At 42.7% G+C, this 288,358-nt stretch overlaps 13 protein-coding genes, 1 long non-coding RNA gene and 2 pseudogenes across 21 annotated transcripts; 8 read left to right on the top strand and 8 right to left on the bottom strand.

Annotated features, from left to right (window-relative positions):
• Window positions 1–6,190: 6,190 nt before the first annotated feature.
• LOC109877536 (spermatid perinuclear RNA-binding protein) lies at window positions 6,191–41,183 on the bottom strand. The gene is made up of 18 exons (XM_020469778.2): window positions 41,070–41,183; window positions 35,872–36,035; window positions 29,350–29,588; window positions 28,966–29,131; window positions 28,217–28,361; window positions 24,168–24,253; window positions 21,401–21,496; window positions 21,171–21,282; window positions 20,907–21,004; window positions 14,459–14,564; window positions 14,273–14,356; window positions 10,328–10,536; window positions 9,708–9,872; window positions 8,883–9,017; window positions 8,555–8,695; window positions 8,312–8,438; window positions 7,476–7,526; window positions 6,191–6,683 (listed from the first exon to the last, which is right to left on the bottom strand). Exons 2-18 carry the CDS (start codon window positions 35,872–35,874, stop codon window positions 6,595–6,597), a joined length of 2,052 nt encoding a protein of 683 aa, XP_020325367.1. The 5' UTR covers window positions 35,875–36,035; window positions 41,070–41,183; the 3' UTR covers window positions 6,191–6,594.
• Window positions 41,184–46,641: 5,458 nt separating this feature from the next.
• On the bottom strand, window positions 46,642–57,827 carry cfap157 (cilia and flagella associated protein 157). 2 transcript variants are annotated; one of them, XM_020469755.2, is made up of 9 exons: window positions 57,499–57,827; window positions 56,830–57,101; window positions 54,900–55,053; window positions 54,540–54,807; window positions 54,239–54,369; window positions 53,530–53,680; window positions 49,228–49,406; window positions 47,611–47,769; window positions 46,642–47,363 (listed from the first exon to the last, which is right to left on the bottom strand). In XM_020469755.2, exons 1-9 carry the CDS (start codon window positions 57,651–57,653, stop codon window positions 47,228–47,230), a joined length of 1,605 nt encoding a protein of 534 aa, XP_020325344.1. In that variant the 5' UTR covers window positions 57,654–57,827; the 3' UTR covers window positions 46,642–47,227. The 2 variants fall into 2 exon arrangements, with proteins under 2 accessions (XP_020325344.1, XP_020325337.1); XM_020469748.2 differs by having other exon boundaries at window positions 46,642–47,368; window positions 57,499–57,823.
• An 8,229-nt stretch (window positions 57,828–66,056) lies between these two features.
• On the top strand, window positions 66,057–72,357 carry tor2a (torsin family 2, member A). Its single transcript, XM_020469768.2, has 5 exons — window positions 66,057–66,717; window positions 68,904–69,169; window positions 69,440–69,615; window positions 70,127–70,254; window positions 70,373–72,357. Exons 1-5 carry the CDS (start codon window positions 66,579–66,581, stop codon window positions 70,615–70,617), a joined length of 954 nt encoding a protein of 317 aa, XP_020325357.1. The 5' UTR covers window positions 66,057–66,578; the 3' UTR covers window positions 70,618–72,357.
• An 11,998-nt stretch (window positions 72,358–84,355) lies between these two features.
• On the bottom strand, window positions 84,356–86,470 carry LOC109877494 (probable peptidyl-tRNA hydrolase). The gene is made up of 5 exons (XM_031816326.1): window positions 86,275–86,470; window positions 86,028–86,127; window positions 85,882–85,927; window positions 85,434–85,652; window positions 84,356–84,445 (listed from the first exon to the last, which is right to left on the bottom strand). The coding sequence occupies exons 1-5, from the start codon at window positions 86,468–86,470 to the stop codon at window positions 84,356–84,358; spliced, it is 651 nt and encodes a 216-aa protein (XP_031672186.1).
• Window positions 85,040–93,247, bottom strand: LOC109873336 (natterin-3). 2 transcript variants are annotated; one of them, XM_031818842.1, is made up of 6 exons: window positions 93,149–93,247; window positions 92,549–92,663; window positions 89,472–91,495; window positions 86,275–86,494; window positions 85,882–86,127; window positions 85,040–85,652 (listed from the first exon to the last, which is right to left on the bottom strand). In XM_031818842.1, the coding sequence occupies exons 2-3, from the start codon at window positions 92,661–92,663 to the stop codon at window positions 90,399–90,401; spliced, it is 1,212 nt and encodes a 403-aa protein (XP_031674702.1). In that variant the 5' UTR covers window positions 93,149–93,247; the 3' UTR covers window positions 85,040–85,652; window positions 85,882–86,127; window positions 86,275–86,494; window positions 89,472–90,398. The 2 variants fall into 2 exon arrangements, with proteins under 2 accessions (XP_031674702.1, XP_031674703.1); XM_031818843.1 differs by having other exon boundaries at window positions 86,028–86,127.
• A 14,457-nt stretch (window positions 93,248–107,704) lies between these two features.
• On the top strand, window positions 107,705–115,257 carry LOC116361374 (protein FAM163B-like). The gene is made up of 3 exons (XM_031815858.1): window positions 107,705–108,168; window positions 113,649–113,764; window positions 113,905–115,257. The coding sequence occupies exons 2-3, from the start codon at window positions 113,672–113,674 to the stop codon at window positions 114,319–114,321; spliced, it is 510 nt and encodes a 169-aa protein (XP_031671718.1). The 5' UTR covers window positions 107,705–108,168; window positions 113,649–113,671; the 3' UTR covers window positions 114,322–115,257.
• A 56-nt stretch (window positions 115,258–115,313) lies between these two features.
• On the bottom strand, window positions 115,314–143,329 carry LOC109873324 (ADAMTS-like protein 2). Its single transcript, XM_031816324.1, has 19 exons — window positions 143,100–143,329; window positions 141,214–141,316; window positions 140,585–140,727; window positions 140,375–140,450; window positions 139,190–139,292; window positions 138,932–139,077; window positions 138,631–138,754; window positions 138,247–138,327; window positions 137,617–137,792; window positions 136,989–137,307; window positions 126,850–127,168; window positions 120,425–120,528; window positions 120,213–120,339; window positions 119,698–119,911; window positions 119,356–119,511; window positions 119,043–119,213; window positions 118,654–118,830; window positions 118,112–118,256; window positions 115,314–117,656 (listed from the first exon to the last, which is right to left on the bottom strand). The coding sequence occupies exons 1-19, from the start codon at window positions 143,327–143,329 to the stop codon at window positions 117,535–117,537; spliced, it is 3,036 nt and encodes a 1,011-aa protein (XP_031672184.1). The 3' UTR covers window positions 115,314–117,534.
• Window positions 143,330–145,393: 2,064 nt separating this feature from the next.
• Window positions 145,394–151,140, top strand: LOC109873318 (protein myomaker-like; annotated as a pseudogene).
• Window positions 151,141–151,489: 349 nt separating this feature from the next.
• LOC116367251 (uncharacterized) lies at window positions 151,490–152,901 on the top strand. Its single transcript, XR_004208343.1, has 2 exons — window positions 151,490–151,614; window positions 151,909–152,901. It is a non-coding gene; the product is annotated as an uncharacterized LOC116367251 (long non-coding RNA).
• Window positions 152,902–154,061: 1,160 nt separating this feature from the next.
• Window positions 154,062–161,490, bottom strand: LOC109877485 (tetratricopeptide repeat protein 16). 2 transcript variants are annotated; one of them, XM_031818841.1, is made up of 14 exons: window positions 161,368–161,490; window positions 160,015–160,205; window positions 159,799–159,889; window positions 159,488–159,631; window positions 159,226–159,326; window positions 158,522–158,651; window positions 158,076–158,290; window positions 157,553–157,845; window positions 156,831–156,972; window positions 156,148–156,313; window positions 155,661–155,797; window positions 155,377–155,448; window positions 155,102–155,261; window positions 154,062–154,850 (listed from the first exon to the last, which is right to left on the bottom strand). In XM_031818841.1, exons 2-14 carry the CDS (start codon window positions 160,203–160,205, stop codon window positions 154,683–154,685), a joined length of 2,010 nt encoding a protein of 669 aa, XP_031674701.1. In that variant the 5' UTR covers window positions 161,368–161,490; the 3' UTR covers window positions 154,062–154,682. The 2 variants fall into 2 exon arrangements, with proteins under 2 accessions (XP_031674701.1, XP_020325325.1); XM_020469736.2 differs by lacking the exon at window positions 161,368–161,490 and having other exon boundaries at window positions 160,015–160,479.
• Window positions 161,491–161,586: 96 nt separating this feature from the next.
• On the top strand, window positions 161,587–175,313 carry LOC109877467 (solute carrier family 2, facilitated glucose transporter member 8). Of its 2 annotated transcripts, none has more exons than XM_020469728.2 (10): window positions 161,587–161,981; window positions 162,184–162,346; window positions 162,699–162,770; window positions 162,999–163,098; window positions 163,840–164,051; window positions 164,461–164,610; window positions 169,471–169,579; window positions 170,061–170,228; window positions 173,897–174,042; window positions 174,359–175,313. In XM_020469728.2, exons 1-10 carry the CDS (start codon window positions 161,890–161,892, stop codon window positions 174,500–174,502), a joined length of 1,356 nt encoding a protein of 451 aa, XP_020325317.1. In that variant the 5' UTR covers window positions 161,587–161,889; the 3' UTR covers window positions 174,503–175,313. The 2 variants fall into 2 exon arrangements, with proteins under 2 accessions (XP_020325317.1, XP_020325312.1); XM_020469723.2 differs by having other exon boundaries at window positions 161,591–161,981; window positions 162,564–162,770.
• A 916-nt stretch (window positions 175,314–176,229) lies between these two features.
• Window positions 176,230–179,089, top strand: lcn15 (lipocalin 15). 3 transcript variants are annotated; one of them, XM_020469718.2, is made up of 7 exons: window positions 176,231–176,393; window positions 176,952–177,091; window positions 177,400–177,476; window positions 177,816–177,926; window positions 178,048–178,149; window positions 178,327–178,352; window positions 178,460–179,089. In XM_020469718.2, exons 1-6 carry the CDS (start codon window positions 176,301–176,303, stop codon window positions 178,350–178,352), a joined length of 549 nt encoding a protein of 182 aa, XP_020325307.1. In that variant the 5' UTR covers window positions 176,231–176,300; the 3' UTR covers window positions 178,460–179,089. The 3 variants fall into 3 exon arrangements, with proteins under 3 accessions (XP_020325293.1, XP_020325307.1, XP_020325300.1); XM_020469704.2 differs by lacking the exon at window positions 178,327–178,352 and having other exon boundaries at window positions 176,230–176,393; XM_020469711.2 differs by lacking the exons at window positions 176,952–177,091; window positions 178,327–178,352 and having other exon boundaries at window positions 176,269–176,393.
• Window positions 179,090–179,928: 839 nt separating this feature from the next.
• Window positions 179,929–226,581, top strand: jak2b (Janus kinase 2b). The gene is made up of 24 exons (XM_020469698.2): window positions 179,929–180,641; window positions 182,863–183,108; window positions 190,168–190,291; window positions 190,396–190,513; window positions 212,137–212,282; window positions 212,568–212,859; window positions 213,568–213,687; window positions 213,843–214,000; window positions 214,107–214,218; window positions 214,393–214,579; window positions 215,233–215,357; window positions 215,547–215,681; window positions 215,910–215,997; window positions 216,504–216,631; window positions 216,990–217,128; window positions 217,431–217,582; window positions 217,705–217,855; window positions 218,197–218,333; window positions 218,560–218,749; window positions 221,404–221,528; window positions 221,744–221,916; window positions 223,106–223,223; window positions 224,688–224,801; window positions 225,068–226,581. The coding sequence occupies exons 2-24, from the start codon at window positions 182,877–182,879 to the stop codon at window positions 225,173–225,175; spliced, it is 3,372 nt and encodes a 1,123-aa protein (XP_020325287.1). The 5' UTR covers window positions 179,929–180,641; window positions 182,863–182,876; the 3' UTR covers window positions 225,176–226,581.
• A 12,138-nt stretch (window positions 226,582–238,719) lies between these two features.
• On the top strand, window positions 238,720–243,584 carry zgc:114041 (MFS_MCT7 domain-containing protein). Of its 2 annotated transcripts, none has more exons than XM_020469684.2 (5): window positions 238,720–238,993; window positions 240,043–240,267; window positions 240,477–240,620; window positions 241,166–241,954; window positions 242,105–243,584. In XM_020469684.2, the coding sequence occupies exons 2-5, from the start codon at window positions 240,057–240,059 to the stop codon at window positions 242,311–242,313; spliced, it is 1,353 nt and encodes a 450-aa protein (XP_020325273.1). In that variant the 5' UTR covers window positions 238,720–238,993; window positions 240,043–240,056; the 3' UTR covers window positions 242,314–243,584. The 2 variants fall into 2 exon arrangements, with proteins under 2 accessions (XP_020325273.1, XP_020325279.1); XM_020469690.2 differs by having other exon boundaries at window positions 238,730–238,993; window positions 240,187–240,267.
• A 110-nt stretch (window positions 243,585–243,694) lies between these two features.
• On the bottom strand, window positions 243,695–259,870 carry LOC109877406 (glycine dehydrogenase (decarboxylating), mitochondrial). Its single transcript, XM_020469677.2, has 25 exons — window positions 259,483–259,870; window positions 259,199–259,277; window positions 256,628–256,763; window positions 255,924–256,088; window positions 255,478–255,555; window positions 255,234–255,381; window positions 254,832–255,028; window positions 254,529–254,625; window positions 254,223–254,328; window positions 253,895–254,034; window positions 253,369–253,449; window positions 253,147–253,244; window positions 251,249–251,333; window positions 251,074–251,115; window positions 250,571–250,713; window positions 250,075–250,150; window positions 248,989–249,114; window positions 248,614–248,763; window positions 247,026–247,138; window positions 246,698–246,839; window positions 246,112–246,223; window positions 245,380–245,475; window positions 245,051–245,223; window positions 244,506–244,586; window positions 243,695–244,334 (listed from the first exon to the last, which is right to left on the bottom strand). The coding sequence occupies exons 1-25, from the start codon at window positions 259,765–259,767 to the stop codon at window positions 244,194–244,196; spliced, it is 3,090 nt and encodes a 1,029-aa protein (XP_020325266.1). The 5' UTR covers window positions 259,768–259,870; the 3' UTR covers window positions 243,695–244,193.
• Window positions 259,871–273,978: 14,108 nt separating this feature from the next.
• LOC109873309 (4-hydroxybenzoate polyprenyltransferase, mitochondrial-like) lies at window positions 273,979–275,491 on the bottom strand (annotated as a pseudogene).
• Window positions 275,492–288,358: the final 12,867 nt, after the last annotated feature.

Here is a 288,358-nt window from a genome sequence, read left to right as displayed (position 1 = left end):
TAATCAACATCTTGATATGCCACACCTGTCAGGTGGATGGATTATCTTGGAAAAGGAGAAATGCTCACAACAGGGATGTGCACAAATTTGTGCACCAAATTTTAGACAATAAGCATTTTTGTGCATATGGAACATTTCTGGGATCTTTTATTTCAGCTTATGATACATGGGACCAACACTTAATATTTTGCGTTTATATTTCTGTTTAGTATATTAGAAAGTGGAGTCAATTTGGAGAGAAACCTAAACTGGTACCTCCACTGATGACCCTGATCGTGTAGAGGCTAAAGGCCAGTAGAGGGTGCTGCTGCCACACTCCACATGCTTTTCCCAGATGTGCAGGTTTTGGTTCCAGAGCAGCGACTGATTCAACAAAAAAAATGTATAATAATCAAGCCTTTGAGAAGTTGACATTAGTTGAATCAGGTGTTGGTGTGCTACTTTTACTAAGTAGAGGTTGAAAGCTAATGTTTGTAATTACTAATTAAACCCTGACTAAAAATGAGGAAAATTATTGGCAAGAGAGCTGTAAAGTGATGGAGATCACTGCTGCTCTGAAATGGAACCATATTACATATTGCATTTGAAGTAATTGAAAAAAAATGACAAACCTAAAAGGTAATTACGTGATCAGAGGATTTATAAAAGGGGACGGAGATTAATTTGTGCCACAACTCATGAGGATCTGTCCCAAACAATCAAACTGGGCCCTTCGGGTTGTCAATGGTTTGAAGCAGAGTCAATATTTACAAAACATTGCCATAGGCTTTGGCTTGGAAGTGCTAGAATGCACCCTCCACATGCTAAAAATGAATAAATTCTTGTTCTTAAACCCATGTCTTCAAACACAGCCTGCCACCCGATAGGGGCAGGAGGATTGAGATGGAGGCCCTGAAAAACTGACAGCCCAGCATCTTTTTTTATTTTATATATTTAACCTTTAATTAACTAGGCAGGTCAGTTAAGAACAAATTCTTTGCAATGACGACCAAACCCTAACGACGCTGGGCAAATTGTGTGCCGTCCTATTGGACTCCCAATCATGGCCGGTTGTGATACAGCCTGGGACCGAACCAGGGTTTCTGTAGTGACACCTCTAGAACTGAGATGCAGTGCCTTAGAACGCTGCGTCACTCGGGAGCCCAACTAAAAAAGGTGCTACCAACCTCCTGTGATATATACATATATAGTTCTGGTCTGACTACTTCGTGACCACTGATCTCAAAAGGACTATTCAGCACTGTAAAGTAAGAAAAATCCTATAAAATTTTACTCAAATGGTGCGCCAAAATGTACTTTCATCTATCAGTGGTCACAGACCAAAAGGAGATGAATATACATTTACATGTTTTATTGGGACAGTCAGTGGAAAGATAGGATGACAGACGGTAGCAAAGCTACCACCACTAACGCAAGTGCCAGCGTTGCGTAATCGTACGCCACCTCCTGCTTGGCTCACACTGCTAAAAATACCAGCGTCTCTGCAGATCCATCCGATATGATCATGTGTGTCTAGGATCAAATGACTTCACCATTCCTCGGTGTCAGGCAGTCGCTAGCCTGCCCAGTGTGTGAAGATGCAACTAGAGCTTATTTTGGGTCCCATTCGAGGCCAACGTCAGGACAAGCTGCTAAGAGGGCAAGGCTGGAAGCAAGGGGCTCTAGTGGCTACCATGGAGAGCTTGACTCCAGGTGACAAGGCCTATAACTAACTCACATGTCCAAGACTCTCTTTAAAAGGTTTGTTTAATGCTAAATTCAATTTGTACTGTACATAGATACTCCCCACTGCATGCTCATACAAAACAGGATCCTGTGCCCACTGCATGCTCATACAAAACAGGTTCCTGTGCCCACTGCATGCTCATACAAAACAGGATCCTGTGCCCACTGCATGCTCATACAAAACAGGATCCTGTGCCCACTGCATGCTCATACAACAGGTTCCTGTGCCCACTGCATGCTCATACAAAACAGGATCCTGTGCCCACTGCATGCTCATACAAAACAGGATCCTGTGCCCACTGCATGCTCATACAAAACAGGATCCTGTGCCCACTGCATGCTCATACAAAACAGGATCCTGTGCCCACTGCATGCTCATACAAAACAGGATCCTGTGCCCACTGCATGCTCATACAAAACAGGATCCTGTGCCCACTGCATGCTCATACAAAACAGGATCCTGTGCCCACTGCATGCTCATACAAAACAGGATCCTGTGCCCACTGCATGCTCATACAAAACAGGATCCTGTGCCCACTGCATGCTCATACAAAACAGGATCCTGTGCCCACTGCATGCTCATACAAAACAGGATCCTGTGCCCACTGCATGCTCATACAAAACAGGATCCTGTGCCCACTGCATGCTCATACAAAACAGGATCCTGTGCCCACTGCATGCTCATACAAAACAGGTTCCTGTGCCCACTGCATGCTCATACAAAACAGGTTCCTGTGCCCACTGCATGCTCATACAAAACAGGATCCTGTGGTAAGCAGTAACAGCTCAAGAGGAAACGGATGGATGAATGGATGGATGAATGGATGGATGAATGGGTCCAAGAGCAGTAAATCACTAATAACAGGTATAGTCAGCCCTTTATTCTAGGATTGAGACACTCATAAGACTGTAGAAATAGTTGAGGGCAATGAGACAGTACATTCACAAAAAGATAAAAGAAAATGTCCAGAAAACAACAAATAATTGAACTGGAGGGTATAACAAAGCTGCCACTGAAGGAGCACTCAGGTTTCAGAAAGTTGTGTTGTGTTTTTACAAAGAAATCATTCTCAGATACAATAAAAAAAAAAAAAAAAATCACAAGTCCATCTGAATATTGTTCTGAGAAAATAATGGATAGAACACGTAATACCATGAGCACACGACATAGACGTGTGCATTAACTTTAGAGGACATTCAATACCAGCAGCATTTGATCAAGTGCAGGCAAAGCCATTAAACCACAACAAACAGGATCTAAGACTTTCTGAAGATAAAATACATCAATTACAGAGAAAACTTGAAAAATACATGCATGTCTTGCCCACTGTTACAGGATTAGGTGCACGTGTGAGAGATGGAGACAGAAATCGAAAGTTATTCATTCCTGTTTGTAGATATCATTCAAGATGTAAATGTGCTGGCCTGAGTAGAGTTATGCTATTAACTGCTACTTTGACATTTTTTTTAAATGGACTAGTATTAGTCTACGCTCTGCTAACACTTAAAATGTGGAAATTGTTTTTACAGTACTTACAAATTAAACTTGTAACACACACACACACACAAAGTACCAGTCAAAAGTTTGGACACACCTACTCATTCAATGGTTTCTTTATTTGTACACTTTCCTACATTGTAGAATAATAGTGAAGACATCAAAACTATGAAAGAACACATATGGAATCATGTTACCAAAATGTTAAATCAAAATATATTTGAGATTCTTCAAAGTAACCACCCTTTTCCTTGATGATAGAATGCTAAGAGTGTGCAAAGCTATCAACCAGCTTCACGAGGTAGTCACCTGGAATGCATTTCAATTAACAGGTGTGCCTTGTTAAAAAAGTTCATTTGCCTCCTTCTTAATGCATTTGAGCCAACCAGTTCTGTTGTGACAAGGGTGGTATACAGAAGATAGTATATACTTGGTATTTTACCAAATAGGCCTATGGAAAGAGCAGCTCAAATAAGCAAAGAGAAACGACAGTCATTACAGGTTTGTCAAGACATGAAGGTCAGTCAATCCGGAAAATGTCAAGAACTTTGAATGTTTCTTCATACGCAGTCGCAAAAAAAATCATCAAGCGCTATAAAAATGGCTCTCATGAGGCCCGCCATAGGAAAGAAAGACCCAGTTTTACCTCTGCTGCAGACGATAAGTTCATTAGAATTACCAGCCTCAGAAATTACAGCACAAGTAAAAGCTTCACAGAGTTCAAGTGACAGACATCTCAACATCAACTGTTCAGAGGAGACTGAGTGAATCAGGGCTTCATGGTCAAATTGCTGCAAAGAAACCACCACTAAAAGGACAACAATAAGAATAAGAGACTTGCTTGGGCCAAGAAACACGAGTAATGGACATTAGACCAGTGGAAATCTGTCCTTTGGTCTGATGAGTCCAAATTTGAGATTTTTGGTTCCAACCGCTGTGTCTTTGTGAGACGCAGAGTAGGTGAATGGATGATATCAACATGTGTGGTTCCCACCATGAAGAATGGAGGTGTCGTGAGGGTGCTTTGCTGGTAACACTGTCAGTGAAAAATATAGAATTCAAGGCACGCTACCACAGCATTCTGCAGCGATACGGCATCCCATCTGGTTTGCGCTTAGTGGTACTATCATTTGTTTTTCAACAGGACAATGACCCAACACACCTCCAGGCTGTGTAAGGGCCATTTGACCAAGAAGGAGAGTGATGGAGTGCTGCATCAGATGACCTGGCCTCCACAATCACCCGACCTCAACCCAATTGGTATGGGATGAGTTGGACCGCAGAGTGAAGGAAAAGCAGCCATCAAGTGTTCAGCATATGGGAACTCCTTCAAGACTGTTGGAAAAGCATTCCAGGTGAAGCTGGTTGAGGCATAACGTGGCTATTTTGAAGAATCTCAAATATATTTGGATTTGTTTAACCCTTTTTTGGTTACTACATGATTCCATGTGTGTTATTTCATAGTTTTGAAGTCATCACTATTATTTTACAATGTAGAAAAAAGTTATAAAATAAAAAATAAAAAAAAATTAACTTGAATGAGTAGCTGTGCCCAAACTTGACTGGTACCGTGTGTGTGCGTGTGATATATAAATAAATTAAAAAACTCAGCAAAAAAGAAACGTCCCTTTTTCAGAACCCTGTCTTTCAAAGATAATTCATAAAAATCCAAATATCTTCATTGTAAAGGGTTTAAACACGGTTTCCCATGCTTGTTCAATAAACCAGACAATTGATGAACATGCACCTGTGGAAAGGTCGTTAAGACACTAACAGCTTACAGACGGTTGGCAATTAAGGTCACAGTTATGAAAACGTAGGACACTAAAGAGGCCTTTCTATGGACTCTGAAAAACACCAAAAGAAAGATGCCCAGGATCCCTGCTCATCTTCGTGAACGTGCCTTGGGCATGCTGCAAGGAGGCATGAGGACTGCAGATGTGGCCAGGGCAATAAATTGCAATGTCCGTACTGTGAGACGCCTAAGACAGCACTACAGCGAGACAGGACGGACAGCTGGTCATCCTTGCAGTGGCAGACCACGTGTAACACCTGCACGGGATCAGTACACCCGAACATCACACCTGCGGGACAGGTACAGGATAGAAGCAACAACTGCCCGAGTTACACCAGGAACACACAATCCCTCCATCAGTGCTCAGACTGTCCTCAGTAGGCTGAGAGAGGCTGGACTGAGTGCTTGTAGGCCTGTTGTAAGGCAGGTCCTCACCAGACATCAACGGCAACAATGTCACCTGTAGGCACAAACCCACCGTCGCTGGACCAGACAGGACTGGCAAAAGTGCTCTTCACTGACGAGTCGTGGTTTTGTCTCAAAGGTGATGGTCGGATTCATGTTTATCATCGAAGGAATGAGCGTTACACCGAGGCCTGTACTCTGGATCGATTTGGAGGTGGAGGGTCCATCATGGTCTGGGGCGGTGTGTCACAGCATCATCGGACTGAGCTTGTCGTCATTGCAGGCCATCTCAACACTGTGCGTTACAGGAAAGACATCCTCCTCCCTCATGTGGTACCCTTCCTGCAGGCTCATCCTGACGTGACCCTCCAGCATGACAATGCCACCAGCCATACTGCTCATTCTGTGCGTGATTTCCTGCAAGACAGGAATGTCAGTGTTCTGCCATGGCCAGCGAAGAGCCCGGATCTCAATACCATTGAGCACGTCTGGGACCTGTTGGACCGGAGGGTGAGGGCTAGGGCCATTCCCCCCAGAAATGTCAGGGAACTTGCAGGTGCCTTGGTGGAAGAGTCTCACAGCAAGAACTGACAAATCTGGTGAAGTCCATGAGGAGATGCACTGCAGTACTTAATGCAGCTGGTGGCAACACCAGATACGGACTTACTTTTGATTTTGAACCCCCTCCCCTGCTTTGTTCAGGGACACATTATTCAATTTCTGTTAGTCACATGTCTGTGGAACTTGTTCATTTTATGTCTCAGTTGTTGAAACTTATGTTCATACAAATATTTACACATGTTAAGTTTGCTGAAAATAAACAGTTGACAGTGAGAGTTTCTTTTTTTGCTGAGTTTATATGACAAATATTGCAGTGTTATGCAACGTCCATTCCAAAACAGCACATTTCCACTATTTCAAGTAGATATAAAAGATTGTCAAGTATTGCAACACACTGGAAAGTTCCAACCCTGACAATGTTGTGCTTCTTCTCCTTCTTGGATTGATGTCTACTCAGAGAGATGGGTCCCGATTCTCCACCCTTGTGTGCACTTGCACAATATGTGAAAAGGATGTAGAATTTGGACAGCCTTAGTAAGGTAGATAAAGCCTGGTCAGACAGGAAACGGGAAGTTTCAAAATGTCAAGTCATCCCCCACTGGCTGCGAGATCAGAAGAAATCCTGAGGACCCAGGTGAATTATAATAGGAGTGGCAATTGTCTGTGGCTGGTAAAAGGCACTGTCAATGTACAAACCACCTACAGAGAGAGAGGGAGAAAGAAGGGGAGGGAGCAGAGAGACTTTAGTTATGACCGTGGCCTGTAGGAATCAGGGTTATGAGAGGATTGCGGTGGATATTTAAAACAAAAAAGTGGTGACTTGGGTCTAGCTGTGAATTTCAGAACACTAGGCAAGAAGTAATGATATACAATTGAAAAAAATTAATGAATATTATTTATCTCAAAATACGTCTCAAACAACTCAAGTAACCAATTAAATGTATAGATTAGGAACAAAAGACGTATTAATAACAAAAATGTATGGACAATCAATATCCATTGAACAAGATCGATTTTACAGTGCATTCAAGCGAGTATTTTTGTACCCTTAAAAATATATCATACAAAAACTATACAAAATATAAAATAAAAACAATCATATTTTTTAAAGTCTCTGTCTAAGTTGTACACATGGGGGTGAACAGCCGTCCTAAATCAGAGAGTCGTGGTGCGAGACGGAAGACGGGACAATTGTAGAACAGGGAACATTAGAGGGCATTCTCGAGCAAAAACCTACAAAGATGTTTTTTATTTTTTTTATGTAGTCTATCCATTCAAATTAAACTTAGAACATAGTCTAGTCCTGTGTATCAGTCAAGTGGACTGAACCAGTCAAGAGATCAAAAATGTAAAAGTGCAGATATAATACTGATCTCACATTTTACTATTCTATGTCTGACCACCCTCATTAAGAAATCAGGAAATGGAAAGGTGAGGTGGAACAACAAGCAAATGCATGACACGGTCTAGTAGCTGCTGGCCCCTGCTTACCATAGGCAGGGAAGGGAGCTGCAGGACCATAGCCAAATGGAGCTCCATAGCCTGAAAACAGAGGTCAAGGAACTTGTTACAGGAGTAGTACTTCTACACCGAGTATACCAAACATTAGGAACAGCTTCCTAATATTGAGTTGCGCCCCCCCCCCTCCCTTTTGTACTCAGACCAGCCTCAGTTTGTCAGCGCATGGACTCTACAAGGCGTCAAAAGCGTTACACAGGGATGCTGGCTCATGTTGACTCCAATGCTTGTAATATTTGTGTCAAGTTCACTGGATGTCCTTTGGGTGGTGGACCATTCTTGATACACATGAAACTGTTCAGCATGAAAAACCCAGCAGGGTTGCAGTTCTTGACACAAACCAGTGTGCCTGGCACCTACTACCATACCCCATTCAAAGGCACTTAAATATTTTGTCTTGCCCATTAACCATCAATGGCACACATACACAATCCATGTCTCAAGGCTTAAAAATCCTTCTTTAAATGGTCTCCTCCCCTTCATCTACAGTGTTTGAAGTGGATTTAACAAGTGACATCAATAAGGGATCATAGCTTTCACCTGGTCAGTCTATGTCATGGAAAGAGCAGGTGTTCTTAATGTTTTATATACTCAGTGTATAGCAACAACCTAACAGACACCAGGATTGTTGTCAATCCCATTTAAATTCCAGTCAATTCAGAAAATTCACCAAATTCCAAAACGTCCCAATTTTAAAGCATTGAAAAGAAAAGAAATTTCAGTGTTGTTCCTGAATTGATTGGAATTGAAATGAATTTGACCCCAAACCTGACAGACCACGCACTTACACACCAAGCCCCGGGTCTTACCTGGTGGGAGGTACCCATGGGTAGGTGGAGCACTGATATAAGGTGCTCTGTGCATCACTGGCCTGGTTCTAGGCCTGCTGTGGGCATGGACTGGGATAGACACCGTTGACGACACAGTTCTCTTCACCTGCAAACACACACATTCATTACGGTTATGGCGTCACCTTTCCAGACATTTGGACATATGCTGCACGACTAATATCAATTCTATGGATGTGCCGACAGTGATGTTTGTCCACCCACCGGTGTCCTGGGCCCCCTCGTATTGTTGTGGGGGTCTTTTGAGTCAGAGAAGAGTCTCTTCAGAGCAGCGAGGGCAGCACTAGCCTTCGCTGCTTTCTTATTGGGCCCAGAGCCTCTGAACTTCTGTTTATCAACTTCCACCTACAGTACACATCACACACTGTCAATCATTCAGAACTACACTTCACAGCCCAGTGAAATAGCAAAGCTCTAGATTCATTTTTTTGTTTTTAGATAAGTCAGATAAATTATGTAAAGTGAAAGGTCAAGCAGGTGCAAGGCTGTGGTGTGTGTGTGTGTGTGTGTGTGTGTGTGTGGGGATAAAGACCTCTATGATGAAGCGTTTGTCGTAGCTGCCGCCAGTCTCTGATAAGAGTTCATACTTCAGGCCTCTGCGTTTCTCGTTCAGCTCCATCACTGGGTTCTTGCCCCCTGGCGTGAGGAGAGGGCCTGGGATGCGGGACTAGGGATGATAATATGGGGGGAAATCACTACCCCCGTATAGTTGAACTGAGCAATGTTAGGGATGAGTCCAGTCTGTGAACCACACAAAACTTTAACCCGGGATGTACACCCTTCTAACATCATTCTCACTTATAAGAAAACACAATGAAAGTCAGACAATCTGGACCTGAATAATGAGCTTTCAAATGCTGTTATGACAGAACAGGTTGTCATGTTAGTGTGACGGTTGTGTGGTTAGCTCGTGCGGTTAGTGTGACGGTTGTGTGGTTAGCTCGTGCGGTTAGTGTGACGGTTGTGTGGTTAGCTCGTGCGGTTAGTGTGACGGTTGTGTGGTTAGCTCGTGCGGTTAGTGTGACGGTTGTGTGGTTAGCTCGTGCGGTTAGTGTGACGGTTGTGTGGTTAGCTCGTGCGGTTAGTTTGATATAGGGCTGGGCGAGGCCTTATTTTTAACCAAATGTTGAAATTGCGACTCGCATCAAAACACTTGGGTGAACTATAAAAATGGAAGTTACACGCCGCATATCACATTTAACAAACCAAACATTCAAATAACGTTATAGAAGGTAAAGTAAAAACCCAAACCGGTCCGTGCATCACTTCCGGTATATAGTCAAATACGGTATACCCAGCCCAAGTATGACGGTTGTGAGGTTACCTCGTGTTGTCGGTGTGACGGTTGTGTGGTTACCTCGCATGTGTCTGTGGAGGTGACAGAGTTGCTTCTGGAGCTGGTGGACATTCTGTCGTTTCTCTCACTTCTGTGGTTTCGTCCCTCACCGTCAGACCTCTCATCAGCGCTCAGGGAGTCCAGGTCCACTTCGAAGCCAGCTGGGTAACCAAGAGCCTGTAGGACCTGGAGACCATGAGCAAGAGGAACAAAGGTGTGGTCAAATAATATGCACTGTAAGATCTAGAGGAGCAGCACTTACTTGGACACAGTGTGTCATGATAGAGAGCACCCAAAAGTTGTCATATCTGCCATGAGTCCATGTAATACTGTCCATGTCACAGTGCTACATTACAGGTACAGATGATTCTACGTCTTTGTTCAAAATCCACTTCTGTCCTCTGCCTGTCCTAACTGTTAATCTTCATCCTCTCGTAACATGTATCCCCCATTCACAGGAGGCTGCTGAGGGGAACAGCTCATAATAATGTCCAGAACGGAGCTAATGGAATGGCATATTCCATTCCACTGATTCCGCTCCAGCCATTACCACAAGCCCGTTCTCCCAAATGAAAGGTGCCACCAACCTCAAGTTACTCCATTTGTTTATCCTGTGACATTTACAGAAATAGGTTTGTTACCTTAAGTGCTACTTTGAGTTTGGCAGTCTTCTTGGAAGAGCCAGAGGCCTCATGGACAGTGCCCTGTACGTCCACAGACATGGTAAAGACTGGAGTGTGGACCGGGCCAGACTGGGACAACAGCTTATAATGCAGCCCCGGGTGGACCTGGTTCAGTCTCATCAGGGCATTCATGGGGTGGTTGGGGTCCATCATCTTACTGTCCAGAACTAGGAGGAGGAAACATGGAGACCATACAGGTATTCAATAACATCAATCAAAAGTATGCCGTTGAAGTCAGAAGTTTACATACACCTCAGCAAAATACATTTAAACTCAGTTTTTCACAATTCCTGACATTTAATCCTAGTAAAAATGATCTTAGGTCAGTTAGGATCACCACTTATTTTAAGAACGTGAAATGTCAGAATAATAGTAGAGAGATGTAAAATATATCACTACCCACTTTAAACAATGCTACCTAATATAATGTTTACATACCCTACATTATTCATCTCATATGTATACGTATATACTGTACTCTATCATCTACTGCATCTTTATGTAATACATGTATCACTAGCCACTTTAACTATGCCACTTTGTTTACATACTCATCTCATATGTATATACTGTACTCGATACCATCTACTGTATCTTGCCTATGCCGCTCTGTACCATCACTCATTCATATATCTTTATGTACATATTCTTTATCCCCTTACACTTGTGTGTATAAGACAGTAGTTTTGGAATTGTTAGTTAGATTACTTGTTGGTTATTACTGCATTGTCGGAACTAGAAGCATAAGCATTTCGCTACACTCGCATTAACATCTGCTAACCATGTGTATGTGACAAATAAAATTGGATTTGAGAATTATTTATTTCAGCTTTTTTTTCTTTCATCAAATTCCCAGTGGGTCAGAATATTATATACACTCAATTAGTGCTTGGTGGCATTGCCTTTAAATTGTTTAACTTGGGTCAAACGTGCCGGGTAACCTTCCACAAGCTTCCCACAATAAGTTGGGTGGATTTTGGACTGATGTCCTGAGATGTTGCTTCAATATATCCACATCATTTTCCATCCCTCATGATGCCATCTATTTTGCACAAAAGTACGTTCATCTCTAGGACACAGAACGCGTCTCCTTCCTGAGCGGTATGACAGCTGCGTGGTCCCATGGTGTTTATACTTGCGTACTATTGTTTGTACAGATGAACGCGATACCTTCAGGCGTTTGGAAATTGCTCCCAAGGATGAAACAGACTTGTGGAGGTCTACAATTTTGTTTCTGATGTCTTGGCTGATTCATTTTCATTTTCCCATGATGTCAAGCAAAGAGGCACTGGGTTTGAAGGTAGGCCTTGAAATACATCCACAGGTACACCTCCAATTGACTCAAATGATGTCAATTAGCCTATCATACGCTTCTAAAGCAATGACAGGATTTTCTGGAATTTTCCAAGCTGTTTAAAAGGCACAGTCAACTTAGTGTATGTAAACTTCTGACCCACTGGAATTGTGATACAGTGAATTATAAGTGAAATAATCTGTCTGTAAAAAATAGTTATAAAATTACTTGTGTCATGCAAAGTAGATGACCTAACCTGACTTGCCAAAATTATAGTTTAACAAGAAATGTGTTAAGTGATTAAAACAAGTTTTAAATGACTCCAACGTAAGTGAATGTAAACTTACAACTTCAACTGTATGTGGTACATTGTGATTCTGAACAGCTGAGTAGTTTCATTCTGTACAGTACTTTCTAGGTCTAATTCTATACAGACGATTCTGATTCTATACTAGATCAGCACGGCAAGTGTTCAAGGTGTGTTCTAATCTAAATGCCCAGGCCGACGAGGAGTGATAGTGAGGGTGGGAACAGGTGTGTCAGAGTAGGAGGTGGTGGTGGTAATACATGGATTGTGCTGTAATGTAGGTAGGGTGTCCTGTGATAGGTAGGGTGTCCCTGTGAGTAAGGTGTCCTGTAAAAAAAAAACGCATTCGGAAAATATTCAGACCCCTTGACTTTCTCCCCCAATTCCGTTAAGTTACAGCCTTATTTTCCCCTCGTCAATCTACACACAATACTCCATAATGACAAAGCAAAAACAGGTTTAAAAAAATAAATAAAATGTAAATATCACATTTACATAAGTATTCAGACCCTCTACTCAATACTTTGTTCAAGCACCTTTGGCAGCAATTACAGCATTGAGTCTTCTTGGGTATATCGCAGCGGTCTAAGGCACTGCATCTCAGTGCTTGAGGCGTCATTATAGACCCTGGTTTGATTCCAGGCTGTATCACAACCGGCCGTGATTGGGAGTCTCATAGGGCGGTGCACAATTGGCCCAGCGTCATCCGGGTCAGCGTTTGGCCGGGGTAGGCCGTTAATGTAAATAAGAAATTGTTCTTAACTGACTTGCCTAGTTAAATAAAAAAATCGAATAAAAAAGCTTGGCACACCTGCATTTGGGGAGTTTTTCCTATTCTTCTCTGCAGATCCTCTTAAGCTCTGTCAGGTTGAATGGGGAGCGTCATTGCACAGCTATTTTCAGGTCTCTCCAGAGATGTTAGATCGGGTTCAAGTCCGGGCTCTGGTTGGGCCACTCAAGGACATTCAGAGACTTGTCCAAAGCCATTCTTGGTTGTCTTGGCTGTATGCTTAGGGTCGTGGTCCTGTTGGAAGGTGAACCTTCGCCCCAGTCCGAGGTCCTGAGAGCGCTGAAGCAGGTTTTCATCAAGGAACTCTGTACTTTTCTCCGTTCATCTTTCCCTTGATCCCGACTAGCCTCCCAATCCCTGCCACTGAAAAACATCCCCTCAGCATGATGCTGCCACCACCATTTTTCACCGTAGGGATAGTGCCAGGTTTCTTCCAGACGTGACACTTGGCATTCAGGCCAAATCCTTCAATCTTCTTTTCGTCAGACCAGAATCTTGTTTCTCATGGTCTGAGAGTCTTTAGGCAAACTCCAAGCGAGCTGTCATGTGCCTTTTACTGAGGAGTGGCTTCCAAAGGCCTGATTTGTGGAGTGCTGCAGAGATGGTAGACCTTCTGGAAGGTTTTCCCATCTCCACAGAGGAACCATCGGTCACCTCCATGACCAAGGCTCTTCTCCCCTGATTGCTCAGTTTGGCCAGTGGCCAGCTCTAGGAAGAGTCTTGGTGGTTCCTAACTTCTTCCATTTAATAATGATGGAGGCCACTGTGTTCTTGGGGACCTTCAATGCTGCAGACATTTGTGTGCCTTTCCAAATCATGTCCAATCAAGTAGTAGAAACATCTCAAGGATGTTCAATGGAAACAGGATGTACCTGCGCTCAACTTCAAGTCTCATAGCAAAGGGTCTGAATAGTTAAGGTATTTCTGTTAAAAAATAATAACTGTGTAAAAAGGTCTAAAAAAAGAGTTCACTTTTTCATCATGGGGTATTGTGTGTAGATTGATGAGGAAACAAATATTTGTATACATTTTAGAATAAGACTAATGTAACAAAATTTGGAAAAAGTCAAGGGGTGTGAATACTTTGAGTGCACTCTAGGTAGGGTTTCCTGAGAGAGATAGATAATTGTGTGTGAGACTGCCTGGTGTGTGTGTGGGGGGGGGGGGGGGGGGGCTTAATCCCTAACGCATTTCAACTCCCTGCTTTGAACTGTGGGAGATTAAAGCCCTGTGGGATTGGTGTCACAGTGAGGGGGGATTTAATTACATCCGTACTAGCCATGACGGGTGAGTGAGAGATGGTATGGGATGAATACCTCACTCAAAATGCTGTTTTTGAGTAATGACATTCTGGAATGTACCAGCATTCTATTCTAGAGTTCCTGTATGGTCGACAGGCATAGGCTGATCTTTAGAAAGACTATGCATCTACATTACTTCAAGTTGTTCTCCAGGCTGAGTAGAGAGGAAAAGGATTCAGAAATGTTGAGCCAGAGCAACAGTGAATCTGACCTCCCATCAGGTTGCATTTCATCTTCTTGAAGAGTTGTCTGTTGTTAGTGTGTTCATCTTCATGCTGCCTTTTCCGGCAGGTTCCTGTGGAACAAAGTATGGATTCACCTTCAGGAGGGCAGAGACCACCTGAGATCTCTGAGTTTACGCACTAGCACATACACTCAAGGGTGAACACACACACACCTTTTTTGTCTGACCCTGAGAGTCTGTGTGAGGGTTTGGTTGGAGGGAGAGGATTCATATTCAGAACCTTATAAAGCTGTCCGAAGGCCAGGAGACGTAGGGCATGCTGAAACACACAGCAGAAACACAGTATGAAACCACATAGAATGAGGGCACAAAACGAGTCAAACACACCCACAACTCCTCTAGGAAAGAGTACTGCTAGAAATACCTACGAGGATGTAATCAACTGATTAATTAAATGTAAATATCAATCAATAGTGTTTATTTAACCCATAAGAGTCTAAGTCTAAGTAGTAGTAGTACCCCCCCCCCCCCGGGGGGGGGGGGGGTACTACTAAGCTATATGGAAATGTTTTAGCAATGATAATTTTGCTATTTGATTTAGAATTTAAAGATCCCTTGAAGAAAAAAGAAGAATTAGATGAACATTTTAATTTGACCTTACTGCCATTAGCCCATACAAAAGCATTGACTAACAGTTTCACTACATGGAAAAACAGATCTAAAGGAAGTTTTCTGAAGTGTCTATCCTACATCTGAGATGTAAGATCAGGATTCTTTATTTTATTATGTGTTTTTAACCCCTTATTTTGTATTTTACCTTTACTTATACAGGTTTTTTCTCATTGAGATTACATCTCTTTTCCAAGAGAGACCTGGTCCAATAGCAGCAGAGGGAACAACATTTCAGACAAAACAACTTACATACACTAACAACATTAAACAAAACTATAAACACACATACAGTACAACAAAAACATTTTACATTAAAAGGTCTTGACTAAAAACAGCTGGCCTAAAAACAATTACACTCTTATGATATATACATCGATCAAGTGTTTAAACTCCACCAACGAAACTAGATCATCACATTTGAAAATGTTCAGGAGAGAATTTGAGGACCACGGAGCTAAGTAACAAACTATTTTTACCATGACCTGTTCTCATTTTTTGTACTGTTAGAAGCAAATCAGAATGGGACAGTAATTTATATTTATTTACTGACCTGACAAAAAAAAAAAAAAGATAAAATTGCATTTTACCCAATATTGCCTTATAAATCAGTGTATACCAGTGTTTAAGCCTACGCAAGGTCAATGACGACCAGCCAACAGCGCTGTAGAGATCACAATGATGTGTTAGACATTTCTGATTTGAAATGAACCTGAGGGCTGCATGATACACTGAATCAAGTGCTCAGGGTAGTGGCTGAGACCTGCATATATATATATATATATATATAGGTTTTAGATTTTAGTAATTATATATATATATATATTTTAGATTTTAGTAATTATATATATATATATATATATATATATATATATATATATATATATATATATATATATATATATATATATATAATTACTAAAATCTAAAACCGACAGTAATGTACATCGTACCAGCTCCTTTGTGGACTCAAAAGAAAAAACAACTTATGCCGGTAATAAAAACTATTTTCAGCTTGAGCTTCCTTATCAAATTCTCTACATGCACAGTGAAGCTCAGCTCATCATCAACCCACACACCCAAATATGTGTACACTTTAACTTGCTCTATAGTATGTCCAGACAATGTAGCAATGACATGATTTGTAACATGACTAGCATTTGAAAATACCATGCATTTTGTTTTACCCGAATTTAGAATTAGCTTTAAATCATACAGATTCTGTTGTATGATGTTAAATGCTCTTTGGGCATTTTCAAAAGCCAAAGATAAAGTACTTCCACTTGAATAAAGAACAGTATCATCTGCATAAAAATGAACATCCACTGTTTCAATAAGATCCCCAATGTTGTTGATATACAAAATTAACAACAGTGGGCCCAAAATAGAACCTTGCGGAACACCTGAGCACACCTCTATGGACTCAGATTTACAACCATCCGATTTGATAGGTAATTTATACACCAATCTAGAGAATGACAAGTAATTCCACAACATTTCAACCTTTGCACTAACACAGCATGGTCCACGGTGTCAAAAGCCTTCGACAATTCAATAAAAACAGACACACAATATAACTTCTTATCAAGAACACAGTGGATGTCATTTAAAACCTTCAATGTTGCTGAAACAGTGCTGTGGCCAGACGTAAAACCTGATTGCATTCCATTTAAGATATTGTTTTCTTGGAAGTAGACCTTAAGCTGCCTACTAACTAAGGACTCTAGTACCTTTGACAGTACAGACAATTTTGATATGGATGGGTCGAAGTAGCGAAGGATCGCCACCTTTCAGGAGAGGCAGTACAAAAGCAGATTTCCATAACTTGGGGATTTCCTTAACATCAAGCGTGAAGTTAAAAATACGGGGAGGCAGGGAGGCAATGATGTCTGCAGCTAAGTGTAGTGTAGGAGGCGGGGTCTAGTTCATCAGGACCAGGGGATTTTTTTAAATCAAATTTTTTCAGGGCTTTACACACTTCTGAAACAGAAAATAATGAAAAGGAGAACCCTGTGAAGGAGTGCACAGGGGTGTCAGGTAAATTCCTTTGACCTTTTCAAATAAACTGCCTGCATCTAAAAAATGCTGATTCAAGGCTTTCAGAATGGAGGTTCTCTCAGTTACAATCTGTGTATCGACCAACAATTGTTTGGGAAGCTAGGTATCTTTTTTGCACTCCAAACCCTACACTACTTGCCAAAATTTGGATGGGTTATTTACATTTTTGTGAAGTAGATTTCAGGTAGTGGTCTGCTTTCAATTTGTCGTCACTAAACAGTCTCAATATACAGTAGAAGTCAGAAGTTAACATGCACTTACCGGTAGGTTGGAGTCATTAAAACTCGTTTTTCAACCACTCTACAAATTTCTTGTTAACAAAACTATAGTTTTGGCAAGTTGGTTAGGACATCTACTTCATGCATGACAAGTGATTTTTCCAACAATTGTTTACAGACAGATTATTTCACTGTATCACAATTCCAGTGGGTCAGAAGTTTACATATACCAAGTTGACTGTGCCTTTAAACAGCTTGGAAAATTCGATAAAAAGATGCCATAGCTTTAGAAGCTTCTGATAGGCTAATTGATGTCAATTGGAGGTGTACCTGTGGATGTATTTCAAGTCCTACCTTCAAACTCAGTGCCTCTTTGCTTGACAAGATGGGAAAATCAAACGAAAAATCAGCCAAAAATTCTGAAATAAATTTGGAGACTTCCACAAGTCTGGTTCATCCTTGGGAGCAATTTCCAAAACACCTGAAGGTACCACATTCATCTGTACAAACAATAGTATGCAAGTATAAACACCATGGGACCACGCCGCCACCATACTGCTCAGGAAGGAGACACATTCTGTCTCCTCCAAAAGTATCTATATCCACAGTAAAAAGAGTCATACATCGACATAACCTGAAAGGCCGCTCCGCAAGGAAGAAGCCACTGCTCCAAAACTGCCATAAAAAAAGCCAGACTACAGTTTAACTGCACATGGGGACAAAGATTGTATTTTTTGGAGAGATGTCCTCTGGTCTGATGAAACAAAAATATAATTGTTTGGCCATAATGACCATCATTATGTTTGGAGGAAAAAAAGGGGATGCTTGCAAGCCGAAGAACGCCATCCAGACCGTGAAGCACAGGGTGGCAGCATCATGTTGTGAGGGTGCTTTGCTGCAGGAGGGACTGGTGCACTTCACAAAATAGATGGCATCATCAGGAAAGAAAATGATGTCTTGAGATGTTGCTTCAATATATCCACATCAGTCAGGATGTTAAAGCTTGGTCGCAAATGGATCTTCCAAATGGACAATGACCCCAAGCATCCTTCAAAAGTTGTTTCAAAATGGTTTAAGGACAACAAAGTCAAGCTATTGGAGTGGCCATCACAAAGCCCTGACCTCAATCCTATAGAACATTTGTGGACAGGACTGAAAAAGCGTGTGCGAGCAAGGAGGCCTACAAACCTGACTCAGTTACACCAGCTCTGTCAGGAGGAATGGGCCAAAATTCACCCAACTTATTGTGGGAAGCTTGTGGAAGGCCACCTGAAACATTTGACCCAAGTTAAACAATTTAAAGGCAATGCTACCAAATACTAATTGAGTGTATGTAAACTTCTGACCCACTGGGAATGTGATAAAATAAATAAAAGCTGAAAATCATTCTCTCTACTATTATTCTGACATTTCACATTCTTAAAATAAAGTGGTGATCCTAACTGACCTAGGACAGGGAATTTTTACAAGGATTAAATATCAGGAGTTGTGAAAAACTGAGTTTAAATGTATTTGGCTAAGGTGTATGTAAACTTCCGACATCAACTGTATACACAGTACTTCCATAAATTTTGAACTGGTACCAGGGACCTTCAGGCGAGTCGTGAGGCCTGTAGGTGTCTCATCTTTACACAGAGGGGGGGGGGGGTTTATTAAGGTCAATGACCTTAAGTGATTTTTGGGCATTGGAGAGAATCTTTACATTGGGAGCAGATTCACACTCACAAAAACCCCGACTTACTGCATAGTGCAAGGACGAACAGATTTCCTCCTGCCTGGAGCGAGAAATGGAGATCCTCACCTCCCTATACCATCACATTGCATTCTGCTCAGGGCAGTCTAGAAGTGTTTCATGTAGTAAGCAGCACAAAGCACTGCTGGCGTGCTGGGAGTGCTTTCCCACGCTCATTAGTGGGCTAATCGTCAGTCTCCTCAGCTCCAAGGGGCTGTAGAGGTCGAGTCTGAAGTACTGCAGCAGCACTGATCTAACTATAGACCTGGACTGGGCCTCTGGAGTGGCCGTAGCAGGCTTTAAATTAACCTCATCATCCAATCAATGCTAGGGGGAAGGTAACAATGAGGAGAGCAGTGTCATTTCTTTCCTGATGTACAGTTGAAGTCGGAAGTTTACATACACATTAGCCAAATACATTTAAATTCAGTTCTTCACAAATCCTGACATTTAATCCAAGTAAAAATGCCCTGTCTTGGGTTAGTTAGGATCACCACTTTATTTTAAGAATGTGAAATGTCAGAATAATAGTAGAGAATTATTTATTTCAGCTTTTATTTATTTCATCACATTCCCAGTGGGTCAAAGGTTTACATACACTCAATTAGTATTTGGTAGCATTGCCTTTAAATTGTTTAACTTGGGTCAAAATGTTTCAGGTGGCCTTCCACAAGCTTCCCACAATAAATTGGGTGAATTTTGGCCCATTCCTCCTGACAGAGCTGGTATAACTGAGTCAGGTTTGTAGGCCTTCTTGCAAACACGCTTTTTCAATCCTGCCCACAAATTTTCTATAGGATTGAGATCAGGGCTTTGTGATGGCCACTCCAATACCTTGACTTTGTTGTCCTTAAGCCGTTTTGCCACAACTTTGAAAGTATGCTTGGGGTCATTGTCCATTTGGAAGAACCATTTGCGAACAAGCTTTAACTTCCTGACTGATGTCTTGAGATGTTGCTTCAATATATCCACAATTTTCCTCACTCATGATGCCATCTATTTTGTGAAGTGCACCAGTCCCTCCTGCAGAAAAGCACCACCACAACATGATGCTGCCACCCCCGTGCTTCATGGTTGGGATGGTGTTTTTTACTTGAAAGCATCCCCCTTTTTCCTCCAAACATAACGATGGTCTCCATGTGCAGTTGCAAACCGTAGTCTGGCTTTTTTAATTACGGTTTTGGAGCAGTGGCTTCTTCGTTGCTGAGCGGCCTTTCAGATTGTGTCGATATAGGACTCGTTTTACTGTGGATATAGATACTTTTGTACCTGTTTCCTCCAGCATCTTCACAAGGTCCTTCGCTGTTGTTCTGGGATTGATTTGCACTTTTCGCAACAAAGTACGTTCATCTCTAGGAGACAGAACGCGTCTCCTTCCTGAGCGGTATGACGGCGGAGTGGTCCCATGGTGTTTATACTTGCGTACTATTGTTTGTACAGATGAACGTGGTACCTTCAGGCATTTGGAAATTGCTCCCAAGGATGAATCAGACTTGTGGATGTCTACAATTTTTTCCAGAACTCTGGGCTGATTTCTTTTGATTTTCCCATCATGTCAAGCAAAGACGCACTGAGTTTGAAGGTAGGCCTTGAAATACATCCACAGGTACACCTCCAATTGACTGAAATGTCAATTAGCCTATCAGAAGCTTCTAAAGCCATGACATCATTTTCTGACATTTTCCAAGCTGTTTAAAGGCACAGTCAACTTAGTGTATGTAAACTTCGGACCCACTGGAATTGTGATACAGTTAATTATAAGTCAAATAATCTGTCTGTAAAACAACTGTTGGAAATATTACTTGTGTCATGCACAAAGTAGATGACCTAACCGACTTGCCAAAACAATGGTTTGTTAACAAGAAATTTGTGGTTGTTGAAAAATGAGTTAAGGACTCCAACCTAAGTGTATGTAAACTTCCGACTTCAACTGTATACAGGTCTGACTTTACAGTATTGTAGATGTATTGTTAGCGTGTCTCACCTGTGCGTTTTGAGTGATAGCCTCAGCCTGTTGGCCAGTGATCACTGACAAGGTGTCTGTTGGCTCTCTCTCACAGGGGTCGTGAACTCCCGGCCCATCTGGAACAGCAGTCAAAATCAACATTCAAAAAGCTTCTTACATTGTATGGGCTTACTGGGCTAGTGAACAGGCAAGTAATATTTTTATTTAACCGGAAAGTCCCAGTTAAATGCAGACCTCTTTCCCAGGAAGGCCTGGATATAAAACCTATTCCCTGTGGCTAACCTGGGAGGAGGATCCCTGAGGCAATGCACTCCATGACCCTGCGCAGGGCCTCTCCGGGCCCCAGGGGCCGGTTACAGGTGGCAATGGCTTTCTCACAGATCAGCTCCATGGGCTGTGGTGGGGGGGGGTGAGAGAACAGATCAGCTCCATGAGCTGTGGTGGTGGTGGGGGGGACCAAAGATACATGATGTACTCTGTCACACACACACACACCTCCCTGGACCACTTACCCATCCTTTGAGAGGCTCCCACACAATTAGTCTGTTGCACATGTCTCTGAGAATACGCATGACGATGACACACGACTTCAGATCTGTCACTCTGGACTACATGGGGGACAGACAAGACAATGTAAACAAACTCTATATACCTTCAAAGTCCAGTGCTAAAAACAACATGTACAGTCTACCAAAATAATTACTCAATCCTTCAGTCATACAATGGATGTTAGGGGAGAGTGGGGTAAGTTGAGCCAAAGGGGTAAATTGAGCCAGTCTTGTTTGTAGGAAACCATACAGAAAATTAGTAATCTGACCAAATATTTAAGAAGAGGTCATCATTTCATGGAGTGAGAAGGAAGAGTACGCATGGAAAAAGTAAAGTTAGGTTAAGCAAGTTAGATTCCCAATAATTATTTTCACCAAGTCAAATTAAATTGTGTTAGCGTTTTCATGTTGCTTGCATCTTCGAAATTGCATTTATATTCTTGTTCAGTGTAGATTGATCGCTATAAGCTACAATAAAAAGTGACTTCTTGTAGCTGTGTGGGCTAATATATAAGGCAGGTAGCCTAGTGGTTAGAGCGTTGGGCCGAAGGTAAAAAGGTACAAATCTGTGGTTCTGCTCCTGAGCACTGTTCCCCAGGCGCTGAAGAAATGGATGTCGATTAAGGCAGCCTCACACACACCTCTCTGATTCAGAGGGGTTGGGTTCAAATGCGGAAGACACATTTCAGTTGATTACATTCAGTTGGACAACTTTCCTTTCCCTATAGTATAAATGTTTGCCTTGGGGTAAGTTGAGCAAATTGAAGTGTTTTCTTCCGAGGCGTAACCTTTTTTTGCCACATCACTGGGATATGAGGCAATAACAGAGCCTGGCCTATGTTAAGTTTTAAAAGTCTTACAATTATTAAAATCGACAAAAATGCCATTCTGACTGTGTTGAATTGTGTTTGGGAAATAAAGATGGACATGGTTGTAAAAAGGTAACATTAATATTTCACTCAGCAAAGAAATTTGTAGGTGGTTTAAACTTTCCCCATACCTGGGGTAAGTGGTGCCAAGAGACCACTTTTTTTGACAAGCATGTTTTACAAACTATAATGTTTACATTCATTCTGATTATTTCCAGGGATACAAACATCCTAAAATATATGCAAATATATACACTGCTCCAAAAAATAAAGGGAACACTTAAACAACACAATGTAACTCCAAGTCAATCACACTTCTGTGAAATCAAACTGTCCACTTAGGAAGAAACACTGATTGACAATAAATTTCACATGCTGTTGTGCAAATGGAATAGACAACAGGTGGAAATTATAGGCAATTAGCAAGACACCCCCAATAAAGGAGTGGTTCTGCAGGTGGGGACCACAGACCACTTCTCAGTTCCTATGCTTCCTGGCTGATGTTTTGGTCACTTTTGAATGCTGGCGGTGCTTTCACTCTAGTGGTAGCATGAGACGGAGTCTACAACCCACACAAGTGGCTCAGGTAGTGCAGCTCATCCAGGATGACACATCGATGCGAGCTGTGTAAAGAGAGGTTTGCTGTGTCTGTCAGCGTAGTGTCCAGAGCATGGAGGCGCTACCAGGAGACAGGCCAGTACATCAGGAGACGTGGAGGAGACCATAGAAGGGCAACAACCCAGCAGCAGGACCGCTACCTCTGCCTTTGTGCCAGGAGGAGCACTGCCAGAGCCCTGCAAAATGGCCTCCAGTAGGCCACAAATGTGCATGTGTCGATTGGCAAATCCGCCACTGGCGCCCTGTGCTCTTCACAGATGAAAGCAGGTTCACACTGAGCACATGTGACAGAAGTGACAGAGTCTGGAGACGCCGTGGAGAACGTTCTGCTGCCTGCAACATCCTCCAGCATGACCGGTTTGGTGGTGGGTCAGTCATGGTGTGGGGTGGCATTTCTTAGGGGGGCCGCACAGCCCTCCATGTGCTCGCCAGAGGTAGCCTGACTGCCATTAGATACCGAGATGAGATCCTCAGACCCCTTGTGAGACCATATGCTGGTGCGGTTGGCCCTGGGTTCCTCCTAATGCAAGACAATGCTAGACCTCATGTGGCTGGAGTGTCAGCAGTTCCTGCAAGAGGAAGGCATTGATGCTATAGACGGGCCCGCCCGTTCCCCAGACCTGAATCCAATTGAGCACATCTGGGACATCATGTCTTGCTCCATCCACCAATGCCACATTTCACCACAGACTGTCCAGGAGTTGGCAGATGCTTTAGTCCAGGTCTGGGAGGAGATCCCTCAGGAGACCATCCGCCACCTCATCAGGAGCATGCCCAGGCGTTGTAGGGAGGTCAGAGGCACGTGGAGGCCACACACACTAATGAGCCTCATTTTGACTTGTTTTAAGGACATTACATCAAAGTTGGATCAGCCTGTAGTGTGGTTTTCCACTTTAATTTTGAGTGTCACTCCAAATCCAGACCTCCATGGGTTGATAAATTTGATTTCCATTGATAATTTGTGTGATTTTGTAGTCAGCACATTCAACTATGTAAAGAAAAAAGTATTTAATAAGAATATTCCATTCATTCAGATCTAGGATGTGTTATTTTAGTGTTCCCTTTATTTTTTTGAGCAGTGTATATTTGTTAGAAAGAATCCCTTGACAAAGCATTTCTAAACATAGCCCACTCTCCCCTCAGCCATTTAATGTTCCCCTAGATATCTCCCAGGGAGCAAACTGTTCTATCTGAATGAGATATGAATTGAATATCAAACCATGAAATCAGAGCAGATGTCCCACCTGGAACCATTTGGTGTGTCTGAGTGTTGCCAGTGCGGCCTGGCACCGCCGCTCGTCCAGCACCTCAAGGTCCCCCACGCCTTCCTCTGGAGAGAGGGACAGGATGAGGACACACATTGTGTTGGCCGAGGGGACCTTCAGAAAGACTGCCACACAGACACGGGCTGCATCTGAAATGGTACCCTATTACCCATGTGGGCGCTGGTCAAAAGTAGAGCACTTTAGGGAATAGGCTGCCATTTAGGATGTATCCACAGACACACAGGCACGTTTAGGGAATAGGCTATCATTTAGGACCGACACACAGGCAAGTAGGGTGGCCAGCTATAAATAGCATCCCACTGATCTGATAGAATGAGTTGAGGCGAAATTTTTATGTTTGAAAGTTAGATTTTTTCCCCCTCCTGCACAGAAGCTGACAGAAGTGTTTACAGAGTAAATGTGAGTGCATGCTTCTGCTGTGGCTCTGCCGGATGGACACTGAAGTCTGGATGCAGATCAGTGGCACTGAGATGGCTTCACCACCAGAAGTGTGTTGTCGGTTCAGTGCAGGACAACGAAAATGAGAGCATGGCCACATCTCAGGACACACGACAGACTTTTAGATGAGAAGAATGTAAGGGATCATGTCTGGAGATTAGTTCTGTAACCATAGGATGTTTAGAGAAGTAGTTGGAAAGCCTTGGAATTGAAATTGTAAAAATGGAATTTAGTCATAATTCAATTAATTTGTAATGTATTGTAGTAGGATGCCATGCTAGTATTTTCTGTCTTGCAGGTTGATCAGATGTTTATGTTTATTAAAAAGTTTCCACACTGGCTTCCTGTGGGATCAACAGTGCCGTGCCATGGCTGGAACGGAGCCGTGGGAGAAAATAAAAAGCAACGGCAGAACATAAACATCAGAGTGAGGACGCCACCCTGGAAAGAAAGTGAAAGCTCATTTTCTCGGGAGCAACTAGCTAGGAGGTGATTACTCTGGGCCGAGCAAACATACTGCACACCACACTAAAGAACTCTGAGCTTTGTAAGAGAACCTCTCCATCTCCCCCCAAATAATTACCGTGGCAAATTGGCAATGGAATTCACATTCAATTACATCTACTGTATATTGGCCTACAGCTAGAACCACAAATGACACTGGCTATTTCAAAAAGGTACAAAAACTTAGCCCCCACTCCTCACAATCAAATGCCTTTTCGGCATTAATTATATTAGGTTGTACCTCTTATTTTAGAATTAGTCATTGTATTTTTTGATGGATAATTGACTCCAACCGTTGGGACATATTTTCCTGCAAATATTTATATCAATAAGACTAATGAAATTGGACAGTAAGAGCCACTTATTTTTAAGTTTTAAATGTTAATTCCTTGCTTGGTTTATTGAGCTGTGGAGAATAGAGGAAGCTGGAAATCAAATTGCTTTTCTGATTTCTTTAAAATGGTGAATTCTTGTTCTAAGATCATTGGCTTTTTAATTTAGTGGCCACACTGGCCATTTCAAATGCATGGCTAGTAGCCATGTGCGGTAGTATACTGTATTTACGGAAGGGTTTGTAAGAGCACGGTGTGTGTGGTTTTGCAGATCTTTGCTGTAGAGTCCATTGTGAAAGCTGAACAGGTTGGAAGAGGTGGAGGACTAACAGACAAGCCAATGAGTGACACAGGCCAGGGTCAACCTGTATCACAACACAGGGTCATTCCATGTCCCACCTCCTAATATTAGACTGAGGGCCTTCATGGTCTGAGCCAGGGGAGATCTGGGAAATAAAATACAGGCATCTGATAAGGAACTTGGCCCAGAGACTGCAAGGACATAAATAGGACAATAGAGGCACTGAATACACACTAAATCTCAGTCCTTTCAGGATTTCTCAGGGATTTTGTGATATTTTCTGCGGGAAATGAGATTGTCCAAGAAACCAGGCTAATGGAACCTCCTGAGCCCTTCCTATGCTCTCCACCAGCAGCAGGTCATGAAGAAGCCATCAACCATAAGTACCACATTCCAATAAGACAACACCAATGAGCTTTCCCACACGTCATCAACTTAGATTTTGATTAGTGACCAAAAACCAAAGAAAATTAATACTACTGACTTTACAACATGAATTTATGGGATGTCATTCTGAGCAAATCAACTGCAACGTTAGAGAGGCCTCAATTATCAATGGGCATAGACCACCAGTCTTCCACAAATTACAAAATATGATGAATATCAGGAGTCAAGAAGGCAGTTGGATACCAGTTTGTCTGTCTTTGGTCAGCTCTGAAATGGACATGGACCAAAATGTCATGATATACAGTAAACCAGTGAAGAGAAGTACAGTGAACAGAAGGGGGGAGCCATGTCAAGGGCTAGACAGAGTGGTTTAAGGGGGAGCCCCTTGTACCCGGGCGTCCTGCGCTGGGCCTCGTTGTTAGGCGGGCTCCCAGCCCGTATCTCCCAGGTTTAATAATCCACAGACGCTGGGCCTCGTTGCTAGGCGGGCTCCCAGGTTTAATAATCCACAGACGCTGGGCTGGAGTGCTGTGGTAAAATACAGACATTTGCACATATACTCCCGAACATTCAATGGAGAGAACTGTTTCAGGGCAATGTGCCTTCCTCAGGGTTGAGGATGCTACGGTAAAGTACCACAACTAGTTGCGAGGCCAGATGGAACCGTGTAAATTTAATCCTAATTTAAATTCTATAGATTGACTGACTATTCTATGTTCCGCTCAGGTTATTCCCCAAAACTAGAGGTTGCCGGAGAACTTGTGCTGGCATATTGTATTGGTTACTTCTTTGCTTGTGCTGTTTGGATTATTTGGAGGCTCAGCACAAAATCTTTCTCTCCTAGAATTTATCTGCTCCAGTATTACACTTAACACTCAATGCAATATTTATGCTGCAACGGCCTTTGTACAGAATGCTGAAAACCTTTTGTCTCCCCCAGTGGGGTTGACACAACAATCGGTGTTACATAATGGCTGCTCTTCATGTCTGACTCACCTTTCATTCATTCCCTTTTTAAAAACCACAGCATAAGCACTCCTGTCACTCTCCAGTTTCCCACTAACTGGATGTTGGGCAAGGAAATAAGCATCCTGACTCTCTGTTAGACAAGAATGATGAGACAGAACGCTGTAGGAGAAACCTGAGCAGAGATGGCTCTTTTTACACTTGGCTGTATCCCAACGGGGATACGCTTCCAGATCTTACTATCGAGACACTTAACAGATTCATGTCCCTCCCCTTTCTCCTGACCACCTCCAACCCCCTCCCCTTTCTCCTGACCACCTCCAACCCCCTCCCCTTTCTCCTGACCACCTCCAACCCCCTCCCCTTTCTCCTGACCACCTCCAACCCCCTCCCCTTTCTCCTGACCACCTCCAACCCCCTCCCCTTTCTCCTGACCACCTCCAACCCCCTCCCCTTTCTCCTGACCACCTCCAACCCCCTCCCCTTTCTCCTGACCACCTCCAACCCCCTCCCCTTTCTCCTGACCACCTCCAACCCCCTCCCCTTTCTCCTGACCACCTCCTGTCCCTCCCCTTTCTCCTGACCACCTCCTGTCCCTCCCCTTTCTCCTGACCACCTCCTGTCCCTCCCCTTTCTCCTGACCACCTCCTGTCCCTCCCCTTTCTCCTGACCACCTCCTACCCCCTCCTGTCCCTCCCCTTTCTCCTGACCACCTCCAACCCCCTCCTGTCCCCTTTTAACTCTCCTCAATCACCCTCCTTTATCTCTTTTCTCCACACCCCATTCCACCTCTGCTTTGTACTACCCTCATTCCTGCGGTCTCCCTCCTTTTTCTCTTTGCTCCCCCTCCTCTCCCTCCCTCGCTAATTTAAGGAGAAGACCACAACGGAAGTAAGGGTTAAGGTTTTACTGTGTACATCTTTAAGGAATTCAAGATATGAATGTATGATTTTATCAGACAATTAAAACATAAAACTGTTTCAGCTGGAGACAACATAATATACTTTTAAACTCTATTAAAAGGTTAAATAAGAGAGAAAAAACATCTCATGGCAAGGACAAACAGAAGGGGTAAATACCTTCTTCTGTGGCAGTGTGTTTTTCTCTCATGGCCAGAGAGGACAGGGTAATCTTCAGGGTGAATTTGGGGTTGTTGGTGTTGACCACCTGGATGGCTGACTCCGACACACTCGGCCGCACCTCATACTGGTCCTCTGTCAGCGTCTGAAAGGGCAACAACCAGGGTTGAGGCAGATCATAAGCCAGCTGTGGTACGTCCAACATCACACACACACACTATTATATTACTAAAGTTTCAACTTTACAGGCAACATACTAAGAAACTTCCAATTCAATTTTCTATGCATGGCATCTTATTTTGTAGTGATTATGTTCAAAGGGAGAAAGATTCAGGTGTATTATCTAGTCTAGTTCCTGCTAGTTCCTTTGAAGAATGCATCATCGCTCTACTTCTGTGACAACCTCTCTCCACCCCATGTGCTGTGAAGCCGAAAGGTGCTAATGGAATCGTCCCTTGATGATAAATACCGCTCCAGCCTGCTGTGAAGGTTAACTGGCTGACGAGGAGACCATGTACAGTACAGTAGTCAGCTCTGCAATGCACTAGAGACTGCAGTTGTGGATGTTGTTAGGTCTGCACTATATTACAGAAAGCAATGGTGGTAGGCTCAGATCTGCACGACATAAAGTACTGGTATTCGAAACTCACATCGGAAAATTTTACATTTTTTAGGATAATGTGCCATCCCATCCATTTTAAAATGTTACAGTTAGTTTGCTCATGTAAAATGCTTGAGTGGAAACAGACCTGTAGTTGCACTGGCAGGTTGGTGCTGACAGTGTACAGCAGTAGTTTGGTGGGTTTGTCTCTGCACATCAGGACCAGCTCCAAGTCCATGTCTCCTTTAACCAGGAGGCCTTTAGCCACAAGACCAACACGCATAACCCCACACAGGATTGAAGCATTCTGGGGCCTGGTGAGGATAGAGCAGAGCAGTAAATCAGCCACATAACACTAGTTTCAAAGGATGTCATTTTTTACTAAAAATGTTTTGCTTTCAGATGCTCAAAATTAAATTGATGTAGCCCACACATTTTCACCAGAACAGTAACAGTAACTGTATAAGTGCTTTGTAAAAACCTACCATGTAGAGTGTCTCAAACTTTTGCAACATGGGAGAAGAAGACTCACTTTGTGGTGCTGCGGCTGCCGGTAGAGTCTTCAACATCCTTGGGGTCACTGGTGGTGGGGATCGGGACCTTGCTTTGGGAGGCGTTGAGGTTGTCCATCCAGTCTGATACCTGCTTGAGGGCACATTCCACGGTGGACACCAGCTTCTGGACAGCCTCCAGCTCCTCTGGCGAAGGGTAGATGTTGGCATGCTTTGCCATGACGTGGCGGTCGTCATTGGCAAACAATCGGATGGACCTCTGAGAGGAAGAAAGAACTAAGTAATTGAGAACATGATCCTTTGTAAAAAAAAAAGTCTGAAGAAAAACTCCAAATGACTTTGCCAATTACAGTTAGGTGTTTGTTTGCTGAGCCAGACAAGCCATCTTACACTGCATATACTTGACAGTAACACCTCCTAGCAACAGGTGCTGCAGCATATTTCCATTTGTCCTACTTACAAAACCAATGTTGCCCTATACAATATTAACATTACGAGATATTCGTAGGGATAGCGTGCTTGCCTAGAAATAAGCTGCATCAGCTAATGTGTACCGATTTGCAAGCCTAACTGTACACAGTAGAGAGAGAGCACCATGTGGAGCTTTGAGCCCAAGGTCAGTCTCTCTATTCCTCTCTATTCAATGTTAATGGGCTTTAGTGGCAAGGGAAACATACATTGCACTGCCTGTCTGCATCAGTGTTAACGCTTTATACTCATGAGAATTGGCTTATAGAGAAAGGTCTAAATGATATTCTTACAGAATAAATAGGAAAAGCATCTGCATAATCATGGTAGCAATTGAAAGGGAAGAGTTTGGTGATTATGGGACAATTATTAGACCAAATTTGAGGACAATAGTTCATGTGTCAAGACTGAATTCAAATATTACTGTTCATTTTACTGTACTTTGCAGCATTTGTTGATAACAAAATACTGGGTGATACATAGTAACATTAGGGGTGTAACAATTCACTTAACACGTATCGGTCCCCGGTTCAAAGTTGACTGCATCATTCCGCGGAGCCCAAACTGATCCAAATGTAACATGCATTGGTCAGAAAAATCGATTAAAATGTTACAAATCGCCGATTCACACACACACATATATATATATATATAACACACATACATTTTTATTATTATTATTATTATTATTACGTTCTACCTTCCGAAAATACCCCGTGTTATGGGACAACTGATGCTTCCTCTCCTTCAATGTTGTGCTGTGTTGACAGTCATTGATCTACAAATAATTTTTTATGCCGAAACACCCCAGGGAATATTTGTAGCCTAGTCCAAATGCGCCCTGCTTCCTGACCCATGTGAGGTAGGTGGCCTGTTCCTGATCTTGTACATCTGCGTCGCTGGCAATTTTTAGGGCCTTCCTCAGACACTGCCTGGTATAGAGATCCTGGATGGTAGGAAGCTTGGCCCCGGTGATGTAATGGGCCGTACGCACTACCCTCTGTCGTGCCTTGCGGTCGGAGGCCGAGTAGTTTCCATACCAGGCAGTGATGCAACCCGTCAGGAATCTCTCGATGGTGCAGCTGTAAAACATTGAGTACCTGAGGACCAATGCCAAATCTTTCAGTCTCCTGAGGGGAAATAGGCTTTGTCATGCCCTCTTCACAAATGTCTTGGTGTATTTGGACCATGTTAGTTTGTTGTTGATGTGAACACCAAGGAACTTCAAGCTCTCAACCTGCTCCACTCCAGCTCCGTCGATGAGAATGGGGGCGTGCTCGGTCCTCCTTTTCCTGTAGTCCACAATCATCTCCTTTGTCTTGATCACGTTAAGGGAGAGGTTGTTGTCCTTGCACTACAAGGTCAGGTCTCTGACCTCCTCCCTATAGGCTGTCCCATCGTTATCGGTGATCAGGCCTACCACTGTTGTCATCAGCAAACTTAATGATGGTGTTGGAGTCGTGCCTGGCCCTGCAGTCATGAGTGAACAGGGAGTACAGAAGGGGACTGAGCACACACCGAGGGGCCCCCGTGTTGTTACCTGCCCTTACCATTTGGGGGCGGCCCATCAGGAAGTCCAGGATCCATGTATTAAACCATAAAGGCCTGATTGTGGAGTGCTGCAGAGATGGGAGAACCTTCCAGAAAGACAACCATCTCCACAGAGGAACTCTTGAGCTCTGTCATCCCTTGACTAAGGCCCTTATCTCCCAATTGCTCAGTTTGGCAGGGCGGCCAGCTCTAGAAAGAGTCTTGGTGCTTCCAAAGTTCTTCCATTTAAGAATGATAGAAGCTACTGTTTTTGGGGACCTTCAATGCTGCAGACATTTCTTGGTACCCTTCCCCAGATCTGCGCCTCAACACAATCCTGTCTCAGAGCTCTACGGACAATTCCTTCGACCTCATGGCTTGGTTTTTGCTCTGACATGCACTGTCAACTGTGACACCTTATATAGACAGGTGTGTGCTCCTTTCCAAATCATGTCCAATCAATTGAATTTACCACAGGTGGAGTCCAATCAAGTTGTTGAAAGATCAAGGATGATCAATGGAAACAGGATGCACCTGAGCTCAATTTCTAGTCTCATAGCAAAGTGTCTGAATACTGATGTAAATAAGGTATCCGCTTTAAAAAATTTTTTATATATTTTTTAACATTTGCAACATTTTCTAAAAACCTGTTTTAGCTTTGTCATTATGGGGTAGTGTGTATATTTATGAAGACTTTAAAACACTATCCATTTTAGAATATATAGGCTGTAACGTAACAAAATGTGGAAATGCTTTCCAAATGCATTGTGTGTATATATATTTTTCATTGGCTATGTTATAACTAATTTGTAAACAATAAAAATGGATACATTATCCCAAACACTTAATCTGCAAAAATGACAAGTTAATTAGTGGGTGCTAGTAAATTCAGAACCAAAGTGGGGGGACAAAAAAAAACAGATGACATATTGCTGCCCCCACCCACCCCCCGAATTGATTCAAACTACAACGTATAGTTTCTTTATCGTATCAGAGTCCATGTATCGAATTGTCTTGAAAGGGAAAGATGCACATCCCTAAGTAAGATGACAATATTCCTGGAAAATGTGGGGTACTGTAGGTGTAACATAAGACAACAAAAGAAAACTGAGGAAGAAGACTAACTGGTGTCTCCAAGTGGCCACACGTCTCTAAAGTGTGCACAGTTCCTATGTAATTGCAATGCACATTTATGACTCAAAGAAGAGTCTTCAACTTTTGTTGAGCTCTCCTAAGCTGTGCCGTTGAGGAACTAGAGCAAGCATACTTTTAGTTGTTTTGTTTGGAACAGAACCCTTACATCCCCGTAATTACACAATTACTGTTGTTAAAGCAATCCAAAATGGCCCATTATAAATCGCGATCTGGGTCAGGTGGGCATCATTTGAAAGCTTGTTCTGACCAGCGAAGTTATAAAATCTTACAGTGTTAGACATTAACAAGGCAATTCTGACTAACAGATTGTAATTCTGGTGCAAATAGAAAGGAGTCATAAGTGCATTCAGGTGTGCGTTTTCTGTGGCAAGGTTTCTTCACAATAGACAAAACATTGTGTTCAGAACAACCCAAGGTGTGGCGCCATGTCATCTTATAACTGTACATCAAACATAGTGAACATAAACGTTGACACTGTATGTGACATGAGTTTTATATGGAAATCTGAAGTGCACATTTGGACTCTGGCTTGCTTCTGAAAGTATTCCCACCCCTGACATTTTACACCATTTGTTGTGTTACAGCCTGAATTTAACATGGAATAAATTGCTTCTTTTTTTATATCAATGGCCTACACATACACACAATACCCCATAATGTTAGAGGAATTACATTTTGCGAAATTTTTGCAAATTAATTTAAAAAAAATGGAAAGCTGAAAAGTCTTGAGTCAATAAGTACTCAACCGTTTGTTATAACAAGCCTAAATAAGTTCAGGAGTAAAAATGTGTGAAAACAAGTCAAATAATAAAGTTGAATGGACTCACTGTGTTTGCAATAATAATATTTGGCATGATTTTTGAATTACTACATCATCTCTGTACCCCACACATACAATTATCCATCTGTAAGGTCCCTCAGTCAACCACTGAATTTCAAACACAGATTCAACCACAAAAAACAGAGGTTTTCCAATGCCTCGCAAAGGGCACCTATTGGTAGAATGGTAAGAATTGACAAGCAGACATTGAATACCTCAGAGCATGGTGAAGTCATTAATTACACTATGGATCCTGTATCAATACATCCAGTCACTACAAAGATACAGGCTTCCTTCCTAACTCAGTTGCTGAGTTGCCGGAGAGGAAGGAAACCGATCAGAGATTTATTTCACCATGAGGCCAATGGGGACTTTAAAACAGTTAAAGTTTAAATAGCTGTGATAGGAAAAAACTGAGAATGGATCAACATTTTAGTAACTCCACAATACTAACCTAATTGACAGAGTGAAAAGGAAACACGTACAGAATAAAACATATATATTCCAAAACATGCATCAAGGCACTAAAGTAATAATGCAAAATGTGTGGCAAAGCAAATTAACTTTTTTGTCCTGAATACAAAGGTGTAATGTTTGGAGTAATTCCAATACAACACATTACTAAGTACCACTCCTCATGTTATGGGTTTGCTTGTAATCGTAAAGGACTGTGGATGGAGCACATGGTTATCTAGCAATGATCAACAACCAAATGAGAGAGATTGAACCATTTTCAAAATAATAAAATGGGTAAATGTTGCACAATGCAGGTGTGGAAAGACTTAGAAAGATTGATTCTAACATGTAGTGACTCAGGGGTGTGAATACTTATGTTAATGAGATATTTCTGTATTTAATTTAATACATTTGCCAAAATGTCCCCCAAAAATTTTTCCCACTTTGTTGTTATGGGGTATTGAGTGTAGATTGGTAAGAAGAAAAATAAATATAATTCATTTTGAATTCAGGCTATAACAAAATGTGGAATAGGTCAAGGGATATGAAAACTTTCTGAAGGCACTGTATGACATCAAAGCAGGTATTTATTATAATCCTCAACGTATCATCTTTCAAAATATATCGAGTCCTCTTAAATTTACAGCATTTTCCTCACTCAGACAATTTGTTTTGCAAAAGTTGCCGAATGAGCGGGAGAGATGGGGGCAACTTCTTATCGTGTGCGGTGCTCAAGTCAAAACCCAATTTCAGTCAAAACCCATAGAGCGATGTGAAGAGCACAGCCTGAGCGCTGACGTAATTTATTTAATATTCCGGTACAGCTAATGCGTTACTATTGAGGCGCTTATCAGTACCCAAATCTCCAATTTTCAAAGGTGTAAAGGGCTACTTTTAGCAGCTATTTTAGATTCAGTTTTATTCTTAGTTTAAGTCTTAAAATATGCTTTGGTCTTAGTCACTTTAGTAATTTCATTCTTTGGTTTTAGTTATTTACCATCTAGTTTTAGTCAGCGCATTTTTTTTTCTCCATTAAATAATTTAGATTTACCTCTTACTTGTGCACACAGCCTATTATTGCCTCATATTCCTTAACTGACAACATTGTAACCCAATGCCAGCCAAAATTAACAATTTTCTCTACATAATAACCGTCGGAGGGGGGTAAATAACATTGATTTCCTTTTAAAGGGGAGAATATGAGCCTTCCAACAAAGCCAGAAGTATTACTGTACTCCTAATATTTCAGTGAAAAGCATTTGTTTTTCCAATCAGAAAAGGCAACTGCAACACGCAGATAAATGACAGCGCACATGGCAAAATAGAGCTTCGATGTGATCAGAGCAAAAGTGGCATAAATGAAAGCAAAGACATTCAAATAAATGATTGTTTCTAATTGAGGTTAGTTTGTTACAATTGAACTGTCCTGACTGTGCAGGCAATTCAAAATAATCAGTTCAAAAGAGACCGAGACCGAAGTGTCCGGGAGCTGGGTGCGTGTGGGAGAGCCAGATAAACGCAAAAATCCTGTGAAACAGAAAGATGTTATCAGCCAATGAGAGGATTGCATGATATATTCTGCACAGGGATGCCTGCTTATGATTGGACAAAACAGATGAGAGTTTCATGTCTACTTGAATGTCCATTAGTCTCACGTGGAATTATCGTCTCGTTAAATTTCATTAAAGTGAAATTAACACTGCAGGGAAAATCACATCTCTACATCAGAGAGGGGTGCACATCAACAACCAAAACAAATACATTACACATCACCTCTGACTCTTTCTCTCTCCTCTCAAACAACCGGTCTTTATGTAAGAACTGACATACAGAAACATACACACAGACCCAAAATACATTATAGCCACAGACAAAGATAGCCACATCAGACAGACATCCTCACACTCAGACAGGCACACCAGAGGCTGATGGGAGGTGCTATAGGAGGACGTACACATTGTAATGGCTGGAATGGATTCAATGGAACCGAGTCAAACACGTTGTTTCCATGTGTTTGGTACCATTCCATTGAATCCATTCCAGCCATTATGAGTTGTCCTCCTATAGCTCCTCCCACCAGCCTCAGACACACACACACAGACAGAACACTCACCATCTCTAGGAGGAGAGGACCACAGACCTCTGGTCTAGAAGTGTGACTGGTTGGGGTCCAGGTTCCCTTAACTCTGCCTCCTCATGCAGTCAACTCTGACCCTTCAGCTAGCTCGTGTCCCATGTGGCAGAGATACAGGTAAATCAGCACAGCTGTGGAAAAAGCTGTAGGATACAATGATAGGCATTTAGCACACTGTATTGCCTGACGACAAATGGAATTCTTCCGCTGCTCTGTCGTTCGCTACATACTTCAGTCTGAGACTGCAATCACTGAAGTTAGTTGTTGTGATGTCAAAATGAGGAGTATTGTACAAAAAAAAAAGTTATTAGCGATTAGATAATCTCTACCCAATGCAGAATTTTCAAAACGGCTCTTTACCCACATGTGTTCTGGCTCTGGCTCAATCCATCGGTTTCTGGGACCAATCAGAACAGTTAGAATGTGTTTGCGTTTTACAAATCGTCAGAGGGGTACTCTGATCCAGGGTAGCAAACGGTGTAGGATCTTGAAATCTAAAACCCAGGATGGCACTGCTCAGGTAGCCTCATTTCCAACTTTTAGAGAAGTGGTTTGTCTGCACTTCCCCTTCCTGTCCTCTATTTGGAGAAGGTTATGTGAACCCAGGGAGGTTTATTTTGGGGTTGTGTTTATTTAGGTCATTTTCACTGCAGTAGACTTTATGAGCTGGGATTTTATGTTGGCAGAGGACTTCTTCCAAATGACATTCTGTCTGCACCATGTTACTGGCCAGGACAGATGAGCGCTCACTGAATAAGGCCTATTTAGCCTACAGCTATCTACTTCAAATGGTGCGTCGCTCAACATTTGATGTATGACAATGTCAACTTCTCACTTAGTAAATCACATTGTTAAGATGATTTCAAAGTTATAACTTACGCCAATTCCATAACTAACCTTGGATCATACAGTCCTGGAGTCAGATCGTAAATAACTGGACAAAAATATATATATTTAAGTGTCAAATATGCACTAGTGGACGAGTCAAATTCCGGGACTTAAGAGTACACAAAGTCCTAATCCATGTTCATGAAACCAACTATTTTAAAGTAACTTAGTGCAATTTAGTCCAGGGGGGAAGCTTTAATCTGTCTGCGAAATTGGCCCTTATGTAACAGAGGCACAGCTGGCTGCTTTAAAAAAAAACAGATTAGGCTAAGTGGTACACAATTTGAGCAGCGGGCAAGGCATAGAGCTCTCCATTTTGGTTCGCTAACAACTGCTCTTATTCAACGGGATTGATAAAGTAGTCTAAAGTGTCTTGATAGTGACACAGGAGGTCTCCTTCTCAAAAGGCCAAACCATGTGCCCAAGGACTCTCCAGTCCACTCACTTACAGGCTACATGAGGACAGTTTTGTCTATTCTTATAGTAATGTAACTTAACTTGCATGTTCATTTGAATGAAACAACTGGCCTAGAAGATGTTGTGGTTCCCTCAAATGTTTCATTGGTTCTCAAAAGCGTATTTATAGAGTCCCGCTGTGTCAGACTGGGCAACACATCCCTGATGGGGACTGCACAAACAACTGTATCTGTTATGAAATGTCCGGCTTAAAAGGAAAACACATTTTATATTTAGGATTATGCCTTCGGTAATACATTAATGGATCTATGAGAAAACAGTGCGATGTGCTGTAGGCATACAGCATACGTACAATGCTCTTATCAAAGTCTGTTCCTAAAAGCAGCTCAGAAAGGGTGTGTGTATGCATGTTCGTGTGCGCGCACTCGTGTCCTCGTTTCAGGCCTAGCTGATTTCCTATTCACACACACGCCACAGTAAGAAATCTTAATGTTAAGGTTGGGTTTGGGTCTATAGGAGCTGCAGCAGAGTACCCCTGTCCTGACCTGAGAGCTATCATTGTCTATTTCCCAGGTAATGGAAACATCATGTTCCCATGCATGAGTGAGCACTGAACAGCAGCAATCACAGTCCCATCCACTACACCTCATCAGACAGAGCCACATTGGCTCTGATGACGGTACTGGGGAGGACAGAGAGCAAACGGTGCAAGTAGGCCAACATGGACAAGGCGGAGAGACTACCATAGATGAATCTGTGCCCAAAACACAACTTTCATGCAGATCAAGTGGACACAATCAGGACAGCTTACATATAGGCTTGTAGACCTCGAGATTGAAGCTCTGAATTGGCTTCTGATTCAGATTCACCATCCGTGAGACTACTATCCACCAAGTCCCTTGGACAAGCAGCAGGCCAACCTTGGGGGAATATCTTTACAACAACTCTGGATTACGTGTGCGTGTCTAAAGTTTAAACCACTGCTTACATAGCTTTAACACTTAACTGGTGCCGAGGTAAAAGACTCAACCACTGTCACCACCACTACCAAACCTTCAACTAACTAGCCTGCAGCAACCAGCGGGTCAGTGACTACCCCAAGGGACCTAGAAAGTCCTCCATGGGAGAGCTGAAGGGAGAGCTAAATGTGTCAGAAAGAGGAGAGCCTCTTGGTGCTTGTTCAAAACAGTGAAAGAGGAGAACGTTGTGCCTGTTCAAAAACTCTGGCATGAATATTTCAGTGCCAGTAAAACAGTCAGTAAAAAAGCCTCTTTGGCTCTGAAGGTCCTATATCAGGGATGCTGAAAACAGTTAGAGGCAGACTTCATGAGCAGTACATTACAGTCCTGAAGAAGACATGTGAGGACAAAGGAAAGAGTCTGTGGAGGCGTAACTAGCTGGTGTTTATCTGAGGTTTGACATCACCTCAGGTAGGCCTATTTATTCACACACCTGCTCCAAACCAGGCCTACCATTGTGACAGTAACAAGAGGCAAATCGAGTTCTAGCCTTCACATGGAACTTAATTTGGTCAACAATGTGGCTACTGGCTAGTAGTGTAGCTACAACCTGAGCATGATAATGCATTGCAAACCTCTTACAGGTGCAGTAGAGAATAATCTGCCCACACACGCTCAAACTGTTTTCATTTTTCATAGCACATTAAATAGTTGAGGAAGAAAGAAGCCCCGAGGTCATTCAATTCTGCCGTCTCTTTGGGTAAAGCACATATTTCAGACAAGGCCAAATGAGTGTTCTAAGTAAGACTTCGCTATTCCACACCATATACACTTGTTTCAGGCATCCTCCTCCCTGTGTGTGGAGAGTAGAAAGGGGGGGGGGGGTCATGTCTATAAGAGCACACCTAGTGATCAGCATTTTATTAGTCATTATGGGATACTGTCTTTGATGTCTGGGATTCAGCCACCCAACAATAATCTTCAAAGATTGTGTGTGCGCACACGTGTGTAAGAGGAGATTAAAAAAAAACAGCAATTCAACAATAATATCTTAAGACATCTTACCCATCAAGTCAGAGAGAGAACATTCCATCCATTAGGCCTTGATGACTGCCAACACTTAGTTGAGGCAGATATGGTTTCAGTTTAACAGTTAGGCTATGAAGCGACTGAATTCCAAAACATCCCCTTCTGAGCAGCGGAGCCTTGGGCATGGAACACTGGAATATGTTGATAGCAGGGAATTTGGGTGCTTTCAAAATGTATAACTATGCACACCCACAAACAGACAACCCATCATGTATTACGAAAAGGATTGAAGATAAAACAGGATCATTGAGATGGTTTAGTGGTCATTGTAGATGTACCATTGATCAATGGAATGCAATTAATCCATTTCAAAGGGGTCATATTACGAGTCCGAGGTATCCATTACTGGACTCTTCCTTTCAACCTATCTATCCTGCTCTTCAATGACATATCTGCTGGTTATAGTATGGCTTCTCCTATTACTGAAAAAGTAACACCCAAAAAGACTGGCAAGCAAAAACTGCATCACCACCTCGGCACTGTTGACAGTAGCCTCACTGTTAGACGCGTGGTTGAGAAAACAGTGGTGTACTCTGTATATACAAGACGCATAACACTAATTGCAAAACAAAATGTCACTCACACACTTCTCATTTACAAGCCGTGCACTCTATGCCCGTTTAGTTTAGCTTGACTGGGCCAGGGAGCCTGAGGAAATTAGGCTCCGGTTACCGTTTCCATTCTATAGGCAAGGACCAGTGCCTGCTACAGTCTGTGCACTCTGCTGCTTACTCTGCAGTAAAGCTGGGACGATAAAACAAACATTATCGACACCGACCATAACGAACACTTATCGCAGGCATTTTGCTGATATTGTTCCTTAGGTTTACTAATAATGGTGATTGTTAATGGCTACAATCAAACTTGTAGTAGCAGTAATTTAAAAGGGTAATTTAAAAATACAATTAAAAATTCATCCATATCGCCCAAGTCTACAGTCTTGTACAGCAGGGGTTCCCAAACGTTTTCACTCAGGGCCCCCATCCAGCATTGGGGAACAGGGCCCCCTTCCATCATTGGGGAACATCCCCCCCTCCCTTTTGCACACACACACACACACACACACCACTTCTATTTCAATGGGCACAAGCACTGTTCATGACAAAAACTGTTCACACTCATCTTGTTGGCAGAGAGAACATTTTGCAGGTTTAAAGCTTATTTCATGCAATTCTACACATTTTGTCATGGGGTGCAGATAAAATGTTGCAGTTTTGCCATGTCTTATGTGTGTTCATGTGTTATTTGAGGGACAAACATTACAGCAACATCTATGGACAAAAAAAACAGAGCAACGTTTATTTTGCAGACATGGGCAAGTTGATCTGTACATTTCTGACAAGTTATAAATAGCTCTCTATGGTCTGCAATGACAAGAAGAAAACTTATGATGCACTACCCAATTTCGAAAGTGTACCTTGTGCATTCTACTATTACAACTTTCAGGAGTAAATTGAGATAAGTTGCAAGTGAAAATATAAATACACAAAACTCAAACCAACATAAAAGTTCATTTCGTCCTCTTTCCAATTTGTTTCTGACAATCCTTTTGAATTGTGATATTACGTTAACTAGCTAGCCAAATGGCATGGCTTCCTACCTTGACAGACATCAATGATTAGATCACTGAAAGTCACTGGAAAATAAAAACATCCAGAAGAGTGCATGTCATAAAGGGGGAAATAACAAGTAGCCCCCTATCATGTTCAGAAAACGTTCGGAATTTGCATGCTGCCTTGTTAAGCCGCTGACCAACAGTGCAGCAGAATATGCATCCTTGCCTGCGCTATTTCAAGCAAAATTTGGCATTGAGTAAATACTTACATAGTTACAGTTCTTGAACCAAACCAAGGCAACACATCCCAAATATTTCAATGGTAGCTTTTTACTGGTAGGACTTCGTGTTTGCGCAACCAACTCCGTTTTCATCTCGGTTTGGGACAGCGTGGATTCAGCACCCGACAGCACGCGCTTGTTTCTTGGTCACAAACGCGTCAGGCGCGCTCACTGACCATGGCAGCAACGAAGAGCGGAATAGCGCACGCGCGTTATGGTTGTTCAGCGCTAAAACGCAAGACATATGACTGCATTTGGTAAGCAAATTATGCTTTGGAGAATTGGACTAGGCCTATATGATTGTGTGAGAATGAATATGACTGAAAATAAGTAGTGGGTGCATTTCACAGTGGGAATTATTCACAACCTTGAACAAGCCAATAAAACATAGGCTAGGCCTACAGAAACGGCATGGAATTAACCAGTGTTACCTAAATACAAAGTCAGTCAGCACAATAATTACATCCACCCCTGCACAATAAGACCAGGACATAATGTCAAACCTCAATGGTAGGAAAATGTCAGCTGTGGATATAATAGACATGTTACATGCATAATTATACAGTTTGTTAAATAACATCCATTAGTATATAGTTTCAGCTGAGAGTCTCTTGCACACTCCTTTCACATACACTCTGATTATGTGAATGAGTTATTGGCCTCACTCTGACAGCTGATAATTTAAGCCCTGTGTGCATCACCTCCAAACACACAGACACACACACACACACACAGGCATTGGTGATGTTGACTCTTAGTCTGCAATATCATCAAGATCAATAGTTTGCTCTTTGCTTGATCTCCAGTGTCGGATCATTCATACACTGAATGCCCATGACTGTTTGATTCACTGTGCTAGACGTTATGGTTTTCAATTGTCATATTATAATAGTATCTTGTTTCATATGATAGTACTGTATTGTGCTATAGAACGGTCTCGTTTCAGTGCTGTGAGATTGCTTGTGGTTCAGCTCCATCAGCAGAAGGCTCGGCTGGAGGGAGTATGACGTGTTCTCAACCTGCGTCAGACAGCAGCAGGTGTACCTCAAGGTGAGACAGCCATTGCACTGCAGAACAAGATCAGCAAACATGCAGGGGTTTGACAATGCGTGTAGACAGGACACACTGCAGTGCTTAGATACACAGGTAGTTGTGTCTCTGGTGTTAATCAAGTCACATCACACCTTCATATCGACAGGTTATGGTGTGTATACAACGATGTCAGAAAAATAATAACTCCTATGATTGAATCTTTCAATGCTAAACACTGCAATTATAGGAACCGTATACGACCATCTGGGTGTTCTGTAGGATAGTAGACAAGGAACAGCTATTTTCAACACTTACAAAATGAGGTGAAAAAGAGAGTATATAGAAGTGCAATGTGTTTCATCTTATCCTGTAGTGTGTGATTTCACACACCAGCACCGAGTGTTTCTGCAGACACACCTGGCTGATACTGTCTGGCTTTATCGTAGCTGTCAAGATTTCTGTTGAAGTCAATAGCAGCAGTATCTCCAAGCACTTAAAATTATTGTCTGTATGTAGTTAATTTGTTCGAGATCATCAAAAGGGTGATGTATCATGGGTAAATTGACTGATTTACAAATATTATTGAGGAGTTATTTATGATGCAAGGTGATTTGTAGAACAGTCAGTCGGCAGTCGCCTGGGCTAGGGGGTGTTCGGGTCGGCAGGGGGGAACTCATAACGGCTTTCAACTTACTCTTGAAAGTTGTAAGAGTAGAATGCACAAAGTGCAATTTCGATATTGGGTAGTGCATCATCAGTTTTCGTCTTTTCATGTCAGTCATTCCACACCTTAGAGAGCTATTCATAACTTGTCAGAAATGTCCAGATCAACTAGCTCGTCAGCTAGCATTTTTTAGGTAGGTTTTTTTAGCCCATAGACCCATGTTTGAGTCACTCAAATATCACATGAATACACATTAGACATTGCAAAATGTATAGAATTGCAAGAAAATTAGCTTTAAAACTGAAGAAAGAAGAATATTCAGTACATGAGAGTGCCTTGATTACTTCTGGAAGTTTGTTTTGGCTATTTCGGCATTGTTCATTATCCAGCATCAAGTTATTTTTACTCTATACTTAAGACATTGGTTTGAATCTTTGTTGTGCTTTTAGATTTTGAGAAAAATCACTGCAAAAACTGGATGAATCAACATTGTTTCCACTTCATTTCATTGAATCTACGTGGAAAACTGATTGGATTTTAAAAACGTCATCCATAAACCTTTTGTTGATTTAACATTGAATTCACATTAGTTGACAACTCAACCAAATGTAAATCAAAACTAGACGTTGAACTAGACGTCACTTCTCTCATTGACTTCTCAAACCCCAAACCCCGGCCTGCTGTTTGGTCTGCTTCGCAAGCGATCCCGGATGTCTCGCGATGTTGCGCCTCTGGGTTTAGAAACTCTGTGACACAACTAATAACAACAACACTGAACAGCCCATCCAGATGTTAGAGATTAGCCTAGCTTTATCCCTCCCTCTGCCTCTCTCCCTCTCTCTCTCTCTCTTCCTCTCTCTCTCGCTGCCTCTCTTTCTTGCTGCCTTGCTCTCTTCCTCTCCATCTCTCCCTCTCTCTACCCCCATTCTGTTTTTTCTCTCTGACACAAACATTTCGCTCATTCTCTCTTTATCAGTGTCACCTTCACTGTCACCCTATTTATTTATTTTTCAATCCAACCCACTGTATAATTTCTCCTGGTCTTTCTTTCCCAGATACCTACACAGCAGCTTGGCCTTCACCTCTGCTGTGAGTTCCTATCAGGGGATCAGGACAGAGAGAGCGAACAAAGCAGAGCAGTCTGCTAAATCAACAGGGGATTGCTACTGGAGTGGTGACAGGGCATCAACTGCATCGGGAGATGGGGGGGTGCTACCAGGCCAGTGAGCACATTACATGTAACATTAAGAGCTGTAATATGTGATACAGAAGGCGGAAGCATGTTGATGTGGAAGGGAGGGGATGTGAATGATATCGCTGTTCACAGTATATTGAGGTCATCTCAGTGTTTCGAATTAACTTGAGTATTTAAAACTGATTTTTATGTGAATTGGAGATAAAAAACAAATCTAATAAAATACATTCCTCCAAAAAAATCCCTTTTTTCTCCATGTTTACTCTGAAGCAAGCTGGAGCAGTCATACAGATTTGTTTCTTTTTACTTTACTCAACCCCAAGAGAGATGGATCCTGGCCCCAAAGCAAAGGAAAACCACATGAAGTCCTGAATTAGATCTGGGTATAAATAATTGATGGGCTGCTGCATGTTCACAACGACTCTGCTGATTCATGGGCATTCAAGGTCAAGAGGAAATGACTGCAGCTATAGGGAGAGAAAGAGGATGGATGGCTAACACACCTCACTGCTGTTCAGCTGACAATAATATGATAATAATATCATTATGGACACTTTTATCCAAAGCAAATTACAGTACTGTCAACACTGACAGTGACACATATATTCAGCAGAAGTGGCCAATGAGAGCTTTGAACTCACAACCCTGATGCTACAAACACCTTGCACTGACCTAACGCACTAGCCATTGAAAAATGTATGAATGAGGAGTGAAGACTATGAGAGATCCCTGATCCATTCAATCAAAACCTGTACTGAACTCATGCATCATTGAAGTATCATCGATACTGAACACATACATAATTGAAGTATCATCGATACTGAACACATACATAATTGAAGTGTGGCAGGAGAGCACTGTATAATAATAACCATGTACTTGATTTCTATGCCAATGCCTCAGTCTCAGTAGACTGCAGTTCAGTTGCCACTCATGCATCTAGTATAGATGCCCACACCAAATAAAAAAGGTGCTATCTAGAACCTAAAAAGGTTCTACGGCTGTCCCCATGGGATAATACAGCGGGTTCTACATGAAACCCAAAGGGTCCTCCTATTGGGAACAGTCGAAGAACCCGTTTGTAAGCCTTTTTCTGAGTGCATCCTACACTGGGTTAGCCTGGCTGATGCGACTCACATGGTACACAGCAAGGGAGTGCTGTTAAACACTGGTATGGACAGGAGAGCATTGATGGTGCAATATTCACACAGAAATTGTCTTGAGCTTTGATTGGTTCTCTCAGTTTCTTTTCCTGGGGTTGAGACATCTCATTGTTTAGATTTGAAAATTCAACAGTTGTTTTGGAAGGGGGCGGCACTCAGGGGCTGTGTGGCTGTCCATGTGGGTGTTTGGTTCTCCTGTCTTTCTCACTCAATCAGAAAAAACACAGCTCCCTTCATTATCAATGCATTGTGCCTACAACATAAAGGAGCCTTTCTAGACTGTAATCAGGAAGACTTCGAGTTTGGTGTCAGCCAGACTAACGGTGGGTAGCTTACCAATCTGTTTTAAAAACAGCTTCTGATAGCTCTGAGTCTGAAATGGAACCCTGTTACCTTTTTTAATGCACTACATTTGACCAAGGCCCACAACCTATTCCCTATGTGCACAAAAGTGGCGCACTACATAGGGAATAGGATGCCATTTCAGATGCAGCCGGACTGCCTTTGAAAAGGAACTGAGAGGTCCATCTGTCTGCTGTTGAAGGGAAATAAAAGAGGACATTGGTCAGCTCATACAAACCTTTTGTTTTCCTTTAAGCTCTAGCTGCACCTAGGTGGTTCCAAGCAGCAAAATGAGGCAGGAACCATTTTAATAGCCCGGCCTGGGACAAAACATTGTGTAGATCCAGCAAGGAAAGATCTACATTCTCAAAACCTCACTGGCCCAAGAAATAAATCATTTTATCAGGGCTGAGAAGACAGGTATGTTCACCTGGGAATTACTGCAGAGGAAGGTGATAAATCACACCAATTAAAAAGAGCTACTGCCTGTGATGTCTTCTCATGTCCCATCAAATTATATGTCCCTACAAATGAGACACTGATTCATTTAGGGAGAGATATTTTTAACTAGCTTTGACAGGTAAAGACATCATCAAAGCACGTTGAATTATGAAAAAGAGATACGATACAGCTGAACATTTACAGTCCCAAAATGTTTGCAATGAGCACACAAAAAGATATCGAAGAAATGTCCCCATCCACATTCCCTTATTCACATGCATCTAGTCACAGAGCTTTCATTTGACAAAGATGTAAACATTGCTGCTGTTGAAACACAAGCACCATTGTGCCTGGGGTCCCATAGAGTCACTTAAAAAAAAACATTGCCTCCATCAGAAAGGGATACAAATACAAAGAGTTTAGAGAACTAGAAGATCAGGATTTAATCAATACGTCAATGCATAAAATCAGGACGTCATGTCAGCTCTACAATAAAGGTCTGTGAGATTGCCATTGTCTCATTATTAAAATATATATTCTATGGGGAATATATATATTCTCTATGATCATATGTTTCTAACACCCTTGGAACTTGTGAAGGTCTAAAAATGATTTGATAGGTATAGTGTACATGGTGTGCAATGACAGCTTTTATTCGTCTGAACAAGTGAAAATGTAACCCTAATAAATTAACAAGATTACATCTCAAAAGGCAGATGGTAATGCAGTGATGGGCCCATTTTAATTTGATAAACCAGATGTCCTCATAGACTTTGTGTTTATTTGCATTATAGAGACTTTGACAATGTCAAACATCAGACTTCACTTAATGTAAAAGATGTACAGTACAACAGCCCACATTCTGTCCTCATAACAACAATTGAACCTTGTAAAATCAGCCTTATAAAGATCAGCATTTTCCTCTGTTTATTACTTCATGAACTACATACTGGATTTAGTAGATGGACAATTGGCTTTGTTACAGTATCACCTTTATTATTTTGAGTATACATTTCTAATGTTTATTGTTTGGTTTTAGTCTCCAAATAAATTTGACCTAAATCATAACACAAAATAACAGAGCCTTTATTAGATTTCTAGAGATAAAATTAGTGTCTGGTCTTTGTCTGATTCAGTACAACATATTCTAAGAGTTGCTCCTGCCACCTAGTGGCTGGAAAAGAAACAGAATTAGTCATGTCATTCCAAAAAGTGAGCATAACCATGTAGCAACATTTATTTTTTGTTGAAATGTCCCATTAAAAGGGGTTTAAATCCCAGTCCCAGTCCTGCCTATCTGAGGATGGATTCAGCGGCGCTGCCCCTGGTTGGAGAGGGCCTGTGGGGGGAAAGCAGGCTCCCTCTGGGAGGGTCCCTGAGTGGAGGAGCCAGGCTCTCTGGACCAGAGGGTTTGGATGGGCTGGTCCTCTTCTGGGGTGGTGAGACTTTCCTGACAAACAGAGGCGCTACGGTCACCAATACATTGACACAAATCGGTTTACATGTTTACATTTAAAAAATCCACTTAACATAAAACATCCCTCTGACCATTGAATTAAATAAAAACATTCCCCACAATAAATACATTATCTACTGTAATTAAGTTACAATATATAATAATATATACACTGATGACATTGCATTTCCTAATCTAAGAGTATTTTTGGCAAGCATAAAATGCAGCTCAATCACCTGTGCAGTTGAAGGCGGGTGCTCTTGGAGAGGGGTCCCATCTTGGACAGGATGTTGTTGTAGTTGTGTGTCCGTCGCGGTACGAGGCCCAGGTCTCCTGTCTTGAAGTGAGACAGCTGGGTGGTGTCCTTGAGAAGAGGACCAAGAAGCCCTGATGATCTGGAGGAGGGTGTAGGAGACAAGTATGCATGTCATTTAAGAAACATAGTGAGCTAGAGAAATACACTATATATACAAAAGTATGTGAACACTTTTTCAAAATTGGTGGATTTGGCTATTTTAGCCACAACCATTGCTGACAGGTGTATAAAATCAAGCACATGCCATGCAGTCTCCATAGACAAACATTGGCAGTTGCATGGCCTTACTGAAGAGCTCAGTGACTTTCAATGTGGTACCGTCATAGGATGCCACCTTTCCAACAAGTCAGTTCAACAAATTTCTGCCCTGCTAGAGCTGGCCTGGTCAACACTAACTGCTGTTATTGTGAAGTGGAAATGTCTAGGCACAACACACAGAACAGGACTGCTGAGTGCTGAAGCGCGGACCGCTTAAAATTGTCTGTACTCGGTTGCAACACTCACTACCGAGTTCCAAACTGCCTCTGGAAGCAACGCCAGCACAAGAACTGTTCGTCGGGAGCTTCATGAAATGGGTTTCCATAGCCGAGCAGCTGGACACAAGCCTACGATCACCATGTGCAATGACAAACGTCGGCTGGAGTGGTGTAAAGCACGCTGACAATGGACTCTGGAGCAGTGGAAACGCATTCTCTGGAGTGATGAATCGCGCTTCACCATCTGGCAGACCGATGGACGAATCTGGGTTTGGCAGATGCCAGGAGAACACTACCTACCCGAATGCATAATGCCAAATGTAAAGTTTGGGGGAGGAGGAATAATGGTATGGGGTTGTTTTTCATGGTTTGGGACCTTTAGTTCCAGTGAAGGGAAATCTTAACGCCATCATATAATGACATTCTAGACTATTCTGTGCTTTGTGGCAATAGTTTGAGGAAGGCCCTTTCCTGTTTCAGCATGACAATGCCCCCGTGGACAAGCGGGCTCCATACAGAAATGGTTTGTCGAGATCGGTGTGCAAAAACTTGACTGGCCTGCACAGAGCCCTGACCTCAACCCCATCGAATCGAACACCTTAGGGATGAATTGGAGTGCCGACTGCGATCCTAACATCTGTGCCCGACCTCACTAATGTTCTTGTGGCTGAATGGAAGCAAGTCCCCGCAGCAATGTTCCAACATCTAGTGGAAAGCCTTCCCAGAAGAGTGGAGGCTGTTGTAGTAGCAAAGTGGGGACCAACTCCATATTAATGCCCATTATTTTGGAATGAGATGTTGGATGATGTTGACCATGTAGTGAATCTTGAGCTTCTTGATAATCATACCATATGGCAACAATGTACTACTCTTGCAACATAAAAAAATAAACAGTAATTGTTATGGAATAATTATGTTGCTGTAGTTCTGTATTGACAGCTTTCTCCAAGACTGTGCTAATGTACAGAGTAAACCTGCACAATGGTTACTAGTGCACTAGCTCACATCTGCTACACTAGCATTAGATGAGAGGAAGGCAGTATGTAGGCAGCCTCCAGTACCTTCCTGGGCCAGGACCGGTCTTGAGCTCGTGGAGGGAGTCTCCCTCTGGGATGAAGTCCTTCATGGCAGGCCCTTTCCCCAACAGAGCAGCACTGTCCAACACAGCCAACAGCTTCTGCATCATTTGGTTCCTCCGGACCAGAGTCTTCACCTCAGAGTCCTCCTCTTTAGGCACCTCCTGTTAGGATAGGCGAAGGAGTTACGTTAGTGCTACTAATCGCAATGTGACATTTCCAACTGGTGAGCAAATGCGAGGTAAATCTAACCACAAGTGTTAATTACTCATCTCAATGTGGAAACATTTTACACACGTGTTTATAACTAAAGTAACAAAATTCTGACTCATAGCTACAATGTAATGACACAATAATTGCTTCAGGAAACAGTTTATAATACATAGAAGACTATCTACACGCATGCAATGTTTACACCAGTGGAGGAAGGGGAGAACCATCCTCAGTGAATTTTAGAAAAAATCTCAATTGAAAAAACAAGTTAAGTCCTTTTTAGATCAAATCGTATTAGTCCCATGCGCCAAATACAACAGGTGTAGACCTTACAGGGAAATGCTGAATACAACAGGTGTAGACCTTACAGGGAAATGCTGAATACAACAGGTGTAGACCTTACAGTGAAATGCTGAATACAAAAGGTGTAGACCTTACAGTGAAATGCTGAATACAACAGGTGTAGACCTTACAGTGAAATGCTGAATACAACAGGTGTAGACCTTACAGGGAAATGCTGAATACAACAGGTGTAGACCTTACAGGGAAATGCTGAATACAACAGGTGTAGACCTTACAGGGAAATGCTGAATACAACAGGTGTAGACCTTACAGGGAAATGCTGAATACAACAGGTGTAGACCTTACAGGGAAATGCTGAATACAACAGGTGTAGACCTTACAGGGAAATGCTGAATACAACAGGTGTAGACCTTACAGGGAAATGCTGAATACAACAGGTGTAGACCTTACAGGGAAATGCTGAATACAACAGGTGTAGACCTTACAGGGAAATGCTGAATACAACAGGTGTAGACCTTACAGGGAAATGCTGAATACAACAGGTGTAGACCTTACAGGGAAATGCTGAATACAACAGGTGTAGACCTTACAGGGAAATGCTGAATACAACAGGTGTAGACCTTACAGGGAAATGCTGAATACAACAGGTGTAGACCTTACAGGGAAATGCTGAATACAACAGGTGTAGACCTTACAGGGAAATGCTGAATACAACAGGTGTAGTAGACCTTACAGGGAAATGCTGAATACAACAGGTGTAGTAGACCTTACAGGGAAATGCTGAATACAACAGGTGTAGTAGACCTTACAGGGAAATGCTGAATACAACAGGTGTAGACCTTACAGTGAAATGCTGAATACAACAGGTGTAGTAGACCTTACAGGGAAATGCTGAATACAACAGGTGTAGTAGACCTTACAGGGAAATGCTGAATACAACAGGTGTAGTAGACCTTACAGGGAAATGCTGAATACAACAGGTGTAGACCTTACAGTGAAATGCTGAATACAACAGGTGTAGACCTTACAGTGAAATGCTGAATACAACAGGTGTAGACCTTACAGGGAAATGCTGAATACAACAGGTGTAGACCTTACAGGGAAATGCTGAATACAACAGGTGTAGACCTTACAGGGAAATGCTGAATACAACAGGTGTAGACCTTACAGGGAAATGCTGAATACAACAGGTGTAGACCTTACAGGGAAATGCTGAATACAACAGGTGTAGACCTTACAGGGAAATGCTGAATACAACAGGTGTAGTAGACCTTACAGGGAAATGCTGAATACAACAGGTGTAGACCTTACAGGGAAATTCTTACTTACAAGCCCCTAACCAACAATACAGTTAAAAAAAAATGAATAAGAAATAAAAGTAACAAGTAATTAAAGAGCAGCAGTAAAATAACAATAGAGAGACTATATACAGAGGGGGGTACCGGTACAGAGTCAATGTGCGGGGGCACCGGTTAGTTGAGGTAATATGTACATGTAGGTAGAGTTATTAAATGGATTATGCATAGATGATAACAACAGAGAGTATCAGCGGTGTAAAGGGGGGAGGGGGGGGCAATGCAAATAGTCTGGGTAGCCATTTGATCAGATGAACATCTAATCAAATGGCTACCCAGAAGCTGTTTAGAAGCCTCTTGGACCTAGACTTGGCGCTCCGGTACCGCTTGCTATGCAGTAGCAGAGAGAACAGTCTATGACTAGGGTGGCTGGAGTCTGACAATTTTTAGGTCTTCCTCTGACACCGCCTGGTATAGAGGTCCTGGATGGCAGGAAGCTTGGCCCCGGTGATGTACTGGGCCGTACGCACTATCCTCTGTCGTGCCTTGCGGTCGGAGGCCAAGCGGTTTCTATGCCAGGCAGTGATGCAGCTAGTCAGGATGCTCTTGATGGTGCAGCTGTAAAACCTTTTGAGGATCTGAGGACCCATGCCAAATCATCTCAGTCTCCTGAGGGGGAATAGGTTTTGTCATGCCCTCCTCATGACTGTCTTGGTGTGCTTGGACCATGTTAGTTTGTTGGTGATGTGGACACCAAGGACCTTCAAGCTCTCAACCTGCTCCACTACAGCCCCGTCGATGAGAATGGGGGTGTGCTCGGACTTCTTTTTCCTGTAGACCACAATCATCTCCTTTGTCTTGATCATGTTGAGGCAAAGGTTGTTGTCCTGACCTCCTCCCTATAGGCTTTCTCGTCATTGATCAGGCCTACCACTGTTGTGTCATCGGCAAACTTAATGATGGTGTTGGAGTCGTGCCTGGCAGTGCAGTCATGAGTGAACAGGGAGTACAGCAGGGGACTGAGCACGTACCCCTGAGGGGCCCCTGTGTTGAGGATCAATGTAGCGGATGTGTTGTTACCTACCCTTACCACCTGGATCGAGTTGCAGAGGGAGGTGTTTAGTCCCAGGGCCTTTAGCTTATTGATTAGCTTTGAGGGCACTATGGTGTTGAATGCTGAGCTGTAGTCAATGAATAGCATTCTCACATAGATGTTCCTTTTGTCCAGATGGGAAAGGGCAGTGTGGAGTGAAATAGAGATTGCATAATCTGTGGACCTGTCAGGGTGGTATGCAAATTAGAGTGGGTCTACAGTTTCTGGGATAATGGTGTTGATGTGAGCAATGACCAGCCTTTCAAAGCACTTCATGGCTACAGACTTGAGTGCTACGGATCGGTAGTCATTTAGCAGGTTACCGTAGTGTTCTTGGGCACAGGGACTATGCTGGTCTGCTTAAAACATGTTGGTATTACAGACCCGGACAGGGAGAGGTTGAAATTGTCAGTGAAGACACTAGCCAGTTGGTCAGCGCATGCTCGCACAGTACACGTCCTGGTAATCCGTCTAGCCCTGCGGCCTTGTGAATGTTGACCTGTTTAAAGGTTTACATCGGCTGGGGCGGGGGGGGGGGGGTGCGTGATCACACAGTCTTCTGGAACAGCTGGTGCTCTCATGCGCGTTTCAGTGTTATTTGCCTCGAATCGAGCATAGAAGTAGTTTAGCTCATCTGGTAGGCTGGTGTCACTGGGCAGCTCTCAGCTGTGCTTCCCTTTGTAGTCTGTAATAGTTTGCAAGCCCTGACACATCCAACAAGCGTCAGAGCCAGTGTAGTACGATTTGATCTTAGTCCTGTATTTCCAAAGATTGCACATTTGCACATTTGCTCGCAGAATGGAAGGAAGTGGGGGTTTATTCGATCGCCTACCACTTCTCAGAAGGCAGCCTGGCCTCTGGCCCCTTTTTCTCCGCCTTCTCTTCACGCAAATGACGGGGATCTGGGCCTGTTCCCGGGAAAGCAGTATATCGTTCACGTCGGGTTCCTCGGACTTGTTAAATTAATTAAAGGATTCTGCCAGTCCGTGGTGAGTAATCACAGTTCTGATGTCCAGAAGTTATTTTCGGTCATAAGAGATGGTAGCAGCAACATTATGTACAAAATAAGTTAAACAACACTAAGAAACAAACAAAAAAACACAACTGGTTAGGAATACGTAAAACGTCAACCTTGTTCTCTGCCGCCATCTTTTCACACATGACACCAAATAATTGATTAAAACACACTGTTTTGCAATGAAGGTCTATAGTAGCCTCAGCAGCACTCTGTAGGACAGCACCATGGTGTAGCCGGAGAACACCTAGTTTCAGTCCTCCTCTGGGTACATTGATTTAAATACAAAACATAGGAGGCTCGTGTTAAACGGCACCGACCGCCTTTGGTTTACACTGCTATGATTTTGATTCCTAGCACTTCTTTACCATGAGGGCCTGTTTCAGGGCGAATGCAGCCGCCTGTAGGATGGTCTCCAGTTGTCCTCTCACGTCCCTCTCCTCCTCCAGCGCTCTCCCCAGCCTGTTTGCCTTGGCACAGTTCCTCCCTGTCTCCTCCAACAGAGAGGCCTGCACCTGCCTGTAGGAACAAACCAGAAGGTTGGGGTTAATTACTAATTCAGTTCTTCAATATCAATTGGGTTAAAAACAAAAGACAGGAATCATACTTTTCAGGAAGTTCCATGCATGCAGTTCCATTGAAATTCAATAGATTTTGTGAGAATTAGTTTGACTGTTAATTGAACATATCTCTCACTCGTCGCTGGCATTTGAGGCCTTCGTGTAACAATAAACTGACTAGGGGAGAACCTGACATTTAAATGTCACAGTCACAGGCTGAATGAATTATTATTTCTTTGTCTGACATGAATAAGATATACTGTATCATTGTTACACATTAATGTCAGTTAGCCAGGCAAAATACTAATTAAATCATGTACAGGGCCGCAGTCCTGCTGGTTTTGGTTTCTCCAAGGCATTGATCAGTAAATTACACTGACTGCTCAGAGAACAGTCACTGAATGACAAGGAACAAAACCAGCAGACACTGCGGTTTACCAGGACCAGAATTGTGGACCCCTGATGTACAAAACAGGAACTCTGGAGTATTTTTGAATTCTGAATGGAAACATCAGACCTTAGGGCTTGCATCTCTGCCAGCAGTACAACATGATCCTTCTGCAGTTGTTGATGCTCCTCTTGAGCCCTAGCATACTCCTCCAGCTCAGCCTGCATCTGCTTACACTTCTCTGTGAGCTGATGGATCACCTGATGAAAAGAGAAGAGGAGCAGAGAGGAAGAGCAGGGTAACCTGTCAGCAATCAAATCAGGCTTCAGACAGGTCCTGTCATTATCATGTGGAGGTGTTGATACACCAAAATCATGCAAGCTGACAATCATGACAATCATCGCTCTCACCCCTTATCCCTCCACAGTACCTTCTGGTTGCTGAGGCTCTTACGGGTCATCTTGTTGAACAAGGGCTCCAGGACCTCCATCTCTCTGCGGATATGCTTCTCTTTATCCCTCAGATCCTCGTTCTCCTCCAGCAGCTGCTTGCTCTTGTCTGACAGCTGACTAAGCTGGGCCGTCACAGACACATTCTCGTGGATGGCCCTCATGGTCGTCTCTGGCATCTTCCTGTCCGACACGCGCCGAAACTCGGCTGCCACCGCCGCCACGTGCTGCTGCATCTCCTTCTTTAGTCTAGAGGGGGCAGGGAGGGATGACAGCATGAGCAGGAGCTCATGACCAGATCATACAGTGTACAAATGGCTTCTTAACATAATGGCATTGACCTGTCATTGTCCAGCACAGCCTTCCTCTCCAGGCTGTAGATGACTGTGTGGTGCTCCTGTCTCTGCTTCCCAAGCTGCTCCTCCAGGCCTTCCAAGTGGGCCATCAGCTCCTCCTTTTGCACACGGAACTCCTCGAGAGCTGCTAGCTTACCCGCTGCATGGGGATGGAGATAGGAGTAATACAATTACAGTTGAAGTCAGAAGTTTACATACACTTAGATTGAAGTCATTAAAACTTGTTTTTCAATCCACTCCACAAATTTGCTTGTTAACAAACTATAGTTTTGGCAAGTTGGTTAGGACTTTGTGCATGACACAAGTAATTTTTCCAACAATTGTTTACGGACAGATTATTTCACTTATAATTCACTGTATCACAATTCCAGTGGGTCAGAGGTTTACACACACTAAGTTGACTGTGTCTTTGAATAGCTTGGAAAATTCCAGAAAATGATGTCGCGGCTTTAGAAGCGTATGATAGGCTAATTGACATAATTTGAGTCAATTGGAGGTGTACCTGTGGATGTATTTCAAGGCCTACCTTCAAACTCATTGCCTCTTTGCTTGACATCATGGGAAAATGAAAATAAATCAGCCAAGACCTCAGAAACAAAATTGTAGACCTCCACAAGTCTGGTTCATCCTTGGGAGCAATTTCCAAACACCTGAAGGTACCACGTTCATCTGTACAAACAATAGTACGCAAGTATAAACACCATGGGACCACGCAGCCGTCATACCGCTCAGGAAGAAGACGCGTTCTGTCTCCTAGAGATGAACGTACTTTGGTGCAAAAAGTGCAAATCCATCCCAGAACAACAGCAAAGGACCATGTGAAGATGATGGAGGAAACAGGTACAAAAGTATCTATATCCACAATAAAATGACTCCTATATCGACATAGCCTGAAAGACCGCTCAGCAAGGAAGAAGCCACTGCTCCAAAACAGCCATAAAAAAAAGCCAGACTACAGTTTGTAACTGCACATGGGGACAAAAATTTTACTTTTTGGAGAAATGTCCTCTGGTCTAATGAAACAAAAATAGAACTGTTTGGCCATAATGACCATCGTTATGTTTGGAGGAAAAAGGGGGATGCTTGCAGGCCGAAGAACAACATCCCAACCGTGAAGCACGGGGTGGCAGCATCATGTCGTGGGGGTGCTTTGCTGCAGGAGAGACTGGTGCACTTCACAAAATAGATGGCATCATGAGGAAAGGAAAATGGTGTGGATATATTGAAGCAACATCTCAAGACATCAGTCAGGAAGTTAAAGCTTGGTCGCAAATGGGTCTTACAAATGGACAATGACCCCAAGCATACTTCCAAAGTTGTGGAAAAATGGCTTAAGGACAACAAAGTCAAGGTATTGGAGTGGCCATCACAAAGCCCTGACCTCAATCCTATAGAAAATGTGTGGGCAGAACTGAAAAAGTGTGTGTGAGCAAGGAGGCCTACAAACTTGATTCTGTTACACCAGCTCTGTCAGGAGGAATGGGTCAAAATTCACCCAACTTATTGTGGGAAGCTTGTGGAAGGTTACACGAAACATTTGACCCAAGTTAAACAATTTAAAGGCAATGCTACCAAATACTAATTGAATGTATGTAAACTTGGAATGTGGGAATGTGATGAAAGAAATAAAATATGAAATAAATCATTCTCTCTACTATTATTCTGACATTTCACATTCTTAAAATAAAGTGGTGATCCTAATTTACCTAGGACAGGGATTTTTTTACTAGGATTAAATGTCAGGAATTGTGAAAAACTGAGTTTAAATGTATTTGTCTAAAGTGTATGTAAACTTCCAACTTCAACTGTAAATGATCAAAGTTTGATCAGACATTTTAGAGCTGGTTTTAATTAAAAGTCTGGTGGTGGATCATGTGGATGGAATGTTATGGTGTCAAGGTTCTTAGTATCTTACCAAGGACCATGTTCTCTGAGGTGAGTTTGTCCTTGTTCTCCTGGAACTCTTGGCGAAGTTGACTGAGCTGCAGCTCAAAGGAGTCCTTCTCAGCATCCTTGGCCTGCTGCAGTCCCACCAGTTTCTCCAACAAGTCTGTGAGCTCATCCTCCTTCTGGGCCAGCGAGCGCTTCAGGTAGAGCACAATGTCTTTCTTCTCCTTCTCAACTGTGAAATACTGAGAGGAGAAGTCCTTCTGTTGCACCTCCAACTCATCACATTTGTGCTGATATCTGCAAATATGAGGTGAGAAAATAGGATGATGGTGGGATTCAGTCATGGAAACTTGATTGGAATGTTTAGTTTCATATTCATGATTTAGTTTCATATTATTATGGTGTATTTTGTTTTAACCGTTAATGTGCAGTATTTTATAAATAACACATATTTTTATGATTTGCATTAGTCCTAACTGATTCGTGTTTGATTGCCAATTTTACGCACACGCACCGCAGTTTTCATAACGGCAATGGGTTCTATTTTGTCATTATGTGGTTATATTGTTCCAACAATAATCTGATGGTGTCAGTGCGTGTTGACTCGCAACATTATTTCTTATTCAGAGGATCAGAGATTAGCCTAAATATGAATAGAAATTATCTGTGCGGACCACCCAATGAAAACTCTCACTTTTCCAATTGTTCCTCCAAGTCTCGTATCTGCGACCGGTAGAAATCTTTTCCACCTTCAGACAATGCGTCGTCAAAACACGTTTTGTCTCCAAATCCAATGATCTCTTTTTTGGTTGATTTATCTCCGCTTTTCTTTCCATTCTTTTTTGGCATATTTGCAATGAAACTTTGTGATTGCACTATTAAACAACTCGGCAACCACAACACACGTTGTTACCAAGAGAATGACGTCAGGTGCTGACCCGTTGAATTGGAATGTTAGTCTGCGCCAAGTATCCCTGACTGCAGTGTGCCGTTCGGGGCCGGGCTCGACGTTTGACCCCGCCCACGTTTTTGTTGGTCCGTTGACAGTCCCACACTGAATACAAACACACAAGTTTGTGCAAGGCACACGTTGAATACAAACGTATTTCATTTTTGAAGATCATAAGAAATATTATATAAAGTGGTACCAACATATGTGTTGTAACGCTTTTTGCTTCATCCTATATTTGAGGCCAACTACTGATATTGTTGCAGGGAACAACAGACTTGTCATGTACTGTTGAAATTGTGCTGATAAATGTCATAACTTTGTAATTATATTTAATTTAATTGAGTATATATATATATATATATATACACAGTTACTATCCATCCTGATTTATACTGCTATTTACTTTCCACATGAGAATGGTGATATACCATACAGACAAGCTGAATGTGCTTTGTACATGAAGTTATACCAGCTCCAGTACAGAGATCAGAGACTCGGGTGACTTCTACGTCATCTTTACTAAACAACACAATTAATCAAAAGTGTTGGAAAAACTTGTCAATAATCAACTGACTGGCTTTCTTGATGTCTATAGTATTTTCTTGGGTATGCAATGTGGTTCCGCTCAGGTTATGGATGTGTCACTGAAACTTTAAAGCTACTAAATTATGTCACCATTGCCCTTGATTCTAAGCAATGTAGTGCTGCTATTTTTATTGACTTGGCAGAAGCTTTTGATGCGGTAGACCATTCCATTCTTGTGGGCTGGCTAAGGAGTATTGGTGTCTCTGAGGGGTCTTCGGCCTGGTTTGCTAACTACCTCTCTCAAAGGGTGCAGGCTGTCTCAGCCACTGCCTGTCACCAAGGGAGTACCGCAAGGCTCGATCCTAGGCCCCACGCTCTTCTCAATTTACATCAACAACATAGCTCAAGCAGTACGAAGCGCTCTCATCCATTTATATGCAGATAATAGTCTTATACTCAGCTGGCCCCTCCCAGGATTTTGTGTTAAACGCTCTACAAATAAAGCTTTCTTAGCATCCAACAAGCTTTATCTGTCCTTAACCTTGTTCTGAACACCTCCAAAACAAAAGGTCATGTGGTTTGGTAAGAAGAGTGCCCTCTCCCCACCGGTGTTATTACTACCTCTGAGGGTTTAGAGCTTGAGATAGTCACCTCATACAAATACTTGGGAGTATGGCTAGATGGTACACTGTCCTTCTCTCAGCACATATCAAAGCTGCAGACTAAGGTTAAATCTAGACTTGGTTTCCTCTATTGTAATCTCTCCTCTTTCACCACAGCTGCCAAACTAACCCTGATTCAGATGACCATCCTACCCATGCTAGATTATGGAGATGTCATTTATAGATCGGCAGGTAAGGGTACTCTCGAGCAGCTAGATGTTTACTATTTGGCCATCAGAAATGCCACCAATGCTCCTTATAGGACACATCACTGCACTCTATACTCCTCTGTAAACTGGTCATCTCTGTATACCCATCGCAAGACCCACTGGTTGATGCTTATTTATAAATGCCTCTTAGGCCTCATTCCCCCCTATCTGAGATACCTACTGCAGACCTCATCCTCCACATACAACACCCGTTCTGACAGTCACAATCTGTTAAAGGTCCCCAAAGCACACACATCCCTGGGTCTTTTCAGTTCTCTGCAGCTAGCGACTGGAACGAGCTGCAAAAAAAAACACTCAAACTGGACCATTTTATCTCTTTAGTCAAAGACTCAATCATGGACACTCTTACGGACAGTTGTTGCTTCTTCATGTGATGTATTGTTGCCGCTACCTTCTTGCCCTTTGTGCTGTTGTCTGTGCCCAATAATGTTTGTACCATGTTTTGTGCTGCTGCCATGTTGTGTTGCTACCATGCTATGTTGTCGTCTTAGGTCTCTCTTCATGTAGTGTTGTGGTGTCTCTCTTGTCGTGATATGTGGTTTCTCCTATATTTATTTTATTACATTTTTTAAAATCCCAGCCCCTGTCCCCGAAGGAGGACTTTTGCCTTCTGGTAGGCCATCATTGGAAATAAGAATGTGTTCTTTACTGACTTTCCTATAAAGGTTATATAAAACAACAAATGTTTTTACCTAAACATGCTAAAATCATCAGATATAATTCATAGCAAGCAGTGCACTGGGGTAGTAAGGATTTATTAAATATAACAGATTAACTGGAATGACAATCCCTCTCATGGAATGGGTTGCCATAAATAACTAACTGAAAGCCACACCCCCAATAAGCCACGAATATGACTGCATTGAGGCATGCCACCGTGCTTCTATGGCTACAGTATATGGACCATACTACTGCCAATTTCTTTTGTTCATTTACCACAGTCCACCACAGTCAACACACCTATATTGTCAGTTTAATTAGCTTTAAAAAAGCAACATTTCTTAGCCTCATGGCACAATGTGTAGAATAGCATGAGATGAGCTATACAACTTTTTCCTTTCTGCCCCAAAATGTGTAAAATGACAGGAAATTAGCTTTCAAACAGCAACATTTTCTGCCAGCCTCATGGAAAAACACACTTCAGATTATTGTTTGTAATGAAAAGCGCTATATAAAATAAATCAACTACTACTATTCCATTCAAACAATACAGTTGATCCACAGCAATACACTGGCTCAAATAATTTGATGATAGGACTTAGACAAGTTATAAATGCAACAAGTGCTGATATTGTATTATGTAATAGTCCTAACACTCACAGCTTTCCAAGAATACAAGAATTTAGATATTTATGTTTTGTTTACATATAATTTAGCGGCCATTTATACAGACATTTTTATAAAACCTGTATAAACTACATGTATTATTATATGACAATATTTTAGGTTGACAATTATATTACACAATTTCTGATACATCACATGCCTGACTTTAATTTTCCTGCATAAGTAAAAAACAGGAAAAGCATCACCTCTACTGCCAATCATTCATTCCAATTAGACTTGCTTGGATTTCTCCCTGACCATAATGGCTGCCATTGTAATCCATTACATTCTGGAACTTCAGGGGTTTATGACATAGCAACCCCTCTAGTAATTCTTCAGAGTTCAAGTGACAGACACATCTCAACATCAACTGTTCAGAGGAGACTGCGTGAATCAGGCCTTCATGGTCGAATTACTGCAAAGAAACCACTACTAAAGAACACCAATAAGAAGAAGAGATTTGCTTGGGCCAAGAAACAGAAACAATGGACATTAGACAGGAAATCTGTCCTTTGGTCTGATGAGTCCAAATGTAAGATTTTTGGTTCCAACCTCTGACTCTTGGTGACATGCAGAGTCGGGTAGCCTAGTGGTTAGAGCGTTGGACTAGTAACTGGAAGGTTGCAAGTTCAAACCCCCGAGCTGACAAGGTACAAATCTGTCGTTCTGCCCCTGAACAGGCAGGTAACCCACTGTTCCTAGGCAGTCATTGAAAATAAGAATTTGTTCTTAACTGACTTGCCTAGTTAAATAAAGGTTAAATAAAAAAGCTGAATGGATGATATCAACATGTGTGGTTCCCACCATGATGCATGGAGGAGGAGTAATTCTGAGGGGGTGCTTTGCTGGTGACAATGCCTGTGATTTATTTAGAATTCAAGGCACACCAGCATGGCTACAACAGCATTCTGCAGTGATACACCATCCCATCTGGCTTTCGGTTAGTGGGACTATTGTTTATTTTTCAACAGGACAATGACCCACAACACACCTCCAGGCTGAGTAAGGGCTTTTTGACCAAGGAGAGTGATGAAGTGCTGCATCAGATGACATGGCCTCCACAATCACCAGACTACAACCCAATTGGGATGGTTTGGGATGAGTTGGACCACAGAGTGATGGAAAAGCAGCCAACAAGTGCTCAGCATATGTGGGAACTATTCAAGACTGTTGGAAAAGTATTCCACATGAAGCAAGAGTATGCCAAGAGTGCGCAAATCTGTCATCAAGGCAAAGCGTGGCTACTTTGAAGAATCAAAAATATATTTGAATTTGTTTAACACTTTTTTGGTTACTAGATGATTCCATATGTGTATTTCATAGTTTTGCTATCTTCACTATTATTCTTCAATGTAGAAAATTGTAAAAAATAAAGAAAAACCCTTGAATGAGTAGGTGTGTCAAAACATTTGACTGGTAGTGTGTGAGAGAGAGAGAAGGATCTGAGGATGCAACAGTCCTAGAGCTCTGGCATTATGATGAGTCAGGGCAAGGGAGGATACTCAGCCTCTCTTATTGTGACTCAGTGACTCCTATTTGTAATTAATGAGTTCTATTGACTCGTTTCTCCTTGGATCTTTTGAAACATCTGTGTAAATGGCCACAAATTCCTGATACACAGTATCTAGACGTCTCTTTAAAAAATCAGATGGATCAACACCCTCCCTATCTTTCTGTAGTCTCTCCAACACTTCTAGATCAACTACTGGAGGCAGGAGTAGCCATGGTGGATTTACAAGAATAGCTACTGTTGGACTAAACTCCCTACCATTCAATCCCATCTCCTTCCCCTGGATATTACCCACCCAAAGATTGTGTTCTGTCTTCGCTCATTTCCCAGCATGGCTGTAAAATCCCTTTTGCAGGATGAGAAACCCCATGTCCCTGTAGGTTGACCCAATCAATTAATTGCCAGCTACTGTCTTCTAATCTGTAATGGCATATCCCCCATCTCCACATGTAGTAAAGCCACTGGGGACGTCCGAAACGCCCCTCTACATATTCAGAGTCCTTGTCCCTGTATGACATCTAGTCTTTCCAATGAAGTCCGGGCTGCCGAACCATATACTATACTGTCATAGTCTATTGCAACATACATGGTCGTCAATGAGGAACGTCAAGCCCCCCAATCCTTTCCCGTCAGACAGCGCATCACATTCTTATACTTTCCCACAACTCCCTCAATGTGTTCTGTCCAGGTCAGTCTAGTGTCAAAGTATACCAAGGAACCTGAAGGCCCCCTCCCTCTCCAAGTTTATCCTATACTGTATAACCTCAAGCATACCTTGTCTCCCACCTTCCTCCTTGTAAAAAACACTGAGTTCTCTCTACAGGGAACCTGAATCCCCACATTAATGCTCACCACTCTACCTCATCCATTGCTTCCTGGCTATGTATGGCACATTTCTTCCCCTCTTCCATAAGGCCCCATCATCTGCAAATAACGGCCTCCCGATATCCGGCTGTACCTGAGAGTAAACATCATTGTTCATGATTGAGAACAACAGAGGACTAATCACGTTCCCATGTGGTGTACTGTTATACACCAGGTAGATGCCTGATAGTGACTTTCCCACCCTCAACTGGATAGACTTTCCAAACATGAAATCCTTTATCCAGTTGTACATTCTTCCTCCTACCCCCATAATATCAAGCTTGATTAACAATCCCTCCTTCCACATCATATCATACGCCTTCTCCATATCAGAAAAGACAGCGACAACAGTCTCCTCGTTCACCTGAGCCTTCCTGGCCGCTTCTAAGCAGAGCACTGGGTCCATAGTTCCCCTTCCCTTCCTGAACACACTCTGATGTAGCGATTACTAGCCCCCTGCTCGCCAAGAAGTAAGTCATCCTCTCCGTAATCATACGTTCCATAATCTTACATACATGTGATGTTACAGCTATAGGCCGATAGCTTATTGGCCTCATTGGGTCCTTTCCTGGCTTCCGGATTGGTACAACTACTGCCTCCTTATAATTGCTTGGTAATCCCCCCCCCCCCCCCTCCCACACTGTGTTGTACAACACCAAAACCTTATCCAGTGCCTCATCACTAAGATGGGCCAACATAACATAGCACACCTCATCTTTCCCAGGTGAAGTTAACCCAGCCTTACCTATTGCCCTTTTCATCTCTTCCAAGGTAAATTCAATGCATCATTTACATCCTCCCTACTATCCAGCATACCAGGGTGCTCCTCTCTCGTTCTCTCTCCCCCTTCTGCCCCTCTGACATATTTGCCGAGCTATGCACTTCGACAAACGCTTTGGTCATCATCTCTGCCTTCTCATGTTACTGTCAAATCCTCTCCACTCATTAACACTGGATAATCTCACTCCCTTCTGACCCCACTCATCCTCTTAATCATCCACCACACTTCTCCCACAGGTGTCGCCCTTCCAATGGTGTCACAGAACCGACGCCAACATGATCTCTGCCTGATGGATAGTTCTCCTCACCAGGGTCTGGGCCTGCTTATACTGAATCAGGCTGGACTCCCTAGTGGCGCAGTGGTCTAAGGCACCGCATCTCAGTGCAAGAGTTGTCACTACAGTCCCTGATTCGAATCCAGGCTGCATCACATCTGGCTGTGATTGGGAGTCCCATAGGGAGCTGCACAATTAGCCCAGCATCGTCCGGGTTTGGCCGGAGTAGGTCATCATTGTAATTAAGAATTAGTTCTTAAGTGACTTGCCTAGTTAAATAAAATTAAAATTAGTTATGCGTCCTTTTCAGTATTCTAAATGCCCTGTTCCTACTACTAAACATTGCCCGTCACTTCTCCGTCCACCATAGGACTGCTTTCCTCCTCCTCCCTGAACTCTTAGGTATAGCCTCAGTAGCTGCCCCCACTAACGCTGTTCTCACCCAGTTATTCATACTATCCACATCCCCTCTCATATCCACCTAAGACATCACCTGCTCACTCAGTTCCTGAAACTGATCCCACTTTGCCCTTCCAAACACCCACCTGCCTACTCCATCCACTGACATCTCCTCCCTCCGGGCTACTGTGCATGCTATGGGATAATGATCACTCCCTACTGTTGACTCCTTCCATTTACAGATTCCTGCCATCGCACTAGATACCAGAGTGAGGTCCAAGGCAGACTCCTTCCCTGTGGCTAAATCAATCCTGGTCCCTCTGCCATCATTCAGGCACACCAGATCTTTCATCACTTGGCCATTTCCATCCATCCGTTTCCCACCCAGAGCGTGTCATGGGCATTAAAATCCCCATACCACATTACCTTACTTCTATCCTGGCCCTCAACCCTCTCCAGCACTTCCAGGTCCAATATCTGACTTTATAGTAGTTCACTACCACTATCACCCCTCCTCTCAACCACATATTCCTGTTCAATACCTCTGCCTAGCATCCTGTTGGAAAGTACTTTCTTTATGAAGGTGACACATCCCCCTCCCTCTAGATCGCTGTCCCTACAAACCACTACATATCCCTGTATGATAAACTCCACATTCGGTTTGAGCCATGTACCCTGCACACAAATAAATCACATCAGGCTTAGCTGGCATATCTACAATGAACTGCTTGTACTCCTGCCCATGAGCCAACAGGCTTCGAGCATTCCATTGTAGTACTACCACCACAACTAAGATCCAGTAATAGATGACTCCAGCCTCGGTTGATTGAGGTCGTCTCAAACCTCTTCCCATGTCAACCCTGTCATACTCAGATGTCTCCCAGCAGCTTTAACTATTAGCTGAATCCTCTGTTTTAGACTCTACTCCAGCAGTGCTATTGATAGCTCCTGCTATGAACGTCACCAGCTTTCTCTTTTCTATGTATACCATATCGCCTCCCACCTGCCCCGTAATCCCTGGTCTAGATGCTCCTACACATCTCTCCCTTGAACCTGTATCTCACTGGACCACCCTCACTACCTCAGCATATGACACTCCTCTCTCACTTGTTGCACCTCCACTGCCTGCTCCATAGCCTCACACCCACTATATGCCACACTATGAGCACCCCCACAGGTGCAGCACTTCGGTTGTACACCATCCCCACACTTCCCATACTCATGCTCCCCTCCACACCTGGCACACCAATTTCTCTCTTTACAGGCTGTTGCCACACGCCCAAACCTCTGGCAGTTATAACATTTTAAAGGCTTTGGTACATAAGCCCTCACATAATAACTCATATATCCTATGGTTACTTTATTTGGCAGTACCCGGTCCTTGAAGTTTAACAGAAGATGGGCTATCTAACCTAACCCCCACCCTTGTTGCTTGCAATCTTTGAACATCCACTAGAACGCCTCCTCTCAAATTGTCCCTTGCATCTTTAGTGCTAACAATCACAGGCACTCCTGTTATCGCCCCTTTATCATTCCAGCTGCTCAACACCACCTTACACTTCCCTATTTGCTTCACTCTGAGAGATCTCTGCGCCATGTCCGTACAGAACACCAACAAGTTCCCATCTCTTAACTATTTTATCACAGCCGTCAACCTTATCGGACTCATCGTCCCCTTCCCCCTAAACTTCAGAATCAATTTATGCTCCTCCTCAACCACATGCTCCCCTAGCGTCTTTCTTGCCCTTCCTCCGCACTTTCTACCTCCGAAATGCCGCTAGCGTTGGAAACTATGTTGCTCTCTTCAAACTTATTTTTCTGGCTCCTCTCTGCCTCTTGCTTCCTTTCTAACCATACTCCCTTTCTCTCTTTCTTACTTCCTCCTTTATTTGTACCACTATGCTCCATACCTGCCCCACTTTCTTCTCTATCACGGTCTCCTACCATCTCTAACCCAATCACACCACAGACGTGCCGAACCGCCGCAATACCGAGTAAAGTTTGATATTTTATCAACGACTGATTGCTTTCAAAACAGTCCGAAATCCCTCGCCTTGACAGAACTCACCGCTCCGGACTTCGTTTATTCAGATGTATTGTGGGAGTTGCTGTTCATGTTAAGCATAGCGGTGGTTTGTTTAAATTAATTTAAAAGAAAATAAAACTACAAACGACGACCCCTAGCGGTGACACTTGAACATTTTGATTGCGTGGCAACAGATTCTCGGCGGTCAGACACATAACCAGCAAGATGGCTGTCAGAAGGGCTGCTATACAGCTGGTTCTGATGGTTTTACTTTATTTTTCCCCCGGTGTCCAATGTTTTTTTGAACGCATCAGCTGTACCATATCTTCTGACTGCAATTGTGATTTTAAACCAAATATACGAGGTAAGAAAACGGAAGCTATGACTAGATAGCTAACCAGCTGGTGAGCTGCTCCAGTTTATTGTTTGTAAGAAGACCCCATGGCTAGAGTTAACTAGCGAACGAACGTAGTGATATTAAATGGTTCTGCAAATGATTAGCTACACTGAGCAAAATTGTAAACCCAACATGCAACAATTTCAATGATTTTACAGAGTTAACGTTCATATAAGGAAATCAGTATTTTATTTAGGCCCTGATCTATGGATTTCACATGACTGGGAATACAGATATGCATTTTGCCTTATGCAGCGTAATACATCTTTGCGTAGGGTTGATTGTGGCCTGTGGAATGTTGTCCCACTCCTTTTCAATGGCTGTGCAAAGTTGCTGGATATTTGCAGGAACTGGAACGTGACAATCCAGAGCATCCCAAACATGATCAATGGGTAACATGTCTGGTGAGTATGCAGGCCATGGAAGAACTGGGACATTTTCAAGCTTCCAGGAATTGTGTACAGATCCTTGTGACATGAGCTGTACATTATGAGATGATGGTGGCGGATGAATGGCACGACAATTGGCCTCAGGATCTCGTCACGGTATCTCATAATGCAATTATGTTCATTGTCTGCAGTTTATGCCTGCCCATACCATAACCCCACCACCACCGTGGGGCACTCTGTTCACAGCGTTGACATCAGAAAAAAAACGCCGTCTGCGATGAGCTTTTTGTGCATATGGAAAATTACTGGGATATTTAATTTCAGCTCATGAAAAATGGGACCAACACTTTACATGTTGCATTTATATTTTTGTTCAGTATAGTTAACAAATTTTGAATCTTTATAATAACATTAGCTAACAAGCTAATTATATTAGACTGTTACAGGGAACCCAAACCGGCTGCGCGAGTGCGCCATCGTGCAGAAATGTATTTTGTCCCCCCACATCTAACACGATCACGACACGCAGGTTAAAATATCAAAACAAACTCTGAACCAATTACATTAATTTGGGGACAGGTCGAAAAGCATTAAACATGTATGGCAATTTAGCTAGCTAGCTTGCACATGCTAGCTAATTTGTTCTATTTAACTAGCTTGCTGTTGCTATCTAATTTGTCCTGGGATATAAACATTAAGTTGTTATTTTACCTGAAATGCACAAGGTCCTCTACTCCGACAACTAATCCACACAGAAAACGGTCAACCGAATCATTTCTAGTCATCTCCTCCTTCCAGGCTTTTTCATCTTTGAACTTATATGGTGATTGGCATCTAAACTTTCATAGTATTACCACGACGACCCGGCAAAACAGTTTGTCTTTCAATCACCCACATTGGGTATAACCAATGAGGAGATGGCACGTGGGTATCTGCTTCTATAAACCAATGAGGAGATGGGAGAGGCAGGACTTGCAGTGCAATCTAAATAGAAAGGACTTTTAGCCCTTGACAACGCAGACACTCGTTGGTTCAATAATTGAATAACATGGATTTCTAAATGTATTTTGCAAAGCACGTGACGTGTCTGGTCTGATCAGCATAGGCTAGTTAGGATTGGTTCATCGCGTGACAACAACGAGTTTCTTCTGCGCTGTGTCACTTTAAGTGTATAATTTTTGGGGCGGCAGGGTAGAGCGTTGGACTAGTAACCGAAAGGTTGCAAGTTCGAATCCCCGAGCTGACAAGGTACAAATCTGTAGTTCTGCCCCTGGACAGGCAGTTAACCCACTGTTCCTAGGCCGTCATTGAAAATAAGAATTTGTTCTTAATTGACTTGCCTAGTTAAATAAAGGTAAAATAAAACATTTTTGGTAAGTTCCGAAACTATATTGATGCCAGCCACGAAACAAAATTTGGGAAACAAATCCTCTAGCTATGAAAGATTATTTGGCAAGTGAGAGCGCAGAGGCAACCCGTTTATTGTCATGCGATGGTTCAGAGCAAGCTAGCTTGCCAGCTGTCTTAGATGTTTCTTGTTAGCTAGCTAGCTTGCAAACAGACTACACTCACAGATGAAAGGGGAAGGAAACCTTTCAAAGGGGTTATTATCTTCGCTTGACTGTTCCCTCACATATCTGTGCATGCCAAGTGTTTTGTTTTGTAGCCCTGCTGTCATACTGAAATCATGGCAAGTTTGATGGTCTTGATCTAACTACATTTTGTTAGTCCAACACCTTGATCTCTGCAAATCTATCTTCCCAGGTTTGGAATGGGATCTGTATAAGAATCTCTACGGACAGCATCTGGCCCAGGACACGGTGTCAGAGGAGGTGGCAAACTTCCTTCAGAAGGAGAGTCCAGACCGGCCCCTTGTCCTGTCCTTCCATGGGGGGTCAGGGACGGGCAAGACTCTGGTCAGCTCCATGTTGGGGAGACACCTGTATGGCACGGCTATGGGCAGCCCCTACATCCATCAGTTTGTGCCAACACTACACTTCCCCTCGCCTGACCGCGTCCAACAGTACAGGGTAGCGCATCTCTCCCAACTTGGACCACAGAGTATCATGTACTGCTTAGAGCTCACACATACACACCTTTGCAATGCCTACCGTTTGAGACCGTACTATTCCCCTACAATCAGCTTGATGTGCACTTGTCAAGTCACAGCTTTATGTTGTAACCACAACCTTTCCTGCATTTTGTATGACTGAGCCATTCATTACCTTGTGAAACAACATTATTTTCATGCATTGCTAAGTGGTTCTGACCCCCACTCTTTCCTCCCTATTGTCCCTTAGCTGGAGCTGAAGGACTGGGTGCAAGGGAATTTGACGGCATGTGCCCGCTCTATATTCATCTTTGATGAGATGGAGAACATGCCCCCGGGGGTCATCGACATCCTGAAGCCCTTCCTCGGACCCTCACACACCGTGTTCGGCACCAACTACCGCAAGGCCATTTACATCTTCATCAGGTAGCAGTAGGCTGATGTAGATGGCCTTGTGGTAGTTGACTGAATGTCTATCTCACGGTTACTATAAATATCCTACGTTTGAAGGTTTGGATGTTGAACTATCATTGTGCTTTTTAGTAGATCGATCCCCTGTAGAGTTCCTGTATAACCTAGCCATTGTCCAGGGAATTTGACAATACTACTGCAGTTCAGTCGAGAAGTGTTCATTTAGTGCCCTGATTCTGTGAGAGGTCTGGTTATTGCTCTAACAACAGGAGCATATCATGTAGGTTGTAGAAATAATTTGTATCACAAAGCCCCTATTATGAGTTAGCGTTCACTGTCATTTGGTTCTGAAATGGAAGTGCTTATAAGCTGGACTTCAATGTGTGTGTGTGTGTCTCACCTCATCAGGATCACTTGCCCCATCCATCAGGACTTGCCTGCTATTTGCCGGTGGATACCGCTAAGCAATTTGTCTGTTTGTATTGTGATGAAAGTTTGACTGACTGGCTGTATTTTGTGGCTGCAGCACCATTGGGGAGGAGGTGATTCACCGAATGGCCCTGGAGACCCGGCAGGCTGGCAAGGAGAGAGAGGAGATCAGGCTGGTGGATCTGGAGGACGCAATCTCACAGGCAGTATTCAATAACAGCAGAAGTAAGAGCCTAATTGACTTATCAATCAACAGCCCCATCCATTTAGAATACAACTGTCCTAAAAGTTTTATGTTATTATGTTCTAACAGTTCTGAACAGCCCTGTCTTTCTCCCCCCAGGTGGATTCTTCCATTCCAGCATCATCCAGGAGAAGCTGTTGACCAGCTTTGTGCCCTTCCTGCCCCTGGGCAGACGCCATGTGGAGCGCTGTGCCCGCAGAGAGCTCTGCCAACGGGGTGAGTGCCAGCGCACCGATGTGGTGGAGGCAGTAGGGGGAGCCGTTGTCTACATGCCCGAGCAGGGACAACACTTCTCCAGCAAGGGCTGTAAATCTGTGCCGGCCAAAGTCAACCTCTTCCTATGAGTTAAGGTGAAAGCCATTTTTTAATTGTTAGAATTGTTCCCAGAGCCTCAATCTGATTAGGGTGGATTTTATCAGATGGTGAACTGAACTGTTTCTCAATGAAGATCATCTATATATCCACACTACAAACAGGAGAAGATTGATTGTATTCAAAGAGGCATGTAGACGTTTGAGGTGGTCTGCACACACAAGGTCAGAGCTGCAAAGGCATAAACGGTAACATTGATCACATTTTTACTGTGAATCTCTAGTGATGTATCCCCCGGCCCGGATTCAGTTCAGAAACCGTAGGAGAGATATTCTGCAGTGTCTGGAACCCAGAGCCAGCCTCTACCTCCAATCCAACAACCTTTCCTTTAAACAGAAATGTGCATCATTGAAGTTCTAAGTGTAGTGTGGCCGTAGGGGAATGCATCATGGTTTCACAATGTTCATTATTGCTACTAGCTAACCCTGGTTGAAAGGAGACAGGTCACTAAATGTTGTCAAAATGAACCAGTGATCTGTGACTTCATTCAGGGATGTGTTCTTCCTCCAATAGGAATAGACTCTTCCAGGGAAGTATAACGCTGACCAAAAGGCAGGCCATATTCTAAGGGGAAAGTAAGAGATAATGTTAAGGGGTAGTTTGGGATTTTGGTAATCAGGCCCATTATCTACAGTCAGATGAATTTGTGGATATGTTAGCATTGCATTGTGTCATATATCCTTGTCTACCTGGTTTTGTTAAATTGAAACAATCTGTCATTACTTGAAAGTTGAATGATCAAGCGTTATCATGGTGGGATGACGAGGCAACTAGGAGCAGAGCAAGTGTGCTCCTCTTGCCACTAAGTGGCAGTAAAGGCTCTTTTGATTGCCAAGGAGACCGAATTGAACATCTCAAGAGTTTTTCATTGAAGATTATTCTTTTAATCACTGTTTTTAAGAATCTTTGTCAAATGATTTGTTGATGAAAAGAGAAACAAAGAATAATTGAGAAATGTTGGTTTGAAATTATAATATATATATTGTATGGATGATGCCCTAGAAGTTCAATTTACGATGAAATAGCCTAAATAATATTTAGAATACTTAGGCATTCTTTGAATTAGGACATACAGAAAAACAATGTGTTTACTTTTTACATTTTTGTTTGATGCATTTTGATATGCTTCATATGCTGTTGAAAAATCCATATGCCTTTAATTTTACTGATACATGATGACAAACTGTAAATCTAAATATGTGTTACTAACTTTACAGACTAGTTTTGGACAGAGGGAGTCTGTTCTTTCATAGTAATCTCTGAACAGCAGGCTGTGTAGGTTGTCAATCATTGTTTGCTGGTGGAAGTGGGATAATCAAAGGGTTGCCTTCTTTATACTTGAACTAATGTTTATATAATTTGCATTATTAAGAACAGAACAGAAAATATCTTATTACCTTCGCTTGTCTGTATATTTATTAGGAAATGTAATTGTTTAAAAAAAAAAATGTTTTAGTTTAAGGTTCCACCAAAATCAGTTATCAAAGTTAATAGGCTTGGTTTCTTTATCAGTTATTTTGCTTTAAGGCAATTGAAACTTTCATCCAGTTTTATAGAAATCTATATAGTGTTGTCCCTTCTTAATGCCTCCAGAGAAAGCTTTACACCACCAACAGATTGAAGTAGTTAGGTGGTGACTAACCCATGTTTGTCCGTATCTGGATATTTGTGTCAAACATGTTTTTGATAAAGATGCTGTTTGTCTAATCCTACAGTGGACAATGTGCTCCTGACTGAAACTAAACACGTCCAGAAGTGCAAAAAGGCAGACCAGAAAGCAAACATTGACAAAGACCGATTTATGGTCGAAACGTGTCTGCTTTTTCATAAATAAAAGAGCACCTATGCATTAGAGAACTTTTGTTTCTGCCTTTTTGGGAGATGCCCTCACCTTTTCTTTTTGGGAATATCCAGAACTGCATTTGAACAAAATTGTCCATTGTCTTGTCAGTCTCACCTTTGTCTCATATGTATTTATAAGTTGTTACCCCTCAATTTTAATTCCAGTAACCCTGACTCTGGCTATACCAACTTTTAGCTGAAAGATTAGTGCTTTCTCAAAGTATTCACACCCCTTGACTTTTTACACATTTTGTTGTTACAAAGTGGGATTAAAATGTATTTAATAGTTTTTTTTGGTCAAAGTTTTACACAAAATAATCTAATATCAAAGTGGAGGAGAAAATCTAACATTTTGTAGAACAAAAATAATGAAAAATGAAACCCTAATATATCTTGATTATATAAGTATTCAACCCCCTGAGTCAATACACATTTTGAAGTCTTGCCATAGATTTTGAAGCCAATTTAAGTCTGTAACTAGGCCACTCAGGAACATACAATGTTGTCTTGGTAAGCAACTCCAGTGTATATTTGGCCTCGTGTTTTAGGTTATTGACTTGCTCAAAGGTGAATATGTCTCAGTGTCTGTTGGAAAGCAGACTGAACCAGGTTTTTTGTGTGCTTAGCTCTATTCCATTTATTTTTATCATAAAACAACTCACTAGTCCTTGCCGATGACAAGCATACCCATAACATGATGCAGCGACCACCATGCTTGAAAATATGAAGTGGTAATCAGTGATGTGTTGAATTGGCCCAAACAACGCTTTGCATTAATTTACTGCAAACAGGATGCATGTTTTGGATTTTTTTTAAAATTCTTTAGTCTTCCTTTTTCACACTGTCAATTGGGTTAGTATTGTGGAGTAACTTCAATGTTTTACTACTCCCTTCACAGAATAGTGCAAACTGGCCCTAACCAGAATAGAAAGAGTGGGATGCCCCGGTGCACAACTGAGCAAGAGGACAAGTACATTAGAGTGTCTCGTTTGAGAAACAGACACCTTACAAGTCCTCAACTGGCAGCTTCATCAAATAGTGCCCACAAAACACCAGCCTCAAAGTCAACAGTGAAGAGGCGACTCTGGGATGCTGGCTTTCTAGGCAGAGTTCCTCTGTCCAGTGTCTGTGTTCTTTTGTCCATCCAGTCTCTGTATTTTACCAGGCTTTTTCTTTGCAACTCTGCCTAGAAGGCCAGTTGATGTTGAGACTGGAGTTTTGTGGGTACTATTTAATGAAGCTGCCAGTTGAGGACTTGAGCCATCTGTTTCTTAATAGTTTCTCCACAGGAGATGAACAGGTGTCAGAGGTTCTGTTGGTGTTTGCGTTGTGTGTGCGTTCATGGCTGTGAATGAGAGATACCATAGAAGAGATATAAGCACTGCCACTAGACTTACCTATAGTTTGTCTTGTCGAGCACAACTCTTCTCCACTAAGACCAACAACTTGTGTACTCACAACATTTCAAGACCCTTGTCTTAAGACTTTTCAGACTTCCTCGCATATATGCCACTTTTCTCCATCCAGCCCTACTGTGATGACTTCATTACCCCCCCCCCCCCCCCCCCCCCCCCACTCTCTGTCAGTGAGGAAGATTAGGGGCCTAAAGGGTCACTGTTCTGAGTGGCCTCTTCACCCAAGCTGAAGTAAAGGACAGGGTTTTCTGTATCGCCATTCCTGACCGTCCCGTCCCCCTCCAACACTCCTGGCCTGACCTCTGGGCCTGTTGGGGCCTGCTTTCACACGCTCCCCTAGGACAGCTGGACCAGCCTGGGCCCCGGCCTCCAGCCAGACCCTCTGTATGGCCATCTCTCCCCTCCGCTCCTCCGTCACAAATCGGGTTTAAAAAGGCACTGCACCACCTCCCTCACTCCCCCATTCCTTGGGAAACAATGGGCCACCCCAACCCCTCTCCTCCCCCCTCCACATCTGTGAGTGCCCCTCTGTTTCCTTATTCTTTCTTTAACCGCTCCATTATTGGCTTTCTTTCACTTGTAAATGTGGCCAGCGATACTGCTGATGGGTCTTTTATCCACATGGCTGGGGTCAGAGGAGAGGTAGGGGTTAGAGAGGATGGGGGGGAGTAGGGTGGGCCAGAGTGGAGGGACAATTGCAACAAAGAGTTAAATCCTTTTTTTGTGTGCAATCATTTGGGACTGTTGGCTAACCAAACTCTTGCTGCAAGACATTGCAGAGGCAGCAGAGAGAAGCCACAGGACAAGACTTTGGTTGTCATGGACACTTGCTATGTCACTAGCATTACAACCGATGGAGTATGAGTGTAGCGTGATCTCATTGGTCTTATTTGAAATCATTGTGAATCTACTATTGTCGTTTCCTATCAATTACTAAATTTGCTATTCAATCATGATATGGCTACAGTTATTTTTCTATTTATACATATAATTTGAGTGTGATACCTAGTGTTGAAATAACCTGCTCAAATTGTTAGAGGGTGAGGATAGAACGTGTCTGGCAGATTCTCCCTGTGTATGTTGCAGGTAAGGAGGGAGGTGGAACAGCCACCATGGTGTCATGGCTTGGTCGGTGTAGTGTGGGATTCTGTTATTTTAGCTTCCATTCTGACCTCAACAAAAACCCTTGCACACAAAAAGGTGGTCTCTGTGGCATTAGTCTCCACGACAACAGGTGGACAAATGGGGGAGTGGTGGGGTGACGGTTAGAGGTAGGAAGGGGGGTGAGGTGACCTTGGCCTTTATGTGGTCAGATGGAGTGCGAGAGCCACTGGCCTGGTGGGTTTAGGGAAGAGGAGGAATAATATCATGACACCTCTCATTCTCTTCCAAATAGAATGATTAATGACAACACTAACCCCCCTCTCTCTCTCTCTCCACACACATCCCCCTTCCCAAACCCCACTGTGTGCACACACACCACTCCATCTGACCTCTATAGGCCTACTGCTGCTCAAACACTTTGATATGGTCACTTTCCCAACAATGTTGATTGATGAATGACTATTCCCACCTACACGTTATGGTAATGTTGATGATTATGCAAAGGAACGTGAAACTTTTGAACTGCCATGTTTGTGGACTAATGCTGCTCAAAATAGAAACAGCTGCATCCCACTTTAGGTTTTAAATCCTTTCTGTTTCTGCTTGTGTTAGTTTCTAGACATGTTGATTAAAGGACATCTACATCACAGGAGGCCGCTGAGGGGAGGACGGCTCATAATAATGACCAGAACGGCGCAAATGGAATGGCATCAAACACCTGGAAACCATGTTTGATGTATTTGATACTATTCTATTTATTCTGTTCGTCATTACCACGCGCCCGTTCTCCCCAATTAAGGTGCCACCAACCTCCTGTGATACATTACGGTGTATTAATTGTGTATTATTAACAATTCTGAACATTGGATGTTGATGACACAGGTAATAAAAATAGATTGCTTCTCTTTCTATCCCTCAATATAAAATCTCTCCCTGAATTGGTGTCGCTCAAAAAAACCGAGCATAATGGCTGTCATTAGAGCCAATCAACTATGTCATCCCTCTCAGTCAGAGCTGGACTATAAACAGTGTATGTCTGTAACTGTGACTCCATGGAGAGGTGGAACAATGATGCAGTGTGGAGAGGAATAGTATATAGTCACTGTTCTCAGAGACAACAGAGCAGGGTTCCTCTGGTACCAGAAGGTTGTGATGGTGGTGGGGATGGAGGGGGCACTGTGGATGCTCCGGCTCTGTGAGTGGTCAGCGTGCTTCAGCGATGGCTCCGGACATCTCAGACATCTCTCACTCAGTCACCGGTCACACGCCTGCCCGCTGCCACTGACAGAACTAGGAGAGGGCTAGTGGTGCTAGCCTGATTGTGCGGTGCAGCCGTGCTGCTATGACATGTATGCGGATGGACACAGACACACGTATAGAATAGCTGCATATTACACACCTCATACAGGACAAGCATACTAAAGGCTGTTCTCTTATTTTTTTTGTGTTTGTCCATCTCGTCAGAGCGTACCACCACAGAGCAAACTGGCTCGATCCAGCATATCAGATAGTGATGACATTTCCGGGTGGTGGCAGAGGCGGGGTATATCATCATATGGATATCTGCAGTCCCTGCCTCCTTCAGCTCTGTCATCACTATGCTGCTGTGGTGGTATGCATCTCAAGACTACGTAAGAACGCAAGGGGTAATATGAAGACAACAGGCTTGTACACACACAGTGTTATTACCTGGTGGTCTCTCTCCCTCGCTCGCTATTTCTCAAGATACGTTATTGTGTCACAATCTATGTGTTGTATAAGTCAGGATCTAAGAAAAGCCTTGGGGTTTCAGGTTGTTTGTGGCGTACCATGCCTAGCAGAGTCCATGTGACCAGACAGTGGATAATGTAATGTCAGCTCAGCAGCCCTGTGATGCTCTCACGCCTCTCCACCATACCCTGCTCTTACACAGTGGTGTTGTCACCCATAGCAATGTTACAGAAGCCTGGTCACGTGACTGGGCTGTCAAAGGGACATAAGGAAGGAAACGACTGACCCGGATCAGAACGAAGGCTGCTATAGTATCACCTGTGTGTATTGAATGTATATGGAACCTGATGATCCAGCAATGGAGGTCACTGTTTAAAGCAGTAGAACAGTGATTAGATAAACAATACATCTAACACATCTTTTATCATCTTATTTTCCTCCACAATCAGTCAATCATGCACTCCCTGTCCATACATCATCCTATAAACATACTACCAGCTTATACGGAATACAAAGTCAAATCACTGCTTCTCTCTGCCATACAGTAGTAACCCCTACCTAGTTGGATATTGATAAATACCTAGTTTAACCAAAGCAGTTGGCAGCTATTTTATGTTGGACTGTGTCTATCTCATTACAATGACAGGTTTAACGGAGGAGTTACAAGGCTGGGTTCAGACCTCACAAACACACTGCTGTTGATCTGTAGATCAAATAAATGACATCAATAGACAGGAGGCAACATACAGTAATGGATGGATATCAGATCATAATCCCAGTCATTAGATGGCCTCTTCAATATACCATTTTTATCCAATTTCTTATCAATACACACTGATCACTAAGAATGCTTGTTCAATAGAATTAAATGTGTCAAAATATGCACTTTTATGTTTATTTTATCCTCTACTGTCAAAGATTTAAATCTGAAAGATTCAGACTTGAGGCTGTTGGTGGGAGGTTTTTAGAGATGCTTGTTCGGTGGGAGTGAGAGGACCACAAGTTGGTCTTTACTTTTCTATTATGTCATGTGTAAATGGAATAAAGAAATATATTTGCTGGATCACACCCATTTACCAGGGACACAGATTAATAAATATATCCTCACATTTGCTCTCCATGCTAACCAAGAGGAATTAGAGAAGAGTCTGGTGAAGGAATTACTGAGAGCAGTACCTATCAGAACTGAGATGACAATGTGATGTAAAAATAACCCGAATAGATCCCCAAGCTACTGCTAGGGAGTAAAAACCATGGTTGGTTATCCCACATTGGAGACTTGGAAGCAATTCCATGCTGACATCTCTGATTAGAGCAACTATATAAATTCTTTCTTGGTTTTAGTTTGAAGCATTATATTTCTGTTCATACCAATAATGCAGTTATGCAGTAACTTCCTAGGTCTTATCGTGAAAGTTTGAAGATGTTATAAAGCTGAATGGTTGAGATGGAATGTCCAAAGAAGAATGGAAAAAAAAGAGTAAATAATGTTTTACAAAGCACTGACCACTCTGCCCCTGACCAATCTACACCTTTAGAAACTTGAATATCAATGATGGGAGGATATGAGTTGATGAGTTGAAATGACTAAAACAAAGGAGTATAAATAGGCCTATTCTATTCATAAAGACATATTGGAATAATTTCGATCTGAAGTTATTTGAAGGGCTCCTGTGACAAAACATTTCAAAAGGTCAAAACCAACGACTGTTCTAAGCAAAGATAAAATTGCAATTTAGGGCTCTATTCAATCAGTTTGCAGAAGTTCAGCATTACAGCGTGATTGAAATTTAAAGGCAATGTTCCCGCGTTAGCAGAGACTGCATAAACGCTGCATATGTCGGCTCAATCAGAAAGTACCTTTAAATTTATATTGCACGCTTCAGCGATACAGATTCAATAGAGCCTTGAAATAATATATCTGAAAATAAAAATAAAGCCTTGTAATATCACTAACAATTTTGATCATACATAAACATAAATGGAAAAAAATACATAGCTAATTTTGTTGGTTGAATTTGTCATTAATTTATTTGTTCTTTAAAAATCAGATTTCAATATCACAAATGTGCAACTCAAGCAGATACATGCAGTATAAAAAATCAAAAAATAAACAATGATATTTCCAAAAAGATAAACAAAAACACAAGCAAAATATTATAAACCTGATAGTAATTGTATTATTAATTATCTAAACCTATATACCTTGAAATAAAAATGACAAACAAATTCCCTCTTTATTGGCTGGTAAAGGTGTTTTCAAAGCATAATGTTTAAAAGGCCACGGTTCGTTGTTAAACTAAATGTAAATGATACTATTTGCATAATTCTTAAGGAATGTATCATAAAGCAGCACTAAGAGCCGCAAAAAAAGCACACCAGTGGAGCGACAATAAACCAATCGTTGCTTAAGGGCAATCGAAAGCAGGAAGAAGAAAAACATAGAAAACGTTGAAATCTTCTCTTCGTGGGATTGGGCCCTAGGCCTACTCAAAATAAACTGTAGGCCTAGTTGTGTCATTTGAACAAATTCTTCTGAAACCAATTCTGAACGTTTTTAGGCTACTATATGGCAAACAGCTTGCTCCTCCAAAGGTTATGTAGGCTTAGGGCTAATTAAAGCATTATTGATTAAATGTTAATTCATGTAGGCTACACATTTGTAGGCTACTGCAGCCTATAAAATTACATTTAGTTTAACATAATCGTTAATCGTTTTGGATAGCCTAATTGGTGGGATAATGTATAAATCTAATAATCAATACTTTAATACAGATTTCCCAATAAGAAATATGACTATTGTGACAAGACATAGAACTTTTATTTACGACACTGATGTGAAAGGAACCTCCAGCAACAGATGTCCAGATACAATTCTCGGGTAGTTTAAAATTTCACAAGAATTGCGTTTGGACAATCAACCGCAAGGGCTCAAAGTATGTCTCTCCAAACTCATAGCTCTCATTGTTCAAAACAGTTCTTAATTCAACCATTTGCATTGATTATATAAATTGTCTTTGAATCTGTAAAACATATAGGCCTATAGAAAACATGGAGACACTATCATTGACTGTCATTCCAATCATGCACCTGACTCACCAAGGATCATCTTTTTGAGGGGTAAAATATAATCAGTTGCAGGCTACAGGAACCTCATTAATTAAGTTAATCTCGATATTTGTAAATTCAACTAATAAAGTTGAACAATTAGTAGGCCTGTTTACTTATGTAGCAAAACTTGTGTTATTCTACTTAAAACATGTTATTATAACCCAGCAGGTCTAGTAACATGCGCATTTCATGCTAAAAAAATACATGTTATTTTCTATACTCTGATATTTGATAGCTACCAATGGCTGGCTACCAATTACCCGAAGATGTTAAGTCGACGAAGGCCCTCAAAAGATTATTCAATTTCCCATTCAAAAGCATCCACAACACTGAAATAACTTTTCTTAATTCAATGTCATAATAAGCCTACATGAAAAGATGGTTGATTATTTGGTGTTTGTTCTAAGCATCAGCATCAGAAGAAACGCACACTTTGGAACGAGGCGTTCTTTAAACTCCGCCAGCGTTTCGCCATATCTGTACCTGTAAGACGCATCTTCTTACACATATAGTTTCCATATCATTATAGAGCAGAACACAGGCAATTGAACTAGAATTCAAATTCTTCCAATCATACAAATATGGTGGTTATATTATTATTTTGCAAACGTTATAAGGTGACAACGCGGAACATTACTGATGCGAGAAAGTCCAAAGGAAAATGGTTAAAACCCGAGTGCACCTGCTCCTCTGCGGTCCCAATCATAATTTCTTGTATACTCCAGCTTCTGGAAAAATCATAGGACGCGAAAAAAAAGGTTATATGAGTCAACTCGTGGCGCTCCTTCAACTGGCCATTACTTGATAGGACGACTGCATGGGAATGGCACTGCGCGCTCCCTATTCTGTTATCCAAAAGCTTTTCTTGAGCTCCACTAACAATAACGGTGTTACGGAGATGGACGGCGGAGGGAGTGGGGATGGTCTTCCCTTGGTACTGAATTTGAATAACACCACGGGTTGATTAATGTCCATTGTGCTGAATAAGTAATGATTCTCCTAGCACACACAAGCCAGCAGCTGCGAATGAAGGACCAGCAACCTTTTAAAGATACAACAGTCCTATTTTGCCTATCCAGGGCAATTACAATCAAAACACTGTTATCCTTGCAAAACGTATATTGTTAATAGACGAAATGATGTGTCCTCTCCCTCACTTGTTTCAGAAAAACTAACCAGAGGTATTCATACAATTTAACCTAGGAGGCCTGACCAGGTACTAACAAGTCAACTTGTTTGTTCATTAGTTTATTTAAAATTATTAATGAATGGCATTTTGGCAATTGTTTTGGTTGTTAATAATAATTACATAATAATTAGTAGAGCCTTTATCAGACCATACGAGAAATACTATAATTAGGCTACGGGGGAATATAAACTTGTGTAGTTTAGGCCTATGCCTAATTTCTCAAATAAGGCTATTGCAGTAGTTCTTGGGAAAATCTTCACGACATAGACTAGAATTGTCTCCATGGCAAAGGTGATTGACAGGTAGACCACAAATCGCAAGGGTGATGAGATGCTTATGGTTCTAAAATTGTGACCTCATTCTGATGATACACATTTACCAGTAACTGTCCAGGCGCTCAGAAGATCTGCAACTATTCTCACTACTACTATTCTTCTAGTTTCCCGAATAAAACATATTTTTCAACTGGCAATTCGATCGAATGGGTAGAATGGTTTGATACTACGTTCGATTGCTTTATCACTTCCCTTCGAATATCCATCGCATGCTGTCGAGGTAGGTACACCAAGCCAAAAGGGCATGCTACTTGCGCTTCACACTCGGATGCTTTAGGCCTATAGTTTGGGTTTATAGGCTACCCCTCTCTGATAAATTATTAAACAGTGACCGCCTTCGGGGTTGGGCTCTCCTTTCCCCTTTAAAGGCACCTCAGTTGGTTTAATCAGTTAACATTTCCTTTGCTGGGAACATCTTCTCACTTTCGAAGCTCATTTGCTTCTTAAAAGGCCTGCCCGCTGCTTCCTTTTCACCGCCATGTCAGAATAATTTAGTGCAGGAGGCCGCAGATCACTGGAGATTATGGCTAAAGAGAGGGAAAGGACGCGTTAAAGCGAGTGAGGACTTCACTGTGATTCACTCAACCCATTCAGTTCATTGGAGAGAAAGAAAATACATTATGAACCCACTTATGGAAGTCATAGACATATAAATATAATTATATTTCTCAGATAAGCATGCAAGTTTTCTGCTGTAGTTTAGCACATCATGGACATCTACGTTTCTGTGAGCTGATAAATTGGTCTCCTTGGGTTTTGTGACAGCAAAAAACCTATCCTGTATTAACAGAATCCTATGGTAATATGCAGGTAAATTTCATTTAATTAATTTCCAGTTTAAGAGATTGACTCTCCTTTCACACCTTTTTTGTTAATGTCCTGTAGTCAACATTGGCATTTCAAAAGTTCCAATGATTTTTTTAAATTTAATTTTACCTTTATTTAACTAGGCAAGTCAGTTAAGAACAAATTCTTATTTTCAATGACGGCCTAGGAACAGTGGGTTAACTGCCTGTTCAGGGGCAGAACGACAGATTTGTACCTTGTCAGCTCAGGGATTTGAACTTGCAACCTTTCAATTACTAGTCCAACACTCTAACCACTAGGCTACCCTAGTACCCATGATAGCTGATGCTTCCAAGTTTGTCACCACCAGTCCCGACTACATGGAACACACATAAGGGCACTCTTTCCCCAGTGCAGTGCAGATTTGAATAGGCCTAGCCCATTTTTCAAGGTCTGAATGTAATATTTAGGCTGTAGGAAGCGTTTTCGTAAACCTTCAAAGTTTAGGATAGGCCCAAACGTTCGGCCATTTTATTGGAAATATATTCTCTTTACACTCCCTTGCTTTCACTAAAGTTCATCCTGTTTTGTAGGCCTACAACAGATGCTGTAATAATGTACAAACCTGGCCCATGATCTGTTCATCTCAGTGTAGCCTAAGTTATCACATCTACAGTGTATTTTCTGCGACCGACTGTGTTAATTTGTTGATATAGGGAGAAACCTTCAGACATTAGTTGAATGTGTTAACACATTTAGTCTCCAAGCGTCTCTGTGAGTCAGTAAAACTAGGGAATTGTCTTGTTTTCACTTCTCTTGTCATATTCGCCTCTCTCTGGACTTAAAACAGCATGCCAATGCTGCACAGTTGCTAGGTGACGAGGGTATAGGGGCCACAATAAGCTAGGTGAGGTTGGCTGGCTGTGACATATGGCATCCCAAAACGGGATCCTCAATATAAGGCCCTGCACTAAACCATTAGGCTTAGCTTCACAGTCCTATCCCAAGGAGTGGGAAGACAGACAGTATCCTTCTTGATAATTACAAAGGACATTGTTGAGAAAGTTCATCTTTACTTTTAGAAGCAGTCAATTTAATCCAGATTCCTGAACTGATCATGTCCATATTGAGTTCTTATTGTTCCCAGGTCAGTGTTGGGAAGCTACTCTGAAAATATAGTTTGCCAAGCTACCAATTACTTCACACTGGAAGAAGTTAAGCTACACTAAAGCTACCCTTAAGAAAAAATACTTTGTGTAGAACTATCATATGTAAATATGAAATGTCATAGACTACAAATTGCAGGAACAGATCACTTTCGCTTTGAAGCTAGAAAACTAACCATAACTTTGTTATGGTCAAAAGCTGAGGGATAGGTCTGGAGAAATGTAATGACTCCCAAATTCATAAACAGAGCTATGAATGCAAGGACTGACCTTCCATGATATCAAAATTATAGTTTTAACCATGTTTTGAGGATATACAGTGTTTGTTTATATTTCCATTGTTTACAAACATTGGTGTAAAACAAGCTTATATTTGGGGTTCTGACAGTTGAACTAAGCTCATGAGGCATTTATACATAATAACTTGTAATTTATAAGTCCAAAAATGGATCTAACGACTAAGGATTTCAGCTTTAACAGAATGTATAATTTAGTCTATTAAAAACAAAAACAATGTTTTAAGTGACAATTATGCTGGTCTCATGCCAAAAAATAATATACATTCTTGCCTACTTCACCCATATTTTATTTTTTCAAAGAACATGAGTGTGTAGTTCCAGTAGTTATAGCTACACCACTACATGGCAAAAAAAAGTTATTAACTACAGAAAACACTACCTAGAGTTAAACTACCACTAAGCTACTGCAACATGTAATTCAATTACTAGATGAACTACATGTTGTTCACTACTCCCCATCACTGTCTATTGGGGATCATGGTGAATAATGAATCCACTTTAAACTCACCTCAACCTAAAGAAATCTCTACGGGTCCACAAATGGTGTGGAGAATGCAGTTTGTGTGTCTGTGTGTGTGTCCATCCCCTCTCTGCCTTTTTGTGTATCCCTGGTCTTAGCACATCTGTGTGCTTAGGGGAAGACCTCCCACTGCGCTTTGGGCTAGTGAAGCTTAGCCTATAGCTGCTGAGGAGGGGAAACCATTCCTGAATAAATTTGCCTACTGTCCAGCCTTATGAGTGACCTCTGACCTTTCAGAGAAAAGTTATTGAGGACACCACTGCACTCTCCCAGGCTGACCACTCAGAGGGGCTGGGAAAGTGCCCTGGTGGGGGAGGGGCTGGCTGAAGGGGGGGGTCACACAAGAGAAAGCGAACGGGGTAGAGAGGTGGGGGTCTGTCATGAGTGGAGAGATTCCCTTCGAGTCCTATTCCCCACATCTACAAGTGTGGCCCTGATGCTTTGTTGTGACTCTGAGCTGGGTCCAAACAGAAGGCTTCAAACGGCACTATCCTACAATGTTTGTCCCCCATTCTTTTCTCTCCCTCCCTTTCTTTCGCCCTGCATCGTTATATATTAGGCCCATATACTTATGGGTTTTCCTTTCTCTCACTGTCTCTTTACCTACTTTTTATATGCTCTTTTCTCAGTTTTTGTGAGCTCCGATATTCACTGTGGTGAGAATGCTACACTTCTTGACCAATTACTACTTCTCATTAAAAACACTTGTTGATGAAGCATGGTTATAGGCTGAGAATTAAAGAATGGAATCAATATGTTGAACCAGTAAATACAGCAAAGAGAATGAGCTTAAAAGATGTGAGGCACTTGGAAGCTTTCAAGAGTGGCTACAACTCGAGTGGAGCAGGTTCTGTTATCAGGAAACCCACTGGTAATACCTCAGTTCATTCACCACTAGTTAAATTTTTTCTCAATGCTATTGGTATGATGGTTTTATTGTTTAATCATTCTAATATCATGTCTTGGTCACTCCTTGGACCTTTTACATAATTGTAGATTAGGCCAAAAAAAACAAAGAATGCATACTATTCTAGGAGATATGCAATGATTATCTTATGCATATCTACACTTTTGGTCTTTGAAATGCAGTGTGCTTACTTTGTATTCATTTCACATACATCCTAACCCTAAAGTCCCAATAAATAAAAACATGTTCACACTTTCATGTTTCTGTAAGAGGCAGCTTTGTTTTAGCAGCAGCAGCAAAGCTACTATCCCAGAGTGCCGTCATAGCTTCACTGGCTCTGTCAAAGTCTCTGGTCAGTCTCATGTCTGGCAGGTTGTGTCCTTTGCTGGAGAAATTGAGCAAACCCTCCGTTTCCCAGTCTGTAATGCCGGTCTGCCTCCTGGTGGCAACAGTGGGGACTGCACATCCTCGTCAGTGAGCTGGGAGAGGAGAATGTCCACACTCTGCTCTAGAACCCCGCTGAGAATCTTCTGCTCCTCCTGAGAGAAGCGCCCCAGAACATGCCGGTTCACTAATGTTTCACCCGATGGTCTGCCAATCCCAACACGGAGTCTGGGCATCACCTGGAGGGCACAAGATAGAAAAGTACTACTCTATCTTGAGAAATAAATGTGTATTTTTACCCTGCTCTCACCCCCCCCCCCCCCCCCCAGTTCCCTTTGACAAACATGACATTGCTCTGGACTGTATAACACTTTCCCCAAATTTGTCAAAGGGAAACGTCATCTCTCATCACTCAATTCCTCCTAATGTGGGAAGGAAGAGTATTTGTCTGTTTGGAAAGCTACTTACATCTGTCTGCAGACACTCAACACAGGACCACACACCATTGTGACCCCTGTCAATCAACAACATATAGAAGGATGACAAAGTTGGGAGGATCACGTTGTCAGATAGCATCATTAGTAATGCCGATAACTGGCAGGGAATCAACTCACCTGGCGCTCCCTCCTTGTTTCATAGCAAGCTTCCCAAGGGGCTTGTCCAAGTCATCATGAACCAGGAGGATGTGCTCAGGCTTGATGCTGTATTTGACCGCTTGATCCAAGGTCATGAAAACAAAACAATATCATGAACAATTCATTTACAGTAGGAATAGCTCACTTTTGTCATAATTCCTCTGACAGTCAAAACTGAAAATTCATAAAATGTCAAAAGACATCAAGAAGACACAAGAATCCTCACCTGCTTTGGCCACGGATACACCGTTTATGTTCATCGGTAGTCGTGGTCGGAGAAGCACAATTTGGGTGTCCTCGATGTCAGATACGATGACCTCACCGGAAACGTGCCTATCGCCATGCCAGCTTTCAGCTAACCTCAGCCGGGCAGCAAGTGCTTCCAGCACAGCCATGCCCACACTGTGGCGCGAACCATTCATTCCAGGGTTGCCCAGTCCCACAATCTGCACAAGGACAAGAAATACTTATTTTCCATCTTTGCATATTATATTTCTCTAAACGCCACTGGAGAGTGCAGTGATCTCCTCCCACAAGAATGGACTGATTTGTGTACATTTAGCCACACATTTGACCTGATATGAGGGTATTAACTAACAATAATAAAAAATCCTGTCACATGCCCCGAATACAACAGGTCTAAGTGAACCTTACAGTGAAACGCTTACATACAAGCCCTTAACCAACAATGCAGTTCTAAGAAAATATCACAAAAAAAAAGTAAGAGATAAGAAAAACAAATAACTAAGGAGCAGCAGTAAATAACAATAGCGGGGCTATATACAGGGGATACCGGTACAGAGTCAATGTGCCAATTGTGCGGGGGCACCGGTGTCGAGGTAATTATGTACATGTAGGTAGAGTTATTAAAGTGGCAATGCAAATAGCCATTTGATTAGCTTTTCAGGAGTCTTATGGCTTATGGTAGAAGCTGTTTAGAAGCCTCTTGGACCTAGACTTGGCACTCCAGTACCGATTGCTGTGCGGTAGCAAGATCTGAACGCCAACTGCGAGCCAGGCCTAATTGCCCAACATCAGTGCTAATGCTCTTGTGGCTGAATGGAAGCAAGTCCCTGCAGCAATGTTCCAACATCTAATGGAAAGCCTTCCCAGAAGAGTGGAGGCTGTCAAATACACTATATATACAAAAGTATGTGGACAGGTGTATAAAATCGAGCACCCAGCCATGCAATCACCATAGACAAACATTGGCAGTAGAATGGCCTTACTGAAGAGCTCAGTGACTCATTGTGGCACAGTCATAGGATGCCACCTTTCCAACTAGTCAGTTCAACAAATTTCTTCCCTGCTAGAGCTGCTCCGGTCAACTGTAAGTGCTGTTATTGTGGAAGTGGAAATGTGTAGGAGCCACACAAGCTCACAGAACAGGACTGCAGAGTGCTAAAGCGTGTAGTGTGTAAAAATTGTCTGTCCTCAGTTGCAACACTCACTACCGAGTTCCAAACTGCCTCTCGAAGCAACATCAGCACAAGAACTGTTAGCCTGGAGCTTCATGAAATGGGTTTCCATGGCCAAGCAGCCGCACACAAGCCTAAGATCACAATGTGCAATGCCAAGCGTCGGCTGGAGTGGTGTAAAGCTCACAGCCATTGGACTCTGGAGCAGTGAAAACACGTTCTCTGGAGTAATGAATCACGCTTCACCATCTAGCAGTACGACGGAACAATCTGGGTTTGGCGGATGCCAGGAGAATGCTAACTGCCCCAATGCATAGTGCCAACTGTAAAGTTTGGTGGAGGAGGAATAATGGTGTTGGGCTGTTTTTCATGGTTCGGGCTAGGCCCCTTAGTTCCAGTGAAGGGAAATCTTAATGCTACAGCATACAATGAATGACATTCTAGACAATTCTGTGCTTCCAACTTTGTGGCAACAGTTTGGGGAAGGCCCTTTCCTGTTTCAGCATGACAATGCCCCCGTGCACAAAGCGAGGCCCATACAGAAATGGTTTGTTGAGATCTGTGTGGAAGAACTTGACTGGTCTGCACGGAGCCCTGACCTGCAGCTGAAGGTGGCACAACCAGTTATTGAGTGTAATGGGGCAATTACTTTTTCACACATGGGCGACAGGTAGTCTAGTGGTTAGAGCGTTGGGCCAGTAACCGAAAGGTTACTAGATTGAATCCCCGAGCTGACAAGGTAAAAATCTGTCGTTCTGCCCCTGAACAAGGCAGTTAACCCACTGTTCCTAGGCGGTCATTGTAAATAAGAATTTGTTCTTAACTGACTTGCCTAGTTAAATTTAAAGGTGGTGATAGCTAGTAGGCTAAGGCAGGGTTTCCCAAACTCAGCCCTGGGGCCCCCCTGGGTGCACGTTTTGGTTTTTGCCCTAGCACTACACAGCTGATAGTGGGGGGGGCAGGACCGAGTTGGGTTAAGGTACCTAACGTCTCCTCTTGCCAACTCACCTACAGCGCCCCACAGCCAGAGTGGTTCTACACCTCCTGTGGACTGGGTGAGAGGTGGATTGTCTGCATCTGGCCAGGATTATTGTTATACCCAATGAGTGGCTGGACCCACGCTTTTATAGGCTTTGCCTGGCGGACCAAAAAGGATGTCATAATGGCATTGACATGATCTATTTACTTTACAATAGTTTCTTTGGCCAACCCAATACAACCTGGTAGAAGAAAAAAAAATCATTCAGGGATTTAAATAGTCTAGTCATGACAAAATATAGCCCAGTTTTCTCAAACTCAACTCTGGACTCAACTCTGTGAGACACAGAGTAGGTGAACGTATTGTCTGCATGTGTGGTTCCCACTGTAAAGCATGGAGGAGGAGGAGGTGTGATGGTACTTTACTGGTGACACTGTCTGTGATTTATTTAGAATTCAAGGCACACTTATCCAGCATGGTTACCACAGCATTCTGCAGTGATATGCCATCCCATCTGGTTTGCGCTTAGTGGGACTATCATTTGTTTTTCAACAGGACAATGACCCAAAACCCACCTTCAGGCTGTGTAAGGGCTATTTGACCAAGAAGGAGAGTGATGGAGTGCTGCATCAGATTAAGAAATAGTAGTACTTATTTTGACTAGGTAAGCCACTACATTTAATTTCCATTTAGATAAATTGTAATAATAATTTTAGCAAATATTTATAAACAGTTAATAATGCGATGTTTGCAAACTGTAGGCTAATGTGAACAACATCATGTACAGCATCTGATGCGCCCTACTGACACACTGTCCGCTGTGGTACTACATTGTCGCCTACAACGTTACGAGCATTGTTACATTATTATATTGTAGTGATGGGCTGCTATGCCAACAGCAACATTGTAACTAGTAGTAGGCCTACGATTATTACATATCAAACTCTGTGAGCAAGAAAAGTGGTTGCAGTGCACTAGACCAGAAGACATTTGTGCAGCAATGTCTTTCCTGAATATTTCACTTACCAGCCTCCGACGAGCATTTGTGTGGACTCCTGCTCCAATGTCCATTATTGGTGCAAAGGGTTCAGTCAGCAACGCTCGGTTTATCAGTTTCGATAAAAGTCGTCTCATTGTAACAAAGTTCAACAGCGTCTTGAAAAACTGTGACACACAATACCAAAGTTTACCAGCAACAGTGACGTGTCTCATGAGTGCAAAAAAGGGAACGTCATAAACACTTGAATCTTCATAACTTCATTGTTGTGTTAATAGCCTACTGTCTGTGACCATCAACATCTCAAATTAAATAATGTACTCCTGACATTTCACTTCAGTTATAAACAAACCTATTTGAAATGTGTATAGCTTTGGATTTATCAATACAATTGTGAAAACAAAATAAGAAACGTTGGAAAAGAGTACATCTTTTACTGAACTAGACCTGCCATGCAACTTCGACATTAGTCAAAGAGACTGGTGGCCAGAAAAGTGAGAGGGTTCATTGTGACCAACGCCTGGTCTTTTTAAGCGTACCGCCACCTAGCTAGGAGGTTTATACATGCACGTATACACGCCTACACGCTCATAGAAAATGCACAGTGTAATAGTGATTTTTTTTTTTACATTTCAGCCTTGTGTAATTTTATGTACTGGAATTATATTTCACTTCTAGGCCATTGAAACAAATGATGATGATGATGATGATGATGCCTACATGAAGTAAATCAAAAAAAGTTAAACAAAATGTTGCACCAAAATCATTTTTTTTGTCTGGAAAATGATTTTCTTGATCACAAAACTAAATTGACTGGCTCTTTTATCTGAATATGAAGTTGCATCAGTTTATTGATGACAATGTATTGTGACACAAGGGTTATAATTTGTTCAGGTTGTGTCTGGAGGGATAGATCACGTGCACATTGGAATTCTCACATCTAGAGTTCTTCTGTCTCAGGGGTCTGTCTCAACGGGGTAGCAGGGTATGGCATCAGGGACAGGCTGGCATCTCTCCACCACAGCATTGATCTCCCCCACCTTCACACCATCATAAGTCCCTGTGATGGTGGTCCAGTGGGTGTCTCCGTTATGGTAGGTGCGGCTCAGCCTACCCGTGAAGGGGATGTCGGCGGTCATCTTCCTGCCCTCCATCTGCACGGCACAGGAGTGGTTGGGAGGGACCAGCAGCACCACAGAGATGGAGTGGCTGATAGACTCCACCATGGTGGTTCCCTCTGAGAAGCTCACCGTCTGCTCCTTGGTGAAGTCCACGGTGCCTGGGCTGATAATGGGCACCTTGGCCGTCATGGTGGTGGAGCTGTTGCGGCTCTCCCTGCCGATGTCCCAGGTCTTCTCCACTCTGCTGGTCTTCTCCAGCAAGACCTTCTTCTCCACAGTGCTGCACTCCAGGTTGGTGACCCTGACAAACTGCATGGCCTCAGGAGGGTGGTTGAACAACTCGATCTGGTCGATGGCGTACTCCACGTGAGAGATGTGCTGGCTGTAGGTGTCCCTGTTGATGGCCAGAACCTGGTATCTCTTGTACCAGTACTCATCGCCCTCCCAAGGCAGGAAGAAGGCTTTATGTTGGGTCACAACCTTTCCCAGACCGTATTTGTTCTTGCCGACGTATATCTCAACACCATGGCAGGTCTTGACAGCATGTTGGGGGACAGCACCGTATTCCTCTTCGATCCACTCCACAAACTCAAAGTTGTCCACATTGACCAGGACTTCGAACTTGGAGGATGAATGCTCCTTGTCAGCGTAGGGGTACTGGCAGAAACTGCCTTTGCTTGTGGTATAGAAGCCAGCTTCGCAGTTGACTTTGCAGATGTAATCATGTCGTTCGGTGTAACCGTTGTAGATGCCCACAGCACCATTAGGGAGGGACCCTTCCCATTTAACCCATTTAAGGTTGGTGTTCTCCCCATACATAAACAGGGAATCGGGGAACTGGGGCTCTAGATCTGAGGTCTCTGTCAGTGTGGATGGACTGTGGATGTCCAGATCAGGGACCACATCTTCCAGCAGAGGGTTGAGCCAGGGCTCTGTGATGAGGTACAGAAAGCAAAGGTCATAGGTTGCAATGGAGTATCTTTTGTGGAGTTGAAATCTAACGTATTTGGATTCATTCACTCATTATTGATGAGTTAGTTAAGAAGCTGAGAATAAAAATGGGGCTTCTAGAGAAAAAGGTCCTGCCTCTCGCTGAATAGTAGAAAGCAGATTATTCAGTCGACATTCCTATCGGTCCTAGACTATGGCAACATTATCTATTTGAGCGCAACTGCCACTTCATTAAAGCCATTAGATGCAGTTTAGCATAACCCACTGAGCTTTATTACCAGTGGCAATTTTAGTAGTCATCACTGTATTCTCTACCAGAAAGTTGGTTGGTCCTCTTTGATGTCACGTAGGTTGATACATTGCTATGTTTTCATTTATAAAGCCCTTTTACAAAAAGTCCCATTCTACAGAACATCTTTACTAAACTTTAGACATACGAGTTACCACGCCTGGGATGATTAACTCTGGAAATGTTTTTGGTCTCTACTGAGTTAGATAAATCAGCTACTAGTTTTCTTGCAGCTTATTTGTGGAACAATCTTCAACATGTTCTTAAATTTGATGTTTTGGTGCCTCTTTTGTATTTATATTTTGTATTTATATTGATGCATTTTGTATTTATATTGATGTGTGAATTTTCTGTAATTTCTGTAATTCAGAGCTCATCTGTAAAATAGACCTTGGTCTCAGTATGACTCCCTGATAAAATAAAGGTGAAATAAATCAAATAAATACAATTCTTTAGATTGATAGAGAATATTCAGACAAAATGTTAACACTCTGAGACCCAATTGAAGGTTTTTGATCAAGGTGTTTGTGTAATAGGCTGTAATACAGGGGAGAGTGGTGGGAGGAGCTATAGCAGGACGAGCTCATTGTAATGGCTGGAATGGAATTAATGGAACAGAGTCTAACATGTGTAGTTTCCAAATGTTTGATACCGTTCCACTTATTCCATTCCAGCCATTAAACTGAGCCTGTCCTCTTATAGCTCCTCCCCCCAGCCGCCTCTGGTGTAATATAATCAGACTCACTGCTTGGTGCATCCTGCCCCTCCTCCAGCTGAGAGGTGTAGAGCAGGGGGTCAGAGAGGAAGACTGGGCTGCAGAGCTGCAGCACTGCCAGGATGACCAGGAAAGTCAGCCTCATCTAGCAACAAGCGTGCACACACACACACACACACACACACACACACACACACACACACACACACACACACACACACACACACACACACACACACACTTTTTTAACATTCACCACCTTCAATCTGGAAAATGCTCAGTGGTCCTTGTTGCTGGCATTTCCATATAAATATCCATGCGTTCCCCCATCTACAGTATTTCAAACACTTCATTGAATATACTTCAGTATATTGCTGATGGACTGAATACATTAAGATGCTCATTTGTAGGTCTTGCCTATTATTTACTAAAGAGAATTGGCTTCTGAAATCACAAAAAAACTGCCTCTCCAGCTTAGTAAACAAATCCAACATTTGAAATGGCATTGATTGTTTTATGTTCCATGAAGCAGATGCACAATACAGTAAATCCTGATATTAGTATTCAGCACAGAATGAACAGTAATAGAACATTTTATACACATAGGTTGATGTAAAGAAGCTGTTTTACCTTGACAGGTTCCTCCTCCAGTGGTGTGATCTGCAGCCCCTTGCTACGTTTTAAACCTCCCTGCAGGATAATTGCCCCCAATAAAGTAGCCAGTGCTACAGTGAGTGGCCCCATGCCCATTGGTCTAGTACTCTTACTATATAAGAGTCCTCTGCTGCTGCTTCCGCCCCATTACTTTTGGTGTACAGTGCTTATTGTTTAGTGATTCAAAAAGTAAAGTGAAGGACACTGCACTAAACAGATACAACTAGAGAAAAAACATTCAAGAGGGAGCTGGTCAACACAAAACAGATCTCCAACGTGCCACAAAGGACAAGGGGCAGCTACGCAAGGAGAGACAACACCAAAAAGGCCCAACCACCACTCACCCCTACCCACACTGCACCAACATATGTGGCTGCCGGATCGGCCTCTACAGCCACCTGAAGACCCACAAATAGAAGACCTCATTGAGGACAGTCATACTCGACTCGAGTGATCGCTGATGATGATGATAATAATAATTTGACTATGTAGTTTTGGTGCTCTTGCAGTGGTTGTGTAAGTAATGCTTGAGAGGATACCTCTCTACCCCATTACAGCAGTCAATATGAGCTTTTATATCACTGGACAGGATCTACCGGGAATCACGTACAATATCTAAGAACAAAATCACATTGCATAAGAATGTCTTTGGTATTGTGATGCAAGTGAGTTTGTTCTTGGTAAGCAAAGACAAAGAACCCAGTGGTAATATCCTTTAGAGTCCTCCGTTATCGATTATTTCAGAGACTATCGCCATTATCACAATAACTATTACCTCGCAGCAACACAGAGATAATATTGTTGACCCTGTCCGGATGAAGGCCAAAAACGTGGAATTGCTCTGATTGGTAAAACCTAACTGATGATCACAAGGGTCAAGGCCATCTCTATAAGTCCTTGAACAGATAGCTATTATCAATTCCATTATCATGGTAGATTGAAAAGACTCAATGTTCCTCTGCAGATAATGAAATAGGACAGACAGTGTAAAGGTCTTTACATTGATAGAATATGTCTTTGATAATTCATTATCACCACACTTGTCGACACATTTATATCAATTACCCATGAACTGCTCTTCTGGGACAATAAAGATTTATTGAAAGAAATCATGCTATTATGCTCACAACTAAATAGTGCTTCCTAATCAAATGATGGAAAGGCCATGTTTGTGCTGTGTCTGTGTATCATTTCACAGGACTGGAGGTCACTGAGACAAGGCTGTCTGATGTTTCAGGACAGTCTGCGCAGTTCTATAACCTTTTTTATCTCTGTTAGCTTAATCAGGTTAATAATCCTCATCTTATCTTCAATATATCTGTTCTTCCCTACTGGTAAGATGATGGGATGCACAACAACAAGAAAAGTGCACAACAACAAGAAGCTCCTGAACTATGTCCAATGTGGATTATTTTGTCATCGTGTAGATTGTCATAGTGGGATGTTGACCGTCAAGGACGAGAGAGAGAGAGAGAGAGAGACAGAGGGAGAGAGACAGTGAGAGAGAGAGAGACAGAGAGACAGAGAGACAGAGAGAGAGAAAGAACGCATAAAAGAGAGAGAGAAAGACTGGCTTACATTTCAGATGATTATAATAATGAAACAATAATACAAATGAAAAGAAGAGAAAGTGACACCTCCACATTCCTCCTCTTTCTTCTACCATGACAGCTCTGAGAGAGTTAGAGTTAGTGTTGTAATTTATGGTTCACTGCTCCCTGGGGGGACACTGTGAGGGTGTGTGCATTTAGGGCACTATTTCACTATTTGAAATTATACAGTGTGTTGCTGTTCAATGGAGCCTACATCAAAACTGGCAGAAACAATAAGGAATGGATGTTTGACAGCAATGTCATGTTGAGTTCATGTACATTTTTGTAACATTATAGTTATAACTATAGTCCTTGAATGTTTCCTAATATTCCTCCTTTCCCTGGTCTTTCTCAGATGAAGCTGCCGGTCTTGGTGGTCGTCTCACTGCTGCACCTGGGACAGTCCTGTGCCCAGGCTGCAGTCCCCCCTGCACGCAGCCTCCGGGACATACTGTAGTGAGGAAGAGCTCCCTGAGACGGAAGGGTAAATTAAACTACATTTGTATACTTCTCTAATTTGATATACTCCTTTTATTCAGTCAATCCCTGCTTTTGACCTCTTAGAAAGGAAAACAGAAAACATTCAAAAGGTCATTCAATGGAAGTTGTTTCAACGCAACAAAAGTAGGTGCATATTGTGACACTGTTTTATTCTGTCTTCTAGTGTCCCTCTTGAACCCAGTACTGGAAGGTAGGGTCCCCCCCACTGAACAGTATAGGTCCAGTCCAGGCCCCACTGACCCCTCCTGAGTTTGAGGACGAACAGAAGCCTGCTCCATTCATGTTCGTGGACAATGTCAGGGGGTGGCAGGTAGCCTAGTGGTTAGAGTGTTGGACCAGGAACTGAAAGGTTGCTAGATCGGAATCCCGAGCTGACAAGGTCAAAGTCAGCTGTTCTGCCCCTAAACAAGGCCGTTGACCCACTGTTCCTAGGCTGTCATTGAAAATAAGAATTTGTTCTTAACTGACTTGCCTAGTTAAATAAATTTAAAATATTTTTTTTATATAGCTCAACTTGCAGTGGCTGAGCTTGAATGGTTCTCTCCTCACTGTAGCTGTGGGCATCTACAACAGCTACACCGAACGCACAGACTACACCTGCAAATATAACTGCGAAGCCGGCTTCTACACAAGGGGCCTTACTGCCAAAACCCCTACGGCTTCTACACAAGGGGCCTTACTGCCAAAACCCCTACGGCTTCTACACAAGGGGCCTTACTGCCAATACCCCTACGGCTTCTACACAAGGGGCCTTACTGCCAAAACCCCTACGGCTTCTACACAAGGGGCCTTACTGCCAAAACCCCTACGGCTTCTACACAAGGGGCCTTACTGCCAATACCCCTACGGCTTCTACACAAGGGGCCTTACTGCCAATACCCCTACGGCTTCTACACAAGGGGCCTTACTGCCAATACCCCTACGGCTTCTACACAAGGGGCCTTACTGCCAATACCCCTACGGCTTCTACACTAGGGCCCTTACTGCCAATACCCCTACGGTGACAGAGAGTACTACGTTCCAGATCCTGACCAACAGGGACCACTTTGAATATGTGGAGTGAAAAGAGGACTCACCTGGCTCGGTGCCCAAAGACTCAGTCGGAACGTGCCCCGGAGTGGGCATCTACATGGAGAAGAACAAGTATGGCTTGGGGAGGTGGTCCCTCAGTTCGAGGCCTTCTTCCTGCCCTGGGAGGGCGATGAGTGCTGGTACAAGAGCTACCAGGTCCTGGCCATCAACAGGTACGCCTACAGCCAGCACATCTCCTACGTCAAGTACGGCATCGATGAGGTGGAAATATTCCCCCCCCCCGAGACCATGCGCATTTCCGTTATCACCAACAACGAGTGCCAGATGGTGGTGAAGACGGTGACCATCTCCAAAACGTCGGAGGTGGAGAGCACCTGGAACATCGGACGAACCACCATTCTGGGCATCACCACCGGCATCACAGCCAAGATACCCCCTGACTGGCTCCGGAAGGGTGGAGTTCAGTGCGGAGAAGACCCTACAGTTCAACAGGGGCACCACTATGGTGGAAGCCCACAGCCACTCTGTGTCTGTGGAGCTCAACATAACACCCAACCACTCCTGTAACGTGTACATGGAAGACCGCAAGTTCACCGCAGACATTCCCTTCACAGCCAGGCTGAGCCGTATATATGGCAACGGAGAGGCCCTGTGGACCTCTATCTCTGGGGTGTACAATGCGGTTCAGATCGGAAGGATTCGGGCCGTAGTGGACCGCTGTGAGCCTGTCATAGACGCCAAGCCCTGTCATTAAGACTAATATCATCCAAACTAATTCTAAATCTAAATCTACATACATCTATACTCACACTGTAAGTATACAGTCTGCTGTATACTGTATGTCACAATCTATATTATCAAGTACTCCCTAGGTTATACCAACACGGATTAATGTGACACATGTAGCACATTTTACACAAGTATTGTACAGTTTGTGGTTCCTGGCCAGGTGTAAACTACAAAGCAATGGAAAACGTGACTACTGTGATTATTGTGTTTTAAAAAAATCACAATTTATGTCTAATGAATTAAATGACAGAAAATACAGAACGTGCCTGTTTTGAAATGTATGCTCTCAAAAAATAAATGTGTACATATATTGCACGTTGTAATTTAATTCCTTTTTTATTGCCTTTTTATCTGCAGCATGGAACCAATTTGGAGTTTTTTCAATCACTTGTGCAATTTTCACAAGTATGTGGTACATTTTCACAACTCTAATCATGGCTCATGTTTCAAAACTAAACACATTTTCAATTGACTGAGTACAACCAACTGATTCCCACTTGTTCACTGCACCAAATCACTCATTCAATTTTAATACATATTCAATCTAAGTATCTGCTTTTCAAAATGCAATATTCACTTTACTTTTGATATGATATTCTTGTAATGTGTTAACAACACAATTAACTATCATTGAATCAAAATGCTCAAAACTGATAACTACTGAACCAAAATGATGTAGTGCCTTGTTAACATATATAGTTCTAAAACTACTGAACACTGTACATTTCTAAATTTGTATCTCATAAATGTATGAATTTGACATCAATTTATGTTGGAAGGTAAAAACAAATCATATATGGATGTGTCTGTAAATACTCCATCATCATTCTCTATCAGCCAGTGTGGACAAAGTGGAAATAGTTTTTGTGCTTGTGCTACTATTTGGAATTATAGTGTAGTGTACAATGCACTGTTGAAATACATGGGTTGTATATAACAATATATTCCACTCATCTGAATTCCATTGATACACTGTACGGAGATAAATTTCAAGCAGAAAGACAGGAGATACCTTATCAGTTGACAAGTCAATTAAAAAAAGGGTGATTTGGCATACTTTACCATGCTACGATTTTACAGTAGCCAACTGCTTTACAATACTCCTATTTCTGATGATTTGTCCAAAGTGTGTACTATATAAGGATTATGAAACTGTTAGACTGTCAAACAGTATTTCTCAACATGCTCACAATTTGCCATTGGATAGAAATTATATCAAATAAATAGTCAAATACTGTATGGAAAATGATATTACCATGTACGATTCTTTCTTTTCAGCACTTCAAAAAGAAGTTTTGAAATGTGTATGTTGTATTTTTTGCTATTGGATAAAATGGTGAATGAATTCATGGTTTTTTTGCACAATCAAAGATTCTGAACATAAGATAGGGGGCATTACATTTGTTTTCAGTTTAGAGTTTTGTAGTCAGAGTTATGAAAATATACCACATCTGAAAAATGTGCCAAAGAAAAAACTTTATTTTTGGTCTCATAACAGCTCATAACATTGCCTCCATTGCCATTACTATAGTAGAACAGTAGGGGGCAGCAACAGTAAAGCAACGGCTTTCAGAGAGAAGGAGTAGACCTGTGTGTGTGTGTGTGTGTGTGTGTGTGTGTGTGTGTGTGTGTGTGTGCGTGCTTGGAAGTGTGTGTGTGTGTGTGTGTGTGTGTGTGTGTGTGTGTGTGTGTGTGTGTGTGTGTGTGAGTGCGTGCGTGCGTGCATGCGTGCTTGGAAGTGTGTGTGTGCATGTGTGCATGTGTGTGTGTGTGTGTGTGTGTGTGTGTGTGTGCGTGCGTGTGTGCGTGCTTGGAAGTGTGTGTGTGTGTGCGTGTGTGTGTGTGTGTGAGTGTGTGTGTGTGAGTGTGTGTGTGTGTGCATACGTGCGTGCGTGCTTGGATGTGTGCATGTGTGCGTGTGTGTGTGCATGTGTGTTTATATGGTTGTGTGTGATTGAAAAATACTTTATTTTTGGTCACATAACAGCTCATAACATTGCCTCCTTTGCCATTACTATAATAGAACAGTAAGGGGCAGCAACAGCAAAACAACGGCTTTCAGAGAGGAGGAGTAGACCTGTGTGTGTGTGTGTGTTTTGAAGTTTGTGTGAGTGTGTGTGCATGTGTGTGCGTGTGAGTGCGTGCGTGCTTGTAAGTGTGTGTGTGTGTGTGTGTGTGTGTGTGAGTGAGTGTAAGTGTGTGTGTGTGCGTGCGTATAAGTGTGTGTGTGCTTGAAGGTGTGTGTGTGTGTGTGCGTGCGTGAGGGCTTGGAAGTGTGTGCGTGTGTATCCTCTCCAAAGAGATCTGACTGTCTTCGCTCGTTCTATTACAGTATCAAGAAGCACTAACTTTTTACTGAGAAGAGAGGTGGATCAGGGTTCTACATGAAAGCTGTGTATTCAGCTGCCCCCATCGCAATGTTGCTATTGACAGTTAATGACAGTTATAGACTATTAGTGCTTTCTTAGAGATTGTCCATACAGTAGAGAGGACTGGGATTGTTGTTAATGTGACGGCCAGTCTCTGTCTCTCAGTATAAAACCTCTAGTCTAGAGGAGTAGACCTGCAGCCTCCCTTCACTGTGACTGCACTTACCAGTGAGATGAATAAAAGATGTTCTACTGTATGCCCTCTGTTCTCCCTCTCTCTCATGGCTGAGATGAGACGCTCCAGTAATTCTCCTTCATGTGAAATAATGGCCAAGGTGTGCTCTGTATCACTCTGCATCCTCTCCCCTCATTGATTGTGTAAGGGGGGGGCAGGTCTGGACTCTGCAGTCATTGGAATGGGAATGATGCTGTGATTTGGATGTGTGCTGCTTGTGTGACGTAATGCTACCACTGTAACTCAGAACTATAGATTTGAGGTGATTCCTGAAAATAGGGCACTCTCAATCCTTTTGAAATTGATACTTTTTTGTATTTTCTAGATTTTCTAAAGATCAGAATGTAGATTAGAGAATTTCTCAATAAACTCAAAGTTGTTTTGGAATTGACTCGTGTCTTGCTCTAACACTCTTTTAGTTTCCTATGTGAATCTCTGTCCATCAACGAGTAGTGTGGTCTGATAGGCCAGATAAAGCTCCAAAATAGGTGACATAGGTGAGTGAACACTTTCAGCTGGATGACCATATAATTGTGTGCAGGGTGGCAGGGACAAGGCAGAAGGCTTCTTCAGACTTCTTCATTACTGTATAACTTATAAATCCATGCTAGTTTTAATGAGACCATAACAGTAGCTCTGAATGATCCAAGTGCCCATGGATTTCACTTAGCTTGATATTTAGCGAACTCCATGACAGAAGGGTAAGCAAGGGGCAATAGCAGTACACAAGTAGACTACAAATGCATGCTGGGGCAGGCATGCCCTGAGCTTGTGAAGTGAGCGCTACTAGAGAAATACTACTACTGGAGCGAAATTGGAAGTGGGCGAGAAGGCGGAGGCTCCAGCAATTGGGAATCTCGCTCCATCCTCCAGTCAAATTGGGCACGCTCCGGTCTTTGCTCCACTCCAGCTCCGCTCCGCTCACATACTCTGGTCCCTCTCAATACATACACACACAAACTCGCACACACACACACACATAAGTAAGTACATAGCAAAGTATGGAATGGTGTATGTAAGTCATAGAAAGCATGTTATTGGTACTGAGATGTATGTAGTGGTGATCGAGGCTGTGTACTATAGGCCCGGTGCTTTTAAGCTCTGTACCCTTTAATAGACTTCCAGTTCCTCCTCTCCAAAGAAAGGTTACTCCTGGGATGTTTTCTGATGTGCTTCAATGGATACTGGCCTGAATTCTTTGAAAAAGCCTCTTCTCAAAGTGGGGTCGCAGAACAACTTGGAGGAATGCACCCTCAAACAAAAACATTTTGATTCATTATTTATCTCTTGTTGGTTCCTAGTTACAGTGGCGTGTGAATTTATTCACCCCTTTGCATTTTTCCTATTACAACCTGGAAATAAAATAGATTTTGGGGGGGTTTGTATCATTTGATTTACTCAACATGCCTACCACTTTGAAGATGCAAAATAATTTTTCTTGAGAAACAAACAAGAAATAAGATAAAAATACTGAAAACTTGAGTGTGCATAACTATTCACCCCCCCAAAGGCAATACATTGTAGAGCCACCTTTTGCAACAATTACAGCTGCAAGTCTCTTGGGGTATGTCTCTATTAGCTTGGCACATCTAGCCACTGGGATTTTTGCCCATTCTTCAAGGCAAAACTGCTCCAGCTCTTTCAAGATGGATGGGTTCCGCTGGTGTACAGCAGTCATACCACAGATTTTCAATTGGATTGAGGTCTGGGCTTTGACTAGGCCATTCCAAGACATTTAAATGTTTCCCCTTAAACCACTCGAGTGTTGCTTTAGCAGTATGCTTTGGGTCATTGTCCTGCTGGAAGGTGAACCTCCGTCCCAGTCTCAAATCTCTGGAAGATTGAAACAGGTTTCCCTCAAGTGTTTACCTTTATTTAGCACCATCCATCATTCTTTCAATTCTGACCAGTTTCCCAGTCCCTGCCGATGAAAAACATCCCCACAGCATGATGCTTCCACCACCATGCTTCACTGTGGGGATGATCCTCGGGGTGATGAGAGGTGTTGGGTTTGCACCAGACATAGTGTTTTCCTTGATGGCCAAAAAGCTACATTTTAGTCTCATCTGACTAGAGTACCTTCTTCCATATGTTTGGGGAGTCTCCCACATGCCTTTTGGCAAACACCAAATTTGTTCGCTTGTTTTTTTCTTTAAGCATTGCCGTTTTTCTGGCCACTCTTACATAAAGCCCAGCTCTGTAGAGTGTACAGCTTAAATTGGTCCTATGGACAGATATTCCAATCTCCGATGTGGAGCTTTGCAGCTCCTTCAGGGTTATCTTTGGTCTCTTTGTTGCCTCTCTGATTAATGCCCTCCTTGCCTGGTCCATGAGTTTTGGTGGGCGGTCATCTCTTGGCAGGTTTTTTGTGGTGCCATATTCTTTCCTTTTTTGTACAATGGATTTAATGGTGCTCTGTGGGATGTTCAAAGTTTCAGATATTTTTTTATAACCCAACCCTGATCTGTACTTCTCCACAACTTTGTCGCTGACCTGTTTGGAGAGCTCCTTGGTCTTCATGGTGCCACTTGCTTGGTGGTACCCCTTGCTTAGTGGTGTTGCAGACTCTGGGGCCTTTCAGAACAGGTTTATATTTACTGAGATCATGTGACAGATCATGTGACACTTAGATTGCACACAGGTGGACTTTATTTAACTAATTATGTGACTTCTGAAGGTAATTGTTTGCACCAGGTCTTATTTAGGGGCTTCATAGCGAAGGGGGTGACTACATATGCACGCACCACTTTTCTGTTTTTAATTTTTTATAATTTTTTGAAACAGGTTTTTTTTAAATTTCACTTCACCAATTTGGACTATTTTGTGTATGTCCATTACATGAAATCCAAATAAAAATCAATTCAATTACAGGTTGTAATGCAACAAAATAGGAAAATGCCAAGGGGGATGAATACTTTTGCAAGAAACTGTATGTGCTCTGAGTGGGTTTGGGGTATTTGTAATCAGTTGGGACATTGATGGTATAGTAGATTGACTAAATTCATGTAGCTCGGCATGTAACTCATGGATTCAAAAGCTGTGTTTGTTCATCTGGCTGTTATGGTACATGTGTTTCAAAAGCATGCATTTCGCCCATTTCTGAGTAGCTGTTCCAGCTTGTTTACAGTATATCATCGATTATAAAGTAAAAACTACAAACCAACATGCACACTGTATTTAGGGTTGCTTTGTAAGTACGTATTCTTTAATAAGTAAGTGAGGGTCAAATGTCATTGTCCTGCTCGAAGTGAAGTTCTCCAAGGCCATTCAGGGTGAAGTCAGAGACAGCGCACTTGCAGTGTTGAATTTACTCCAGTCAGTGAATTGAAACTGTTGACCCAAAACGGAAAAGCATGTTGAGTGGTCCTGAAGATGAAGACCTAGAAAATGACTGGAAACAAATGAAAAGAAGGAAGGAAAAAAGAACCCCACCCTTATCCCCAAAGACAGGCAGAAGACAGGCTCTTACTTTGTTTTGTCTAAAGGTGAGAGTGTTTTTCTAATGTCCAAGAGCTGAGAGATGTTTGAATGAATCCAGACTCTGAACCCTCATACCCAGACCCATTGGTGACGCATGGAGCAGGAGCTAAGTGGTAGCCTCCCATGCATTCTGACATCAGAGGTAGTAACTCGAGGCTAACTCTATATATTTTATAAACATTGGGGTTTGGGGTTTTGGGGGCAGCTATGAGGTTTGGTAGAGAGCCGCGACTAAGGCTAATGCACTGGATCCTTCTAACATCACATTTCCTTGCCCGCAGCACTTATGTCGAATTCAGCTAAAGTCTTATTCACCCACAATACTGAAACCTTCACACTAAAGGCACTGTCTAGCCAAGAGCCTGACCTTTAATGGACTTACTCCTATCCCCCTGAAGGTAACAAAAAGATAAAGATCTCTAAGAACTTCCAGCAGGTCAGTGTTGGTCCCTGAACTTCTTATATTGAACTTTCTAAGGCACTAGTTGACATCTGTATGGATTCAGTCAATCAGGAAAATGCACATAGCAAACATACAATGGGTTGCAGGTATAGTAATGCTTAAAAGCGTTGGGCCAGAAACCAAAAGGTCTCTGGTTCGAATCACTGAACCGACTAGCTGAAAAATCTGTCAATGTGCCCTTGAGCAAGGCACTTAGCCCTATTTATTCCTGAAACTTTGTCTAGGTAAGATCGTCTGCTAAATGACTAAAATGTAATGTAATAAAACATAATGGCCTATTTTCCAAATCTATGCATCAATGCACCAGTAAAATCAACCCATGGAGATTTCAGATAGAAGTATATGATTTCTATCTGAAAAGGCCAATTGGTCTGGTTGTCCATGCAATGTGACCTCTCTCTTTAAAGACCTACAGTTCCAGTATTCACACCCCTTTACTTTTTCCAAAAAAAATTGTGTTACAAAGTGGGATTCAAATGGATTTAATTGTCAAATTTTGTCATCGATATACACAAAATACTCTGTAATGTCAAAGTGGAAGAAGAATTCTCACATTTGTAGCAAATGTAATATATCTTCATTAGATAAGTATTCAACCCTCTGAGTCAATACATGTTAGGATCACCTTTGGCAGCGATTACAGCTTTGAGTCTTTCAGGGTAAATCTCTAAGAGCTTTGCACACCTAGATTGTACAATATTTGCACATTATTTGCACAAAATTCTTCAAGCTCTGTCAAGTTTTTCGTTGATCCTTACTAGACACCCATTTTCAAATCTTGACATAGATGTTCAAGCCGATTTAACACAAAACTGTAACTAGGCCACTCATCTTGGTAATCAACTCCAGTGTATATTTGACCTTGTGTTTTAGGTTATTGTCCTGCTGAAAGGTGAATTTGTCTCCCAGTGTCTGGTGGAAAACAGACTGAACCAGGTTTGTATGTTCTACGTTCAAGTTTCTTTTCGAAATAAACAACTCATTTATTTGGACTATTTTTCATAAAATAAGTGGCAGGTAGGCAATACCTCAATAGCAGCAGATACATTTTCAACAACTCAATGATTCAACTTTTACATGTAAAATGGTACTTTGGGAATGCTACAATACCAGAAGTCAATAGAGTCTCAACATTATCAACAGAGTAGAGAAGGTTGTGAGGTGTGAGTGTGTATTTGAATTATTTATATAGTTGATAAATATATATATATATTTATATTTTATTGAAATATATTCCAATATGCCATTTTTCCATATGCCTCATGCATTGGTTATCTGGATGTTAATCTGTCACAAAGCTGCAGTTTGTAGAGGCTGCCTTGGGCTTCTTAGTCAACATCTACCAGTCCCAGGAGCTCCTCTCATTCAGTCATTCAGTATGAGTGATCAGGTGGGATGGGCAGTCATTACCCAGAGGAAAGTTTTATGAGCCCCCGGTGTCCATAGACTCAGTACCGCAGCTCCGCAAATCAAAAGCTGCCACAGGGAGAGGGTTCAGTGTAGGGTTCTGTCAAGCGCATATTAAGCACCCACTATCTATTATGATGGATTATGCATAAGTGTTTATTGCTATAATTATGGAAAATAACCCTCAAGTGCAGCAGCACAGATGCACAGGGAGGCGATGGATTGAAGCATCCTACTTTCAGCTGTGTTTGTAGGCTACTCTACTGTAGCAAGCCTGCTGTTGCTCTTGTCTCTTGTATGAGAATTCAGAGATGCTTTGGGTTTAAAATCCTGTTGTACATGTCACTCTTAATGAGCCCATGCTTGTACAACCACAGCAGTGCATTGGAACAGGGAACTTGTCAGAATGAGAGATACAGGAAGCACAATAACAGTTGGTGGGTATCATCATACCAAGCCACACTCAGCATTCACCAGCTTGTTCATGCCTTTCTATCTTTCTTCTCCATTTTAGTAAGTTAGGTAAGTCATGCAGAAATATGAGCTTTGGAATGACACAAACCCAGATGGAGGGAGCTCTTTTGAACCTCACATTTTCACAGGCAGCGGAGAAAGGAAATCATAAGGAAACAATGTAGTTTGAGAAAGAGTCATGTAAAAAAAAGTGACACTGATAGTTTGCATTGAACAATTTAACAGTTTTACAAACCTTCGAAAAAAGGCTTAAGTCAAAAGGGTCAAACTGGCTCTCTATAGAAGTAACATTCCACAAACAACTCCAACCTCCTATTTCAGATTGAGTGAACAGCCATTGATACTGTGTATCTATTAAATTCAGAGGAGACGGTTAGTTAGTGAACCACATAGTAGACAGGGTTGCTATCTGTCAACTGAACTTGTTAGGTGAACTTGACAACAAGTGTCCCAATGTACGACATTACCGATTGTATCAGTGCTAAGTACATGACAACACTGGAGCATGTTTGTGGTATTGAACTGTTAACAGCACAGCCAACAGTATCAGACATGCAATCAAATAAAAGGGAAGGGGAAGAGAGGGGGGTGGGGAGAGAGGGAGGGGTATGGGGTGGATAGACGCCCAAACATGGAGGGCTATTCGCAAGTACAGACAGATGAGGAGGAGAGGAAAAAAGGAGGGAAAGGAAGTCAAGTGAACAGCAAGAGACTAGTTTCTGTATTTAATGTTAGGGTTGAATTCATTAGGGCAGGAGTAGAAAAGTGTTCCTTGACTGGAAATGGCTGACAACTTCTAAACACAGACCCCTTGATTGGTTGCCTGCTTGCCCTGACCCCTGACCCTCAAAGCAGTGTATTTATTGTATTTGTTTATTTGACAGGGACCATGTTCATCAGATTTTAGTATCGGCAGTCTCTGCATGCCTACACTGTTCTAACATGTCAAATCATATCGCTGAAACCAAGGCCTAAGACACTATACAGTTATACATCTCCAACACACCTGAATGGAAGACAAACCAGAACAGAAAAAGAAGGAAAATAACCCAACCATCATCGCACCACATCTCCACTAATAAATATTACACGACCTTGTCTGTATAATACAGTGGAATCTCAGCCTCCTTCAACAGCTGAATAATTAATGCAATAAAAACTGTTTTTTCTCTTCCCTCATTTTCTTGGCTGTACTGGTAGCAGTGGGGAACAGGACTTCAGAGCCAGGCAAAGAGCTGGAAGATAGTGGAGGAGAAAGCGACTGAAGGGTGTGTGTGTGTGTGGGGGGGGGGGGGGGGGGGGTAGAGAAACAGGTTAGATAATACTTGTGGAAAATAAGTCCATGACTCAGTGCTTGTCAAGGCTGACAATTTGATGAATTGCATAGTCAATATCAGACTCCATGATGGCAGTGTTTGCTGCTTTCTCTGCTATTGAGATCATTACAAAGTTCAAATCAAGTTCAAATCATTACAGATATTGAAGGGTTTCTATGATTAATAATCATAAAGGATTTGGTATTTATATATTTTATATTATTTTTGTAAATGTTTCACTACTGTACTAAGGTGAACTGTCCTATTTTTGTAGCCCACAACTCTTCCAGTGGCTCTAATAACTGTTCAACTCAAGGATTTTTTCTTCTTCTGGGAAACCGACCAAGGATGCTTTAATCAATTACATGCTACTCCATATCGTTGTCTGGCAAGAACGATGACAGTAGATATACGGTTATTCTATCGTGAAAGTCAACTGTATGCCCTTCAGTAAAAGCGCGACGACTCACCGCTGCTTTGCCACATGGCCACATTTCGCCAGATCAGCAGAGAAAATTAATGCGCGCGTGGAGGTCCGCTGTCATGCTCAGGTGCAATACAGAGGGGACCGGACAGGACAACGGGCTCGGAAAATATAATAAAAACGTTGTATCCACTGTACCAATCACCAATCTTTTTTTCTAATTTTGGGGAGACATTTTTCTTATTATTTTTTTTGCCAGGATAAGGCCACACATTACATTAGGAATGTAACGAGGGTTTTTCTTTGCATATAGATATTTGGAGTAATGTGTTTTGCATCATTAGTGCCAGTCTTCAGCGTCCCCCTATCAAATGTTGACTACATGATAGAATTGAGCGGGAAGGAGAAAGGTAATTTGGGAGCGCGGGAAACAATTCAGCTGGCAATACCATCGTATAAGCGTCAAAATAAACAGAGCAACTTGTAGGACTACTTCAGTAATATTCAAATTGTGCTTGCAAGGACTCATCTTTTTTAAACTCCTTTTAACGCCTTTTCGAAGTGAAGAGAGATGGAGATACACTTGGGAAATTGTGATGGGAATTTAATTGAAGTGTTTGGTTTCTTTTAGATTCAACACGTTTTTCCCAATGAAATAAGTGCTTTACCACAGAATAGCTACAGGGATAGTCACTTTTGTCGTTTTCGGTATTAAAGGTACAACACAAATGTTTGCTCTGAAGAGTAGCGAACCTGATGATAATCCCATTAGTCTACAATGAAAGCCTATTAATCACCTTCAGGCGCGGCTGCCTTTGAGCGTCACGTGGCTGCAACACGGATGCCCAGAACCGGGGCTGCGCGAGCCGGAGGCACCCGGGACGCAACATGGGACGATTCAAATACTTATAGAGGTAAGATTATAACATGCGTGCGAGTCGTTTATTGTTTAAGTAGTTTTGTGTTTTTGCTTTCACACACATTTCGCACAAGTCATTTAGAGTATTGCTCGTACTCCTGAATGTAGGCTAGGCTTGGTTAATGTAGGCCTATTATAAAACCCTATATGCTTAATTTAGTTTATTAGATATTGATAAAAGTTTTTATTTCATGTATCTCTCATATTTTGCTGACTATGAGCGTTTTTTAAAAATCGATGGACGTGGTCTAAGGGGAGCAAAGACTGAAGACAGAAATGTTCAATTATGAAACTGGATAGATAAAGAGATCCGATGAGACAGTTACAGGAAGTTAAATGTGTCATGAGATTGAAAGTGAGACAATCTGCATGATAATTGAATACCTATGACATGTTTTTATAAATTCAGTACACTTGTCGCGTGCTCTTGGCACTGAGCGGCTGTCCATGGTGCTGATATGCTCTCCATGCGGCGGGGTGGTTGAAACCTGAGACAATTGTAGCATGTGTGATTTGTGCAAATGGGTAGATTTGCTAAAGTACATAGCCTATGTTTTTTGGTTGTTCGTGAGGGGGATAGGCATCTCTGTCTTGGACCCAGCGAGTATTTGATGTGATGTATGATGTGATGTGTAATGTGCTGTGGAGGTTTTTGCAATTTTGTTATCAATGGGTCAAAACAGCAATTATTTAGTATGGTTAGATGCCTTGTAAAAATGTGTTAAACGAAAAAATATTTGAACTCTCTCCAAACAAATAGCATTCTGTAAGTCTAGGGAAACTTCCATGGTTTGTTGATGATAGAATACCACGTCTAATGGCCTGTCCATTGACTTTGAGAGTTGGCCCAATGCCTTTAGAGCCTCAAGAGGTCATGTCAGACATTGTTCTCTGAGAGATAGATTTTAACCTGAGAGCCAGTACTCTAATGCTATAGTCTAACGATAGTCAATAGAATATCCTTTGCACTTCTTGTTTAGGATGCATCATGGGCGCTCTGTCTGTCTGTCTGTCTGTCTGTCTGTCTGTCTGTCTGTCTGTCTGTCTGTCTGTCTGTCTGTCTGTCTGTCTGTCTGTCTGTCTGTCTGTCTGTCTGTCTGTCTGTCTGTCTGTGCCTGTGCCTGTGCCTGTGCCTGTGTGTAATGTAACCAAAGTGATATTCAATTTATTTTTTAATAGATACAAAATAAACTAGTAAGGTGGAAGGTACACCAATGTGAGAATGCTATTCATTGACTACAGCTCAGCGTTCAACACCATAGTGTCCTCAAAGCTCATCAATAAGCTAAGGACCCTGGGACTAAACACCTCCCTTTGCAACTGGATCCTGGACTTCCTGACGGGCCACCCCCAGATGGTAAGGGTAGGTAACAACACATCCGCCATGCTGAGGTGCATGCTCATCCCCCTCCAGTACTCCCTGTTCACTAATGACTGCACGGCCAGGCACGACTCCAACACCATCATTAAATTTGCTGATGACACAACAGTGGTAGGCCTGATCACTGACAACAACAAGACAGCCTATAGGAAGGAGGTCAGAGACCTGGCCATGTGGTGCCAAGACAACAACCTCTCCCTCAACATGATCAAGACAAAAGGAGGTGATTGTGGACTACATACAGGAAAAGGAGGACTGAGCACACCCCCATTCTCATCGACGGGGCTGCAGTGGAGCAGATTGAGAGCTTGAAGTTCCTTGGTGTTCACATCACCAACAAACTAACATGGTCCAAGCACACCATGACAGTCGTGAAGCGGACACGAAAATACCTATTCTCCCTCAGGAGACTGAAAAGATTTGGCATGGGTCCTCAGATCCTTAAAAGGTTCTACAGCTGCACCCTCAAGAGCATCCTGACTGGTTGCATCACTGCCTGGTATGGTAACAAATCAGCCTCCGACTGCAAGGCACTACAGAGGGTAGTGTGAACGGCCCAGTACATCACTGGGGCCAAGCTTCCTGCCATCCAGGACCTCTATACAAGGTGGTGTCAGAGGAAGGCCCTGAAAATTGTCAAAGACTCCAGCCACTCTAGTCATAGACTGTTCTCTCTGCTACCACATGGCAAGCGGTACCGGAGTGCCAAGTCTAGGTCCAAGAGGCTTCTAAACAGCTTCTACCCCCAAGCCATAAGACTACTGAACATCTAGTCAAATGGCTACCCAGACTATTCACATTGCCCCCCCTCCCCTCTCCACACCACTGCCACTCTCTGTTGTCATCTATGCATAGTCACTTTAATTAACTCTACCTACATGTACATACTACCTCAACTAACCGGTGCCCCCGCAGATTGACTCTGTACCGGCACCCCCCTGTATATATTGTTATTTTCTACTGCTCCTCTTTAATTACTTGTTACTTTTATCTCTTATTCTTATCCATATTTTTATAAACTGCACTCTCGGTTAGGGGCTCGTAAGTAAGCATTTCACTGTAAGGTCTACACCTGTTGTATTCGGCGCATGTGACTAATAAAATGTGATTTGATTTGATCATTATGTAGATCTAGAGGACAGCCTGCCATGGAGAGTTGTAACCCCAGCTGAAAGTAGTTGTGTGTGTACTGCAATATGGATCATGAGGAACTTTTAAATCCTGGCTGCATGTGGATGGCCAGTGATTTGTGTATTATGGTGAATCACAGCAGTCGGTGTAAATGACTCCCTTCCTGCAGGGACACTGATACCAGACCAGGTCGTCATGGGAACAGAATGCAATATGTTGAGCTGAAGCTATCTTGTGGCAGAAAAAAAAATGGCCTCCATTTTCCCTTTCTGCCACAAGATAGCTTCAGCTCAGTCAGACATTTTTCTGTTACAGAATACCGTATCTGGGGGGGTCATTGTGAGAAATTGCGCAGCTCTTCATGAAAGCTAGTCTTTCATAGGTTTGATAGTCACATCTGAATGGCTATCACACATCACTTCTAACTGCTTTGGAATGGACAATTGCATTAGCCTTTGCGGGAGCATGGGACTTTTAATAGAACATTCCAGACACCTGGTTACTTCCTGCCTTATTTAGTGGACATCTACAGCATCAATAATATGTATCTACTTTGGTCTGATGATATATTCTGCAATATTATTCACAGTGTGCTTAAACTAATAACACACACAATTATATTTTTTATATTGAATATATCATTTAAACATACACAGTGTAGGTTGGAAAAAGTATGTGAACCCCTAGGCTAATGACTTCTCCAAAAGCTAATTGGAGTCAGGAGTCAGCCAACGTGGAGTCCAATCAATGAGACGAGATTGGAGATGTCGGTTTTAGCTGCCCTGCCCTCTAAAAAACACTCACAAAATGTTTGTTTGCTATTTACCAGAAGCATTACCTGATGTGAACCATGCCTCGAACAAAAGTTTGTTAGAATGAGTGGACCAAGATGCAGCGTGGTATAGTTCCATCCTCTTTATTATGAAGTGAAACTCAAAGAAAGCAATAAATGCACAAACCGAAGCTTGAAGCTATACAAAGTCAAGATCCCACAAAACACAAAGGGGAAATGGCTGCCTAAATATGATCCCCAATCAGAGACAACGACAAACAGCGGTGCGGGGCGAAGCACCCACTCCGCTCGCGGACACGTTATCCTCAATGGCAGCTCTGGTGCGGGGATGACCCACCCTAGTCACACCCCGACCTAACCAACATAGAGAATAAAAAGGTCTCTATGGTCAGGGCGTGACAGGTTAATAATTGTTGACTTGCATAAAGCTGGAAAGGGTTACAAAAGTATCTCTAAAAGCCTTGATGTTCATCAGTTCACAGTAAGACAAATTGTCTATAAATGGAGAAAGTTCAACACTGTTGCTACTCTCCCTAGGTGTGGCTGTCCTGCAAAGATGACCGCAAGAGCAAAGGGCAGAATGCTCAATGAGGTTAAGAAGAATCCTAGAGTGTCAGCTAAAGACTTACACAAATCTCTGGAACATGCTAACATCTCTGTTGACGAGTCTACTACACGTAAAACACGAAACAAGAATGGTGTTCATGCTGCACGTCTGAAGTTTGCAAAAGTGCACCTGGATGTTCCACAGCGCTACTGGCAAAATATTCTGTGGACAGATGAAACTACTGTGTAGTTGTTTGGAAGGAACACACAACACTATGTGTGGAGAAAAAAAGGCACAGCACACCAACATCAAAACCTCATCCCAACTGTAAAGTATGGTGGCGGGAGCATCACGGTTTGGGGCTGTTTTGCTGCCTCAGGGCCTGCACAGCTTGCTATCAGTGATTGAAAACTGAAATCCCAAGTTTATCAAGACTTTTGCAGGAGAATGTTAGGCTATCTATCTGCCAATTGAAGCTCAACAGAAGCTGTGTGATGCAACAGGACAACGACCCAAAACACAGAAGTAAATCAACAACACAATGGCTTCAACAGAAGAAAATACACCTTCTGGAGTGGCCCAGTCAGAGTCCTGACCTCAACCCGATTGAGATGCTGTGGCATGACCTCAAGAGAGTTGTTCACACCAGACATCCCAACAATATTGCTGAACTGAAACAGTTTTGTACAGAGGAATGGTCCAAAATTCCTCCAGACCGTTGTGTACTGTAGGCCTGATCCACAACTACAGAAAACGTTTGTTTGAGGTTATTGCTGCCAAAGGAGGGTCAACCAGTTATTAAATCCAAGGGTTCACATACTTTTTTCCACCCTGCACTGTGAATGTTTACACGGTGTGTTCAATAAAGACATGAAAATGTATGTTTTGCATGTTATTATTTTAAGCAGACTGTTTGTCTATTGTTGTGACCTAGATGAAGTTCAGATCAAATTTTATGACCAATTTATGCAGAAATCCAGGTATTTCATAAGGGTTCACATACTTTTACTTTCCACTGTATCTACTTGAAATTCACTGGAAGTCTGTCTCTGCCTTAGTGTTGAGGCTATTTCTGGGTTTGATGTCATGTCTGCTGTGTAACTCCCATGCATTATTCCAGTATGGTCCTACACTGAATGACACGTTCCTGGAACTTTTCCTACAGTACCAAACAGTCTCAACAAGAAGGAAAGCAAACTAAGATGGACTCAACCTATTAGGAAGCTTTTGATTTAAAAACCATACAATGTGTCCATCATGTCCTCTGCAGTTCATTTGTCTCTTTTACCATGTCACTGCATAGACCAGTAGATTCTTTTGAAATTCATTTTACTTGAGCTTGAATTTTCTCTCCAAAACAAGTAAATCGATGGCTTTTCAATTTCCCTCTAATGTACATATTTTTGTGAAATAACCTGATGATTTGAAGGAATTTGCAATTACTGCACTATGCCTTTGTTTCAAAGAGTGGAAGTGATCACTAAAAGCAGCAACATCAAATTCCCAATGAGGGCTGTTGTCAAGGATACAAATCTATATAACAGAGAGAGATTATCTAAGTTTAAGCACTACTCCCCCCTTCAATCTGTCCCCCTTTCTCCTTCTATTCTTTTCTCTCTGTAGAGTGTTGATGGAGAGGACTTCGAATGTCAGCCGGGACAGTGGTTATCTGTGGTGGAATTCTAGCTACAGTCATCTTACTGACTATCGTTGCAGTACTGTGCTACTGTAGGTTGCAGGTAGGCTAAAGTCTTGCCATGAAGAATTCGATTTTGTGAAGTAGCCATGTTTTTTCTACCTTAGCTGTGATGAGTGCATAAGGTTTTACGGTGACCAGCTTGATCACTCTGTCACATGTTTCTCTCTGCTCCATTGTCAGTATTATTGCTGTAAGAGGGAGGAGCCAGAGATGGAGGAGGAGCAACCGGACCTCACCATCATGTCCTCTCTCCCCACACCAGTGCACACGGCTGATGACCAGGACAGGATGACCACGCCCCCCTCTGAGCCCAACGGGCCCGCCTTTGTCTACACTCCTTCCCTGACCCGCAAACCAATGACACACTCCCATATGTTTTGCCCATCCTGCACTCGCTACTCCTTGCCCTTCTACCTGCAGCACTCCTCTGAGAGACTGCATAACGGTGGCGGCCGCATCAGCTACAGGACTGTGCAGCAGCAGGAGCTGGACCTGCCAATGGACCTGGCCAGCTTCAACCACAAGCTCAACCTCATCCGCTCTGTCACCATGAGGGAGGTGGTCACTCACAGCCACGGTGTCAGCACTGATGTGTAGCCCCATGGTGGCTGGGAGGACTAATGTTAGGGACCTGACCTGGCTGAAGGGAATTTTATTGCACTCTTACTTACTGTAGATATTTTCCACCAAACCGATGGATACGTTCACTCGCTCACATGATGTAGAGAGGTTTTTTGGTGTCACATGCAGATATATGGACACCTACTCCTGAATTCACATGAACAGTTTTTTTAAATGGCTTAATATCATAGGCATATAGGATCTGTGATTATGAGGGAGACATTTTTTCTCAAGAGAAGCTTAAGCAGGCAGATGAATAACTTTGGTACTGTGTATGTTGTGTGATACCTGTACTATACATTATCTTTGGGTTTATGCAGGTGATGACACATAAGCTACTGTAAGCTGCTAAAATAAGTCCAGAACCCTAAGTAATATTTTAGAGTAGACAGAAAATGACCTGATTCCCCAATATTCTGAAGTGTTTTGGTTAAAGTTCTGAGTGTCCTCATAACAGCTTCTTAATAGAGTGTGGAAACTGAACTATTTTAAGAGCTAATTTGGTGACAATTTAAAGGGAAAATATGCTTAAATATGTATTTGAAGGGATTTTCAGGTCGTTCATTGTCAAGTCATATACTTCAAGTTCCACAATACATTTGACATACGTCAATTGAGTTGGTTTCTCCAGTAATGTGTGTAATATTCACTTGGCAAGTATGGGTGGCACAGCCCTTTTTGTTTTGTGAAGAAACGTAACATGTCTTTTTTGCTTTAACAGGGTTTTGTCTTCTTAGTGTATAGGATATGTGTTTGTTATTTCAGCAGTAAATATGAGAAGGAAAACGACACACAGAAACCAGCAGGTGGCATCAGGTCCTAATCCATGCTTTTCCCATCATCGATACTACTACTTTGGATGAACCATATGTGAAATAGTGTCAACAATAAACTGTTGGAAAAATAAGTGAATGCTTTTTTGTGTGCCTGATATTCTGAACCCAACATAGCAATCAAAGAAACAGCTATAATGTAGACCTTTTAATTGAAATACAGGTAGATACATTGAGCATTTCAGTTGATAACAGTACAAAATGTCAATGATAACTTTTTTTGGACAAAGAGGCATCAGTTAACAAAACCAGTAAACTAGATAACGATATTGCCAATATGAGACACACACTCTTGAATGTATTTCAACCTTCTCACGTGTCAGGAATCTTTCAGTTCATAAATGGGATAACTGTATGGTCATACTGTATGTCTTCAGTCTTACCCTCTCAATTCACGCTCTCATTCACATTTAGCTAACTGGCATTTAGTAACTTCAAGAATTATATGCCATGATTGATAAAAATTAAGTGTGATGAGCAATAAATAAATTGTATGTCCTGCAAAAATAACTAATAACATAGAAATAGCAGTATGGGCATAATAACAATAGAATGAGCAGAATAAAATGGGACACTTACAAGAGATGAAGCTGAAATGAGTCTTGAGACATTTTTTAAAACCTTTCTTTGACATATTGTACTATTTCTTATAGCATAGCCAAGGATAACACTCAGTAAGGCCACCTTCCTTGTGCCAGACACTAATTAACAATATAATCAATATTTACCTTAAATACAGTCTAGACATGCAGTATAGTCAACCAGGAAATAATTTGATGCATCTTTCCACATAAGTATGGCCCTGTGTGGTTTAAGAGATTTCTGATGTAGGATTCTCTCTTCAAAAGACAAAAATAGATGCACCAGTTCACTCTTTGCTCTCTCGTCTCCCCGCTTGACTCTTAATACTTCAGGGTTTCAGTCTTTGCATGTGCCCAATTGACAACCTCTGAAAGAAAGGTATGTGGTTCATACTGAAGCCTTTATCATATTCTACTGTTTTTTCCTTATTTAGATCATATCCCTTTGGATATACCATAGCCTAGTGTGGTGTAATAGAGTAGCCTACTGCGGTGTAGTAGAGTAGCCTAGTGTGGTGTAATAGAGTAGCCTACTGTGGTGTAGTAGAGTAGCCTAGTGTGGTGTAATAGAGTAGCCTAGTGTGGTGTAATAGAGTAGCCTAGTGTGGTGTAGTAGAGTAGCCTAGTGTGGTGTAGTAGAGTAGCCTACTGGGGTGCAGTAGAGTAGCCTAGTGTGGTGTAGTAGAGTAGCCTAGTGTGGTGTAGTAGAGAAGCCTAGTGTGGTGTAGTAGAGTAGCCTACTGTGGTGCAGTAGAGTAGCCTAGTTTGGTGTAGTAGAGAAGCATAGTGTGGTGTTGTAGAGTAGCCTAGTGTGGTGTAGTAGAGTAACTTACTAGGGTGCAGTAGAGTAGCCTAGTGTGGTGTAATAGAGTAGCCTACTGTGGTGTAGTAGAGTAGCCTACTGTGGTGTAGTAGAGTAGCCTACTGTGGTGTAGTAGAGTAGCCTAGTGTGGGGTAGTAGAGAAGCCTAGTGTGGTGTAGTAGAGTAGCCTACTGGGTGCAGTAGAGTAGACTACTGGGTGCAGTAGAGTAGACTACTGGGGTGCAGTAGAGTAGCCTAGTGTGGTGTAGTAGAGTAGCCTACTGGGGTGCAGTAGAGTAGCCTACTGTGGTGCAGTAGAGTAGCCTAGTCTGGTGTAGTAGAGTAGCCTAGTGTGGTGTAGTAGAGTAGCCTAGTGTGGTGTAGTAGAGTAGCTTAGTGTGGTGTAGTAGAGTAGCCTACTGGGGTGCAGTAGAGTAGCCTACTGGGGTGCAGTAGAGTAGCCTACTAGGGTTCAGTAGAGTAGCCTAGTGTGGTGTATTAGAGTAGCCTAGTGTGGTAGAGTAGAGTAACTTACTGTGGTGTAGTAGAGTAGCCTAGTGTGGTGTAGTAGAGTAGCCTACTGTGGTGTAGTAGAGTAACTTACTGTGGTGAAGTAGGGTAGCCTACTGTGGTGTAGTAGAGTAACTTACTGTGGGGAACGTACTGTAGTGTAGTAGAGTAACCTACTGTGGTGTAGTAGAGTAATTTACTGTAGAGTAGTCTACTGTAGTGTAGTAGAGTAGCCTAGTGTGGTGTAGTAGAGTAACTTACTGTATAGTAGTCTACTGTAGTGTAGTAGAGTAGCCTAGTGTGGTGTAGTAGAGTAGCCTAGTGTGGTGTAGTAGAGTAACTTACTGTAGAGTAGTCTACTGTAGTGTAGTAGAGTAGCCTAGTGTGGTGTGGTAGAGTAACTTACTGTGGTGAAGTAGAGTAGCCTACTATGGGGGAAAGGCTTTGGGGGTGTCAGGCAATACTAAGAGGTGTGCTGGGCCCTGCAGGAATGGCAGCAGGCCTTGCTGTAGTACCAGTGACTGCACAGGTTCACCTTCAGAGCTAGAGAGCAGTTGGTGGTGGGTCGGTCCTGACAGCTCTCATCTGCATGACAGAGACATTTATGATATGATCAATCATATGGAAAAAGTAGCCTCATCACAATCAGAAAATACTGTAGTGACAAATCTATCAATTAATCAATCAATCTGCCTTTTTACCCCCATAATCTAAACGCTCAAGACTTTGGGCTGTTATGAAAGAAAGAGGTGCTTGCCCACACTAATAATTATCTCAGTTGTGAAAAGCAAAAAAGTACTGCAAATAATACAATTAAAAACAAGTGCTTTGACGATGCCATGTTCTCCGGTCTACTTTTGCCTGTGACTAGACATAAGCTACTGTAACTCTCCTAAAGTTGCCAGAGGCTGGGGTTATGTGCTGCTGCTTGTATAGCCTGATCTCAGATCTGTTTGTGCTGTCTTGCCAACTCCTATGGTCATTGGTGTTGGAAGACAGCACAAACATATCTATTTGGGACCATGCCATTGCTTACATACCTGGGGGTTCAGTGGGACAGGGTTGCAGGGCGCAGGTCTGCTTGGCCACAGGCTTGGTCAGGGAGTCACACCCTCTCACGATCTCCCTAGCCTGGTAGCACTTTACATCTCTCATCCTAACACCCACACCACACATCTTAGTGCACTGAGGAATGAACATACCACACATCTTAGTGCACTGAGGAATGAACACACCACACATCTTAGTGCACTGAGGAATGAACACACCACACATCTTAGTGCACTGAGGAATGAACACACCACACATCTTAGTGCACTGAGGAATGAACACACCACACATCTTAGTGCACTGAGGAATGACCACACCACACATCTTAGTGCACTGAGGAATGAACACACCACACATCTTAGTGCACTGAGGAATGAACACACCACACATCTTAGTGCAAGGATTGAACACAGCAGCACTGCTCACGGTTGTGATTAGATAGGACACCGTATATGTGAGGTGTGTAAATACAATGTATTGCTCATGTCATGATGTTTTCAGATACAATGTCATGGTTGAAATGGTATCTCACCTCAGACCAGGGTGTGGTGTACCACTTGAAACAGGGCCTCTCAAAGCAGGTGTTCTCGTCCTCTGGCCTCTCACTGGCACCACAGTCCTCGTTGTCGTGGGTCTGGAACTTCCCAGCGGTGATGCCGGCGCATTGCACGATCCTCCGCTTCACACCGCGGCCACATGTCGTGTTACACTGAGAGGAAAATAAGACTGCTTTCAGCTAAGGAATCTCTAACCAAGAGAACATAAACAAAACATCAAGAGAACATATATAAAACATCAAGAGAACATCAGGTAAACATTGTCAAAATGCTCATCATAATATCAACAGACCATCAATAAAACATAAATAGAACACCAACAGAGCATTAATAGAACATCAACAGAAGGACCCAGTTGCCTTACCCTCTCCCAGTCCTGAGTGAGCCAGTGTGGGGCACAGTCCTTCTCCCCACAGGGATGGATGGCCAGGGGCTTATTCTCCAGAGAGCACTGAGATTCAGGCACCACACGGCCCTCTGGTGTCTTACAGTACACGTGGCGTACCATCTTCCCCTGGCCGCACAACCCCGAGCACTGCAGAGGTCAAAGGTTAACAGGAATGACACAGCAAAAGCATTAGTGATCAAGAGCAACTTACAGTCAGTGCAATCACTATTCCTATCCGTAATCAATGTACCAACGAGATGGAGTAGTGTAGTGAAAGTAGTGTACTCACTGGCCCCCACTCTGACACAGTCCACTGGCGTTCGCAGGGCGAGCCTGTGCAGTTCTTAATGTTAGGGGGGCGGGTCGGGGGATCACATAACTTGGTTTCGTCTGAACACCTGACCTCCCGGGTCACCTGGGCCCTGTGGCCACACTTGGCTGGACACTGGACAGGAGAGAGGAGAGGGCACAGGACAGACTCACTTTTAATATCATCTACAGCTGCCAAAACAGTTGTAAGTAGGATGCAACAATGTACTTACTATAGTGTTCCCACGCAGTAATTCCTGTAATGTAAACCACACACACACACACACACACACGTTAACTCCCACAGTATAGCTCCACCCACCTCAGTCCACTCGGCCACCTCCCATTGGGGGCCACAGGTGGGGCTCTTACAGGCACGGCGCTCCAGAGGCCTCTCCAGTTCTGCCACGGTGCAGAGATCACTGTACACAGAGCTGTCCAGCCCGGGGGACAGCATCTTCCAGCAGCGCACCAGACGGAACTGGAAGCCCTCACCACAAGTACGAGAACATTCACTCCAACTGCTGGCCTCCCACCTGAGGGTGAGGGAATGCACACAGAGTAGAGTTCAGGTATAGTTAGTGATCTTCTGAAGTCAATTAAATCAAATATTATTACTGTAAATGGTATGGTAGTGGCCAACACCAGTTTATAGTTCCTGGTTAAGTGTGGAAAAGAGACAAACATTGTTCTCAATGAACTTTGATTGCCACATCGTCCAACTGGTAAACAGTCCTTATATACTGAGTATATAAAACATTAAGAACAGCTGCTCTTTCCATGACATAGACTGACCAAATGAATCAAGCTGAAAGCGTGTTATTTTCTGGTGCATACCTGGGCTGGCACTCCCTCCCAATGCAGAAGTCATGAACAGGCTCAGGTCGGGTCATATTGTCACACTGCATGTCATCTACCTCAGCTCCATCGTAGCGCACACACATGGCAAAGGACTTTGACACTCCTGCAGCGGAAATTATTACAGGCAAACTAAGGAATAACTGAAAATGTCATAAGTTATCCATATACATGTGTGTGTGTGTGTCTACCTATAGAGCAGGTGGAGGTGCAGGGTTCCTGAGAAGACAGTTTCCAGCGGTACATGTCTGCAGGGCTCAGCTTGAAGTTCTTCTGCAGGAACCTCTGAATGGTCCTGTCAAACACAACATGACAACAAGGTCTCACACGAATGGTTATGTCAAACACAACATGACAACAAGGTCTCACACTAATGGTTATGTCATACACAACATGACAACAAGGTCTCACACGAATGGTTATGTCAAACACAACATGACAACAAGGTCTCAGATGATTAGTCCTGTCAAAATCAGCATTACAGCAACGTCTCAGGCGATTAGTCCTGTCAAACACAGCATGACAACAAGGTCTCAGACGATTAGTCCTGTCAAACACGACATGACAACAAGGTCTCAGATGATTTGTCCTGTCAAACATGACATGACAACAAGGTCTCAGATGATTTGTCCTGTCAAACATGACATGACAACAAGGTCTCAAACAATTAGTCCTGTAAAACACAACATAACCATGCCTTCACAGTGAACCCACTGAACCCCAGCTCTCTCTTCCACACACACATTGCTGCATCACTGCTATGGCTGATTAACCTCAACATCAAAATCATAACAACCAGCCACATTCTGTTTTTTATACATTCACATAAAAGTGACATTCTTATCATACGTGTACTGGAACTGCTGTGTCCAATCCAGAGAGCTAAGTTTGTTGTTTTGAAAGTGTCTTACTAGCTAGGTAACTTTTTAGTTTGGATCCCGCGACGCATTTGGCATCAGTTGCTGGGACTGCTTCTCTTTGTCCAGTGATCCTGCTGACCAAGGCCGGGTCTGAGGAGCTATTTGGCGTAGCAGTTAGCCTAGCTGCTAGTTAGCTGCCTATCAAGCTAGGGGGGTTTCTTGAAGGCTTGAACGCAGCCTGCGACGCGGTTAGCCATTGTGGCTGGGACAGCGGGTTGTGCCGGGTTTGTGGCTGTCTAGATCCTTGCTGTTTGTTGTGTTCAATCTTCCCTGTGACCTGCCCTGTTTGGAACTGTGAAAAGTAACAGCGTAACCTACGTTGCTAGCTACTATGACAAAGACCAAAGCCGGAGGGAGTACCGTTGAGGACAGTGGTGTCTATCACAGGTGAAGGATCTTTTAAACAAACAGAAATAGTTTTACAAGCAGTTGTTAAAACAACTAGAAAATAGCTTCGTGTTTTGTCCTAATACTGGTCGATTCAACTAATAAAAGAATGGATGACCTGACCAGAGAGGTAAAGGACCTGAAGAACAGTTTGCAGTTCTCCCAGGGTCAGCTCAATGAGTTGAAACAGGAGAAGAGCAAGATGACAGCAAACTGTAAATCATTGAGAGGACATCAGTTCTGTCTGTGAATCCATGATAACAATGATGGATAAATCAGACTCGAGGGACAATCAATGCAGAACAACATGGTTGTGGATGGAATTGCAGAATCTCCACATGAGACCTGGACAGAGCCTGAGGACAAAGTAAGAGAATTGATATCTGAGAAATTGAAGATGGACCCCCGGAAGATTGAGGTGGAGCGCACCCACAGGACTGGAAAACACACCACCAGCCCAGGTGACAGGCCCAGGCCAATAGTGGTCAAGTTCCTGAGGTTCAAGGACAAGATAGCTGTTCTGTAAAGAGCCAAGAACTTGAGAGGAACGTATATCTTCCTCAACGAGGACTATCCTGAAGCTGTGCGCCAGAAGAGGAAAGAACTTATCCCAGCCATGAAAGCTGCCAGAGCACGTGGGGACATTGCTTACATCCGCTTTGACAGGCTCATTGTCCACCCTCCTTCCAGAAGCCTGGAAGGGATGAGAGCCAAGTCTATGGGTTCCTAGCTTCAACCCCGCAGCACACACACACACACACACACACACACACACACACACACACACACATATATATATATATATCAACTGATTAATGGGCTGCTGAATGTATATATTGCTATTGCTTTATTTGCTCTTTTCCATATTATGTCTATCTCTGATAAGCTACCCAGGAAAGTGCTGAAAAAATAGCCCATATTAATTTATGTAGCCTTAGAAATAATGTTAATGAAATCAATAACTTGCTAACATCAGATAACATTAATACATATTTCTGAGACTTACTTAGATGAATCATTTGTTGATACAGCAGTAGCATTACAAGGATACAACATCTATAGAAGAGACAGAAAAGCTATTGAGGGGGGGTGTTGCTGTATATATTCAGAGCCATATCCCCTGTAAGGCTTAGAGAAGATCTTATGTCAAGTGTTGTGGTTGCAGGTTCACTTGGCACATCTAAAGCCTTTTCTTTTGGGGTGTTGCTATAGGCGACCAAGTGCTAACAGTCAGTATCTTAATAATATGTGTGAAATGCTTGATAGTGTATGTGATGTAAACAGATGTCTACTTTCTTGGGGATCTGAATATTGACTGGTTTTCATCAAGCTGTCTGCTCAAGAGGAAGCTTCTCACCAGTGCCTGTAATCTGGTTCAGGTTATTAATCAACCTACCAGGGTGTTTACGTACACTACAGGGACATGATTATCCACATGTATCCATCACATTTCTACTAATACTGTAGAACTTTGTTCTAAAGCTGTATCCTTACCCATTGGATGCAGTGAGCACAATATTGTGGCTATATCCAGGAAGGCCAAAGTTCCAAAGCTGGGCCTAAAATAGTGTTTAAGAGATCATACAAAAGACTTTATGTGGATGATGTTAAGAATATTTGTTGGTCTGATGTGATTAATAAGGAGCATCCAGATGTTGCACTTGATGAATTTATGAAATTGCTTCTTCCAATTATTGATAAACATGCACCTGTTAATAAGAAACTGACTGTTAGAATTGTTAAGGCTCCATGGATTGATGAGGAATTGAAAAACTGTATGGTTGAAAGAGATGGACCAAAATGAGTGGCTAATAAGTCTGGCTGCACATCTGACTTGCTACAAATTGATAAATGATGTGACTAAACTCAAAAAAAAAAAAACTGTATTATAAAGCCAAGATCAATGATACAAAGAATGATGGAACACAACTGGAGTACTTTAAATGAAATTATGGGCAGAAAGACAAATTTAACTCAGAATTCAATTCAATTTCATCAAATCAGATGGCTTATTCATCACAAAACCATTTGATGTTGCCAATTATTTTAATGATTACTTCATTGGCAAAGTGGGCAAACTTAGGCAGGTAATGCCAACAATGAACAGTGAGCAATCATATTCATTCATAAAAAAAAACAAATAATGAAAGAAAAGCATTGCAAGTTTGAATTTTGTAAAGTTAGTGTGGGAGAGATGGAAAACCCTAACAATCAATAATGACAAACCTCCTGGCATTGACAACTTAGATGGAAAACTACAGAGGATGGTAGCTGACTCTATAGCCACTCCTATCAGTCATATCTTTAATCTGAGTCTCGAGGAATATATTTGTCCTCAGGCCTGGAGGGAATCCAAAGTAATTCCACTACCCAAGAGTAGTAAAGCGGACTTTACTGGTTTTAACAGCAGACCTACCAGCGTGCTGCCAGCTCTTAGCAAATTGTTGGAAAGAATTGTGTTTGACCAAATACAATGCAAATTCTTTGTAAACAAATCATCACAGACTTATAGAGATGGGCACTCAACATGTACTGCACTGACACAAATGACTGATGATTGGTTGAAAGAAATTGATAATAAGAAAATTGTGGGAGCTGTACTGTTAGATTTCAGTGCAGCCTTTAATATTATTGACCATAAGCTGTTCTTGAAAAAACTTATGCGTTATGGGTTTTCAACCTCAACCTGCCATATCATGGATTCAGAGCTATCTATCTAATAGAACTCAATGGGTTTTCTTTAATGGAAACTTCTCTAATGTCAAACATGTAAAGTGTGGTGTAACGCAGGGCAGCTCTCTAGGCACGCTACTCTTTTCTATTTTTACCAATGACCTGCCACTGGCATTAAACAAAGCATGTGTGTCCATGTATGCTGATGATTCAACCATATAAGCATCAGCAACCACAGCTAATGAAGTCACTGAAACCCTTAACAAAGAGTTGCAGTCTGTTTTGAAATGGGTGGCCAGTCATAAAATGGTCCTAATCTCTAAAACTAAGAGCATTGTATTTGCTACAAATAATTCCCTATGTTCTAGACCTCAGCTGAATCTAGTAATGAATGGTGTGGCTGTTGAACAAGTACAAGAGACTAAATTACTTGGCGTTACCTTAGAATGTAAACTGTCATGGTCAAAACATTTAGATTCAATGGTTGTAAAGATGGGGAGGGGTCTGTCCGTAATAAAGAGATTATCTGCTTTTTTGACCCAGCATTTCAAAAAGCAAGTTCTCCAGGCTCTTATCTTGATTATTGTCCAGTCGTGTGGTCAGGTGCTGCAAGGAAAGACCTAGTTAAGCTGCAGCTGGCCAAGAACAGAGCGGTACGTCTTGCTCTTCATTGTTGTCCCACCCTGACCTTAGAGAGCTTTTTATGTCTCTATTTTGGTTTGGTCAGGGTGTGATTTGGGTGGGCACTCTATGTTCATTTTTCTATGTTTTGTATTTCTTTGTTTTGGCTGGGTATGGTTCTCAATCAGGGACAGCTGTCTATAGTTGTCTCTGATTGGGAACCATACTTATGTAGCTTTTTGCCACATGGTTTTTGTGGGTAGTTATTTTCTGTTTAGTGTTCTGCACCTGACAGGACTGTTTCGGTTTCGTTTTGTCTCGTTGTTATTTTTGTTCGTAGTGTTCTGAGTTAAATAAAGAAATCATGAACATGTAACACGCTGCGCTTTGGTCCGATCCTTCCTCATGCAACGATGACCATTACAATTGTAATAAGAGGGCTGATATAAATACTATGCCAGTCCCTCTTGGCTAAGAATTGAGGAGAGACTGACTGCATCACTTCATATTTTTATAAGAAACATTCATGTGTTGAAAATCCCAAATTGTTGCATAGTCAACTTACACAAAGGTCTGACACATACACTTACACCACCAGACATGTCACCAGGGGTCTTTTCACTGTCCCCAAATCCAGAACAAATTCAAGAAAGTGTACAGTATTTTATAGAGCCATTATTGCATGGAACTCCATTCCATCTCATTTCTCAAATGAACAGCAAACCTGGTTTCAACAAACAGATAAAGCAACACCTCAGGGCACAATGCCTCTTCCCTATTTGACCTCAATAGTTTGTGTGTATGTATTGGTATTGATATGTAGGCTTGATGTAATTCTGTCCATGTCTACTAATGTTCTGTATTATCTCATGTTTCATGTTTTGTGTGGATCCCAGGAAGAGTAGCTGTTGCTTTTGCAACAGCTAATGGAGATCCTAATAAAATAAATTCAAAAAAATATCACTGGCTGTTTTTTATAACCAGAGCAGAGATGTTTAGAGGAAAAGGGGGACCAGGAGAGGGAGGTAGGAGGAGAATGAGAAGGTGAAGGTGGAGAGGAGGAAGAGCATGAAGAAGAGGACGAGGAAAAGGAGGAAGTGATTGGGTGCGGAAAAAGAAAGAGGAGGCAGAGAAGAAGAGAAAAATGGATACAGTCTTTCATTTAAACAAATATGAAAAATATGACTGGGAAGAAACATACTGTCAGACTGTATTCACCTCTGGGAGAAATGTGCAGAAATTAGTCACAGTTACACTGAGATATGCCGGTGAAGTATGATTCAAAGTTCCTGTGTATGTTCAAAAATCTGTCCCCCTCCTCTCCTACTTGTCCTTCACTTCCTCTACTCCCTTCCACCTCCTCCTCCTATCCTTGTCCTCGTCCAATCCGTTCTTCTCCCCAGTGCAGGGGAAGACAGGGCGGGTCATGTGATGTGTTTTATGGGGCACTGACAGAAGAACTGGCAAAGCGGTGTTTGGACACAGCGCAGGGAAGCCAACATGAATTATAAATATGATGGAATGAAATCCCGGCCAGCTCTGAGCTTTAGCTGTCTCCTCTCCATGCGATTCTTGGGATGTCTCAGAAGGAAAAAAGAAGCTAGCATTGGATCGGTCCAGAAGCCAGCATGGAGCACATTCCATTCCACTAGCCAGCCCAGCCAGCAGCACAGGCCCTTGTCCCTGGCAAGACTATACAGCACTTTTAAATGCCCCTCTGCTCAGGACCTTGAAATGACTCACTCTGGTCCTCACTTAGAGAGAGTAGTGTTCACTCTAACTGCTCAACAGCAGCATCCCATAGTGAAGAGAGGTAGAGTCTGGTAGATGGAAGAGGAAGATCAGATGGGATTCTGAAGTGCTTTTTTTGGATGGGTTCCTATACCTGATAACAAGTTGATGTTGGGCCAACATTGGCTCAGTGTTGGGTTTTCCTTTTCAACTATATCTGCTATAACTATAACGATATGTGCCTATTTACTTCTGCTCATTGTGTGGATCTCTCCTTACTCTACCTAGTTCTGTTGGTACGGTTGTTGCTCCTCATCCCTGTCAGCAACGTCCTGTTGGGGAACAGCAGGTCTCCAGTATCATTCCTCCGCCGGCCCAGACTGAACTCCCCCAGTGAGCTTTTGAGGGGGAACTTCACACTGCTATGGTCTACCTCCAATGGCCCCACCTCTGACGAGAACAGTCCCTCTCCCACATCTGGACCAATCCGCTCGCCCAGCAAGACTCTCCAGATGAGGTTCTCTGGGTCTGGCACCTCCTCTAAAGGCCTGCTGGCTGCCGGGGCAGGGACTGCTACACTGCCTGTGTGACTGCTGTTGCCATCTGTTGGGATGGTAGGAAGGGAGAGGAAAGTTAGAGAAATTATTAAAGTGGGAGAAAGCCTTATATACTCAGCAGAAAAAGAAACATCCCTTTTTCAGGACCCTGTCTTTCAAAGATCATTCGTAAAAATCTAAATAACTTCACAGATCTTCATTGTAAAGGGTTTAAACAGTGTTTCCCATGCTTGTTCAATGAACCATAAACAATTAATGAACATGCCACTGTGGAACGGTCGTTGAGACACTAACAGCTTACAGACGGTTGGCAATTAAGGTCACAGTTATGAAAACTTAGGACACTAAAGAGGCCTTTCTACTGACTCTGAAAAACAAAACAAAAAAGATGCCCAGGGTCCCTGCTCATCTGTGTGAATGTGCCTTAGGCATGCTGCAAGGAGGCATGAGGACTGCAGATATGGCCAGGGCAATAAATTACAATTTCTGTACTGTAAGACACCTAAGACAGTGCTACAGGGAGACAGGACGGACAGCTGATCGTTCACACAGTGGCAGACCACGTGTCTGCTTTCTCTGTACGTTATTTCCTGCAAGTCAGGAATGTCAGTGTTCTGCCATGGCCAGCGAAGAGCCATGATCTCAATCCCATTGAGCACGTCTGTGTTAATGTAATTTAATTATGCCAATGTGCTTTCATTAATTGAAAACCCTTCATCTATTTTATGAGAATTTGTAAGATTCTTGTTTGCATAAAATAGACGCAGACCAGTCTTTCAATAATAGATAACAGAATTTATTCTCGGAGCGCGCTGCCACTTAACCACGAACAACAGTTTATATACAGATCATGACGTCATTTCATTGCTTTAACAGAATCCCCTCCTCTCGACCGGGACAAAGTGAGGTGAAAAGTTCATTCTAACTTACTAACACACTCCCAGGTAACTTTTGACCCCTCAACATTATCAATCACCACTGAGCTGACAGTTCTAATTAACAGAAAACTTAGGAATGCACTCACTGTCTTATCTAAAAACCCCAGAGCTAAGTTTCTGTAGGGTCAACCATAGGCTAACGACCTTATCTGTTTTCACAGTCCACAACCCATTCGTTTTATTCCTAGTTGGAATGGTGTTCATTAACTTTTATTACTCCTTGTCCGTGTCTCACAATCCCACCTTATGAACTCATATAGTTAATCAGATATAATAAAACAGTGTATAAGTTTACTTTGTTACAGTTCCATTTAAAATGATTTGTTCAGTCATTTAATCATAATTTTACCAACAGTCTGGGACCTGTTGGATCGGCGAGAGCGCCTAAGATAGAGCTACAGGGAAACAGGACGGACAGCTGATCGTCCTCGCAGTGGCAGACCACGTGTAACAACACCTGCACAGGATCGGTACATCTGAACATCACACCTGCGGGACAGGTGCAGGATGGCAACAACAAGTGCCTGAGTTTCACCAGGAATGCACAATCCCTCCATCAGTGCTCAGACTGTCCGCAATAGGCTGAGAGAGGCTGGACTGAGAGCAGTAGGACTGTTGTAAGGCAGGTCCTCACCAGACATCACCGGCAACAACGTCGCCTATGGGCACAAATCCACCATTGCTGGACCAGACAGGACTGGCAAAAAGTGCTCTTCACTGACGAGTCGCGGTTTTGTTTCACCAGGGGTCATGGTCGGATTCGCGTTTATCGTCAAAGGAATGAGCGTTACACCGAGGCCTGTACTCTGGAGCGGGATCGATTTGGAGGTGGAGGGTCCGTCATGGTTTGGGGCAGTGTGTCACAGCATTATCGGACTGAGCTTGTTGTCATTGCATGCAATCTCAACGCTGTGCGTTACAGGGAAAACATCCTCCTCCCTCATGTGGTACACTTCCTGCAGGCTCATCCTGACATGACCCTCCAGCATGACAATGCCACCAGCCATACTGCTCGTTCTGTGTGTGACAGGAATGTCAGTGTTCTGCCATGGCCAGCAAAGAGCCCGGATCTCAATCCCCATTGAGCACGTCTGGGAACCTGTTGGATCGGAGGGATGAGTGCTAGGGCCATTCCCCCCAGAAATGACAGAGAACTTGCAGGTTTCTTGGTGGAAGAGTGGGGTAACACTCTGGCAAATCTGGTGCAGTCCATGAGGAGGAGATGCACTGCTATACTTAATGCAGTTGGTGGCCACACCAGATACTGGCTGTTACTTTTGATTTTGCCCCCCTTGTTCAGGGACACATTATTCCATTTCTGTTAGTCACATGTCTGTGGAACTTGTTCAGTTTATGTCTCAGATATTGAATCTTGTTATGTTCATACAAATATTTACACATGTTAAGTTTACTGAATATAAATGCAGTTGACAGTGAGAGGACGTTTCTTTTTATGCTGAGTTTACTAAGACGAACAAGAGGTGTTTCCTGGTCAGGTGGTCAAGAAGAACACCTGGTGCTTTTTATAGAGTATGTAAAGAGACATTTTATGTGCAGTTTGTACACAACAACAAAACAACACACAAAGCCTTTCTGCACATTTCTAACAGTAGTAGAGAGGGCCTCATACCCTGACTACACCATTCGCGGTATTCAATTATTGCACCCACACTGCTCGCGCGCGTCAACGTGCGTCTGCGTTGCCAAGGGCTAAAATAGAAGTCCTTTCTATTTCTGACGCAGATCGCGCTGCAAGTCCTGCCTCTCCCATCTCCTCATTGGTTTAAAGAAGCAGATTGAAAGATGAACGTGTTGTGGTAATACTATGAAAGTTTAGATGCCAATCACCATATAAGTTAAACGATGAAAAGGCCTGGAAGGAGGAGAGATGACTAGAAACGATTCGGTTGACCGTTTTTATGTATGGATTCATTGTCGGAGTAGAGAACCTTGTGCATTTCAGGTAAAATAAAAACCTAATGTTTATATCCCAGGACAAATTAGCTAGCAACAGCAAGCCTGCGTGTCGTGATCGTGTTTGGTGTAGGGGGACAAAATAAATGTATGCACGATCACGCGCGCAGACGGTTTGGGTTCCTTGTCAGTCTCACCCAGTGGCCAAACTCCCTGAAGAACTGTCCCACAGTCCGAGTAGAGGGTCTGTCTGAGACCTTGCTGCAGGCAGGTAGCAGGCAGGCCTGCACCTATTACCACTCATGTTTGTGATGCAGCCATTTTTAAAAAGGAGAAAATTCCAGGGCTTCCTGAAGTTTTCATCGATCCTAGCTCATCTTTGTATGTACGTCTGTGAATAATGCAGGACTCAAAAGGGCCAGCAGAGAGGATGCTCTTACATTTTTTATAAAAAAAATTATCTCATCTGATACCTGAGCGGTGAACCAATAAAGTTTATTTGTTACGAAAACAGATTTGCAGATGTTATTGCAGGTGCAGTGAAATGCTTGTTTCTAGTTTCAAACAGTGCAGTAATACCTAGCAATAAAAGTAACAAATACATACAAATAAAAATTTAGAAATTATGAATAATGACATTGCTCGTTCTGATATTGAGAAATTTCTCAATTTTTATTTGGACAGTATGTATTTGTTATACACTACCGTTCAAACGTTTGGGGTCACTTAGAAATGTCCTTGTTTTTGAAAGAAAAGCAATTTTTTTTTTTAAATTGATCAAAAATGCAGTGTAGACATTGTTAATGTCATCTCTCCAAGATGGCATAGCAGTCAGACGTCCTTTGTCCTCATCTTGTCGTGTATATATATATATATATATTTACATCTTTCTTCACATGTCTTTTATATATTTTCTTTTCCAAAAACTCAACTGCAAAACACCCTCCTGCAACCCGCCTCACCAATAAAAAAAAAAGTATTATTTACCTCAAATCTGAAATCCACAATAGAAGCTAGCCAGAAGCTAACCAGATGCTAACCAGAAGCTAGCCAGAAGCTAGCCAGTTTACTGGCTAACGTTAGTATTCAGCTAACCACGGTTGATGGTCATCAGCTATCGCCAGTCGCAAAGCTATCGCCAGTTTTGTACAACGCGACTCAGACCAGAACATACCGGACCTATATCCCCGAATCCCCAGATTTCAACCGCAAGTTCTGGACATTTACACCTGGATCTTGCAGCTAGCTAGCTGCTATCTATGTGACTATTGGCTTACATCGATCCCGGAGCAAACATCAATTATTCCAGAGCTAGCCAGCTGAAGAGTTCCATCAGCCACTCCTGGGCTACAATCACCTATCCGGACCCGTTTTACTGCCGACGTGGATCCCCACTGGGCCTTCACGACTGGACTACCGATGTTATCTGCCCGAGGGAGTTATCCAACTGTCCACTCCGTCGCGACGTTACCTGAACGCCCATCTGCGGCCCGCTAATCGTTAACTGTCTTATCGGCTGCTATCTGAATAGATCTATCGGACAATTTTTCTTGGGTCACAATAACTATATCTATTTGCCAATCGGATTGATCCCCTCTACCACACGGAACCCCACTAATCTACCAATGGAAATGCATGAGGTGGCTAAAAACAGACCTCCATCCTATGCTAGCTTGCTACCGATTTTACCTTTATTTAACTAGGCAAGTCAGTTAAGAACAAATTCTTATTTTCAATGACGGCCTAGGAACAGTGGGTTAACTGCCTGTTCAGGGGCAGAACGACAGATTTGTACCTTGTCAGCTCGGGGGTTTGAACTTGCAACCTTCCGGTTACTAGTCCAACGCTCTAACCACTAGGCTACCCTGCCGCCCCGATGGCCCGGCTAGCTGTCTGAATCGCCGTTACCCCAACCAACCTCATTACTAACTGGAACCTTATGATCACTCTTCTAAGCATGCCTCTCCTTAATGTAAATATGCCTTGTCCATTGCTGTTCTGGTAAGTGTTTATTGGTTTATTTCACTGTAGAGCCTCTAGCCCTGCTCATTATACCTTACCCAACCTTTCAGTTCCACCACCCACACATGCGATGACATCACCTGGTTTCAATTATGTTTCTAGAGACAATATCTCTCTCATCATCACTCAATACCTAGGTTTACCTCCACGGTATTCACATCCTACCATACCTTTGTCTGTATGTTATACCTTGAAGCTATTTTATCGCCCCCAGAAACCTCCTTTTACTCTCTGTTCCAGACGTTCTAGACGACCAATTCTCATAGCTTTTAGCCGTACCCTTATCCTACTACTCCTCTGTTCCTCTGGTGATGTAGAGGTGAATCCAGGCCCTGCAGTGCCTATTCCCCAGGCGCTCTCTTTTGATGACATCTGTAACCGTAATAGCCTTGGTTTCATGCATGTTAACATTAGAAGCCTCCTCCCTAAGTTTGTTTTATTCACTGCTTTAGCACACTCTGCCAACCCGGATGTTCTAGCCATGTCAGAATCCTGGCTTAGGAAAACCACTAAAAATTCTGAAATCTTCATCCCTAACTACAACATTTTCAAACAACATAGAACGGCCAAAGGAGGCGGTGTTGCAATCTACTGCAGAGATAGCCTGCAGAGATCTGTCCTACTATCCAGGTCTGTACCCAAACAATTTTAACTTCTCCTTTTAAAAATCCACCTCTCTAAAAACAAGTCTCTCACCGTTGCCGCCTGCTATAGACCACCCTCTGCCCCCAGCTGTGCTCTGGACACCATATGTGAACTGATTGCCTCCCATCTATCTTCAGAGCTCGTGCTGCTAGGTGACCTAAACTGGAACATGCTTAACACCCCAGCCATCCGACAATCTAAGCTTGATGCCCTCAATCTCACACAAATTATCAATGAACCTACCAGGTACCACCCCAAAACCATAAACACTGGCACCCTCATAGATATCATCCTAACCAACTTGCCCTCTAAATACACCTCTGCTGTTTTCAACCAAGATCTCAGAAATCCCTGCCTCATTGCCTGCATCCGTCATGGGTCAGCGGTCAAACGACCTCCACTCATCACTATCAAACGCTCCCTGAAGCACTTCAGCGAGCAGGCCTTTCTAATCGACCTGGCCCAGGTATCCTGGAAGGATATTGACCTCATCCCGTCAGTAGAGGATACCTGGTTATTTAAAAAAATGCCTTCCTCACCATCTTAAATAAGCATGCCCCATTCAAGAAATGTAGAACCAGGAAAAGATATGGTTCTCTCCAGACCTGATTGCCCTTAACCAACACAAAAACATCCTATGGCGTTGTGCATTAGCATCGAACAGCCCCCGTCATATGCAACTTTTCAGGGAAGCTAGAAACCAATATACACAGGCAGTTAGGAAAACCAAGGCTAGCCTTTTCAAGCAGAAATTAGCTTCCTGCAACACGAACTCAAAAAAGTTCTGGGACACTGTAAAGTCCATGGAGAATAAGAACACCTCCTCCCAGCTGCCCACTGCACTGAGGATAGGAAACACTGTCACCACCGAAAAATCCACTATAATTGAGAATTTCAATAAGCATTTTTCTACGGCTGGCCATGCTTTCCACCTGGCTACCCCTACCTCAGTCAACAGCACTGCATCCCCCACAGCAACCTGCCCAAGCCTCCCCCATTTCTCCTTCTCCCAAATCCAGTCAGCTGATGTTCTGAAAGAGCTGCAAAATCTGGACCCCTACAAATCAGCCGGGCTAGACAGTCTGGACCCTTTCTTTCTAAAATTATCTGCCAAAATTGTTGCAACCCCTATTACTAACCTGTTCAACCTCTCTTTCGTGTTGTTTGAGATTCCCAAGGATTGGAAAGCAGCTGCGGTCATCCCCCTCTTCAAAGGGGGGGACACTCTTGACCCAAACTGCTACAGACCTATATCTATCATACCCTGCCTTTCTAAGGTCTTCGAAAGCCAAGTCAACAAACAGATTACCGACCATTTCCAATCCCACCATACCTTCTCTGCAATCTGGTTTCAGAGCTGGTCATGGGTGCACCTTAGTCACGCTCAGGGTCCTAAACAATATCTTAACCGCTATCGATAAGAGACAATACTGTGCCGCCGTGTTCATTGATCTGGAAAAGGCTTTCGACTCTGTCAATCACCACATCCTCATCGGCAGACTCGATAGCCTTGGTTTCTCAAATGATTGCCTCGCCTGGTTCACCAACTACTTCTCTGATAGAGTTCAGTGTGTCAAACCTGTTGTCTGGGCCTCTGGCGGTCTCTATGGGGGTGCATCAGGGTTCAATTCTTGGACCGACTCTCTTCTCTGTATACATCAATGATGTCGCTCTTGCTGCTGCTGAGTCTCTGATCCACCTCTACGCAGACGACACCATTCTGTATACTTCTGGCCCTTCTTTGGACACAGTGCTAACAACCCTCCAGACGAGCTTCAATGCCAAACAACTCTCCTTCCGTGGCCTCCAATTGCTCTTAAATACAAGTAAAACTAAATGCATGCTCTTCAACCGATCGCTGCCTGCACCTGCCCGCCCGTCCAACATCACTAAGCTGGACGGTTCTGACTTAGAATATGTGGACAACTACAAATACCTAGGTGTCTGGTTGGACTGTAAACTCTCCTTCCAGACTCACATCAAACCTCTCCAATCCAAAGTTAAATCTAGAATTGGCTTCCTATTTCGCAACAAAGCATCCTTCACTCATGCTGCCAAACATACCCTTGTAAAACTGACCATCCTACTGATCCTCAACTTCGGCGATGTCATTTACAAAATAACCTCCAATACCCTACTCAATAAATTGGATGCAGTCTATCACAGTGCCATCCGTTTTGTCACCAAAGCCCCATGTACTACCCACCACTGCGACCTGTACGCTCTCGTTGGCTGGCCCTCGCTTCATACTCGTCGCCAAACCCACTGACTCCAGGTCATCTACAAGACCCTGCTAGGTAAAGTCCCCCCTTATCTCCGCTCGCTGGTCACCATAGCAGCACCCACCTGTAGCACGTGCTCCAGCAGGTATATCTCTCTGGTCACCCCCAAAACCAATTCTTCCTTTGGCTGTCTCTCCTTCCAGTTCTCTCTCTCCTTCCAGTTCTCTGCTGCCAATGACTGGAACGAACTACAAAAATCTCTGAAACTGGAAACACTTATCTCCCTCACTAGCTTTAAGCACCAGCTGTCAGAGCAGTTCACAGATTACTGCACCTGTACATAGCCCATCTATAATTTAGCCCAAACAACTACCCCTCCCCCTACTGTATTTATTTATTTTGCTCCTTTGCACCCCATTATTTCTATCTCTACCATGCACATTCTTCCACTGCAAATCTACCATTCCAGTGTTTTACTTGCTATATTGTATTTACTTCACCACCATGGCCTTTTTTTGCCTATACCTCCCTTATCTCACCTCATTTGCTCACATTGTATATAGACTTATTTTTCTACTGTATTATTGACTGTATGTTTGTTTTACTCCATGTGTAACTCTGTGTTGTTCTATGTGTTGAACTGCTTTGCTTTATCTTGACCAGGTCGCAATTGTAAATGAGAACTTGTTCTCAACTTGCCTATCTGGTTAAATAAAGGTGAAATAAAATACAAATGTTTAAAAAAGGTTGTAAAGGACTATTGTAGCTGGAAACGGCAGATTTTTTATGGAATATCTATATAGGCGTGCGGAGGCCCATTATCAGCAACCATCACTCCTGTGATCCAATGGCACGTTGTGTTAGCTAATCCAAGTTTTTAATTTTAAAAGGCTAATTGATCATTAGAAAACCCTTTTGCAATTATGTTAGCACAGCTGAAAATGGTTGTGCTGATTAAAGAATAAAGTTTACCTAAGTTTCTTAGGGGCATAATTCCTTCAGCCTCCTGAGCTTGAGAGGCTCTGTTGCACCTGTTTGTGTGAATGGACCATTTGAGGTTGTCAGTGATGTGCATGCCGAGGAACTTGAAGCTTTTGACCCTCTCCGATGAGGCCCCGTCGATGTGAATGGGGCGGTGCTCTCTCTGCTGTCTCCTGTAGTTCACGATCAGCTCCTTTGTTTTGTTGGCATTGAGGGAGTGGTTATTTTCCTGGTACCACTCCGACAGGGCTCTTACTTCCTCCCTGTGGACTGTCTCGTCGTTGTTGGTAATCAGACCTACCACTGTTGTGTCGTCAGGAAACTTGATGATTGAGTTGGAGATGTGCGAGGCCACGCAGTCATGGGAGAACAGGTAGTACAGGAGGGGGCTGAGCATGCACCACTGCGGGGCCCACATGTTGAGGATCAGCGTGTCAGAGTTGTTGTTGTCAGGAAGTCCAGGACCCAGTTGCACAGAGAGGTGTTCAGACCCATGGCCCTGAGCTTAGTGATGAGCTTAGAGGGCACTATGGTGTTGAAAACTGAGCTGTAGTCGATGAACAGCATTCTTCCATAGGTATTTATCTTGTTCAGGTGGGATGGGGCAGTGTGTAGTGCAATGGCAATTGCGTAGTCCATGGATGAGTTGCTGCGATATGCAAATTGTAATGGGTCTAGGGTGTGGGGTAAGGTGGAAGTGATATGACTAGACTCTCCTTAACTAGCCTCTCAAAGCATTTCATGATGAAAGAAGTGAGTACTACGGGGCGATAGTCATTCAGCTCAGTTACCTTCACTTTCTTGGTACAGGAACAATGGTGGACATCTTGAAGCAAGTGGGGACAACAGGCTGGGTTATGGAGAGATTGAATATGTCCGTAAACACTCTAGTCAGCTGGTCTGCACTTGCTCTGAGGATGCGGATTGGGATGCCGTATGGCTCGGCAGCCTTGCGAAGGTTAAAATGCTTAAATAACTTACTCACATCAGCTACAGATAGCGATAGCACATAGTCCTGAGCGTCGGGGCCCGCATCAGCAGCTCAGTGTTGTTTTCTCTCTCTCTCTCTCTCTCTCTCTCTCTCTCTCTCTCTCTCTCTCTAAGTTATTGTATTGGTATATTGGTTTCTAGTTATTGATGTTACCTGTGTATTGTGGAAGGGTTGGGCTGTCCTGGTCACAGTCAATGGCTGCTGTATCCTCATTCACCTCATTGGTCTCCTGGCCCTCGGCCCCTGCCATCTCGGCCCCCTTCTTCAACAAACGGTTCTGATGAGTCTCAGGTATCGCCTTGTCATACGTGCTCTCGTTGGGGGCCACCATACTGCCCATCTCCACGGAAACCCCAGGGGTGGTGCTGTCGGGGCCGGTGTAGACAGGGGGTTGAGGGATGGGGGACAGGGACTCCCGTAGGACGGTGTACTCGTACGTAATGTAAGGGATACGACCATTCTGGTTCCACACCTATAAGGAGACAAAATAGCACCAGAGAGCTCACCATTCCCTCCTGCTCTCTCCTACTAAACTCAGTCAATTGCACATATAAAGGAAGCAATTCCCTTACGTTGATGTCTTTTTGAAAATCCAATCAGTCTTCCACGTTGATTAAACGTCATCACATATTATTTTTTCGTTGAAATGACGTGGGATTTTGTACCCTGCAGCTACAAGTTACTGGATACGTGTACACTATTTCTAAATTAGAGATTACCCAGAGGCACTGGCTGCTCGGCGAGGGAAGGGAGCAGAGCAGACCTCAGCAGGATACAATACCAGAACATTGATGGCCTGGTTGATGGGCCCTTTGGCTACGATGTACTCGATTCCCGTCTCATACACATCCATGGGCCGCCGGTACTTGAAGACGGTACCCGCCGCATGGAAGTTCTGGGGGCTGTCCACCTTGTAGTTTCCATTGAAAAAGAAGTTCCCCGCCTGATCAGTCACAGCTGTGTGGGAGATAGGATAGAACATATTCTCATTGAGGGGATGGAGAACCATTGGAGGAGGACCGGTTGGTTGACTCTATGGAAAGGTCAAATCTTTGATGTTCACTGTAAACTGGAATTTCTACTCCCCATACATGACCATAAATTAATACAATAAAGTAATTTCAAGAGATCACGAAGGAAATTAAAGTATATAGATGATCTGATTCATTTCAGTTGATTAATGTACTTCCTTTAGTAATTTCCCACTGTCCCACTATCAATATTAATGGTTATCCCATTGCGGGAGAGAAAATATCCTTTGTATTTTCTGAAAATCTTGAATAAAATGTTTTACACCTTCTTCTTGTCATTAAATTATATGGATCCTAATGACATCACACCGTACCAACAGGATACATTAGAAATGTTTGTATACATGGCATAGGGAGCAGGATAAAAAGGAAGTACCCACCCAAAACATCAGCTGACTTCTTCCTCTCAATGATCTGGATGTCCCAGGAACCCTCAGGGATTGTTGTGATAAAGGAGTAACCTTGGAGACAGGAAACAGGAAACATTATGATGACTACATTTTACCTGCAACTAAATAGCCTGGATATCAGAGGAGTCAGCTTAAGAATCAAATAGACCTTGTTGTCAGATTCAGCTCTGAACTGTCTGTAGTTATCTTTCAGTGACATATTTGGGGGGCTTGTCCCTGATAGGTGTGTTCAAGATTTGGAATAGATGGAGAGCCATATCTCCTCCATCAGTACCCTCTATCCTTGCCCACACATCCACCCACCCACACACCCAATCTATCTGAGTCTGTGGTTGAGGTTGAACACACTCGTACCCAAACTGGTGGCCTCACGGCGGAAGTTTCCATTGACCCTGCTGCAGCTGCTGCCATCCCCCTGACACACTCCACACGTATCCAGTGTATTGGGCGAGAAGAGCACTCCATCACACCCGATTGGCTGCAGAAATGATGTTAACACAAACAGGATCATTATCTTCTTGAATCATTTCAGCACATGCAAAGCCAGTTGAAGAAGTATTGATACACTTATCATGTGACCAGGAAAATAAGGCTTTCGGCCATTCACAGAATATGCAAAGCCATTTCCTCGATGAAGAAACAAGCGCTCCCTAACCTCACATCTGCCGTCCACACAGACCCCTCTGTAGTTGCTGTACTTGCAGGATGTTCCGTCTCGGGCAGGAACCATCAGCTGTCTCTGGCCGTCGGCTGTGGTGCAGTGCAGGTCACATGGGTTACTGGAGATATGGACATAGTCATCTGTGGATGGATGGACACAAAGGTCAGCGTTAACAGTGTAATAACGAGCCTCGAGGACAGGCCACACAGGAGGGAATGACAGAGCTGAGTGGGTTTAATATGGTTGTTTTACCGGGATACAGGGGTTTCCAGTGGTAGTTCCTGCCATTGTAGACCTGTGAGTTGAACGACCAGCACTGCTCTTCCCTAAAGCTTCTCCCAGAGGAAGGGCAGTCCTGCACAAGACAGAAAATATACACACACTTTTCTGTCTGTTCCATGTGTTTTTTATTTTATAATGGTTTTACAATATGTAATAAAAGGGTGTGACAGGGTGTGGCAACTCTGGAACAAAAGCCTGTTTACCCTGTTGCTCTTCAGGACCAGGGTTTATGGCCACAGCACTAAACCTTAAAGGGGCAATCTGCTGTTGAAACAATAACAAAGGGGGTTCCCCTCCACTGTTTCAGTAAAAGGCTGAGGGATGGGTCTGGAAAAATGTAACCACTCAAATTCATAGACTATATTCATAGATTAAAGTTTTAATCATGTTTTGAGGCTATATGCTGACAGTGTTTGTTTAAATTTACTTTGTTTACAAACATTGGAGTTAAACAATGTTATATTTGGGGTTCTGATTGGTACTGCAGTTGAACAAAGCTCCTGAAGCATTTCTAAGTGTCACGCCCTGATCTGTTTCACCTGTCCCTGTGATTGTCTCCACCCCCTCCAGGTGTCGCTTATTTTCCCCAGTGTATTTATCCCTGTGTTTCCTGTCTCTCTGTGCCAGTTCATCTTGTATGTTTAGTCAAGTCAACCAGCATGTTTTCCCTGTACTCCTTTTCTATTGTCTTTTGCTAGTCCTCCCGGTTTTGACCACTGCCTGACTCTGGACTACTTTCCCACCTTCCTGATCATCCTGCCTGACCTGACCTTGAATCTGCCTGCCCTTCGGTACCTATTGGACACTGAGCTGGCTTTGACCTTTTGCCTGTACACAACCATTCTCTTGCTTACCCCTTTTGGGATTAATTAACATTGTAAGACTCCAACCTCCTGTGTCTGTATCTAGGTCTCACCTTGTGCCCTGATAATGAATTATATTTTTCAAAAATCTGTGGGTACATATCATTACTTTATAAGTCCAGAAATGTATGTAATACCTGCAGATTACCCCTTTAAGCTATTTGTATCTCAATTGATAAGAAAAAGAGCTGTGCTAACTTCTGCATCATATACTTTGGGTTGTGGGGTATTGTGTCAACATGCATTTAGCTAATGACAGGAAAAGGGGTGGCAGTACTAGATGCATGCTAACCTTGGTGTTACAGAGGAGGTATTTTTTCGAAGTGCCACTGCAGGTCATGTTGTCTCTACCAGCGGCTGCTTTCTTTCTTTGGATAGAAAATACATACATTTAATACATGTGCTAAATGAATGTGCTAAAATAACAGGTTAGAATATAATTGAATAGAATAACAATAGAACAGGACAGTATAGAATAGAATATCTCTTTCAGTGGACTGACCTCTGTTTGAGACAGTGCCTCTCCTGGGACATGACCCCACCTCCACAGGTGCGCGTGCAGGCGGTCCACTTGGCCCACTCCCCCCACCAGTATGTGGTGGACTCCAGCTCATCCTCCAGACTGTTGGAGGCTGCCCCATCCTCCTAGACACAATACAGCACCCTTAGAGTACAACAGCAGAACAGGGCCCTGTACACACAGTGTGACTAATTATAAGCATGTCTAGCCACTCTGACAATCTGAGTGAAGTGGAGACAAATTATATCTACTGTGCTCTCCTTGGAAAAGGAGTGAGAGAAAACAGCTGTGGGTTTTTATAGGAGAACTCATGTAAGAAGGACCAGTCAGAAGATGAGAGGGACAGAAAGACGGAGCAAGAGTGTATGAGTGAATAACTGGCAAATAGAGAAAAACAGAGCGAAAGAAAGACAAACAAACATTGTGACTGATGGACTGATATTAGGTCAGTGATAGAGGTGTGTGTGTGTTTTTGTGTGTGTGTGTGTGTGTGTGTGTGTGTGTGTGTGTGTGTATGTGTGTGTGTGTGTGTGTGTGTGTGTGTGTAAGTGAGAGGCCGGAGATGGGCCATCATATGCATAGACAAAGTAAGAGAGAGATGGAGAGCGTACCTGTCCCCTGGTTGAGAGGTTCCCTACAGACAATCCCAGGGTGAGGAACCCCAGTAGCACCATGCTAGTCTCCCCACATTGTTCCCACGACCAGATCCGCATCCTGACAAGAGAAAATATACAGATGGGACAGAAGAGTAAGAGCTGAAGACTCACACCCATAAACATTAACTACAGATGTTAGGTCTTAATATGATCACCCTGTTGCAGGAGAACATTTAACATGCTTCTAAAGTTATAAGACACATAATACTTGTAATTTCCTTATATTCCTGCTGTATAAGACTGGCTCAAATTAAGATCCTACATCAGGTACTGACAAACAGAGTGGGAAAACACTTTGATTTCGAAAGACATCCTCAATAAACACTTGGTATATCTGATACAGTCGACTCTTAACAAGGGCACAATCATATCAAATCGTTATTTGTCACATGCACCGAATACAATGGGTGTAGACCTTACCGTGAAATGCTTTCTTACAAGCCCTTAACCAACAATCCAGTTTTAAGAAAATAGAGTTAAGAAAATATTTACCAAATAAACTAAAGTAAAAAAATATATTTTAAAAGTGACACAATAAAATAACAATAACGAGGCTATATACAAGGGGTACCGATACAGAGTCAATGTGTGGGGACACAGGTTAGTCAGTGTAATTTGTACATGTAGGTAGGGGTAAAGTGACTTTGCATCGATAATAAACAGCGAGTAGCAGCAGTGTAAAAACAAAGGTGGGTGTCAATGTAAATGTAGTCTGGGTGGCCATTTGATGAATTGTTCAGCGGTTTTATGGCTTGGGGGTAGAAGCTGTTAAGGAGCCTTTTGGACCGAGACTTGGTACTCCGGTACCACTTGCCGTGTGGTAGCAGAGAGAACAGTCTATGACTTGGGTGTCTGGAGTCTTTGACACCTCCTAGTATATTGGTCCTGGATGGCAGGAAGCTTGCCACCATGATGTACTGATGCACTATAAGATAAGAACAAACTCTGTTCACAGAAGTTCACCAGTCCCAATTCAAACACAACATTTTTACTTACTCCAGATATCCGTATGCTGCGGTATAAAACACGCTTTTATAACAGTCTTTAGCTATCACATATATCAGGGGTCGACTATCCATGCAAATGTGTTAAACAGACCAAATTAGAGCACTTACAGGTGTTTCAGAGGAAACGTATTTATGTCAGACCCATGTGGGCTTCAACGTAAATGTCTTGAAACATTTTAGTGCACTGGCAATCACTATCTCAATCCTTGAGATAGTCAGGTGGTGACACAGGCAGGCTGTTGAGTGAGCACAGGTGTTGGAGACAGGATTTGGACCATGAAAGCAGCATGTAAAAGTTAAACAAGTCTCAGTGCTGGATTGACTAAGGTAAGTTTCCTGACTCAAGGCCTAGGCTTCCACACAGGTAGGCCTTTGTTTCCTCCACCTCAGTGTAAATGCACCGGCTGGCCCAGGTGCTTACTGTAAGGTAACACAAACACACACATTCAAACACACACTCACATACATTCATGCAAGCACACACACACCAGTGACATAAACATCCAGTCACGCTCCGATTCTAGAAAAGGCCCCCTTGCACATCCCCCTGTCCCGTCTCTCCTCCTCATCAGGCCCACAGCTCCACTTAGGTAGGCTTCTTAAAATAAGCAAACAGATCGTCTAGCCCTGTTTGCAGTCTGGCTTTTTCTGGCACTATGTATTGGTGACAGGTGTCTTAAACTACCCACTGGAACACCTGGAGTTCATTATCCTCCCAGACACAACTGGAGTACATCCAGCTGCCAAACACACACTCACTCTCTCTCACACAGACAACGCAGTCTCTCACAGACCCCTCTGTCTGTCGCCCGTGAAACAGGCCTTCCTCCTCACAAGGCGTCCCAGGGCCACAGAGAAGAGTAAACACAGCCCTGTGTGTCTCCCCATTGCCACACCCCCAGCATCCCCTGAGCAGTGGGCCTCAGGGGGACAGAGGGGAGGAGGGGTGTTTTTCCTTCATTGGCAGCAGACAGATAGCGGACAGTCCCTGGGGAGGCTGTGGGGAGCTGGGGCTGCTCCGACCAGGGCTGTCTGGTCTGGATGGAAGGCCCAGGCAGACTCATCCTTTTTTATCCTTTCTTTAGCAAGCCTTCTCACGTTCATATGTGAAGTGGAAAAGGTATTTTGATCCAACTCAATTGTCCGCTGCTCTCCACGAGTCCTCAACCTCGCTCTGCTTACACCAAGTGCAGAGAGAGGAGCGCAGGCAGACAGACACATAGAGGCTGAGAGAAGTTAAGTAGAGGTCACTCACGTTTTGGAGTGGAGAGAGAGTGCATGTGGTCTGTCTTTGCGGAATGAGTGACACTTTAGACATTGTTTCTAATAACCACGTTGGGGACTCCTCCACCTTTGTGCCAGAGTGCCTTCAAGTAGTTTGTTCCATGCCTCATTCTGTGTGCATTGTTTTTCCTCAGTGACCATAACCATAATTGATGTGTTCTTTGTGAGTAATGGTCTAGCTATCAAATCCTTCTCCTTCACACTGAGGCACTTTCAAACAGCTGAGCCTACCATCCTCAGAGCAGCTGGTGGGGATTTCTTCTTTACCAGGTAAACTTTGTGTCACTAGCTAGCTTAAGATGAATGTACTAACTGTAAGTCGCTCTGGACAAGAGCGTCTGCTAAATGACTAACATTTTTAATGTAACAAAGTGCAAAATTCTGCAATCTCTACAATCACCACACTTAACGCCAAGCAATTGACTTAATTTCACTATTGTTTAAGAAAGAATCATTACAGAATGTACACTGACTATCTTAGACTGGTGCTTTTCACAATATTGATCCACAATCATTGAGTAATAATTTGGGTAGTTTTCTACTCAAGATCCTAATTCTTCTGCAGTTGATGAGAACTAGATTTGATCATCTTCACACGTTTAACAGAATACCTAAGACATCATCAACACTAATGCATTTAGTATGCTATAACACATGATGTAGTTTATTGTTCAAATCACTTTTTCATTGGGCAGTTTCAGAATGTGAATTAGCATGAAAAAGAGTCTCCCCCTCATCAGTCTCTCCCACAGCAGTAGAGAGCTCTCCATCAATACACACACATTCACAACCACACACGCATTCACAACCACACACGCATTCACAACCACACACGCCTTCACAACCATACACATACATTCACAACCATACACACACATACACACACACACACACACACACACACACACACACACACACACACACACACACACACACACACACACTTGTTTTGGCCAGGAACAAGAGACAAGTCTCATTGGCTCGACTACCACATCACAAAACATACTTCACGGTAGACACACACACACAGAATCACTTATGAACACACACATTATATACACACAGACAGGCTGGAGGAGTGTAAATATTTACCCACTCACCTAGCTGCAGTCCAGGGGCCACCGAGTTGTGTGATGCCGGGTCAGAGTGGGTGGTGTGGTGGTGGTGCTGCTGTGATGTGTGTGCAGAGGGAGAGAGAGGGAGAGAGGTAAGGTGTGTGCTTTGCATCCCTCTTCCCCTCCCTCCCTCCCTCCCCCCTCTCCTCCCCTCCACCCCCTTCTCCTCCCAGCAGCAGGAAGAGAGTGGCAGTAGGGAGTGAGGAACGCCTACAAACAGGAGGCTCCCAAACGGTGCCAAGCACTGGGGTGCATGCCTCTGCTGCTGCTGTATGTGGTGGGGACTCTGTCCTATTGACAGGCCAGCGCAAGCCTGGCAGCTCAACTCTCTCTCTGCTCTCGCCCTCTACTCCACTTCGCTCCACTCCACTCGCAGGTCAGACAGAGGAGGATGTTGCTGTTTCCAACAGTGGGACACCCCCCCTACCCCCTCCCCTAAACCCCCAACCTCCCCTCCCATCACCCCTTCCCCTCATCTTCTCAGTTCCCTGAACATCCTTTCTCCCATTTCCTCTTCAGGCGCTGATATCTTGCCCTGTGTGCTTGTTTCAATGTCGAGAGAACACACCAGGAAGTAGTTCGTGATGAGTTTCAGAGCAGGACCCTACCTATCACTGAGGTGGATCCAGAATATCTAAGGCCCTATACATAAACAAACATTTCAATTAGAAAGCATTATGCATATCAAAGTTACAGATACGAAGAGAGTGAATGAAAAAGAGAAAGACGATGGAGAAAGTAAGAGAGGTTGAGTCTCTAGAATGTCTTGAGCAGCACAGAGAGAGAGTGAGAGACTGGGACTGGGAGGACCACCATGCCTGCCCACAACGTCTGCACCCAGCAGCCACATGTTCTCTCTGCTACGTTGCCTCTGTGTCTGCTATGTGCATTAGGATTCCTCTACTACGCTACACTGCTAGGCTTCAATCACATGCTCCATACAATCACACAGATAATCTATATATACAAAAGTATGTGGACAACCCTTCATATTAGTGGATTCGGCTATTTCAGCCACACCCGTTGCTGACAGGTGTAGAAAATCGAGCACACAGACATGCAATCTCCATAGACAATCTATTGGCAGTAGAATGGCCTTACTAAAGAGCTCTGTGACTTTCAACGTGGCATCATTCCAGTTCGTCAAACTTCTGCACTGCTAGAACTGTACGTGCTGTTATTGTGAAGTGGAAACGTCTAAGAGCAACAACGGCTCAGCCGCAAAGTGGTAGGCCATACAAGCTCACAGAAGGGGACCACCGAGTGCTGAAGCGCGTAGTGTGTAAAAATTGTCTGTCCTCGTTTGCTACACTCACTACCGAGTTTCAAACTGCCTCTGGAAGCAACAATAGCACAAGAACTGTTCATCGGGGGCTTCATGAAATGGGTTTCCTTGGCCGAGCAGCTGCACACAAGCCTAAGTTCACCATACGCAATGCCAAGCGTTGGCTGGAGTGCTTGCCACCATTGGACTCGAGAGCAGTGGAAACGCGTTCTGTGGAGGGATGAATCACGCATCACCATTTGGCAGTCTGACGGACAAATCTGGGTTTGGTGGATGCTAGGACAACACTACTTAACCCAATGCATAGTGCCAAATGTAAAGTTTGGTGGAGGAGGAATAATGGTCTGGGGCTTTTTTTCATGGTTCGAGCTAGGCCCTTTAGTTCCAGTGAAGGAAAATCTTAATGCTACAGCATACAATGACATTCTAGATGATTCTGTGCTTCAACTTTGTGGCAACATTTTGGGGAAGGCCCTTTCCTGTTTCAGCATGACAATGCCCCCTTGCACAAAGTAACGTCCATACAGAAATGGTTTGTTGAGATCGGTCAGGGCTCTGGCCTGCACAGAGCCCTGACCTCAACCCCATCGAACACCTTTGGGATGAAATGGAAAGTCGACTGCGAGCCAGGCCTAATTACCCAACATCAGTGCCTGACCTCACTAATGCTCTTGTGGCTGAATGGAAGCAAGTCCCTGCAGCAATGGTCGAACATCTAGTGGAAAGTCTTCCCAGAAGAGTGGAGGCTGTTGTGGCAGTGAAGGGAGACCAACTCCATATTAATGTCCATGATTTTGGAATGAGATGTTCAACAAGAAGGTGTCAATTTACTTATGGTCATGTAGTGTATATATGGTGATATACATAGGTCAGAGAGAGAACTACATATACTGCAAGTTGAGTGATATTCTCTCTCTCTCTTTCTCTCTCTCCTTCCTATAAAAGTGTAAAGTACGAGGCGTCAAACAGAGGAAATGTTGTGGAGGGTTAACAATACCCCTGAGGTTTGGTGTTGTGTGGAGAAACGGTCTGGAGACAGTATGGTTAGTACACACAGACAAGAGGAAACATTTTAGTTTTTTTCCCCTCCACAGGATGTTGGAAAATAAATATATACTGTTTCAGTCAATGACGCTCTTTCAGTGAGAGAGAGATTCTAGAATAAAAAGGTATATTCCTAAACTGAGATATAAACAATACTGGCATTTTTTTGGTTTTATTTACATTCATTTTAGTCATCATTTATATGTCTGAAATCAAATCTGAATTATAACACATTTTATCTGAATTGTTAAGCTCTATTTATTTCTGAGGTGTCTTTAACAGTTTATTTTAAACTGCCTCACTTCTCTTAAAATTATGTAAGCTATTGAGGTACCTGATAAATTCATTTTAGTCCATTTCAATGGTTATAGTTTTATCTTTTTAAATTCTCACCTACTTCCTCTGAGCTTAGAAGCACAGTGACTGCTCCTCTTCAGCAGGAGAGGAGCTGTCATAACATTCTCTGATGTCCTCTTGGCTCACAGCCCAAGTTTATTCAAGCTGGTACTGCTCTTTAGACAGACACATTCATGCTCACAGACAGACAGCCAGACAGATTGGCAGACCTACACATCATCAAGCACATAGACAGACAGGCACACACACACAATATAACTACATACCTACATACCAACACACACACACAAAGCATGCATGTGCCGTGGATATATTCTCTACATGGGAGTTTAACAGATAACTATTCTATACTCATACAGTATGTACACTGAGTGTACAAAATATTAGGAACACCTGCTCTTTCTATGAGATAGACTGACCAGGTGAATCCAGGTGAAAGCTACGATCCCTTATTGATGTAACCTGTTAAATCCACTTCAATCCGTGGGGAGGAGACAGGTTATAGAAGGATTTTTAAGCTTTGAGACAATTGAGACAGAGGTTGAATGGTCAAGACAAAAGATTTAAGTGCCTTTGAACAGGGTATGGTAGTAGGTGCCAGGTCCACCGGTTTGAGTGTGTCAAGAACTGCAACGCTGCTGGGTTTTTCACACAGCAGTTTCCTGTGTGTATCAAGAATGGTCCACCACCCAAAGGACATCCAGCCAACTTGACAAAACTGTGGAAAGCATTGGAGTCAACATGGGCCATCATCCCTGTGGAACGCTTTCGACACCTTGTAGAGTCCATGCCGCAACATATTGAGGCTGTTCTGAGGGCAAAAGGGGGTTCAACTCAATGTTTTGTATACTCTATGTATCTCAAAGTCACTTTCCAAATATACTTTGGATATATTCCCACAGCTTTAAAACATTTTTTTTAGTATTATGCGTTCACAGAGTTGACCAACTAAAACATCTTCTTTATTATTTGTAAAAGAACTGGAGGGCAGAAGGCAGAACTATTTATGAGCTAATCAAAAGGAAGCCCAGTGTTTTCTCAGATGCTTACAGGAAGTCCCTGGCAGCCACATTCCCACACTACTGTCCATGACTATGTTTAGACAGGGACAGAGCAGGGGTATGGGCCTGTTGAGGTGAAAGTAAGCATGATACACTTTCATTTTGTTTGCTTTCCCCCTCCTCTCACATTGCCCTCTCAACAGGCTCAATCCATGACCTTTAACCTCAGAATTCTGGGGTCAGCCCCTTTCCAGGGGCCATTACAAATTCCAAAGGCTGTACAGTGGGCTGGTATGGGGAGGCCAGAGACCAGAGACCAGTGGCACTGAACACCCACTGGGGTCCCCAAGCTAAGCCTGAGTGGCGTTCTGGTCGTGTGCCGAGTGCTAATGTTATATCCTGTCCTGGAATCTGAGGCATGAGGGTGTGTTCCCAACTACACTGCACCCCTTTGTGGTCTCTCATCAGCCCCACAGGGCAAGTGCAACCATTGAGGAGAGATGAGGACCACCACCAGCTAGTTCTAAGGGCGTAGCCCTTTTCTGCAATCAAATTACCAAATTGTCCTCGAGTGGCCTCATGGGGGAAGAGTGTTTAATATTTTTCATCATTTCATAATTAATAAACATTACTTAAAAAAACAGACAAAAATCTGGTGTTTCTATGTCAAACGTTTTGGTTATATTTCAGTGTTCTGTGATATATTTAAAGTGTAATATTCGGATGTAAACTCAAAATTGTAAACTCAAAACTCTATATCTGACATGGTACAGGTGTCTTATTCTTTTAAGCCCATAATCATGTGTGTGAGGGGTGTACTTTTGTTTGAAATTAGATTTGTATAAGACTACCAAGAAACACTCTGTGACCCTGATTTAGCACCCTGCCGTAATTAAAGTGCTCACCCTCTCTACCACTCTCTCTATCAACTCAATTAGATTCATGCACTATTTATATTCACTACTTCACAACTGCCTCTGGAAAAACATTGATCCATACAATACATACTAAGAAAAAGTTATGATTATCATTTTGATACTGAAGAAAATGCATTGTACAGACCTATGTACAGTCATATGTGTCATTTATTAGGGGCACATATGTTTACAACTTGAAGTGTGGGTCTACCTTTATGTTGCGTTTCTATCACTGCTAACCTACCAGAGACAGTATTTGTTGATGGCACTGTGTCCTGTCAGAATTGAAATGGACAGAAATTAAGTTACTGTGTAATACAATGGTACTAAATTTACCATGACCTACCTTGACCTACCATGACCTACCTAGATTTACCATAACCTACCTAGATTTACTATGACATACCTAGATTTACCATGACATACCTAGATTTACCATGACCTACCTAGATTTACCATAACATACCATAGATTTACCATGACCTACCTAGATATACCATGACCTACCTAGATATACCATAACCCTACCTATATTTACCATGACCTACCTAGATTTACCATGACCTACCTAGATTTACCATGACCTACCTAGATTTACCATGACCTACCTAGATTTACCATGACCTACCTAGATTTACCATGACATACCTAGATTTACCATAACATACCATAGATTTACCATGACCTACCTAGATTTACCATGACATACCTAGATTTACCATGACCTACCTGGATATACCATGGCATACCTAGATTCACCATGACATACCTAGATTCACCATGCATGTGATGGGCCAGGCCTCTCCATCATATGCTTCATTAAGTGTCCTGGAGTACTTCATTGTGTACGGAACAACCATCTCTATCTGGGTCACACTGATAGGTGAATATAAACAGTATTGTATCCTGACACTGTAATGGCCCATCCTCAGGGTGCGTTGTTAAGTGGCATAAAACTATGTTCAGAGGGCAAGGGCTCTGCATGCAATATCACTGAACAATTGTTTGGAAGAATGTGCTGTGTCTGTCTCCCATTCTCTGCTACACACACATACACACACTATATATTTTTATATTAGCTTCCATGTTTGGGGTGTTGACCTGTGCTGTGGGATCAACCAGGACCATGGGATCTACTCTGGACCAATAGGATCAGCAGTATTCATAATCACTGTCAGGGTTGTGTGAAGACAACTTATAATATGACTATGACAAACACTGATAACAATATGCCCTAAAATGGTCATATTTACAGTAATTTAATAGATATCTCATAATCTTGTCAATGCGAAATGTATACCAAAGTTTATACCTGGTTTTTTAGATACCGGCTAGCAACATTGCATTGATTATCTCTTCAACTGAACCTGTTATTCTAAACTGATCAGTTACAGAAAATGAAAGGGATAAAGGACCTCTACCAGAGACGTGTATATACCCAACTGGTGGGACCAGGATGCTGCGTCGGTGCCCTGACTCTGATGCTCCGGCTCTGATGCTCCGCTTCTACTTTCAGGTATCATCACAACGCAATCTCCCTCCTTCCCCTTTCCATTCACAACGAAGGCAAGCGTAAATGTCAAACCTAGTTGAGATGTGTTCGGATTTGCACAAGTGTGAACACATTGACATCAAAAAGTTGTTTTTTTAAATTATTGATTTGAATTAGGTTTACACAAGTGGGAATATGCCTATGTCCACAGTTTCTATCACCTGTCTATGGCTGTGTCCTTCGTGTTGCTGCTACCCAAGATGAACCGCTATGCAGGGACAGATGTCCCTGCCAAGCTCAGCTGCTACATCCTTTTTACCTCAACAATGCACATGGTTTCAGTGCTGGAAACATATTGCAGGAAGCGCAGAACAAGTTAATTTCAGCTTGTTCAATGAGTAGCTGAATTGTGCCTATACTTCACTTAGATCAGTTCTCTCCAACCCTGTTCCTGGAGAGCTACCGTCCAGTTGGTTTTCACTCCCACCCTAATCTAAATCAGATCAAATATTATTAGTCACATACACATGGTTAGCAGATGTTATTGTGAGTGTAGCGAAATGCTTGTGTTTCTAGTTTCAACAGTGCAGCAATATCTAACATTTAATCTAACAATTCCACAACAACTACCTAATACCCACAAATCTAATCTAGTGCACCTGATTCTAATAATTAGCTGGTTGATAAGCTGAATCAGGTGAGTTACAACTGGGGTTTTGCTCTCCAGGAACAGGGTTGGAGAGCCCTGACTTAGATAATAATTCACAGTGACTTCAATGGTGCTTGTACCAGAGCTGCCATGTCTACAGTTGAACAAACATACTTGCTAAATTGCTAGTCAGATATAATGTGCTGTAAGCGCCAATAGACACCTTTGTTTCTAAACTCAGCACTGAAAAATATTACTTGTCTCTTAATCACTTCTCTCAGTGTTTCACAAACTTGGTCCCAGGGACCCCAAGAGGTGCACGTTTTGGTTTTTGCTCTAGCACTACACAGCAGATTAAAATAACACATCATTAAGCTTTAATTAATTGAATCAGCTGTGCAGTGCTAGGGCAAAAACAAAATGTTCACCCCTAAGGGTCACCAGGATCGAGTTTGGGAAACAATGCTCTAACTTTTCTCACTCTGTCATTTACTATCAGCCACCCTTTCCTGCTTCTACGAAGGAGAAGGACAAGAAGACCCCATCTCTAACCATTTGGACCATTCCCACTGAACGGCCTTGGACACGGGTCTGCAGCTCACCAACTCTCTCTCTCTGTACAACCCACCTAGTACACCCGTTAAGAAAGGACTGGACTTGAGCAGCACTAAACCTGTTCACAAAGGACTGAACATCAGCATGCTCAAAGAACAGAATGGCTGGAAGTGACCCCACAAGACAGATACACTTTTATAAGTCAATTGGTCTTGGTGATGTCCAGAGAGAGAGCAAATAGAGAAAGATGTCATACAATGAAGGGTTACAGGGAAAACATATCTGCAAAGGTCAAGCCCTGTACTGTGCCCTCAAGGACCTGAAGAGTATGGCTGTCTCTTCCCCCTGTACAGAAAACAGGCGATCAGCCCTCTACTTCAAAACACGGGGAGACTGACAGGGAGAGTGTTCCTGAGGCAAGCCAGTAAAACTGACTGGAAAATTTGTGAGTAGCACAAACCGGCAGACATTTTATCTCTCCAAGATGAATAAATTGTCTATCAAACATTTCTCAGAAGGACCTAATGTCTGCTCCTCTCTCTGAGAAAGAAAATATGCAGTTAAATTTGGTTATGAAAATTACAAGATTGTGAAAGCACATTGTACTTGCTTCAATATATCCCCTAGGTGCCAAACATGTCATCTGGTGCATCAGACTTTTGAGTGTAGCGGAATCCGGTCCAGACGCTAGGCTGTAAACCAACTGCAAAACTTTAGAATGTTTTTGAGGCGGCAGGTATTTATTCCAGTAAAGTGAGTGACCAAGCAACTTTCACTTTATTTCTTTACTTTGCAACCTCACTCTCTTTAACCATGATGAACTATACTTTATATAATGCTTATTTATTGTAATGGGAAGGTTTGTAATTAACTGTTTCACTATCACGTACGTAAATATTTTTTGTAAGAAATATTTGAAAATAAAATGTTGATGCTTCATTTGATCTGATTCTGCATCCTTGAGCAAAGACCCCTCATGTGAATGGAAAATAACTACCTGTATTTAAGTAATTTTGTATCACCATTGATACACACCATGACTGGCAAATAAATGAAGCGGCACTAATCCACTTAAAGACCTACACATAATAAAACGGCAAGACTCCTACATTTCCCTTTCAGGACGACATAGTGGCGTGCGTTAGCTGCACGTCACCTGCTCCGAACACTACCCAAAGAGTTCAAACGTGTTCTGAATGTCTTAAGACAAAACAGATTCCAGCCAAACGTGAATGAAACTTCTCCGGTTCACCATTAATTATTTGACAGGGTGCCAAGCCACCAGCTCCTGTGCCCAGAGAAAGGTGTTTTTGTCTGGGGTAAAAACCTGACGGCCACTGGGATCTCCTGGACGCATTTCCCATTCCTGACAGGACAGTAACCTGAAACTTTTATTACGCGTGTGTGAAACACTTTTCAGCTCCTTTACGACCACCGTCTGTCCCAGACCACTTTGTTCAGGGGCTGCAGCCCACACACACACACACACACTGTCTGAGGGAGCTGAACCAGGCACCAAGCACCATCCCCACTGAGACACAACATTGTAAGGCGGCGGCCCGACCACGCTCTCCAAATGGAGCGACTGAAAGTCAACACCACATCTGAGGATTGACATCAGTCTGGGCATGGGCTCCGTGGTCGTCTGCACCAACATTGGACAGACACCATTGAGAAGATTTGGGTGGTATCTGGCGTACGGTGTATGAACATGTACTTTTATATGACTTTCTCCGCTGTTCCACTCCGCATGTGACTATGCCACTGCTCTCAAATTCTTATACCGGCAAGGGGAGCTTGAGGAGACTTTGTACTGTTCCTTCATTCTGGTCACAAATTAAGCCAAATTAAGTATTGTTTGTTCAGCAATTGAAATAGCTGGTATGGATGGATGGAGTGCATGTGATCAGCTACTGCTGGGGTGTTTTCTACAGGGTTGAGTGTCACAACTCCTTTCTCCTCCAATGTTACTACAGTGCAGGGAGGGGGCAGCTGCTTCGCTCTCAAAACAACAACTTCTCTCCAGTCTCCCATATACAATATGCTACAATCCCCAACTATTACACACTGTAAACCACTTTATTGCCACGCATAAAATATTTTAAACTCTAGATTTATTTACAGGACCAGTATGAATTCAATCTATACAATTGTCTATAGTCTGGATAAATATCTTTTAATTTGGCAAAACATACTTTTCAGACAAATTTCCAACGCAAAACAATCTGTTAAAAATAAAGATTTACTGTATACTGTTAAAAGAAATTGCTAAACAGACAATGGTATTAACATTCAACTAAATTCTCAAGCTTATAGAACCGACACAATAGAGCTACAGTACAGCATCTCCATCCTTTATGTCTGTCATATCAATGAACTGCCCCACCTATTCCCTTTTGTCATACGCCCTTCACATGTCTCCATATGCCTGTTAATCTATGGACATAAACAATACAAAAACTTGAGGAAAATACCATAACAAAATCGTTGTGCCCTGACAATCTAGATGAATGGATCAATTAAATAAATCCAAACAGGTGAGGTGGAACTATGGAAAATTGTGCCTCTACTGACACCTATTGGATTAAGAACATTATGGTACCATCACAACCTCTACATTACTATGCCCACACTCAAGCTCAGAGGGCTGAAGAGCAACAGTGGACCAACAGTTCCACAATGTCAACCAAACAGTAGTAAATACCATAGTGTTACTGCTCATTTGGAATTCACTCCAAACCCCCCAAACTTCCTCCAGTGGTATGGCCTGTCCTTTGAGCCCAGTGCAGATTGCTCCTGTTCCACTGTGCAGCCGGGGGACAGACGGGGCCCGTCATAATGTAGAGGCTGCCGCCATTCGAGGGCCAATCGCACTGCTTGCTTCACCTGGCACAGCCAACACAGGAAGTGCACCTTTGGTCAGTATGAGAGATGCTCTCAACGGGTGGAAGATCCAAATAAAACAAATACTGATCAATGGTGAATGTGAGTGGAAAGCATGAGCGTTTTATGTGATTTGGTGAATTAGAGGTATGGAAAAGAGAGTTTGAATTGAAGGGCTTTATTGAGTGACCTCATTAGATGAGGTTAGATGAGTTTGTCTGTCCCAGTGTCTGGATGTCTTCCTGGTCTCGTACCTGCTGGTTGATCCTGACAATCTGCTGGTATACCTCCTGCGGGGCCTCACAGGCTTTAAGAGGCTCCGCGCCCTGGTCGAACTGGTCCTCTGAGGATTGGCTGTCAGACTGGCTGTCTGCGTCATGTGACAGGGTTATCTTGTCAAGCTCACTGCACATTCTGGGGAAACAGGTTAAGGAAATCTGTAATTAGCATCCACCACAGTTAGTTTGTACACTTTGGGACTGGTGAACACACCCATATTTAGCCTATGAAAGGACTACAAATCACTTACAATTGAGACTCTCTGTTGAAAAAGCTTATTTGTAGTCCAGGAGAAGTCTTCATCTGGACCTGTGCAACTGCCCTTTAAACAAAATATGTCAAAAACATGAAAGTACTTGAGGTGTGCTTAATTTAGCTTGGATTCTGCACTTTGGGAACTATTCCACTGGTTATATTGTACCTGGCAAACTAAACCAAGTGAAGATGAAGTATTGGACATATATCTTTCTGACTCAGGTCTGACCTGTTTAGCAGTAACAGGGAGGGGTTGCAGACAAACAGTGCTAGCCTAACCTTAACACGGAGGATGCAGATTGTTTGCAGGCCTGGATGCTGTCCATCAGCTGGGCTTTGACCGTCCTGGCCGTTTCACTGGACAGAATATCTGACACGGAGCAGCCTGGGAATAGACTCAGCAGCAGAGGGACCACCTACACACAAACACACACACGGACAGATTTACTACAGCAGTCAGTTCTGCACCGTGGGAGTTCCGCACCACTTTATGAAACATTTATTACATAAAATGAAACGTTGGTTAAAAGAAAGAATCAACCATTCATGTATTTATAAAAAAACATGTTTGGTTTCCCCCCAACTGCATAGGAAACAAGTAGTGAGAGCTTTGTACTTGCATAACTAGGGCCCTTCGTATTTCCTGACAAAGTCACGTTAAGCCCTTGCCATAAAAGCTCAGAATATCTGGTCCATAGTTTTTGTAGAGGCCAAAGTTAGTTTTATGGATAGAGTGGATGAGACATATAGGCGTTGAGGGTCTTGCCTGATCATTAGTGGGGTCCAGGATGAGGGTACTGATGGCATCCTGCTTGGCCCCCTCAACGTTGGGCAGTTTACTGTGGGCTTTGGCTCGGTTCTCATAGTACCGGCTAACTCCAGGGTTATAATTGATGGCCTCAGAGAACTTGTCAGCTGCCTCCTGGTACTTCCTGCGGTGAAGACAAGAAACAGTAGTGTGGATGATAGACAGACTCACCGGTCCTGGTCACAGTGTATTCCCAGGGTGTTGTGGATGAGACTCACCGGTCCTGGTAGCAGTGTGTTCCCAGGGTGTTGTGGATGGGACTCACCGGTCCTGGTAGCAGTGTGTTCCCAGGGTGTTGTGGATGAGACTCACCGGTCCTGGTCGCAGTGTATTCCCAGGGTATTGTGAATGAGACTCACCGGTCCTGGTCACAGTGTATTCCCAGGGTGTTGTGGATGAGACTCACCGGTCCTGGTAGCAGTGTGTTCCCAGGGTGTTGTGGATGAGATTCACCGGTCCTGGTAGCAGTGTGTTCCCAGGGTGTTGTGGATGAGACTCACCTGTCCTGGTAGCAGTGTGTTTCCAGGGTGTTGTGGACGAGACTCACCGGTCCTGGTCGCAGTGTATTCCCAGGGTGTTGTGGATGAGACTCACCGGTCCTGGTCTCAGTGTATTCCCAGGGTGTTGTGGACGAGACTCACCGGTCCTGGTAGCAGTGTGTTCCCAGGGTGTTGTGGATGACAGCGAGGCGGATCCTAATGACCTGGTCATCAGGAGAGATCTCCTTCGCCTGCTGGTAGTCAGCCAGGGCAAACTCCCACTCATCCTGCTTGAAGAAACAGTCTGCACAAACCACAACCACCTTTATAAATATCTGAAGTGATGTGTGCAGTCTACCCAGATGCACTCATTCCTGAAATTGGATGTTATGGATGTAGGCATAGCCACGGAAAGTAGGAGTGCTGAGGGTGCTGCAGCGCCCCCTGATAATCCGATTATTATTAAAAAATAAAAAATACACAAAATTTGTGCCCTGGCCCTTTTTTACTCAGGTCTAAGCGAACAAAAATAGCCTGAGCAGTGCAGGGCGAAACATTTCTCAGCACCCCAACCTCTAAACATCTTCCCATGGCCATGGATATAGGTACTGACTTTATGCATTAACGTATTCAAGTTGTATGAGGAGATATAAAATCACATCACCAGTCACTTCAAACACATTCTCTTTTGATCTCAGAGACTCCTGCCCACCATCTATAGTTACACAATATTGTTATTTCACTGGGCCAGACTTCAATTGCACCTTTTTCAAGAGGGAGCCCACAGCCTTCCTCACCTAATTTCACCTCAGCCAACACACAGACATACCTCACTTCCCTGATCTTACCCTCCTCTATTATCCCCTCCACTCATTTCTTCTCACCTCCTCTGTTGATGTAGAGGCCACTCTCCTCCTTCTGCTCCTGGATGGCCTTGTTGAGCAGCAGGACTGCCTCTGTGTAGAAGCTACGGGAGAAGCACTGCACAGCAAAGTCGTTGTAGGTGAGCACCAGCTGGACCTGGGCCTCTCCCTGCACGGCCCTCCAGTCTTCCTGGGTGTGTCCGCTCAGCTCCGACCCCTGGTCTCCCGCATCTCCAGCCTCACTCAGCTCCACAGCCAGGACCAAGTCCTCAATGGCAGCAGTAAACTCTTTCAGCCTGCGGTACAGAATACCCCTATGGTGCAAAATACTACATATTAGTGGATAATAGACAGTATGTAACCTCATTTACTATAGATTGGTAGAGAAGCTTCTCCTAACAGGTACATGTAGATGTATAGCTCTTCAGTGGTAGCAGAGAACGGTATGGTAAAATGGGGTCAGGCATGTATCAGATAAACCACAGGCCTAATCAACCACCTTGTTTGGTGTATCAGAACCTGATAAATACTCTGCCATCAACACCTGAAGAGGTAGTGCCGCCCAGTCTCAGGGCAATGCTCCAGGGCTGTGTTGATCTTGGACAGGGCCTCTGTGAGCTCCCCTGCCAGGGCCCTGCTGACGGCCTGCTGCCTGGCCCTTTCACTGGCCTCCTCTAGCTGGCCCAGCAGGGCACCTGCCTCTGGGCACGACGGACTGAGAATCAAAGCGGACCTCAGATCATGGTAGCACATTTTTACCTGTATAGAGAATTGTGCTGTCATTACATTAGATTGCATGTAAATTAGACTTTTGCTAATTTATATAGATAAAAGTGGCAATGACGTCACGTGTTGAGCTAGTACATAAGCTATTTATCCCTAGGGTTAAAACTAGAAATCGCCACACCTTTGTTCTTTCTAGCATGGTATTGTCAGATATTGCCCAGTGTTTAACACAGAGGTAACGGAGTGTGAGAGTGTACTACTGACCTGGTTGAGCTGTTTGTGGAGCCGTGCTCTGAGGGTGAACAGATCTGCGGTCTGAGAGTCTGCCTCCAGCCAGTTACTGACCAGCCTCAGACAGTCAGTATAGCGGCCCAGGGCCGTCAGACATGCCAGGCTATAACAGCAACAAAGGGGGACACTTCAGTGGTTCACACTTTAAATCTTAGGTGAATAGCACCATCACATGGCTGTACAAGGTGTCTGTCTATCTGTAGAGACGGCTGAGGTCAAAGGATCTCACATGACCTCCTAATGCCGCGTCCACACAGGTTATTGCCGTACGGTACATTTGACGTAGTCTTCACAATTCAAGTGCCGCATCACAGCAAAAAGATTCACACCACACATTAGCAACTTCTTCTGTGGTTTACTACTGACACCGCGCGGCAAAGCAACACACAAGTTTAAAAAATCCAACGCATGCGACACACTGCACGCAGTGCCACGAACCACAACCTAGTCCCGCAGATGAGTCGCAGCAGTGCAGATTGCCTCCCAATTAAATGAATGGACGTCTGCCGGAATTTGACAGAGTTTTACAGTTTGACGCAACCGGTATGCACGAGGCGTTAGGCAGATAACATATTGATAAAGCCAAAGAAAGTGTTTGTAAATAGAGGAAACAGTAATACATCTATTATTTTTATGCACATAGCTCTCCATGTGAATAACTCGTATTTCACACTGACCTCCTCATGTGATATGACCTGCAGCTAGGCTTGAGCTCAGCAGCCTTGGCAAACGACTCCAGGGCATCCAGGAACATGCCCTTATCATACAAACATTGGCCCTGTGGAATGGACAAGATTTTATGTATTACAAACTGTTTTCAAGTGAAAGCAAGAAGTATTTCAATAGTGCTGGATGCTTGCTTGACTGTGTAGGAATGATCATCCTGTTTGCATCACACAGCAGGCCGCTTTGGGGGACATTCTCCCTCCTCACTCTCACCTGTAGGTAATAGATGAAGGCCAGACGTGTGTGTAAGGTCTTAGCCTGAGGCTCCAGGAGGCAGGCATGCCTGTAGCTGACGACTGCAGACTGGAAGTCACATAACTGTAAATAGGCCTCCGCCTGGCTCACATAGAGCTGGGTCTGGAAGTCAGGAGACGTATGACAACTTCAGACAATTCTTTCAGACAAATCAAACTATATTTCAGTTAAACAATCAACCTCACTCCCATCTGTTCTCCTTCCAACAGCAGTTACTGTAGATATTCAGAATCATTTGGTACTTGATGTCAATTTATGTGGTTCTGTACCTGTTTCGGCTGAAGATGGATAGCTTTGGTGAAGAATGTCACAGCCTTTGAAAATTGGGACTCTGCCATTGCCTCTTCTCCAATCTCATAGCTGCAAATTGATAAATATAGGTGAGTGACCCTTGGCAAACTCATCTTCAGAGATCCTATTGACATGTGATCAAAGTAATACATTGTCAACGAAGCTGCATCAACCTGTTGCCATGTCAAACTCACTGTTCAATGGCTTTGTTTGTTAAAATGTTAATGAGATCAGGCCGGTCCCCTCTCCGGCTTTCAGATGATAGGAAAATGCTGCTGGACCCAAAGAGCCGGCAGATGGCATGTTTACGCCGCGCCTCCACGAGCACTTCCTCCGACACAGCAGTGGGGAACAAAACCCTGTCGTCGTCGACCTGTTGGTCCATCTTCAGAGCAGGAACAGACATGCCTTATATTATGCAGCTAACGTTAGCTAGCAATTTGTTGGCATTCATAGCTAATGTAGGGGATCGCAAAAGTGCCTACTTTATAATTCTAACGTACCAAAGTATTTGCATATAACAGGGTAGTTAGCTACTTAGCTATTAGTGCGAAAAGTTTCTGCAGTTGTTTTTCTCTCTTTGCTTTCAGTCACTGTTGAGAGCGCCATGTAACCAAGGGAACGAACAACATGTGCATGAGCGGCTAGTGGATTTACCACGCCCATTCTGTCTGATTGATCACAAGCTTTTGTTACATAAATAATTACAATTGTAATGTTTTGAGAAGAATTTCGAACTTTAACCTGAAAGGCAAAGGAGAAGCAATTTATTTTACTCGGCCCAAAATCGGTCCATAAAAATAGGCACACGAAGTGAGTAATTTTTGTATGACAGTCAAGGAGAGAGTGGGCTGATTCGATTATGCTGCGCTCCGGGGACCCCTGTAATAGCGCTCGTGGCGTGCAAAAGCGGGAGTCGCGCCCTTCTCAAATCGAACAGTAATCTGCTCCGCTCAGAAACACACAATATCTATTTTATATTACATAAATGTTCGAATTAATTTTCAAACTAGTTTTCATTGAGAAGGCAGATGAAGTGTTTTTTCAAAGGAAATCAGGTGAAAGAAAATAGCATCCTTATCATTACTCCTCGTGCTTAATTACGTACATTTGGTTTTGAGGCAATTTTGCCGCGGTCTTTGAACGGGGCTCCTGGCACACGCCCAGGAGGCGGTCCGGTTCGAAGCGAATACAAACAACTTTCACCCGGGTCAGATTAATCGAATCCCCTTCATAGTGAATTTGGTCAACAACAATTGTTATTTGCTAATTTCCTACATTAGGCGTATTTAATCGAATATACGTTTCGTAATAGTTAGGTTGTTACAAATACACTGGAGTGGACGCACGTGGCATTTAGGCAATAAAAAAACGATTACTTGAAATGAGAAGTGTGCCTGTTGTCAGAGCTAGATAGAGGATTTTTAAGCAATAAGGCACGGGTGTGGTATATTGGCCATATATCACAAACCCCTGAGGTTCTTTATCGCTATTATAAGCTGGTTACCAACGTAATTACAGCAGTATAAATACATGTTTTGTCATACCCGTGGTATACGCCAAATAGTTCATCTGTGTCGTTTACAGTTTCAGCAAATTAAGCATGTGGGCAAAGCCATGTACGAGCTAGCGAGATCCTATTGGCGCGTTGTAGCATATATTTGCATATTTCCGTCAGGGAACGCCTTCCCTGTGAAATGAACGAAACTACGTCATGGGAACAGCTGCACTTTTATTTTGAAAAACCAAACCGGAAATTGCAATTAATTGCTAGCGTGCGCATCAACTGATTATATGAAAACACAAGACCAGATTTCACAATCCGCTGGTCGGTCGGTCGGTCAGTTGACAACATTGAAATGGATATATTGCTTTAAAAATTGTAATATAATTATGATTTTCGTTCTTTCCTGATCATTGTCGATTTGAATTAGGTGGTTATAGTCTCACGCGCGGTGGTAGTTTTCCCTTCGCGTATAATTTTTTTGCACAGGTTTGCTAAATTATCTGTCGCTGGCTCTGCATGTTCAACATTCATGGTTGTCAAGTGACTGCGAACAGGACAAACCATGATTGAAATCCAAAATGAGTCAAGACGATTGCTTGATACAGAAGATGGAGAAGACACAAGCGTGAGGTCGGAACAGGACGCATATCTTGAGTAAGTTTGTTATTGATTGTTAGAAACATGTCTGCAAGGAAAGTTTTAACCCAATATCTTTGGTGGCCCTATACCACATAACATGATGTTGTTCTTTACTAAAACCACGGTCTCGTGTTGTTGAGATGAAGTCTTTTATATGTAATGTTATAGTTCCAATAGATACTGATTTGTAACCCCCACCTGTTCTGTCTTTCAACAGCAAGGTGAAGAATGGAAAGCTGTTCCTGGCCACTCTCGCAGCTGTTCTTGGTCCCTTGAGTTTTGGGTTTGTATTGGGGTACAGTTCCCCTGCCATCCCTGAACTAAGCACAATCACTGACCCAAGATTACGACTAAACGATGACGAGGCTTCGTGGTTTGGGGTAAGATAAATTCTGGGCCCCATGACAAGAATGTTTTTTCCCCCCCTCTCATAACCCCACTAGGATATGCTTTGATTCCTTGTCATGCTATAACAAGGACCCAGAGTTTTTCTTGGTCAGGCCATGCCACTCTTGGGGGGGGGGACTTAGGGCCCTAATCATTCCTGAGTGGATGAAAGTGGACATTAGCCACTATTTGACTGTTTTTCTTTTGTAGTCTATCGTGACGATAGGAGCAGCTATAGGAGGTGTACTCGGCGGTTGGATGGTGGACAAGATCGGGAGGAAGCTGAGTCTTATGTTCTGCTCTCTACCTTATATCTTTGGTTTTACTATCGTCATTGCTGCTCAGAATGTCTGGATGCTGTATCTTGGGAGGGTACTCACAGGACTGGCAAGTGGGGTTACGTCACTTGTGGTGCCAGTAAGTACTATGGAATGTCTACTCTTATGCTATCAGTTTAAGGTCAGAGGGAGTTACAATTGACCATGATAAGTGTACTATGTGAATGCCTGCATTCTAATGATCTTATTTCATCATACATTTCTATTTTACATAGCACCTCAAATGTTGAATTATTTATATTGATATGCCATGCTGCATACTCTTCCTATGAAAATTGTTTTTCACTTCTCTTCCTCTGTACCCTAGCTGTACATCTCAGAGATTGCCCATGAGCGTGTCCGTGGGACAATGGGCTCCTGTGTTCAACTCATGGTGGTCACAGGAATCATGGGGGCATATATAGCAGGTATGCCACAGTAGGTGTCTGTTTGTTAGCAGTATTTGGATGTTATGACTTTATCGATTTGAATCTCATGAAAGTCTTTTTTTTTTAATACCGTATCTGGTCTGAGGGGAATTCTGACCATGTCACTAAGGATTTCTCTGTTTTGTACAACTTTGACAGAGGTTACAACAGTAGTCATACGGGTAGAGGTTCATGTTTTAATGATGTGTTGCAAGGTTTTTCAATCCCAATCAGTATTGGCAACCGAACCTTGATAAACACATCATGTCATGTGATCATAATCACCAGGAATGATCAAGATTCCATCCTGCTAACTGAGAGCTCTCATTTGTGCCAGCCTCCCAAGCCACCGCTATGCCTAATCAAGTTACTGACATGACATGCTTGTTTCTTAAGATACTTTCCTCAATAGACAGTACTATTGCAGGCGTGGTAGGCTGTTTTGTCTCATTATTGTCTTATGTTTAGAAGGAATGGTCTTTGGCTGAGGAATGTTGTAAGGCAGAGGCTTTTCATTATCCCATTGTCTGTATATGCTCTTCTAATTATGCATATTTCAATTTAGTGGGGTGATGGATACTAATAATCGACACTATACATTTTCATCTTCTGGAGTTACATAATATCAACACCACTGTATGTGGAATCCAGAATGTCAGTGGTTAATTTTCACTGGGAAGGATCCAACTAGGGTCATCCCACTACTGTCCTCTCACATTCCCTACTCTACTAACATCCCAGGGATGTTTCTGGACTGGCGCTGGCTGGCAATCTGCTGCTCCATCCCCCCCACCATTATGATGGTGTTCATGTGTTTCATGCCCGAGACCCCCAGGTTCCTGTTGTCTCAGGGTAAACGGAGGGAAGCCGAGGAGGCAGTGCGCTTTCTGAGGGGGCCAGATGCCCCTGCAGAGTGGGAGTGTGCCCGCATTGAGGATGCTTCTGACGACCAGGTGAGCTTTGTGTATTCCCTAATAATCATGAGGTATAAGACTTGCTTTGAAAAAGACATTGTGCAATGGCGTAATACAAGGGACAAAGGTATGGATTGTGAAATATTGAGTCACCTCTGTGTTGCACTTAACCAAATCAATAAGAACATGTGGGAAAAATCCAACACTTTTAGCTGAAGGAACTCTGTCTTTACTTGCATGGTTTTGTATCTGAGTGAGTATATTCTGGTCAGCCCCGCTACTATAGGGAAGCAGAGCAGAGATAAACTTGGTAGAGCTGAGAAACGGTTGTCATCCATTCAGTGGATATAGTGTGAGGAGAATCAGGAACAAAGAAGCATGCTAACACATCTGACTCATGTTAATGGGAATAAGAGGGTGATGACTGTGTGCTTTGTGTTAAACCCAGGGAGGTAGTTTGGGGATGGCTGATCTTAAGGACCCTGGAGTATACAAGCCTCTTGGAGTGGGCATCATGTTGATGCTCTTCCAACAGCTCACTGGTATCAACGCCATCATGTTCTATGCTGAGACTATCTTTGAGGAAGCCCATTTTAAGGTAAGAATTGTTAAGTGTTATTTGAGGTATTTTGGCTGCTGGAATGAGCTATTTTATTTTTTATGATTACAGTTTTAATACATTGATCAAAAATATAAATGCAACAATTTCAAAATTGATTGAGTTACAGTTCATATAAGGAAATCAGTCTATTTAAATAAATTAAAACTGACATTTTCAGCTTCCAGGAATTGTGTACATATTCTTGCGATGTGGGGCTGTGCATTATCATGCTGAAACATGAGGTGATGGTGGCGGATGAATGGTACAACAATGGGCCTCAGGCTCTCGTTATGATATCTCTGTGTATTCAAATCTCCATTTGATAAAATGCAATTGTCTTCATTGTCCATAGCTTATGCCTGCCCATACCATAACCCCACCGCCACCATGGGGCATTCTGTTCACAACGTTGACTTCAGCAAACCCCTCGCCCACATGCCATTTGACCGGTACAATTGGAACCGGGATTCATCTGTGAAGAGCACACTTCTCCAGCTTGCCAGTGGCCATTGTGACTTTACTTTCATTAATCTGATGACTTATTTATTTAATACACTAACTATGTTTAATTGTTACCCGATTTTAAAATGATCATCTAACAATTAACTCAGGAGGAATTTGGGGCACCACAGAAGAGAGTAAGAGTTATCATCTCCTTAATTAGTCTATGGTATATCTATTACATCGATAAACCGTAATCTTATTAATTATTACCTCATATCATCATTCTAAACAGTTCTAATCTCATGCATCAGCAAAAACCCCAGCCTATGGGCCTCCTGGGTGGCGCAGTGGTTAAGGGCGCTGTACTGCAGTGCCAGCTGTGCCACGAGAGACTCTGGGTTCGCGCCCAGGCTCTGTCGTAACCGGCTGCGACCGGGTGGTCAGTGGGGCGACGCACAATTGGCATAGCGTCGTCCGGGTTAGGGAGGGTTTGGCCGGTAGGGATATCCTTGTCTCATCGCGCACCAGCGACTCCTGTGGCGAGCCGGGTGCAGTGCACGCTAACCAAGGTTGCCAGGTGCACAGTGTTTCCTCTGACACATTGGTGTGGCTGGCTTCCGGGTTGGATGCGCACTGTGTTAAGAAGCAGTGTGGCTTGGTTGGGTTCACTCTGGAAGATAACTAGCTAGCCAGCAGTGTCAGTGATTGTCTGGAAGATGAGCTTCTCGCCAACACCTCGAGTCGATACTCAGGGTTCAGGATTCAGACCACTTTACACTCACAGCTGCAACCTGGCAATGTTCTGGGCTTGTCTGGGAGGTGAGGTATTTTCTTCACTAGCTAGCCAGCAGTGTCAGTGTCAAACGTAACAGTCAGTTTCTGGTGTGGCCACCAGCGGCATTAAGCACTGCAGTGCATCTCCTCATGGACTGCACCAGATTTGCCAGTTCATGCTGTGAGATATTAACCCACTCTTCCACAAAGGCACCTGCAAGTTCCTGGACATCTCTGGAGGGAATGGCCCTAGCCCTCAACCGCCGATCCAACAGGTCCTAGACGTGTTCAATGGGATTGAGATCCGGGCTCTTCGCTGGCCATGGCAGAATACTGACATTCCTGACTTGCAGGAAGTCACGAGCAGACACGTGGTCTGCCACTGCGAGGATGATCAGCAGTCCGTCCTGTCTCCCTGTAGCGCTGTCTTAGGCATCTCTCAGTACGGACATTGCAATTTATTGCCCTGGCCACATCTGCAGTCCTCATGCCTCCTTGCAACATGTCTAAGGCACATTCACGCAGATGAGCAGGGACCCCGGGCATCTTTCTTTTGGTGTTTTTCAGAGTCAGTATATACAGTGGGGCAAAAAAGTATTTAGTCAGCCACCAAGTGTGCAAGTTCTCCCACTTAAAAAGATGAGAGGCCTGTAATTTTCATCATAGGTACACTTCAACTATGACAGAAAAAATGAGAAGAAAAAAAATCCAGAAAATCATATTGTAGGATTTTTAATGAATTTATTTGCAAATTATGGTGGAAAATAAGTATTTGGTCAATAACAAAAGTTTATCTGAAAACTTTGTTATATACCCTTTGTTGACAGAGGTCCAAACGTTTTCTGTAAGTCTTCACAAGGTTTTCACACACTGTTGCTGGTATTTTTGGCCCATTCCTCCATACAGATCTCCTCTAGAGCAGTGATGTTTTGGGGCTGTTGCTGGGCAACACGGACTTTCAACTCCCTCCAAAGATTTTCTATGGGGTTGAGATCTGGAGACTGGCTAGGCCACTCCAGGACCTTGAAATGCTTCTTACGAAGCCACTCCTTCGTTGCCTGGGCGGTGTTAGGGATCATTGCCATGCTGAATGACCAAGCCACGTTTCATCTTCAATGCCCTTGCTGATGGAAGGAGGTTTTCACAAAAAATGTCACGATACATGGCCCCATTCATTCTTTCCTTTACACGGATCAGTCGTCCTGGTCCCTTTGCAGAAAAACAGTCCCAAAGCATGATGTTTCCACCCCCATGCTTCACAGTAGGTATGGTGTTCTTTGGATGCAACTCAGCATTCTTTGTCCTCCAAACACGACAAGTTGAGTTTTTACCAAAAAGTTCTGTTTTGGTTTCATCAGACCATATGACATTCTCCCCATCTTCTTCTGGATCATCCAAATGCTCTCTAGCAAACTTCAGACGGGCCTGGACATGTACTGGCTTAAGCAGGGGGACACGTCTGGCACTGCAGGATTTGAGTCCCTGGCGGCGTAGTGTGTTACTGATGGTAGGCTTTGTTACTTTGGTCCCAGCTCTCTGCAGGTCATTCACTAGGCCCCCCCGTGTGGTTCTGGCATTTTTGCTCACCTTTCTTGTGATCATTTTGACCCCACGGGGTGAGATCTTGCGTGGAGCCCCAGATCGAGGGAGATTATCAGTGGTCTTGTATGTCTTCCATTTCCTAATAATTGCTCCCACAGTTGATTTCTTCAAACCAAGCTGCTTACCTATTGCAGATTCAGTCTTCCCAGCCTGGTGCAGGTCTACAATTTTGTTTCTGGTGTCCTTTGACAGCTCTTTGGTCTCGGCCCTAGTGGAGTTTGGAGTGTGACTGTTTGAGGTTGTGGACAGGTCTTTTATACTGATAACAAGTTCAAACAGGTGCCATTAATACAGGTAACGAGTGGAGGACAGAGGAGCCTCTTAAAGAAGGTCTGTGAGACAGAAATCTTGCTTGTTTGTAGGTGACCAAGTAAGTATTTTCCACCATAATTTGCAAATAAATTCATTAAAAATCCTACAATGTGATTTTTCTGGATTTTTTTTTCTCATTTTGTCTGTCATAGTTGAAGTGTACCTATGATGAAAATTACAGGCCTCTCTCATCTTTTTAAGTGGGAGAACATGCACAATTGGTGGCTGACTAAATATTTTTTTGCCCCACTGTAGGTCTCTTTTAGTGTCCTACGTTTTCATAACTGTGACCGTAAAACACTAACAGCTTACAGACTGTAGGCAATTAACGACTGTTCCACAGGTGCATGTTCATTTATGGTTCATTGAACAAGCATGGGAAACGGTGTTTAACCTGTTGAGTGTAGGGGGCAGTATTTTGATGTTTGGATGAAAAACGTACCCAAATGAAACTGCCCATTTCTCAGGCCCAGAATCTAGAATATGCATATTATTGTCAGATTAGGATAGAAACACTAAAGTTTTCAAAACGGTCAAAATATTGTCTGTGTATAACAGAACCGATATTGCAGGTGAAATCATGAGGAAAATCCAACAAGGAAGTGCCTAAGAGAAACAAATCTCCCTGTTCCATTGCATGCCTTCCCTCCATTTAAAGGGATATCAACCAGATTCCTTTCCCTATGGCTTCCACATGTTGTGAACTGTCTTTAAACGTAGTTTCAGGCTTCTATTCTGAGAAATGAGCGAGAAGGATCACATCGCGTCAGTGGATGGCTGGGTGCTAGCAGAGTTTTGCATGCGCAACAGCTTGGAGCAGACATTTTCTCTCTCTCCTATTGAAAAAGCTACGGTCTGGTTGAAATATTATCGACTATTGTAAGAACAACATGAGGGTTGAGTATGAGAACTTTTGACATGTTTCTACCTACTTTACGGATACTATTTGGAATTTGTCTGCCCCGTCGTGACCGCTCGAGCCTGTGGATTTCTGAACAAAACGTGCCAACCAAATGGAGGTATTTTGGATATAAAAATAATCTTTATGGAACAAAAGGAACATTTTATTGTGTAACTGGGAGTCTCGTGAGTGCCAACATCCGAAGATCATCAAAGGTAAGTGATTCATTTTATGGCTTTTCTGACTTTCGTTACCAACTTTGCTGCTAGCTGTTTGTAATGTTTTGTCTGCTGAGAGATGTCCTAACATAAACGCTTGGATAGCTTTTGCTATAAAGCTTTTTTGAAATCTGACACGCCAGGTGGATTAACATTCCTGCAGTCAGCATGCCAATTGCACGCTCCCTAAACTTGAGACATTTGTGGAATTGTGTTGTGTGAGAACTGCTAATTTAAGTGGCCTTTTATTGTCCCCACAAAGTGCACCTGTGTAATGGTCATGCAGTTTAATCAGCTTCTTGGTATGCCACACCTGTCAGGTGGATGGATTATCTTGGCAAATGTAGAAATGCTCACTAACAGGGATGTAAACAAATTTGTGCACACAACTTGAGCAGCTTTTTGAGCATCTTTTATTTCAGCTCATTAAACATGGGACCAACACTTTACATGTTGCGTTTTATATTTTTGTTCAGTGTCGATATATTGGTTCAATTTGTTTTTACACATTACTATTCATAAGCTGTAATATGATCTAAATAATATCAATACTATGGATATTGACATGCCAGTTGGATTAAATGGCAGATGGTGATTGTTTTTCAGAACAGCAATGTTGCTACGGTGGTAGTAGCAGCAATCCAGGTAGTGTTCACTGCAGTAGCAGCATTGGTCATGGACCGCGCTGGAAGAAAACTTCTCCTCATCCTCTCAGGTGCATATGTCTCAAGCGTGTCTGTGTAATCAGATTCTTAACTTTCCTCCACCATTGATTATAATGCATCAATTGAGTCCTTTTGTGGCAATCCCGCTCAAAATGTAGGGGGTGGAAATAAGGCACTGTCAAGCTTGACATCAGATTATCTCACCCAAACTGGGCCCCAACTCCCTAAAAATAATTGTTCAATGGCAGACATGCATAAATATGGAGGCCTCCATGCACTTACCACAAATGCCTCGTTTGCTGTATTGTAGATCTCTGTTACACTTGTATTTTTTTTTGTACCGGCATAAGCACAGTATCAGCACAGTATATGATCCATATCTCCAAAGACACCAGCAATTCAAAAAGAAGAAAGATTGAGCCATGTCGCGTGCCATAGTTTTAGAACTGACATGTCTGTACTCTGCCATCTTTATGCTTGTTCACCAATGTTAAAAGAAATGTCAATTTCTCCCTCCCTTTATATATCAAGGAGTTTCTATGTGCTTAAGCACTGCTGCCTTTGGTGTCTACTTCAAGTTGTCCAGTGAAACTCATGGTAACTCCTCAGGACTTTGCCTAGTAGAGAGTCCCCTTGCAGAGAACCCTGCAGTTGGGCTGTCCTGGCTCGCACTGGCCAGCATGGGCTTCTTCATCACAGGTGAGCTCCTCACTTAGATTGGGCTCTGTCTAGTCTAGAAAACAGTGACTATTGTTGCCCAGCAAACTATCCTGGCTAAATAAAAACATTTAAAACAAATTGTTGGCAATGTACAGTGCATTTGGAAATAATTCGGACCCCTTCCCTTTATCCACATACAGCCTTATTCTAAAATGTATTACTTTTTTTATACCTCATCAATGTACACACTATCCCATAATGACAAAGCGAAAACGGGTTTAAAAAAATGTTTGTACATATATGTAAAAAAAAAAATATTTACATAAGTATTCAGACGCTTTGCAGTGAGACTCGAAATTGCGCTCAGGTACATCCTGTTTCCATTGATTATCCTTCAGATGTTTCTACAACTTGATTTGGTGTCCACCTGTGGTGAAATCAATTGTTTGGAAAGGCACACAACTGTCTAAGGTCCCACCGTTGACACAGTGCATGTTGGAGCAAAATCCAAGCCATGAGGTTGAAGGAATTGCTGAAGGATTGTGTAGCGGCACAGATCTGGAGGAAGGGTACCAAAACATTTATACAGAATTGAAGGTACCCAAGAAAACAGTGGCCTGAATCATTCTTAAATGGAAGAAGTTTGGAACCACCAAGGCTCTTCTAGAGCGGTCCACCCGGCCAAAATGAGCAATCGGGGGAGAATGGGCTTGGTCATGGAGGTGACCAAGAACCTGATGGTCAGTCTGACAGAGCCCCAGAGTTCCTCTGTGGAGATGGGAGAACCTTCCAGAAGGACAACCTTTTCTGCAGCACCTCACCAATCAGGCCTTTATGGTAGAGGTTTCACAGAAGCCGCTCGGGAAAAGGCACATGACGGCCTGCTTGGAGTTTGCCAAAAGGCACCTAAAGGACTCTGACCATGAGAAACAAGCTTCTCTGGTCTGATGAAACAAGCGAACACAGGAGTGGCTTTGGGACAGGTGTCAATGTTCTTGCGTGGCTCGGACTTGAACACGATCAAACATTTCTGGAGAGACCTGAAAATAGCTGTGCAGCTAATAAATAATCGTTTTTGTACGTGATATAAATTAGGATCAAGCTCCTTGATTGGATAAAATTGATAACTTTAACACTTCCCTGTGGTACTTTTATTTTATTTATCCCCATCCAACCTGACAGCGCTTGAGGATCTGCAGAGAAGAATGGGATAAACTCTCACCAAATATAGGGGTGACACGCTTGTAGCATCATACCCAAGAAGACTCGTTGACACTGACATCTTGCTTCCGGACAAGCTAAACACCTTCGGCCGCTTTGCCTGGTACGGGAACTGCACCGCCTGCAACCACAGGGCTCTCCAGAGGGTGGTGCGGTCTGCACAACGCATCACCGGGGGCAAACTATCTGCCCTCCAGGACACCTACAGCACCCGATGTCACAGGAGGGCCAAAAAGATCATCAAGGACAACAACCTCCCAAGCCACTGCCCGTTCACACCGGTATCATTCTGAAGGCGAGGTCACTACTGGTGCATCAATGCTGGGACCGACCGACAGACTGAAACAACTTCTATCTCAAGGCCATCAGACTTTTAAATAGCCATCACTAGCACATTAGAGGCTAATGCCTTAATCACTGGCCACTTTAGTAAACGGCACACCGGTCACTTTAATGTTTACATTTTGCATTACTCATCTATGTATATACTGTACAGTCGTGGACCAAAAGTTGAGAGAATGACAAATATTCATTTTCACAAAGTTTGCTACTTCAGTGTCTTTAGATATTTTTGTCAGATGTTACTATGGAATAAGTATATTTACAAGCATTTCATACGTGTCAAAGGCTTTTATTGACAATTACATGAAGTTGATGCAAAGAGTCAATATTTGCAGTGTTGACCCTTTTTCAAGACCTCTGCAATCCCTGGCATGCTGTAAATTAACTTCTGGGCTACATCCTGACTGATGGCAGCTCATTCTTGCATAATCAATGCTTGGAGTTTGTCCGAATTGAGTTTCTGTCTGTTCACCCGCCTCTTGAGGATTGACCACAAGTTCTCAATGGGATTAAGGTCTGGGGAGTTTCCTGGCCATGGACCCAAAATATTGATGTTTTGTTGCCGGAGCCACTTAATTATCACTTTTGCCTCATGGCAAGGTGCTCCATCATGCTGGAAAAGGCATTGTTCATCACCAAACTGTTCCTGGATGGTTGGGAGAAGTTGCTCTCGGAAGATGTGTTGGTAGCATTCTTTATTCATGGCTGTATTCTTAGGCAAAATTGTGAGTGAGCCCACTCCCTTGGCTGAGAAGCAACCCCACACATGATTGGTCTCAGGATGTTTTACTGTTAGCATGACACAGGACTGATGGTAGTGCTCAACTTGTCTTTTTTCCGGATTCCCCAAACAATCGGAAAGGGGATTTATCAGAGAAAATGACTTTACAACAGTCCTCAGCAGTCCAATCCCTTTTGTAGAATATCAGTGTCTGTTTTTCCTCGAAGTGGCTTCTTTGCTGCCCTTCTTGACACCAGGCCATCCTCAGTCTTTGCCTCGCTGTGCGTGCAGATGCACTCACACCTGCCTGCTGCCATTCCTGAGCAAGCTCTGTATTGGTGGTGCCCCGATCCCGCAGCTGAATCAACTTTAGGAGACGGTCCTGGCGCTTTCTGGACTTTCTTGGGCGCCCTGAAGCCTTCACAACAATTGAACCGCTCTCCTTGAAGTTCTTGATGATCCGATAAATGGTTGATTTAGGTGCAAACTTACTGGCAGCAATATCCTTGCCTGTAAAGCTTTTTTTTAATGCAAAACAATGATGACTGCACGTTTCCTTGCAGGTAACCATGATTGACAGAGGAAGAACAATGATTCCAAGCACCACCCTCCTTTTGAAGCTTCCAGTCTGTTGTTCAAACTCAATCAGCATGACCGAGTGATCACTAGTCTTGTCCTCGTCAACACTCACTCCTGTGTTAATGAGAGAATCACCGACATGTCAGCTGGTCCTTTTGTGGCAGGGCTGAAATGCAGTGGTAATGTTTTTGGGGATTCAGTTAATTTGCATGGCAAAGCGGGACTTTGCAATTCATCTGATCACTCCATAACATTCAGGAGTATATGCAAATTGCCATCATACAAACTGAGGCAGCAGACTTTGAAAATTAATATTTGTCATTTTCAACTTTTGGCCACGATTTGTATTCTACTGTATCTTAGTCGATGCTGCTCTGACATTGCTCGTCCATATATTTATATATTCTTAATTCCGTTCCTTTACTTAAGATTTGTGTGTATGTTGTGAAATTGTTAGATATTACTGCACTGTCTGCGCTAGAGAAACAAGCATTTCGCTCTGAATATTTATGTATGTGTGATATTTCAGTTTTGCTAAAAATGTATAACCTGTTTGCATTTATAATTATTGTATTAAATTGTTTTACCCCACATTTTAGAAAAAGGCTGTAGAGTAACAATCTGGGAAAAGTTGAGGGTTTTGAATACTTTTCAAATGCACTGTAGGAGTGTTTAGTAATGTTTTTAGAGTATAGTGGGTTTAGTCACATAAGTTGTTCCATGTCTTTTGGCTATAATATTGAAATGACTATTAACCATAAAATATAAATGAGTATAAGTTCAGATCTGACATTTTGCCTTGTGTGATATGTTTTCTCATCGGCATAACCTGTTGTCCGTTCAGGTTTTTCTCTTGGTTGGGGTCCCATCCCCTGGCTGGTGATGTCTGAGATCTTTCCTTCGCGAGTAAAGGGGTTTGCCAGCTCTGTTTGTGTCCTCACCAACTGGGGCTCTGCCTTTATCATCACCAAGACTTTCCAGGACCTGATGGTGAGCTGGTGCTGATTTGGGGCATCGTGTGGCAGACGGGGGGGATAAAGGGATGTTTTGCAGGAAGCCATTTTGCAGTTATGGTTTGCATGTTCTTAGCCTAATAGAGACATGTCTTCATGTTTTATTACAGATACACACAAATTGCTATGTATATATTTAGATAGTAAAAGTGTCGAGCAAGGTAGTTTAGAGCAGTGTCCAAGTCAAGACAAAACACAGTTTACAGGATCAGCTAAGATGTCTGAGGTAATACTGGTAACTGTAAGTATGAATTTGGGAATTGTAATAACAATCCATGATACATTTATTTCAGGACCTTCTAACCAATGCTGGGACCTTCTGGCTGTTTTCTGGGTGTTGTGCGCTCAACATAGTCTTCACCATCCTCTTCGTCCCGGAGACCAAAGGCAAAACTCTGGAGCAGATCCAGACACAATTCAAAGGGACTCCAGAATAATTAAGCTACAATAGACAAACTTAATGCCAACCCCAAATATAACATCAACGACAGCGTCTCACGATACTTTGTGGTCAATAGTTTTCTGGGTAGTCCTATCCGGGTGGTCCTTAGCGATAGATTATCTCATTCTGTGACTTGAAAAGGTATAAATGGTTGTGGCTGACTTATGCCTATTTGATACGCTCAGACTTAATAGTGGGCCTTGCATTCTGAGCCATTGGCCTTTTGGACATCCTGAAGGAATGCTGGACCTCTTAAGCCCCCTTTTTAAGGGTACTTTTACCAACAACAAAAAATTGCTGGAGTAGTTTAGCTCACACATCACACTTGAAGATTTACAAAATATGTGTGCTCCAGAAATATTTCTCAATTCAACTTACAATGCTTGCATTTCATTATGTTTCATGTTTTTGGGGGGGTAAAAGTACAAGAACATTTTCAAATGTGAAAGAACAATTAAGGCTATGTGCATGTAAGTTAGAATTTGGCCCATATTGATAATTAGAGACTAAATCAGTAATGTTCTCTTTGTACCATGGGGGTATACATTTTTAAGTGTGCACAAATGTCCTGTTGGTATTATTTGTCATGTTTTTCTTCTGAAATAACTAAATGTTTTTACTGAAACATATTAGAAAGGTGGAGAAAAGTATGTCATTTTGGTAAGAATGACTGTGACTACACATGAAGTATTAATGCACACTGTAATATGTGGTATACTATTACTGGTGCCAAAACATTGAAATTAAATGTGCTACAGTAGTGAATGGTCATATCATGTTAATAAAAGACTTGTCTATTTCATCCATACTAGCACTGTACATTTATTTTATTTTATACCATAGACACTCTATTTGTTTTCTTATTCTGAATAGTTCTAGATGTTATGGGGTCTGTTCAGTGGGCACTCAACTGTATGGAAGCCTAGCTGTTAGAGGGTTTCCAGTTTGAAACCCAGGTCTGATGGGAAAATTATGGTGGGAAGTGAACTGGCAACCGGAGCTGGTATCAAATCCTAGATGCCATTGCCTGCTGTTGTGCCCTTGAGCACAACTGCTCCATGGGCGCCCAGTGTGCATCCCCCTCCAACCTGTGTGTCTGTCGGAGGGGTTGGGATAAAAGCAGAAGTCGACTAAGTGTATAATTGATGAATAGTGATTTTAATAAGACTACATGAAATTGCTATTGCAATGACATGAGTGTGTGACTAACCCTTGAGAGACTTTTCTCAAACTTGTGGTGGGTCTTTTGATCGCCTACACCTGCAATTATCTGCCTTATTTCCCATCTTACATTTGTATAAACTTGTAAGACCATTTGACTTCTACACTTTTAATGTCATTACATTTTCTGAGATTATACAGTATGTCTCATGTTTTAAATCCTTTCAACTGAATGGAAATGTCAGCTTCTTTGTTTCCTGGCCTCACGTTAGGAATGAGTCTCCATTATGTTAAGCATATTTTGTCACCTCTGTTAAGACTGTAGATGCATCATTACAATGTGGAAGTTACATTCTGATAAACCTTATCTTTTTTTGTTGGACAATATGGTATGTTTCAGTATTCCCATCACTACTTTATCCTTTGTTGAAAAGTGAATATGCATTACCCACAGGGTACAGGAATGTGCAATTACCTAATTGGTGGCAGTTGAATGTGAAGGCGGCATTAGGAACATTTCCAAGTACTTAGAGGAAGATATAAAGGTCCACATCCAGGAGACCTCCCACTTATCTATTTGATTCTACCTGCTTGGTCTCACAACAGGGTCTGTATTTCTCTATTTGTTCATCATGTTTTTAGTGGTGACAGTCTTCAGTGTGATGCTATGGACTCAGTGTATCAATGCTGATATTCATCCACAACAGGACTTTGATCTACAAAGGGTGAGAACAATGGTATATTTGTCAATGTGCTGTGGTAGTCTGTTTTTTCTGATAAAAGCACTGTTTCTTTGATCTTTTTTTACAGGTTTTACTCTTTGTTAAATGCCTGCTTAAGACCATTTTATTTATCCTCTGAAATCTGATTAACTAAATGTAATGTATCTATGGTAAAAGTCTGTGTCTAACCATAGTATATGGAAATCCTTGTTTGAATCAGAAAAGTTACTGAATTGAAAAACAAACAGTAGTGAGGTCAAAGAACAGTGGAATTTCAACTTTGTTTGTTTAGACCATTACATAAGATTGGTCTTTTTGTGTGTTTTGAATCCTGTTTTGTGAACATTTATTGGAACCTGAAATATTATTTTAAAGCAATTATTATTTGTTTTTCATTTAAAACAATGCTGTTCTCTTGTCACTATATATTTAAAAATACACAATTGTGTTATTGAATTGTTATTACTATACTTGATGGATTTTGATGGAAGGATTTTATTTCCCTATATTTTATTTCCCTATATATATTCCCTATATTAAAATTCTTAGTGATTTGCTCAGTTTTCAGGACAGTGGTATCGTGTTGGCCTGGCATATGACTCGCCAGAATTTGTGCCATGGAGAAGTTATGTGCAGGTCTCCAATGGGAATGTAACCTATGATATGGATGGCAATGCCAACCTAACCGTATGGGGGACAGGGTATTTACCCTATTTTGTCTTTTAAATTAGATCTACACTCCAACAAATAAAAACATTGTAGTTATTAGGAACATTACATATATTACTCTAAGTTAACACTGGGATAAACTTTATACCTTTCAGTAATAGGCCATTGTAAATGCTTATCAATGTTTATAAATGCTTATAGATGCTTATGTTTATAAATGCTTAAATACTCAAGTAGTAAAAGTAAACACTATAATATGTGTATTCATACTTATTAATACATGTTATAAATACTTGCAGCACACAAACCCATAACCCCCTTCTCAATTTCCTGTTGTCAGGTTAAAAGGTTGCATGTGTCGTGTGTACTACTACCAGAAGACTGACCTCCCAGGCCAATTCAACTACTTTAGTGACCGTAAGTTGTGCTTCCTGTCTCGAGCTGGTTAGAGGAGATGGTATGAGGGAGGAGACACAGTACAGCATGGGGTAAATGTAGAAATAGACACGCCGATGTTGACACTGCAGTGGGAGGGGGAGTACAGACATCCGTTTCTTATGTATGTTAGATTCTAACCCTTCCCATAATCCATTTGTGTTTCAATGTATGATGAAGTTTGCTGATCCACTATTATCTGTGCTATTTTTGTTGCTGTGCGGTTTCATTTGTCTCTTTATGGTATCATGTCCTGAGCCTGTAAAGATAAACCATTTCAAACCATAAAGTATTCTAACTAACAAATTACCTAATTGACAGGCCATCAGATATTGAAGGACATCACCGTGGTAGAGAGCAATTACACTGAATATGGTCTGGTGGTGAAATACAAGAAGATTGTGAAAGAATTCTCCCAGGTGTCTCTTTATGGTAAAGATAATTTACATACAGAATTGCCTTTTTCATGTGGATCCCCTTACTCCTACAGTTATTCTAGTCATTATCAAAAAAGTATGTTTTTCTCAATATTTCCCACTCTGTTTTTCTTAAGGTCGCTCTCCAACGCTGAGAAAAGAATTGGTGGAGAGATTTAGAAACTATTCTCTGTCTCTGGGCTTCTCTGCAAACTCCATTCTGACCCCATCGTTCGTAGGTAAATATGACTGATCAAACACAGCACAAACTGTGTTTGTAGCGTAGGACTTGGACTGGTGCCATTGAACTGTATATAATCATTGTCCCAGTTTAAAAAAATTACTAAATGTGTTATGTTATGCTTTAAAATTTCACCTTTTGTTATTTTCATTTTTTCATTCTACTACTTATACAGATCCCTGCTCTGATTGCGGGCATTAAGTGAGTAGAAATGACATTAAATGAGAATAACATTTCTATAGCAATGGGGTTTTCTGAGCGTTTCTGTGTGCTGCTTTTTATATAATACAATCTGCTCACTTTTTAAGGACCTAACAGCAAACATTGGTTAAAGAACTCCACACCATCATACTGGACCAAGATAGGAGCGCATCACCCTTACATATGCTGGGTCTTCTGTTTCGCTCTCTACTTTACATACATGTATTGTACAATAACACTATTGAATACACAGAGAACTGTTGCTATACTCTATAACAAGTCTGAGTCATATTACTCATATACGTCACTGCCTCACGTGTTGTACATGAAGAATCTGTTGTATTTAATATGGGATAGTGGGTTGAAATGTCTTGAAGGTTGACATTGGAAGCTATCAATATAACCCTATTACCTGAGGGAAAATAGAGGCCTTGCTTAACATTATTTCTGAACCACTCAACATCGCTTTACATCATTAAACCTTTCTATTTAAATCTCAGGTTTTCTGTAAGCAAATGTACACAATTTATACTGTATACACAGGTCCAGAAATCAACAATAAACAAGATTTTGAATAGAATAACTTTATTTTTCCCTTGAGGGAACTTCTTGCCTGGTGAAAAAAAAAGAAGGAACTTGTGTATTTGTCTAATTGTACTTGAGCAGATCTGCCCCACATTTTACCAAACCATTTCAGCTCCCTCTAGTGGGTCTTAATAAAGCCATTTAAGAATTTTGTCAGTGTTCATTCAATTTCAGTATAGCCCATGATTTTAGTTTAAGACATGTCCTCCCATAATAGATCCATAGACACTGTGTAAAAAGGAGTGGACCTGTAGAAGGGAAACAACTTGGTTCTAGGGCTTGAACCAATAAATCCATAGTTATACCAAGTGCTCTAATGGGCTAATACACTTAACTATTTCACTTTTTAGGTGGTATGCTGAAAATGCAAACACAAAACAGCTTCCAATAAGGCCAGAGTGACTGTGATGACACTCATGTTACACTTTCCACCAAATTATGGGGAACAGCTGGGAATGGGATAAGGGTTTGAACAGTTCATTGAGGTTATAGAGCATGACTGAGTTTACACTATTAAAGGTCTAGACTCCAGACACCTTGGTTGATGCTAGATGTCAAAGGCCAGTAACTGTACACTATGAAACTCAATTAGGCCATTTAGCTATCCCTTTCTAACCTGAACTAAACAATTACAACGTTAGTCAGTGGATAACACATATAACACAGTAATACTGGGCACAGAACGCTAATGAAAACAAAACTGTTTTATCAAATATTTGTCAATTTAGAAAAATTGTGGTTCCTTCCTATGGGTATCAGTTAAATTGAATGGACATTTTGGACTAAATGTGTTCCAAAATTTGGCCAGCCTAAGAAAAAAACTAAATTGAAATTGACATAGATATAGAAATTGAACGGCAAGGGTTTATAATCGAAACAAAGTAGAACTTAACGAGATATAAGTCTTCAAAGCAGGGCAAATAACTGACATAGATGGCCTTCACTCACAGCTCGTCAATTTCGTCCTCTCTGGCTAGTTTAGTTTAAAGCTACAATTGGCTGGTGTTACTGTTATGCAGATCTCAATAAGGGTGGTAGCTAGAACTGACATAATATTGCTAGCTGACTTGCTGGGATAGCTATTAACGTTACCTTATGCCGTATTCTTATTTTTCTGGTATTAACTAAATTGTAGTTTAGAAACTGTTTTCGACATAACGTTGTCTTTATAACGGGGTTGATAGCGCTGTGGGAGCTTGACAAGTTGTGCCTGCTTTTGAAAACTTAGCCTGTTAGCTAGTTTAGCTAGCCGGGGGTTGGCACTGGGGATCAGACTCGGAGAGCTGACCAGCTGGCTTGCTAGCCACTTACTACCAGTCAGCTAGCTAATATTATTTGCCAAGCTAACGGTACTGTAACAATGCAGGTTAACTAGATAGCTATATTCGCTAGCTAACTGTTAAGGCTAGATAAATCGTTTCAGGTAAACTGGTGTAGCTACATGGATTCGATAGCTAGTTAGCCTGACGACAAGAACATAACATCTTAGCTTAACGTTAGTCCTCGCTACTGTACTTTTTTTGTTTCGTGAAGGGGAAGAATGGAGAGAGATACTATTTTGAGATACATCGATAAATGAATTTTCATCTGGCAAAGATTGATTTACAAGAATTGGATCGGACCTGGCGTTGACAAGCAAGCTGTAAACTCGCCCTGCTAGCTAGCTAAGTGGGCTAACGGTAGCTGACTGGCGTCAACAACCGAGTAAGTTTTATAACGCGTTACGCTAACGCAACACTTTTAACGCTAGTAGGTATACAAATGTCACGCACTGTACAGTAACTTTACATGGTATGGATTTGTATTTTCTGAAGTTGTAGGTGCAGCCCGTAAGATTGAGTTGACCCGAGCTAGAAAGCTACATTAAGCTAGCTGACTAACGTTGTTACGATAAAGTCGAAGCGAATATTGTCACCATATTCAAGTTGAATTGCAAGACGACATTTGTTCCACTAGCTATACATCATAAGAAAAGTAACTCATTTGTCATTACAATAGCGTATACTTGCTAGTAGCTAGCAATCAAGGCCCAGTTTGCGTAGTTAACTAGCTGACGTCAACAGGTTACTTAGCTACTAGCTAACACTAGTTAACTAATTGTTTCGCTAACATTAGCCAACTAAATAAGCTTGAAAGCAAGTTGTCACGCACACATTTCTAATTTGTTTTTATGCATAATGTGTTTTCTGTTTGAATTGTATGGTGGTTAACAGTTTCTACACAAGTTTTCTGTGCTGATGTAGAGGTTATTGCTCCCATTTCTACCGGAAGTGGGGCGTAACTCTTGCGCGATAACTAGCTAGCTACGTATATACCCAGTAAAGTATGGACTGGTTGTTTTTTTACATATAGTAATGAATAGGTGTAACATTAGGTAATTAATATATATCTGGACACCTTGTGTCACTCACACATTATTTGCAGTGTCGGCCTGGGTGATGTCTCTTGGTCACCCTCTCTGCCACAGCCTACAATTCACTCAAACATAATTTGCACTTCACTAAAACTGAATGCAATATTCATTCAATTCAGTTTAAAAAAATCGATGTATTGAATTGAAGTGCAATATCTTATACACATTGAAAATATTTAATTCAAATACAGTTTCTGTTGGCACTGAAATCACTCAATACACCACCCTGTCACCATGAAGATCCAAGAGACCATGAGTCAATGACATTACCTATTCTGCATGTACTCAGGCAACATAGGCACACATAAGGATTTGGGGTTGCCCATGTTTTGAAACTCTAATTGACCGTTATTTCAAACCCCCGAGCTGACAAGGTTGAAATCTGTCGTTCTGCCCCTGAACAGGCAGTTAACCCACTGTTCCTAGGCCGTCATTGAAAATAAGAATTTGTTCTTAACTGACTTGCCTAGTTAAATAAAGGTTAAAAAAATAAAATCTACCTCCCTTTAGCTCACATTACATGCACTCACTTTGCAGTGTGGTGAACATTTGCTCCTTGTGTCTGTGATGAGCTGTAGGTGGTAGCCAGTTCAGATTGCTTCCAAGCCAACACAGATATACTGTGGAAAGTTGTAATATTATGTAAAGGAATGATAAGGCCTGCATCTTCTCAACAGTTACTCCAAAGCTGCTAACAAAGGTTTTTCTTTGATGAGTTGCTAAGTAATAGCTGTATACAAACTCTTGATGGTGTTCTACACCAGTCTTCTGTGATTTTGATTCAGCCCCATTATAAGGTCTTGTGCTCCTCTCTGTAATCATATTACAAGCTTTTGCCCAGAGGCAGCTTTTGTCATTTACTTCTTCCGATCAGAAGTTATTCATCTCGGCTCAAAACTTTGCCAAGGGCTTAACTCCTGCTTTGGTCGAAGTGTTTTGTGTTAATTGAGTAGGGCAGTCCTATCATGAGCTGCTCATCTCCGGGCCCACAGGCAGTGTCAGGAGGTTGTGTGTGTACAGTGTGTGTGAACTCTGGTGGTACTGGTGGAGGATTTACAGTAGTCAATAGACCAAAACATCCAGTCATCAACAGAAGAAGGCGCTCCTCTGCTCTAAGGCATCTTTGTTTCAAGGTTATATATTTGTTTGTTATGAAACCCCTCTATTGCCTGCCGGGCAGTTGAAAAGTTGTGTGCTAGCCTGTTGCGCTTCTATGCTCAATTTCTTTGACTGCCACTACTATCTGTCATTGAGATGAATTCTGAGATCTTGATTGCAGACAGTTGTAGCACGCGCTGACAATGGGCCCCTCTGTATTGTAGCTCTCTGCAGACATTTGTTTCACGGTTTCCCTGCTAAGCTAATCAAAACATGAGATGCTCCGCAGTATGGTGGAACAACACTGGCTGTACTGCTTTCAAAATGCTCTAACTAACCTGTCTTGTATTGTCTGACAAAATAACTCCTCACCTTCCCTTTTCTTCTTCTTTCCCTGTCTGCTGTTCAATGCAGGCAGCTGATTGCGGATGGCCGGTGTCTCTGTATTGGACATGGAGACGCCTTCATGCCCTCCGGTCCCTGTGCACCAGAACGGGACTGCTCACCGGGAGCCTCGGGGGTCCAGGCCAGCCGCTGCTCCGGTGCTGCGGGTCCACCTCTACCACAGCAGCCTGGCTGGGCTAGACTCAACCCCCCTCAGCTACCCACCGGGGGACTACGTAGTCGAGCAACTGTGTGTCAATGCAGCGAAGGAGTGCAGTGAGTAACAGTCAAATTCTTTCAAAACAGCATGATAACGGTCATGAGTTTGTCCTCACTTAGTGACCTGGCCAAGAAGACCTCTGGACTTTAGTTGTACACTTGTAACTTTAATAACTTAAAATCATAGTTTTTGGTTAGGTCCTGTGGGTTTGACATGAGGTGTCCTTTCTGCACCAAAATGCATCGTTGCATTTCCTCTGAAAAGGGATAGAGGGAATTGGGTTTGAATGGTATTTTGGTACAGTATTTTATTAGGATCCCACATGCTCATTGAGTTAATGTACTCCGTACTAGCTCAGACATAGAGGACTAGACACAGAGGTTATGGTCTTGGTTGATTGCAAAAATAAACTATATTATACACTTTGTTCCAGCCTGTCTCCCTTTATGTGCTGTTGTCATGGACGCGTAAAATATAATAACTAAGGTTGAGTGAGTTCTGACATAAGCGGCACTCCCAATGGTCAATAAAAATGTGCGACAACAAAAAATGTCAGCGAGGAGAAACTTAACCCGCATGTTTTTAAATGCCCACGAGATTTATTGAAAAGCAAAACATGAGGGACATTTTAAAGGACAACCTCATTTTCATTATCTCCAGCACAATAACAGTTGCTGGAAATAAGTGTCTACATACAGTATGTGAAAACTGCACATTTCTACATTTCAAAAAAACTTTTAATCCTACCCTGAGATGTCACAGAGAAGCATATTTTTAAGACTTACCTTCTCATCTTTTTAATCACAGATCATACAAACATGCTGTTTTAACATATGTAGACACTGGTTTGGTGCAGGAGATAATGAATATGTGGTTGAAACATTTCACAATTGCCCTTTAAGCAAACGGCAACAGGTACATTTGTTGGAATATGTCCCAAGTTCCAACGGCTCAAATACAGGTCTTGTGTTTAATGACCTTTTGGTGACCCTGGAGGTAGAACATTTTATTATCGTAACATTCAAATCCTTTTCAAGCTTTTTAGTAATACTCAAGGCACAGTGCATTATCTGGTCTCCTAAATGTTGATGAAAGATACAATGTTGTTGTGAAATGAATCATGTTTCCATCCACAGTTTTTATGCGAGTAAAGTCATACAGCTGTCGTGACCTTTTTTATATACTGTGATGTAAACCGGACGTTTCGGGACAATTTATATAAATGCTGAAAGATCATTTGTTCGTTCGACATGGTCAGATCTTTTTGTGTCGGTACATTTTTTTGGTGAGAAATGGTGGTGGAAACCATCTTATAATAACCATCATCTCGTCACGTGACTCCAAGTTTACTTTGATATGTTGTGTGGTTTAGAGGTCGACCGATTAATCGGCATTACCGATTAACAGTCGGTAATCAGCATTTTTGGACGCCGATTACATTGCACTCCACGAGGAGACTGCATGGCAGGCTGACCACCTGTTACGCGAGTGCAGCAAGTAGCCAAGGTAAGTAGCTAGCATTAAACTTTATATTATAAAACATAATCAATCTTAACATAATCACTATTTAACTACACATCGTTGATGATATTACTAGTTTAACTAGCTTGTCCTGCGTTGCAAATAATCAATGCGGCGCCTTATCATCGAATCACAGCCTACTTCGCCAAACGGGTGATAATTTAACAAGTGCATTCTCGAAAAAAAGCACTGTCGTTGCACCAATGTACCTAACCATAAACATCAATGCCTTTCCTAAAATCAATACACAAGTATATATATTTTTTAAACCTGCATATTTAGTTAAAAGAAATTCATGTTAGCATGAACTAGGGAAATTGTGTCACTTCTCTTGCGTTCTGTGCAAGCAGATTCAGGGAATATGCAGCAGTTTGGGCCACCTGGCTCGTTACAAACTGTGTGAAGACCATTTCTTTCCAACAAAGACCGTAATTAATTTGCCAGAATTTTGCATAATTATGACATAACATTGAAGGTAACAGCAATATTTAGACTTATGGATGCCACCTGTTCGATAAAATACGGAACAATTCTGTATTTCACTGAAAGAATAAACGTTTTGTTTTCAAAATGATCGTTTCCGGATTTGACCATATTAATGACCAAGGCTTGTATTTCTGTGTTTTTTAAATTTTATTTTACCTTTTATTTATTTAACCAGGCAAGTCAGTTAAGAACAAATTCTTATTTTCAATGACGGCCTAGGAACAGTGGGTTAACTGCCTGTTCAGGAGCAGAACGACAGATTTGTACCTTGTCAGCTCGGGGGTTTGAACTCGCAACCTTCAGAATTACTAGTCCAACGCTCTAACCACTAGGCTACCCTGCCGTTCCCAAGCTACCCTGAGTTTATTATAATTAAGTCTAGGATTTGATATTTGATAGAGCAGTCTGACTGAGCAGTGGTAGGCAGCAGCAGGCTCGTAAGCATTCATTCAAAAAACACTTTCTTGCATTTGCCAGCAGCTCTTCACAATGCTTGAAGCACAGCGCTGTTTATGACTTCAAGTCTATCAACTCCCGAGATTAGGCTGGCAATACTATAGTTCCTATAAAAACATCCAATAGTCAAAGGTATATGAAATACAAATGATATAGAGATAAATTGTCCTTGTAATTCCTATAATAACTACAACTAAAACTTCTTACCTGGGAATATTGAAGACTCATGTTAAAAGGAACCACCAGCTTTCATATGTTCTCATGTTCTGAGCAAGGAACCTAAATGTTTGCTTTTTTACGTGGCACATATTGCACTTTTACTTTCTTCTCCAACACTGTTTTTGCATTATTTAAACCAAATTGAACATGTTTAATTATTTATTTGAGACTAAATAGATTTTTATTTATGTATTATATTAAGTTAAAATAAAAATGTTCATTCAGTATTGTTGTAATTGTCATTATTACAAATATATTTATAAAAGTCATCCGATTTAATCCATATCGGCTTTTTTTGGTCCTCCGATAATCCGTATCGGCGTTGAAAAATCATAATCGGTCGACCTCTAGTGTGGTCCTACATCTCGAAATTGGAAACTGTGCAGTTTATTAGGCACACATGCCAAGACCAGAGTTGGCACATTTGCTATTTAACATAACTGTTTTTATGACTAAACTATCAGTAGAATTGAACATTTTATGGAAACACTTAACTTTAGATTTTTAGCAAAAAAGTACAATTTTGTGTGCGCTACGTCATCACCAATGTTCCCTCTAAACTGCGCGCGTGCCCAGAGACTGCCCTTGCAGAAATATCAGCTCACAGAGAGAAGAAGCACTGAGATTGAATTTCTCTCAACTTTCTAGAGCAGTGGTCACCAACCGGTCGATTACGATCGCCTTGTTGATCCAATGCATTCCTAGTCAATTGCCAAACATTTCTGTAAAAAACCCAACGATAAAGACTTGTTTCTATTTTTTTGTATTAGTCTCGGGAAGTTGGCGGTATGTGCACCTGATTCAGCTGTGCTGCGTGCCGGGTAGGCAAACTGTTGCAATTTTAACCATTTCATGTGTCTGAAGGTACAATCTCTTTTTTCCCGGCGGGCCCAAAGAGCAAATCAAGTGCACTATAGGTTTACCGTTGGCCAATTGGATAGCTCAGATTACCGTGTCTACAGTAATGTTACAGGCTACAGCAAAATTGATACTGTGAGATTTCAAAACGTTTAAAACCATGACTAGAGAGAGACAGTCAACGAATACAGAAAAGTGTTGCTGTTTTTATGAATTAGTTAATGTTTAAGTTCTTACAACACTTTGTATTCAACATTTTTAGCGGCTTGGGTATTTTTTTAATATCGAGGAACATTTCACTTTCTCTGTTCATAGAAGTAACAACATGCAGTTGTGCATGAGGCAGAAATAATGCAGTAAAACTTGTGTTTCGCCATCAGCTGGAAGAAGGTGTTCCTTTTTAGTCTGTTTCAGTGGAGGAAAGGGAGAGCGGAGGGATGTTGAGAGGGGGACCCTCAGCCCAGTAAAATAAAAAGCAAATCATTTGAATGTATGCTCAATCAGCTGTGCCTCACAAGTAATACAACAACATGTCTAGTACCGGTGTGATCATATAGCCTACCTCAAATTTTGTAATATAATTTTTAAAAATGTCCCAAACAACAATGCATTGGCAGGGCAGTTCAAGCAAAGCTAATATGCAGTGTTAATGTGTTGGGCCTATAGCTTACTGCACAAACCTCATTGCTACAGTACTGTTTTTAATTGGTTAATGTTGCATAGGCTTACATTTTTTAAGTCATGTTAAAAAAAAGATCTGAGAGGTACAGTGAGGGGGGGAAAGTATTTGATCCCCTGCTGAGTTTGCTCACTGACAGAATTTATCACTCTCTAATTTTAATGGTATGTTTATTTGAACAGTGAGAGACAGAATAACAACAAAACAATCCAGAAAAACACATGTCAAAAATGTAAAAAATGTATTTGCATTTTAATGAGGGAAATAAATATTGGACCCCTCTGCAAAACATGACTTAATACTTGGTGGCAAAACCCGTGTTGGTCAGACGTTTCTTGTAGTGGGCCACCAGGTTTGCACACATCTCAGGAGGGATTTTCTCCCACTCCTCTTTGCAGATCTTCTCCAAGTCGTTAAGGACGTTTGGCAACTCGAACCTTCAGGTCCCTCCACAGATTTTCTATGGGATTAAGATCTGGAGACTGGCTAGGCCACTCCAGGACATTAATGTGCTTCTTCTTGAGCCACTCCTTTGTTGCCTTGGCCGTGTGTTTTGGGTCATTGTCATGCTGGAATACCCATCCACGACCCATTGTCAATGCCCTGGCTGAGGGAAGGAGGTTCTCACCCAAGATTTGACAGTACATGGCCCTGTCCATCGTCCCTTTGATGCGGTGAAATTGTCCTGTCCCCTTAGCAGAAAAACACCCCCAAAGCATAATGTTTCCACCTCCATGTTTGACGGTGGGGATGGTGTTCTTGGGGTCATAGGCAGCATTCCTCCTCCTCCAAACACGACGAGTTGAGTTGATGCCAAGAGCTCCATTTTGGTCTCATCTGACCACAACACTTTCACCCAGTTGTCCTCTGAATCATTCACATGTTCATTGGCAAACTTCAGACAGGCATGTATATGTGCTTTCTTGAGCAGGGGGACCTTGCGGGCACTGCAGGACTTCAGTCCTTCACGGTGTAGTGTGTTACCAATTGTTTTCTTGGTGACTATGGTCCCAGCTGCCTTGAGATCATTGACAAGATCCTCCCTTGTAGTTCTGGGCTGATTCCTCACCGTTCTCATGGTCATTGCAACTCCACGAGGTGAGATCTTGCATGGAGCCCCAGGCTGAGGGAGATTGACAGTTCTTTTGTGTTTCTTCCATTTGCGAATAATCGCACCAACTGTTGTCACATTCTCACCAAGCTGCTTGTAGCCCATTCCAGCCTTGTGTAGGTCTACAATCTTGTCCCTGACATCCTTGGAGAGCTCTTTGGTCTTGGCCATGACGGAGAGTTTGGAATCTGATTGATTGATTGCTTCTGTGGACAGGTGTCTTTTATACAGGTAACAAGCTGAGATTAGGGGCACTCCCTTTAAGAGTGTGCTCCTAATCTCAGCTCATTACCTGTATAAAACACACTTGGGAGCCAGAAATATTTTTGATTGAGAGGGGGTCCAATACTTATTTCCCTCATTAAAATGAAAATAAATTTATAACATTTTTGACATGTGTTTTTCTGGATTTTTTTGTTGTTATTCTGTCTCTCACTGTTCAAATAAACCTACCATTAAAATTATAGACGGATAATTTCTTTGTCAGTGGGCAAACGTACAAAATCAGCAGGGGATCAAATACTTTTTTCCCTCACTGTAGATCTCGTCTTGCATTTTGACTCAGAAAGTGATCTTGAGTCAGAAAAGGTTGGTGACCACAGTTCTAGAGTTTTCCCTGTTAACACTGTCAACGTTTCCCTTTAAAGTGGCAATTGTGATCGAATCAACGCAATATTAGCCACTTTCAATGCAACATACAGGCAGAAAGCATTGGAGTAGGATTCTATTGTATTGACACACTCTACACAGACTGGTGCGGTATAAACAATCAGAGTTGCAGTAAGCTTTTATGCAAATAGACCATTGCCATATATAGATCTGTGCCATTTACTTGGAACTGGATTGTGTTTACAGCATGAGAGGTCGTGGGTAGATGCCCTTGTTTTGAGAGCAAAATTAGTTCATATCCTTTACTAGTTAGTGAGAGCTATTAGCCCAGTTATAGATCATTTGTAGTCAGCAAAAGGGGAGTGATCGCTTCCTACAAGAGCACAAAACGTGTACATTTCTAGACACCTTTGAAAAGGGAGAGAGCTTTTTTTTTGTCTTAAAGGGGCAGTGTAGTATTTTGAGATAGGCTAAGTAGCCAATAGGCAGAGGGTAGCATAATTTTTCTGATTCTCTGTAATAATGGTATGACAATAATGCATTTTATTTTGTAAAGTGGTTTCTTGCATCAAACAACACAACAGCATTATCAGTCACCTCCTTGTCTGAAGGACAAGTGGATAAACAGTCAAGCCCTGTATGTTCTTTTTCAAAAGTCTCATGAAATGTAGACCTAGATTGAACACCACACATTGGCTGCTACTGTAGGCTGAATGATAGAACAGCTATTTCCATGTTAAAATGTTATGGGGTGTATTTTCCATAGTTTTTTATGGAAGGCAACTCTGGTAGGCCTACATGATGATCAAATAGCCACTATTAAAATGGTAACGTACAGTGTCAATGTTTGCAGTAAACGCTGGAAGTTGCACAGAATTTTCACAATGTAAGATTTTACTTACAGACCTGAAATTTGCTCAGTGATGGAAAAATATTTGAGGGAGCATTGGTCTTCACACTCTGATTTTTATCCGCAACAAGTATGTTTGTTGGAAACACCACTGGTGGGAAAATGTGTGCATTTTCTTAATGAGGATTTTAGAATATTCATATGAAATTCTGTCGCCAATTGGATGGAACCTAGTTATTGAAACTAAAAATGTGTACCGTGGAAGTGCTTCATAAGCACAATGCATGCTATCTCATGATGTATCTCCTGTCTCCACTCTTCTTTAGGTGTGTCGCCTCTGTACTGCAGCCTGTTTGGGCTCTTCAGAGAGAGAGACGGCATGTGGTTCTCCCCGAACCATGTCTTCCAGCTAGATGAATATGCCAATGAAGACATGGTCTTCAGAATAAGGTATGTGTAGTGTTTTCTGTGCTCATGGTTTCTGCATTTTTGTTCGCTAGATCGCACGCTCTCTAATTATACATTATTCATTTCTCTCTCTGTCTGTCTCTCAGGTACTATTTCCCTGGCTGGTACAGCAGTGGAGCTACGAGGGCATATCGGTATGGAGTCACCAAGGGCTCTGAGAGTCCTGTCCTCGATGACTTTGTCATGGCATACCTCTTTGCCCAGGTAAGAGTCAGTCTGTAACATATGGAACCAAGCAATCTAGCAAATTGTCTCACTCTTCACTGTGATGATGTTTGTTAAGATTTGATCACTAAAGCACACGTTTGTCCATTGGTGCACATGTGGCCTTATTCCTTCAATAATGCTGTGGAAAAACAATGGTGGTTGATTGGCTGACATTCACTGTAGCCAAGCGGTATCTGAGATAAGAACATTGACTAGCTATATCCTTGAGGAAGTATCAGTATTGCTGTCAGACTGTTGTACTGTCTGTATGTATCGTGCTTTAGGAACGTTTTCAGACCACTTCACTTTTTCTGCACCTGCCCGCCCGTCTAGCATCGCTACTCTGGACGGTTCTGACTTAGAATATGTGGACAACTACAAATACCTAGGTGTCTGGTTAGACTGTAAACTCTCCTTCCAGACTAACATTAAGCATCGCCGATCCACTGCGACCTGTATGCTCTCGTTGGCTGGCCCTCGCTTCATATTCGTTGCCAAACCCACTGGCTCCAGGTCATCTATAAGTCTTTGCTAGGTAAATCCCCGCTTTTTATCTCAGCTCACTGGTCACCATAGCAGCACCCACACGTAGCACGCGCTCCAGCAGGTATATTTCACTGGTCACCCCCAAAGCCAACTCCTCCTTTGGCCACCTTTCCTTCCAGTTCTCTGCTGTCAATGGCTGGAACGAATTGCAAAAATCACTGAAGCTGGAGACTCATATCTCCCTCACTAACTCATTGCACCTGTACATAGCCCACCTGTAAATAGCCCACCCAACTACCCCATCCCCATATTGTTGTTTATTTTTTGCTCCTTTGCACTCCAGTATCTCTACTTGCACATTCGTCTTCTGCTCATCTATCACTCCGGTGTTTAATTGCTGAGTTGTAATTGTTTCGCCACTATGGTCTATTTATTGCTTTACCTCTAGTCTTACTTCATTTTCACACACTGTATATAGACTTTTCTATTGTGTTACTGACTGTATGTTTGTTTATTCCATGTGTAACTCTATTGTTTGTGTCGCTTTGCTTTATCTTGGCCAGATCACAGTTGTAAATGAGGAGTTGTTCTCAATTGGCCTACCTGTTTAAATAAAGATGAAATAAATATAAAATAATTGAACAGCCTTATTCTAAAATGTATTACATAATTATTCAGACGCTTTGATAAGAGACTTGAAATTGAGCTCAGGTGCATCCTGTTTCCATTGATCATCCCACTAAAAATCGCTGAAGTTGGAGACTTTTATCTCCCTTACCAACTTCAAACATCAGCTATCTGAGCAGCTAACCGATCGCTGCAGCTGTACATAGTCTATTGGTAAATAGCCCACCCTTTTTCACCTACCTCATCCCCATACTGTTTTTATTTATTTACTTTTCTGCTCTTTTGCACACTAATATCTCTACCTGTACATGACCATCTGATCATTCATCACTCCAGTGTTAATCTGCAAAATTGTAATTATTTGCCTACCTCCTCATGCCTTCTGCACACATTGTATATAGACTCCCCCTTTGTTTTCTACTGTGTTATTGACTTGTTAATTGTTTACTCCATGTGTAACTCTTTGTTGTCTGCTCACACTGCTATGCTTTATCTTGGCCAGGTCGCAGTTGCAAATGAGAACTTGTTCTCAACTAGCCTACCTGGTTAAATAAAGGTTAAATAAAAATAAAAAAAATAAAAAATCCTTGATGTTTCTACAACTTGATTGGAGTCCATCTGTGGTAAATTCAACTGGTTGGACATGATTTGGAAAGGCACACACCTGTCTATGTAAGGTCCCACAGTTGACAGTGCATGTCAGGAAACACCAAGCCATGAGGTCGAAGGAATTATCCATAGAGCTCTGAGACAGGATTGTGTTGAGGAATAGATCTGGGGAAGGGTACCAAAAAATGTCTGCAGCATTGAAGGTCTCCAAGAACACAGTGGCCTCCATCATTCTTAAATGGAAGATGTTTGATACCACCAAGACTCTTCCTAGAGCAGTTGGGGGAGAAGGGCCTTGGTCAGGGAGGTGACCAAGAACCCAATGGTCGCTCTGACAGAGTTCCTCTGTGGAGATGGTTGTCCTTCTGGAAGGTTCCTCCATCTCTGCAGCACTCCACCAATCAGGCCTTTATGGTGGAATGGCCAGACGGAAGCCACTCCTCAGTAAAAGGCACATGCCAGCCAGCTTGGAGTTTGCCAAAATACATCTAAAGGATGCTCAGACCATGAGAAAGAAGATTATCTGGTCTGATGAAACCAATATTGAACTCTGGCCTGAATGCCAAGCATCAGATCTGGAGGAAACCTGGCACCATCCCTACAGTGAAGCATGGTGGTGGCAGCATCATGCTGTAGGGATGTTTTTCAGTGGCAGGGACTGGGAGACAAATCAGGATCAAGGGAAAGATGAATGGAACAAAGTACAGAGAGATCCTTGATGAAAACCTGCTCCAGGTTCTTCTTCCAACAGGACAATGGCACTAAGCACACAGCCAAGACAACGTAGGAGTGGCTTCGGGACAAGTCTCTGAATGTCTTTGAGTGACCCAGCCAGAGCTCGGACTTGGACCGGGTCAAACATCTCTGGAGAGACCTAAAAATAGCTGTGCAGTGACGCTCCCCATCCAACCTGACAGAGCTTGAGAGGATCTGCTGAGAGGAATGGGAATAACTCTCCAAATACAGGTGTGCCAAGCTTGTAGCGTTACACCCAAGAGGACTCGAGGCTGTAATTGCTACCAAAGGTGCTAAAACAAAATAGTGAGTGAAATGTCTGAATACATATGTAAATGTAATATTTCAGTTTTTTTTGGGGCGCAAAAAAATGTGCAACCTGTGATTTCTTTGTCATTATAGGGTATTGTGTGAAGATTGAGGGGGGAACAGTTTCATCCATTTTAGATCGTAACAAAATGTTACGTAACAAAAATGTGGGAAAAGTCAAGGGGTCTGAATACTTTCCAAATGCGCTGTGTATATATCGAGACATCAGCCGTGGAATGTGAGCATGTTCCAACTGCGTTTGATAAGGGCCCCCTATTAGGGAAGTTGCATGATAAAATGAAGAATTTCTACACCTGCCTGACATTGCTGATGGGCGATGCCTGTTTGGCCATCAATATTTTTGGTTGGGATGTTTACTGTTGAGTGACGTCTACAGTGTATGGTTTAGTGCTGATTGGAATGTCTTTTATCACGGAAGTAGAGAGGGAGACTATTTTAATCGCTGAGGACACAGATTTGTGTCTTTTCTTATTAGAGACCATTTCAAAATGATCACACATACACAAAGCTATTTTTAATTTATTTACCACCTCTTCAGGTAGCCTGATCTGTGTGTTCTTTTCTTTAGGCCTTTGATATAATTTGTCTAGTCAGTGAATACATTTAGAGGTGCCCATACTGTCCACCCATTCTGTAAAACATGAATTATGAATTACCACAATTTAATAGAAAGTTTATTTTTAAGAGGATATAACATTGAGATAAACCGACTAACACCTTACATTTGCCAAGCTAATTTTAGGTCTGGGGTCAAATTAGATTGGAGATTATCCAATGCAACTTCCCATGTGCCTCGATGGAAAAGAGGAGAGGTGTGAACCCAGGTATCTTGAGACTGCGATATGACTGGGGCTGAACTCTCAGGATTATATGGATTTATACCCTGGAAATCTGCTTCAGTGACACAGTGCTCTGTGGCCTCATTTATAACCGTTGGGTAAATTTAACACTAAATATCTGCATGCTGCTTTTCTGAAAAGACTGCACACGCACAGAAATATTGAGATTCATACATTTGGCGCACACCATACATATGCATGTTTCCCGCTATAAATTAGACCTGTCATAAAACTACGCACATGAAGGAGCATTATAACGCCGCCTGAAAAACACCCATCATTCAACTTTTATGGTGACAATAACTCCCTTATTTGCTGTATACTTTGGAAGTATTGGAATTAGGGCAAGACTGTAAAGGAAGTAGCCTAGTAAGAGATGTCGTTTAGAGGTGTTGGCAGAATGTTTTTTTCTGCAGTGACATTTGCTGTATATGAAAGACAAAAACAATTGCAAATTCTTGTGGACCTGTAAACAGAGTTTGATTTCAATAATGTTTTGCATTCACTTTTTCCCGAACCTTAATATGCTGAACTGCTAGCCAATTCTGAAACATTGTAAACTACATTAGGCTTACTTACAGTGGCAGCCTACACACTTCAATGCAAAATATCACCTGTATATCAACTGTTAATTGATACGGGATGTTCTAAGCCATGCTCCCTGTCAGATGCATAGAGCAAAAACTTGGAATTATAATGGCCTATCTAATAGGCTCAATTAAATGAGGTGTGCATGGTCATTTGTTGAATGGCTACTTCGGGAATATTAACTCATCGTGGACAGAAAAGGTGAGGAATTTATTATGCAATGGTTATGAGACACACTACCATTCAACAGTTTGGGGTCACTTAGAAATGTCCTTGTTTTCCATGAAAACATACATGAAATTAGTTGCAAAATGAATAGGAAATATAGTCTAGATGTTTATAAGGTTATAAATAATGAATTTTAATTGAAATAATAATTGTGTCCTTCAAACATTGCTTTTGTCAAAGAATCAACCATTTGCAGCAATTACAGCCTTTTAGACCTTTGGCATTCTAGTTGTCAATTTGTTGAGGTAATCTGAAGAGATTTCACTCCATGCTTCCTGAAGAACCTCCCACAAGTTGGATTGGCTTGATGGGCACTTCTTACATACCATACGATCAAGCTGCTCCCACAACAGCTCAATAGGGTTGAGATCCAGTGACTGTGCTGGCCACTCCATTATAGACAGAATACCAGCTGACTGCTTCTTCCCTAAATCATTCTTGCATTGTTTGGAGCTGTGCTTTGGGTCATTGTCCTATTGTAGGAGGAAATTGGCTCCAATTAAGTGCAAAATGGAGTGATAGCCTTCTTCAAGATCCCTTTTACCCCATACAAAATAAACTCAGCATAAAAAGTAATATCCCTTTTCAGGACCCTGTCTTTCAAAGATAATTTGTAAAAATCCAAATAACTTCACAGATCTTCATTGTAAAGGGTTTAACTTCTTATGGCTGCTGGGGCAGTATTGAGTAGCTTGGATGAAAGGTGCCCAGAGTAAACGGCCTGCTCCTCAGTCCCAGTTGTTAATACAGTGGGGCAAAAAAGTATTTAGTCAGCCACCAATTGTGCCAGTTCTCCACTTAAAAAGATGAGATGTAATTTTCATCATAGGTACACTTCAACTATGACAGACAAAATGAGGGGGGAAAATCCAGAAAATCACATTATAGGATGTTTTTATTAATTTATTTGCAAATTATGGTGGAAAATACGTATTTGGTCACCTACAAACAAGCAAGATTTCTGGCTCTCACAGACCTGTAACTTCTTCTTTAAGAGGCTCCTCTGTCCTCCACTCGTTACCTGTATTAATGTCACCTGTTTGAACTTGTTATCAGTATAAAAGACACCTGTCCACAACCTCAAACAGTCACACTCCAAACTCTACCATGGCCAAGACCAAAGAGCTGTCAAAGGACACCAGAAACAAAATTGTAGACCTGCACCAGGCTGGGATGACTGAATCTGCAATAGGTAAGCAGCTTGGTTTGAAGAAATCAACTGTGGGAGCAATTATTAGGAAATGGAAGACATACAAGACCACTGATAATCTCCCTCGATCTGGGGCTCCACGCAAGATCTCATCCCGTGGGGTCAAAATGATCACAAAAACGGGGGGGGGGGGGGGGGGGCATTGGAGATGAAATGTGGCTGGGTCTTTCAGCATGACAATGATCCCAAACACACCGCCCGGGCAACGAAGGAGTGGCTTCGTAAGAAGCATTTCAAAGACCTGGAGTGGCCTAGCCAGTCTCCAGATCTCAACCCCATAGAAAATCTTTGGAGGGAGTTGAAGTCTGTGTTTCCCAGCAACAGCCCCAAAGCATCACTGCTCTAGAGGAGATCTGCATGGAGGAATGGGCCAAAATACCAGCAACAGTGTGTGAAAACCTTGTGAAGACTTACAGAAAACATTTGACCTCTGTCATTGCCAACATATATACAGGGTATATAACAAAGTATTGAGATAAACTTTTGTTATTGACCAAATACTTATTTTCCACCATAATTTGCAAATAAATTGTTACTTACAGTGTGATTTTCTGGATTTTTTTCCTTCTAATTTTGTCTGTCATAGTTGAGGTCTATGATGAATTACAGGCCTCATCTTTTTAAGTGGGAGAACTTGCACAATTGGTGGCTGACTAAATACTTTTTTGCCCCACTGTATATACTTACTCTGAAAAACACCAAAAGAAAGATGCCCGGGGTCCCTGCTCATCTGCGTGAATGTGCCTTAGACATGTTGCAAGGAGGCATGAGGACTGCAGATGTGGCCAGGGCAATAAATTGCAATGTCCGTACTGAGAGACGCCTAAGACAGCGCTACAGGGAGACAGGACGGACTGCTGATCATCCTCGCAGTGGCAGACCACGTGTAACAACACCTGCACAGGATCGGTACATCTGAACATCACACCTGTGGCACAGGTACAGGATGGCACCAACAACTGCCTGAGTTACACCAGGAACGCACAACCTCTCCATCCATGCTCAGACTGCACGCAATTGGCTGAGAGAGGCTGGACTGAGAGCTTGTAGGCCTGTTGTAAGGCAGGTCACCAGACATCACCGGCAACAACATCGCCTATGAGCACAAACCCACTGTCGCTGGACCAGACAGGACTGGCAAAAAGTGTTCTTCACTGACGAGTCGCGGTTTTGTCTCACCAGGGGTGTTGGTTGGATTCGCGTTTATCGTCGAAGGAATGAGTGTTACACCGAGGCCTGTACTCTGGAGTGGGATCGATTTGGAGGTGAAGGGTCCGTCATGTTCTGGGGTGGTGTGTCACAGCATCATTGGACTGAGCTTGTTGTCATTGCATGCAACCTCAACGCTGTGTGTTACAGGGAAGACATCCTCCTCCCTCATGTGGTACCCTTCCTGTAGACTCATCCTGACATGACCCTCCAGCATGACAATGCCATACTGCTCGTTCAGGGCGTGATTTCCTGCTAGACAGGAATGTCAGTGTTTTGCCATGGCCAGCGACGAGCCCGGATGTCAATCCCATTGAGTACGTCTGGGACCTGTTGGATCAGAGTGTGAGGGGTAGGGCCATTCCCCCCCAGAATTGTCCGGGAACTTGCAGGTGCCTTGGTGGAAGACTGGGGTAACATCTCACAGCATGAACTGGCAAATCTGGTGCAGTCCATGAGGAATAGATGCACTGCAGTACTTAATGAAGCTGGTGGCAACACCAGCTACTGACTGATACTTTTGATTTTGAGCCTCCCTTTGTTCAGGGACACATTATTCCATTTCTGTTAGTCACGTCTGGGGAAACTTGTTCAGTTTATGTCTCAGTTGTTGAATCTTGTTATGTTCATACAACTATTTACACATGTTAAGTTTGTTGAAAATAAACGCAGTTGACAGTGAGAGGACTTTTTTTGTTGCTGAAGTGTCTCCAATTAAATGATAGATGGGATGAATGGTAGCCTATCCTACCTGGTTGTAGGCCTTTAGGCTATTTTGCAAGTAGCATATGAAACCATCCCAGTCAGAAAGGGTGAGGATATTATTCTGCAATGATAATGGAAATGAAATAAATAATCTGAAATATATGCCTATTTCTAATTATTTTAGAATGTACAGAAAAAATAAGCCTAAATCGAATTTCGCTCTTTTCACTAACGGCAAATGATTGCATCTTATTATATTTAGCTACCTCATTTTAAAAAATATGAATAAGTCATCATATATTCCCAATTTTCAAAAGGCCAATACTAAGCTACTGTACGTTGGCATGGTCTAAAGTTTGCTGGAGGATAAGGGAAAGGGGGATACCTAGTCAGTTGTACGAATGAATGCCTTCAACTGAAATATCTTCTGCATTTAAAACAACCCCTCTGAATCAGAGAGGTACGGGGGGCTGCCTGAATTGACATCCACGTCTTCGGCGCCAGGGGAACAGTGGGTTGACAGCCTTGCTCATTTGCAGAGCGACATTTTTTACCTAGCACATTCTTACGTCTCCAACTTTTCAGTGAAAACTGGTGCATGCAAGTTTTGTGGCATATTTTGTGCTTACTCAGCGTTTATAAATGAGGCCTGAGTAAGGTTGAGGTTTTAGAACACCTACTCATTCAAGGGTTTTTCTTTATTTTTACTATTTTCTACATTGTAGAATAATAGTAAAATACAACAAAACTATGAAATAACACACATGGAATCTTGAAGTAACCAAAAAAGTGTTAGGTTCTAATTATTAGAGTAAGAACTCGACCGACACTGAAAGCTTACACCAAGTTTATTCTTCCCAAAGGATCGAACAGCTGAATCGACCAAGATATATTCACACAAGCACTGATATTTACCTCTTTCTTCTATGCTGAGTCTCCTACTACACATCTGAACAAACATTGTATCTTTATTGCTTGGCAGAAAACTAAGTGATATGGGCCATAAACTCTTTCTCCCTTAACGTGACCTGACCTGACCTTGACCCCCTTCATCACTAATCCATGGCTCTCTCCCCTTATCAATGCCTGCCACGTGATCGCTTTCCCTACATTCAGTATATTCCAAGCTTAATTGCACCCCCCATATACCTTCCCCCTACAGATAGCCATTCATCTCTGGTGTAGCCCCTCGGCTATGGCACCCCTCAGGTCTCTATTATAACTTAAGATTAATACCATTTAAAGTTCAGAAATCCAAACCCTTCAGTCCCCCCATTCTGAACATTTGAAGACATACTGTTGAACGTTACATAAACTTGGAAATGAGTTATAAATGGACAAACAATGATAATAAAACATGAACAATAAAGAAAATCTATATATGATGAACATTCACCTTGAGGTTTACAAACTCAGACTTATGGCCTCTGTTCTATGATCACACCATACACAATCTTATTTCCATTTCTCATAGAACACTGATAATAACATGAAAGGAGTTAACGGCTCCAGCTGACATTTCTCCTTCTGGTTCCTAAAAGATTGATAGCACAAGACTTGAAAAAGAAACACAAAACATAACATTAATAATGTGTTAAGATATGCACAATTATATATGCATGACAACCCAAAGTTTGATAACATGACAATTCCTACTCTCTTTGCCTTACTATGCCTTCAGGATCCTTTTCTGCTGAGTTTAGCAAAAATGAAAGCCCTAAAAAGCCTCATGCTTTCGCCCAGTCTTCCGCATCAGATTACAGGATCCAAGAGGTGTTCCCAAGCCATGTCATTCTCACTTTGCTCCCCATCTTCTTCCTCCATAGCCACGTGCGGTAGCCTTAATCAGTTTGACCTCATCTTGAGGTAACTCAACGCTGTATCGTCATTTCAACATCAATGCCCTCAGCAGATGATATCCCTACAGTATCACCAAAGTAACCCCTGCTATTACTAACACTGCTCCTGACGCATATCTCACTATTCCCCTCATTTGCGCCATAGTCCAGTTCCATGATGTTAATATAGCTTCCTTCGCTACTAGTACTGCCCCTTCATTGACTGTCCCTACAGCGACTGCCGTGAGAATAGCTATTGCACAGAATCTGTCTCCTGCTCTCCTATTGTCTCTGTGGTTTACTGATAAGTCAAGGACTGAACCTTTCAGATATTCCCTACCTGTCTCCCTGTTCATACTCTGGTCCCTAGCCACCGACATCTCCAATGACCTCCTGTGTTCTGCTACAGTTGGCACCTGTGGATAATACTTTCCTGTGCTCAAGTTATGTACACATTGCTCATCCCAAGGTACAATCTACACCCCACCCGTTTGTGAACACCCTTGTTACGGTGTAGACTTTGGGTCCCAATGGTTGATAAGCAGCCACCTTCTGACACTTTATTAGGGAGGTATTAGGGAGGTAAGGCAATAAATAGGCCACAGTGGCGAATTAATGACAATTTAGCAATTCAACACTGGAATGATAGATGTGCAGAAGATGAATGTGCATGTAAAGATGCTGGGGTGCAAAGGAGCAAAAAAAAAATATGGGGATGAGGTAGTTGGGTGGGCTATTTACAGATGGGCTGGTATGTAGAGGTGCAATGATCTGTAAGCTGCTCTGACAAGTGATGCTTAAAGTTAGTGAGGGAGATGAGTCTCCAGCTACAGTGAGTGGTGGAGAGATTAGTGGTGTTGGAAGAGTATCCAACCTAACAAAACTCTGAGTCACATGTTTCTTAATCACACTCTGCAGGAGATGTGCTGCTATTATTATAGCAAACTTTCCTTCTGGTGATGTGGCCTCCTGTATCCAGGGATCTATTCAAGTGTTGTGCCTTCTGTGATAAACTTGTTACTGAAAGTTGAAAAGTGTCTGAAATGACAACTCTATCTCTGCTACTTTCACCATGATCTGGGTATGTGTGACGTTCAATTCATCTTCATAATAGTCTCTTTATTGTACACTTAGCTGTCCTCCCTTTCCTACGAGATATTCCTACAAGATATTTCCTGTAGCAATATCCATAGAGGAGTTGTGTCGTTCCGCTGAGACTCTAATGCCCACTTCCTTCATTTACTAGCCACACAAACTTCCGCCCCAGTCGTATTAAATTCTGCTCTCCCACTTCCCTGTAACGTTAATGCCTTAGTTTTTGGGACTCCATAGAATGCACGTCCTCCCTGCCAGAATCTGCAACTAACACTCCGTAGGACTTTCCCCAGGTTTGTGGTCTACTGGTGTCTAAAACTTTCCCTGACCACTTCACTCCCCTAGTTGCTGTACTAAGGGCATTACTGGTGAATTAAACCTCCTTTTACAAGATAGCACTTCCCCCACACTATCCTTTGCTGCTCCATCGTCAGCAATGATTGTGTCCACGCTATCATCCTCCTGAAATGTTTGGAGTTCTGGTAGCATTAATCTGAAAGTTATAGACTGAGCATGAAGTCCATCTGTGGCAAAAGAGAAAATCTAGTTTCAGTCTTCAGACTCAGTATTATTACGTTCCTTCCACACTCCTGTCAGTCATAAAACCACACCTTGTTCAGCAAAACCTACGTCCAATGTGCTAGTTCTGTTATCAAGTGGCTCCTCCCATATCACCATACCTTTGTGATTAGTGATCTGTCTAGTATGTGTAGCTTTAGTACCGACTCTACCCTAATGCATTCTCGTGTCTTCTTCGACACCAAAACTATGGCGGTTAAAGTAACTCCCAGACCCAACCGCTTGTCTACAGTGGAATCTATTCTTCCTCTCTCTCTTTAGCTCCGCTTCCGCTATCATGGCGACTTCTAGCTCACCCATTATGCCTAGGCAAATCGTTTCACGTGAGAAGTGTGAACCCACCGAGGAGAGGCTGTGGTCTTTAACGCTGCGGGTGCTGTGAGGAGTACTGTGTGTGTGTGGTCCTGACCAACGCTGTCCCACACCCCCGCCTGGTGGATCTTGATGTACACTCGGATCTCTAGGAGTCAGCCCGTGTTCTCGGTTCTCTCCTGGCGCCTGCTCCTCGTGTGCTCCTTTTACCTGGGAATATACACACTGCAACGCATGGGTCATTTTCTGACAGTAGGACAACATAGATTTTCCCATTATTGCCAAATCACTAATTTGTGAAATGTGAATAACAGCCCCCGGTACCCTCATCGGTCTGGCAGTCACCACTTCATGTGGCCGGTAGTGGCGTTAATTGACGCCCTCATTGACATCAGTACCACGGGTAAATTCGCAACCCAGTGTTTTTCCTTCGGGGCTTAAAGTCTTGGCCAATTTCTCTTTATTAGAACGATTCTGACGCTCCATAATCCCCGCCGCTTGCGGCCTATGCGACAATGAAAAGCATGGGAGATTCCCAAAGCCTTAAATACCGCCTGTAGCATTTTAGAAGTGAAATGCGTTCCTTAATCGGAATCTAATTTCCGAAATAAGGCCCATCCCGGTATCACTTCCCTTAACAAAGTTTGTGCCACAAAGTTCGCTGAAGCTGAGGAAGTTGCAAATACTTCTGTCCATCTGGAACATCTCTCCACCACCACCACCAATGCATGGGTCTTCCCCCTGCTTCGAGGGAGTGGCCCTATAAAGTCTATCTGCAATGATGTGAATGGTCCTTTCGGCAGGGGTTGCTATCGGGCAGGAGGAGGCATTGTAGGTGCAATTTAACCCAGTCCCGAAATGTTCCTAACACACCCTTTCCCCACCACGTTGTCTTGAACTGAGTGTACATATTCACAGCTGATTGATGTGTTGGTCCGTGATACATTTCAGAAAGAGTAACATGTATCCCGAATGGTGCCACGGGCCTTCCAGTGGCAGTGTTCTACCACAACCCTTCAGCGTCTACTTGGCACCCATGTTCTAACCACTCCCACATTTTCTTTCTTGTTAGTTTGCTGCTGTAAATCTATTAGACTTAGAATCCCAGCCCTCGTTTTCACAATATTTACATGTGGTTCCTTATCACTTTCTCTCACCAAGGCTGCTGCCTTAGCCATTTTGTCTGCTATGGCGATTTTATCTGTACGACTATTATGAGCTTCACATTTCACCACTGCTAATTTCCTGGGTAACTTCTAATAATGCCTCTACCGCCAGTCCATGTTTTTGTTAGTATTCCTGTCGCTGTTAGCATGCCCCGTTGTGACCACAATGTACCGAAATCATGAACTACCCCAAATGCATATCAAGAATCTGTGTGTATTGTTACATTCTCCCCTTCCGACAGGCTATAAGCCTCGGACAATGCATGTAACTCCGCACCTTGGGTTGACACTGAGGCTGGCAGTGGGCCAGCCTTCACTATTCCCCTGTCATCACACACAGCGTACCCCGTTACTCTCTTCCCTTCTATGGTCATGTAACTAGAGCCATCTGAACACAATACTTGTCCCAATTCCAATGCTGTCTCTTGCAAATCAGGCCTAGGCTTTGGATGAATTTGATCTGGGTCACATGTATGCAATTCACCCTCCCCAGACAACAGCATTAACGACGCAGGATTCAAGCATCAATCTTATGGAATTGTAGATTCTCCCCATTTAACGTTAACTCCCATTTTGTCCATCTTGCACCAGTAACATGTTGTGTTTTTGTGCTGTTAACTATGGTTGCCACTGTGTGTGGAACATACATATCCACTTTTTGACCCATTGTAATCGAAGCCATGTTATGCAACACCATTTCTGTCGCCGGTACCGCCCTAAGGCACAATGGCATTCCTCTTGCCACCAAGTCTAGCGATTTACTCCAGTACATTACTGGTCTTTCTCTACCCCCATGATGTCCTTCCTGTTCATTGGGATTGCCAAACCTAAGGTAATTTTAGGTTTGGCAATCCCAATGCTGGTGCTTGACACACTTACTTCTTTAGCTCGACAAACACTTCCTCGCACTCTTGACTCCACTTTATCCTTTCATGGGGACCCATCCCCCTTTCGTCAAGTCTAAGTGGCTCAGCAATTTCAGAGAATTACAGAATAAAATGTCTCACAAAATGTAAAACTCCTAAGGTTTTCCTGAGTATGCGAGGAGTGTTTGGCCGTGCCAAAGAACGCATTGTTTCTACCCGATCCGGTGTAATGTGTTTAGTAACACCCCCAAATATGTTACCTCAAATATGTTACCTCTATTTGTCCCGGGTAATACGTAACAGGTGTCGCGTGTGTTTGTACTGGTCGCACCTCTCTGATTACCTGGATCATGCTGATCAACTACCCAGTCCAGTACAACTATGTCCGGACTCGTACTGTGCTTGCACCCTGCCTCTCGCAACCCATATCGCTCTTTTTCCACTTTTAAGAGATGGTGGCCCATCAGTTGTGACCTGTTTCACCTTATAGCATGGGGCGAACGGCAGAGGAGTTGCAATTGGATATACTCCTCCACACGTATTCTGATACTGTTGAAGCGTAACCCTGAGTTGTTTAATTTGGTTTTGCCTATCCTCAAGGTCTTTCTCTAACTCTTGATTGATGTTTTGACTCTTTTCTAGCTCATTAGCCAATTCCTGTTTCTGTTCATCTAATCTATGCGCATGCCCTTCGGATATTCCTAGTTTTTTTTATTTGCCTGCCTCATTCTTGTCTACTGCCTGTTCCATTTTACTTCGCAGATCTCTATTTTTCTCTTTTTGTAGTTTTATCCGTTGCTGATAAAATGCTGTGGTTAGGATGCCTGCGTATTGTGGTTTGGACCGTTCTTTGATCTCAGTGCACCTATACACTCTTGGCTGGTTTTAAACTTTCCATCTACCAGAAAATGTGTACCAACTTTGTCCAATTTGTCTTGTTTTCCCCACCATTTATTTGGTACTTGGTGCTGATCATATGCTCTTTTTAGTGCCTCTAAGGCTATGGTAACAGTTTCACTTTCTACTCCTCCCTCCCTGGGAGTATCCTGGCCTCTAGAAGCCATCTCAGTTATTATTGATTCAGCGTCACTCCCCAACGGCGTTAAGTAATAACAGTTTAGCCTTTTAATCATTTGGTCACTACTTGTACACTTTTGGTGCTGGTTTACACTATCGTGTTTATCAATTCACCTAATCTGTCCCAACAGGGCTTAAACCAGCTTCTCTCTTTCTTACTACTGCTACTACAGACTAAAAATCTACGACTGGTCATAACACAATGGGACTACTGAATAAGCTCAGGCTTTTTAGGTCCGAATTCTATTATTGTTCAACCTACTATTCTCATCTCCCCAAGATGCCAAAATGAGTGGTAACAGGTGTAGGAACTGTGCCTACGTTTTTGTTGTGCCGATCCTATTCCACTGATCTGGACTCTTTGGTTAGATTCAACATCGTTGGGAATCCTGTCGACAACGTCAACTGTTAGGTTCAAATTATTAGAGTAAGAACTCGACGGACACTATAAAATCTTAAACCAAGTTTATTCTTCCCAAAGGATCGAACAGCTGAATCGACTAAGACATATTCACACAAGCACTGATATTTAACTCTTTCTCCTATGCTGAGTCTCCTCCTGCACATCTGAACAAATATTGTATCTTTATTGCTAGGCAGGAAACTAAGTGACACGGGCCATAAACTGTTCTTTCTCCCTTAACGTGACCTGACCTGACCTTGACCCCCTTCATCACTTATCCATGGCTCTCTCCCCTTATCAATGCCTGCTACGTGATCGCTTTCCCTACATTCAGTATATTCCAAGCTTAATTGCACCCCCCATATACCTTCCCCCTACAGATAACCATTCATCTCTGGTGTAGCCCCTCAATTAACAGGTGTGCCTTCTTAAAAGTACATTTGTGGAATTGCTTTCCTTCCAAATGCATTTGAGCCAATCATTTGTGTTGTGACAAGGTAGGGGTGGTATACAGAAGAAAGCCCTATTTGGTAAAACCAAGTGAACAGCTCAAATAAGCAAAGAGAAATGACAGTCATTATTACTTTAAGACATGAAGGTCATTCTATACGGAGCATTTCAAGCTCTTTGAACGTTTCTTCAAGTGCAGTCGCAAAAACCATCAAGTGCTATGATGAAACTGGCTCTCATGAGGAGCGCCACAGGAATGGAAGACCCAGAGTTACCTTTGCAGAAGGTACGTTCATTAGAGTTACCAGCCTCAGAAATTGCAGCCCAAATAAATGCTTCACAGAGTTCAAGTAACATACACATCTCAACATCAACTGTTCAGAGAAGACTGTGTGAATCAGGCCTTCATAGTTGAATTGCTGCAAAGAAACCACTACTAAAGGACACCAATAAGAAGAAGAGACTTGCTTGGGCCAAGAAGGACGAGCAATGGACATTATACAGGTGGACATCTGTCCTTTGGTCTGACGAGTCCAAATTGGAGATTTTTGGTTCCAACCGCCGTGTCTTTGTGAGACTCGGTGTGGGTGAACGAATGATCGCTTCATGTGTATTTCCCATTGTAAAGCATAGAGGAGGTGTTATGGTGTGGGATGCTTTTCTGGTGACACTGTCAGTGATTTATTTATAATTCAAGGCACACTTAACCAGCATGGATACCACAGCATGGATACCACTGCATTCTGCAGCGATACGCCATCCCATCTGGTTTGCGCTTAGTGGGACTATCATTTGTTCTTCAAAGGGACAATGACCCAACACACCTGTGTGATGGAATACTGTATCAGATGATCTGGCCTGCACAATCCCCCGACCTCAACCAAATGTGAGATGGTTTGGGATGAGTCGGACTGCAGAGTGAAGGAAAGCAGCCAACAAGTGCTTAGCATATGTGGGAACTCCTTCAGGACTGTTAGAAAAGCATTACAGGTGATGCTGGTTGAGAGAATGCCAAGACTGTGCAAAGCTGTCATCAATGCAACAGGTGGCTATTTGAAGAATCTCAAATCTAAAATATATTTTGATTTGTTTACCGCTTTTTTTGTTACTACATGATTCCATATGTTATTTCATACTTTTGGTGTCTTCACTATTATTCTACAATGTAGAAAATAAAGAAAACGTTTGAATGAGTAAGTGATCTAAAACTTTTGACCGGTAGTCGAAGCTATTTCTATGACTGAAGAATGGCCATGGAGGGGATGTGGACACGAGGGCACAGTTATTTCAGTCCATACAACAGCACTTTATCTCTAGGTTTGTTGCTAAGCTTGTGTCAAGTAGACACTTATCGAACACATGATACTGAACAATCTTACAGATTACCATACAAGTAGTTAGTAGATACAGTGGTTGATACAAGTGCTCTCTCTAAGATGCTATCCCTCCTAATTCTACATACCTTTGAAATAAAACCTGTCTTGTCAAGACAAAGACTTATGCTTTTACAAGAGAGGAAATGCATTTTTTACCAATACAATTATTTATCACTTGAATTGTACCTTCATGCTTGTTGACAAGATTATACAGGGTTATTTAAATGTTTTATGTTTACTCTTCTCTACCATTTGTGTGACTTGTTGCCTTCCCTATCAGTCGCTTTGTTTTGTAGAGGGATGACTACAATATGTATTATTTTACCAAAAGGTTGGCTGGACCTCTTTGAAATCACGTAGATCACATCATTACGCTCTTTTTGTTTACAAAGCCCTCCACAAACTTCCGACTTACCTTACATCACTGTTAAGATTTAAAATGACAAGTTATCAAACCCGTTCGTTCACTCCTTTTGGTGTATTGAGAAATAGGTAAATCAGCCTTTAATATCCTTGCACCTTATGTGTGGAATGATCTACAATACACTTTAAAATGGGAGGAATTGGTGCCTCTAGGGCATTTCAGATGGTTGTTAGGGGAACTTTTCTACTTAAGAATGTGTCTGTTTTTATGATTGTGTTTTGCTTTTCGTGTATTGTTGTGCATTTTTATTGTGTGTATGAATATGTAGTTTCAATGTGTTTTTTTGTATTTTGTGAAATTTGGTGCTTAGTGGTGCAACGGGTCACAAACCTCACGGTTCGAATCGGATCACGGTTTTGAGTCACGGATTTGATCATTTTTTGGATCAGCAAAAAAAAAGGGGAGACAACTTTGTTTTCCATTTAATACTTAACCTCTTTAAAGTGTAATATGAGGCATGATACCTTCTTCCTTTGAACAGTAGTGAATGAAACAATGGCCTGTGTCTACATCATTCAAAAAAAGTTAAGAAAGAAAGCAAAGCAGACCTGAGCTTATAACTTCAAATTATTTTTCAAAAATATGAGCATGTCTACATTGTCTGGGGAGAGGGTAGACCTCTTTGCAGTCTTCATGTCCCCTGCCGTGGAAAACACCCTCTCGCTAGGAACTGAAGTACCAGGCACAGCCAGGGAGCATCTTGCCATCATGGCAATGTGAGGGTATTTACACTCATTGCTTTTCCACCATGCCAGTGGATCACCATCCAGTGGAACGCCGCTTGCTGCCTTGTAGGATGCCATCTCCTCTTTGATGGTGTTGGCAAATGTCTTGCCTGTGTCCTTGCTCGCAAAGGTCTCCCCGAAAAGCTCCTTCATGGCCAAATTATTTTATTTTGTGGAGAAGATGCCTCTGAGTCTGCTCCTGTCGGCTCTGTGGCTTGACCCTGCAGAAAAAATGACTTGATCTATTAAACTAACTATTTATTTCAATTTTTCATAGAACTAGAATTGTGGCAATAACATTTAATAAAAGCCATTATTATTCCAAATCAAAAGTGGATGATTCTAATAGCAATAGCATAGACTAAGATTAGACTGCACTATATTTATTATTTAAGTCATTCACACTTTTTTATTTTTTAAATATTTTTTTTAACCTCTTCAGTGGCCACAAATCTCAGTGGTGAGATCACTGTATGTCCTCCGGTATAGGGCAGGGTCTAGGTAAGACAGGGACTTTAACCTTGGATCCAGTGCAGTAGATCTATGAAGGTAGTCCTGTGCATTAGGGGGGTATCTGGGGTTCAGGTCCTCTCTAATGGCAGCCTTGACATCTCTAGTGATGGTGTTGTCTTCCTCACTTTGGGCCATGGATTGTAGAATCCTTGTTTTCAGAGGTAGGATCATGGACACAGACAGTGCAGTTTCAGCGCTCAATAGGGTTGTATCTGTTTTGAGGGGTTTGAGCACCTGGAGGAACTCCTCTGCCACTTTCACGTCATCATCAGACAAGGTGACGATGTCTTTATTTTTTTTAGGGTCTTGTCTGTCAGTGCAGAGTATACAGCTGCCTGCTGCTCAAGATGGTGCTCCAACATGTCATAAGTGGAGTTCCATCTTGTTGTGACATCTTGTATGAGATGTGGGTCGGTAGCTGTAGCATTTCTTGGCTGGTCTTAAGCACATGAGCGGCTATTGTGCTTCCTGATCCTCCCAAGGAGGCGGTCCATCTGGTTCACTGAGATTCCCCTTTGGGATACTAAATTGATCACGTGCAATACCATTTGTATTTCATATACCTTTGACTATTGGATGTTCTTATAGGCACCATAGTATTGCCAGTGTAACAGTATAGCTTCCGTCCCCCTCCTCGCCCCTACCTGGGCTCGAACCAGGAACACATCGACAACAGCCAAACTCAAAGCATCGTTAACCATCGCTCCACAAAAGCCGTGGCCCTTGCAGCGCAAGGGGAATAACTACTCCAAATCTAAAAGCGAGTGACGTTTCAAACAGTATTAGCGCACACCCAGCTAACTAGCTAGCCATTTCACATCGGTTACACCAGCCATTAGGCTGATAGGCTTGAAGTCATAAACAGCGCTGTGCTTGCGAAGAGCTGCTGGTAAAACGCACGAAAGTGCTGTTTGAATGAATGATTACGGGCCTGCTGCTGCTCAGTCAGACTGCTCTATCAAATCATAGACTTAATTATAACACAGAAATACGAGCCTTTGGTCATTAATATGATCGAATCCGAAAACTATCATTTCGAGAGAAAAAAACGTTTATTTCAGTGAAATACGGAACCATTCGGTATTTTATCTAACAGGTGGCATCCCTAAGTCTAAATATTCTTGTTACATTGCACAACCTTCAATGTATGTCATAATTACGTAAAATTCTGGCAAATTAGTTCGCAATGAGCCAGGCAGCCCAAACTGTTGCATATACCCTGACTTTGCGTGCAATGAACGCAAGAGAAATTACACAATTTCACCTTGTTAATATTGCCTGCTAAATCCAGTCTAAACTGGATTAGTAGTTATAACTAGTGATTATGATTCATTGTTTTTTATATGAGTTTAATGCTGCAGTGATAAACATCCCAATAGATTTGGTGATGGCTTTAGCCCAGTATGATTCTGCAGCAAAGGGCTGCTTAAATTCCACGGTGAGAAGTTGTTGCCTCCCATCACTGACACACCAGACTGATGACACTTTAAATGTGTGGCCATGCTCGATGTATTTCCATGATAATACGGCTTTCTTGTAGCACAATGGCTCCTCACTGTAATGGTGTTGTCCACCACCCTTGTTCTGTCATCATATTTGACAGGGAAGCCAAAATGCTCCCATAAATGAGACTTAAATTAAGCGGGAGGCTTTTCCAGTTCTTCAGCTCCTCCGCCAGCCATGGCTGTCACTACTCTTTAGTCTTCTTTGCTTTTTGCAATGCGACCATCCAGGATTGATTCGTTGGGATTCAACATTCCCCGTTCACGTGAACAGTACACACAACCGATTAAATTTTTTTTTTGAATCATCCTTCAGGCTTCAAAGTAAAACATTGCACACATCTGTCCTGGTTATCTTTTCACTGCATCGAGATTTAGGGACCCGAGTCTTACTGATCATTCCGTACCACGCAAATTGATGTAATTATTTATTTACTAACTAAATGATAACACAGGATACACACACACACAAAGTATAGGTTATTGATTAGAAACTTAATACGATGAAAACAGGTCCCTAGTAGACTAACGACAACATGACTGCTTGTTTATCAGAAGAGAGAGAAGTAGAGGGGACAAAGAAAGAGAGGCAACACTTATACACTTCTAACTACGCTCAAAGTAATACTAATACTTTGCTCCGAACCGCCACCCATTTGGGAAAGAAATAATGAATGCATTTACATGTTTCAAGGTCTTCCTTCGTCGTTTCTCTCTGTTGGCTCAGGCCTTCGTGGAAAGGGCTCTGATGGGCATCCTCCCAAGCTCCCAAGTGTAAGGCTCTGATTGTCCACAAGAGGTCACAATGTCCTTGTCCTGTAGTCTGAAGCAGGCTTACAGGGTGGTGTTTACTTTCACTTCCCAGGAAGGGGGGGATCCTCTGAAGACAGCTAATCAGCCGTGTCGATGAGAGCAGTGTAGTTGACGATGATTTGAAGAGAATAACAGGTTGATCCTACTTAAATTCACTTTCTTAGATACTTAGAACAGCTACTCAGCCGTAACATCGATTGTTAGGGAGGCTACTTTGTCATCTTCACCTCGTGTTGATTTTCAGGGTTGTGACCAATGTAGACCTAAGCTGCAGCTTGAGTCCTTCTAGTCTGATATGTTAATTCTCAACTCACCCTTTATACACTCAGGTAAAAAGGGGGTGTTTCCGTCATGCTGACACGCTCTCTGAGCTCCCACGGGTGTGGCTAATTACTTGGCAAAGTATCATCCAAGCTATGATCTTGTTAGAAAACTAAAATCACATTCCTATCTTAACAAACATATTCTCTTCATCTTTGATATTTCCTACACGCCATAAAGGATTTAACCTGACATACACAATGTGATAACTCTTCAAGTTACAATATTTTTAGACCATATTTAATGACAACACAAAATAGACATTAATTTCCCGTCTCATAATACCCCACATCCGGATGCTAGAAATATTGTCCCAGTGTTCACTTTTGGACATTAGCGTTTCTGAGCGGAAAAATCTTCTGGAGACACAGGGACATTCCAATACCAATACTAGAGACCAAATGGAGTTGTCTGCTGCATATAATTTACAATTGGCGTGAGGTGTCATAAAACCCCCACACCAATCCCTCTTCCCCTCTGCGGGTGAGAGGGATCTGTAGTCGTTGAGCCGTTGTAACCTGATCTTTGCATCCTCACAGGAGAGTCATGACAACTACAAAATATTAACCAGCCCACCTCTGTCTCTGTGTTTAGTGGAGGAGTGACTTTGTGAATGGCTGGGTGAAGATCGCCAACACACATGAGACTCAGGAGGAGTGCCTTGGCATGGCTGTATTGGACATGATGAGGACAGCCAAGGAAAGACAAATGTCTCCGCTGGATATCTACAATTCCATAAGGTGCAGAGGAAAGATAAATACATGTCCAACCACTTAAGTGGTTTAACCTGGTAGTACTGGGGGTCAGTTGTAGCTAGAGACAAATGTCTCTGCTGCATATTTACAACAATGCCATAAGGCCATACCTAAAATAATACTGTAAGTAGTATGGCCAACAGAATGACTTGAATTGGCAATGTAAATTATTTATGGTCTATTGTGTATCTTGGTATTCTACAGGTACCTATTATACTAACCTATTCCATATGGCTTGACTTATCCTATTCTTCCCCGCTGTCACCTCAGCTACAAGTCCTTCTTGCCCAAGGAAATGAGGGCTCACATCCAGGACTGCAACTTCGTGACCAGGAAGAGGATCCGCTACCGCTTCAAGAAGTTCATCCAGCAGTTCAGCCAGTGCCGGGCTACGGCACGCGACCTGAAGCTCAAATACCTCATCAACATGGAGTCTCTCGAGCAGGCATTCTACACAGAACGCTTCCAGGTCAGGGAATCCTCGGTAGGGCAGGTCACCATCATCGTGACGGCTGATCATGGCATCCAGTGGTGCAGAGACGGGCACAAAGACTCTGAGCAGGTACTCACAGCAGTGTTGTCCAGGTTGTTCATGTTCACGTGTCTAAGGGGAATTTGCTGAAATGTTATAATTATCAGACTTATCACTGACTATATTTCCCTGAAAGTGGAAGGATCAATACAGCAAATTAGTACACTATGATTTGAGTGGAATCTCTTACTTAGTGGAAACATGACTGAACTCCTGGTTCCCTAGTATAGCCTATGAAATAATTTCATACAGTAATCCCAGTGATTTAGCTAGCTACGATGGTTTCATGCTGTTGTCAGGAGGGTTTTACTGTGAAGTTGAATTTAGGGTGGTGATGTCATGTTATTTTGTAGCTTTGGCCTGGCCGTTTTATTCTTTCCTAATCCACGGTTAGAGGTGTTAATGTATAATTGAGTAATTCATGGGTTTAAGAGCTGTTACAGTAGGTCAACAGTGGCTTACATTGCTAATGGAATCTAATGCCGATGGATTGCATCAGATCAGTCTGTGGTGTTTAACAATTTAAAATGTTCAAGGACTTAATTTTCTCCAGTGAAGATGGGCAAAAGCAAATACTGTACTTGGCTCATTGCTGGCTTAGAACTAATTGCGTCATGCAATTTTCTGCTTCTTGGCACTAAAGGTTATTCAATCAACACATTTGACTTTGTTTCAGAAGAATGATATCCTCTAGATTGAGTCAAATGACGTCTTGTTTTCCCACCTTTTTCCGGGCAGGACCTGCAGACCTACTGTGATTTTCCAGACATTACTGACATCAGTATTAAACACGCCAATAAGGAGGGCTCGATGGAGAGTCGAGTGGTTACCATCAATAAACAAGACGGCAAGACTCTGGTAAGACTGACGTCAGCCTCTCACCTCCACTAGCCTTTCTTAATATTCACATTGAAACAGCCACAGTATTGAAACCTCATTCTATCAAATTGAGTTTTTATTGGATTGGATAAATATTTTGACAATTGTATTCTCATCCTTTTGCACTGTCTCAGGAGCTGGAGTTCAATTGCCTCTCTGATGCTCTGTCCTTTATATCGCTGATTGATGGCTACTATCGTTTGACGACAGATGCACACCACTACCTCTGTAAAGAAGTGGCACCCCCTGCACTGGTGGAGGCCATTACCAGCCACTGTCATGGTCCCATTTCGTAAGTGAAGTTTGGAATCCTACCCTTAGAGCACTGTGCATCATCTGATTGTGTATCAATAACTTACAGAGATGCATACATAGATACACTCTGTGCTTCTCCACAGAATGGATTTTGCAATTAATAGACTGCAAAAATCTGGGAACAAGCGGGGTCTGTACATCCTGCGATGCAGCCCTAAGGACTTTAACAAATACTTTTTGACCTTCACCGTGGGGGTATGTAATGTATTTAAGTTATACTTTTAGTACATAACCGATTTTTTTTAAATTAATGAATTTTGCCATTTTGGAAAACCTTTGTAGAATTTAAGCAGTTTGGAACATATTTAACTATCATGTCACAGGAACACTGATTTGATTATAATTTCTTGCTCCTGTGCTTTCCTTCAGGTATACGATGGCATTGAGTACAAGCACTGCCAGATCACTAAGGCTGCTAATGGAGAGTTCAATCTGAGTGGAACCAAAAGGAACTTCAGCAACCTCCAGGAATTGCTGAGCTGCTACCAGAAGGAGACTGTGCGCTCTGATGGCATCATTTTCCAGTTCAGCAAGTGTTGCCCACCCAAATCCAAAGGTAACTGAGTTTAAAGACTCACTCCAGCTATGTTGGAATTTTTCCAATTGAAAAACAAAAACTATATCCCAAGCATAAATACAGTAATGTACACACACTTAATGGTAAAAATATATGTTTTGAGCAAAATATAATTTTTCTAGACACAACTGGGGCGGCAAATAGCCTAGTGGTTAGAGCGTTGGGCCAGTCACCGAAAGGTTGCTAGATGGAATCCTTGAGCTGATATGGTAAAAATCTGTCGTTCTGCCCTTGAACAAGGCAGTTAACCCATTGTTCCTCGGCCGTCATTTTAAATAAGAATTTGTTCTTAACTGACTTAACTGCCTGGTTAAATTAAAAAATAAAAACTGGAAACTTCAAGCTGTAGGCCATTCATGGGGTTTGTCTGATGTGATGTCATCGGCCTCCCCCTTGCTTGCCTACTTGTGCCATGTCATACCAAGACTAGCTATTGAATGTGCCTTCTATTAAGTAAATCGGGTGATAAATGAGGTGAAAAGGAGACTGGAGTGCCACCTTAAATCTTGATTTTTTTTTACCTCTAAATCGGCAGAGAAGTTCTTTGACATGTTGAGGCATTGCTCCACTTAAACTCAATATACTGTCAATGGTTAAGGCTGATTTATATGGTCCTCTTGTTTTCTTGACAGACAAGTCCAGTTTACTGGTATCCAGGAGTAACAAGGGCTCAGACGTGCCGCTCTCTCCCTCCCTACAGAGACACAACATCAACCAAATGGTGTTCCACAAGATCAGGAAAGAGGACCTGGAATATGTAAGCATTTCACGTTCAACACAGACACACAGTCTTATTGTCATTCATACAGCAAAATTGTAGATGTCATCATCTCACTGTTTAGTACAGTTTTGGATAACCAGCATGCAGTGTCTGTTTCTTATCAATGAAAGATTCAGGAATGCATCCTTTTATTGTAGACATTATCTTGTTTGTGTGTTTTTTTAGACTGAGAGTCAAGGCCAAGGGACATTCACAAAGATCTTCAAAGGGGTCCGCAAGGAGCTGGGAGACTACGGGGAGATGCACCAAACAGACGTCATCATGAAAGTCCTGGACAAGGCCCACAGGAACTACTCGGATGTAAGAAACTAAGATTATATACACATAGAAGACATTAAACAGTTTCCTGAGTTGATTGGCAAAAAATTAAGTACTTAATCTTTCTACAAAGAAAGTAAGAGCAGGTGACTAATTGCCTGTGGTCATGTCTATTGGCGTTATTGTCTCAAATCAGCCATTGTCTATGGTGGGCTGTAATGAATGATGACGGTGTTTATTAATGATGGTTATCTCTCTCCTTCTCTACAGTCTTTCTTTGAGGCAGCCAGCATGATGAGCCAGCTATCTCACAAGCACCTGGTGCTGAACTACGGCGTGTGTGTGTGCGGGGAGGAGAGTGAGTCAATCAATCTGTCCCAGTTGGGAAATGTATATAACAGATAAAGCAAGTGAATGAGTGTGTCCCTCCATCCATAATACCTGCCTGCGTTTTAAGCTTAGGTTATTATCCTTTAATGTCCACTCCCCTACTGTGACTGATGATACTCTGACCCGTTGTAATAATCTGTGTAACCTGAAGAAGAGACCACAGCAGAGTCAAGGTGGGCTATTCTTAGGGGGATTACAATACCGAGCTGTTTCATCAAAACCCTCTTACCTGACCATTCTTAATCTGCCAGCCTCTGTGCCCTATGAGTGTTCCTCTGCTGCTTTTAGATTGACCCATGTTGTCTCTGGTATGTAATGTAGTGGAATATGACTGGAGGGCTGGATTCGATGAAAGCTGATATAGCGATATTTATGCTTTATTGCAAAAAGGTTCATTAATAGTGGCATTTGCTAAATCCTTTGGGACAATGTCTTGTGTTTTAACCCCTGTAAAAATGCTGTTAACTCTTACAGATATCATGGTGCAGGAGTATGTGAAGTTTGGCTCCCTGGACACATACCTGAAGAAGAACAAAAACTCAGTCAACATCCTGTGGAAGCTTCAAGTGGCCAAGCAGCTTGCCTGGGCCATGCACTTCCTGGTAAGGCTGAACCCAACCTGTACTACAGACATGGCTGCTCATTGATAAAGGGACTCTATGGATAATTATACATTCTCAGCGTTACAAGCCACAGACTGCACCAGTCCATCAGTGCCTGCAGGAAGTTTGTGAATGTTTAGTTAGTTGGTGTGATGCACCTCTGCTCCTGACTGTTCCATCTCCTCCCCTCCTGACTGTCCCGTCTCCTCCCCTCCTGACTGTCCCCTCCCCTCCCCTCCTGACTGTCCCCTCCCCTCCTGACTGTCCCCTCCCCTCCCCACCTGACTGTCCCCTCCCCTCCCCTCCTGACTGTCCCCTCCCCTCCCCTCCTGATTGTCCCCTCCCCTCAATCCCGCAGGAGGAAAAGAACCTTGTTCATGGGAATGTCTGTGCCAAGAACGTCCTGCTGATCCGGGAAGAGGATCGGAAAACTGGGAATCCCCCATTCATCAAGCTGAGTGACCCTGGTGTCAGCATCACTGTCCTGCCCAAAGATAGTGAGTTCTCCTCTCTCTTCCTCTGATACACCGGTGTTACCACTAGGCTGCCAGAAGGGGGCAACGTTTATCCATCAAAACTCAGTTGTGTGCACGAAGTTACCCCAGCTTTGACCTGAGCCACACCTCCAAAAATCCTTGAATACCTCGGTTTTTACGACCTTTCACATCGTAAAATATTACAACCTAGATATTATATTCAAATCATATTGTACTATTTCAGAGTTATGATTATTGAACACTAAATGCTGTGTGAATTGATTGTCAATGAATTATTAATGACATATTATGGTCTGGCCCAGTTTTGGTTGAGCGAATCCCCTGGGTGCCTCCTGAATGTATTGAGGATTCTACCAACCTGAGCCTTGCAGCAGACAAGTGGAGCTTTGGCACAACGCTGTGGGAGATCTGCAGTGGAGGGGAGAAACCACTGGCGACACTGGACAACTCTAAGGTGAGGATCACATCAGCTATACCAGTATGTTTTAGAAATATGTAGCAGTATGTTTACACTAATGCAACTTGATATGCAGTCCTACTACAAACAAACATACATCTAATGATTCTTTGGTTCAGAAAAACCTATTTTACGAGGACCGCCACCAGCTGCCTGCTCCTAAGTGGACTGAGCTTGCTAACCTGATCACCAGCTGCATGGACTACGAGCCCACGTTCAGGCCCTCTTTCAGGGTCATCATCAGGGACCTCAACAGCCTGTTCACACCTGGTCAGTGCATTGCTACAGTCATTGCAGATTTAAACTGGGTCATACTGATGGGTCCTTCATTGAGTTGATTGTCTCAAGGAGGTCATGATTATTATAATTGTCACACAACATGTTGTTATAGGAAGAGGAAATTATGGGTGTAATGGTGGCCATATTACCAGCCTATATTATATCTAGGCTGTTACCGGTGTTTGTGTTTTAGGTGGACCAAGTGCTGCTAGGGGCTTAAAAGAGATGGGGAGAATCCAAGCAGACATGGAAAAAATACAAGTCTCTGCAAAAAATACTGTCATTCTTGAACATGTCTATGTGATTTGACATTGTGCTGTTTTTGCCCACAGAATATGAGCTGATTGTGGAGAGTGACCTCCTGCCAAACAGAACAGCAGCGTCACCATGGGTCACTGGGGCTTTTGAGAACCAGGAGCCAGTCCAGTTTGAGGAGAGACACCTCATCTTCCTACAGCAGTTAGGCAAGGTAAGGAACCACAGGATCACAGCCAATGATGGCCACAAGCTAAGGAATCACACTCATTGTCATGAACAATGATGACCACAGATGATCATTCATGGTCTTTGAACACCACACAGTGTTCTCGTTTGTGGATGTGTCTGATTCCGTCTCAAAGCGCTTCATTAAGTAATCAGCTGAATTTAATGTCATCTCTTCCGTCCTACTTAATCATGTTGGTTTCTTCCATCAGGGTAACTTTGGCAGTGTGGAGATGTGCCGGTACGACCCACTCCAGGACAACACGGGGGAGGTTGTGGCTGTGAAGAAGCTTCAGCACAGCACGGCAGAGCACATGCGGGATTTTGAGCGGGAGATCGAGATCCTCAAGTCTCTTCAGCATGAGAATATCGTCAAATACAAAGGAGTGTCTTACAGCGCAGGTACCGTGTGACGTGTGGGATTGGCTTGATTCCTCGCGTCCTTGCCTCCTTTCGAAAAAGGTCCAATTGAAATTACTCTCCACTACTGCGTCATCGGGCAAATTACGTTTACAGAAGAGGAATCCCAAAATGCGTATGTAAAGTGGTAAGGTACATCCATGTATAGATCTATACATGGATAAGTAGCATACCATTTTACATGTGCATGATTTTCTCCTCTGAGAAAACAACAGGTGATTCAAAGGGGGTGTGGCGGATTTCAAAACAATTCTGCAATAGGATACACCTGAGTATCTTTGGCCGGAGGAGGCAATCGAGGAGAGGAGCAAACTCCTCAGTTCACTTTACAAGTCACTGTCCTACATATGGCAACAACTTATGTCTCTGTGTCCAGTATGAAGGAAGTTTGAGGTACAGTAGTTGTGCAAGCCAATGCTAACTAGCATTAACGCAATGACTGGAAGTCTATGGGTATTTATACTGAACAAAACTATTAACTCAACATGCAACAATTTCAATGATATTACTGAGTAAATCAATCAGTTGAAATAAATAAATTAGGCCTTAATCTATGGAATTCACGTGACTGTGCAGGGGCGCAGCCATAGGTGGGCCTGGGAGGGCATAGGCCCACCCACTGGGGAGCCAGCCCCAGTCAATCAGAATCATTTTTTCCCCACAAAAGGGCTTTATTACAGACAGAAATACTCTGTCTGTCCTGGTGGCTGTTCTCAGACGATCCCGCAGGTGGAGAGGCCGGGTGTGGAGGTCCTGGGCTGTAGTGGTTAACGTGGTCTGCGGTTGTGAGGCCGGTTGGACGTAATGCCAAATTCTCTAAAACGAAGTTGGAGGTAGCTTATGGTAGAGAAATGAACATTCAATTATCTGGCAACAGCTCTGGTGGACATTCCTGCAATCAGCATGCTAATTTCACACTCCCTCAAAACTTGAGACATCATTAGGTTGTGTGACAAAACTGCACATTTTAGAGTGGCCTTTTATTGTCCCCAGCACAAGGTGCACCGGTGTAATGATGATACTGTTTAATCAGCTTCTTGATATGCCACACCTGTCAGGTGGATGGATTATCTTGTCAAAGGAGAAATTCCCACTAACAGGGATGTAAACAAATTCGTGCACAAAATTTGAGCGAAAGAAGCTTATTGTGCTGTGCGTATGGAACATTTCTGGGATCTTTTATTTCAGGTCATGAAACACGGGACCAACACTTTACATGTTGCTTTAATATTTTTGTTCAATGTACTAGCATGCTAGCAGATACCCATAAACTTCCAGCCATTGCGCTAACGCTTCATTGCCAAAACCCTGAAGTATCCCTTTTAAGGCTCAAGTTTAAAGTTTTAATGTCACATGCACAAGTACAGTGAAATGTCTTTCTTGCAAACTCAAAACCCAACCATGCAATAATCAATAACAAGGTAATACTAGAAAAAAACCACATGAGAAATAAGATGAAATATGAAGAACACAATAAGTAAGAAAACATACTATGTACATGGTCGGTTCCAATACCATATTTACAATGTGCAGGGATACTGGAGTGATGGAGGTAGATATGTGTAGGGGTAAGGGGACTAGGCAACAGGAGAAAATAAACAGAGTAGCAGCAGCTTGCATGTGAGTGGGTGTGTAGAGTGTATAAATGTATGTTCATATTTTGTGTGAGTGAGAAAATGATGGCGTGAGTGTGTAGGGCCCTATAAGTGTGCGTCGAGACACTGAAATATAAGGTCAATAAGATGCAAGGTAAACTCGGTCCGTGTAGCTATTTATCAGTCGTATTGCTTGGGGCTATAAGATGTTCAAGAGCCTGTTGGTGTCAGACTTGATGCACCAGTACCTCTTGCGATGTGGCAGCAGAGAAAATTGTCTATGGCTTGGGTGGTTGGGGTCTTTGACGATTTTCCAGGCCGCCTGATATAGAGGCCCTGGATGGCAGGGAGCTCGGCCCCAGTGATGTACTGGGCTGTCCGCATAACCCTCTGTAGCATAACCCTCTGGCACCACGCTGCCAGTCACTGACCTCCTCCCTGTAGGCTGACTCATTGTTGCCTGTGATCAGGCCTACCACCGTTGCGTCGTCAGCGAACTTGATAATGGTGATAGTCGTGCATGGCCACACAGTCGTGGGCGAAGTCGAAGATCCAGTAACCTGTTAGTCCAGGATCCGATCATTAGTAACCCATTTGCTTCTGAAAAGATAAGTCTAGAATACACTTTTTTTTTCTTTTTCTCCCCAATTTCGTGGTATCCAATTGTTAGTAGCTACTATCTTGTCTCATCACTACAACTCCCGTACGGGCTCAGGAGAGACGAAGGTTGAAAGTCATGCGTCCTCCGATACACAACCCAACCAAGCCGCACTGCTTCTTAACACAGCGCGCATCCAACCCGGAAGCCAGCCACACCAATGTGTCGGAGGAAACACCGTGCACCTGGCAACCTTGGTTAGCGGGCACTGCGCCCGGCCCGCCACAGGAGTCGCTGGTGCACAGAAGGTGAATAGTAGTTGCCTTGTAACTCCAACAGATCCTTTTAATTCAGTCAGAAGACAAGACAAGTTCAGCAAGTTATTCGTAGAATCCTAAGTCAGTGCAGAGGTGAATGTTTCTCTATTTGTTTGTTGTCTGCAGGCCGGAGAAACCTGCGACTGATCATGGAATACCTGCCCTATGGGAGTCTGAGAGATTACCTCATCAAGAACAAGCAGAGAATAGACCACATGAAACTGGTGCATTATACCGCTCAGATATGCAAGGTACTGATAGTGACCAGATATGAAAGTAACTTTAACCTTTTGATTATAATGGTTTTACTCTTCCATATCCAGATATCTACCCTCAACTGATGCCTGATGTTTACCATATGGTGATAGTTCATAACATTCTAATACAGACTGCAACCTAGTGGGAAGTAAAGGTAAAGCATGTATGAGGTCTGAACGTTTTTGTCTTTGTTCTTTTGTGTGTGCAGGGTATGGAGTACCTGGCAACCAAGCGCTACATCCACAGAGATCTGGCAACCCGGAACATCCTGGTAGAGAGTGAGCTGAGGGTGAAGATAGGGGACTTTGGCCTGAGCAAAGTCCTGCCCCAGGACAAGGAGTACTATATGGTCAAGGAGCCAGGAGAGAGCCCCATCTTCTGGTTAGACACCTTTAGCAGCCCCTCCAGGATTCTGCTATCTTTTTTAGCTAAATTAACAATTCCCTGCTTATTATCATCATTGAAATCATTGCATATTGTGAAAAGCATTTTTAAAAACCCTGCAAATCCTGGAGGGACAGTTTTATTCGGTCACTGGCAGAAAAGTTTTTATTTTTGTAGTGACCAATGATATTTCTTGAAGTCAACCAACATAATCGTTTAAAGTAGGACCAGGCGGTTTACATATAATTACTACATACCGGTATTGAGGCATTTCCACCACCATTTCTCGCACGTTTTTACAGACACAAAAGGATCGCAACGTCGAATGAAGAAATTTATCTGCCAGAATTTATAAAATTGTACTGAAACTTCCTGTTTCTAACAAAGCTGTCGTGATGATTATTCATACAGTTTGCCTTTACTCGCATAAAAACTGTGGATGGAAACATGGTTACAGAGAAAAATAAGGGAAAAGTGACTTTTTGATGATAAAGACAAAACAAACAAGCCTCAGTGTGGAAATGATGGCAAAAATTGGTAAATGCAAAAATTGGTAAATGCTGAAAATGATTTTGAAGTTGACTAAACAGTTTAAAACACGTGTCAAAACTCATTGCATGGAGGGCCGAGTGTCTGCAGGTTTTCACTCGTCCCGTGTACGCGATTAGATTAATTAGGGTCACTGATTAGTTAGGAATTCCCCTTACCTGGTTGTCTAGATCTTAATTGGATACAAATTGAATGGTGAAACCAAATACCAGCAGACACTTGGCCATGGAATGAGTTTGACACCCCTGTTTTAAAACAGTCAGAATAGAGAAAGCCCTGTTAAATCCACTTAGAATGTGTGTTGCCATCCTAGGGTCATGCACTACTCAAAGCTTATTTAGAACTTGTATTATTCAAAAACATAAACAACTGTCAAGTGCCATCATTCTGTAAAAAAATGTGGATAATATTGTGATATGATACTGTATTTTGAACATATCGTCCAGCCCTAGTTTAGAGTTCTATGAACTGTGCAATCTTGTTCCTGACTTTATTGTTAGTTCCTGTGTTAGATTTGTGCTTTAGCTGTTCGTTTTCACCCATTTCCTATGTGGTGTAACTGTAATTCCTAGTCATCCTTTTTTTGAGAGACGAATAAGAGAGAGATTTGGGACATTTTTTTTGTGTTGTTGTGCAGGTATGCCCCAGAGTCTCTGACGGAAAGCAAGTTCTCTGTGGCTTCTGACATCTGGAGCTTTGGCGTAGTGCTCTATGAACTGTTCACCCACAGCGACAAGAACTGCAGCCCTCCTGCAGTGAGTTCATCCTTCTCTCTCCCTTCTCTGATTTATTTTTTTCTTCTTCAAATACAGCTAATATGTTGTCTCATTAAATACTTGATACTTGTACAGTGGGGCAAAAAAGTATTTAGTCAGCCACCAATTGTGCAAGTTCTCCCACTTAAAAAGATGAGAGGCCTGTAATTTTCATCATAGGTACACTTCAACTATGAAAATCCAGAAAATCACATTGTAGGATTTTTTATGAATTTATTTGCAAATTATGGTGTAAAATAAGTATTTGGTCACCTACAAACAAGCCAGATTTCTGGCTCTCACAGACCTGTAACTTCTTCTTTAAGAGGCTCCTCTGTCCTCCACTCGTTACCTGTATTAATGGCACCTGTTTGAACTTGTTATCAGTATATACCTATGATGATTACAGGCCTCTCACATCTTTTTAAGTTGGAGAACTTGCACAATTGGTGGCTGACTAAATACTTTTTTGCCCCACTGTATATGCAAAGCCTACTGACCTCAGGCTACGTTAAGATCACATAGCCTGTTAAAACAAACTATGGGGGCCTCCCGGGTGGCGCAGTGGTCTAGGGCACTGCATCGCAGCGCTTTGGGTTCGCTCCCAGGCTCTGCCCAGGCTCTGTCGCAGCCGGCCGGGCGACCCACAATTGGCCTAGCGTCGTCCGGGTTAGGGACGAATACAGCTAAGCACGGGCAAAATCCTAGAGGAAAACCTGGTTCAGTCTAATTAATTCCAACACATTTGGAGAAAATTGCACCTTTCAGCAGGACAATAACCTAAAGCACAAGTCCAAATCTACACTGGTTGCTTACCGAGACGACATTGAATGTTCCTTAGTGGCCTAGCTACAGTTTTGACTGAAATCGGCTTGATAAATCTATAGCATTACTTGAAAATGGATGTCAAGCAATGATTAACAACCAACTTGACAGAGCTTAAAGAATGTTAATATTGTACAATACAGGTGTGCAAAGCTCTTGGAGATTTACCCCAAAATTACTGCCAAAGTTGTAATTACTGCCAAAGGGGGTTCTAACATGTATTGTCTCAGGGGGGTGTATACTTATCTAATCAAGATATATGTAAGTGTTTTATTTTTCATATATGTTTCATAAATATTAGCTTTTTTTGGCATTAGAGTATTTTGTGTAGATCACTGACCAACAAATACAATGAAATCCATCTTAATCCTAATTTGTAACACTGCCAAATAAGAAAAAATTGAAGGAGTGTGAGTACTTTCTGAAGGCACTGTATGTTAAGACACATTGTCACAGACTCTACTTGAGTCTACTTGTATACACATGAGCCTGCACATAAAGGAAAGTATACTGTATGTGTACAATAGAGACCTAAAAAAAACTGCTAACATCCCTGCGTTACACTGACCTAGTTTACATATACTTGTTTGATCATTTGTAGTTCACACCTGACCAACCATCCTTTCTCCACATCCTCAGATGTTCATGGGCATGATGGGTAATGACAAGAAGGGCCAGCTGATTGTTTATCATCTCATTGAGCTACTCAAGTCGGGCAGCAGGCTGCCTCAACCTGTGGGCTGTCCCATGGAGGTAAGGGCTGGGTTGTAGTCATTATGTCCATTTTGTCTTGCATTGTTCAGTCTATATAGTGCATTTGCCTTCCTTAATGATGCAGTGTCATATGTGTAAACGAGGGGTTGCGGTTTCCACAGTTAACTTAGTACCTTAACTGAGCAATGTGAATGGTAACATGTTTATGTTACATTCAGATTTCAATGAATATATACCATGGGAAGGCTACCAGTTGTGACCATCCCAAATAAACATGTCTTTGGTTCTCTCTCTCGTTCTCTCAGATGCATGAGATAATGCAGGAATGCTGGGATAAAGACCCATGTTTGCGGCCCTCCTTCAAGGAGCTGGCCCTGCGTGTCGACCTGTTCCGTGACAGCAAGGATACGTAGACAAACACCCTAAGTGCCCCTCTTCTAAGAGACTGTTTTTCTGCATTCACTTGGTTGCCGTGTGTGTGTGTGTGTGTGTGTGTGTGTGTGTGTGTGTGTGTGTGTGTGTGTGTGTGTGTGTGTGTGTGTGTGTGTGTGTGTGTGTGTGTGTGTGTGTGTGTGTGTGTGTGTGTGTCTGTGTCTGTGTCTGTGTCTGTGTGTGAGACCGCCCCCCTGTCCTTTTGCAGTGTGGCAATAGATTGGACTCAGAACAAGATCTTCTACCAGGACACTATAGAGACACTTGTATCAAACAAGGTCTCATTTCTCTTGAGTGTGTTTTTTTCTTTTCTTCTCCAGCCCTTTGTTTTCTAAGCTAGCAGGGCTAGCCTTCACCTTTCTGTCCCCCCATCTGAAAAATGAAAGTATGCTGGACTGATGGAACGGAATGTTTCTTCTTTTTATTTGTGTCATTTTATGTATGTATATACATATGTTTGTGTACATATGTCAAGAGGATTTTATAATTTTATAAAATGAAAAGAATACACTGCAGTCTGTATTTGAAATGTTAGACAAGAAGTCAGTGTAAATGAAGTACATTTAGAGATTTTAAAATCCATTGATTTAAAATTCCATTGTGAAGCAGGTGCTGTAAGATTAAAATATATATCCATGCTATATGAAAAAGGGTTGTAGAATGTTTTTCAAAAACCCGTTAGTGGGGTCAGTAATTTCTTCTGCTGGCCTTACAGTCAATAATACTATGTTCAAGGTCAGTACAGATTATAGGACTCTTCTGATACTTTGTACACAGGCAGAACTCTGCTTGAGGATAGTTCAAAAGTAGTTGAGAGTGTGTGACACTCATTCCTTCCATATCCCATGTCCATTCTAAAAATATCCCTTCAACCGAACAGGCTACTCATCATATCACTCCTCAAATCACAAGATCTCTTTCATTTGTATAGGGTCACACTATCAGTATAATCTTAGTGTGACATGAGCTCTTCAATTTCACTAGTTGGGTTTGTCAGCTAACATTGAACTCTATCAAGACATTATGGTGTATAGTCCTACACAATCCCTTTCAAATACTTGACACCACTTGCCTTTAAGTTCCTAGAGATACTTTATTTTTCCTAGAGCTACTTTATTATTGCAACATCTCATGCATTTTCTCCCCACGTCATTACAAAATGGGAGTGTTACAAACTAGTTTATCAAATCATCCAGGGGTCACAACTGGTCAGTGAATAAACCCAGGTACAAGTTTACTGATGTTTTTCAAAGATTATGACAGATTCTTCTATTTGTTCAAATGTGTCTACATGCATTCCCCTCCATATGTATTTGGACATTGAATATTTTTTAATTTTTGGGGCTTTATATTCCATACTTTATACTTTGGATTTGAGATCAAATGTTTCATAGTACAGAATGACAGATCTTATTTGAGGGTATTTTCATACATACAGTGCCTTCAGAAAGTATTCACACCCCTTGACTTTTTCAACATTTTGTTACAGCCTGAATTTAAAATGGATTAAATTGAGATTGTGTGTCACTGATCTACACACAATACTCCATAATGTCAAAGTGGAATTATGTTTTTAGACATTTTTACAAATTAATTAAAAATGAAAAGCTGGAATGTCTTGAGTCAATTAGTAAACCTCTTTGTCTTTGTTATGGCAAGCCTAAATAAGTTCAGGAATAAAAATGTGCATAGCATGTCACATAAGTTGCATGGACTCACGCTGTTTGCAATAATAGTGTTTAACATGATTTTTGAATGACTACCCCATCTCTCTACCCCACACATAAAAGTATCTGTTGGTCCCAAGCACACATTCAACCAAGAAAACCAGGGAGGTTTTCCAATGCCTTACAAAGAAGGTCACCTATTGGTAGATCTGTAAAAATAAAATAAAAAGCAGACATTGAATCCCCATTTGAGCATGGGGAAGTTATTAATTCCACTTTGCATGGTGTATCAATACACCCAGTCACTACAAAGATACAAGCGTCCTTCCTAACTCAGTTGCCGGAGAGGAAGGAAACCACTCAGGGATTTCACCATGAGGCCAATTGTGATTTTAAAACCATTAAAGACTTCAATGGCTGTGATATAAAACTGAAGTTGGATCAACAACAATGTAGTTACTCCGCAATACTAATTTAAATGACAGGGTGAAAAGAAGAAAGCATGTACAGAATTTTTTTAAATAAAAAAATGCATTCTGTTTTCAATAAGGCACTAAAGAAATACACTTTTGTTCTTGAACAAAAAGCATTATTTTGGGGCAAATACAACACATCAAATTTATTTATATAGCCCTTCGTACATCAGCTGATATCTCAAAGTGCTGTACAGAAACCCAGCTTAAAACCCCAAACAGCAAGCAATGCAGGTGTTGAAGCACGTTGGCTAGGAAAAACTCCCTAGAAAGGCCAAAACCTAGGAAGAAACCTAGAGAGGAACCAGGCTATGAGGGGTGGCCAGTCCTCTTCTGGCTGTGCCAGGTGGAGATTATGATAGAACATGGCCAAGATGTTCAAATGTTCATAAATTACCAGTATGGTCAAATAATAGGTCTGGGACAGGTAGCACGTCGGGTGAACAGGTCAGGATTCCATAGCCGCAGGCAGAACAGTTGAAACTGGAGCAGCAGCGCGGCCAGGTGGTCTGGGGACAGCAAGGAGTCATCATGCCAGGTAGTCCTGAGGCATGGTCCTAGGGCTCAAGTCCTCCGAGAGAGAGAAAGAAAGAGAGAATTAGAGAGAGCATACTTAAATTCACACAGGACACCGGATAAGACAGGAGAAGTACTCCAGATATACAAACTGACCCTAGCCCCCCGACACACAAACTACTGCAGCATAAATACTGGAGGCTGAGACAGGATGGGTCAGGAGACACTGTGGCCCCATCCGATGATACCCCCAGACAGGGCCAAACAGGAAGGATATAACCCCACCCACTTTGCCAAAGCACAGCCCCCACACCACTAGAGGGATATCTTCAACCACCAACTTACCATCCTGAGACCAGGCCGAGTATAGCCCACAAAGATCTCCGCCACGGCACAACCCAAGGGGGGGCGCCAACTCAGACAGGAATATCACATCAGTGACTCAACCCACTCAATCCACCGAGTTTGTGTCTCTCACATGGGTAGGCAGACCATTCCATAAAAATGGAGCTCTATAGGAGAAAGACCTGCCTCCAGCTGTTTGCTTAGAAATTCTAGGGACAATTAGGAGGCCTGTGTCTTGTGACCATAGCGTACGTGTAGGTATGTACGGCAGGACCAAATCAGAGAGATAGGTAGGAGCAAGCCCATGTAATGCTTTGTAGGTTAGCAGTAAAACCTTGAAATCAGCCCTTGCCTTGACAGGAAGCCAGTGTAGAGAGGCTAGCACTGGAGTAATATGATCCATTTTTTGGGTTCTAGTCAGGATTCTAGCAGCCGTATTTAGCACCAACTGAAGTTTATTTAGTGCTTTATCCGGGTAGCCGGAAAGTAAAGCATTGCAGTAGTCTAACCTAGAAGTAACAAAAGCATGGATACATTTTTCTGCATCATTTTTGGACAGAAAGTTTCTGATTTTTGCAATGTTACGTAGATGGAAAAAAGCTGCCCTTGAAACAGTTTTGATATGTTGTTCAAAAGAGAGATCAGGGTCCAGAGTAACGCCGAGGTCCTTCACAGTTTTATTTGAGACGACTGTACAACTATTAACATTAATTGTCAGATTCAACAGAAGATCTCTTTGTTTCTTGGGACCTAGAACAAGCATCTCTGTTTTGTCTGAGTTTAAAAGTAGAAAGTTTGCAACCATCCACTTCCTTATGTCTGAAACACAGGCTTCTAGCAAGGGCAATTTTGGGGCTTCACCATGTTTCATTGAAATGTACAGCTGTGTGTCATCTGCATAACAGTGAAAGTTAACATTATGTTTTCGAATGACATCCCCAAGAGGTCAAATATATAGTGAAAACAATAGTGGTCCAAAAACGGAACCTTGAAGAACACCGAAATCTACAGTTGATTTGTCAGAGGCAAGCCATTCACAGAGGCAAACTGATATCTTTCCGACAGATAAGATCTAAACCAGGCCAGAACTTGTCAGTGTAGACCAATTTGGGTTTCCAATCTCTCCAAAAGAATGTGGTGATCGATGGTATCAAAAGCAGCACTAAGGTCTAGGAGCACGAGGACAGATGCAGAGCCTCGGTCTGATGCCATTAAAAGGTCATTTACCACATCACTGAGTACCGCTCAGTATTTCCAAACATGACAGTGGCTGTATCATGTAATGGGTATGCTTGTCATTTGAAAGGACTAGGTAGGTTGTTTAGGATTAAAAAATTAATGGAATTGGGCTAAGCACAGGCAAACTCCTAGAGGAAAACTGGTTCAGTCAGCTTTCCAACAGACACTGGTAGACTTTCAACAGGAAAATAACCTAAAACACAAGGCCAAATACACACTGGAGTTGCTTACCAAGACGATGTTGAATGTTCCTGTGTGGCCTAGTTACAGTTTTGACTTAAATTGTCTTGAAAATCTATGGTAAGACTTGAAAATGGCTGTCTAGCAATGATCAACAACCAACTTAACAGAGCTGGACGTATTTAAAAAACAAAAATGGGCAAAATATTGTACAATCCAGATGTGCAAACCTCTTAGAGACTTAGACTCACAGCTGTAATCTCTTCCAAAGGTGCATCAAACATGTATTGACTCAGGGTTTGAATGCTTATCTAATCAAGCAGTTTGTTTTGGTTGTGTTTTGGATTATGTTTTGCCCAATAGTAATTGAATGATGACTAGAGTAATTGTATTTCTAATTAAGTAGGTAAGATTATTTTTGAACACTTATAAATTAATCCTGATAAGAAAAATCATGAATAATGATGCCATTCAGAGGCTGCAACAAAATGCTACCCTCTCACAATTTCCAATAACAGGGAAGATGAGCATTTTTGGGGGAGTATGATCTTTGTGCCTCTGTAACCTCACTCAATACATTTATGATTAATTTATGATTATCCATAATCATGGTAGCATCCACTTAATGTTTCTTCAATGATATGACTAAATGATTCATTCATGATTTTCCTTATTAGGATGAATGTAGACTCCAAAATGGCACAAGACATTATTCACCATTCAGTTCCTGTTGGGAAAAACATAATCCAAAACAAACTGCAAATACATCCAAAAAGTTTGTAGAGTCACAAGCTTGATGTAGTCCTTGCGTGCAAGAAATACTACACTTTTGACTACTTTAATACACTAAGTGAATTTGTCCAAATGGGGGGACTAGATACATAGTGTTTTAATTTCTTAACAGTAAAACAGATACAATGGGTATAGAAAGTCACCACCCCCTTTCAAAATGTTCACCTTTTGATGTTGCCTTACAGCCTAAAATGAAAACACATCCAATTATTTACAGAAAGTAGCCCACAATATCTATGTAAATGTTTCTTTCTAAAAAATATTAAAATTAATTAAAAGTAAAACAGTAAAATAACCTATTTGGATAGGTGACACCCCCCCCCCACCCCACCCCCACCCCCCACCCTTAGAATTGTAATTGCAAATATGCTGAGGTATAACCAACCACCTTCCAGATCACAAATCAAGCTAATTTACTTGATTGCTGAGTAGTGCAATTCAAAGCAAAGAATCCACTACGGGCAGAAAGGTACTTTCAAAAGATCTACGAGATAAAGTTGTGGAAAGGCACGAGTCAGGATGGATATGAAAATATTTTGAAGGCTTTGTTTGTCCCTCGGAGCACAGGTAAGACCATTATTAAGAAGTGGAAGGTGTATGGCACCACCCAGACCCTGCATAGATCAGGCCTCCCTCCAAACTGGATGACTGGGAAAGAAGGAAACTGATCAGAGATGCTACCAAGAAGCCAATGTCGACTTTGAAGGAGCTCCAGGGCTTTTTGGCAAACATTAGTCAATGTGTGCATGTGACCACAATATCACAAGCTCCACAAATCTGGCTTCTATGGGAGGGTGGCAAGAAGAAAAAAAACACAGCCACATCAAGTCTCATTTGAGCTTTGCCAAAAAACACATTGTAAATTCCGAGGCCGTGGCAAAGGGTTCTGTGGTCAGATGAGACCAAAATTGAACTGTCTGGCGAAATCCCAATACATCTTTACACCCAAAGCACCATGCCTACAGTAAAGACAACAATGTATACGAAATGCTTCAGTCTGGTTTTAGACCCCATCATAGCACTGAGACGGCACTTGTGAAGGTGGTAAATGACATTTTAATGGCATCGGACCGAGGCTCTGCATCTGTCCTCGTGCTCCTAGACCTTAGTGCTGCTTTTGATACCATCGATCACCACATTCTTTTGGAGAGATTGGAAACCCAAATTGGTCTACACGGACATGTTCTGGCCTGGTTTAGATCTTATCTGTCGGAAAGATATCAGTTTGTCTCTGTGAATGGTTTGTCCTCTGACAAATCAACTGTAAATTTCGGTGTTCCTCAAGGTTCCGTTTTAGGACCACTATTGTTTTCACTATATATTTTACCTCTTGGGGATGTTATTCGAAAACATAATGTAAACTTTCACTGCTATGCGGATGACACACAGCTGTACATTTCAATGAAACATGGTGAAGCCCCAAAATTGCCCTCGCTAGAAGCATGTGTTTCAGACATAAGGAAGTGGATGGCTGCAAACTTTCTACTATTAAACTCGGACAAAACAGAGATGCTTGTTCTAGGTCCCAAGAAACAAAGAGATCTTCTGTTGAATCTGACAATTAATCTTAATGGTTGTACAGTCGTCTCAAATAAAACTGTGAAGGACCTCGGCGTTACTCTGGACCCTGATCTCTCTTTTGAAGAACATATCAAGACCATTTCGAGGACAGCTTTTTTCCATCTACGTAACATTGCAAAAATCAGAAACTTTCTGTCCAAAAATGATGCAGAAAAATTAATCCATGCTTTTGTCACTTCTAGGTTAGACTACTGCAATGCTCTATTTTCCGGCTACCCGGATAAAGCACTAAATAAACTTCAGTTAGTGCTAAATACGGCTGCTAGAATCCTGACTAGAACCAAAAAATTTGATCATATTACTCCAGTGCTAGCCTCTCTACACTGGCTTCCTGTCAAAGCAAGGGCTGATTTCAAGGTTTTACTGCTAACCTACAAAGCATTACATGGGCTTGCTCCTACATATCTCTCTGATTTGGTCCTGCCGTACATACCTATACGTACGCTACGGTCACAAGACGCAGGCCTCCTAATTGTCCCTAGAATTTCTAAGCAAACAGCTGGAGGCAGGGCTTTCTCCTATAGAGCTCCATTTTTATGGAACGGTCTGCCTACCCATGTCAGAGACGCAAACTCGGTCTCAACCTTTAAGTCTTTACTGAAGACTCATCTCTTCAGTGGGTCATATGATTGAGTGTAGTCTGGCCCAGGAGTGGGAAGGTGAACGGAAAGGCTCTGGAGCAACGAACCGCCCTTGCTGTCTCTGCCTGGCCGGTTCCCCTCTTTCCACTGGGATTCTCTGCCTCTAACCCTATTACAGGGGCTGAGTCACTGGCTTGCTGGGGCTCTCTCATGCTGTCCCTGGAGGGGGTGCGTCACCTGAGTGGGTTGATTCACTGTTGTGGTCATCCTGTCTGGGTTGGCGCCCCCCCCCCCCCCTTGGGTTGTGCCGTGGCGGAGATCTTTGTGGGCTATACTCAGCCTTGTCTCAGGATGGTAAGTTGGTGGTTGAAGATATCCCTCTAGTGGTGTGGGGGCTGTGCTTTGGCAAAGTGGGTGGGGTTATATCCTTCCTGTTTGGCCCTGTCCGGGGGTGTCCTCGGATGGGGCCACAGTGTCTCCTGACCCCTCCTGTCTCAGCCTCCAGTATTTATGCTGCAGTAGTTTATGTGTCGGGGGGCTGGGGTCAGTTTGTTATATCTGGAGTACTTCTCCTGTCCTATTCGGTGTCCTGTGTGAATCTAAGTGTGCGTTCTCTAATTCTCTCCTTCTCTCTTTCTTTCTCTCTCTCGGAGGACCTGAGCCCTAGGACCATGCCCCAGGACTACCTGACATGATGACTCCTTGCTGTCCCCAGTCCACCTGGCCATGCTGCTGTTCCAGTTTCAACTGACCTGAGCCCTAGGACCATGCCCCAGGACTACCTGACATGATGACTCCTTGCTGTCCCCAGTCTACCTGGCCATGCTGCTGCTCCAGTTTCAACTTCCACCTGACTGTGCTGCTGCTCTAGTTTCAACTGTTCTGCCTTATTATTATTCGACCATGCTGGTCATTTATGAACATTGAACATCTTGACCATGTTCTGTTATAATCTCCACCCGGCACAGCCAGAAGAGGACTGGCCACCCCACATAGCCTGGTTCCTCTCTAGGTTTCTTCCTAGGTATTGGCCTTTCTAGGGAGTTTTTCCTAGCCACCGTGCTTCTCCACCTGCATTGCTTGCTGTTTGGGGTTTTAGGCTGGGTTTCTGTACAGCACTTTGAGATATCAGCTGATGTACGAAGGGCTATATAAATAAATTTGATTTGATTTGATTTAAAGCCAGCCGGTGGCAGCATCCTGTTATGGGGGTGTTTCACTTAGTAGGAACTGGAGCACTTGTTAGGATAGAAGGGAAAATGGACAGTGCAAAATACTGACAGATTCTTGAGGAGAACCTGCAGCCCTCTGTCAGGAAGTTGAAGATGGTTCCAGTTTCAGTGTACAGTGGCTGAAGGACAAGAAGGTGAATGTCCTTGAGTGGCCTAGACAGAGCCCCGACCTAAATCCTGTTGAATATGTGGAATGACTTGAGTGCAGCCCCTGAGCGGTCACCTTACAATTTGACTGAGCGTAAACAATTTTGCAAGGAAGAATGGGTAAATATTGCACAGTCTAGCTGTGCAAAGTTAGTGGAGAAGTGTTCAAAGAGACTCATGGCTGTAATTCAAGCAAAAGGTGGTTCCACCAAGTATTAATCAGGGGGGTGTTCACTTATCCAAATAGGGTATTTTACTGTGTTAATTTAATACAGTTTGAGGTTTTTATTTTATTTTTCTCACTTGGATATTGTGGGTTACTTACTGTGTGAAAATAAAGCTGGAAAAAATCAAATTTGATGTGTTTTCATTTCAGGCTGTAAGGCAACTAAAGGTTAACATTCTGACTTTCTATACCCCCTGTATGTCTCAAAGTACCCTCAAAAAGAACCTGACATTCTATACTGTCGCCTATATGAAACATTCTGTCTTAAATACAAATTGCCACATTTTCTTAGAAGTGCTCACTGTCCAAAAACGTATGGATTGTATTTGCTTCTGCTGTGGAAATGCATTTTATTACTATACAACTCTGGAAAATGTGTTACATTGACTTGAATTCTCACACTCAACCATGCTCTCTGTTTTTAAAGGTTAAGCTCAGGGGAAAACCTATCCCTTTCAGAGGACATGCACCCTAGTGAGAGGGAGAAGTGGGAGTTGGCATACGTTGTGAAAACAGTGAATCAAGCGTTGCTATGTAGTAGTACTGTCTACAATCTCCAATGGTTCCTTCTCCTGTGCAGAGAGCAGGAACCCTGTTGAGATACAGTGCCTTGCGAAAGTATTCGGCCCCCTTGAACTTTGCGACCTTTTGCCACATTTCAGGCTTCAAACATAAAGATATAAAACTGTATTTTTTTGTGAAGAATCAACAACAAGTGGGACACAATCATGAAGTGGAACGACATTTATTGGATATTTCAAACTTTTTTAACAAATCAAAAACTGAAAAATTGGGCGTGCAAAATTATTCAGCCCCTTTACTTTCAGTGCAGCAAACTCTCTCCAGAAGTTCAGTGAGGATCTCTGAATGATCCAATGTTGACCTAAATGACTAATGATGATAAATACAATCCACCTGTGTGTAATCAAGTCTCCGTATAAATGCACCTGCACTGTGATAGTCTCAGAGGTCCGTTAAAAGCGCAGAGAGCATCATGAAGAACAAGGAACACACCAGGCAGGTCTGAGATACTGTTGTGAAGAAGTTTAAAGCCGGATTTGGATACAAAAAGATTTCCCAAGCTTTAAACATCCCAAGGAGCACTGTGCAAGCGATAATATTGAAATGGAAGGAGTATCAGACCACTGCAAATCTACCAAGACCTGGCCGTCCCTCTAAACTTTCAGCTCATACAAGGAGAAGACTGATCAGAGATGCAGCCAAGAGGCCCATGATCACTCTGGATGAACTGCAGAGATCTACAGCTGAGGTGGGAGACCCTGTCCATAGGACAACAATCAGTCGTATATTGCACAAATCTGGCCTTTATGGAAGAGTGGCAAGAAGAAAGCCATTTCTTAAAGATATCCATAAAAAGTGTCGTTTAAAGTTTGCCACAAGCCACCTGGGAGACACACCAAACATGTGGAAGAAGGTGCTCTGGTCAGATGAAACCAAAATGTAACTTTTTGGTAACAATGCAAAACATTATGTTTGGCGTAAAAGCAACACAGCTCATCACCTTGAACACCTATCCCTACTGTCAAACATGGTGGTGGCAGCATCATGGTTTGGGCCTGCTTTTCTTCAGCAGGGACAGGGAAGATGGTTAAAATTTATGGGAAGATGGATGGAGCCAAATACAGGACCATTCTGGAAGAAAACCTGATGGAGTCTGCAAAAGACCTGAGACTGGGACGGAGATTTGTCTTCCAACAAGACAATGATCCAAAACATAAAGCAAAATCTACAATGGAATGGTTCAAAAATAAACATATCCAGGTGTTAGAATGGCCAAGTCAAAGTCCAGACCTGAATCCAATTGAGAATCTGTGGAAAGAACTGAAAAATGCTGTTCACAAATGCTCTCCATCCAACCTCACTGAGCTCGGGCTGTTTTGCAAGGAGGAATGGGAAAAAATGTCAGTCTCTCGATGTGCAAAACTGATAGAGACATACCCCAAGCGACTTACAGCTGTAATCGCAGCAAAAGGTGGCGCTACAAAGTATTAACTTAAGGGGGCTGAATAATTTTGCACGCCCAATTTTTCAGTTTTTGATTTGTTAAAAAAGTTTGAAATATCCAATAAATGTCGTTCCACTTCATGATTGTGTCCCACTTGTTGTTGATTCTTCACAAAAAAACTGTTTTATATCTTTATGTTTGAAGCCTGAAATGTGGCAAAAGGTCGCAAAGTTCAAGGGGGCTGAATACTTTCGCAAGGCACTGTACCAAACAGATGGGGCATAGACAGTTGAAAAGGGCTGTCAGATGTTGTAAATTGACTAGTTTGCCCTAATATTCATCATTAATTTCCTTCAGACAATTATGTAATGATGAACTTGCCTGATTCTCAAGGCAAGGGCAAATTACACCATTAATGATGGGGTTCTCTCCATGTTGGCACACACCATGGACTCTAAGCATACACACATGATTTAATCAATTATTAATGTGGGTCTTGGTACATTCCATTCCAGTAATGACAGTAATGCTTAATTTTGACTGCACATTTTAGTGGTCTACGATGGTTATGTTGTAGGATACAACCAACCTAATACAACCATAGAATAGATACAACCACAACTCCCTTTGCTGTACGAGCTCCAGCGTGGCGCAGCAGTCTACGACACTGCACCTCTGTGCTAGAGGCGTCACTACAGACCCTGGTTCGATCCCAGCTGTGATTGGGAGACCCATAAGGCAACGTACAATTGTCCCAGAGTCATCCAGGTTAGGGGAGGGTTTGGCCCGGGTAGGCTGTAAAATAAGAATTTGTTTTTAACTGACTTGCCTAGTTAAATAAAAAGAAATTTGTTGTGACCAAAGCCTCTCATTGGCCAATACATAGCATCTGCAATCCAGGGTTTATATACATGATTGGTCGTTGTAGTAGGATGTCCCTTGGGGGTATCAGTACCTATGTAGGACATGCGAGGGTTAGGTTAATAAACAGGCTGGAGCTAGAACCTCGTTGTTGTGCGTCCCCAGGGAAGGTACTGATCACAGCAGATGCACTCTCCAGGGCCCCAATTAAACGTCCATTATCAGAGGAGGAGCAATGTCTAGAGGGTGAGGTACAGGTGTCCATTAATGCAATAAGGGACAGTCTACCTGCATCTCAGACCAAACTGCAGCAGATTGCAGAGGAGCAACAACGAGACCACATCTGCCAACAGATAGTTCAGCATTGCAAAAAGGGATGGCCCAGGCAGGAGGAACTGCTGAAGCCCTATTGGGTGCACCAAAGTGACTTCCACTGTAATGGAGACCTTCTCATGAAAGGACAACGGATAGTTATCCCAGAGACTCTACAACCAGAAATGCTAGACCAGGTGCATGATGGACACATGGGGATAACCAAATGCAGACTGAGGGCTCAACAGTCAGTGTGGTGGCTTGTGTTCTGAGTACTCAGATTGCCAAGCTAGTGGCCCAGTTTGAGGTCTGTACAAAATATCAACCTTGTCACCCGGAGCCAATGATGGCAACGGAGCTGCCAAAACAGCCATGGCAAAAGGCACTTATCTGCTAGTGGTAGATTACTACTCAAGATACATCGAAATAGCAAAGACACCCATAACCACATCAGCTGGTGTTATCAATGGATTAAAGTAAATTTTTTAGAGGCAAGGGGTCGCTGAGGTCCTGGTTACAGATAACGCTCCCCAGTTATCTGCAAGCTCCTTTTCTGCTTTTGCCGCAGAATATGACTTCATACATGTGACCAGTAGCCCCTACCATGCACAGAGTAATGGTGAGGCAGAGAGAGCTGTGAAAACAGTCAAGGTCCTGCTGAAAAATAACAAGGATCCATACAGGGCTCTGTTAGCTTACAGAGTTACACCACTGCATCATGGGCCGTCGCCTGCCGAGCTCCTGATGGGCAGGAGGCTGCGTTCCCCATTGCCTGTCTCGCCGGCTCAGCTTAAACCCCGATGGCCTAACAGGAAGGCCTTCGCTGAGAGGGACAAACGTCTGAAACAAACGCAAACTGGAGACTTTAATCAGAGACACCGTGCTAAGGAGAGGCCACAGCTGTCCAAAGGTCAACGTGTGTGGATTACAAACTCAAAGACACCAGCAATAATGCTGAGGAAAGCGGATGCCCCACGCTCCTTTGTGGTGGACACAGGCTCAGAAGAGGTACGAAGGAACAAAACACACCTCAGAGCTCTTCCAGATCTACCAGCCACACAGACCGAGGACACAGAAAATACACAAAAAGAGGGTGAAGGAGAGAGAATGCTCACATAGCCACAAGCGCGCCCAAAAAGGGATGTGAAGCCACCAGAGTGGCTGAAATACTATGTTACGTGAAGAGAAAACATACTGCTGGGGACCATACCCAGCAACAAGAGACTGTACCTAAGTTAATGTTCATACTGTGTGATTTAATGCTTTCATACGGTTTCAGGATGGGAAGTAGCATGTTAGAGAATAATACTGGTTTCCAAATTGCATTTCAGTTATGCTTCAGTGGTTATGCATGTTGAGTTCTTGTTCATGGGAGAGGGGAAGATGTAGTAGGATGTCCCTTGGGGGTATCCGTACCTATGTAGGACATGCGAGGTTTAGGTTAATAAACAGGCTGGAGCTAGAACCTCGTTGTCGCGCGTCCTTATTTTAGATCATACTACAGTCGTGATTTACATAATGAGCATGAGCTCGAAGGGGAGTGTCCAACTCCGACCTGTATATAGAGAAGACCTTCCCGCGCTGAAATAGAAATTACGATATGGCCGGTAGAAGAGAACAGCAATATTTCCCAATAAACCAAGAGGAGAAGAGCAGGAAGTGAGGAGGCTACGATCCAGTCGTGAGTGATACTCAATTTCTTTATTCCATGCTTGCGTTGAGTTTTCAGAACGGTTAGCAGGATAAATACTGTCAATTTAGACATAAAAAGGGCAGAATGACTAGACATGATGCAAGTGCCGTAACTGCTGTTATCTCATTGCGAGGAAGAATAGATATTGTGGATCGATGCATTGTATCACAAGTGGTGCGGATCGTCATTGCTTGGTTTGCAGTGCAAGTCCACTACGTGCGGTCATTCGCGTGAACAACCGAGAAGCTGTGAGTTTAGAGCGCCGATGGACACGACTTAATAGTCAGAAATTCAGAAACGGTCATCATGCTCAGAAATACATTCAGGCAGACAAGCTGAAGCTCTAAGGAAGTATTTCATACTCGATGTCAACCTTGTCTCGGAGCATTTCGTATTATTCTGTACGTAAATCCGAGACAGTTAACATGTTAGGAATTGGCTAAACATATATGTTACTAATTCTAGCTAGCGGAGTAACGTTAGCTAGCTCCCTAATGTTAGCTAGGCTAGGCTTTAGGGTTAAGTTTAAGAATTAGGTGACGAGTTAGTTAGGGGAAGGGTTAGCTAACATGATAAGCAGTTGCATGTGATGCGCTTCGAACTCTCAGCCTTTGGGTTGCTAGACTTTTCGTATATGTCCAACCCTCCTTTTGTTTTTTCCTTAAGTAACCATCTGTCTAATGTAACATATCATACTAAATGGAGCGTGTTGGATTTACATACAGAATAATACAAATGCTCTGAGACAAGGTTGCAACTAAGTGTATTTGTGTCCACGAAATGAGTGCCTTTTGCATGCCTTTGACATTAAGTAGAAATTGTGCGCAAATATTGCATTTTGAAAGCCTGTTATATTAAGTGCCTTTTTTAATATCTACATTTTTTTTGGGGGGGTGGCAAGATTCGTTTCTTATTAAATTGAACATGTGCTCTTTATGACGATGTCAAAATGATATGAAATAAAGTGGTGGATCCACCCATTTACTGACCACATTGCAGCAGTGAACATATGCCTACTGTACATATGTTCTTCGAAGGCTGTAGAGCTGTGATGCAGAGCCCTGGTATGAAGGCCGGTGGCCCCCCTGATGGGGGCTATGGATGGGTGGTGGTCACCTCAGCCTTCTTTATCATGGGCCTCACTACAGGCGTCCTTAAGAACTTCGGCCTATTCTTCCTAGAGATCCAGAACCACTTTGGAGTCCTCACCAGCACCACCTCATGGGTCACCTCCACTATGATAGTCATGTTTCACTTGGGAGGTAAGTGAGATGAAACTTGTCTTGTTTACATTGCAGTTTAACTTCTATTTCATTATTCAACTGAAATGTGTTGCATGGTTATAGAGCGTTATAAGTTGGCTAAATAAACAAACCTGCTCAAGCAACTAGAGACCAGGTTGACATTTTGTTGTAGTAACCACTAGAACAATCCACTCTGGTTCCTGTAATAATTTGTCTCCTCCCCTCAGCCCCAGTTGCCAGTGTCCTGAGCATGCACTGTACCCAGAGGGCAGTCATCATGACGGGAGGGCTCCTCAGTGCTTCAGGGATGATCCTGGCATCTCTCGACCTCAGTCTTCCATGGATGTATCTCAGCATAGGCGTACTGCAAGGTAGGGTTGAGGGCTCCCCAAGTGGGGGAAACATTTTTGACATTTAAGAACAGTTTACATTTGTGTGTTCCCAGGATGATAAAGTTCTTTCTTTTTTTTTGTCGATGACCAATCACACGAGACAATGATCACCACACCAACCCATAAAACCTACTGTACCAGTACAGTTAAAATAATCAGAGGAAAACAAAAGGCATTACCTCAAGTGATTTATGATTTCAGGAGTTTGAGAAAATAGAACTGAAATGGTCATCCCTGAGGGTAAACAATCATGATGAGTTTTGCCTTGTGACCCCAACCAGAACACATTGTAACTGAACTTGGTGTAGTTATTGATTAGCTTTATTGGCTCATTAAATGTGAGCACATACACATGTATTACATTTACATGCTTCTACACCTGCATTGCTTGCTGTTTGGGGTTTTAGGCTGGGTTTCTGTACATCACTTTGAGATATCAGCTGATGTACGAAGGGCTATATAAATACATTTGATTTAGTAACAGACCAACACAGAGCCAAGATTTATCTTCGCTTTATTTTTAGGTTTGGGACTTTCATTTTCCTGGTTACCAGCCAACAGCATAGTGAGCCACTACTTCCTGAAGTGGCGTCCCATAGCGTACGCCATAGCCAGCTCCGGGGAGTGTGTTTTCGCCATGGTGTTCAGTCCTTTTTTCCAGTGGCTCATCGAGGTCTACACCTGGCAGGGAGCTCTGCTCGTCATAGGGAGCCTTCAGCTCAACCTCTGCGTCTGTGGAGCCCTCATGAGACCTCTTGAATCCAAACCCCATAATCGCACAAAGCCAAATAAGGACGACCACCAGGACTCCAAAGCCGATGATGACCCGACACCAAAAAAGCTAAGCTTCCAGTGGACGTTGCTAAGGAAACCAGAATTGCTGCTCTACATCCTGTTTGCCATTTTTGCTGCTGCAGGATTTTTCATCCCACCTCTATTTGTGGTTCCCTATGCCACCAGCCTGGGATTGAAGAACTACTGGGCGGCGTCCATCCTGTCTGTGCTGGCATTGGCTGACCTGCTTGGTCGTCTGGCCTGTGGTTGGCTGGCCAACCTGAGGCTGGTGAGGAACTTACAACTGCTGACACTGGTTGTCACCATGTTGGGGGTAGTGCTACTGCTGCTGCCCATTGGCAAGGACTACTCAGTCCTTCTGGTCTTCTCCTCGCTCTACGGTTTTCTGTTTGGCTGCGTTGTAGCCATCCATGTGACGTCTATTGTGGACATAGTGGGCCTGGAGGGGTTTGACAGTGGCCTGGGACTCTTCATGCTTTTTAGAAGTATCGGGGGCTTCATTGGTCCACCTGCTGCAGGTGAGATGGGGTGAAATTACAATGTTGACATGCACTAACTGAATTGCACCCATTTTCACTTTGCATGAACTAAGCTTTTAATCAGTGAAGCTACTGGTTTATTCATCCAGGGCAGCAGTTTGTGGGCTCAAATTTCTTCTCTTTGCACAGGTTGGCTGGTTGACCTGGACAAAGACTTTGGTGCATGCTTCTACCTGTCTGGATTGGTTCTCATCCTATCTGGTGTGTTTGTGGTGCTGGTGGACCGACTTGTCGAGCGGAAGAAGGCCTCTCCAAGTGAAACCGAGCTAGAGGCCACTCAGGCCTTTGCCTACAAGATGGGAGTGAAGCTGGTTGTTAGTGAGAGCAACTGCAAATAATGTTACTCTGTTTCAGGGGATATGGCAGTTCATGAGGTCTTGGGATGGCTTCATTCTGAGCTTGTATCACCTAGTCAGGGATTTATCTATATTAAGCTGCACAGGAGTAAGTAATGGAGGGTGTTGACATACCTGGTCATTCACCATTTGTGAAGTTCCCCGTTTACATATGTTTGACCAGGTTGTACAGTAGTTTTTATCACTTTTAATGCCTACCATGATGTATTTGAATGTTCACTGATTTGTCTTGAAATTGTCTGTTATATACTTGGCATACAGTATACCTGTATGAACATCTAAAGTTATTTTTGTCTTAATATCTGGTGCAATGCATATAAATGTTTTTTGGTTAGACCTGCTGCTAACACCTATGCTGAGGCACATAATGTGAGTAAAGTTAAGTACTTTCGATGTGCTGTTTCACCCATACATTAACTGGAATGTCATGTGCTTTAGAGTTAATGATCAATGTTATTTATCCCCTTTACACAATAGAAAATTGCACATGGCAATCTGGTGCTGTGGCTCAGCACTTCACATGTCACCAGTGCCTTATCTGTATTGCCACTGATTTATTTTCAATAGACTCTATTCAAGTATATCAAGCTTCATGGTTGTCAACTGTTGCCACACCATTTAGTCCTCCCCCGATAACGGTGTTTCTGAAATAATGATCAGTCTGTTTCAAAAGCTGAATGTCTGTGGCTTTTAAATCTTCCTTCACTGCAATTGGATGCAATGAAACTGTTGCAAGTTAAAACACTTGAATGTGTGATATTGCCTAGACTAAATTCCCCCCCCAATATAAGACAAATACAAGGGTACTTTTGCACCCATCAAGTGTTTATTTTTGCAATTGAATAAAAAATGGTGGCTGTACAATGGCACAAATCTGCACCTTTTATCAGTCAATTGTCTAGGGCACAATCGCTCTCCCCTGATCCTTTTGATTTGCTACCATTTCACTTACACACTAACCAGACCAAGGCATATGCTAGTCATTTGTGAGAACAATGGTGTGTGTGATTGGAACTGATGCTCAAGTTTGCAAGCTCTTCAAATTGAGTCTCATACATGTTGAATGAGTTGAAAAAAAATGACCTCAGAGGCTGTAGCTCTTACAAGTTCTGTTTTGGGTCTAACAAGCTTTACGTTGATATTCACCACAGCACTTTAAAGTCGTGCATCCACAACTGTTCCCAGTTGTACAGTAAGTCAGTGTATTTGAGCCTACGGAAAGGTGATCACCCAATAGGATTAACAAAAGGAATGAACTTCCTTGGGATTCTCATGCCATGTCCATAGACAGAACTGAAGTCTTTCTTTGAACTAATAGTTAAAGCCCAATTAGTTTGATAAATGTATTTTCTTCAATGTCACCTTAGTCTCTGTTTTGGAAATATTTTAATGTCCAAATGTATTAGTGTCTCAGAACAAATCATGTGAGAACATTGTTTAACATTCACATCTAGGTGGCAGTATTTCCTTATGTGGAAAAGAAATGACTGAAGTGTACTTCAAACTGAACAAGAAAAGATTGACAATGTTCAATACAACTATTTTCCTTAAATCATTAAAACTATCCATAATTCCTATCAAGACTAGTATAAGTGATTAGGCAAAAGTGTCAATACACATTTTAAACATTTTCATGCACAGAACACAGCAAATATTAACAAAACCCTACAACTTGATCTACGTGTCAGTCCGGCCCGCTACTTTAGAGCATAAAAACGTCATGAAGGGGGAGAGTCAAGGCAACTATTTGTACAACAGAAAAGAGTCGAGGCACATTGAAATACAGAAACTACAGTGGACGATACAACTCAATGGATTTTCAGAATTTGGAAGTGTGATGACTGGTATAACGGAGACGTTTGTCACGAGGAAGCTCTCTTCTCCTCGTATGGTGACTCATACACGTCCATGGGGGGGCAGGTGCAGACCAGGTGCTGGTCACCGTATATATCGTCAATCCTGGATATGGATGGCCAGAATTTGGTCTCGGGCCTCACAAATGGCTGGAAATGGGGAAAGTGAGTTTACCTTGTTAACAGTTTGGTATTAGAAAGAGTAAGGTGTAAAGATTTTGATAACGCTGATGTAAACATGTTGACATTCACCTGAATCATGAAAACAACAATTTTTAGTGGAGTTGGTAGTGTGTGATGTTTTCCAGAGGGAAGACTCACCAGGGGGAAAGCAGCATACTCCCTGGAGTAGGGCCTGTCCCAGGTAGAGGAGGTGATGCTTGCCAGGGAGTGAGGTGCCATCTGTGGACACAGACCCCAGTCAACACCTATTTTAGCTGGTCTGGTGACGTAAAGAAACTCATGCTACATTTTAGGTGCCACCACTAAAAGCACAGATTTATGCTTAATAACACTATAATAAAAGGTTGTCCATATCAGTGGTATTTCTTAAACAGTAGTGAAAATCTTGCTTTTTAAGTTCATACTCTAAACCAACCCCAAATAATGTTGACTCGTCCTATTCTCGTATGTGCCCAAACCATACATAAAAAATAATTACACTTCAGAAACCCCGTCTCAAAACAGACAGTTTCAAAAATGCTTGCCATTTCCTCAGAGGATGTCAACAACACAAAACTGTTAAGTTGAAACTAACACCGATTTGACTTAGTAAAATTGCTATGAGTTTAATGACCACTGTATGTAGCTGATTACATGGCTTGACATGCAATTTGTTAGTTGTCTGAGTCAGGCCAGTGACGTACCTTCAATGGGTTAATGCGGGCATCCATCCTGCCTTCCTCGATATCTGCTATTTCCTGTCTGATTCCCATCAGCGAGTCACAGAAGCGGTCCATCTCTGCCTTGTCCTCCGACTCAGTGGGCTCGATCATCAGGGTTCCTGCCACGGGCCACGACATGGTGGGGGCATGGAAACCTGACCAAGGTCAGACACAGGGGGATGAGAAGGCTCACGGGTAAATTCAATAAAACTATTCCTATTTTTTTTTTTACTCAGAGTAAGAGACAAGTGGACCATGTTGACTTTTCAGCAGTGCCCAACTATCCGTTAATGCAGTGTGTTCCAGCTCACCGTAATCCTGCAGCCTTTTCGCCACATCCACCGCTTCAATGTTTGCAGATTTCTTGAATGGCCTCACATCCAAAATAAATTCATGAGCACAAAAGCCTGTGGACCAAAACAAATCGGTGTTAAAGCAACATTTTGCTAGTGTTGGCTAATTACTGAAGGACTTTATAAAGTGATGTAATCAAAAGCTAAATGTTTACTTTTATTTGGGAGTGTGAACATCCATTACAAATGGAATATGGTTCCAAGTGACAGATGCAAAGGTATTAAAGTTTAGGAACAAAATCTAAGAAGATCATCTGGCAATAATTGTATGATCTTGTGTAGAAAAGATCATTGCTTTCAGTGATGGTGTTATTTTTCCCTCCAGTCAGATTTGGTGACTGGTCCCGTCCACTCCGTTTTAAGTCCTGTGCAGCTTGTGCATATCGTAGAGGGAAAAAGACAAGTATGTGTTCCTGCGAGTCTTAGCTTTCAGGAATGGGGTCATAATAGCTTATAGCTCCAACTGTTCAAAAATGTGAGCCACATTTGTAGGAAGTAAAACAGACCGCTCTGTTTGTCCCGACCGCTTTTAGCGGATATCAAAAGATTACTCATGTACCCGTGGTTCTATGAACTAAATGGCACATTCGTTTCTCGCGACCCCCATTTTCAAATCAAGAAATCCGACAAGGTCATGACCCCTAGTTTGGAAAACGCTGCCATATGGTGTGAATATGAACTACCACTCACCTTTCCTGCCTTTGAAGAGGATTTTGTAGTGGCTCTCCAGTCTCTTGGCCATATAGTTGGCATTCAGGATAGCCACCTCTGTGGCGTGAACCAGCCCCTTGGCTCCCATCATCTACACAGTAGGATACAAGGTCATGGTCTATATCGACATGTACTCAACTGTTGTCACTGCTTTAGTTGCATGTTCTCTCTGCATTTGCCTAGAAAGACAAATTGAGTATCCTGAATAACACTATTCTAACAAATCTATCCTTATTGAAATTCCATGGCACTGAACCATAAGATGCATGTTGGCATGTAATGTCATGACTTGTATACTGGAGGCAGCTCTGCAGTGGTCACAAGCTGGCATAGCCACAAAGTCATAGAATCTGATTTTGAACCTAACATTAACCACACTGCTAATCCTGATGCCTAACCTTAAATTAAAGACCAAAAACCACATTTTGGTTTCCATTACATTTTCACAATATAGCCAATATTGACTTTGACTTTGCACCAATCTAGCAGATATCACTCAGTTCTTCCTCCAAGCCAATATTCATGACAAACGTCAACCTGCTCTTAGGATAGATGTAGTACTGACCTTGATGTAAGCCCAGGAGATGGGCAGGATGGCACTGGAGCCCCAGGGGGCAGCACTGATGGTGCCCAGGGAGCTGGACATGTTGCCTGCTGACATTAAGACCACTGGGTGGCTAGGCAGGAACGGGGCGAGGTGCTCCTTCCTGTTTAACATACACAACTCGATTTCAAGTCAAAAGTAATTACTTATCCACTTTTTAAATTGTTTTTTTTTGCACTAATACTTAGTGAGAGTAGTGTTTCCTGACAAGGAAAAAAACTTGGCCAGACATAGATCTGCTTTGGGCAGGTTGAGTTTGTGCTTAGCCCATCAATGTGCATTCACTTACACTCCAATAGGTCCCATCCCTGGTCCTCCGCCTCCGTGGGGGATACAGAAGGTCTTGTGGAGGTTCAAGTGAGAGACGTCAGATCCATAGTCACCAGGACGACACAGGCCCACCTGTAGAGTAGAGAGCAAACCAGGTAGGAGAGAGCGGTGATGACAATGTGGTAGAAAGGCAATTCTCCAAAGTTACACTCATTTGCAGAAGAGGGCGCTACTGTACTCTGGGGGGTAAAATGCATTAGACCTGAGTTCAAAATTTTTCCAATTGAATAGCTCAAATATACTACATGACCAAAAGTATGTGGACACCTGCTCAGGGAACATCTCATTCCAAAATCATGGGCATTAATATGGAGTTGGTCCCACCATTGCTGCTACAACATCCTCCACTCTTCTGGGAAGGCTTTCCACAAGATGTTGGGACATGCAGGGACTTGCTTCCATTCAGCCACAAGAGCATTCGAGGTTGGGCACTGATGTTGGGCGATTAAGGTTAGCTCGCAGTCGGTACTCCAATTCATCCCAAAGATGTTCGAAGGGGTTGAGGTCAAGGCTCTGTGCAGGTCAGTCAAGTTCTTCCACACCGATTGACAAACCATTTCTGTATGGACCTCATTTTTTTGCACTGTCATGCTGAAACTTCCTACCCCAAACTGTTGCCACAATGTTGGAAGCACAGAATTCACTAGAATGTCATTGTATAATGTAGCGTTAAGATTTCCCGTCACTGGAACTAACCACTTCAGCAGACTCTTGGCATTGCGCAAGGGGATCTTAGGCTTGTGGCTGCTCGGCCATGGAAACCCATTCCATGAAGCACCCGACGAGCAGTTCTTCTGCTCACATTGCTTCCAGAGGCCGTTAGTAACTAAGTACCGAATGTTGTAACCAGGGACAGACTTTTTTTTTTACACTACGTGTACTCTGTGGTCCCGTTCTGTGAGCTTGTGGGGCATACCACTTTGCGGCTGAGCCGGTGTTGCTCATAGACATTTCCACTTCAATAACAGCACTTACAGTTGACCGGGGCAGCTCTAGCAGGGCAGACATTTGACAAACTGACTTGTTGGAAAGGAGGCATTCTATGACGGTGCCACGTTGAAAGTCACTGAGCTCTTCAGTATGGGCCATTCTACTGCCAATGTTTGTTTATGGAGATTACATGGCTGTGTGCTCAATTATATACACCGGTCAGCAACAGATGTGGCTGAAATAGCCAAATCCACTAATTTGAAGGGATGTCCACATACTTTTGGCCAGGTAGTGTATTTATGCTTTAGAATGGCACTTCCTGTTTTGGCGGGAAATACTGGCTTACCCGAAGAGAAAAGTGATTTATTCTCAGGACAGAACATTTGTAAAATACTGAAAATATTCAACCATACGCTGTAGAATAGTGCAATCCCTGAGACGCTTGTAAAAAATATATACATACTTTCATATACACTTCTGTAATATGACTCAATATTAAAATAATGGGTCCATGATTCAATTAACATCTGGATAAGTAACCCCATTTTAATTTTTATTTTTTTTACCAAAAAAGATCTTTCAACAGTTTTAGTACACAGCTTATACTCTTCTCTCACCTGTGCATTCATATTAGCACCATCCAGGTAGACCTGTCCTCCGTTCTGGTGGATGAGATTGCAGACATCATCAATGCTCTCCTCAAACACACCAAAAGTAGAGGGGTACGTGATCATCATGGCTGCCAGGTTAGCCTTGTGTTTGTCCACCTGAGAGGGGAATAATGTGTTAGTCTGTGACTCTGCAACATGACAGTCCACTTTTAGGGGGGGGGGGGGGGGGGTAATTGACTGCCAATTACACTAGCAGTACATAGTGAGTGACCTGACTGTCGGGCCATCATGTTCCGCAATGATTTTTTTAGTGCGGCTGGTTAGATTGAAAGGCTACTCTAATAGAATCAGATTAGCAGAATCACTCCAACCAGCTCTTACCAGTGCCTTGAGATTTGCCATGTCAATGTTGCCATCCTTGTCCACCTCCACCACCTGCACCTTCATGCCAGCCATCTGGGCACTGGCCGGGTTGGTACCATGGGCTGACTTGGGAATCAGACAAACCTGAGCGAAAGGAAAATATCAGAAACAGTTGCACTCAGACCATCAAAGTAAAAGAGAGAATTAAGACTCAACAAATCAACCATTAGATATGCAATCACACCGTCTTAAGATTTCAAAGCACAAATCTACAATTGACATCAAACATTTAAAATAGGTCTTCAAATTATTTTAACCCTTTTATAAAGGAGACTTATTTTGACATTTTGCAAAATTGTCACACAAGGTCACCAAGACCTGTGTGTTTGTTGGGTAACGTTTACATTTCCCCCCTAACAGGAAAAACAAACTGAGCTCAATCTATTTTGCCCATGACTTGCAGTTCACAAAAAACACCAAATATGGGATCTTGGAATCAAGTAACTTCCAGACAGTGTGGTATTTTCTGTCCCTTATTTGCTTAACTGTGGACCTTGACTGTTTCAAGAGCTCACGCCACTATCAAAGAAGTGCTTATAATAGTTAGAAAATAAAGGCCAAATTAGAAAACTGGAAAGCTAATTGAACGAGCATTCTTATCTTCGGTCACTGTTCTATCATATTCCCATCACCAGATGTACTCAAGTCACTTCAACCCAGCACATTGTGACACTTGGGGCCTTTCAAAGTTCCTGTAGAAGTATCCAAAACAACCCTCTTCTTCAGATAGAGCTTTTCCAATACAATGTCTGTTGACAAACAAGTGATTGTACTTAAAAGGAGTCCCTTTATGGCTTTACATGTGATAAAAGATTGTAGGTGGGTCTAAGTATCATGTATTACATACAGGTTGTTTACAGGGAAATGGGTGACGGCAGCAAACATTCAGACTGAAAATGAATTAAAGTCACTTGTAGTACGCAAACCAACATGTACTTTGATCTAATATTATAACAATTAACCAAGGGTGGGTTATTTTGATTCTACAGGGCCTAGCATGTGTGCTAGAAAAGATGTGTTCAGTTTCATCAGAACCATACTTACTGTTCTATGGGCCTCTCCTTTAGAGTTCAGGTAGGCTTTGATGGCCGCGAGGCCAGCGTATTCTCCCTGAGCACCACTGAAAGACGAGGTTATACAGTCTTAATGTACCAGACATGCTCAGACACATGCGCCCAGTGAAGTCTCAGCATAATCAAAACGTGCCGAGTTCAAAGGTTAGTCTATATGAGCGTCATAGTAACTATAAAGGAAAAGCATGGAATAAGAGTTGAACAACCAGGCCGCTATCTTTCCAAGCCAATGTAGCACAATGTGCTTTTCATCAGCCCAATTTATACTGATAAGTGGGGGACTTGGACCCATAATTATCAGCCACAAACTGAGTTATATGGCCAAATAAAATTAATCAATTGGACAACGTGGTATGTGTAACAGAGGGCGACAGGGAAATCACGCTTGGATAAGGAGTCTGGGAAACTGAAATCCCAGTTGGTCATGAATACCCCAGACTGAATATTGCTGTCAGTGAGGGGCTTACCTGTTGGGTTGGAAGGAGATCTTGTCATAGCCAGTCACCTCACAGAGATCCTTCTCCAGCTGCCTGAAGAGCTGCTGATAACCCTCAGCCTGGTCCAGGGGACAGAAGGGGTGAAGGTTGGCAAACTCCTTCCAGGTGATGGGCTAAAAACAGTGGGAAAGAGAGAACAAAGGGAGAAATATGGTAAATGACAGTTAGCGATGTCCTTATGACTTGTACAATGTTTTGTCATAAGGTAAGCTAGTGTTTTTCACAACACCACCACCATAAGGAGGAGAAATAAAATATTAATTAAATCAGGGTTGGGGTCAATTCAAATCGAAGAGTCAATTCAGGAACTGATTTGAATTTAAAAATGGAAACTTAAAAGTAAAAGCTATTTATTCTAAGTTTATTGGGAAATCATTGCAAGCTAAAGCCCTTTAATTATTGGTGCAATCTCAGTACTTCCTGTTATTGACTGCCTTCTAACCGAATTGACCCCAACCCTGATATTAACTCACCATGAGCTCTGAAGAACTGTTTAGCTTCATTGTGCAGGAACCCTGACATGGAAAACAAAATGGATATTACAAATGGCGTTGGCCGAGAAATCTTTTCAGTAGTTCGTAAGTTTTTAGTATTCAGACCATGGAAAAAATGCTAAAGTTCAAAAAACTTTGCTTTCCCATAACTCACCAGTGGGATCATGCTGTGAACCAGAGAGATGTCCTTGTTCTCCAAGCGTTTCATGTAGCGCACAATGTTGGTCTCCGAATGGTAACTGCATGGGATGAAGAATAGGGGTGAATCAAGATTATAAAGATACGTTTTAGGCCTAATGTGTTATTTTACTTTAAAACCTTAGTGCTTAAACCCTGTATTATCCCTTATACAGTACCAGTCAAAAGTTGACACCTACTCAATCCAGGGTTTTTCTGTATTTTTACTGTTTTCGACATTGTAGAATAATAGTGAAGACTTCAAAACTATGAAATAACACATATGGAATCATGTAGTAACCAAAAAAAAGTGATGAAATTAAATGAAAATATTTTATATTGGCATTCTCTCAACCAGCTTCATGAGGTAGTCATCTGGAATGCATTTCAATTAACAGGTGTGCCTTGTTAATTTGTGGAATTTCTTTCCTTCTTAATGCATTTGAGCCAATCAGTTGTGTTGTGACAAGGTAAGGATGGTATACAGAAGACGATATTTTACCAAATAGGGCTAAGTCCATATTATGGCAAGAACAGCTCAAATAAGCAAAGAGAAACGACAGTAAATCCTTACTTTAAGACAGTCAGTCAATCTGTAAAATATCAAGAACTTTGAAAGTTTCTTCAAGTGCAGTCGCAAAAACCATCAAGTGCTATGATGAAGCTGGCTCTCATAAGGACCGCCACAGGAAAGGAAGACCCAGAGTTACCTCTGCTGCAGAGGATAAGTTCATTAGAGTTACCGGCCTCAGAAATTGCAGCCCAAATAAATGCTTCAGAGTTCAAGTAACAGACACATTTCAACATCAACTGCTCAGAGGAAACTGTGTGAAATCAGGCCTTCATGGCCAAACTGCTGCAAAGAAACCACTACTAAAGGACACCAATAAGAAGAGACTTGCTTGGGCCAAGAAACATGAGCAATGGACATTAGACCGGTGGAAATGTGTCCAAATTGAGTCCAAATTGCAATTTTTGGTTTCAATCGCTGTGTCTTTGTGAGACGCAGAGTAAGAGAACGGATGATCTCTACATGTGTGGTTCCCACCGTGAAGTGTGGAGGAGGTGTGATGGTGCTTTGCTGGTGACCCGGTCTGATTTATTTAGAATTCAAGGCACACATAACCAGCATGGCTCCCACAGCATTCTGCAGCGATACGCCATCCCATCTGGTTTGCGCTTAGTGGGACTATCATTTGTTTTTCAACAGGACAATGATCCAACACAACTCCAGGTTGTATAAGGGCAATGTTTTGACCAAGGAGGAGAGTGAGTGCTGCATCAGATGACCTGGCCTCCACAATCACCTGACCTCAACCCAATTGAGATGGTTTGGGATGAGTTGGACCGCAGACTGAAGGAAAAGTAGCCAATAAGTGCTCAGCATGTGGGAACTGTTGGAAAAGCATTCCAGGTGAAGCTGGTTGAGAGAATGTCAAGAGTGTGCAAAGCAAAGGGTGGCTACTTTGAAGAATCTAAAATATATTTTTGTTTAACACTTTTTTGTTTACAACATGAACCCATGTGTTTTATTTCATAGTTTTGAGCTCTTCACTATTTTTCTACAATGTAGGAAATAGTAAAATAAAGAAAAACCCTTGAATGAGTAGGTGTGTCCAAACTTTCTACTGGTACTGTATGTGTAACAACCTTATGCTATCAGTGCAAGGAATTATTCTACCAAGCATCAATTGGAGTTTGGGACAACAAAGACAATAATCACGGAACGTCACCTAATGTCTCTCACCACTCTGGTGTCATTATACTGATAATACTATCATCACTGAGAACACAAGTCAACAACAGTTATGGCATAACAAGCTCATCCTTATTACGGCAAATATTGTAATATTTAGCAGCTACAAACAGACCAACCTGTTGAAGACTGTGTGAACGAGGTACTTGCTGGTCCTCTTGAAAGGACTACCCATAATGCCTTTCACTCTTTCACCCATCTTCTCAGCAATCAGCTCCTGTAAATTGAGATTTCAATTAAATTTGATATTTGTCCTATGGCTTCAAGACGGACCTTTGCACGCTCTTAAGAAAGCAATGCTGAATATATGCATTATCTTATTCCATTGAAAGCAAACGTACCGCTGAGGATTCACATCCAAAGACCCAGAGCAGATCGTCCAAGTCTCTCTCCGTCACGGTCTCATCCAGAGACACACCTAACTAGGTAAACAAATCATTTCAACCAAAAGTAAACTTGTCCGAGAGATTTACATGGTTAACAAAACATCACGCCAGGGTAAGCCTAAATGAAACACCCTTATTTTAAGTGTTTCTAAAATCCCCTATGCGAAAAATGAATGTTAAAAAAAACAATTGGAACCATTTCCCTGTTTGATTGCTAGGTTATGACACCGCCACTGTGGAGCTCTATGGAGGGGGTCTTAATATGAGTGTATCTATGCTTCTGTGTGCTTTAATGACAATGTATTCTAACACAGAACCCAAACCAGCTGCGCGCGCCATTGTGCATACATTTATTTTGTCACCCATCACCAAACGCGATCACGACACGCTGGTTAAAATATCAAAACAAACTCTGACGACATGGGAACACTGGGTGGATGTGTATGTAACTTGTTCCCAAACTGTATCTGTTACTACTCACCACTCCCTCACTGTAGACACGCAGATTGATCTCCCTTTGGACAGCCCTCTCCAGGATGTCCTTGGCTGCCACACTGCAGCCAACCTTCAGCGTATCGAAGAACATCTCACTGTGCAGCCTGTGTCCGGCCCGCTTCAGACCTGATACAAAAGGAGGGAGAGAGGCATTTCTAAAAACTCAAAGAATACATTTGTAAATCTGAAAATAAGCTATGTTACCACTGTCTTTCTCAATGCACCCTTATAGTTGAAATTAGCTAACTATTGATTGATCGTAAAAGTTGTGACGTAAAAATGGATCAGTGCAGTCAGGGTGTCAGAGGACATACCTTCAGCCAGTATCAGTGCAGCATTGTGTGTCCTCTCAGCAATGTGCTTTAAGCCTTGGGGTCCATGATACACCCCAAACATGGCTGCCATGTTGGCCAGCAGAGCCTGAAAGACAGATACATTTGAAGGTGAGAAACTTTATTTTCAAAAAATAAATATTAATAATTCATAAATGAAGACAACCACTGCATTGAGATTTTTTACACAAACAAACTTTCATAAGAGATGAATACACTAAGGTAATAATCCTGTCCTGGGGCAAAGAGTGTTGGTATTGGGGGGGGGGGGGGGGGGGAGTACAGTACCTGCGCAGTACAGATGTTACTGGTGGCCTTGTCTCTACGTATGTGCTGCTCTCTGGTCTGCAGAGCCAGACGGTACACCTCCTTACCAGCTGCATCCCTGCAGACAAACATGGGGCCTTTCAAACCAATGTACATTGAGATAGTCTTTATGTATATGTGCATTCTGTATATTTCAGTCTTTTCCACTGTGAGCAAGAATTCTATGAAGTCAATCAACATGTTTATAAAGCCCAACATTGAACAATCTCAAGAGATCTGACTTCCATTCTGAACAGGGCCCATGTGAATCTTAAGGGCTCTCACCTGGTCACTCCCACCATCCTGCCAGGCATCATCCTGACCAGGTTTTCTTTGACAGAGAAGAAGGCAGCATGGGGACCACCGTAGCAGAGTGGTACTCCGAACCTCTGGGAGCTGCCCAGGGCGATGTCCACCCCAAACTCTCCAGGGGGGCGCAGCACACACAGGGCCAGCAGGTCAGTGGCACAGCAAGCCAGAGCCTGCAGGGATGAGAGACGGGGAGTCTTCAAACAAGTCACTTCGGCACCAAACTGGAATCACCACATAATGAGGGGTCCTTTCCTACCAAACGAGGAGCAACAATTCCAAAATAACACTACCAAACCCCAACCCACATTTACTTTAAGATAGCATCCAAGGTTAATAAACCATTACTACCAATGTCAGACGTGGCAGCTCTCTTACCCCTCCCTTGTGAGCGCGGTCCACCAGCGCAGTGAAATCCTCCACTCTGCCGTCGGTGTCTGGGTACTGGAACAGCACACCGCTCACATCCTTCCCACTGAAGTCCATCTCATGAGGCAGCTTCAGCACAGTCTTGACCCCGATGTAGCTGTTGGTCAACAATCAGAGCACCCATAATGAGGATGCTGCTTTTAGTACACAGTTCTAACCTTGGTCTGAGTGAAGCTTTGAAGGATGTCCGTACTTGGCTCTGGTCTGCACCACAGCAATCGTCTGAGGGTGGCATCGTGAGTCGATGTAGAACGTCCTTCTCTTGTTCTGTCTGTAGGGAACATAAACAATTAAAGATGCAATATTTCACTTTTTAGGCAGCCTGACCAAATCCACATAGAAATTCAGTTATAGATCTGTCATTCTAATTTAAAGCAAGTCTAAGAAGCACAATGATACAATGATTCTCTACACTATACTTGCTTGTTTTGTCACAAATTCTGCACATTTTAGGAACCAGGAAATGGAGAAGCGATTTCCGCATAGTGCACCTTTAACATGTGTAGGGCCAGAAAAAGTAACCTCACCAGGAGAAACTCTGGGCCTTATTTATAGACTATAACTAGACCCTATACGATACTAAATTAACTACCCTTTAATGGTCAGCCACTATTTCTCTTATGTTTATTCTCCCCTCACCTATGACAGAGCTGCATGGCCTCAGCGGCTGCTGTCGCCTCATCCAGCAGAGAGGCGTTGGCCACAGCCATGCCCGTGATGTCACAGATCATGGTCTGATAGTTGAGCAGACTCTCCAGGCGACCCTGAGCCACCTCAGGCTGATAGGGGGTGTACTGTGTCACCCTGAGGAGAACAGGAGACACAGAGAAATGATTACACATTACATGTACTTGCTACGACTGTGATATGTGGTTGTCTCACCTAGCTATCTTAAGATGAATGCACTAATCAGGTAAATGACTCAAATATTTGTTTTAATGTAAGAATGTATGACAATACACAGAAAAAACAAAACTATTTTTCAAGGAATCGAGATACTAGGGTTAAGTGGGTGGAAGTTAATGAAAATAAAGTCAGTGCTGTCTTGTTTTAAGTCGGACATAAAACAGATCCCAAGATCCCACATGTGAGGATGTAATTTAATGCAGTGCAAACCTAAACTGGAAACTTGAGCCTCAAGTCAAAATATGTATTTGATTAGGGGCACATTTTTCTGCAATGTAGCAATTAGTGATTTAATGACAAGCAGAAGCCCATACATATATGCACCTTGAGTGCACAATCAAACAGTATCTTGCTCTACTGATGGAGACAACTTGGCTAGATGCAGAACACATCACAACTCTTTTGTTTTTGTGGGTTTGTACCAAAGTGACCGTTACCATCCTGAATTCTCCAGAAGGTTTCTCTGTATAACTGGAGGCACTGAGCAGTTGTAGTAGCCCATTCCGATATAAGACCTCCACACCTTGTTCTTTGATGCAATCTTTTGGAGATGCTCCAAGACTTGATTCTCACCTGCAGAAATAGAAATCACAATTGACATCACATATATTTGAGGAAAAAGTGCATTAAACAATTATACCCATACATTTTCTGAACAAACCACTCAAACAAATGGGCAGTAACATCATATAGCATCAGATTCACTGTCAAAATGGAGTGGGAAGGAAATTACACTAAACAGCTTTGTGTACTCCACGTCACTGTGTCGTGTTCTGTGTGAACTGTATACAACATTTCTGTGCGTGTAGAATGCACTTCCATTTGTGCATCATATTTCTATCTATTGTAGGGGACAATTATGTGCAACATTTGGACCCTTTCCCAAAGGTTAGTAATCTAGCCTAATTCTCCAGTGCTGTAGGGGAGATCAACCAATATACACCTAGACACTGGAATTCCTCAGGCATGCCGTCGCTGCTTATCAACGCCCTCAGCAAGGAATGGACAATACTACCCCTTTGAATCGAGTGCCCAAAGTACTCTCATCAGGATGAGCATTTCTATGGTTATTTCTAATGGGGTATACCACCATACGATCAGAAAAAGGTGAACATTTTCAGTTTGAGTTTAGGTGGCAATTTTTTTTACTGTAAATCCATTTAAAAAATGCTTGCTTTATGACTCAGCAGCACAAGAGAAGGGTGTTTGGAAATCTAACATTTGACAACAAATAACAAAACAAGTGAAAGCATTATCTGTAGTGGAGGCCAGTGGTTTAGTGTGTGTGTGTGTGTGTGTGTGTGTGTGTGTGTGTGTGTGGTGGGGGTGGGGGCTACTGTGGAGCTGCACATTTCATTAGAGAGGACAGTTTTCCCATGGTCCCAAAGTTCCTCAAAGCATCAGAAAAGCCTGATTCAGAACCATCCAGCACATCTATTGTTGTGAAGAGAATCCCTTGCTGGCTTTGTAAACCAACCCCCCCCCCAAAAAAAGCTGAACAGGCAAAAAGCAGTATAGCCTCCAGTTTGTTCCTTCAGCATGGTTAGCTACATAATGGAACAAGACAGAAAGGAGTGACCGAGGGTGGTCTTAGTAACCCCCCTCGACCTTCTTATTAAGCATTGTGAATATTAAGTCAATCATTTTGCATAACAATAATGTTGGAAACTCCCCAAATAGCAGATAAGTGTTATTTTAGATAATCTGATCAGTAAGTGTTATTTTATAGCATCTGATCAGTAAGTAGTATTTAAGTACACTAGGCCAAGCCTTCATTACCAATTACTTATTCCTCTCACCATGTTGAGCACTGCTGGAATATCAGGATAGTGAAAACAATGACTAATGTAACTGATGCAAAATGATGCAGCAATAATACTAGGGATTTTGACAGCTGAGAGTTTCAATACATGACATTGACACTCCAAAACGAGTAGTTTGTATTACATTGATTATTGCAGAGATGGGTGACTGTTAAGAGTTCATCAATGTGGCCGGGTGAGAATATTGGCAAAATAAGAATAATCTTTGATGTGCCTTCGATGAAAATTGTCATCAGCAATACTTTTGTCTGTTTTCAAATTACTTTGCTTAATTAAATAGTGTATTATGGCCATATTGTCAGTTGCTTAAGAACAATGATTTTAATAAATGCAACCCATTACACAGAACAAGGTAAATTAGTAATACAATATACTGTACTTGTCCAGAATAGTATTTTTATAGACTTGTAAATCTCAAGTGATAACAGTATGAGACTTCAGTCTCTGGTGTAATAATGCAGGGGGTTTGCCAGGGAAATATGCCTAGTGAGTGTTTTGTAGACAATCAACTATTATTGATAGTAAGACATTTAAAAGGTCTCCTAGTTCTCTTAATCGATTGAAAATCCACCTGGCTCTTATTAAATGCAACAAAAAAAATGTATTAAAGTAAGAATACCAAAACACATCAACTTAACCATATTAGGAATTCCATGAAGCTTGTTTGCACATGTCAGTCGTCTGTGATGTAATGTTAACGCTATAACCAGATTGAACTGGACTTGGGACAGGAGCTCAAGGCTGAACTTTACACTCCAATTGCCATCCTATTAGCATCGGCTTCCCAACAGGAGATTGGTGCTGCTCGTTGAGTTCCGCAAAAACAACTCCAAATATGTTCAAAGGAAGACTTAACGGTGAAGAGGGCTTCACAATAGGAGTGCAACCTACATTTCAGCCAGTCGCTTGCTTGGCTTGATTTACAATGTTAAAAGAAAACTCAGACGAGCAAAATAGGCAGACAAAACATAAATGCAAATAAATAAAACTAATCAAGATAACATTTGACGGGGAAATCAACAGCAATAATGAAACGCACTGGAAAAACAAAATCATACCAGAAGCGGAATTTTATAACAGGCAATATTGCCTCATCGTGTTGTAAAATCCCGCTTCTATATAGAGAACGCACACACATCAACAATAACACGTGCTGTTAAAGATGATGAAAGAAGATGAACTTACAGAGAGGATCATCCATTTTCATACTTCTTTGAATACGGATGGATTCTGGAACTGTATCTTCTATCAACTGGGCGATTGACTGTAAAACAATGTATAAAAAACGCACTAAAACTATATACATTGTTGAAAGTTCAGCTGTTTATGACAAGAAACATGCAAGACCGCCTGCAGGCATTAGATCGACACATTAGCCTACTTTCTGTCCTATCAATTCTCTATTTATCCAAATGTTTGTAAATCTGTCCTATCAAGTCTCTATTTATCCAAATGTTTGTAAATCTTACCTGAAGTCCAAGAACATCCAGCATCTCCCTTTTCTCCCGTTCGCCTGGACCAATATGTCTCTCTGCAAAATCATCGTGTCTCGGCAGTATTCTGTCTATCTGTCTGGAAGAAGCACAGACTGCAGACATCCGAAGACCGCGGACAGTTACAAAAGCATTGCGGTTTTGGATTCTAGTCTGTAGTTTCCCAAAGAATCGGCTTTGACCAGGTATATGTCTGCAAGGTGCATGTGAATTCACCGATTTGGCGAATAGGATCCCCCAAGACTTCGCACAGCTTTGCATTTTTAACTCACTAAAACAAAAAGCTATTCAAAGAAATCCTTCACACTGCCGACCTCAACTGAATCCCTCAGACATGTGATTTCTCCCAAAGTCTCTGCCATCTACTTCAAACTGCTTAGTTTATACGCCTGCCCCTTAAAAAAGAACTAACCAATCGATAAGAGAAAGGTCGCTGACGCGCTGACGAGCCCCAGTCAAACAGCTGCAGTGAACTTTCTCACGTGCCCGCCCACTGTAAATAAAACGAATCCGCTGCTTTGTATCGGGCGACCATCATCTCCCGCCAGTTAGCTGTCAGTTGGAACGAAGATGCTGTGTTTTGTATTAATTAAAATGTATTACATGTTTACGACCATAGCAAGAGCGCTCGAAACGACATGGCGATGCAGTATGCTTGTGCATGTGTAGGGGAATCGTCTAAGTAAGTAAACAGTGCAATCCCATGAGGTACAAAATGTGTTTTAAATCTTTATCTCAATGATTTTATTTTCATTATTTTGTCATGTGCCCTCCTTGGGTAATATTCACAGGGCCACCAGGAGGCATTTTATTATGCTGGTTGATGTAGGGTACCTTAATTATCCAGTTATTTTTAATATTTGTTGAAAGCAATATAATGATGGAACTATCTTGCCTGATGGATAGTGCCTGCCGTGCCATGGCAGAAATTGTGAATGGGTAAGAAAGGTAACAGAATGTTGCTTTAGAATGGAGGTCACATTGAAGCCAAGCCTCTTACTACCTTTTTGGCAATCTGGACCATATTCAGTATTGTTAACATCTTTGCAATAATGTTTCTGAATTAAACAATTATAAAATACTTTGAGCAAAGATGAACTGAGAATGGAGGCTGTTTGCAACATTTTATAAAATTATTATATTAAATTACTAGAGGGGTTATATCATCAACCCTCAAAGTTCCCGAATGGGGTGAAAATCTCAGGGAGAAATCCAAAACCAGTCTAATTGGAATCAATGGCATTAGAGCCATAGAGGATGCATTTCCAGCTTGTACATATGCAGGGAAATAAAAGCATGGCATGTGATGTATCAGAAATTATGTAAGGGAATTATAGTCAGCCTAAAATATTATCATATAATTATGCATACAGTTTATACCAATTTTCAATATAAATAGCCTAGAAATATACAGCACCATTAAAAAGGTTGGGGTCACTTAGCAATGTCCTTGTTTTTGAAAGAAAAGCTTTTTTGTCCATTAAAATAACATCAAATTGATCAGAAATACAGTGTAGACATTGATAATGTTGTGAATGACTATTGTAGCTGGAAACAGCTGATTTTTTTATGGAATGTCTACATAGGCGTACAGAGGCCCATTATCAGCAACCAACACTCCTGTATTCCAATGGCACGTTGTGATAGCTAATCCAAGTTTATAATTTTAAAAGGCTAATTGATCATTAAAAAACCATTTTGCAATTATGTTAGCACAGCTGAAAACTGTTGTTCTAATTTAAAGAAGCAATAAAACGGGGCTTCTCTAGACTAGTTGAGTATCTGGAGCATCAGCATTTGTGGATTCGATTACAGGTTCAAAATGGCCAAAAACAAAGAACTTTCTCCTGAAACTTGTCAGTCTATTCTTGTTCTGAGAAATTAAGGCTATTCCATGCAAGAAATTGCCAAGAAAACTGAAGATCTCGAACAAAGGTGTGTACTACTCCCTTCACAGAACAGCGCAAACTGTCTTTAACCAGAATAGAAAGAGGAGTGGGAGGCCCCGGTGCACAACTGAGCAAGAGGTACAAGTACATTAGAATGTCAAGTTAGAGAAACAGATTCCTCACAAGTCCTCAACTAGCAGCTTCATTAAATAGTACCCGCAAAACATGAGTCTCAATGTCAACAGTGAAGAGGCGATTCCGGGATGCTGGCCTGATACAGCCTGGATTTGAACCAAGGACTGTAGTGACACCTCTTGCACTGAGATGCAGTGCCTTAGACCGCTCTGCCACTCAGGTGCCCTTGGCTCAAATATACTGCTTGCTTATCAGTAAACAATGAGAATTATTTTCATGCCAGACACAAGTAGAATGTCCATCAAGAGACAGTCAACCCAATAAACCATATATATATAAATGGTCCCTCAAAAGTATTCACCCCCTTTGGCATTTTTCCTATTTTGTTGCCTTTACAACCTGTCATTAAAATGGATTTGGGGGGGGGGGGTTCTGTCATTTGATTTACACAACATGCCTACCACTTTGAAGATGCAAAATATTTTTTGTTGTTTTGAACAAACACGAAATAAGACAAAAAAACAGAATAGTTATGCCTCTCAAATTTTCACCCCCCTAAAGTCAATACTTTGTAGAGCCACCTTTTGCAGCAATTACAGCTGCAAGTCTCTTGGGGTATGTCTCTATAAGCTTGGCACATCTAGCCACTGGGATTTTTGCCCATTCTTCAAGGCAAAACTGCTCCAGCTCCTTCAAGTTGAATGGGTTCTGCTGGTGTACAGCCATCTTTAAGTCATACCACAGATTCTCAATTGGATTGAGGTCTGGGTTTTGACTAGGCCATTCCAAGACATTTAAATGTTTCCCCTTAAACCACTCAAGTGTTGCTTTAGCAGTATGCTTAGGGTCATTGTCCTGCTGGAAGGTGAACCTCCGTCCCAGTCTCAAATCTCTGGAAGACTGAAACAGGTTTCCCTCAAGAATTTCCCTGTATTTAGCGACGTCCATCATTCCTTCAATTCTGACCAGTTTCCCAGTCCCTGCTGATGAAAAAGATCCCCACAACACGATGCTGCCACCACCATGCTTCACTGTGGGGATGAAGTTCTGGGGGTGATGAGAGGTGTTGGGTTTGCGCCAGACAGCGTTTTCCTTGATGGCCAAAAAGCTAAATTTGTCTAATCCGACCAGAGTACCTTCTTCCATATGTTTGGGTAGTCTCCCACATGACTCTTGGCGAACACCAAACGTGTTTGCAAATTTTTTTCTTGAAGCAATGGCTTTTTTTCTGGCCACTCTTCCGTAAAGCCCAGCTCTGTGGAGTGTACGGATTAAAGTGGTCCTATGGACAGATACTCCAATCTCCACTGTGGAGCTTTGCAGCTCCTTCAAGGTTCTTTGGTCTCTTCGTTGCCTCTGATTAATGTCCTCCTTGCCTGGTCTGTGAGTTTTGGTGGGCGGCTCTCTCGTGGCTGGTTTGGTTTGGCATATTCTTACCATTTTTTAATAATGAATTTAATGGTGCTCTGTGGGATGTTCAAAGTTTCAGATATTTTTTTATAACCCAACCCTGATCTGTAATTCTCCACAACTTTGTCCCTGACCTGTTTGAGAGCTCCTTGGTCTACATGGTGCAGCATGCTTGGTGGTGCCCCTTGCTTAGTGATGTTGCAGACTCTGGGGCCGTTCAGAACAGGTGTATATACAGTGGGGAGAACAAGTATTTGATACACTGCCGATTTTGCAGGTTTTCCGACTTACAAAGCATGTAGAGGGCTGTCATTTTTATCATAGGTACACTTCAACTGTGAGAAACTGAATCTAAAACAAAAATCCAGAAAATCACATTGTATGATCTTTAAGTAATTAATTTGCATTTTATTGCATGACGTAACTATTTGATCACCTACCAACCAGTAAGAATTTCGGCTCTCGCAGACCTGTTAGTTTTTCTTTAAGAAGCCCTCCTGTTCTCCACTCATTACCTGTATTAACTGCACCTGTTTGAACTCGTTACCTGTATAAAAGACACCTGTCCACACACTCAATCAAACAGACTCCAACCTCTCCACAAGGGCCAAGACCAGAGAGCTGTGTAAGGACATCAGGGATACAATTGTAGACCTGCACAAGGCTGGGATGGGCTACAGGACAATAGGCAAGCAGCTTGGTGAGAAGGCAACAACTGTTGGCGCAATTATTAGAAAATGGAAGAAGTTCAAGATGACGGTCAATCTCCCTCGGTCTGGGGCTCCATGCAAGATCTCACCTCGTGGGGCATCAATGATCACGAGGAAGGTGAGGGATCAGCCCAGAACTACACGGCAGGACCTGGTCAATGACCTGAAGAGAGCCGGGACGACAGTCTCAAAGAAAACCATTAGTAACACACTACGCCGTCATGGATTAAAATCCTGCAGCGCACGCAAGGTCCCCCTGCTCAAGCCAGCGCATGTCCAGGCCCGTCTGAAGTTTGCCAATGACCATCTGGATGATCCAGAGGAGGAATGGGAGAAGGCCATGTGGTCTGATGAGACAAAAATAGAGCTTTTTGGTCAAAACTCCACTTGCCGTGTTTGGAGGAAGATGAAGGATGGGAAGCACAGCCTCATGCTGCCCAGTGACATGAGCCAGTGACATATGCCCAGTGACATATATCTACAGTACTTGTGTATGTATAGTGTATATGTTATCGTGTGTGTGTGTTCGTTACTTGATGTGGAATAGTGTTCCATGTAGTCATGGCTCTGTGTAGTACTGCGTGCCTCCCGTAGTCTCTTCTGGACTTGGGGACTGTGAAGAGATCTCTTGTGGCATGTCTTGTGAGGTATGCATAGGTGTCCGAGCTGTGTGCCAGCAGTTTAGACAGACAGCTCGGTGCATTCAACATATCAATACCTCTAATAAATAAAAGTAGTGATGAAGTCAATCTCTCCTCCACATTCAGCCAGGAGAGATTGACATGCATATTATTAATATTAGCTCTCTCTGTACATCCAAGGACCAGCTGTGCTGCTCTGTTCTGAGCCAATTTCAATTTTTCCAAATCCTTTTATTTGGCACCTGACCACACGACTGAACAGTAGTCAAGGTGCGACAAAACTAGGGCCTGTAGGACCTGCCTTGTTGATAGTGTAGTTAAGAAGGCAGAGCATCGCTTTATTATAGACAGACTTCTCCCCATCTTAGCTACTACTGCATCAATGTGTTTTGACCATGACAGTTTACAATCTAGGGTTACTCCAAGCAGTTTAGTATTCTCAACCTTCTCAATTTCCACATGATTTATTACAAGATTTAATTGAGATTTAGGGTGTAGTGAGTGTTTTGTTCCAAATACAATGCTTTTAGTTTTTGAAATATTTAGGGCTAACTTATTCCTTGCCACCCACTCTGAAACTGCAGCTCTTTGTTGAGTGTTACAGTCATTTCAGTCTCTGTAGTAGCTGATGTGTATAGTGTTGAGTCATTCACATACATAGACACTCTGGCTTTACTCAAAGTCAGTTAGTAAAAATTGAAAAAAGCAAGGGGCCTAAACAGCTACCCTGGCGAATTCCTGATTCTAACTGGATTATATTTGAGAGGCTTCCTTTAAAGAACACCCTCTGCGTTCTGTTAGACAAGTAACTCTTTATCCACATTATAGCAGGGGGTGTAAAGCCTTAACACATACGTTTTTTCCAGCAGCAAACTATGATCAATAATGTCAAAAGCTGCACTGAAGTCTAACAAGACATCCCCCACAATCATTTTATCATCAATTTCTCTCAGCCAATCATCAGTCATTTTTGTAAGTGCTGTGCTTGTTGAGTGTCCTTCCCTATAAGCATGCTGAAATTCTGATGTCAATTTGTTTACTGTGAAATAGCATTGTATCTGGTAAAACACCATTTTTCCCCAGAAGTATACTAAGGGTTGATAACAGGCTGATTGGTCAGCTATTTGACCCAGTAAAGGGGGCTTTACTATTCTTAGGTAGCGGAATGACTTTAGCTTCCCTCCAAGCCTGAGGGCACACACTTTCTAGTAGTCTTAAATTGAAGATGTGGCTAATATTTCCATTCCGATTTTGTAGGACCCCGATGGGGGTGGCTAATAATTCCATCCAGATTGTAAGACCCCGATGGCTTGTCATTGTTGATAGACAATAATAATTGTTTCACCTCCTCCACACTGACTTTACGGAATTCAAAAGTACAATTCTTGTCTTTCATAATTTGGTCCAATATACTTGGATGTGTAGTGTTAGCGTTTGTTGCTGGCATGTCGTCCATAAGTTTGCTTATCTTGCCTCGAGACCCCCCCCCCCTTGCCAATGAAAAAGTAATTTGTAGTAGTTTGCATTATCAGTGGGCTTTTTGATGAATGAGCCATCTGATTCAATGAATGAAGGTGCCAAGTTGGCTTTTTTCCTCAAGATTTAATTTAAGGTGCTATGGTGTTGAGGGTCAGATATTACTCTCACTGGAGGATCAGTCTGAATAATGCTGCTGGGCTTGGGTTCAGGGGGATGGTGTCACGTCCTGACCTTGGTTCCTTTTTTTATGTCTCTATTTTAGGTCGGTCAGGGCGTGAGTTGGGGTGGGCATTCTATGTTTTGTTCTGTGTTTATATTTCTATGTGTTTGGCCTGGTATGGTTCCCAATCGGAGCCAACTTCCCGTGCCTACCGGAAGAAGCGCAGTACTGGTCAGGCACCATGTTATGCGGTTAAGCGCACGATGTTGCCAGTACGAGCTCATAGGCCAGCCCCCCGCAAGTGCCATGCGAGAGTGGGCATCCAGCCAGGGCGTATTGTGCCGGCCCAGCGTGTTTGGTCTCCGGTACGCCGTTTCGGCCCAGGGTATCCTGCGCCGGCTCTGCGTGCTGTGTCTCCGGGGCGCTGTGAGGGTGCAGTGCGTCCTATGCCTGCGCTCCGCCCGTGCCGGGCGAATGTGGGTATTGAGCCTAAGGGAGAGGTGCGAGTGGACAGCCCGGTTCAACCTGTGCCTGCACTCTGGAGGGTCCGGGCTAAAGTGGTCATCCAGCCTGGAGGAGTGGTGCCAAGGCTGCGCACCAGAGCTCCAGTGATCCCCCACAGCCCGGTCCATCCGGTGCCTCCTCCACGCACCAGGCCTCCTGTAGGTCTCCCCAGCCTGGTGGGTCCTGTGGCAGCCCCACGCAAGAGGCTGTCTCTCCGTCTCCTCCCTCCAGGTGCTCCCGCCTATCCAGTGCTTCCAGAGTCTCCCTCCAGTCAGGAGCTGCCAGAGCCGCCCGTCAGTCAGGAGCTGCCAGAGCCGCCCGTCAGTCAGGAGCTGCCAGAGCCGCCCGTCAGTCAGGAGCTGCCAGAGCCGCCCGTCAGTCAGGAGCTGCCAGAGCCGCCCGTCAGTCAGGAGCTGCCAGAGCCTCCCGTCACCGCGGACAGCTGCCCACCAAGACCCTCCCCTATGGGTTTAGGTTTTGCGGCCGGAGTCCACACCTTTGGGGGGGGAGGGGGTACTGTCACGTCCTGACCTTAGTTCCTTTTTTATGTCTCTATTTTATGTTGGTCAGGGTGTGAGTTGGGGTGGGCATTCTATGTTTTGTTCTGTGTTTATATTTCTATGTGTTTGGCCTGGTATGGTTCCCAATCAGAGGCAGTTGTCAATCGTTGTCTCTGATTGAGAACCATACTTAGGTAGCCTGTTTTCCCACTTTTGTTGGTTTTGTTGGTTTTCCTTTATTCTCTTGTTTGTTTTCTGTGTTCAGTGTAAAAATATGACAAACACTTACCATGCTGCATATTGGTCCGATATTTCATACTCCTCCTCAGATGAAGAGGAGAACCGTTACAGATGGCCAGGGAGGACGGCACAAACTGGAGCGGCCTGTCTGACGGAGATCTCTGGACCACAGAGATGTCCTTCCAGGTGAATTTGCCTGTCGGTGGAATGGTACGACAGCCACATCGCTACGTACGCTGGTTTTGCAAAGAAGAAAAACTGCTCTGCTGGTAATGACATTTGGGTTTTCCACCTGGTGGCATGGCTTACATATCGGTCAGTTTGTGGGGATTCTTGTCTGGACTGCAGCTGTGAGAGCAGACTACCAGTTATACAGTGCCTCTGGAAAGTATTCAGACCCCTTGACTTTTTCTATTTTGTGTACGTTACAGCCTTATTCTAACATGGGTTTTAAAAATAGAAAATCCTTAGCAATCTACACACAATACCCCATAATAACAAAGCAAAAACAGGTTGTTAGAAATGTTTTCACATGAATTAAAAATAAATACTTATTTACATAAGTATTCAGACCCTTTGCTATGAGACTCAAAATTGAGCTCCGGTGCATCCTGTTTCCATTGATCATCCTTGAGATGTTTCTACAACTTAATTGGAGTCCATCTGTGGTAAATTCAATTGATTGGGCATGATTTGGAAAGTCACACGCCTGTCTAAATAATGTCCCACAGTTGACAGTGCATGTCTTAAAACCAAGTCATGGGGTCAAAGGAATTGACCGTAGATTGCAGAGACAGGATTGTGTTAAGGCACAGATCTGGGGAAGGCTACCAATACATTTCTGCAGCATTGAAGGTCTCCAAGAACACAGTGGCCTCCAGGTAACTGAGCTAAACGACTACCGCCCCGTAGCACTCACATCCGTCATCATGAAGTGCTTTGAGAGACTAGTCAAGGACCATATCACCTCCACCCTACCTGACACCCTTGACCCACTCCAATTTGCTTACCGCCCAAATAGGTCCACAGACGATGCAATCTCAACCACACTGCACACTGCCCTAACCCATCTGGACAAGAGGAATACCTATGTGAGAATGCTGTTCATCGACTACAGCTCGGCATTCAACACCATAGTACCCTCCAAGCTCGTCATCAAGCTCGAGACCCTGGGTCTCGACCCCGCCCTGTGCAACTGGGTACTGGACTTCCTGACGGGCCGCCCCCAGGTGGTGAGGGTAGGCAACAACATCTCCTCCCCGCTGATCCTCAACACTGGGGCCCCACAAGGGTGCGTTCTGAGCCCTCTCCTGTACTCCCTGTTCACCCACGACTGCGTGGCCACGCACGCCTCCAACTCAATCATCAAGTTTGCGGACGACACAACAGTGGTAGGCTTGATTACCAACAACGACGAGACGGCCTACAGGGAGGAGGTGAGGGCCCTCGGAGTGTGGTGTCAGGAAAATAACCTCACACTCAACGTCAACAAAACTAAGGAGATGATTGTGGACTTCAGGAAACAGCAGAGGGAACACCCCCCCATCCACATCGATGGAACAGTAGTGGAGAGGGTAGCAAGTTTTAAGTTCCTCGGCATACACATCACAGACAAACTGAATTGGTCCACTCACACAGACAGCATCGTGAAGAAGGCGCAGCAGCGCCTCTTCAACCTCAGGAGGCTGAAGAAATTCGGCTTGTCACCAAAAGCACTCACAAACTTCTACAGATGCACAATCGAGAGCATCCTGGCGGGCTGTATCACCGCCTGGTATGGCAACTGCACCGCCCTCAACCGTAAGGCTCTCCAGAGGGTAGTGAGGTCTGCACAACGCATCACCGGGGGCAAACTACCTGCCCTCCAGGACACCTACACCACCCGATGCTACAGGAAGGCCATAAAGATCATCAAGGACATCAACCACCCGAGCCACTGCCTGTTCACCCCGCTGTCATCCAGAAGGCGAGGTCAGTACAGGTGCATCAAAGCTGGGACCGAGAGACTGAAAAACAGCTTCTATCTCAAGGCCATCAGACTGTTAAACAGCCACCACTAACATTGAGTGGCTACTGCCAACACACTGTCAATGCCACTGACTCTACTCCAGCCACTTTAATCATGGGAATTGATGGGAAATGATGTAAATATATCACTAGCCACTTTAAACAATGCTACCTTATATAATGTTACTTACCCTACATTATTCATCTCATATGCATACGTAGATACTGTACTCTATATCATCGACTGCATCCTTATGTAATACATGTATCACTAGCCACTTTAACTATGCCACTTGGTTTACATACTCATCTCATATGTATATACTGTACTCGATATCATCTACTGTATCTTGCCTATGCTGCTCTGTACCATCACTCATTCATATATCCTTATGTACATATTCTTTATCCCCTTACACTGTGTATAAGACAGTAGTTTTTTTTTGAATTGTTAGTTAGATTACTTGTTCGTTATTACTGCATTGTCGGAACTAGAAGCACAAGCATTTCGCTACACTCGCATTAACATCTGCTAACCATGTGTATGTGACAAATAAATTTGATTTGATTTGATCATTCTTAAATGGAAGACGTTTGGAACCACCAAGACATTTCCTAGAGCTGGTCGCCCCGGCCAAACTGAGCAATCGGGGGGATCTACCTTTATGGTAGAGCGACCAGACGGAAGCCACTCCTCAGTAAAAGGCACATGATAGTTTGCCAAAAGGCACCTAAAGAATCTCAGACCATGAGAAACAAGATTCTCTGGTCTGATGAAACCTATTTGGCCTGAATGCCAAGCGTCATGTCTGGAGGAAACCTGGCACCATCCTTACGGTGAAGCATGGTAGTGGCAGCATCATGCTGTGGTGATGTTTTTCAGTGGCAGGGACTGGGAGACTAGTCAGGATCAAGGCAAAGATGAACAGAGCAAAGTACAGAGAGATCCTAGATGAAAACCTGCTCCAGAGCACTCAGGACCTCAGACTGGGGCGAAGGTTCAGTTTCCAATAGGACAACGACCGCAAGCATACAGCCAAGACAACGTAGGAGTGGCTTCGGGACAAGTCTCTGAATGTCCTAGAGTGGCCCAGCCAGAGCCCGGACTTGAACATGATCGAACATCTCTGGAGAGATCTGAAAATAGCTGTACAGCAATGCTCCCCATCCAACCTGACAGAGCTTGAGAGGCTCTGCAGAGAGGAATGGGAGAAACTCCCCAAATACAGTTGTGCCAAGCTTGTAGCGTCATACCCAAAAAGACTCAATGCTCTAATCGCTGCCAAAGGTGCATCAACAAAGTACTAAGTAAAGGGTCTGAGTACTTATGTAAATGTGATATTTCAGTTTATTTTTTATAAATTAGCACAAAAAAAATAATCTGATTTTGCTTTGTCATTATGGGGTATTATGTGTAGATTGATGAGGGGGAAAACGATTTAAGACCTCCTAGACCTTAGTGCTGCTTTTGATACCATCGATCACCACATTCTTTTGGAGAGATTGGAAACCCAAATTGGTTTACACGGACAAGTTCTGGCCTGGTTTAGATCTTATCTGTCGGAAAGATATCAGTTTGTCTCTGTGAATGGTTTGTCCTCTGACAAATCAGCTGTAAATTTCGGTGTTCCTCAAGGTTCCGTTTTAGGACCACTATTGTTTTCACTATATATTTTACCTCTTGGGGATGTTATTCGAAAACATAATGTTAACTTTCACTGCTATGCGGATGACACACAGCTGTACATTTCAATGAAACATGGTGAAGCCCCAAAATTGCCCTTGCTAGAAGCATGTGTTTCAGACATAAGGCTGCAAACTTTCTACTTTTAAACTCGGACAAAACAGAGATGCTTGTTCTAGGTCCCAAGAAACAAAGAGATCTTCTGTTGAATCTGACAATAAATCTTAATGGTTGTACAGTCGTCTCAAATAAAACTGTGAAGGACCTCGGCGTTATTCTGGACCCTGATCTCTCTTTTGAGGAACATATCAAGACCATTTCAAGGACAGCTTTTTTCCATCTACGTAACATTGCAAAAATCAGAAACTTTCTGTCTAAAAATGATGCAGAAAAATGAATCCATGCTTTTGTCACTTCTAGGTTAGACTACTGCAATGCTCTACTTTCCGGCTACCCGGAAAAGCACTAAATAAACTTCAGTTGGTGCTAAATACGGCTGCTAGAATCCTGACTAGAACCAAAAAATGTGATCATATTACTCCAGTGCTAGCCTCTCTACACTGGCTTCCTGTCAAAGCAAGGGCTGATTTCAAGGTTTTACTGCTAACCTACAAAGCATTACATGGGCTTGCTCCTACCTATCTCTCTGATTTGGTCCTGCCGTACATACCTACACGTACGCTACGGTCACAAGACGCAGGCCTTCTAATTGTCCCTAGAATTTCTAAGCAAACAGCTGGAGGCAGGGCTTTCTCCTATAGAGCTCCATTTTTATGGAATGGTCTGCCTACCCATGTCAGAGACGCAAACTCGGTCTCAACTTTTAAGACCCCTTGGGTTGTGCCATGGCGGAGATCTTTGTGGGCTATACTCGGCCTTGTCTCAGGATGGTAAGTTGGTGGTTGAAGATATCCCTCTAGTGGTGTGGGGGCTGTGCTTTGGCAGAGTGGGTGGGGTTATATCCTTCCTGTTTGGCCCTGTCCGGGGGTGTCCTCGGATGGGGCCACAGTGTCTCCTGACCCCTCCTGTCTCAGCCTCCAGTATTTATGCTGCAGTAGTTTGTGTCGGGGGCTAGGGTCAGTTTGTTATATCTGGAGTACCTCTCCTGTCTTATTCGGTGTCCTGTGTGAATCTAAGTGTGCGTTCTCTAATTCTCTCTTTCTCTCTCTCTCTCTCTCTCTCTCTCTCTCTCTCTCTCTCGGAGGACCTGAGCCCTAGGACCATGCCCCAGGACTACCTGACATGATGACTCCTTGCTGTCCCCAGTCCACCTGGCCGTGCTGCTGCTCCAGTTTCAACTGTTCTGCCTTATTATTATTTGACCATGCTGGTCATTTATGAACATTTGAACATCTTGGCCATGTTCTGTTATAATCTCCACCCGGCACAGCCAGAAGAGGACTGGCCACCCCACATAGCCTGGTTCCTCTCTAGGTTTCTTCCTAGGTTTTGGCCTTTCTAGGGAGTTTTTCCTAGACACCGTGCTTCTACACCTGCATTGCTTGCTGTTTGGGGTTTTAGGCTGGGTTTCTGTACAGCACTTTGAGATATCAGCTGATGTACGAAGGGCTATATAAATACATTTGATTTGATTTAATACATTTTAGAATAAGGCTGTAACCCAACAAAATGTGGAAAGTCAAGGGGTCTGAATACTTTCCGAAGGCACTGTACAAGTACTTAAAGCCAAAGCTCACATATATTAGGAGGATATTGGTGTGCACCTATCTGGGTTGGGTAAATACTCAGATTGTCAGAAGGTGTTGAGGTGTTGTGCTCTGGCAGAGTACAAACATGGATTATTTTGGAGCAGTTGTTATCATACTTCAGATCATACGTTAATAATGTCACTTTAATAATGTTTACATATCTTGCATTACTCATCTCATATGTATATACTGTATTCTATACTATCTATTGCATCTTAGCCTATGCCGATCTACACACAGAACCTGTGGTTAGCTCTATTATGTTTATTTTTAATCCTAAATAACTTCTTAGTCCTTGCCGATGGCAAGCATACCCATAGCATTATACAGCCAACAACATGCTTGAAAATATGAAGAGTTGTACTCAGTGATATGTTTTGTGATTTGCCACAAACACAACGCTTTGTATTCTGGACAAAAAGTTTAATAATTTCTTTGCCACATTTTTTGCAATGTTGCTTTAGTGCCTTTTTACAAACAGGATGCATGTTTTGGAATATTTGTATTATGTACAGGCTTCCTTCTTTTCACTTCGTCATTTAGGTTAGTATTGTGGAGTAACAACAATGTATTTGATCCATCCTCAGTTATCTCCTATCACAGCCATTAAACTCTAACTGTTTTGAAATCATCATTGGCCTCATGGTGAAATCCCTGAGCGGTTTCCTTCCCCTCTGACAACTGAGTTAGGAAAGACACCTGTATCTTTGCAGATACACCATCCAAAGCGTAAATGATAATTTCACCATGCTCAAATGGATATTCAGTGTCTGCTTTTTATTTTCACCCATCTACCAGTACATGCCCTTATTTGAAAGGCATTGGAAAACTTCCTTGGTCTTTGTGGTTGAATCTGTGCTTGAAATTAGCTTATTAACTGAGGGATCTTACAGATAATTGTATATGTGAGGTACAGAGATTTGTCAGTCATTCAAAAATCATGTTAACCACTATTGTTGCACACAGAGTGAGTCCATGCATGTTTCCTCCTGTACTTATTTAGGCTTGCCATAACAAAGGGGTTGAATACTTACTGACTCAAGACTTCCCAGCTTTTCATTTTTAATAAATGTGTAAAAAAATTCTCACAACAACATTTTATTTTGACATTATGGTGTATTGTGTGTAGATCTGTGACACAAAATCCCATTTTAAATTCAGGCTGTAGCACAACAAATGTGTGAAAAAATTATTATAGGGTTGATTTGTTGTTCTTGACCTTGATTTTCCTAGAAGCCAGGGATCTTAAAGCCACAAAAAGTATTGCCCAATATGAGCTTTATTGAGAGACAACGCCTAATACAGTACAGACTTACACCACCCATTATTTTGTATTACTCACAGGAAACTGGTTAGGGGAGGACGGCTCATAATAATGGCTGGAATGGAGTGAATGGAGTGGTATCAAACTCTTGGAAATAAAGTGTATCTTCTTTCTTTCCACACATTTCCACAGACTATTCCCAAGAACAAAAGTAGTCCAAGGTTTCTGATTGAAATCTATTTCTTCCAGCAGTCCTCTGGTTTGTTGATGTCTAATGTGTAAATATACCCAATTAAAAAGAAAAGCATCACAATTAGTCACATAAAATGAAAATAATTGTTGGGATGCATTGTCACTAACAGGTATTGTGGATTGATTTCAGTTGAGGGTTCTTTGTAAAATGTCAACATAACCATGGCCAAAAACTGAAATGTTTGTACATAACATATCAAATATACCCCCACCTGAAATGTGAGGTGAATAGCCACAGTGTTGCATAGTAAGGCAGGGTCTGTTCTGTGTTGAACCCAGCCACAACCAGCCTTAACATCATGGCCATCATGAACCCACTGAGCCAAATGTTGGTGTGCTCCTGGAACCTCAATGCTATAGACTTGACCCCTACTCTGATATCGTCATCTTTGTCCCGGCGACAATAGGAAGGAATGCAGCAATGCACACATTATAAAAAGTTGTCATTCATAGAATAATCTAGAATATTCTTTAACGAACAGCATGAACTGAGGAAGTACAAACTTTTGTAATAGCAGTGTTAAATAGGCACAACATGACAGTCATAGCACAGGTGTACACCTAATACCTGGTGGGCATAGATGGTGTCATAAATGGATGTCCACACCACTCCTGAGAAATACAGTGGTAGGCACACTGACCAGTCACAGGAGCCAAAGACAGCTGACCAACCAAGCAGTTCTCAACCAATTGAAGGTCAGTCCTCAGTGGCCTTATGGTTAGTGTCCACCCTGAGATTGGAAGGTTGTGAGTTCGATCCCTGACTGAGTCATGCCAAAGACTGTAAAAATGGGAGTTCTATCACTCAGCATTAAGAGAATAGATTGGGGGTGAGGCCCTGCGATAGACGAGCGTCCTGTCCAGAGGGTGTACTTATAAATGGGCCCCTGCTCCTGTGAGCGGTTCTGGCTCGCACAAGGCAAGGATACTTATTTATTTTACTCTCTATAGCAAAGGGGATGCTAGTATTTGTGACAATTGAAGCAATGCAGATTCATGTTTTCAAAGACAGACCCAATACAAGTTGTGGCCAGTAGGTGATGCTCTTCATTAGTGGATGTGTGACTACCTGAGATAGGGAAGCAGCTCCAAGGGCTATGCTGTGAACAGGAAAATCACATAACTGGTTTTAATTTGCTGTGTTCTGCTCTTAGACAAGACAACACTCCGGTCACGATTACAATGTGCACTTTCACAATCTAGCCTAAATTTATATCTAGAGAAGTCTTTCACAGCTTTCTAATATGTTCTTCAGTTTCAACGGGGAATGTACATGTAATAATTGAGGCAAAGTAGGGCCCCCAGTACCAGAGAACGCTGACCTCCCAAGAAGAATAGGGCCTGCATCTGAGATATTTTCGCTGCAGCAAGGGGCCGAGTAGCTGTCCTGTCAACCTGCATTTTTATACAGTCAAAGTCTTTCAATTAAGTCCTTTGATTTTGTACATTTCCATGTCAGTTTATTCTTTAAACATTTAGACAGTTTACCAGGACACATACTCAGAGCATGCGCTAACCAGCTGGTAAGTGTCTTACTGACATTTTAAACCTCTCCCTGACCCAGTCTGTAATACCTACAGTGCCTTCAGAAAGCATTTACACCAGTGGAGGCTCATCAGTGGAGGAATGGGAGGACCATCCTCCTCAGTAAATAAAAGTAATAATAATAATAATGAAACAATAAAAAAGTTATTCTTTTTGATAAAACTATACTAAATATATTCACACCAACAAATAATTTATTAAAACACACTGTTTTGCAATGAAGGTCTACAGTAGCCTCAAAGCACTCTCATGGGTAGCATAATGGTGTACCCGGAGGATGGCTAGTTTCTGTCCTCCTCTGGGTACATTGACTTCAATACAAAACCTAGGAGACTCATGGTTCTCACTCCCTTCCATAGACATACACAGTAATTATGACAGCTTCCAGAGGACGTCCTCCAACCTAACAGAGCTCTTGCAGCATGAACAGACATGTCCACCCAATCAAACAACCTGGTCTCATAGACTAGATGTAACATAGTAAATGTATCACGCGTATCACGTGTATCACGTGAACGTCTAGCAACCCAAATGTTGCAAGTTCGAATCTCATTGAGGATAACTTTAGCCATTTTCAACTACTTACTACTTTTTAGCTAATTAGCAACTACTTTGCATGTTAGCTAACCCTTCCCTTAACCCTAACCTTAACCCTTTTAGATAAACCTTCCCCTAAAGCTAACCCTAAACTTAACCCTTTAACCTAACTCCTAAATTTAACCCCAACCTTAACCTTAACCCTAACCCCTAGCCTAGCTAACATTAGCCACATAGCTAGAATTCCTAACATATGATACATTGTGCAAATTCGTACCATATTGTACAATTTGCAATTTCGTAATTCATGAATTATAATTCATAACATATTATACAAAGTGGGTGATGGCTATCCACAAATTAATACATAACATACAAAACATAATATACCCGACGTGGATGTCGATTAAGGCAGCCCCCCTGCACCTCTCTGATTCAGAGGGGTTGGGTTAAATGCAGAAGACACATTCACATTTAAGTTGAAGGCATTCAGTTTGTACAACTGGCTAGGTAACCCCCTTTCCCTTTCCATACCAATGTCTCGGATTTACAGTGCATTCAGAAAGTATTCCGGCCCTTGACTTTTCCACATTTTGTTACTTTACAGCCTTATTCTAAAATGTATTAAATTGTTATTTTTCCTCATCAATCTACACACAGTGAAATGCTTACTTACAAGCCCTTAAAACCAACAATGCATTTTTAATCAAATCCCCAAAAAAGTAAGATAAAATAATAACAAATAATGAAAGAGCAGCAGTAAATAACAATAGCGGGGCTATATACAGGGGGTACCGGTACAATGTGAGTCAATGTGTCAATGTGCAGGGGGCACTGGTGTCGAGGTAATTGAGGTAGTTATGTACATGTAGGTAGAGTTATTAAAGTGGCTATGCATAGATAATAACAGAGAGTAGCAGCAGTGTGGAGGGGTGGGGGCAATGAAAATAGTCTGGGTAGTCATTTTATGAGCTGTTCAGCAGTCTTATGGCTTTGACTTAGACTTGGCGCTCTGGTACCGCTTGCCGTGCGGTAGCAGAGAGAACAGTCTTTGACTAGGGTGGCTGGAGTCTTTGAGATTTTTTGGCCCTTCCTAGATGTCAGGAAGCTTGGCCATGGTGATGTAATGGGCCGTACGCACTACCCTCTGGAGTGCCTTGCGGTCGGAGGCCGAGCAGTTGCCATGCCAGGCGGAGATGCAACCAGTCAGGATGCTTTCAATGGTGCAGCTGTAAAACCTTTTGAGGATCTGAGGACCAATGACAAATCTTTTCAGTCTCCTGAGAGGGAATAGGTTTTGTAGTGCACTCTTCACAACTGTCATGGTGTGCTTGGACCATGTTAGTTTGTTGGTGATGTGGACGCCAAGGAACTTGAAGCTCTCAACCTGTTCCTCTACAGCCCCTTCGATGAGAATGGGGGCGTGCTCGGTCCTCCTTTTCCTGTAGTTAACACAATCATCTCCTTTGTCTTGATCACGTTGAGGGAGAGGTTGTTGTCCTTGTACCACATGGTCAGGTCTCTGACCTCCTCCCTATAGGCTGTCTCATTGTTGTCGGTGATCAGACCTACCACTGCTGTGTCGTCGGCAAACTTAATGCCTGGCCGTGCCTGGCCGTGCAGTCATCAAATCAAATCCAATTTATTTATATAGCCCTTCATACATCAGCTGATATCTCAAAGTGCTGTACAGAAACCCAGTCTAAAACCCCAAACAGCAAGCAATGCAGGTGTGGAAGCACGGTGGCTAGGAAAAACTCCCTAGAAAGGCCAAAACCTAGGAATAAACCTAGAGAGGAACCAGACTATGAGGGGTGGCCGTGCCGGGTGGAGATTATAACAAAACATGGCCAAGATGTTCAAATGTTCATAAATGACCAGCATGGTCAAATAATAATAATCACAGTAGTTGTCGAGGGTGCAACATATCAGCACATCAGAAGTAAATGTCAGTTAGCTTTTCATAGCTGATCATTATGAGTGAACAGGGAGTACAGGAGGGGACTGCGCGCACACCCCTGAGGGGCCCCCATGTTGAGGGTCAGCATGGCAGATGTGTTGTTACCTACCCTTACCACCTGGAGGCGGCCTGTCAGGAAGTCCAGGATCCAGTTGCAGAGGGAGGTGTTTAGTCCCAGGGTCCTTAGCTTAGTGATGAGCTTCCAGGGCACTATTGTGTTGAACACTGAGCTGTGGTCAGTGAATAGCATTCTCACATAGGTGTTCCTTATGCCCAGGTGGGAAGGGGCAGTATGGAATGCAATACAGATTGCATCATCTGTGGCTCTGTTGGTGCGGTATGCAAATTGGAGTGGGTCTAGGGTTTCTGGGATAATGGTGTTGATGTGAGCCATGACCAGCCTTTCAAAGCATTTCATGGCTACAGACGTGAGTGCTAAGGGTCGGTAGTCATTTAGGCAGGTTGCCTTAGTGTTCTTGGGCACAGGGACTATGGTGGTCTGCTTGAAACATGTTGGTATTACAGACTCCGACAGGGAGAGGTTGAAAATGTCAGTGAAGACACTTGCCAGTTGGTCAGCACATGTTCGGAGTACACGTCCTGGTAATCCATCTGGACCAGCGGCCTTGTGAATGTTGACCTGTTTAAAGGTCTTACTCACATCGGCTGCAGAGAGCGTGATCACACAGTCGTCCGGAACAGCTGATGCTCTCATGCATGTTTCAGTGTTACTTGCCTCGAAGCGAGCATTGAAGTTATTTAGCTCGTCTGGTAGGCTCGTGTCACTGGGCAGCTCTCGGCTGTGCTTCCCTTTGTAGTCTGTAATAGTTTGCAAGCTCTGCCACGTCTGAGGAGTGTCGGAGCCGGTGTAGTACGATTCGATATTAGTCCTGTATTGATGCTTTGCCTGTTTGATAGATCGTAAGAGGGCACAGCGGGATTTCTTATAAGCTTCTGGGTTAGAGTCCCGCTCCTTGAAAGCGGCAGCTCTACCCTTTAGCTCAATGGGAATGTTGCCTGTAATCCATGGCTTCTGGCTGGGGTATGTACGTACAGTCACTGTGGGGACGACGTCCTCGATGCACTTATTGATAAAGCCAGTGACTGATGTGGTGTACTCCTCAACCCCATCGGAAGAATCCCGGAACATGTTCCAGTCTGTGCTAGCAAAACAGTCTTGTAGTTTATCATCTGCTTCATCTGACCACTTTTTTTATAGACTAAGTCACTGGTGCTTCCTGCTTTAATTTTTGCTTGTAAGCAGGAATCAGGAGGAAAGAGTTATGGTCAGATTTCCCAATGGAGTGCGAGGGAGAGCATTGTATGGATTAAAGGTGTGTGGAGTAAAGGTGGTCTAGAACTGTTTTCCCTCTGGTTGCACATTTAACATGCTGATGTATAAAAATAATAAAAAATGGAAATATCACATTTACATAAGTATTCAGACTCTTTGCGCAGTACTTTGTTGAAGCACATTTGGCAGCGATTACAGCCTCGAGTCTTCTTGGGTGTGACGCTACAAGCTTTGCACATCTTTGCACATTTGCACTCTGTCAGGTTGGATGGGGAGCATTGCTGCGCAGCTATTTTCAGGTCTCTCCAGAGATGTTCAATCGTGTTCAAGTCCGGGCTCTGGCTGGTCCACTCAAGGACATTCAGAGACTTGGCCCGAAGCCACTCCTGTGTTGTCTTGACTGTGTGCTTAGTGTCATTGTCCTGTTGGAAGGTGAACCTTCGCTCCAGTCTGTGCGCTCTGGAGCAGGTTTTCATCAAGGATCTCTCTGTACTTTGCTCTGTTCATCTTTGCCTCTATCCTGATTAGTCTCAGCTGAAAAGCATCCCCTCAGCATGCTTCACCGTAGGGATGGTGGCAGGTTTCCTTCAGATGTGATGTTTGGCATTCAGGCCAAAGAGTTCAATCTAGATTTCATCAGACCAGAGGATCTTGTTTCTCATGGTCTGAGAGTCTTTTAGGTGCCTTTTGGCAAACTCCAAGCGGGCTGTCGTGTGCCTTTTACTGAGGAGTAGCTTCCGTCTGACGACTCTACCATTAAGGCCTGATTGGTGGAGTGCTGCAGAGATGGTTGTTCTTCTGGAAGGTTCTCCCATCTCCACAGTGAAACTCTGGAACTCTGTCAGAGTGACCATTGGGTTCCTCTCCCTGACCAAGGCCCTTCTCCCCCGATTGCTCAGTTTGGCCTAGGAAGAGTCTATGTGGTTCTAAACTTCTTCCATTTAAGAATGATGGAGGCCATTGTGTTCTTGGAGACCTTTATGCTGCAGAAATGTTTTGGTACCTTTCCACAGATATGTGCCTCTACACAATCCTGTCTCGGAGTTCTACGGACAATTCCTTCGACCTCGTGGCTTGGTTTTTGCCCTGACATGCACTGTCAACTGTGGGACCTTAATTAGACAGGTGTGTGCCTTTCCAAATCATGTCCAATCAATTGAATTTACCACAGGTGGAATCCAATCAAGTTTTAGAAATATCTTAAGGATGATCAATGGAAACAGGATGGACCTGAGCTAAATTTAGAGTCTCATAGTAAAGGGTCTGAATACTTATGTAAATAAGGTATCTCTTTTTTATTTGTAATAAATTAGCAAAATGTTCTTTAAACCTGTTTTCGCTTTGTCATTATGGGATATTGTGTGTAGATTAATGAGGAAAACATTTGACAAAATGTGGAAAAATGGAAGGGGTCTGAATACTTTCTGAATGCACCGTACATAAATGCTCTGAGACAAGGTTGCTTTCTACTTACCCTACTGGCTACTGATGTTGTTCTGTGAGCTGCTCCATGCGACAACCAGTTGAGAGCTGCCTGCTTTTGCTGCCTGCAGATGCTATTCTGTTGAAACTAGGCTTTGCCTGCGGCTCACGTGAATATATTTCACAGATAGTGTAGGCTACTTTGTGCATGATATCTCTATTGTACTACATAATTGATACAGGGTATGCCCCCACCACACCACTGCCAACCAGGCACACAAGGTATGTGCCCAGGGGCCCTGACCTACATGGGGCTCCCATTGATTTTATTAGTCACTCTCACACAGATATCATATAAACAATGCAAAATGTATAGAATTGCAGGAAATTTGCTTTAAAATGTAAAAAGTTTCTCTCCACCTTATGGCAAATTAGTAACGGGACGACCAAATTTTGCTTAGGGCCCCCAAAAGGGCCATTGATTCAGGAAAGGACATTCATTGTGGATTGCAAATGTCAAAAAACACTTAGCAAGTGTGGCATTGTCTGCTTGCTTGCTCCTTCTTACCAAAAATATTGGATTATCTTTGTCCTTTGTCGTGACGTGATATCATTAATGTGATGACTGCTTTTCATCAAATAGTTACCTCATACGTTTAATTATTACCCAATTAAATGAATAATGTAGCAATTAACTCATTAGGAATCTGGGGCACCATGGGAAAAGTTTGTTTAATGAGTTGCCATTTCCCAAAATAACTCAAGAATATCAGAATATCAGAATATATTGATATCATTCCAGTCATCAATTAATAATTTCCTCATATCAGTCTCATTCTGAACGTCGTTGACCTCGTAAATCTGCACAAACCCTAGCCTAAGTGATGAATCAGCGGTACACAAATTGGTTTAATTATTTATTTACTAACTAACTAAATAATCACACAGGATTACCTACACACACACACGGGATAGGTTATATTGATTACTAACATAATGCAACGAAAGGTCCCTAGTGGACTAACCCGATATGACGGCGTGTTACACAATGGAAAGGGGGTGAGAAAAGAAAGAGAGGGAGAGACAAATAGAGTGGACTTATTGTACATACATGTGGAAGCTATGCTCAAAGGAATATGTATCAGGTTTGAAAGTAAGACCCAGATGCAGACTGTGTCGAAGTAACAATGTTTATTACAGCAACAGGGGCAGGCAAATGACAGGTCAAGGCAGGCAGGGGTCGATAATCCAGAGTAGTGGGGAAAAGGAACAGGACGGCAGGCAGGCTCAGGGGCAGGCAGAATGGTCAGGCAGGCAGGCTCAGAGAGCGGACAGGCAAGGGTCAAAACCAGGAGGGCGAAAAAAAGAGAGACTGGGGAAAGCAGGAGCTGAGACAAAACGCTGGTTGACTTGACAAATAAGACGAACTCAGCACCGGACAAACAGAGAACACAGGTATAAATAGACAGGGGATAATGCGGTAGATGGGCTAAACATGAAAGGGGGTGGAGACAATCAAAAGGACAGGTGAAACCCCAGGGGTTTGCGAAATGCCCTCGGGGGTACTCCAAATAAAAATGTGATCCACATTTTCAAACAGCACAAATATATTTTCCAATGGGGCTATAGATTTGGGTGAGGTTTATTTCTCGCCTGAGTAGCCTCGTTTCACCTCCAAAATTAAATTTAAACCATCTAGTGTTCAGCGAAATAACAACGCAACGTCAAATACAGGTAGCCTAGTAAAATAATTAACATCTGAGTTACAGTAATGTTATACAGTGCCTTGCGAAATTATTCGGCCCCCTTGAACTTTGCGACCTTTTGCCACATTTCAGGCATCAAACATAAAGATATAAAACTGTATTTTTTTGTGAAGAATCAACAACAAGTGGGACACAATCATGAAGTGGAATGACATTTATTGGATATTTCAAACTTTTTTAACAAATCAAAAACTGAAAAATTGGGCGTGCAAAATTATTCAGCCCCCTTAAGTTAATACTTTGTAGCGCCACCTTTTGCTGCGATTACAGCTGTAAGTCGCTTGGGGTATGTCTCTATCAGTTTTGCACATCGAGAGACTGAAATTTTTCCCATTCCTCCTTGCAAAACAGCTCGAGCTCAGTGAGGTTGGATGGAGAGCATTTGTGAACAGCAGTTTTCAGTTCTTTCCACAGACTCTCGATTGGATTCAGGTCTGGACTTTGACTTGGCCATTCTAACACCTGGATATGTTTATTTTTGAACCATTCCATTGTAGATTTTGCTTTATGTTTTGGATCATTGTCTTGTTGGAAGACAAATCTCCGTCCCAGTCTCAGGTCTTTTGCAGACTCCATCAGGTTTTCTTCCAGAATGGTCCTGTATTTGGCTCCATCCATCTTCCCTGTCCCTGCTGAAGAAAAGTAGGCCCAAACCATGATGCTGCCACCACCATGTTTGACAGTGGGGATAGTGTGTTCAGGGGGATGAGCTGTGTTGCTTTTTTTTTTACGCCAAACATAACGTTTTGCATTGTTGCTAAAAAGTTCAATTTTGGTTTCATCTGACCAGAGCACCTTCTTCCACATGTTTGGTGTGTCTCCCAGGTGGCTTGTGGCAAACTTTAAACGACACTTTTTATGGATATCTTTAAGAAATGGCTTTCTTCTTGCCACTCTTCCATAAAGGCCAGATTTGTGCAATATACGACTGATTGTTGTCCTATGGACAGAGTCTCCCACCTCAGCTGTAGATCTCTGCAGTTCATCCAGAGTGATCATGGGCCTCTTGGCTGCATCTCTGATCAGTCTTCTCCTTGTATGAGCTGAAAGTTTAGAGTGACGGCCAGGTCTTGGTAGATTTGCAGTGGTCTGATACTCCTTCCATTTCAATATTATCGCTTGCACAGTGCTCCTTGGGATGTTTAAAGCTTGGGAAATCTTTTTGTATCCAAATCCGGCTTTAAACTTCTTCACAACAGTATCTCGGACCTGCCTGGTGTGTTCCTTGTTCTTCATGATGCTCTCTGCGCTTTTAACGGACCTCTGAGACTATCACAGTGCAGGTGCATTTATACGGAGACTTGATTACACACAGGTGGATTGTATTTATCATCATTAGTCATTTAGGTCAACATTGGATCATTCAGAGATCCTCACTGAACTTCTGGAGAGAGTTTGCTGCACTGAAAGTAAAGGGGCTGAATAATTTTGCACGCCCAATTTTTCAGTTTTTGATTTGTTAAAAAAGTTTGAAATATCCAATAAATGTCGTTCCACTTCATGATTGTGTCCCACTTGTTGTTGATTCTTCACAAAAAAATACAGTTTTATATCTTTATGTTTGAAGCCTGAAAATGTGCCTCAAGGGGGCTGAATACTTTGGCAAGGCACTGTACCATCCTTTTTTTTTTGTGTAGAATTTTTTTTTGTTGCCCTTTTTCTCCCCAATTTCATGGTATCCAATTGTTGTTGTAGCTACTATCTTGTCTCATCGCTACAACTCCCGTACAGGCTCGGGAGAGACAAAGGTTGAAAGTCATGCGTCCTCCGATACACAACCCAACCAGCCGTACTGCTTCTTAACACAGCGTGCATCCAAGCCAGCCGCACCAATGTGTCAGAACCTTGGTTAGTCGCTGGTGCGCGATGAGACAAGGACATCCCTACCGACCAAGCCCTCCCTAACCCGGACGACGCTAGGCCAATTGTGCGTCGCCCCACGGACATCCCGGTCGCGGCCGGTTACGACAGAGCCTGGGCGCGAACCCAGGGACTCTGATGGCACAGCTGGCGCTGCAGTATAGCGCCCTTAACCACTGCGCCACCCGGGAGGCCGTTATACCATCCTTAATGACATCACAAAATACTATGATACTAATGATATGACACGATTATTGTTTGGGATCCCCACCAACCATTCCAAACGTTTGGATTTCAAAACTAATGTTTATTTAATGTCCAATCTTTTGATGTTGAAGTTTTGGCGACACAGTCTCTCTGTGTAACACTCAGACATTCCATTCTCAATACTGTAGAGCCAAAAGCAGAGTTTCTGCAAGCTATTTACGATCTGGTTGTTTAGTCATAAAACCGGGGCGTTGTGGCCCCCCTCTGGTGGTTTACCCTGGTAGGCTTTCTTCCAACGGAGCAGTCCACCACAAGAATGGGCAGCGGATGTCTGGGTTGGGGATCACCGTTCCGGACCCGTCGTCTGGTGATCCAGGCTGGTAGATCTGGGCAGTAACTTAGGAAGATGTTAACAATGCACACACTCACAAAATATATAATTATGTTTCTTCCCCAAATGCGTTGTGGCACTAACTGATGGTTGTATTGGAAACTTGTTTATGGCTCTATCACTTCTTAAGTGTCAAAGACAATGAAACAAAAAAATGAATAAAAGCATAAAGAAAAGATATACAAAATATAGTTATAACACCTTAATCATCTAATGGGACTGTATTCCATATGCGCCCACTGTCTTGGTAAAATGACCCTGTCATGGCATTGTCTAATGTCATATCTAGGGCGTTCCTACTTGGTAGTGTGTTGCTTAGGGCACTATCCTAAGTTGATAACTACATGATAAGTCTACAGCTGTAAGGCACCTAGCTTCAGACAGTCTAAAGGGATGACCTATGGACCTCTGGAGAGAAATTGGTGAGTACTGTAGCTGTCGAGTCAAAGACCTCAGGGTAAATGTTCAACTTTACGAAGGCTGGTATTTGGCTTGGACTCTTTAAGTGATCCTAGCATAAAACCTCATTAAATGTTCTGTAGTACTTGTGCGTTTATCCTTACACAAGCGCACATACCAAGGGAAAGAAAACCAAGCATCCTGGTAGGCTGCAACCTGTTCAGGATGAGTCTGACGTCATTAGATCATTTCCATGTCAATGCCTGGAGGTTCGTAAGAATTGATGTCGACCTCAAGACCTATGTTTTTTTGTAACAGTATTTTTTATTGGAATTTCACAATTTTCACCCATATTAAGAGATACAACAACAGAGACAAAGCACACAAAAAACACACAAAAAAGCAGCACTCACTTACACATACCTATGCATATATATATATGCATATATATATGCATATATATATATATATATATACATACATACACATACACACATGCATATACACATATATATGCATACACACATACATACACACACATACATACATACCACACACACCCATACATACGTACACCATTTTCCTCTTCCCGCTCGGTGCTTCTCTCACCCCATCCCCATCATTGCGCCTCTCAATACATACATTTAAACAAACTTACAAACAGAAATTAAACAAAAAAGCTCAGTTTAAACCAAGAAGTTAGGTTCCACACATGGAACGTACAGTGTAGTTCTGAAATACATAGATCCCCCGCCATTCTAAGAGAATCCTTGCAGCATAATAGCTGATACCTCAGGTTCTAGGTCATTTAGATAAGGTTCCCATACTTTGTAGAACTGGTCTGTTTTAGAATGCACATGTCATGTACATGTCAGATATTCCAGAGGCACCCATTCAAATAGTATCTTATGCCAATCTTTAATAGAAGGAACCTTATCACTAATCCACTGTAAAAGGATGTTTTTCCTCGCTGCGAAGGTAAGGATGTTGTAAAGCCTCCTTTTACCCACAGAAGTAACATGCCTACTAGGGAGACCTAACAGTAAAGAAACTGGGTCCAATTCTAGATCAACCCCTAGAATCTTTTCAATTTCTTGCAGAACATCAGACCAGTATCTTTGTATTTTGGTACATGACCATAAACAATGTGTTAGGGTGCCTGTATCAGTTTTGCATTTAAGACACTGAGGGGAAGAGGAAGTGGGGCTAAAAGCATGTCTGCGATTTGGGGATATATGCAATCTGTGCATTATTCTTAATTGGATTGCTCTAGTACGATTACATATAGATATTGTTTTTGCATATCTCCAAATGTCCTCCCACATCTCTTCGTCAATAGTGACAGACAATTCTTTCTCCCACACTTGTTTCACCCTCTGTGTGTTGACAGCAGAAAAGGACCTTAAAGTATCATAAAACAGACTTACAGACATTTTCCTTTGTGGGAAAAAAAGCATTATTTCAATGACAGACACATCAGGGTTACCAATTAAGGTGGGGTTCTTCAGAATATAATGTCTTACTTGTAGGAAGCGGGAAAAAGTCCTGCTTTGGGAGTCGATATTTCTCAACCATCTGCTCAAATGACAATAAAATCTTAGCAGAGGTTCGTTTGGACCTTCCCAGGAAGCGTTGAACTGACCTCCATACTTTGAGTGTGTTAAGTGTAACGGGATTATTGCACTGATCTTCTACAGACTTGAAACATCTGAAAAATAAAAGATCCTGTAAGGGGTATTTTGAAAGAGAAGTCTCAATGTCTAACCAGATAGAGGAGTCATCATTTGAGATCCAGTCAGAAATATAACAAAGGTGGGCACACCATTGATAGAACCTGATATTGGGCAGGTCCAATAGGTCCATAGAATAGGTCCAATAGGTCCATAGGTCCATAGAACTGCAATATTGCCATCTTAAGTCTTGGCTTGTGTTTACTCCATATAAAGGAACTTAGCCATCCATTTACATCCTTTATTACCTTATTGGAGAGTAATACTGGGATAATTTGGATTGGGTAAAGTAGTCTAGATAAAATGTTAATTTACAAGAGGGATATTCTACCCAACCAAGAAATCGGGAGAGAGTTCCAGTGCTCCAGATCCTGTCTTATTGTATCAAACAAGGGAACAAAATTGGCTTTGTACATTTGCTGGAATTTAGGAGTTACAAATATACCCAGATACATGAAACCTGAGGGACACCATTTAAAAGGGAAGGGGGGAGAAGTATTAGGTACAGAGTGTAGGCTACCAAGTGGCATAGCCTCTGACTTAGTTAGGTTAATATTGTAGCCTGAGAATTCGCTGAATAATTCAATAATATTATTAAGAGATGTAATTGAAGTCTCAGGACTAGAGATAAATATCAGGACATCATCAGCATACAAGCTTATTTTATGGTGAACATCACCAATGAGCAGCCCCTGTATAGCAGGCATTACCCTGATGGCCTCGGCCAGTGGTTCCATTATGAGTGCAAATAGGAGAGGGGACAAAGGACAGCCCTGTCTGGTACCTCTGTGTATAGAGAAGCTATTTGACCTTAGCCCATTAGTAAGGACAGCAGCCTGAGGATCATCATATAAAACTTTCACCCATTTTATAAAGTTGTCCCCTAGACCAAATTTATTTAGAGCAAATAATAGGTAAGACCACTCCACGCGATCAAATGCTTTCTCAGCATCTAGGGAGAGCACAAGACCATCCATAGCACTTTGTTGTTAGGCTTGAATTACATTAAGAAGCCGCCTGACATCGTTGCATGACTTACGGCCCTTAATGAAGCCAGTTTGATCTCCTTTCACAATTAGTGGCAGTGAGTCCTCTAATCTTGTGGCTAGAATTTTAGAAAGCAATTTTCTATCCACATTCAGAAGGGAAATTGGTCT

The sequence above is a fragment of the Oncorhynchus kisutch genome, linkage group LG3, assembly GCF_002021735.2.
Source record: "Oncorhynchus kisutch isolate 150728-3 linkage group LG3, Okis_V2, whole genome shotgun sequence".
Classification (NCBI taxonomy): domain Eukaryota; kingdom Metazoa; phylum Chordata; class Actinopteri; order Salmoniformes; family Salmonidae; genus Oncorhynchus; species Oncorhynchus kisutch.
The sequence above is the reverse complement of the archived record's forward strand: the minus strand, read 5'-3'. Positions and strand labels throughout refer to the sequence as shown.

Excerpts from the sequence above, each read along its gene's own strand:
- LOC109877536 (XM_020469778.2), bottom strand. Across the intron at positions 21,497-24,167 it reads GACACACCAAATGGTTCCAG|TCCAGAGTGACAGATCTGAA; the intron begins GTGGGACATCTG and ends TCCCCCATGTAG. Across the intron at positions 14,357-14,458 it reads CTCAGGGTCAGACAAAAAAG|GAACCTGCCGGAAAAGGCAG; the intron begins GTGTGTGTGTGT and ends TTTGTTCCACAG.
- cfap157 (XM_020469748.2), bottom strand. The coding sequence starts at position 57,653 with ATGCCAAAAAAGAATGGAAAGAAAAGCGGAGATAAATCAACCAAAAAA. Across the intron at positions 55,054-56,829 it reads CTCAGAGAACATGGTCCTTG|CGGGTAAGCTAGCAGCTCTC; the intron begins GTAAGATACTAA and ends ATCCCCATGCAG. Across the intron at positions 47,369-47,610 it reads ACCCGCCTTCAACTGCACAG|GAAAGTCTCACCACCCCAGA; the intron begins GTGATTGAGCTG and ends TCTGTTTGTCAG.
- tor2a (XM_020469768.2), top strand. The coding sequence starts at position 66,579 with ATGGCTGTCAGAAGGGCTGCTATACAGCTGGTTCTGATGGTTTTACTT. Across the intron at positions 69,170-69,439 it reads ACCGCGTCCAACAGTACAGG|CTGGAGCTGAAGGACTGGGT; the intron begins GTAGCGCATCTC and ends ATTGTCCCTTAG. Across the intron at positions 70,255-70,372 it reads AGTATTCAATAACAGCAGAA|GTGGATTCTTCCATTCCAGC; the intron begins GTAAGAGCCTAA and ends TTCTCCCCCCAG.
- LOC109877494 (XM_031816326.1), bottom strand. The coding sequence starts at position 86,470 with ATGAATGGTTCGCGCCACAGTGTGGGCATGGCTGTGCTGGAAGCACTT. Across the intron at positions 86,128-86,274 it reads TGTATCCGTGGCCAAAGCAG|CGGTCAAATACAGCATCAAG; the intron begins GTGAGGATTCTT and ends CCTTGGATCAAG. Across the intron at positions 85,653-85,881 it reads TTGAGTGTCTGCAGACAGAT|GTGATGCCCAGACTCCGTGT; the intron begins GTAAGTAGCTTT and ends TGTGCCCTCCAG.
- LOC109873336 (XM_031818842.1), bottom strand. The coding sequence starts at position 92,663 with ATGAGGCTGACTTTCCTGGTCATCCTGGCAGTGCTGCAGCTCTGCAGC. Across the intron at positions 91,496-92,548 it reads GGGGCAGGATGCACCAAGCA|AGCCCTGGCTCAACCCTCTG; the intron begins GTGAGTCTGATT and ends ACCTCATCACAG.
- LOC116361374 (XM_031815858.1), top strand. The coding sequence starts at position 113,672 with ATGTCAGCCGGGACAGTGGTTATCTGTGGTGGAATTCTAGCTACAGTC. Across the intron at positions 113,765-113,904 it reads TGTGCTACTGTAGGTTGCAG|TATTATTGCTGTAAGAGGGA; the intron begins GTAGGCTAAAGT and ends CTCCATTGTCAG.
- LOC109873324 (XM_031816324.1), bottom strand. The coding sequence starts at position 143,329 with ATGAGTCTGCCTGGGCCTTCCATCCAGACCAGACAGCCCTGGTCGGAG. Across the intron at positions 138,328-138,630 it reads CCGTGAGGCCACCAGTTTGG|GTTACTCCTTTATCACAACA; the intron begins GTACGAGTGTGT and ends CCTGTCTCCAAG. Across the intron at positions 120,340-120,424 it reads CACCTCCACCTGCTCTATAG|GAGTGTCAAAGTCCTTTGCC; the intron begins GTAGACACACAC and ends TTTCCGCTGCAG.
- LOC109877485 (XM_020469736.2), bottom strand. The coding sequence starts at position 160,226 with ATGTCTGTTCCTGCTCTGAAGATGGACCAACAGGTCGACGACGACAGG. Across the intron at positions 158,291-158,521 it reads TCCACAAACAGCTCAACCAG|GTAAAAATGTGCTACCATGA; the intron begins GTCAGTAGTACA and ends TTCTCTATACAG. Across the intron at positions 155,262-155,376 it reads TTCAACAGAGAGTCTCAATT|AATGTGCAGTGAGCTTGACA; the intron begins GTAAGTGATTTG and ends CTGTTTCCCCAG.
- LOC109877467 (XM_020469723.2), top strand. The coding sequence starts at position 161,890 with ATGATTGAAATCCAAAATGAGTCAAGACGATTGCTTGATACAGAAGAT. Across the intron at positions 162,347-162,563 it reads ACGAGGCTTCGTGGTTTGGG|TCTATCGTGACGATAGGAGC; the intron begins GTAAGATAAATT and ends TTTCTTTTGTAG. Across the intron at positions 170,229-173,896 it reads CATGGGCTTCTTCATCACAG|GTTTTTCTCTTGGTTGGGGT; the intron begins GTGAGCTCCTCA and ends TTGTCCGTTCAG.
- lcn15 (XM_020469704.2), top strand. The coding sequence starts at position 176,301 with ATGTTTTTAGTGGTGACAGTCTTCAGTGTGATGCTATGGACTCAGTGT. Across the intron at positions 177,477-177,815 it reads ATTCAACTACTTTAGTGACC|GCCATCAGATATTGAAGGAC; the intron begins GTAAGTTGTGCT and ends CCTAATTGACAG. Across the intron at positions 178,150-178,459 it reads TCTGACCCCATCGTTCGTAG|GACCTAACAGCAAACATTGG; the intron begins GTAAATATGACT and ends TCACTTTTTAAG.
- jak2b (XM_020469698.2), top strand. The coding sequence starts at position 182,877 with ATGGCCGGTGTCTCTGTATTGGACATGGAGACGCCTTCATGCCCTCCG. Across the intron at positions 183,109-190,167 it reads CAATGCAGCGAAGGAGTGCA|GTGTGTCGCCTCTGTACTGC; the intron begins GTGAGTAACAGT and ends ACTCTTCTTTAG. Across the intron at positions 215,358-215,546 it reads GGAAAGAGGACCTGGAATAT|ACTGAGAGTCAAGGCCAAGG; the intron begins GTAAGCATTTCA and ends GTGTTTTTTTAG.
- zgc:114041 (XM_020469684.2), top strand. The coding sequence starts at position 240,057 with ATGCAGAGCCCTGGTATGAAGGCCGGTGGCCCCCCTGATGGGGGCTAT. Across the intron at positions 240,268-240,476 it reads AGTCATGTTTCACTTGGGAG|CCCCAGTTGCCAGTGTCCTG; the intron begins GTAAGTGAGATG and ends TCCTCCCCTCAG. Across the intron at positions 241,955-242,104 it reads CATTGGTCCACCTGCTGCAG|GTTGGCTGGTTGACCTGGAC; the intron begins GTGAGATGGGGT and ends CTCTTTGCACAG.
- LOC109877406 (XM_020469677.2), bottom strand. The coding sequence starts at position 259,767 with ATGCAAAGCTGTGCGAAGTCTTGGGGGATCCTATTCGCCAAATCGGTG. Across the intron at positions 256,764-259,198 it reads GAAAATGGATGATCCTCTCT|GTGAGAATCAAGTCTTGGAG; the intron begins GTAAGTTCATCT and ends CTATTTCTGCAG. Across the intron at positions 244,335-244,505 it reads AGTATGCTGCTTTCCCCCTG|CCATTTGTGAGGCCCGAGAC; the intron begins GTGAGTCTTCCC and ends CCCCATTTCCAG.